Raw genomic sequence first — 288,358 nt, forward strand, 5'->3', positions numbered from 1 at the left:
GCAGAGAAAGATGGGGAAGGGATGATGTGACATGATGTGATTGGTAATGACATCCACACCTTCTTCAACCTTGCCTACTGCATTCAGCGCGCCATGTTCAGTGCTGTAGGTGTGGCAATGGCTGGAACCGAGACAGTGGGCTGAAGAGCCATTTCCTGTGCTATGCTCTTCTATTTTCTCTGTCCTCTGTGACCTTGTGTAATGGAATCAGAATCAGGTTTATTGTCACTGACTTAGAGTGGCACAGTAGGTAGAGGTTTGCATAATGCATTGCAGTATCAGTGACCCAGGTTCATTTTCTGCTGCTGTTTTTAAGGAATATGTTCTCCCGGTGACCATGTGGGTTTCCTTCCACAGTCCAGAGATATACTGGTTGGTAGGTTAATTGGTCATTGTAAATTGTCCTGTGATGAGGCTAGGGTTAAATCAGGGGTTTGTGAGTGGCATGGGGCAAAGGGCTGGAGGGGCTTATTCCACGCTGTATCTCAGTAAAGTACAAAAAAAATGTGAAATTTGTCGCTTTCCAGTAGAAAACTGTGCAAAGATGTAATATTATTATAAATTACAAAAAAAGTGCAAAAGAATAATCAAAGGTTTCAAAGGTACATTTAATTTTAGAGAAATGTATACAATATACGTCCTGAAATGCTTTTTCTTCTCGAACACCCACGAAAACAGAGGAGTGCCTCAAAGAATGAACTACAGTTAAATGTTAGCACCCCGAAGTCCCCCCAGCTCCCCTCCCTCCTGCACGTATGCCGCAGCAAGCAACATCCTCCCACACCTCACCGGCAAAAAAAATGCATCGGCACCCTAATGAAGAAGCACATATAAAAATGCTGGAGGATTTCAGCAGGTCACCAGCATCAATGGAGGGAAATGGACAGTTAATGTTTCAATGTCCTGATGAAGGGACTTAGCCCAAAATGTTGACTGTATATTTCTCTTTGTAGATACTAGCTGACCTTCTGAGTTCCTCCAGTGTTTTGTGATAGCTCAAGATTTCCAGCATCTGCAAAATGCCTTGTGTTTATGAATAATGAGATAGTTCATAGACTGTTCAGAAATCTGATGGTGCAGGGGTAAAAGCCATTCTTAAATTTTAGAGTGTGGCTCTTCAGGCTCCTGTTCCTCTTCCCCAGTAGTTGTAATAAGAAAGCATATCTTGGATGGTGAGAATCATTAATGATGAATGCCACCTTCTTGAGAAACCAGCTCCTGAAAATGTCAACATTGGGAAAAGATGTGCCCAGAACGGAGTTGTCTGCGTCTTGTGCATTGGATCCTCCAGAGCAGGTTGTTCTCCATTGTGCACCTGTAAAAAATTTGAAGAGGTCTTGGTGACATACCAAACATTCTCAAACTTCCAATGAAATAGAGCTGCTGGAGTGCCTTCTTTGTGATAGCATCAATTTGTCAAACCCTTGATAAATCCTCCAAAATGTTGACATCCAGGAGCTTGATGCTGCCTACTCTTTCCAACGCTGACCCCTCAATGAGGACTGGTGTGTGTTCTTGTTCTGACTTCACTTTCCTGAGGTCCTCAATCAATTTCTTGGTCTTATTAACATTCAGTATGAGGTTGCTGTTGCAACACTCAACCAATCGATCTATCTCACTCTTGTACACCTCCCTGTTGCCATCTGAGTTTCGACCAACAACAGTAGTGTCATCAGCAATTTTATAAATGGCATTTTAGCTGTGCTTAGCCACACAGCTCAGTGCAGTGAAAACAGGACAGTGGGCCAGGTAGGCATCCTTGAGGTACGCCTGGCTGATTTCAGAATCAGAATCAGGTTTATTATCACTGGCATGTGTCATGAAAGTTTTGAATTTAGCAGCAGCAGTTCAATACAATAAGTAATATAGTAGAAAATAAGTAAAAGAAATAAATAAGTAAATCAATTACAGTATAGGTATATTGAATAGATTAAAAATTATGCAAAAACAGAAATAATATATACTTAAAAAGTGAGGTAGTGTTCATAGGTTCAATGTCCATTTAGGAATTGGATGGTAGAGGAGAAGAAGCTGTTCCTGAATTGCTGAGTGTGTGCCTTCAGGCTTCTGATCCTCCTACCTGATGGTGACAATGAGAAAAGGGCATGCCCTAGGTGCTGGGGGTCCTTAATAATGGACGCTGCCTCTCTGAGACACCGTTCAGTCAGTGAAGAAACGTTATTATCGATTTACACTAAATATGGTCTTCCGACAAAGATGTCAAGGATCCAGGTCCAGAAAGAGTTACAGAGGCCTAGGTTTTAAATGTACAATGTCCTGTGTATGTTACTCAAAATGGCTTCTTTGGTTTGTTAAGAGTAGGAATGCTTCTTTGTCTGATAAGTGTTTCTCTCGCATTTATTTAGCTTTAGACTTGCTGATATGGGGATTGTATTCATTTGTTAACCAATGGGGAATGTTATTTGTCTTGTGAGGCTGGGAGCTTGGGGGTTTCGCGGTCTTTTCAGAGGAGGCGGGAAGGAGATGCCGAGGAAGGTGGACATGCGCTGCCCTGCTCGGTCGACCACCGGGGTGGTCCCAGGTGCGAGGAAGTGGAGGTCGGAGGGAAGTGACGAGGGGTCGAATGGTTCGATGGTTGAGCTCCAACGATGTGCACTAAACTGACTGAACTTTGATAAGTTGGCGCCTTTTACTTTTTCTTTTCTTTCATATATATTGTATTGCCTAGTACTCTTTTAGTTTAGTAAAATCTTTAAAGTGTATTTTATAACGGTATCTGGTGTGTGTTTGATACTGCGTGTGTGGGCGCGGCATAAACTTGGTTCTCACAGCACCTGCGTGTACGGGAGGTGGAGTTGGTGAGTGGTTGGATCTCCTTTTCCCCTAGACATATACCAGCCTGTTGGGAAAGTGTTACTTAAAGCTTGTTGATTAGCACTGAGGTGATTCTGGATTTGAATGCTGAGCTCAACAATCTGACATATGCTTTGCTTTTGTCTAGGTGCTCAAAAAAGAATGGAGAGCCAGTGAGATTGTCCACTGGAGAACTATGATAGCTGTAGTAAAATCACAGTGGATCCTGGTATTTGTACAGGTAGGAGTTACTGTATTTCTAGTCCTAACCAACCTCCCAAAGCGCTTCATCACAGTAGATGTGAGAGATAGTGAGGCTGAAGATGTTCTTGAACACTGCAGTCAATTGGCCAGCACAGATATCCAATATTGTGCTAGTTATACAATCGGGGTCGGATGCCTTGAGGTGATTCACCCTCTTGAAGGATCTTCTGACCTTGGTCTCCAAGACTGAGATCACAGGGTCTTTGTAAGCTGTGCGGATTGGTCCAAGTGTAGTGTTGTTCTCCTTTTCAAGGCAAACATAAAAGGTATTGAGCTTATTGGGGAGTAGAGCATCACCATTTATAGTGCTTGGTTTCATTTTACTGGAAGCAATAGCATGCAAATCCTGCCACAGCTGGTGTGCATCTGATTGTGTCTTTATCTCTCCTGACAGTTATTAAAAACCCAGAAAAGAACTCAAAAGGGAATCAGTAATGCCAGGAGGTGCCATGAAAAATCCTTGGCATAGAGGATTAAAGAGAATTCCAATGTATTCCACAAATTCATCAAAAAGAACGTGATAACTAGAGAAAGGATAGGACCACTCAAGGTTAAAGAGGGGAAATAGTTGCTTGGATGCAGATGATGTAGGTGGGATCCTAAATGAGTACTTTATATCAGTGTTTACAAAGGAGAAGGATGCGGAGGATAAGGAGATCAGTGCCAAGTGTATTAATCACTAGGATTTTCAAGGAAAAGGAGGTGGTAGTGTTGGATCTTTTTAAGAGCATTAAGATGATTATTCCCCCAGGGCCTGATGGGATGTACCCAAGGCAATTGGGAGAGGCAAGAGACAACAGTAGACTTTAATACTAGCAAAGAGGCCTCTGAGTGTGTATGAATGTGTGTTGATTCTGGTATGACTTTTAATACACTGTCATATTGTTACTTGAGTGCTGACTGCTTTCAATAAAGGAAGATGTGTCCTGGTGAGCAGCTTTATGAAACATAACCCATGACAATGTAACAGCTCAAAATTCTTTGTGACTCTGACTCCCTCTACTGAAAGTTTCTTTAAAAACACCACCTTGTTTTCTGGTCATAACATGACAGTATTTTTCCAGCTCTTTATTGCCTCACTGAATTGACCTTCAATCAAGTGTAAACTCAGCTACCTCGAGATCTGTTCATAGCAATTTTACACACATGGTGCTAGTAAAGAAGCTTCCAGCTACTTGTCAGAAATCCAGCCAGTGACTTAGCTGAGAATGGCAAACTAAATGCAGATTAAAGTTTGGAAATGGGATCTTCATGGTTTGAGTTATTAAGCAGATTATGTACTTATGCAATCAATGTTAAGACTGGCTTTTATAGTTCCTGCTATAGTGCCTTATGTGAAACACTATTATAAATAACTGAAAATGAACAATAACTGCTGCTACTAAGAAGCAATAGACACATCTTGAAAACTAGTACAGAGTTGAGGAATGATTCACCATTAACTTCTTAATTTTGCATGTACGGCCAAGTGCTTGGTAACCCATTTCTTTCCCTCCCCTACCCTGCAGTCCTCAGCCCTTTCCGTGATGAAATTTAGGGGGCAAAATAATCTTGACTTCTTCTTGTGGACCTCCTCACAGCTGACTGCTTGGCAGCACTGTTTAAGTACCCACTCTTCCGTGTGGAAAGCTCATGCAAGGGAAACTAATGAAAAGGAGGGGTGGTGGGGTGGAAGAGGCTGCAAATGAAATCGAACGTTAAGTCACATAGTACAAATGTGGAAGGCTGTAATCTGTCTGACAGTGATACCTCCGGGGCTTACATCGAGAAAATACTGCAGGATATGATTAAGGCCACATCAGCATTCTGTATAGAAAGTAGGGAGAAGAGCCAGGAATTTTGTGCATTAATTTCCGTGCATTGGTGTTGGATGGAAATGATTCAATGACACACTGAAAAAGTACTTACACCGTGTCCAACAGCTGAGAAATATTGCCTTGTTGGAAGCCCCATTGTGGCAGGAATTTTGTTTGCATCTTCCTTTATTTGTGAGTCAGGGTAATTAATTACAGCCAACATGCTCCCAGAAAGTTCTCTGCCTCTGCTGTGGTGCCTGCTCAGGATTGAATTAAAACTACCTGTGGTATTGGCTGCCTCAATCCAGGACGTCTGGAGACTTATTTGGCTGGTGAACTGCTTTATTATTTGAAGTAAGTTTGCTGTTGTCTACAGCTCAAATGATTCATAACTTAACATGATCCTTTAAATCTTGCCTGTATATTAATCCATGATTCCAAACACATAGGGAAAGGAGTGGGCTACTTGCATGTGTCCCACCATTCAAGGAGACTTGGCAACTCACTTCTGTTTTCACTACAAATCATATAAATAACTTTATTTGACAGAAGTCTACCTATGTTAGAATTCTGAGGACTTTGTCCATCAGAGTTGACCATGGATAGTGCACCCCAGCTGTCTAGATACACAAGCCAGGGCAATACGATATAGAGAGCAAGCTGTTGCCCATGTAGCAAGCTCCCCTTCTCCCTGCATCTGATGAACCCAAAGGAATGGCAGGGACTGATACAGTTAGGTTCCAATACCATTGCAGGAGTTGCCAGTCAATATTGAACTCAACGTAGGACTTCTCCTGGCAGAAGAAATGGTTCTGCCGGGCTTAGTAGCTGACACACATGTGAGGGCCAGGAGCTAGACTTGGTTGTCAGAAGTTATAGGAGGCACACAGCATTGGGAGCAATTAAAAGGTAGTGGGAGCTAGCCCTCATTGCCGCTCCCCATTATAACAACCTCAAGGAATGATAAGTCTACATTTAGATTTATTGTCATGGAAACTAATATAAAGTCAGCATTTATTGCTAGGGACATCATATACAAATATAATGAGGCTAAGTTTCAGTTATAAAAAGGTATTGATGAGAAAACATCTCAAGCACTGTGCACTATCCTGTTAAGCTTACTCTATTGAGCAATGATATAAATTTGCTGAAAGCAATTAAGCAAAGATTTACCATTTTAAGAACAGAAATGGGCAGGCAGTTTTATAAGAATCTAGACTTGAGTTCACTGGAGTTGCTTGAATACATTGGTTTTAAGGTGGATGTGGTCAGAATGCGTTTTGTGGTAGAATCTTGAATGAGGGGTCATGGTTTAATGCCCATTTAACACCTCTTGGAGGGTATGTTATTTCTGTAATTCTTTCTCGAAGGGCAGTGCTTCAAGGGGTGAAAGTTTTTCATTTTCAGGGGGAAGATCAAAGTTGATCTTTTGAATCCTGGAGTAAGTTTGAGAGGGCCAAGAGGCCTACCCCTGCTTCCAAGGATTAATGATTATATCCTTGTATTGATAATGAAGGTTCCAGAATTCAACCTTTTTCACACACAGAAATGCTTCTGAACTTTACTTTCAATGCCTGTGTCAGGACGCTGGAGCAGGGATCCATTCGCAGACCCGGTACTGTGCACACAGTGAGATTAATTGAGTAACAAATCCCAAGGTGCAAACAAAGTCAGAGAAGTTCAGGCAGAGATTAAAACATCCAGAGAAATCCAAAGACCAGAATCAGGAAACAGGCAGAGTACAGATACAGATGCGGGAAAGGCTCAGGAAAAATCACTGGCACAATCTGGAAACAAACAGGTGAAAAACAGGTTCTTGCCTTGAGCACAGAACGAGTAGACTGAGACAAAGTTACGGATGTCATCTCCCACGGAGGGCCACCAGAACCACCGACTGATGAAGGCCTGAGTACGCTTGGTTCTGGGGTGATAGGATAACCGGGAAGAATAACCCCACAGCAATACCTGTGAGCAGACAGAGCTGGGAACGTAAACATGGTTAGTGGGGCATTGACTGGGGGCTGCCTTGTTCTGCTGAGTGGCTTGCACCATGGCTTCAATATCCCGTTGTGCTGCACCCATGAGAAGGTGAGCGGGGAGGATGACATCGGGCACCTCAGGGGTCTCAGAGGAGGGGAATCTTCGGAAGAGGGCATCAGGTTTTCCATTCTTTGAACCGGGGCGGAAGGACAGAGTAAAACTGAATCTTGAGAAAAACGGGGACCAACGAGCTTGATGGGAGTTGAGATGCTTGGCCGTACGGATATATTCCGGATTCTTGTGATCAGTCCAGCTAATGCCTCCACTCCTCCAGAGCTAGCTTCACAGCCAGCAGCTCCCGGTTTCTGACATCGTAATTCCGCTCCATGGGAGTGAGGCAGTGAGAGAAGACGCAGGGGTGAATCTTCTCATCCTTGGCCGAGTGCTGAGACAGAACAGCTCTACACCAATGTCAGATGCATCCACCTCCACAATGAACTGCCGGTTGATGTTGGGTTGAATCAGGATGGGGGCAGAGGTGAAATGTTCCTTCAGGTCAGAGAATGCTTTTTCAGCAGCAGAGGACAGGGAGAATCTGACAGCCAATGAGGTAAGAGCAGAGAGTGGTGCAGCCAATGTACTCTAATTTCTGATGAAGTGGTGATAGAAATTAACGAAGCCCAAGAAATGTTGCAGCTCCCGATGAGTCGAGGGTTGGGGCATTTCGACCACGGCCTCGACCTTCTGTTTGTGCACCTGAATGGATCCATCTGAAATTACACACCCCACGAAGGAGACTGTATTGTGATGAATCTCACATTTTTCAACTTTAACAAAGAGCTGGTTCTCCAGAAGGCGCTGGAGAACTCTGTAGACGCGATTCGTGTGTTCAGCAAGGGACTTAGGAAAAAAAATCAAGATGTTGTCGAAATACACAAAAGCAAATTGGTACAGCATGTCCCTGAAAGCATCATTTACCAGGGCTTGGAAGGCAGTGGGGGCATCTTGTAATGGTCTGAAGTGGTGTTGAAGGCCGTCTTCCACATGTTCCCTTCATGGATATAGACAAGATGGTAGGCGTTACGGAGATCAGGCTTGGTGAACACGGAAGCTCCTTCTATTAGTTCAAATGCCGAAGTCATGACCGGAAGAGGGTAACGGTTCTTAACAGTGACTTCATTCAGTCCCTGGGAATCAAGTCAAGTCACTTTTTATTGTCATATTGTCATTTTGACCATAAACTGCTGGTACACTACACAGTAAAAATGAAACAACTTTCCTCCAGGACCATGCATGAACACAAGGAGCTGTCCTTCTTTACAACAAAGAGAAAACCAGCACTAGCAGGGGAGGGAGACAGCCAGATGATGCCTGCAGCCAGAGACTTTTGAATGTACTTACTCATGACTTCTGTTTCGGGTATGGGCAAGGATTACAGGCAGCCTCTTGGGGGAGATGTGCCAGGCAAGAGGTCTATGGCACAATCTTATGGACGATGAGGCAGCAGGGAAGTGGCCCAGGACTTGCTGAACTCAGCCTTGAGGTCCATGTATTCAGGTGGGTTGGCACTAAGGTCTGGAAATTCCTCAGGGGGTGGGGGATTGGGGCTTGGAGACAAGGGGATCTGAGCATGGCGGAGGCAGTGGGAGTGACAGAATGGGCTCCAGCCTACAATCTTGCGACTGAGCCAGTCAATGTGAGGGTTCTATCTGACTAACCAGGGATGGCCCAGGACAATGGGAACTTGAGGAGAGTCAATAACATAAAGGGTTGACTGTTCAAGTCAAGTCAACTTTTATTGTCATTTCGACCATAACTGCTGGTACAGTGCACAGTAAAAATGAAAATGTTTTCAGGACCATGGTTTACATGACATAATACAAAAACTACATAATAAAAAAAAACAGAGAAAGCTATACTAGACTACAGACCTACACTGGACTGCATAAAGTGTACAAAAACAGTGCAGACATTACAATAAATAATAAACAGGACAGTAGGGCAAGGTGTCAGTCCAGGCATCGGGTATTGAGGAGTCTGATAGCTCGGGGGAAGAAACTGTTATATAGTCTGGTCGTAAGAACCCAGATGCTTCGGAGCCTTTTCCCAGACGGCAGGAGGGAGAAGAGATTGTATGAGGGGTGCATGGGGTCCTTCATAATGCTGTTTCCTTTGTGGATGCAGCATGTGGTGTTAATGTCTGTGATGGCAGGAAGAGATACCAATGATCTTCTCAGCTGACCTCACTATCCGCTATAGTGTCTTGTGATCCGAGATGGTACAATTTCCGAGCCAGGCAGTGATGCTGTTGCTCAGGATGCTCTCAATACAACCCCTGTAGAATGTGATGAGGATGGGGGGGGGATGGGAGATGGACTTTCCTCAGCCTTCACAAAAAGTAGAGACGCTGCTGGGCTTTCTTTGCTATGGAGCTGGTGTTGAGGGGCCAGGTGAGATTCTCTGTCAGGTGAACACCAAGAAATTTGGTGCTCTTTACGATCTCTACCGAGGAGCCGTCGATGTTCACTCCGTGCCCTCCTGAAGTCAACAACCATCTCTTCTGTTTTGTTCACATTAAGAGACAGGTTGTTGGCTCTGCACCAGTCCATTAGCTGCTGCACCTCCTCTCTGTAAGCTGACTCGTCGTTCTTGCTGATGAGACCCACCACGGTCGTGTCATCGGCGAACTGGATGATATGGTTCGAGCTGTGTGTTGCAGCACAGTCCTGGGTCAGCAGAGTGAACAGCAGTGGACTGAGCACACAGCCCTGGGGGGCCCCCGTGCTCAGTGTGATGGTGTTGGAGATGCTGCTCCCGACCCGGACTGACTGAGGTCTCCCAGTCAGGAAGTCTAGGATCCAGTTACAGCAGAGGGAGGAGTTCAGGCCCAGTAGGCTCAGCTTTCCAATCAGTTTCTTAGGGATGATTGTGTTGAATGCTGAACTGAAGTCTATGAACAGCATCCGAATGTATGTGTCTTTTTTGTCCAGGTGGGTTAGGGTCAGGTGGAGGGTGGTGGCAATGGCGTCATCTGTTGAGCGGTTGGGACAGTACGCGAACTGCAGGGGGTCCAGTGAGGGGGGCAGCAGAGTCTTGATATGCCTCATGATGAACCTCTCAAAACACTTCATGATGATGGATGTAAGTGCAACGTGACAGTAGTCACTTAGGCAGGACACTGAAGACTTCTTCAGCACGGGGATGATGGTGGCGGCCTTGAAGCACGTTGGAATGGTGGTGCTGCTCAGGGAGATGTTGAAGATGTCAGTGAGAACATCTGCTAGCTGGTCTGCACATCCTCTGAGCACTCTGCCAGGGATGTTGTCTGGTCCAGCAGCCTTCCATGGGTTGACCCTGCACAGGGTTCTTCTCATGTCGGCCACGGAGAGACACAGCACCTGGTCATTTGTAGGACGGGTGGACTTCCTCGCTGACACGTCATTTTCTGCCTCAAACCGAGCGTAGAAGTTATGATGGTTGCCAGATAAACTGAGACTCACCGAGGCTGTGACATGAGTGATGTTAGCAAGTCTCTGACTGTTCAAGGCGTTGGCCGCTCAAGGCGCAGTCGTGGGTAGTCCCCACTGGGCAGCCAAGCCTTAATCGATAAAACACCCCTCTGCACCAGAATCGACCAAAGTGGAGACTGCTCGCCGTTGGATGCCCCACTCCAGAGAAGCAGGTATGAAAGTGAGTGGTGTCGAGGAGGACAGGAGAGGGGTCACACTCACCAGTACTCCTCGTCCTATTGCGGAGCACTAGCTTTTACTGGGTAGGTGGAGATGAAATTGTCTGGTTGGCCACTGAAAAAACAGGAGCAGATGCTGGTTCTCCTTTGTCTTCCAGTCAGCGTCAGGCGGGTACTGTCAACATGCATGGCTTTGGGCTTTGGAACAGGAAATGTAGATGGAGGCAAATGGCAGGGCAACGTATACTGACAAGGAGCTTGGAACTGACCCTGTGCCCACAGGGACTCTCTGGAACCCCTCCCTCTGCAGCACTGCTGAAAGCAAACATCAGTACAGATGGCCAAATCCACCAGGGCTTCAAAGGTGGCAGCAAGGTCCTGGGTGACCAGCTCATCTTTGATGTCTTCGGAGAGGCTGTTCAGGAAGGTGTCGTACTGTGCCTCCGAGTTCCAACTGCTGGAGGTGGTTAGGGTCCGGAACTCTATAGCGTAATCTGACACTCATCTGTGCCGCTGGTGCATGTGCAGTATTTCATGGGCAGCCTCTCCCCCAAATTTGGAGCGATCAAACACTTTTCTCATATCCTCAGAAAATAACTGAGAGCTACTGCAGAAAGGAAAGCCTGCCTCCCAGACAGCTGTTCCCCATTCCCTCGCTCAACTGGATAATTGAGTGACGACATAGGCTACCTTGACTCGATCAGTCAGAAATGTTATTGGTTGTAATTCAAAAAAAAGAGGGTGCACTGGGAAAAAAAAAAGAGCAGCAGGTACCGGGCTCACCTGAGTACTTTTCTGGAGGAGGTAGACAGGGCTCTTAGACAGGGGGAGTGGGCAAGAACATGGAGGGCAGGGCAGAAGGTGCAGTTGCAGAGTGTTGATGGGCACTCTGGGACAGCTGGAGTGACTGAGTCTGGGCCACAAGATTAGCTACATCTACTATCCCGATTAGACAGTCCAGCTAGTTCTGATGTTTCCATCGCATCACTCCCTCTTGTTCCAGGGCAGCTCTCAGACAACCAGTGTCTGCTGGATCCATTCAGGCCAGATTTTACTGTCAAGACGCTGGAGCAGGGATCCAATTGCAGACCCAGTACTGTGCACACAGTGATATTAATTGAGTAACAAATACCAAAGTGCAAACAAAGTCAGTGTCAAAGTTTAGGCAAAGATCAAAACATCCAGAGAAATCCAAAAACCAGAATCAGGAAACAGGCAGAGTCAATATTCAAACAGACAGAGTACAGGTACAAATGCTGTATAGGCTCAGGAAAATTCACTGGCACAATCTGGCAACAAATAGCTGAAAACTCAGGACTGAAATTCACTGAGAAATAAACAGAGGTGCGGATGATAGGTGGAGCACAATGAGACACAGGTGGTGGCAATACAGGAAATAATAAGACACAGATGAGAGACAGAGTAATACAGGGGCCAGAGTAGAGCAGGAGTGGGGACAGGAGCATGTGGCAATACAAAACTATGGACTGACAGCAAGGGGGAACACACAACAAGACAGAACTCAGTTGGAGGTACTGACAGCCTGGCTGTACTTTTTTATCCTGCATGGATGGACTTCTTAGGCAGTTCATATCTGGAATCTCTAAACTTACTTCTATTGACTCCATGAGTTCCTGAAAATGATCAGAATCAGAATCAGGTCTAGTATCATTGGTTTATGTTGTGAAATCTGTTTTGTTGCAGCAGCAGCAAATTATAATATTTTTTAAAAAACTATAAATTACAATAAGAAGTATGAGATTCTAATTAATTGGGATCAGTACAATTTGGCCCAATTGCCTGGCTGTCCCAATTAGCTGAAGTTTCATGGAAACAGTTAAAAAGATATTTAAAAAAAGACAAACTACTATTTAACTGAGTAAAAAATTATGTAATTAAATGAAATACAGAACAATTTCAAACAGTACCAATACTACTACAGTGCTATAAAATTGTTTATTAGTTCCTTAAAGTTATTGACAGAGGAATTCATCTGGTGTATGCTCTCATGATATTGTGCTTGACTGTAAATGAACAAAATCTTCGCAGACACCTAATGCAGATAATGGTCTGCCTTAATCAATGCTTTTGATGATTGTATCCTCCAAATCTTCATTTTCATTGTAACATTCAAGATGATTGTTGATACCTTTAAATTCTTTGTAGTACAGTACCTAACTTGTTGAAGTTGTGAAATAATTTTCTTTTCGCTTCTGTCTGTTTCTGGCATCTCCAAGCCTGAATACTTAAATTTGCTGGAAGCAAAATGGTTCTGAATTGTCTTATTGCTTATTTCTCACCAACTAAGTGATTAAACAGAAACAGATGCAAGTAATGCTATTTAAAAACCGTTCACTCTAAGCACAGTATAGCAACTAATGGCCACTTAAGTGTGTGTGACTGACATTAGTTAGAAACTGTACAGCAATTGAATGGCATAGTGTCCCAAACACAATCCCAGATATTTTCTTGATTAATTTTTGTTTTTTAATTGTTGTCCAAAATAAGTGTTTGCTCTAATTAACTGATGGCCCAATTAACTGGAATCTACTCTGTATATAAAAATTTTAAATTGAATAAGAATTGCAAAAAGAAAACAAAAAATAAAAGTGAGTTAGTGTTCATGAGTTCAAAGTCCATTCAGAAATCTGATTGCTGTTCCTGAAATGTTGAGTGTGTGTTTTAAGGCTCCTGTATCTTTTCCCTGATGGAGGAGATCGCATGTCCTGGGTTTCTTAATGATGGATGCTGCATTTCTGCAAGATGTCCTGGATGCTCGGGAGGCTAGTGTCCATGATGGAGGTGGATGAGTTTAAATCTTTCTGCAGCTCATTCCAATCCTGAGCAGTGGCCCCTCCATGCAACCAGTTCGATTGCTCTCCATGGTACATCTGTAGAAATTTGAATGAGTCTTTGGTGACATATCAAGTTTCCTCAAACTCCTAATGAAATATTGCTGCTGTTGTGCCTAATTTGTAATTGGATCAATACATTTTGCCCAGGATAGATCATCAGAGATTTTGACACCTAGAAACTTGAAACTGCTTACCCTTTTCATTGCTGCTCCTTCTATATGTGTTCCTTCGATTTCCCCTTCCTGAAGTCCACAATCAATTCCTTGGTCTTACTGACATTGAGTGCAAGGTTATAGTTCCAACACCACTCAACTAGCTGACCTGTCTTGCGCCTGTACACCTCATCATCACTATCTGAAAATCTGCCAACAATCATTATGTCATCAGCAAATTTATAGATGGTGGTTGAGCTGTGCATAGGCACACAGTCATGGGTGATCATCAGCAAGATGTTATTTCTGATCCACACTGACAGTGGCCAGTTGAGATTGCATCGTAGATCTATTGTGGCAATAGGCAATTTGCAGCAGGTCCAGGTCCTCAATCTCTCGAAGCACCTCATCACAGTAGATGTGAGTTCAGCCGGGTGATAGACATTTGTGCAGCTCACCCTGCTCTTCTTGAGCACTGGTATGATTGTCATCCTTTTGAAGCATATGGAAACCTCTAACTGCAGTGAGAGATTGGAGATATCCTTGTACACTTCTGCCATTTGGTTTCTCATAGGTTTTAGGTGTTCTGTTGTTGGCTTCTGAGACAAATTTCTCTGAAGTTCCCATCCCTTCAGGAACAGGCTCTCTTGCCATTTTCATTTTAAACATCTCTCACTTCACTTTTCAGATGTTGTTTTTCTTCCCTGCAGCTGATTCTAATTGATGCACCATCAATAACTTGGAGATGTGGGTCAAGATAGGCTTTTATTAGCTGGGAGAAAACACCATCAGCAGCAAGAGACCACCACACAACATCCTGGAGACTGAGGGAGGAGCAGTGCCTCCAATCGCCTTTATACAGGGGTCTGTGGGAGGAGCCACAGGAGCAGTCAGCGGGGGTGGGGGGGTGTCCAGACAGGTATATGTAGTTCACCACACTAATTCTAAATGAAACCCACCTTCCTCCCTAACTCAAAGGCTAGCTGTACCATTTTGCGTTATTACCTTGAACCTTAGCAAATTATGGTCACCATTACCAAAAGATTGCTCCACGCACACTTTATTCACTTCTCTGACATCATCCCCTAAGGTTAAATCCCTGTACAACCTGTCTCTTTTGGGACTCCCTCAACACTGCTTCAAAAAACCCTCCTGAATGCATTTCATGAATTCCAGCCCTTCTAAACCCCTTGCACGTTTTTACAATCTGCCTATATATCTGTTCTTCTGATTCTTGCTAAGTATTGGGAATCCTATATTATAACGTTGGAGTAACTGCACTTCAGCTCTAACTCTTCATTCTATCTCTATGACCACAATGGCCAATCCTTCCAGGATATCCTCCCTGCTTAATGCTATAATCTCCCAGGAGGACAAAAAAAAACAGAGGAACATAACCTTGTTGTGGTTTGGAGGCTTGCATGACTTAATGACTTGGAGAGCTTTGTTGGCTGGAGTCAATGCTTTATGCTTTGGCTCTTGATCGGGTCACCCATGTCAAACAGCTCAAGGGGTAGAGGCCAGATTACTAGCGGTCCACCAATCCTCCAGGTTTGGGGGTTCAGCTCAGGGCCAATAACCCTGACTAGTCAAACAAAACTGTTATGGAAACATATAAACATAGGAACCTAGAAAACCTACAGCACAATACAGGCCCTTTGGCCCACAAAGCTGTGCCGAACATATCCTTACCTTAGAAATTACCTAGGGTTACCCATAGCCCACTATTTTTCTAAGCTCCATGTACCTATCAGGAAGTCTCTTAAAAGACCCTATCATATTCACCTGCACCACTATCTCTGCCAGCCATTTCCATGTACTCACCACTCTCTGCGTTTTTAAAAAAAAACAAAAACAAAAAAAAAACTACTTACCCCCGACATCTCCTTTGTACCTGCATCCAAGCACCTTAAAACTATGCCCTCTAGTGCTACCCATTTCAGCCCTGGGAAAAAGCCTCTGACTATCCACACAATCAATGCCTCTCATCATCTTATACACCTCTATCAGGTCACCTCTCATCCTCCGTCGCTCCAAGGAGAAAAGGCTGACTTCACTCATGCTATTCTCATAAGGCATGCTCCCCAATCGAGGCAACATCCTTGTAAATCTCCTCTGCACCCTTTCTATGATTTCCATATCCTTCCAGTAGTGAGGAGACCAGAACTGAGCACTGTGCTCCAAGTGGGGTCTGACCAGCGTCCTATATAGCTGCAACATTACCTCATGGCTCTTAAACTCAATTCCATGATTGATGAAGGCCAATGCACCGTATGCTTTCTTAAATACAGAGTCATCCTGCCTAGCAGCTTTGAGTGTCCTATGGACTCGGACCCCAAGATCCCTCCAATCCTCCACACTGCCAAGAGTCTTACCATTAATACTATATACTGCCATCATATTTGATCTACCTAAATGAACCAGCGCACACTTATCTGGGTTGAACTCCATCAGTCACTTCTCAGTTCAGTTTTGTATCCTATCAATATCCTGCTGTAACCTCTGACATCCCTCCATGCTGTCAACTACACAACCAACCTTTGTGTCATCAGAAAATTTACTAACCCATCCCTTCACTTCCTCATCCAAGTCATTTATAAAAATCACGAAGTGTAGGGGTCCCAGAACAGATCCCTGAGGCAAACCACTTGTCACCGACCTTCCTGCAGAATATGAACTATCTACAACCACTCTTTGCCTTCTGTGGGCAAGCCAGTTCTGGATCCACAAAGCAATGTCCCCTTGGATCCCATACCTTCTTACTTTCTTAGTAAGCCTTGCATGGGGTACCTTGTCAAATGCCTTGCTGAAATCCATATACACTGCATCTACTACTCTACCTTTATTGATGTGTTTAGTCACATCCTCAAAAAATTCAAACAGGCTCATAAGACATACCTGCCTTTGACAAAGCCATGCTTTCTAACTATTCCTAATCATATTATGCCTCTCCAAATGTTCATAAATCCTGCCTCACAGGATCTTCTCCATCAACTTATCAACCACTGAAGTAAAACTCACTGGTCTATAATTTCCTGGGCTATACTTACTCCCTTTCTTGAATAAGGGAACAACTTCCGCAACCTTCCAATCCTCCGGAACCTCTCCTGTCCACATTGTTGATGCAAAGATCATTGCTAGATGCTCAGCAATCTCCTCCCACGCTTCCCACAGTAGCCTGAGGTACATCTCATCCAGTCCTCGTGATTTATCCAACTTGATGCTTTCCAAAAGCTCTATCATATCCTCTTCCTTTATATCTACATGCTTGAGCTTTTCCGTCCACTGTAAGTCATCCCTACAATCGCCAAGATCCTTTTCTGTAGTGAATACAGAAGCAAGGTATTCTTTAAGTACCTCTACTCTGTCCTCTGGTTCCATACACACTTTTCCACTGTCACACTTGACTGGTCCTATTCTCTCATGTCTTATCCTCTTGCTCTTTACATACTTGTTGAATGTCTTGGGGTTTTCCTTAATCCTGTCCTGCCAAGGCCTTCTTATGGCCCCTTCTGGCTCTTCTAAGGTCCTTCCTGCTAGCCTTATAGTCTTCTGGATGTCTATCATTACCTAGTTCTTTGAACCTTTAGGAAGCTCTTCTTTTCTTGACTAGATTTACAACAGCCTTTGTACCTTACCATTCTTTTCCTATCTCATTGAAATATACCTATGCAGAACCCCACACAAATATCCCCTGAACATTTGCCACATTTCTTCTGTACGGTTCCCTAAAAGCATGTGTTTCCAATTTATGCTTCCAAGTTCCTGCCTGATAGTCTCATATTTCCCCTTACTCCAATTAAATGCTTTCCTAACTTGTCTGTTCCTATCCCTCTCCAATACTATGGTAAAAGAGATAGAATTATGTCTCCAAAATGCTCTCCCACTGAGAGATCTGACACCTGATCAGGTTCATTTCCTAATACCAGATCAAGTGCAACCTCTATTCTTGTAGGCTTATCTGCATATTGTGTCAAGAAACTTTCCTGAACACACCTAACAAACTCCACCCCATCTAAACCCCTCGCTCTAGAGAAATGCCTATTGATATTCGGAAAATTAAAATCTCCCACCACAACAACCCTGTTATTATTACACCTTTCCAGAATCTGTCTCCCTATCTGTTCCTCGATATCCCTGTTACTACTGGGTGATCTATAAAATACACCCAGTAGAGTTATTGATCCCTTCTGTTCCGAACTTCCACCCACAGACTCTGCAGACCTCCATTACTTCCTCTTTTTCTGCAGCCGTGACACTATCTCTGATCAATAGTGCTGTGACCCCACCTCTTTTGCCTCCCTCCCTGTACTTTCTGAAACATCTAAAGCCTGGCACTTGTAGTAACCATTCCTCTCCCTGAGCCATCCGTCTCTGTTATGGACATATATTATAGCTCCAGGTACTGACCCATGCTCTAAGCTCATCTGCTTTGTTCATAATACTCCTCGCAATAAATTAGGCACATCTCAAACCATCGGTCTGAGTGCATCCCTTCTCTATCACCTACCCATCCTCTCTCACTCATTGTCTCAAAGCTTTCTCTATTTGTAAGCCTATTGCCTCTTCCTCCATCTCTTCAGTTTGTTTCCCACCCCCCAGTAATTCTAGTTTAAACTCTCCCCACCAGGATATTGGTCCCTTTGGGATTCAAGTGCAACCCATTTTTTCTGTACAGATCACACCTGCCCCAAAAGAGGTCCCAATGATCCAGAAATCTGAATCCCTGCCCCCTGCACCAATCCCTCAGCCACGCATTTATCCTCCACCTCATTCTGTTCCTATACTCACTGTCACACGGCACAGGCAGTAATCCTGAGATTACTACCTTTGTGGTCTTGCTTCTCAACTAGTTTCCAAACTCGCTGTAGTCTGTTTTTAGCACCTTCTCCCTTTTCCTACCTATGTCGTCGGTACCAATATGTACCACAACCTCTGGCTATTCTCCATTCTACTTCTGGATATCATGGACGTGATCAGAAAAATCCCAGACCCTGGCACCTAGGAGGCAAACTACCATCCCTGTTTCTCTCCTGCGTCCACAGAACCGCTGTCTGACCCCCCATCACTGCTGCCATCCTCTTCCTTTCCCTACCCTTCTCAGCCACAGGGCCAGACTCTGCCAGAGGAAATGAAGAATCCTTCCACATCTCAGTGTGACATATTTTTGCCATAATTCTTTCTTTTCTGCAGAGCAATACCGCTCTTTTAGACAAGTACAGCCCTTCCACACCCCCAAAATGTATCCTAGAAGACTGAGCTGCCAGATCTATCTTCTCTTTACCATGTTTTAATCCTATGAGCTGATCTTTACGTCAGCTCAAGCAACTGATCAGTGAGGATCTTTGATATTAAAGAGCAGTTGAACCTCATTTCTACATACAAGCAGGCTTCTTTGCATGCTTAACTCTATTCTGGGTCCCACTCTCATACATCACTAATTGAAGCCCTTCTGGGTGGCACTAGCAAACCTCACAGCAAAGATATTTATCATGCTTCAGTTCGGGTGCCGTCATCCTCTTGTACAAGCCATCCCTCCCCAGAAGAGATCCCAATGATCCAAAAGTACCTGAATTGCTCCCACCTGCACTAACTCTTTTGTCAAACATTTATCTGTCCCATCTTCCTATTCCTATACTCACGAGCAAGTGGAACAGGGACAAAATCCTATAGAGATCCTGCTTTTCACTTTTCTACATTAACTCCCAAAGTCTCTTTGTAAGACCTCAATCCTTTGCCCCAAATGTTGTTACTGCCAATATGAACCATGGACTCCTGCTGCTCACCAGCTCTTCTCTGAAGTCTGTACCTGCTTTGAGTACCTTTTCGCGGCTGCTGGTATAGACTTTCTCACTCTCTGCTGCTTTCTTTGGTAAGAAATCAGAATCAGGTTTACTATCACGAGCGTATGTCATGAAATTTGTTGCCTTTGCTGCATCAGTACAGTGCAATACATAATAATACATCAAAATAGAAATAAACGTGAATTACAGTTCTTCTTGAACTGTTGTCTGTGTGCCTTCAAGCTTTTGTACCTCCTTCCTGATAGCAACAATAAGAAGAAGGAACGACCTGGGTGATGGAGTCTTTAATGATGGATGCCGCTCTTTTGAGACATTGCTTCTTTAAGATATCTTGGATTCTGGGGAGGCTGAAGCTGATTACGTTTGTAAGCAGCTTATTTCGTCATTGTGCAGTAGCAGCCCCACAACCCCCATAAAACAGTGATACAGCCAGTTAGAATGCTCTCCAGAGTACATCTGCAGAAATTTGCGAGTGTCTTTGGTGACATATTAAATCTTCTCAAAGTCCTAATGAAATATATCTGCTGTCATGCCTTCTTGTAGCTGCATCAATATGTTGGGTCCACGATAGATCCCCAGAAATATTGACAGCCAGGAACCTGAAATTGCTCACTCTTTCCGCTTCTGATGCCTCTATGTGGACAGATGTGTGTCTCTTCCGGTATGATGCTCAGACACAATGGCTTCTACAGGGCCAACCAAAGGTTGCTATTGTCTTTTCTAAAACCTATGTTTTATGATCATAAGATCTTGTTGGACATTGAAAACTTAAAATACAGTAGGTCTACCCCATTAGCGAGTTGCTCATTGCTGGAGAAACTGAAGGAACTGGACTTGGTGTGGATTGTGCTGTTACTTTTGTCAGAGTGGTGTTGGAGTGGGTGCACGAAAGAGGCATGCAGACTAACAGTGAGTGATTGACAGACACCTCTTCCTCAAGGATGCCCTCACTAAAGGGAGATTATGCTGTAACTAACCAATCTTAGAAGACTAGTTCACTTCCTAGTATAGAAACATTTTGAATGTCATAGAAACATTTCAAATGTTGAAAGGCATGGACAGAGTGGATGTGGCAAAGTTGTTTCCCATGGTGGGGGAGTGTAGTACGAGAGGACATGACTTGAGGATTGCAGGGTGCCCATTCAGAACAGAGATGCAAAAAAATCTTTTTTTGCCAGTGGGTGGTGAATCTATGGAATTTGTTGCCACGGGCAGCAGTGGAGGCCAAGCCATTGGGTGTACTTAAGGCAGAGATTGATAGGTATCTGAGTAGTCAGGGCATCAAAGGTTATGAAGAGAAGGCAGGTGAATGAGACTAAAGGGGAGATTGGATCAGCTCATGATGAAATGGCGGAGCAGACTTGGTGGGCCGAATGGCTGACTTCTGTTCCTTTGTCTTATGGTCTATATTTTCCATGCTGAGTTTAGCTGCCAGTATCCACTACTTGTGCTGTAGGTCCCCCCTCCCTACCAAGGAGAAGATGCTTCCAGCTAACAAAGTAGTATAAAGAGACCTTTCTGCCTTATCAAACATTTTCAAATTACAAACCATTACTAAAACACAGGTACAAGGACATCAGCTAAAAAGACATACCAAAGATGCAGGTGAATGAATTGTCCATTGCAGATATTGAAGCCAGAAGAATGGATTCTAATACACCTCGTGTTTCTTTCATGCTTCTTGATGTTCCTTATCCCATTCCTAATAAGCCTGAACTCTCTCCACACATGCGATTTCTTTGCCACTTTGGTGACTTCACAAGTACATATTTCCACAGACACCCTTTTTATGGTCTAAAAGCTTTTTGGAGACAGTTCCTAGCTATCTGCAATTAATGTCGTGAAGCTAAGTTTTCTGAGTGCTTCCAACATTAATAGATCAGTTACTGATATGCTAAGTCTTTTGTCTCCAACTGGTCTACCAGCTTCCTTGAACTAAGCAACTTAGCCAGCATTGTCCATTTTCAAACAAAGCAAATTAAATAATTCATTCTCTTGTACTGCATTTCTTTAGCAATAAGACAGAATCTATGAGGCAGGCAGACAGACAAACATACTTTATTGATCCCGAGGGAAATTGGGTTTCATTACAGCTGCACCAACCAAGAATAGTGTAGAAATACAGCAATATAAAACCATAAATAATTAAGTAATAATAAGTCAATCATGCCAGCTGGAAATAAGTCCAGGACCAGCCTATTGGCTCAGGGTGTCTGACACTTAGAGGGAGGAGTTGTAAAGTTTGATGGCCACAGGCAGGAATGACTTCCTGTGACACTCAGTCCAGCCAGCAAGTCTGTGTCTCTGTACAGAGCTTGTTTGCAGAGCTTCTAGATTATTACTGCTTTCCGTCTGTATATATTTTATTCACTGAAGACTGGCTCCTCTTTACAACCAGAAGCTAAACAACTGTAACTGTTTGATCTTTGTAAGTGGCAGTGGCTACATTTGGAAAGCTAAGTTTGGCAAAAAGAAGAGGCCGGCTGAACCAGGAAGTGAATATCTATCACATCCCGTCTTGCTAAGTGAAGAATTCTAACCCAGCCTCTTCCTCGGGATATGGAAAATATGGAGTGGAAAATTGTAAGTGTCACTCCACTCTTTAAGAAAGGAGGAAGGCAGCAAAAGGGAAATTATAGACCAGTTAGCCTGACCTCAGTGGTTGGGAAGATGTTGGAGTCAATTATTAAGGTAGAGTGAAGTCATGATGGCGCTAAATGGCAACTCCTTTGCTTGCATCTTCAGAAACAGTTCTATATCCATCTTTAATATCTTCATTTTTCCCTTCTAGGGATCTTTTGAAGACCCTGACCTGGAGTTACATGCTGACTTTGGTTCTTTGCGGGAATGGGACCCGTTCTCGGGGTTTCAGGACTGGCCATTGTTGTTCGGCCTGAGAGTCTTGCTCATATTTGGAAGCCTAAGATCTCAGGGTTCTGGAGACAGACAGATTAAGGGTCGGTGTCGCAACAGGAGGCCCATGTGTCATCAGGGGAGTTTGGATATCTGCTGTGTGCCTGGAGACCCAGGACCTTTGTGATCTTCAGACACAGAGCTCGGAAAAAAATGATGTAATGGACTTTTAACATCAAAACCTAGCAAGCTGTTTGAGTGTCTCCCCACTCGCTGGGAAAATGGAGTCACCCCTTTCTCGCTTATTAGGAAGAGAGAGAGCCTGCAGTATGTTGATTTATTGGGTGAATTGCAAAGTCTTTGGGGCAACTGCAAGTCTGTGTCTTTGCTATTGCTTTGCTTGTGCTTGTGCTCGTTAGTGGGTGCGCTTTTTTTGCCGGTGGGGGGAAGAGGGATTGTTGCTTGCTGCAGCTTACACGTAGGAGGAGGGGTGCTGGGAGGAACTTTGGGGTTCATATATTTAATTGTCGTTCATTCTTTGGGGGCCTCCTCTGTTTTTGTGGATGTTTGCGAAGAAAAGGCATTTCAGGATGTATATTGTATACATTTCTCTGACATTACATATACCTTTGAATAAGGTTATAGAGGACTTAATGACACAGGACAAGTTAGAACAAGGTCAGCATGGTTTCCTTAAGGGAAAATATTGCCTACCAAACCTGTTGAAATTCTTTGAGGTGATTACAAGTAGTATAGATAAAGAAGATAGAGCGGATGTTGTACACGTAATCTTTCAGAAGGCCTTTGACAAGGTGCCACACAGAGCCCATGGTATTACAGAAAAATTACTAGCATGGTTAGAGCATTGGCTAATCAGTAGGAGTCAGTGAGTGGGAATAAAAGGATCCTTTTTTGGTTGGCTCCCAGTGACTAGTGGTGTCTGTAGGGGTCAGTGTTGGGAAGCTTCTTTTTATGCTATATATCAATGATTTAGATGATGGAATAGATGGCTTTATTCTCAAGTTTGCAGATGATACGAATATTGGTGGAGGGGCAGATGGTGTTGAGGAAACAGGTAGGCTTCAGAAGGGTGTGGACAGATTAAGAGAATGGGCAAGAAAGTGGCAGATGAAATACGATGTTGGAAAATGCATGTTCATGCACTTTGGTAGTAGATATAAATGAGCAGACTATTTTCTAAATGGAGGAGAAAATCCAAAAATCAGAGATACAAAGGGACTTGAGATTCCTTGTGCAGAACACCCTAAAAGTCAACTTGCAGATAAAGTCGGTGGTAAGGTAGGCAAATGCAATGTTAGCACTCATTTCATGAGGTCTAGAATACAAGAGCACGGATGCTTATAAGACTCCGGTGAGGTGTCACTTTGAGTATTGTAAACAGCTCTGGGCTCCTCATCTAAGAAAGGATGTGCTGGAATTTCTGGAAGCTATTTGAAATTAACAGGATATGTACGTCCCAAAGAGGAAGAAATATTTTGATGGCAAGATGACACAACCATGGCTAATAAGGAAGTCAAGCCAACATAAAAGCAAACAGAGATCAAAAATTAGCAGGGGGTTTAGGGATTGGCAAGCTTTTAAATACCCACAGAAGGCACTAAAAAGTCATTATGAAGGTAAAGATGGAATGCAAAAGTAAGCTAGGCAATAATAATGAAGAGGGATCTGTGAGGAGGGATTTGGGGGGATTGATTTTTCTGTTCTGTTTTGTTCACTTTTTTGTGCAGTAGGAAGGATTTGGGGGGTGGGGTGTCAATGTGTCTGTTCCATTTGGTTCATTTTTTTTGTAAGGGAGGAGGAATTTGGGGGAAGCAGTTTTGTTTGTTTTTTGTGTGGGAAGGGGGGGGGGGATTTTGGGGGTTGATACATGTGGAATATCATGCTGCCTTCCTTTTCTTTCTTGGTTTCATGGCTACCCAGAGAAGAAGAATTTCAAGTTGTGTACTTTCATAATAAATGAACCTTTGAACCTTTTGAGGATACCAAAAGGCATATTGGACAATTGAAAAACAATGCTGGAGAGTTAATAATGGGGACATTGAAACAGCGGACAAAATGAATAAGTATTTTGCATCAGTCTTCACTGTGGAAGACACTAGCAGTATGGTGGAGGTCCCAGGTGCCAGGGAGCATGAAGTGTGTGAAGATATCATTGCTAGAGAGGAGGTTTTTTGAAAACTGAAAGGTCTATGAAAGTTGATGAGTCACCCAGACCAGATGGTGACCAGGGTTTTTAAAGAGGTGGCTGAAGAGATTGTGAAGGCATTAATAATGATCTTTCAAGAATCACTAGATTCTGGAAATGTTCCAGAAGACTGTAAGATTGCAAATGTCATTCCACTCTTCAAGAAAGGAGAGAGTCAGAAGGAAGGAAACTTTTGGCCAGTTAGTCTGACCTCGGTGGTTGGTAAGATGTTGGAGTCGATAATTAAAGATGAGGTCTTAGAGTATTTAGAGGCACATAATCAAGCAGGCTGTAGTCATCATGCTTTCTTCAAGGGAAAATCTTGCCTGACAAATCTGTTGGAATTCTTCGAAGAAATAACAAGCAGGATATATGAAAGAAAATCAGTTGATGTTGTTTACATGGATTTTCAGAGAGTTTTTGACAAGGTGCCACATATTAGGCTGCTTAACAAGCTTTGAGCCCATGGCATTATAGGAAAGATTTTAGCATAGATAAAGCAGAATCCGATTGGCAGGAGGCAAAGACTGTGAATAAAGGGAGTCTTTTCTGGTTGGATGCTTGTGACTAGTGGTGTTCCACATAGGTCTATGTTAGGACTGATTCTTTTTACATTATATGTCAGTGATATGGATGATGGAATTGATGGCTTTGTTGCAAAGTTTGGAGACAATATGCAGATTGGCGGAGAGGCAGGTAGTTTTGAGGAAATAGAGAGGCTGCAGAAGGACAGACAGATTAGGAGAATGGTCAAAGAAGTGGCAGATGGAATACAGTGTCGGGAAATGTATGGCCATGCACTTTGGTAGAATTGAAAGGGTTGACTATATTTTAAATGGAGAGAAAATACAAAAAAGCTGAGGCCCAAATGGATTTGGGAGTCCTTATGCAAGATTTCCTAGGTTAATTTGAAGGTTGAATCTGTGGTGAAGAAGGCAAATGCAATATTAGCTTTATTTCAAGAGGACTAGAATATAAAAGCAAGGATAAAATATTGAGACTTTACAAAGCACTGGTAGGGCCTCACTTGGAGTATTATGTGCAGTTTTGGGCCCCTTATCTTGGAAAGAATGTGCTTGAACTGGAGAAGATTCAAAGGAGGTTCACAAAAATGATTCCAGGATTAAACTGATTGTCATATGAGGACCATTTGATGGCTCTGGGCCATCACTGTAATTTAGAAGAATAAGGGGTGACCTCATTAAATCCTATTGAATGGTGAAAGGACTTGACAGAGTGGACATGGAAACAATGTTTCCTATAGAGGGAGTGTCTAAGAAAGGGTATTCTTTTAGAACGGAGATGAGAAGGAATTTCTTTAACCAGAGAGTGGTGAATTTGTGGAATTCATTGCTGCAGGCAGCTGCGGAGGTCAAGCCTTTATGTATACTTCAAGCAGAGATTGATAGATTCTTGATTGGTCATAAGGGATATGGGTGGGTGGGGGGAAGGCAGGAGATTGGGGCGGATAGGAAAAGTGGATCAACCATGATGAAATGGTGGAGCAGACTTGATAGGCCAAATGGCCTAATTCTGCTCCTATGTCTTATGGTTCTGTCCCTCCCAAGAGAGTGAAGATTATTGGTGTGCTGTAACTTAACGTACTGATACCAACCATACCATCTGCACAAATTTCTTCCGATTTTGTTGATCTTGGACTTGGTATAGTTGGCCAGGTCTTTCGCCTTTACTTCTAATTGAGAAGAATTGACTTATTTTCCCAACTTCTGCATTTTCCCAGACAATGTTAACTGAACAAGGGATACACATTCTGTTCTGTCAGATCTTGTGATTTAATCGAACAACTATACAAACTGGTTTTTAGCATTAAGAATAACACAAATAGCAATATTATTAGGCTTATTCATCCTACTTTTTGCATTGTAGGAATAACACATTCACAAAATATACTCACACCCAAACAATAAGTAAAACACATTCAAATAGTTCTACCTTGTGACAATATAACACTTTGTAGACCTCAGAGGCTCTAGGATTACATAGCCATTTCAGAAGAAATTGCAACAGAGTAGGTAAAAGGGGTTGCTGTCTTTCTCCCCCTGTTAAGTTTTTTATTATGGTATAAAATAACACAAAAATACAGTAAGATAGATGGCTTGAATATCAATGGTGTAAACCATAATAGTAGGTTGCCATCATTAGCAATAAACAGAACATTTACAAAAGTACTTTATATAAAATCTTAAGAACCATATTTATATAAACTGTTATTCATGTTAAAAATTAAATATGTACTATCAAGGTGCATAAGTTTATATGGTTATATAAAAAAATGTTTGTCGATTCATCTTTCAGTGGGATTGTGCTATTAGACCAATTATTCATGACAGATGCATCCCAATCTTCCCCCTCCCCATCTCCCCCAAGATGAGGCGAGTGTCATGAATACCCATATGCTATGTTAGTGATCAGGACTAAGAAAAGGAGAAGAACAAGGATAACATGATCAGGGAAGTCCTTCTCTTCACTCTTCCAGGGTTGAAGGCAAACCAAAGGAACAGGTAATGAGGCGATTATGAGGCAATGTATAGCAAAGCAATCATACAAGAAATAATCAATGGTAGTGCACATCAGACAGTGGAGTTAACAGAGTCTGAGGGGTGGAGCCATTATATAAAAAGCAGAAGTCACTAAATTTCAGTCTTTGTAGGCTTCAATATCCGAACACCAGAAGCACGGTAAAAATAATAATTCCTAAGACTAAGGGAATTGTCTGTTGGAAAACTGCAAAAAAAAATCATTAATCCAATTTAAAGTAGTGCCAATCCATGTGGAAACTGTATTTGCTGCTGCAGAAGCTAAATGTGTAACAGCTGTAAAGGTCTTAGCTATGGTTTCAGCTAGAGCATTAAGCCATTCGGGGCTGAGTTCGAGTCTGCAAAGGAAGCTTGTGAAAAGAAGATGCTTTGTTCAACTGATTTCATCCATTTATTTACTCCCGCAATATATAGAGAAATACTTCTTTAATTTAATTGAGTTTCTTCTAGCTTTTGTTGATGAATATCAAGTCCTTCTAGAACAGTCTTTGTAGGATCTATCATAAATTGTTCCTTAAAACTGGACTTGTGTTTCTGTTTGAGTTGTGCAACATAGATTAAATCATCACATTTCTCTAAGAATTATGGCCAATATAAACCTTAGTAAGTAGACGATTCTTGAATAACATCAGAAATAAGCATTGAAATGTCCACATCCATATCAAAATGGCAGGGTTGACCGTTGCCAAAAGTATGAGCTTTGGCATATGGAAAGGTGAGACTGGGTATGCCTGTATCCTATTTGACAGATGATTCGTTTTGAGTAGAATTGTTGCTGAAATTCTCCCGTTCAGTTTTTATTACACTAATGTTGGCTTTTACCTAGTATTTAGCCATCTGGGCTCATCATATAAATATTATTGTGAAGAAAGCACAACAGTGGTTCTACTTTCTCAGGAGTCTGCGGAGGTTCAACATGTCATCGAAAACATTGGCAAACTTCTATCGGCATGTGGTGGAATGTGTGCTGACTGGCTGTATTATGGCCTGGTATGGGAACACCAATGCCTTTCAATGAAAAATCCTACTGTAGTGGATTCGGCCCACTACATCATGGGTAAGAACCTCCCACCATTGTGCACACCTACATGAAACGTTGCAGTAGAAAAGCAGCATCCATCATCAAATATCCCCACCACCCAGGCCATGCTCTTTTCTCACTGCTGCCATCAGGTAGAAGGTACAGTTGTCTCAGGACTCACACCACCAGGTTCAAGAACAGTTACTACCCCTCAACTATCAGACCCTTGAACAAAAGGGGATAGCTACAGTCATTAAAGGACTCTGTTATGTAGTTGTTTCATGCTTGTTCTTTATTGCTATTTATTTATATCTACACTTGCACAATTTGTTTATGGTTTATAGTTCCTGATGTTTACAGTTTACCATTAATGTTCTACAGATTTGCTACATAAAAGAATCTTAGGGTTGCATGTAGTGACAAGTATGTACTATAATAATAAATTTTACTTTGAACTTTTTGATCTTCTAGGTTGAGGGTAAATATCTCTTCCTATGGCAGGCGGTTTCCAAGGAACTTGTTTGTTTAATTGATTACATCTTCCATGCTGAGGGGCTAGTATGGAAGAATGCTGCAGATGTGATTGACCTGAGGAATGAGGCTGGTTTGATAAGTTAGTTACCGGCCCTTCGTTACCTTTAGAGTGGAAAGGGGAAGACCTTGTGCCAACACCTCACCACCCTTGTGTGGAAATGAGTGCTAATCCTGCTACCACTACGTGGGTGCACAGAACCTTTTCAACAACCTGAAATTGTTCACTTATTGTGTGTTGATTAAGGATTATTCTGCACATGGTGAGAAGATTTTCATTTGGCTAAATGGGTAACATTACAGAACGAATAAGGTCCCAACCTGCTCATGCTATTTGTTCCCTGATGCAATTTGAGAAGGATAAGGGCAGATCGGAGGTGTCAGTGTTGCAGTTGAACAAAAGAGACTATGGAGCCATGAGGGAGGAGCTGGCCAAAGTTTAATGGACGGATATCCTAGCAGAAAAGACAGTGGAACAGCAATGGCAGGTATTCTTGGGAATAATGCACAAGGTCAAAATCAGTTCATCCCCCGGAGATGCAAGGATTCAAAGGGGGGAAAGGGGCCACCGTGGTTGACAAAGGAAGTCAGAGATTGCATAGAATTAAAAAAAAAGAAGTATGACAGAGCTAAGGTGAGTGGGAAGACAGATGATTGGGAAATTTTTAAGGAACAACAGAACTTAACTAAAAAGGCAATACTGGGAGAAAAAATGAGGTATGAACGCAAGCCAGCCAGGAATATAAAGGAAGATAGCAAAAGCTTTCTTAGGTATGTGAAGAGAAAGAAGATAGTTAAGAACAATGTTGGGCCCTTGAAGAATGAATTGGGTGAAATTGTTATGGGAAACAGAGAAGTAGCAGAAGAATTTAATAAGTACTTTAGATCTATCTTCACTAGGGAAGACACAAGCAACCTCCCAGATGTTTGGATGGGCCAAGAACATAGGGTAACAGAGGAAATGAAACAGATTGACATTAGGAAGGAAACAGTGATGAGTAGGCTGATGGGACTGAAGGCTAATAAATCCCCAGGTCCAGATGGTCTGCATCCTAGGGCACTAAAGGAGGTGGCTCTGGAAATTGCAGATGCATTGGTAATTATTTTCCAATGTTCCTTAGATTCAGGATCAGTTCCTGAGGATTGGAGAATGGCTAATGTTATCCCACTTTTTAAGAAAGGATGGAGGGAGAAAACAGAGAACTATCATCCTGTCAGCCTAACATCAGTAGTGGGGAAGATGCTAGAGTCCATTATTAAAGAAGAAATAGTGGCATATCTAGAAAGCAGTGATAGGATTGGGCCAAGTGAGCATGGATTTACCAAGGGCAAATCATGCTTGACTAATCTATTGGAGTTTTTCGAGGTTGTAACCAAGAAGTTAGACAAGGGGGATTCAGTGGATGTAGTGTACCTCGATTTTCAGAAGGCATTTGATAAGGTCCCACATAGGAGATTGGTGGGTAAAATCAGAGCTCCTGGCATTGGGGAGAAGTTATGGACATGGATAGAAAACTGGTTGGCAGATAGAAAGAAAAGGGTAGCAGTGAATGGGTGTTTCTCAGAATGGCAGGTGGTGACTAGTGAGGTGCCACAGGGCTCGGTATTGGGACCACAGCTGTTTACGATTTACATCAACGATTTAGATGAAGGCATTGAGAATAACATCAGCAAGTTTGCTGATGATACTAAGCTGGGTGGCAGTGTGATATGTGATGAGGATGTTAGGAGAATTCAGGGTGACTTGGATAGGCTGGGTGAGTGGGCAGATACTTGGCAGATAACGTTTAATATGAATAAGTGTGAGGTTATGTACTTTGGGAGTAAGAACAGGAAGGCAGATTATTATCTGAACGGTGTAGAGTTAGGTAAGGGAGAAATACAAAGAGATCTAGGAGTCCTTGTTCATCAGTCACTGAAGGTGAATGAGCAAGTGCAGCAGGCAGTGAAGAAGGCTAATGGAATGTTGGCCTTTATTACAAAGGGAATTAAGTACAAGAGCAAGGAAATCCTTTTACATTTGTATAGGGCCCTGGTGAGACCACGCCTGGAGTATTGTGTACAGTTTTCGTCTCCAGGGTTAAGGAAGGACATCCTGGCTGTAGAGGAAGTGCAGCGTAGATTCACGGGGTTAATTCCTGGGATGTCTGGACTGTCTTACGCAGAGAGGTTAGAGAGACTGGGCTTGTACATGCTGGAATTAAGGAGATTGAGAGGGGATCTGATTGCAGTGTATAAGATTATTAAGGGATTGGACAAGATAGAGGCTGGAAATATGTTCCAGATGCTGGGAGAGTCCAGTACCAGAGGGCATGGTTTGAGAATAAGGGGTAGGTCATTTAGGACAGAGTTAAGGAAAAACTACTTCTCCCAGAGAGTTGTGGGGATGTGGAATGCACTGCCTCGGAAGGCAGTGGAGGCCAATTCTCTGGATGCTTTCAAGAAGGAGCTAGATAGGTATCTTACAGATAGGGGAATCAAGGGATATGGGGACAAGGCAGGAACCGGATATTGATAGTAGATGATCAGCCATGATCTCAGAATGGTGGTACAAGCTTGAAGGGCCGAATGGTCTACTTCTGCATCTATTGTCTATTGTATTAGTTGCTATTAACCTCGGCTTTCAACTATTTTACTCAATATAGTACCAAGCCCTTTGCGTACATCTCCAACACTTACTCGTTTATAAATCCGCACATAGAGCTGATACGGAATTTCACATTCATGTGGGAAATAACTAATAATAATGATTACTGAATATGTTGGGGAGTTTGACTGGCCCTGAAGGCCTGTAGCCTCCTGGCACTTTAGAATTCCTTCAGAATTAGCTGGAGTGTGGCACATGCTGCCTGCAAACTCTGAATAGAGAAAGATCTGAAAACTTGATGGGAAGTTTGTCCTGGGAAAGCTGCTTTGGCTCCCTGAACAGAAACCTATCCCTGCAATCTTCTTTTCCTGGCTATAGTCAATAGTTTTAGTAATTCTAGTGCATGGTGCCAAGCATCTGTTCTCCAGGCTCCATTAGTTCCTGTGGGGTTTATTGTTGTGGGCCCTATCTCATGTGTGCCCAGAAGGAATATATGATATCCCCATGCATCAGAATTGAGAAATGGGTCACCAGGTTCTAACATGTAGCAGCACACAGAAACTGCTGGAGGAACTCAGCAGGCAAGGCAGCATCTATGGAAAGAGTAAACCGTCAATGTTTCAGGATGAGACCCTTCATCTAGATTGGAGCAACAAGGTGAGAAGTCACCTTGCTCTGACGTCTCCTCCTTTTTTTCCGGTTTTGATGAAGGGTCTTGGCCCAAAATGCAACTGTACTCTTTTCCATAGAGGCTTCCTGGCCTGTTGAGTCCCTCCAGCATTTTGTGTGGGTTGCTTGGATTTCCAGCGTCTGCAGATTTGCTCATGTTTCTATCACATAAGCATATGGTCTCCACCTGGGTGCTTGGTTTCTATCTAAAAGAGGCCAGTTTGTTGTCTTCAGGCACAAATTATTGCTACGCTGTTGAGATCTGTTACAAATTATGAAGGTCTGCATCCAGCAAGTCCTGTAGCAGGGTTTGATCTGTCTATTCTGAATCCTACTCTATGTTTAATCCCTTTATTGTTCTAGTTTCTGATTTGAAGAATAAAATATTCAGCATGTTCAGCCTGAGAAGAAGGCTGGGTATTATCCCATGTTACTGCTATATTATTAACACATCTGTAATATTGACCAGCATTTGTCCGCGCAACAGCTGGAAAACAGGATGCCAGCCATTTTATTGTACAAAGTGGAGTGCCGTAGCTCTTGGCGAGAGCTGTCTGGGTTGGAATACTACAAAATAGTAATTATTTCTAAAATAGAATTTATGGTACAATGTGACCACATCAGGCGACGACTGTGATGGTATTAGGTTTGTAGACCGAAGTGTTCTAAACTCAAACAAAGACCTTAGGCCCTATCAGATATAAATAGCCTTGAGTACAACTGAAGGGAGGTTATACCGTAACTACTTAATAATCAAACCTAGTTCACTTCCCCGTTTATTCTCCACAGCACATTTAGCATCAATACCCATTATTTGAGCAGTGGGTTCTCCTTCCCTAGTAAGGAGAAGATACTTCCAGCTAACAAATTAGTTTAAAACATAGTTCATTTATTTTCAGCAATGCAGGTACAAATCCAATCAACATTCTCAAAACACATTTACAACTCAGAGGATTTCTATTGTATAAAACATTTCTAAATTACAAACCATTTCTAAAACACAAAGGATTTCCAAAATGTAGGTACAATTCCTATAAGCTAAAAAGACTTGCTAACAATGCAGACAAGTGATTTGCCCATTGCAGAAATTGAAGCCTGAGGAATGGACTCAACTTCACCCCATGTTTCTTTTATGCTTCTTGATGTTCCTTACCCTGTTCCTAACCCTGTTCCTAATCAGCACGAACTGCTCTCTACATTTGTACAGTTTCTTTGCCACTTGGGTGACCACACATATGATATTTCCTCAGATACCCTTTTAAGAAAACACAATCTAAAACCATCTTAGAGATCCAATGCTGTGAAGTCAACTTCTATGAGTACATAAAACTTGCAACATTAATAGATCCATTATTGATATGTGATTTGTCTTCATCTGGCCTGCCACCTTCCTTGAACTAAGCAGCTTAGTTGTTTGTTTTGAAACAAGCCAAATTAAATAATCCATTGTCTTATACTACACGCCTTCAACAGTAAGACAAAAGTTATGAGTTAGGAACCAATGATTCTTCACAAAGCTTGTTTACAAAACTGTGTTTTCAAACTTCAAATTGATTACTATTTTCCATTTCCATTGTAAGAACTGAAGATTGTCTCCCATTAATGATCAGCAGCTAAACAATTACAACTGTTTGATCTTTCCAAGTGACAGCTGCTATGTTTAGAAAGCAAAGCTTGGCAAAAAGAAGATGCCTATTGGCCCAGGAGGTGAATATCCATCATAGTTCCTTGAGCCTTAGCTTTATGGAGCAGCCTACCGTGAGGGACTTTGTCAGAATCTTTGCAAAGATAATTCAACATTTGCACTCTGACAGAAATGAAGCCTTGCATTTCCAGAATTTTGTGTTTATATTCTCTGCACTTCGATTGCACCTGAAGATGGAATTCCCATTTGAAAACCCTCGTCCCAGTTTTCTCCTGGAGTCCATTCTAACATTTTACATACTGACTTGTAGGAATAGGATTTCCTCCCTTTGGATTTGACCAGATCATCACAATGAAATTGATCCTTATCCTCTTCACTATATCAAGCCAGCCACTGAAATGCAATATAGCCACATTGCAAATAATTTTGGCAATAAGTCTTTTGCAGATTATGTGGAAATATGATGTAAACATTTGCTTGCTTCATTAAATAAAACAGTTTACAGCTGGACAAACAAGAGAAATTTTATGTATTTTAGAAGAATATAAATAATTGACTGTGGATTCTTGCTGAGACAGTTTACTTCTTTCCAGCTGCTTATTAATGCCAGTATATTTTATAGCACAATAATAATTCATTGCCCAACCTTTCCTCAAGGGGAGTTGAATACGTGTGTAGGGGACATTTTCAAAATTGGAGAGACCCTTTCTGGGGGTGGCTTAACTTGGTGAATGTCCTCTGTCAGAAACAGAATGAGATGGATAAGGAATGCAAGTCTTTCAAACCTGCCCTGTAAAGCAGCTGGTTCAAGTCAGTTACAGATAAAACTTAATTATCAAATGTCCTACCCCATATAGCACTGCTCTGCACCAGTTTGACCCTTTCCATTTCTTACATCAGTTTTGACATGGTCCCTGACAGAGTATGCAATTATATCCAATAATCCTGTACTATAGACAGTTGTATGCTGTCAGCCTAGTTTGAACTGGGGCAAGATTAACTCCGTAGTTAGTTTGCACATAAACTTTAATGGCAACTGTGATAAATAGCTTTAGTTTATTAGTTATGGTTCTGAACAACTTTTTGGTCATAAAAGGGGATAACTCTGGGATAGTGCACCACCCAGCCTCCCACTAGGACCAAGTGCACAAGATATTTATAACAGGTGCATGGGTCAGTTAAGCACTGATACTGACATCTGGAAAATTTAACTTGGAAACTTCCATACTGCATTTTTATCCATAATCTTAGACTAAAGTACTTAAATAAACACCACTTCATTAGTCTCAGATGCTTGACCTAGCTGTAATGCATTTTCCCTCAAAAACAACTTTATAATTGTTTACGGTTCAGCTAATTTTAAAACTACAAACTTGTGCTTTGTGAAATGAATGTAATGGATAGCCACAGCAACAGGTGCTCATTATAGACTGCCAATAGTTTATAGTCATTTTGTTTTTTAACTGCTAGAATCACTTTATAACTTCCCAGCAAAATGCTACTTTATATATATGCTCATGGTTTTGATTTAACTGACTAGAATGTTACTGCAATGTTTTTTATACCAGAGATAGGAAACTGGGGGAGCAATTTTTTTCATCTTTTCCAGTGCTGATCCAGGATGGCTGACTAATTCCTTCCATCAAAAGATAAACTCATGTTTTGATTCCATTTACTGTTTATATTCTTTCTTCCTGTCTGAAACGGAATGTTGTGTCCATTTCGAACACTGCACTTTAGAGAAGCCAAAGCTTTAGAAGTAATCCCAAGGAAATTTATTACAATGCTCTTTGCGATCAAAAATGTAGAGAAAAGGGTGTCTAGAGTTGATCTAAATTATGAAGAGTCAATAGAATCCCTTTTCCTGTGGTTAGATGGACGTAGAAATGAAGGTGATTGGCAAAATAAATTAAGGAAGTAATCACGAAGAAATGTATTTAAGCAGCAAATTGTGATCTAGCAAACTATTCCTTTCAATGATATTATAGCGACTTCTGTGACAACTAAAATACATAATATGCATTACCAGAAGTTATTGCACAGTGTAATGCCCAAGACACAATGTTATAGAACCTCACTGGAAAACCAGTACAAGGCCCTGGAGTCCAGGTCTGTGAGCCATGTTCTGCTAAGCTCCCTTTAAATTTTTTCCTTACCTTTCCTTCAGGCTTTCTATCAATGTGATCATGATCCTATCCATCCGCACCCCCCTCCCAACTAACTGGTGCAAGAGGGCACTAGTAAATCGGGTGATGACATCATGATCACATTCATAGAGTTCAGATTCATTTATCACGGCTCATTGAAACATACAGTGAAATGCATCATATACTTTAACAACCAATACAACCAAAGATGTGCTGGGGCAGCCCACAAAGCTCACCACGCATTCCAGTGCAAACATAACATGCAGCAAAACAACAAAGTGAAACAAGCCCCATTGTGTCTTCTCCACACACACACACACACACACACACACACACACACACACACACACACACACACACACACACACACACACACACACACACACACACACACACACACACACACACACACACACTCCTCTAACCCCAGGAAAGGCCATCTTTGACCTTCAGCAGACCAGTGGGTTTGTGGACACTGGGCTACATCTTTCTAAGAAGATTTGTGGATTCGTAGACTTGTGGCTCCAGATATTTGACTTCAATCCAGATATCAGATTGGCCATTGGGCTTTGGCTTCAACCTGAGACTCATGGATAATAACAAATGAGCACCCTGGATGAAGGCCTGAACACTAGGCCTCAAACCATAACTGCATAAGATATAGGACCAGAACTAGGACATTTGGCCCATTGAGTCTGCTCCACCATTTCATCATGCCTGATCAATTTCCCTCTCAGCCCCAGTCTACTGCCTTTTCCCTGTGTCCCTTCATGCTCTGATTTATCAAGAATCTGTCAACCTCTGCTTTAAATATACAAAATGACATGGCCTCCACCATTGCCTGTGGCAATGAATTCCACAGATTTGCCATGCTCTGGCAAAAAGAATTTTTCCTCATCTCCATTCTAAATGGATATCCTTCTATTGTGAGGCTGTGTCCTCTGACCTTAGACTCCCCTACCACAGGGAGCATCTTCTCCACATACACTCTATTGAAGTTTCGATGAAGTCACCCCTCATTCTTCCGAATTCCATTAAGTAGAAGCTCAGAATCATCAGGTGCTCATCATATGATAAGCCTTTCATTCCTGGAATCATTTTCATGAATCTCCTTTAAACCCTCTTCAAAGTCAATTCTGTCATCCAAATCATTGACATATAATGTAAAAAGAAGCGGTCCCAACATAGAGCCCTGTTGAACACCACTGGTCACCTACAGCCAACCAGAAAAAAGGCTTTTTTTTATAAACACAAAGTACACTGCGGATGCTGTAGTCAAAGCAACGCATACAACACGTTGGAGGAACTCAGCAGGTTGGGCAGCATCCGTGGAAATGAGCAGTCAACGTTTCAGGTTGAGACTCTTCGTCAGGACTGAAGAGGGAGGGGGCAGGAGCCCTATAAAGAAGGTGGGGGAGGGCGGGAGGGAGATGGCTGGTAGGTACCTGGTGAAAAACCAGTAAGAGGAAAGATCAAGGGGGTGGGGGAGGGGAAGCAGGGAAGGGATAGGCAGGAAAGGTGAAGAAGGAATGTAAAGGGAATGCACTATGTGTAGTAGAAGAAGGCAGAATCATGAGAGAGGTGATAGGCAGCTGGAAGAGGAGGCAGAGTGAAACTGGGATGGGGGAAGGGAGAGGGAGAGAATACCAGAAGTTGGAGAATTTGTTGTTCATGATTTTTTTATTTCACCACTCTTTGCCTCCTGTCAATCTGCTAATGCTCTATCCATGCCAGAATCTTTCCTGTAATACCATAGGTTCTTAACTTGTTAAACAGCCTCATATGTGGCACCTTGTCAAGGTCCTTTTGAAAATCCAAGTACACAACATCCACTGATTTTCCATTGTCTATCCTGCTTGTTATTTCTTTAAAGAATTCCAACAGATTTTTCAGGCAAGTTTCTCCCTTGAGGAAACCATGCTGACTATGGCCTATTTTTATCATGTGCCTCCAAGTACCCTGAGGCTACATACCTAACATTTGACTCAACATCTTCCCAACCACTGGGGTCAGATTAACTGGCCTATAATTTTTTTTTTTTGCCTCTCTTCCTTCTTGAAGAGTGGAGTGACATTTGCAATTTTCCATTCCACCGAAACTATGCCAGAATCTGTTGATTCATGAAAGATCATTACTAATACAACCATGCTCTCTTCAGCAACCTCCTTCAGAATCCTGGGTTGTAGACCAGCTGGTCCAAGTGACTTATCTACCTTCAGATCTTTCAGTTTCTCAAGCACCATCTCCCTAGTAATGGCACCTTCACACACTTCTGCCCCCTGATACTCTCAAACTTCTGGCCTACTACTAATGTCTTCCATAGTGAAGAATGATGCAAAATACTTGTTCAGTTTGTCAGCCATTTCCTCCCCCCTCCCCCCCCCGTTACTACTACTGCAGCATCAATTGTCAGTAGTCCGACATCTACTCTCCCCTCTGTTTTACTCTTTATATATCTGAAAAAACGTTTGGTATCCTCTTTAATATTATTGGTTAGCTTATCTTTGTTGTCCATCTTTTCCTTCTTTATGATGTTTCCAGCTGCTTTCTGTTGGTTTATAAATCTTCCCAATCCCCTAACTTCCCACTATTTTTTTTTTTGCTTTATTATATGCCCTCTCTTAGATTTCTATGTTGGCTTTGACCTCTCTTATCATTCATGGTTGATCACCCTGCCTTTAGAATACTTATTCTTCTTTGAGATGTATCTATCCTGTGCCATCTGAATTGTTCCCAGAAATTCCAGTCATTGCTGCTCTGTTGTCATCCCTGCTAGTGTTGCCAGATTTTGGCCAGATCTCACCAATGTCCCATAATACCCTTTAATCCATGTAATACTGGTACATCTGACATTAGCTTCGCCTTCTCAAATTGCAGGATAAATTGTATCATAGTATGATCATTTACTCCTGGATTCGTTTACCTTAAGCTCTCTAATGATTTCTGGCTCATTGCATAATACATAATCCAGAATAGCTGATCCTATGGTGGGCTCAACCACAAGCTGCTGTAAAAAGCCATCTTGTAGGCTTCCTCCAAGTCTCTCTCTCTTGGGATCTAGCACTGATCTGATTTTCACAATTTATCTGCATATTGAAATTCTCCATGAATTTATTAACTTTGCCCTTTTGTGATAGAAAACACATCTCCCATTGTAATGTGTAGATCACATCTTCGTTACTGTTTGGAGGTCTGTACATAACTCCCATCAGGGGCTTTTTACCTTCGCAGTTTCTTAGCTCTACCCACAAAGATTCTACATCTTCCAATTCTGTGTCACCTCTTTCTAATATTTTGATTTTATTGTTTAACCAACACAGCAACCCCATCCCTTTTATCTGCTTGACCTTTAGATATAACGTGTATCCTTGGAGATTAAAATCCCAGCTATATGCTGTACTTGCTGATGACAGAACTCCGAAAATCAGGCCTCGAACTCTGGTCTCTTAGAGGATGAACTCTGAACTTTCCTCATCAATTTGCTGGCTCGATATCCAATCGTGCCCATGCCACTGGCCTTCAAATGTGGAGCAGAGCTTAAACTTAGACTCTGGCCTTTCCTCTGATTCCCCCACATCCCTGTCCCTAAACTGCCAAAGAAGAATAAACTCTAACTCCCCTCTCTGTTCCCAAAACCATTCCGACAAGCCTGCAAACCTTTATATAAAAAAAAAATGAACTAAATTTCAAATACCAGAGGGCATGCATTGCAGATGAGAGTGGTAACTTCAATGGAGATGTGAGGAGCAAGTTTTTTTAAATGCAGAGTGGTGGGTTTACCGGAATGCACTACCTGAGGTGGTGCTAGAGGCATACTGAAACATTAAGGACTTCTATAAGATGTTTAGATAGACGCATGAATGTGAGGAAAATGGAAGGACATGGACAGTGTGTAGGTATAAGGGATAATTTAGCTGGCCGTTTGAATCCATGGATGGAAATAATATTGACTGTTTATTTCTGCTCATGGCTGCTGTTTGACCTACTGAGCTCCTGCAGCATTTTGTGTGTGCTCCCAAGATTTCCAACATCTGCAAAATCTCTTGTGTCTGTTATATTTTTATGACCGTGTGTATTATTTACAGTATTTATTATACATACTACATTTAACATGCATACTGCTTATTCTGTAAGCTTTGTGTAAGCAAGGAACATAATTGCACCCTGGTGTATATGACAATAAAACAACCTGATTCTTTTTTTATTATAACGAACAGGCCACAGGCATCTAATGCTTTGCTACACATCACAGATTTTGTGTTCTGTTCCTGGCACAGAAAATATCTAAATTGTAATGGAGCTTTCAAGCAACGCACACAAGATGCTGGTGGAACGCAGCAGGCCAGGCAGCATCTACAGGGAGAAGCACAGTCAACGTTTTGGGCCGAGACCCTTCGTCAGGACTAACTGAAAGGAAAGATAGTAAGAGATTTGAAAGTAGGAGGGGGAAGGAGAAATCCAAAATGATAGGAGAAGACAGGAGGGGGAGGAGTGAAGCTAAGAGCTGGAAAGGTGTTTGGCAAAAGGGATACAGAGCTGGAGAAGGGAAAGGATCATGGGAAGGGAGGCCTAGGGAGAACGAGGGGGGGAGGGGAGCAGCAGAGGGAGATGGAGGACAGGCAAAGAGTGAAGGGCAGAGAGAGAAAACAAAAGGGGGAATAAATAAATCAAGGATGGGGTAAGAGGGGGAGGAGGGGCATTAACGGAATTTAGAGAAATCAATGTTCATGCCATCAGGTTGGAGGCTACCCAGACAGTGTATAACCATATAACCATATAACAATTACAGCACGGAAGCAGGCCATCTCGGCCCTTCTAGTCCGTGCTGACATTTACACTCACCTAGTCCCACTGGCCTGCACTCAGCCCATAACCCTCCATTCCTTTTCTGTCCATATACCTATCCAATTTTACTTTAAAAGACAATACCAAATCTGCCTCTACCACTTCTACTGGAGGATATTTACACACAGCTACCACTCTCTGAGTAAAGAAATTCCCCCTTGTGTTACCCTTAAACTTTTGCCCCCAACTCTCAAATCATGTCCTCTTGTTTGAATCTTCCCTCTCAATGGAAAAAGCCTATCCACATCAACTCGATCTATCACCCTCATTATTTTAAATACCATTATCAAGTCCCCCCTCAACCTTCTACACTCCAAACAATAAAGACCTAACTTGTTCAGCATTTCCTTGTAATTTAGGTGCTGAAACCCAGGTAACATTCTAGTAAATCCTCTCTGTACTCTCTCTGTTTTGTTGGTATTTTTCCTATAATTCGGTGACCAGAACTGTACACAATACTCCAAATTCGGCCTTACCAATGCCTTGTACAATATTAACATTACATCCCAACTCCTATACTCAGTGCTCTGATTTATAAAGGCCAACATACCAAAAGCTTTCTTCACCACTCTATCCATATGAGATTCCACCTTCAGGGAACTATGCACCATTATTCCTAGATCACTCTGTTCTACGGCATTCTTCAATGCACTATCATTTACCATGTATGTCCTATTTGGATTATTCCTACCAAAATGTAGCACTTCACACTTATCAGCATTAAACTCCATCTGCCATCGTTCAGTCTACTCTTCTAACTGGCTTAAATCTCTCTGCAAGCTTTGAAAACCTACTTCATTATCCACAATGCCACCTACCTTAGTATCATCTGCATACTTACTAATCCAATATACCACCCCATCATCCAGATCATTAATATATATGACAAACAACATTGGACCCAGTACAGATCCCTGAGGCACACCACTAGTCACCGGCCTCCAACCTGACAAGCAGTTATCCACCACTACTCTCTGGCATCTCTCATCCAGCCACTGTTGAATCCATTTTACTACTTCAGTATTAATGCCGAACAATTGAACCTCCCTAACTAACCTACCATGCGGAACCTTGTCAAAGGCCTTACTGAAGTCCATATAGACAACATCCACTGCTTTACCTTTGCCAACTTTCTTTGTAACCTCTTCAAAAAATTCAATAAGATTTGTCAAACATGACCTTCCACGCACAAATCCATGCTGATTATTCCTAATCAGACCCTGTCTATCCAGATAATTATATATACCATCTCTAAGAATACTTTCCATTAATCTACCCACCACTGACATCAAACTGACAGGCCTATAATTGCTAGGTTTACTCTTAGAGCCCTTTTTAAACAATGGAACCACATGAGCAATACGCCAATCCTCCGGTACTATCCCCGTTTCTAATGACATTTCAAATATTTCTGTCAGAGCCCCTGCTATTTCTACACCAACTTCCCTCAAGGTCCTAGGGAATATCCTGTCAGGATCCAGAGATTTATCCACTTTTATATTCCTTAAAAACACCAGTACTTCCTCCTCTTTAATCGTCATAATTTCCATAACTTCCCTACTTGTTTCCCTTACCTTACACAGTTCAATATCCTTCTCCTTAGTGAATACTGAAGAAAAGAAATTGTTCATAATCTCCCCCATCTCTTTCAGTTCCACACATAGCTGTCCACGCTGATTCTCTAAGGGCCCTATTTTAGCCCTCACTATCCTTTTGCTATTAATATAACTGTAGAAACCCTTCGGATTTATTTTCACCTTACTTGCCAAAGCAACCTCGCTTCTTCTTTTAACTTTTCTAATTTCTTTCTTGAGATTATTTTTACTTTCTTTATATTTCTCAAGAACCTCATTTACTCCATGCTGCCTTTATTTATTGTAGATCTCCCTCTTTTTCTGAACCAAGTTTCCAATATTCCTTGAAAACCATGGTGCTCTTAAACTTTTAACCTTTCCTTCCAACCTAACAGGGACATAAAGATTCTGTACCCTCAAAATTTCACCTTAAAATGACCTCCATTCCTCTATTACATCCTTCCCATAAAACAAATTGTCCCAATCCACTCCTTCTAAATATAAGTATAAGGTGTTGTTCTTCCAACCTGAGTGTGGCTTCATCTTGACAGTAGAGGAGGCCATGGATAGATATATCAGAATGGGAATGGGACATGGAATTAAAATATGTGGCCACTGGGAGATCCTGCCTTCTCTGGCAGACAGAGCGTAGGTGTTCAGTGAAATGGTCTCCCAGTCTGCGTCGGGTCTCACCAATATATAAAAGGCCACACCGGGAGCACCGGACGCAGTATACCACACCAGCTGACTCACAGGTGAAGTGTCGCTTCACCTGGAAGGACTGTCTGGGGGCCTGAATGGTGGTGAGGGAGGAAGTGTAAAGGCAGGTGTAGCACTTGTTCCGCTTACAAGGATAAGTTCCAGGATGAAGATTGGTGGGAAGAGATAGGGGGGACGAATGGACAAGGGAGTTGTGTAGGGAGTGATTCCTTCAGGAAGCAGAAATGGGGGGGGAGAGAAAGATGGGCTTGGTAGTGGGATCCCGTTGGAGGGTGTGGTAGTTACGGAGAATTATACGTTGGACCTGGAGGCTGGTGGGGTGGTAGGTGAGGACGAGGGGAACCCTATCCCGAGCGGAGTGGCGTGCGGATGGAGTGAGGGCAGATGTGCGGGAAATGGGACAGATGCATTTGAGAGCAGAGTTGATGGTGGAGGAAGGGAAGCCCCTTTGTTTAAAAAAGGAAGACATCTCCTTCATCCTGGAATGAAAAGCCTCATCCTGAGAGCAGATGCAGCAGAGACGGAGGAATTGCGAGAAGGGGATGGCATTTTTGCAAGAGACAGGGTGGGAAGAGGAATAATCCAGGTAGCTGTGAGAGTCAGTAGGCTTATAGTAGATATCAGTAGTTATCTACTATATCAGAGATAGAGACAGAAAGATCAAGAAAGGAGAGGGAGGTGTCAGAAATGGACCAGGTAAATGTGAGGGCAGGGTGAAAGTTGGAGGCAAAGTTAATGAAGTCAATGAGCTCAGCATGCATGCAGGAGACAGCGCCAATGCAGTCGTTGATGTAGTGAAGGAAAAGTGGGGAATGGATACCTGTATAGGCTTGGATCATGGACCTTTCCACAAAGCCAACAAAAAGGGAGGCATAGCTGGGACCCATACGGGTGCCCATGGCTACACCTTTGGTTTGGAGGAAGTGGGAGGAGCCAAAGGAGAAATTATTGAGAGTAAGGACTAATTCCGCTAGACAGAGGAGAGTGGTGGTAGAGGGGAACAGGTTGGGTCTGGAATCCAAAAAGAAGTGGAGAGCTTTGAGACCCTCCTGGTGAGGGGTGGAGGTACTTGTTTTGCCAATTGATTTTTTTCTAATTTATTTCTAGAGATTATTAACTATAAGAAGATTAATCATATATTAACTATAACCTGGCATAATGAAAAGATAAATAATTAACAGAATTATGAAAACTGACAGGATAGAGGGAATTTTTTTTTCACCTGTTGGGTCCATGATAACTCCTTGGAATAGCAGATATGATACAGTTGACATTTGGTACTGTGCAATCTTAGTAAATTAGTTATCCTCATTAACATTTCTAATCTAACCACAATGACCACTTCTTCACCTGGTTAGATCTCCTGCTCATGAAGAACAAGTATTTTGCTTAAAGAGTATCTCTCCGAGGTGGATTTCTGTTACCAGACTTCATAAATTTGAGCCTGCTCAAGCACATCTCCCTTAACTATCAAGGAAGCAGATATCAGGTGCAGAGTTTTGACAATCAACCATGGACCAGAGTCACAGATGAGTTAAGTGTGTCTTAGCTCATATATATATTTATGTTCCTCCATGTATAACTTATCAAACTTTTTTTAATTGAATCCCCTTTTTACTGGGCATCTTTAGAAACAGCTTGTTGGGCCCTCACTAAGAGCCATCAGACTCAGTGCCGAGAAAGCCCACCTTTCTCTGGCTTCGTACGTCTAGGGTGTATTTTCCCACTGGATGGAATCCTGTGACTGGTTCTCTCCAGTGTCTTCTCTCTTCATTTCGCGTTGAACAAAGACAAAGATCCACACCAGTGTCAGTCACCAAAATGCACCCCCAGCCTTCTCTAGAACCTTCTCCCCATTCCACTCTCCTGATTGGATGGCCCACATTCCTAAGCATTCCTTATCCCTAACAGTATCTCAAACACTGTTTCTACAGAAATACCATTACGTGAAATACCTTACAACATTAGCATGAAAACCTTGCACTCACCCCCACCAAACTAGTCATGTCCTCGTGACTTTGAAATAAGTTATCATCCCCTCATTAATACCACAGTTTTCAAAGCAATTTTGTGATGTCAGAACCTCCAATCCATTTGTAAGTAGTAGTGACATGTCTCACTAGGAGAACAGGTGCAGCACACTGTTCTCCCAGTGTGACATAGGCCAGCCTACCTGGAGGTTTCCTGACTCTCTGAGAACTTCTTACATCATCATTCACTCTTCAGTTTCAGACACTCCCTGGGATCTTTCATGTCTATGTGGAGAGGCTTCACCCATCCATTACTCATGCCTTCTGGCAACTCAAGTCCCCCATCACATGACTGAGCTCAGCTTCATTCCCAGTCACTTTAGTGCCCAGTCTCCCTTTTTTGTCCAGCTACAAGCCTGCCTGTCCACTACTAGTCCCCTCCATTTCATCTACATCAGTGTGGGGAGGTTCATGAATCTCTGTCAATTATTGGGGAGTTTGCATTGGATAGCGTATACCATACCCCCATTTCCTCATCCTTTGAGTCCATACCACATTCAATGGTTAAGTCTCTTCTAGGCCTTTTACTGCTTGTCCTTCTGTTCTCCCATGTTGCTGCAGAGTCCTCTTACTAGTTGTAAGGTCCCTGTCAGGCACTAGGTCAACACGCAGCTCTTGCGCCAGAGCTAGAAGGTGGTTCCCATGGAGAATCTTGACAGGTCCATTCCCATCCTTCGATTTCACCCAGGAAACTGGTACATTTGGCATCTTACTCTGCACGGCATAAGGCGTAGCCACCCAGTGGTCGGCCAGCTTTATGCTTCCCTGGTAGTCCCAAATTCTTTATGAGGACTCTATCTCCAGGCACCAGTTGTAAGAACCCAATCTTTTGATCATTTCTCCTCTTATTTCCTTGATTCTGCTTGATAGCAAAGACCTCTGCTAGTTCATAAGCAATTCCCTCCTCTTGTCAGACACATACTTCAGATAGGTGTTCTGTGGCAAATCTTCCCCACCAGTCCCAAAATAGTGGTCAACAGGCAACTCTGCTTCACGCCCAAGCATCAAATAATATGGCCGAGTGTCCAGTAGCTTCATTCTGTGTACAGTTGTAGCAGTGGACCAGATGCCCAATATCCTGACTCCATTTGTTCTTCTTGATGATCTCCAAGGTTCTGAGCAGGTCTAACAATATCCAGTTGAACTACTCAGGCTGGGAATCACCCTGAGGCATAATCCTCGACTTCTGAACTCCAAGCATGTATGAGCCTACTGTCAAAATCCTTTCTCTGATCGCAATGTGTCAGAAACAGGTTGATCATCATCGGCATGTGTCGTAAAATTTGTTAGTTTAGCAGTAGCAATTCAATACATAATATAGAACAAGAAAAACTAATAAAAATAAATAAATAAGTATATCAATTACAGTATTCATATATTGAATAGACTATATTTCATGCAAAAACATGATTTGGGTAGTCCATAATGAGCAAAATACTTCTCCCATGATACTTTGGCCATGGTGGATGCCCTCTGATCCTTTGTAGGGAAGGCTTGAGCATATCTGGTGTAGCAATCAGTAATTCAGGTCCAGTAGAACCAATCTCTGACCAATCCATAGATGTTGTCCAACCCCAAATGACCAGAATCATCATGAAGTGATTTCAACATGTTCCTCCAATACTTCTTAGATAGAACCATTTGGAAATGCCGAGGCCTGTTTCAAGGAGATGTGACCCGATATAGAATCTGGTTCCTCAACTCCAGTTTGTTCAATTCTCTCAGCAGTAGAGATATGGCAGGATGTTTCATCTTTTCAGCTTAGGTCATATCCTCTTCCGTAATAGCGGACCTAACAGTACCTATACAAGGGTCATCTCACTCAGTGGTGACCATTTCCCCTGGACTCAACTCAGGCAACTGCTTAGTGTTCAGAGCGGTCAGGTTGCAGTAAGCTTTTGGAATGGCACAACCAGAAGCTCCCAAATGATGCACCATTCGATCTTGTCCTTGCCTTGCCTCTGACTTCCCTTTGATAGAGAACTGGCACATTGCTCTAACTCCAGAGCAGGAACGTTCTCCCACTCTCCATCCATTTCCAGCCTTTCATGCACACATCAGAACAATGCATCCACATTCATGTTCTGGTTCCTCAGCTGGTACTTCAGGCTGAAATCCCAACCAACGATGGCCTGCGGCATCCACTTCTGCTGAGGTCAGGATATAAATCAATAGGTTGTTGTCCTTCCTCACTTTGAATTTGGCACCCTATAGATATTCTCTTAACTTATGCACCAAAGCCCATTTTAATGGCAGAAACTCCAATGCATGCTTGGGGTAGTTTCACTTGGAGGGTGACAGACTGGCTGAAAAAAAGGATCGGTCACAACCCTGTGCCCAGATCCTGATACAGAGAGCCCCCAAACCTTCTCTGCTGGTGTCTATATGCAATATATACAGAAATTGAGGGTTTGCAAAAGCCAACACAGGTGCTAACATCAGCAGCTCCTTCAGCAACTGAAAGGCCTCGTCACATATTGCATCCCATTTTTCTCCAAAAGACCCTGAAGAGCTAAGATACTCTTACCATCTTCTCTTTCGTCCTTCTCCCATTCTTCCCCAAGGGAGGATAACCGCACAGAAGCTGATTCAAAGGGTGACTCACTTTAGAGAAGTCCTTCACAATAGTACTCACAGAATTCAGGGAATAGGTGTTGGGCGCTCACATTCGAGGGCATTGGCCATGTGGTCACCACTTCCATTTTTGATGGATCTGTAGCTCCTCCATTGTATGAGACTATGTGTCCAATGTAGCTGACAGACTTCTTACAGAACTGGCATTTGTCCAGAGATGGTTTTAACCCTTCAGCTTTCAGGCAGCCTAACACCTTCAGTAGCCTCACCTCATGTTATCCCAAGTTAGACCAAAACACTATGAGATCATCCAGGTACATCAGCACTTCAGGCAAGTTCATATCCCGAACATTTTTCTCCATGGCATGCTGAAAAATAGCCAGATCTTATATGCCCTGGGGCATCCTTTCAAACTGAAAGAATCCAAGTGGGCATATGAATGCCAGCTTCTCTTTGTCAGCCCCAATCATGGGTATCTGATATTACCCACCCCATAGGTCCAGCAGACTGAATCACTTCACTTCACTCAGGCAGGCCAACGCATCCTCAATTTTCAGGACTGTATACTGGTCAAGGACTGTACTCCTGTTCAGAGTCTGATAATCCACACTCATCTGTACCTTCCCAATCCTCTTCCTCACCACTACTATGGGGGACACATTGAGATTCGTGGATTCAGTGATAATCCCATCTTCCTTCAGCTTCCACAGATGCTACCAAATGTTCTCCACCTCGGCTGGTGCCAGCGGCTGAGGCATTTCTCTGAAAGGGATATTCTCCATCACTCAGATGGTGTGGCAAGTACTCATGGAACAATCCACATCAAACTCGTCAGTAGATAAGATATCTTTGAACTTCGACATCTTCTCTGTCATTCAGCTCTTCCAACCTCCAGGTACCAGGGAATCACCAAAGTTGAATGGCTTGGCTGTCAACTTTCCCTTTCCATGAGATGGTTTCTCTCCTGCTTGTCGCACAGAAAAACTAGATATTACAATCGTCAGAAAAAGGTGTGCCATTGGCATTCCCTGCCTGAGGGTGACTTCCCTTTCCAAGGTTTTCCTGACAATCACTGTCATCCTGCTTACCTGTACAACTGAAGGCTTCTGCAGTTCAGGCCTCACCAGTACCAGCAGGTATGCTACCTACTCTACCTACTTCCCCAGGCCATAACACAATGGGTTTAGAACAGGTGTACCCCAAAGTTCCTTGTTAAAGTGAATTGGGTTTTTCACTTTATTGTTTTCCTTGATATATTGATTGGAATGTTTCCCCAGGCCATTCCCTCACTGGGTCTCCCCGGTTTCCCGACTTTCCTTTCTGCTTAAGTAACTATGGGCTCACTTTCCCAAGGTTTTCCCATCCTTCACATTTCCTCCTGAGCTGTTGCTCCTCACCGCAGTTGTAACAGACTATACTGGCTGCTCCCTTTCACGAGGGATCCTGTTCAGTAGCTCAGTACGTCCCATCAGTGGGTCCGGCTCCCTATCGGCTTTGTCATGCCTGGTGGCAGCACCCGCCGATAACAACCGAGATACATCGGCTCTGAAATCTGCCACGAACTCCTTTAACACCCCAGTTTGTGGGACATCAGGGGTGACTTCAGCAACAGAAGCTACTACTGAGGACTGTACCCTGCTGACAGAGGCCTACCGCTCCTCCATTGCATTTTCCTCCTCTCTTACTTCTCTGATCAACTCAACAAGTGAGTGAGGGTGCATCTTAGGAGACATTGGGAGGCCGAAAGCGATCATGTCCTGTGACCGTGCATCTTTTGCCATTTGGTCCATCCTTCACTGATTCACCTCGGCCATTTCGAAGGCCCCTCTGTGCCGCAAGCAACGCAGCTGTCTCTCTAGCCAAAAAATGTGGGCAGAAAGTTTCTCCGTCTTCTGCTGAAACACGCTCCTAAACCCTGTCATAAGCTCAAGTGGGCTTCCTGTCATGCCAAAAATGTTTTCTACTGCTTGCATGTAGCCCACGGAAGTAGCTAAGGGGCTAACTGCCTTTAGTAACCTCACTACTTCAGCAGCCAGACCTCTTTTCACATTATCAGAGCACTGCCACTTATCCTGCATCTGAGAGGACTGCTCCACCCAAGTCTCATGTTCTTCCTTCTCCTCGGGGATGGGATTCACTGCTGAGAACTTCCTTGGCCTATGATAACTTTGACTCTCCGCCAGTGCACTTTGCTATTTATCTGCCTGGGATGTACGGGCCAATACCAACACACAATTTTCACCCCTCGCTGGAGGACTTAATTGACCTTCCACATCAGCCCACTCCTTCTCTTCGCTAGACAGAAATGAGAGCAATTTGTCTATAAAGTTCTCATCCTCAGGTACGGGAAACTCGTCTTCCAATTTGGTACCCTTGCCCACTCTCCCCTCTTCTCGGAAAGTATGGACAGCCCAAGGACCCACGTGTCCCAGGACCCCAAGGGTAACAAGCAGATCTGCTGCTGTTACGTCAGCACTAGTCTGAACGAACACTATATTTTCCTCTACGGCTTGGTCAAACTGTCACTCAATGATTGTAATTTTTCCTAATGCTTTAACAGTGCTTAAAACCCTAATCAACAATTCATCTGGGTTGCAGATATCCACCTCGCTCAGAACACAAGCATTAGCTATGGATTTTTCTCTTTGAATCGCACTAACGCTTAATCCCTGCAGTGTCCATAAACACATATTTGATCACTTTCCAGGGCAATAATTTAACACAGGTTTAAAAACAAACATACTTAATCAATGCTTAGGGCATCCAGCGAACACAATCCTAGGACTAAGCCCCCAAACTGAAACCCTTTTTTATTTGGGCATCTCTAGAAACGGCTCATTAGACCCTTGCCAACAGCTACTGGTCTCAGTGCTGAGAAAACCCACCTTTCTCTAGCTTTGTACGTCTAGGGTGAATACAACTTTGGTCCCACCAAATCCGTGAGATTGAGATTTCTCACCCACCCAAACCCTGTTTGTGTGAATCCTCTGTGATTTACTGCCCTGCCATAGCCCAGCGGCAAGAAATAACAGATCACACACTGCATAAGATTATAAAGAAGTATATTTGTGAAATGTTAATTTAACCAAAGAGTTAGTAAAGAAAAGAAAGAAAAATAAACAAAAAAGGTTCATTATAATTAAACAGTCAAATATACACAGGTTGGAGCTCAAATCTTCCAAAAGCCAAATTCATCGATGATTGGTAGACCTCCGTGCCTTGGGTCCATTGAATCGCGTTTTCCCACTGGATCGAATCCTATGACTGGTTCTCTCCAGTGTCTTCTCTCTTCATCTCCTGCTGAACAAAGACAAGGAGCCACACCAGTGTCAATCACAAAACTGCACCCCCAGCCATCTCTAGAACCTTCTCCCTGTTTCACCCTCCTGACTGGATGGCCTAGATTCCTAAGCATTCCTTGTCTCTAACAGTAACACAAACACTGTTTTTACAGAAAGAGTGTTACAGGAAATACCCTACAACATTAGCAGTAAAACTTTTACTAGTGTGTTACATTATTATTTAGAGATACAGCGAGGAACATGCCCTTCTGGGCCAATGAGCTGTGCTGCACTGCACCGTCCAGCAACCCACGTACTTAACTCTAACTAATTACAGGACAATTTATCATGACCAATTAACCCACTGATGTCTTTGGGCACATTTACAGGAAGGATGCACAAACTTCTTACAGAGGATGCTGGAATTGAAACCTAAACTCCAATTCTCTGAGCTGCGATAGTGTTACTGTGGTGCCCCTGTTACTCAATAGGAGTTCTGATGGTTGCATCAGAATTGATTTTTCAGGTTGAAATCAAATGTTGTAGTGAAGAAATTATGAGGCTATGCAATCCAGTTTCTAGTTGCTGACCCAAAGGCAATAGTTTCTTTACCCGTATTAAAAGAGACATTGTCAATTTCAAATTCATTGAAAAAGAGCTATAATTAACAGCTGATTTCCAATCGTTTTAATTTATAGCAGGAGCTTGATTCAATGAAGACCTGCAGAACATAAACTGAATAACAAGTGACTGGGAGATCAGTGAGGAGTGGAAGGCCAAGAGGTGCGTGCGAATTCAGATTCAATGGAAATCCAGCCATGGATTAGACCACATCATATATTTTCTTTACTGGAATTAAAACTTGAGAGAAAAGAGCCTGGTGATGGTAAGAGCTATTTTGGTATAAAGTACATAATGCATTTGTTTTTTAAGCAGGGTGATTAGAAGAGATGAAGTAATTAAGAATGGGAATTAAAAAAAATGTAGCCCATCCACTTCAAGGTTCAATGTGCTGTGTTCAGAGATGCTCTGCTGCACACCATTGTGACACGTGGTTGTGAGTTACTGTTGCCTTCATGTCAACTTGAACTAGTCTGGCTATTTTTCTCTGACCTCTCTCTTATTAACAAAGCACTTTCACTCACAGAACTGCAGAGCAGTGGATATTTCTTGTATCAGTCTCTGTAAACTCTAGAAACTATCATGTGTGAAAATGCCAAGTGATCAGCAATTTCTGAGATACTCAAACCATCCCATCTGGCACCAACAATCATTCTACCTATTACTGGGATCATATTACTTCTCTATTCTGATGTTTGGTATGAACTCCTTGACCATGTGTGCATGCTTTTATGCATTAACTTGTTTCCACAAAATTGGCTGATTAGATATTTGCTTTTTTGAGCAGGTTTACAGATGTATTTAATAAAGTGGTCACTGAGTGTATATCTGCTTTCTGTTGTTCTTTTTAATTAGCTTGTTGTAAATATGTTGGAGTGATCTGTCCAGATGGCATGCAGATAAAATCTTTGCAATGTGCATTGATGTGGGACAATAATAAACTAATTCCAGTCTCAACTCTTGTTAATACATTATTCCCAATTCCACGTGCCCTCATCTCTTTGATCAACCTTATCTACATTACTTAATATTCCAAGAAAACCCAAATGCACCACATTTACTGGTTTCACACCTCCTGCCTTATCACATTCACATCATATTCTCAAAGGACACCAGGAGATACTCAAACCTATTGTGATGATACTGTGTTTGTTGCCCATGAGGTTCTAGACGCAGAAAGAGATTTTAACCCCTGTCCAATATAGGTAACTACAAGTCCCCTCACTGTAGGGAGATTAGAATGTATCAACCTATACTTCAAAGAGTAGCTTACCTCCCTGTTTAGTCTCTCTGGGAGGTCCAGCTGCCAATGCCCACTATTTAAGTGATGCATTCCCCCCCCCCCCACCACTTACTAAGGAGAGAATACTTCCAGCTAACATAGTTCAAACATCGTTGATTTAGTTTTTATGATAGACATTTAAATTTAGGCAAAGAGATTTCCTAAATCTCAGGTTTAGTTCTTGCAGATCAAAAGGACGTACCAATGAGTTGCAGGCAAACAAGTCATCTGTCTCGAAACCCAAGACTGTGGAATGAGTTCAAGATTTTTTTTATATCACCCTGTGCTTCTGCCATTCTCCTTGTTGTTCCTAACCACTTTATAATATTTATACTGTTTTGCCTCTAATTGACATCACCTGCATGTGATGTTTTCAGTTTCATTCGTCAGGCCAGATGAATGTAATGTTTAATTAGGCCATTGGTTAAATCATGGGCCAACAAGAAACTCATTGTTCCTTTGCTTATGACTAGAGGCTGAGTAAGGAATATTGGCTCCAGTTTCAACTTTGTCAAAAACAACTCTGACCCCTGAAAATGTCATGCTGATAGAAGCTGAGTTTAGCAATAAGCCCCTTGGGGCCTTTGTAAGTGAACACCCATTACACTATTATCCATTTCAATCAGTCCTATTATTACATCCTTCATTTTAGATCCTGGCATTTCCTCTATCACCAACATTAGGCTTACAGGTTGGTAAATTTGCATTTTGTCCATCCTTCCTTTCCTAAATTGTGGAGTCACATTTGCACCTTCTAATTCAAAGGAATAATTCCAGACTCTGTGGAATGATAGGACTTGATAACTAAATTACTCACTATCTCTAAAGCCATCTCTTTCAGAACTCTGGGATACTTCAGTTATCAGGAAAGATGGAACAGACTGGGTTTGCTTTCCTTGGAGCAAAAAAGGCTGAGAGGGCACTTGCTGGGCCTATAATAATTAGAAGAGGCAAACATAGGGTGGACAATAACAGATAATTACCCTTAGCAGAAGCTTCATAACCAGAGAAATAGGTTGAAGCTAAGGCAGAGAGGAGAAGGAGGAAGATTTCCTTTTATCCGGCGAATGGTTGGAGTTTAGTGTATACTGTCTGGGAGGATGGTAGAGGCAGTGAATCTCACAACATTTACAAAGTATCAAGATGAGTGCTTGAATCACAGAGGCATAGAAGGATACCAACTAAGGACGGGCAAATTGGATTAGTTTAGGTCGGGGGTCGGCAACCTGCGGCTCCCGAGCCATTTGTGGCTCTTTCACCTCTGTGCTGCGGCTCCCTGTGGCTTTGGGAAATAATTGGTCAGTATTTAATTAAAATGTATTTTATGTTAGTTTGTTAGCTTTTGAAATGTAATTCTAAATTTGAAGATTATGGTGATCTTGTACAATCTAAGTGTGGCGACACATTTCCTGGCACATCCGAAACGGCTCACAATTAGCCAGCATTCCGGCTAAGGGAGATAGCCTACGGGGGTTTGTGAGTACGCGTCTTTTGCAGCATCTGCGTCCATGGGGGCTGGGTTGAGGGAGGCTTAAAAGCAAGGCTGTTTAGTTCGAATAAAGTTATTCGACTGCAGTTTACTGACTGCGTGAGCACACCGCTACAACGTGTTTTTATCGCTATTAATATACGTCACCACTGCCAATACCTGACACCCGCCAGTGCGCGATTTCTTTAATTTTTCGATCCAAGGTAAGCCAACTATGGAGAATTCTAAAAAAAGAAAAGTGACTGAAGAAAACAGAACGTTTAATGATACGTGGACAGATTCATTTGCTTTCACTGTTAATGAGAAACTAGCAAACAACAAAAAGTCAAATGTCGCAAGGCATTTCCAGAATAAACACGCAGCCTTTGCTCAAAAATATCCGGATGGAGATGAGAGAAAAAAAGCCGTTTCGGAACTGATGCGGAAGGTTGATCTGAGCAAAAATCATTTCCAGAAATGGATGAAGTCTGGAAAATCAACGACATACGCCAGTTATATTGCCGCTCAGGAAATAGTCAGGCACGGGAAGCAGTTTACAGATGGTGAATATATAAAAGAATCTTTCATTAAGATTTCAGAACATCTATTCACGGACTTTAAAAACAAGAGTGAAATTGTGCAGAAAATCAGGGATATGCCCCTCTCTGCAAAGACTGTCAAAGACAGAACCATAAAAATGGCAGAAGACATCACAAGACAGCAAATTAAAGACATCAATTCAGCTGTGGCCTACTCGATTGCCTGTGACGAGTCTAAAGACAAAGGTGATATTGAACAAATAGCGTTGTTCTGCCGGTATGTAAACTCTGCCGGGCCACAGGAAGAACTGATTGAGTTGATACCTCTAAAAGACCAAACACGGGGGGAGGACATCTGTGAGGCTGTCTTGAATTGTTTAAGAGCCAAAGGAATAAAGACCACCCATCTGGTGTCAGTAGCTACTGATGGGGCACCGAATATGACGGGAACGCACAAGGGATTTGTGGCTTTACTGCAGAAGTCGCTGGACAGAAAGCTGCTGACTTTTCACTGCATCTTGCACCAAGAGGCACTGTGCGCTCAAACATTTCCTCCGGAATGCACAGAAGTAATGGATGTTGTCATTCAGATTGTCAATAAAATAATGGCAAAAAGTTTAAATCACCGTCAATTCCGTTTGTTACTGGACGAGCTGGAAAGCGCATATTCTGATCTCCTGCTGCACAACAAAGTCCGGTGGCTGTCCAAAGGGGAGGTGCTGAAACGCTTTGTCGCGTGTCTGGAAGAAGTGAAAACTTTCCTGGGCAGCAAAGGGCTCACCTTTCCTGAGCTGGAACAGCCAGAGTGGCTGGAAAAGCTACACTTCATGGTAGACATGACAGCGCACCTGAACACGCTGAACACAGCTCTTCAGGGGAAAGGACGCACAGCCCTGCACACGTTGGAGGATGTTTTGGCATTCGAGCGCAAGTTGACAGTGTTTGCCAGAGATTTACAGAAAGGCACATTGTCTCACTTCCCCAATTTGAGAGAGTTCAAACAAGGTCACGACATGATAATTTCGGAGTATTTACATTCTGCAATCATCGCAATGCAAACATCGTTTGGGAAACGCTTCTGTGAGTTCAGAGAGGAAAAAAACACATTATCCTTCCCGGTCACTCCCTTAAGCATCGATCCTTCCCTACTGAATACGACTGCATTGGCAGGTGTGAGTCAACCTGATCTTGAGATGGAACTGGCCGACATAGCCGACAAAGACATATGGGTGTCCAAGTTTAGACGCTTGACAGCAGACCTTGAAGATGTTGCCCGTCAGAAGGCCGTTCTTGCTCAGAATCACAAATGGAGTGATATTGAAAACCTTCCAAAACCGGACAAACTTGTGTTCGAAACATGGAATGCTATGCCCGACATTTATGTAAACATGAAAAAATATGCGCTTGGAGTCCTGTCGATCTTTGGATCCACATATGTATGTGAGCAGGTGTTCTCCAACATGAACTTTATTAAAAACAAACATCGCGCACGCCTCACAGATGACAGCTTGCGATCCTGTGTAAAGATGAAGGTGACGTCATACAGCCCTGATGTGCAGACGCTGTGCGCTGAGGTCCAGGAGCAGAAATCCCATTAACCAAGTATGATAAATATTTTAATTGCCTATTATTTTATGTATATTCATATTTTTTCATTGTTCAGTGAAATAGTCCTTTTATTTTTCAGGCTGACAGCTGGCTGATGTTATTTTTGGTTTGCTGCTGGCGGAAAATTTAAGTTCGGCGTTTTTCATAAATACAAGAAGGACTCAAATAGACATTGAGTATTTTACTTAAAAGTAACTTTCAACCCAACGTCTTTTTTCGGAGTTCAAAATGTTTTTGTTGCATGCAGAAATGTAATTTCGTTTTCTCTGCAGGAGTTCATCAATTTCATAAATGCAACACATTATAGTTTGTTTATACATAGCATAAAGGCAAAAAAAACGTTGTATGCAGTGTTATTTCATTTTAAATGTCAAACGGGTTTTGCGGCTCCCAGTGTTTTCTTTTCTGTGGGAAACGGGTCCAAGTGGCTCTTTCAGTGGTAAAGGTTGCTGACCCCTGGTTTAGGTGGATACTACATTGATGGCATGGACAGGGTTGGATGAAGGGTCAGTTTTGAAATTGTCTCCAAATCAGGAGGTCCTTGAGATTTCTTCGATTCATGAGTAATGCAGCTAACTAAGATGCCTATCTGGACTAATCCCAGCTGCCCAGGTTCGGCCCATATCCTTCAAAAACTGAGTTTCTCAGCTGGGCTTCCCCAGAACACTAGGGAGAGGTCACTAGGGATTCTGTGAGATATATAATGATTAAAATGAAACATCATTTTTTGAACTTTGAGCATTTTGGGATGCCAATGATGCTAACCAGTGGTGGGCAGTGACCGAGCAACCCTTTTAGCAATCTCGTTGGACGTCTCTCAGCTCAGTATGGCAGTGTGCAGTTGACTGTGTTTATTTGAGTCCATTCTCTGTTTTTGATGTGAGGGGGAGGCAGTTGATAATTGGTGAGCGCTGCATTGCAAGGAGGGGAGGACAGTAGGCTGAGAATTGCTGAGTACTGTATTGCACGGAGGGGAGGATGGTAGGCTCACGAGGAGCGTGAAGTACTTTTTCTGAGCATTGAATGGACTTGCCCAACTTGGGCTGTGATGTTAGCCTCACCCTCCAGAATTTCGTCCCCCAACTTCCTCTTACGCACTGCTAATTGACTTATGGGAGTGAACAAAAAATCCCAGTGTAGTAGAAAATTGGAAGGAAATTTTCATTCTAAAGAAGGAATTTTTACGCGCTGTGACACAGCTGCTGGCCTGCTGCTTTGCTGTTGTTGTAATCGTTGCAAAAGGTGGATTGTGTAGGTTAGAAGTGAATTGCATTGTGAAGCTTTTGTATGTTTTGCGGTTTTCTCATTTAGTTGTTTAATATCCTATTCTTATTCTGCAAGAATTGACACAAAACAATCAATATTTACAATGAAAGCTGCTTATCACCAGGTTTTGCATGGACTGGTGATCCAAGTTGTCCTGTTCCGTTGTGTCAAACTATTTACAAATGCAGCAATGGCTCCAGCAAAATGGAAAAGACACTGAACTACAAATCACAGCCATACGACACATGAAAGTGCTGATTATTGTAAACGGCTATTGGAATCTCAAAACAAACAGAGTAAAGCTTTTGTTAATAAAGTCACAGTAAAAAAAAAACATCAGGAAGTAAGATATTGAGTCATAGAATTTATTACCTTAAAAAGGAAAAGTCACACAGTTGGTGAGAACCTAATAATGCCAGCATGTAAAATTATAGGACAAGATGCTGTATGGGAAATTGAAAATGTTTCACTCTCAAAGAGTATGAGAAGTCGACGTACTGATGACATGTCACATGATGCTGGAGAAGTTTTGTGTGATAAGCTGAAAAACAACAGCTTCTCTATCCAGGCTGATGAGTCAACAGATTTCACCAATAAATGTCATGTTATAGCATTTGTAAGATTTGTAAATTATGGTGAAATTCAATAAAACTTTTTCTGCTGCAAAGAGCTTCACAAAACAAGCCAAGATATATTTAATGTTTTGCTTTCAGATCTGGAAACAAAATTTCTGTCTTGGAAAAATTGTGTTGGCATCTGTACTGGTTGGCTCCATGAGGGGTTTCATCTCTCTTGTAAGAAAAAAAGAAAATACGGACATTGTCACAATGCACTGCTTCAACATTGCAAATATATTTTCATATTGTAAATAGCTTTAATTAAAATAAATATATAAGCTTTATTTAAATTCCATTTTGGCCAGTTATTTAATAGAAATTTATTAAGAGTTTTTGGAATTTATGAAAGGGAAAGAAATAGATTAATTTCAAGAAAAGTAAGTTAAGCTTAACTACCCACTTTTTCAAGAAAGGTTAGCTAAAAATTCATTCTCTGACAATTATTTCTGTATTATTGTATCTACAACTTACTGCTCATGCTAATGTACTGTGAACTGTAGATACAATAATTTTTATGCAACGGTTCCCTGAGACCTGAAAATTATCTCAAGCATTCCACCAGGGCAGAAAGCTTGAGAAAGGCTGCTCTAAACCCTTTCTATCTATATCACTGTCCAATTATTTTTTAAAACATTTTAATTGTTACCTGCCTCTATCTCCTCCTCTGGTAGCTCATTTCAAATACCCATCATACTTTGTGTGAAAAATCTGCCACTCAGGTCTCCTTTAAATCTTCCCCCTCTCACCTAGCTCTCTAGATTTAGACACCCCTACTCTGCGAAACTGATCTTGGCCATCTACCCTATCTATGCCCCAGATTTTATGAACTGTCACCCTTCAGCTTCTTTTGCTCTAGGGAAAACAGCCTGGCTGGCCTATTCTGCTCGTTACTCAGACCATATTGGTGCTGGTCCATGCAACATGGTTACAGGCCCTTTTGGCCCAGTGAGATCACCCTGCTCAATTACTCCCATGTGACCAATCAACTGCCTCGGACAAGTTTGGAATGTGGCAGGAAACTGGAGAACCCAGAGGAAATCCATGCGTTCACCAAAAAAGAACACACCAACTCCTTACAGTCAGCAGCAGGAATCACACTCAGACTACCCTGCCACTCACAACATTCCTGTGAATCCTTTTCGTACCTTCTTTAGCTTAATGATAGTTATCAATGTGCAATCTCCTCAACTTCTCCTGTACTACTTTTTTGATCCATACTTAGTTCTTCCAGCTATTCACTATATGCTACATCCACTAACGTGTCTGGCAGGTTTTGAGCGGCTTGTTCTGTGAAGCATTACTTTATGGTCTGATCCTATCCCAGGATAAGCAAGGTAATCACTCAGCAGCTGCAAGATTTTAAGCAGTTCCTGAGTCCAGTTTTAATGTGTGATTCTATGTGCAAACTGCCACAGATCTGCTTTTAAATGACTTCTGGCCAGTTTCACATATTTTTGCATGAAATTTGACTGGGCATTAGTGAAAATACAAAGCTCAAGCTAAGTGTGCCAAAAGAACGTGATATCCAACTTCTCGGCCCAGGAGACTTATCTGAAATCAACAGTGGGACAATATATGTAAGGAGGAATGCGAGAGAAACAGATGTGAAAGAACAATAAAAATACTGTGAAAATGGCTATGGAATATTAAATGCTTGTACAAATTAACTGGGGACAAAAATTAATGTTCTTTATTAAAAAAGAGTTTAAGTTGAATGATAGATATGTGAATTCACAAACTATTCAGAGATATAAAGAAGATTTAGTATCATTAATAACTTGGGTTGGATTATACTGATGATAATGCAGATGTTGCGCAAGTTCCAAGCTGAAATTCATAAATTTTAGGTGAATTGAACTATCGCATATGTGGTGGGTGCCTGTGTTAATAAAATATTAAGGGAACAGCTTTATTTGTCACGTGTACATCGAAACATTAAAACATCGAAACGCAGCAAAACCTGTCATTTGTCTCAGGGATGTGTCAGCTGCAGCCCACAAGTGTTGTCATGTTACTGGTGCCAACGTAGCATGCCCACAACTCACTAACCCTAACCTGTAAATCTTTGGAATATGGAAGGAAACCAGAGCACCAGGAGGAAACCCACGTGGTCATGGGGAGAACATACAAACTCATTACAGACAGTAGTGTGAATTGAATCCTGATCTTACAGCTGGCAATGTAAAGTGTTGTGCTAACCAATACACTACTATACCACTCTAAAATTGAGGATTGTTAAGAAAAAACATATGGATTAAGTTGAGAAATAGGAAGTGAAGCTAGCAGCTCTTGATATGTGCCACAAAACACTGAGCAAACTTTATGGAAATATATAAAGAAACAGCAATTATATTTGGAAACTTTGATCAGCTCAGGATTAACTGAAATTAAGTTAGTGTCTGCAGTCATTTAAGGAACATATTTCTTTTTTTAAAGCTCTAATGTCTTCACAGAAAACCGACAGCACAATACAGGCTCTTCGGCCCACAAAGTTGTGCTGAACATGTGCATACCATAGAAATTACAAGGCTTACCCATAGTCCTCTATGAAAATGTTAATATGTAGTAAGCATTTATTTAAACACAATTGGAAGTTTATTACTAAGACCAGTCCCAGCCAGTGCACTGTTTCAAGGTTAGGGCCCTTCAAGTGTTCCTCCAGCTACAGTTTTAAATATATTTAGGATTTCTGTCTTCACCTGCTTTTTAGGTAGGAAGTTCCAGAAAGTCCTGAAGTGAAAATTAATTCCTGTAATCCTTCTATCAACTACCTACAATCAAAGCCCTATAGTTATTGACCTCTTGTTGAAGGAAAGATCTTAACTATTTGCTGCATTTCAGTCTACTTGGTGTGAAAGAAAACATACACTATAACTCATGAAAACAAAAACACCTCTGTGCTGAAAAATATTTTGTAAGTTGCCTCTAGGCCTTCCTTTATATTACACAGCTTTAGCATTATGTATTTTAACAAATTGCAGCCAATTGTGAACTTCGCAGAGGGTGTAAAATAGTAAGTGTGACTACTGTATACCAAAGATGAATTACTTTTACTTATGAGGAGATTCTTCAATGATTAAAGATATTTGAAGAATTAAAAGTCTAACAATTAGATTTTAGATTCAATGCACATTATTAAAAGGGAAATAGACTAATTCCTGCATGAAATGGATATTTACACTTGCAGAGTGGAATTTGCTAAGGTCATGATCTTAAAGAGTTAATTTCCCAGATTTCATGAGTTGTGCATACCGGGAGATTATTTGCAGTGGGTTGGGTGGTGGGGAGAGGTTTCAAGTATGGTTAATGGGAAAAGGATCAATTCTGTGTATGATGGCACTATTTTTGAATGGCATGTAATCAGTGAATCAACTAATTTTGTCCCTATTTGTGATTTTGCATTTATATAAATTAAGCAAATACCAGTGGAAGAAACTTGTGTTTCTTCCACTGGTGAAGGAACAGCATGGCCCTGGTTTATTATTAGCTGTTAGTATAGACCCCAGCAATTTCCTTCTCAGGAATTTCTGCAGTTCACAATGCCCACATGGTCTCTGAGAAACAAGAATGCTATATTTTCTTAGGAATGGGACAAATTATTTTCATCATTAAAAAGTATTCACAACGTAAATATTAAACTATCTGTCACAGAGAATTAGATAGCATAATTTAATTAAAACTTGTTTAACCTTTTGACAAATGGCTAAAATCTTCACCAGCTAAACAAAGTAACTAGTCCTTTCTTAAAAACTAGAACAGCTTTTAATACTTATCCCAGAACACCCTAGCCACATAGTTTGCTGCAGTATGTAATGATATAATTGTTCCGACACACTGCAGCCTCACTACAGATAGTTTCCCAAAGCAGATTATGAGCTAGAAGAATTTGTTGCAATATCAGAGATACAAGAAATGGTAAATTGATTTAAAATGGGCTATGACTGATCAATCAGTACAGAGTAAGATGACAGTAGCATTAATCCCAGCCATTTGAACATATCAGGATTGGACGTCAGTATTAAAAGCTACTATTTCACAGCTCCAGCATTCAATCCTGACCTCTGATGCTGGCTGTATGGAGATCACACATTTTCCCTGCAACTGTGTAGGTATCCCATGGGAGCTCCAATTACTTTCCACATACCAGAGACGTGGTGGGTAGGTTAACTCATGATTCCAAATCACTCTTAATATAAGTGATGTCAAAAATTTAGAGTGGAATTGATGGAAATTGACAGCAAAGGTGGCTGGGAAATAAATAGGAGAGTGAGCTCAATGGGATTATTCTGAGAGCCAGCGTAAACTCAATGGATCAGAAGGTCTCTGTATATTGTAAGATAATGTGTATGAGATCTAATAGTTTCAGCACAGTTTTTCCCCCATAGAGCTTGTTGCTTATATGAGTGGAAAAACTAAAAACTGTACTGTTGCCACAAAAGAACAAATTTCATGACATATGTTAGTGATAATAAAACTGAATCTTCCCCTCTACCATGTGATGGACAAAGAACCCATGTATACTATCTCATCATTTGTTTTTCTTTTTTTTACTCTATTTTTGCAGCACTTTTTAAATTAACTATAAATAAATAAACAAAAAAAAGTAAAACTACTTATTTGTTTATTTATTAATTTATTGCAATTTATAGTGTTTTAAATTGTGTTGCAATGTACTGTTGCTGCAAAACAACATATATCACAAAACATGCCAGTGATGTTAAACCTGATTCTGACTGTGATTCTGAAATAAAAAGCTGCTCATATGTATATCTCAGTTTTGAAGCATTTGTTAATTTAATCAGTGGACTCTTGAAAGATAATTGATGAAGTATCGTAGCACAGACATTAGTAATCCATGATCCCCAAAGGATTATAAGGACAGTGGAAAACAATGGTTAAGGGATATATTACAAAGAGTAGTAGTGAATAGTTGTGTTCTTTGGCTGAAGGGAAATTATGCAGAGCTGCTCCCCAAAGAGTAGTTCTGTACTTTCCAATACATGTTAGTGATCTGGGAGCTTACAGTTTTTTCAATTGACACACTACATGAAAATCTCATGAATAGCAATGAGGACAGGATCATAAAGGTACACTAACTTCCAAACTAATAGATCAGAAGAAAAATCAATTTTAGTAATGGAGTGAGAAGTGATGCATCCTGCAAGGAACTGATGAAAATAAACTACATCTTACAGTTTTAAAAATGGAACAGATAAAGGGAATTCTGAAAAAAAAAAGAATGAAGAAAGCCTTGTACGTGGCAGGGCAAGTAGATAAAGCAGTTAAGAGAAAATATATCCTTATATGTATAAATGTAGATGTGAAATACAAAAATAAGGAAATTACCAAAAAGTAAATAAATCAATTGTCACATCTTAAATGGAATAGAAAATAAAAATAGACGATGATGTGTTCTGATGAAAGATTGTGAAAATGAAACATTTGCTCTGTTTATCTTTGTGTAAATACTCCTGACTGCAGACTTTATCCAGTATTTTCTGTTTTTATTTATTTTTGGAATATATCGCATTTGTCCTCTGAACAACATTGTGCCTTTTTGTAAGTACCACGTTGGTGGAAGCATATGAATTCCATGGAGATAGTGTGAGAAAAATTTATTAGAATGATTTCAGGAATACGCACTGGTTCTGTGGAAACCAGGAAACCAGGCACGGTTCTTTTTGAAGGTCAAAGGGGAATTAAAACAGTTTGCTTTAAATTTTGAGGAATTTAAATGGAAAATATTGTTTTCCAAGTGCACATCCAATAACAAGAGGGTTTGGCTGAAGAAAGAATCTTATGGAGAGAGAAAAAAAATTGTTTTATTGGACCAAATTATTCAAGCTCAAATCTTTTAACTCACACTTTTGACAATGTCCTGAAACTTGCAATGGAAAGTTCTTTGGAATATAATGCAGATTCAATGACTTAATTCACTTTACCTAATTGTGGATGATAAATTTTCTACTAGATTATAAAACAAAATGGGTAAAACAGCTAATTGTTCCATTAATCAAAAATGGTGTAGATATATTGAAACATGTCCCTGTGATGCTGTTATCAGTTCAGCAGAAATAAACATCCCTTTAAAACAGAAATGAGGAGGAATTTCTTTAACCAAAGTGCAGTGAATCTGTGGAATTCATTGCCACAGATGGCAGTGGAGGGCAGTTCATCTGGTATGTCTAAAGCAGAGGTTGATATGTTCTTGATTATTAAGGGCATCACAAGTTACAAGGAGAAGGCAAGAGAATGGAGTTGAGTGAGATAATAAATTAGCCCTGATGGAATGTCAGAACAGGCCCAATGGGCTGACTGACCTAACTTTGCTCCCACGACCTTATAAGAAACAGCTTATTGAAACCACTTCTCGGTACTTGGGGAGAAAGCAATTTATGCAATTTATCCAAAGGAAGACAATATACATTTTGCTTTACTGTTTGGGGCTGGTTGCTGTTAAAGAAGGTGAACGTCTCCTAAAATATTTAAAGCTGATCTTGCCGAAGCGAGTGAGGCCAACTCTCTGGAGTTGGAAGCAGCCAGAGAGGAACTGCAAAAGTCCTGGCTACACTTCAGCTAAGATTTCTGAATGAGTCATTAGATTCCTGTTTTCTGTAATCTTCTCAGTTAAAAAGCCCATTAATTATACTAATGTCCAAGTAAAACTTTCTTGTCCTTGGAGACGGTGCCACAGTTTTTCGTCAAATGCCCTTACCTTCAATATCAACTCCAGATTGATTAATGTTGTCTTCCTCTAACTCTGCCGAAGGGTGATAATGTAATCAACGTGGAATAAAATTTGTTTCAGACATCTGATGAGTCTACACTCCCTCAAATAGTCAAAGCATCTGAAATTCATTAGCAAGGAGCCAAAGGTCCTCTCAATCACACGTAGCAGAGTAGAATAGTACGGCTGTGCTCTGTTGGAAGATGGAGATCTAGAAATGAGGTCATTCACTGAGGTTTTAAACCATCCCCAAAAGCTGTAAGAAGGAAAGGAAAACAACATAGACGTTTCATTCTGCACAAGTACCAATTACGTTTAGCCAAAGGGCATTTACATATTCAGGATGTATTATTTTCTGTTTTCTGACCATTTCACTAAAATTAATGAGGGGATAATCCGCAAGTTAGACACTGAATTTTCCAAAATCATTTAATTTACAGCATTAGGATTAAAAGGAGAGATTTCACAATGAAGGAGGAAAAAAGCAAAATATCTCTGTTTCACATTATCCCTGGGTAAATGCTCCCTAACCCTTTATTGTCAGGAACTATAGAGGAGGCTTGACCTAAACAAGAGCAGTGGAGACAATTTAGCAGGCAGTGATCACTTTGATAATAAAAAGTAAATAACAAGCTGTGATTGGCCACAAAACAAGAGAGAATGGATTCTTAACAACAAGGTAGCTGAAGGCTTGGAGCCACCAGCTGAGGCCAGCTGGTTTGATGGGAAAACAAGGAGTGGTGGATGAGAGCAGGGTTTAAATAGGCTGCAGGTAATGAGTTGGAAATGAGTGCAGATGACTCCTGTTAGCTGTGTAGAGATTGAGAGATGCCTTTATGTACAACTCTAACAGGTCACCACCCCCCCCCCCCACAAGATGGATGCAAGATGAGACCTCTCTTCCAGACTGACCCCTTCACAGTTGATGAGGAACTGCACATACCATCCAAGACTAGGTGAATCCATCAATCTGTGAACCTTGTACACTGGACTACCTTCCACCATTCTAGATTCCAGAGTGTTGAGTGGTCCATGGACATGGGCTTGGAGTGGTCCAAGGACACATGGAAGGTAGGTGCAATCTTGAGGAACAGTGGCAGCTGGAGATAGTAAGTGACTGGATTGATGCAAAGGGGGATCTTGAAGGGACTGATGAACCAGGGCAAGAGTTTGCAGGAGTTGATCTACAGGTGAAGATCTCTGTGGACAGCCAGATATAGTCCCCATGCCAGAGTAGTCTGGTTAGGTGGTGATGGCAATTGGCCTGGCAGCAGCGAGCACCACATTCCAGCAGCAGTGAACCAGGCCCCAGGCAGGTGGCACTGCCATCATTGGCTTCTCTGCAGGGAACAACACAGGTTGATAGCCATGATGCACTACAAAGGGTGATATACCCATGGCACAGGAAGTGTGGGACAGCTCGACCCAGAGCAGATACTCTTCCTTATGGAAAGCTTAGAGGCTGTGAAGCAGTGCAGAAACTTCTCCACTTGATGATTGGCTGTTCCTGAATGAGCATTGCTCTGTAGTTGATAGCCAGAGGACAAACTCATTGAGGTGCAGAGGAGGGAGCAGAAGGCATCCCAGAAGCTGGGAGATGATTTGTGAGCCCTGGTCCAATACAATACCCTAAAAAAACCATGGAGGTGAACCACATCTAGGAGAACCAGCTTTGTTATCTCAGTGGCTGATGGAAGTTTGGAGAGAGTAATGAAGTGCGCCACATTGACAAACCAGTCCACCACTGTCATGATCACCATGCCCCTTCGGAAGGTTCAAGTTCATGTTTATTGTCATCTAACTACAATGTAAACGAAACAATATTTCTCTGGACCACAGTGAACCCACACAACATATATCGCACTTAGCACATAAACTAAATATATTATTCTACAAATAATTTAGTAAAATATAATTCAAAACACATGTAGTAAAGCAAAGCCCAGGTAAACTGTAAACAGCTCACTGTCCTAGTGACGTCACATTGGTGGTGGCAGGGTATTCATTAGTCTCACAGCCTGAGGGAAGAAGGAGTTACCCTGGCTGGAGACCTAGTCTTGATGTTTCTGTACCTTCTTCCTGATGGCAGTGGGTCAAAGAGATTGTGATAGGGATCCTCAACAATGTTTTGGGCCCTTTGTCTGCAATGTTCCTGGTAAATGTCACAAATATGGGTGAGCGTCTTTTTACTGTCCTCTGCAAGAGGTTTGTGGTCTGTTGCCTTGAAGCTTCTGTACAACACAATGATACAGCCAGAAAGGATACTCTTGATGGTGTTCCTGTATAAAGAATGGGGGCTGGAGCTTTACCTGCCTCAACTCAGCAAAAGGCATAGTCGCTGCTGTGCCATCTTGACTGGTGAGGAAGTGTTGTGGGTCCAGATCATCCATTACGTGCACACCCAAGGAACTTCAGTCTTTCCACGGCAGAGAATTAATGTGCAATATAGAGTGGTCAACCTGTGCCTTCCTGGTCTTTTCTCTTGTCCACGTTGAGAATCAGGTTGATGTTCTCGCACCCTTTGACAAGCCTCTCTATCTCCCCTCGGTATGCCGACTCATCATTGTTGCAGGCGAGGCCAACCACTGTGGTAACATCAGCAAATCTGGCAGTGCAGTCATGAGTCAGCAGCGGACTGAGCACTCTCTCCTAGGTGTGGGGAGCACCAGTGTTTAGCGTCAAGGAGCCAGAGATGTTGCTGCCAACTCAGACTGACTGGGGTCTTTCCGTCAAGAAGTCTGAGATCCAGTTACAGAGAAGAGTGTTGAGTCTCAGCAGGAACAGTTTGCTCACCAACCTCTGAAGAATGATTGTGTTAAATGCTGAGCCGAAGCTGATGAACAACATTCTGGAGCATGCGGCATCGTTTACTGCATGGGACAGGACGGAAAGGAGGGCTGAAGCTACGGCATCATGAGTGGTCTGGTCTGATCGGTAGGTGAACTGGAAAGGGTCCAATGTAGCTGGAAGGTGGGATTTTAAACGATCCATTACAAGCTACTCAAAGCCTGTCATGATTGTTGAAGTCAGTGCCACTGGGCGGTAATCAGAAATGCCAGTTGCTGTTGCTCTCTTGGGCACCAGAATGATGGTGATTGCCTTGATGCCTGCAGGGACTGTGGATATTTCAGAGAGATAAGCCATGTCAGCATAGCAGTTTGTGCAAAGCTATTACAGGTCATGGCATTCCAGAGTTTGGAATTCAGTACTGGCACCATTCGGTAAGGAGTCTCTCTATGTTCTCCCCGTGGAAACCATGCGTTTATTCCAGGTGCTCCGGTTTCCTCCCACAGTCCAAAGACATACCAGGTAGGTCATTGGTCATAAGTGGTCCTATGATTAGGTCAAAGTTAATTAGGGTTATGGGGTTGCTGGAGCGGTGTGGCTTGAAGGGTCAAAATGGCTGACTCTGCACTGTATCACTAAGTTAAAATAAATTAATAAATACAAGATGTCCTTTAAGACCTCTGTTCGTGGGGCTACCCAATCCATAGGTTGTAGGAACAATTCAGTGATGTGGCAAGTGAAGTTGAGTGAAGATAACCTCATTGATTCAAGAGCCTGATGGTGGGGGGGGGGTGGTGGGGGGAGGCAATAATTGTTCCTGAACCTGGTGATGAAAGTTCTGAGGCTCCTGTACATTTTTCCTGACAGCCACAGCAAGAAGAGAGCATGACCTGGAATATTATTAGGTTGGGGTCCCTAATGATATATGTTTCTTTCCTGTAGCTGCACTCCATATAGACGTGGTCAATGGTGGGGAGAATTTTACCTGTGATCAACGGGACCCATATCCACTACTTTTTGTATGATCTTCTGTTCAAGGGCATTGGTGTTTCCATACCAGGCTATGATGCAACCAGTCAAAGTACAGTGGCATGCCAAAGTTTGGGCACCTCTGGTCAAGATTTCTGTTACTGTGAACAGTTAAGTGAGTAGAAGTTGAACTGATCTCCAAAAGTCATAAAGTTAAAGATGAAACATTCTTTTCAACATTTTAAGCAAGATTAGTGTCTTATTTTTGTTCTATACAATTTTAGAGTGAGAAAAAGGAAAGGAGAACCGTGCAAACGTTTGGGCACCCCAAGAGATTTGAGCTCTCAGATAACTTTTATCAATGTCTCAGACCTTAATTAGCTTGTTAGGGCTATGGCTTGTATTCACATTCATCGTTAGGAAAGGCCAGGTGATGCAAATTTCAAAGCTTTATAAATACCCTGACTCCTCAAACCTTGTCCCACCAATCAGCAGCCATGGTCTCTTCTAAGCAGCTGCCTAGCACTCTGAAAATTAAAATAAATGATAGCCACAAAGCAGGAGAAAGCTATAAGACGGTAGCAAAGTGTTTTCAAGTCGCTGTATCCTCATTTTGTAATGTAATTAAGAAATGGCAGTTAACAGGAATGGTGGAGGTCAAGTTGAGGTCTGGAAGGCCAAGAAAGCTTTCTGAGAGAACCGCTCATAGGATTGCTAGAAAGGTAATTCAAAGCCCCCTTTTGACTGCAAAAGACCTTCAGGAAGATTTAGCAGAATCTGGAGTGGTGGTGCACTGTTCTACTGTGCAGCGACACCTACACAAATATGAGCCTCGTGGAAGAGTCATCAGAAGAAAACCTTTTCTGCATCCTCATCACAAAATTCAGTGTCAGAAGTTTTCAAAGGAACATCTGAAAAAGCCTGATGCATTTTGGAAAGAAGTCCTGTGGACTGATGAAGTTAAAATAGAACTTTTTGGCCGCAATGAGCAAAGGTATATTTGGAGAAAAAAGGGTGCAGAATTTCAAGAAAAGAACACCTCTCTAACTATTATGCATGGGGGTGGATCAATCATGCTTGGGGCTTGTGTTGCAGAAACAGGAAAGAATGAATTCAATTAAATACCGGCAAATTCTGGAAGCAAACATCACAGGGTCTATAAAAAAGCTGAAGATGAAAGGAGGACAGCTTCTACAATAGGATGATGATCCTAAACACACCTTGAAATCCACAATGGACTATCTCAAGAGGCACAAGCTGAACATTTTGCCAAGGTCTGTTGACCTAAACATCATCAAAACCCTGTGGATAGAACTCAAAAGAGCACTGCATGCAAGATGGCCCAAGAATCTCACAGAACTGGAAGCCTTTTGCAAGGAAGAATGGGTGAAAATCCCCTAAACCAGAATTGGAAGACTCTTAGCTGGCTACCGAAAGCATTTACAAGCTGTGATTCTTGCCAAAGAGGGTGTTACTAATTACTGACCACGCAGGGTGCCCAAACTTTTGCTTCAGGCCCTTTTCCTTTCCTTGAAACTGTAAAGGATGGAAATAAAATAAAAAAAGTAATCTTGCTTAAAATGTTAAAGAAATGCGTCATCTTTAACTTTATGCCTTTTGGAAATCAGGTCATCTTTTACTTGCTTAGCTATTCATAGTAACATTAATTTTGACCGGGGTGTCCAAACCTTTGCATACCACTGTACTCTCCACTACACATCTATAGATGGCTGTCAAAATTTTAGATGTCATGCCAAATCTTTGCAAATTTCTAGGGAAGTAGAGGTGCTGCAGGGTTATCTTCATGATTCATGCTGGGCCCAGGGCAGGTCTTCTGAAATGATACCACAGTGGAATTCAAAATTACTGAGCCTCTGATTCTCCTAGTGAGGATTGGCTGATGGGCCTCCGGTTTCTTCCTCCAAACATCAATAATCAGCTCCTTGGTCTCACTGACATTGAGTGAGAGGTTGCTTTGGCACATCTCAGCCAGAGATTTTCAATCTCCCTGCTATATTCTGATTCTTCAGCACCTTTGATTCAGCCACTGACAGTGGTGTCATCATCAAACATAAATATGGCATTGTAGCTGTGCTTAGTTTCATAGTCACAAGTGTAAAGGAAGTAGAGCAGGGGGCTAAGCACACAGCCTTGTAGGGTGCTTGTGCTGGTTGATATTGTGAAGGAGATGTTGTTGCCAATCCAAACTGACTGGGGTCTGCAAGTGAGGATATTGAGGATGCAATTACACAAGGAGGTATAGAGGCCAAGGTCTTGGAGCTCCTTGATTAATTTTGAGGGAATGGTAGCATTGAATACCGAGCTGTAGTTAATATAGAACATCTTGATGAATGCATCTTTTCTGTCCAGATGTTCCAGGTTTGAGTGAAGAACCAATGAAATGGCACCTGCTATGGACCTGTTGTGCTGTTACACAAATTGCAATGTATCCAAGTCACTTCATGAGACGGAAGTTAATATGCTTCATCACCGACCTCTCAAAACACTTTGTCACCGTGGATGTAAATGCTACTGGGTGCTAGGCATTTTCGCAGGTTACCATGTTCTTCTTGGGTAATGGTATAATCAAAGCCTGCTTGAAGCACATAGATACTCAGATTGCTGAAGTAAGAGGTTAGGCATATCGGTGAACACCTCAACACAGGTCTTCAGTACTCAGCTGGATCCAGTATAGTGAAGATCTGGGCCCCGTGGAGCATTTTGAATGTGTTATCTATCAAGAGGAAATGGCAGCAGTTCTTAATAGTGATTTTGTTGTATCCTCAGTTGTGATGCAAGGATGGAGCCCCTTCCCAACGCCATTGTTCTTTATGACAAGGAAGAACCATGCACTCTCTGGGAATTGGGATGGCCAAATGAAACAATGGAGTAGTGCTTCAGTGATGTATTCATTCATGGCTTGGGTGTCATGAGGGGAGGGGGGATCAAATGACTTCAGGGAGGGATAGTGCTAAGGAAGAGATCAATTGAACAGTTTTGTGGTCTGTGAGACAGCAAGGTACTGGTTTGCACTTACTGAAGGCTTTGACAAGGCTATAGCGTTCATGTGGGAGTTTGATGAGTTTGGGGTTTCCTCTATCTCCACAGATTTATGGGGTGAAGTCAACTGAGATTGCAGTCAGGTGGGTCCCAACTCAACAGTGAACTGGATGACCAGCTGAGGTAAAGGTTGTGAGAAGAGAGCCAGGGGTAACCCAAGATGAGATGAGTGTTGGGCGCATTGATAAGGAGGAATAGATTCACAATGCTCTCTGATGCTTATGTGCCCAGGTCATGTGCAAGCTCTAACTATTTCAGAGCCCAAGGTTCGTCTTCCCATGACTACAATGTAGAACAGGCGAGAGAAAGGCTCAATGTGGAGTTCAAGCTGCACTCACAGATCTGGTCCAGAACTCTGTACTGGAATCCACCAGAGACTCAGTGTAGATACGTTGCGTTGTGCAGGAGTACAGAGAGAATGAGTCAGGCTATGGTACTGGAACAAGGGGCCAGAGGGAGCTTACTAGATAAAAGGCCCTGTTGTCTTGGTGGTGCTGTTTTTTCAGGCACAGTGGGTATTTGATGTGTGGTTGATCAGCTGCTCTGCAGTAGGCACCCCAAATTAACATTCATGCTCTTGGAGGGTTAATGGAGCTCTCCTTAACTGCATGGCTTCTGAAGGCATTACTGTTGAGGGTCCTGCAGCCTGAGATGGCTCTGGGGTTTTAGCTGGTGATCTGGAGGGTCATTCTATAAGACCCTTGTCATCTTGGAGGGAAAAATGATGAGGCTTTCAAGGTCAGTGAGTGTCTCCCAAGTAGAGAGGTCATCCTTCAAGCACTCTGAGAGGCTATTATGGTAATAGACCAGCAACATTTCTGCATTCCAGTTGCACTCCGCTGTGAGGGTCCTGGAGTCCATGGTGTAATCCAGCACCGACTGTGAACCCTGACACAATCAAATATCCAATCCACTGATACCCTTCCACTTCCCAGATGGTTGAAAACCTGGTGCACATTAGCAGTGAATTACTGATATTTATTGCAAACAGTGGTTTCATTGTCCCAGTTAGAAATTGCTCAGTCAAGAGAGAGATGAAGAAGGCAACCTTAGCTTGGTCCCCAGAATGCAGAGATAGCTGCAGCTGGAAATGCAAAATGCACTGGGACAGTAAGTTTCAGCATCAGATTGGGATCCGTTGAGGCATTTGGGCACCAAGTTCCAGGGCTTTGAGTGAGGAGGTTGACTGGAGCAGGGTTGCTGTAACTGGATGGAGAGGGGCGAGCAGAAGGTCAATGGTTTCCTGCTGCTTCTGAATTCTGTACTCATGTCAGCAGCCGACTTCCTTTAGGTGAGCAGATTCTGCTGGGTAAGGTGCTGGTTCACACATTTGTCAGGAAATGTAGAGGAGTTTTGGCCCAAATACAGAGCAACGGAGACGAGTTGGCAGTGAGCAACCACTTTAATAATAATCTTCAAAAGAACAAACCACGAGGGGGTCATGAAACAAGAGAGAATGGATACTTAGCATAACAAGGCATCAAAGTAACTTGATGGCTGGGAACAACTTGTTAAGTTTGGCTGGTTCGATGGGTGAATGAAGACTGTGGATGAGAGTTGGGTTTAAGTAGGCTGCAGGTAATGAATTGGGAATTGGCAGGTGACTCATGTTAGTTGAGTGGAGACTGGGGAGGTGCCTGATGTACAGGCCTGACATTTATAAAATTAATCTAATTGAATCAATAATTCCGCTGGATTTTAAATCCATGTTCTGTTGTTATTACTTTAACAGCTTCTTCAAACCTAGATTTGTACTTAATGCCTTGTATTAAATTATATCATATTGTGTGAGAGGCATGTTCACAGTAAGACATTCCTTATACTTGTGAAGTTCTGTATTCATAATGAACCTCATTACCTTAATGTTCTGCTTCCCCGTATCAATAGAAAGATGTTAGTCAGCCTTCGACCTTTTGCTATCTCTACTGACCGTAGCTTTTAGATATACTGTACCTCAGAAAGCATTGAATAAAATGGTCATAAGATTTTCTAATGACTTGAATAGTTTTCAGATCATAAACTCTAGGAGCAGAATTAGCATCCTTCAAACCATAGAGTCTGCTTTGGCATTTGATCATCGCTGATATATTTTCCCTCAATCCCATTTTCCTTCTTTCTATCTGTAATGTCTGGTGCTCTTACTAATCAAAAAGTTATCAATCTTCTTTAGTCTTCTTTGAGCAGCTGGCACTTTCTACCACTCGGACAGCCTCCTATATATTATTCCTCAATTTAGTGCTGGAATAAATGATTGAAATGAAGTAAGTGAGAATTGTGAAAGATGTGAAATACAAGTTAATTCCACAGGAGTGTGATAATTACAGCCTGTGTACAATTTCCCTAAGAAGTTTGAAGAGCAGAAAAGCAACAGGTGATGGAAACCTGGGATCAAAACAGAAAATGCTGAAGACGTTCAATGGTTTCAGCAGCATCAATGGCTCTGGGCCTATCCTCACTGGAGTTTAAAAGAATGAAGGGGTGTCATTGAAATTTACTGAATATTGAAAGGCCTTGATAGAGTGGACGTGGAGAGGATGTTTCCAGTAGTGTGAAATTCTAGGATCTAGGACACAGCCACTGAATAGAGTGACATCCCTTTAAAATAGAGGTAAGGAGGAAGTTCTTTAGCCGGGCGGTGGTGAATCCATCGAATTCACTGGCAGAGATAGTTGTTGAGGCCGACTCATTGGGTATACTTAAAACAAAGGTTGATAGGTTCTTAATTAGTAAGGGCATCAAAGATCACAGTGAGAAGGCATGAGAATGGGGTTGAGAATGAAATGGTAGAACAGTATCGAGGGACTGAATCGCCTAATTCTGCTCCTATGTCTTATGGTCATGGACTTTTCATCAGAACTGGGAAAGTTTAGAAGTCAAACGTATTTTAATTTATATAGAGAGGGAAAGATGGAGCGAACAAAGCAAATGTTGACAATAATGTAGAGAGCAAGAGAGTCTGAATGACATATGTAGTAGTGGTGGTTCTGGAGGAGATGTAAACCAGAGGAGATGAATGAAAGCAGAGGGAAAAGGTGAAAGGCATTGTTGGAGCTGTGAAATATGAACACTATAATTGTTGGAAATAGCAGATAAGAGAGGTTCTGCAGAGAGAGGAGAAAACAGAATACATGTTTGGTAAATTTTCATCAGAACTGGACACTTCTGTTATTGAATGGAAAAGCTAGGTTACCTGAAATTATTGAACTCAATGTTGATTCCAAGGGCTGATAAATTGTTGGTCAGAAGATGAGATGTTATTCCTTGTCTGGGACTTCAATCAGGTTAACTTGAAGAAATCTGCCCAAGTACAATCAGCACATCACCTACAGAAATAGAGGACCCGACACATTTGACCACTGCTGCACTACGTCAAGGATACATTGTGTTCCACCCTAGACCACATTTTGGAAATCTGACCATCTGCCTGTCCTCCTTCTATCTGCATCTAGGAAGATACTGAAGAGCAAGGCACCAGAGATAAGGACAATAAGGAGGTAGTCATGCGAGGCAGAGGAGCAGCTCAGGGATTGTTTCAAGTCAGTGGAGTAGGCCATATTCAAGGATTCATTAGAGGACCCAAATGAAAATATTATACAGACTGTATAAAGAAACTTGTGGCCGAGTGTGTCCCCACAATATCATTCAGTGTCTTTCCCAAGCATAAGCCCTCAATAATTCTGGACTAAACATGAAACACCAAAGGATGCTTGACAGCTGTGGTATGGCTTAAATGTCATCACCCCCTACAAAACAAAACTAAACAACATAAATGTCAATAAGATTTCACTCCCAGTTGAGCTCAATGCCTTTTATGTTCCTTCTGACTGACAGAATATGGAGGCACCTTCATGAATTCCCACAGCCTTTGATGACCCTGTGATTTCAATCTCTAAGGCAGACATAAGAATGTTTACGGGCATCTTCGACCTTTTGCTTCAGCAGTATAAGGTACCCACCTGCTTTAAGGAGACTTCAATTATACTATTACCCAAGAAGGTAACCTGCTTCAATGACCGTCATCCAGTCGTTCCTACATCTACTGTGATGAGGCGTTTTGAGAGTTGGTCATGGGGCACATCAACTCCAGTCTGTGGCCTGGATCTACTACAATTTGGCTGCTATGACAAGTCAACAGTGGGTGCAAATTCATTGGCTCTGGATCATATGGACAATGAAGATTCATACATCTTCATTCAGGATGTTCTTCATTCAATACAGCTCAGCATTCAACAATATAATTCCCTCAAAATTAATCAGTAAACTCCAAGACCTAGGCCATGATACCTCCCTGTGCAACTGACTCCTCAATTCCTTTACTTGCAGACCTCAATCAGTACAGACTGGCAACAACATCTCCTCCACAATCGCTAACAGCACAGGTGCATCACGATGTTGTGCAGTTAGCCCCCTACTCTGCTTGATTTGTACTGATGATTATGTGGCTGAATCCAACTCCAATACCTTATTTAAGTTTGCTGTTAGCACAACTGTTGTTGTTGGCTGAATAAAAGGTAATAATGAATCAGTGTAGAGGAGGAAGATTGAAAGTCTGGCTGAATGGTGCCACAACAACAACCTCTCACTCAACGTCAACAAAACCGAAAATCTGATTATTGACTACAAGAGGAAAAATTCTGAGGTCCATGAGGCAGTCCTCATTAGCAGACCAGAGGTGGAGAGGATCAATAACTTTAAATTCCTTGGCATTATCATATCAGAGGATCTATCTTGGGATCAGCATATAAGTGCCGTCATAAAGAAGGTATGACAGCACCTCTACTTTCTTAGAGGTTTGTGTAGATTTAGCATGTCATCTACAATTTTGACAAACTTCTATAGATGCACAATGGAGAGCATCCTGACTGGTTGCATCATGGCCCGGTATGGAAACACTGGTGCCCAGGAACAAAAAAGTCCAGAGAAAGTAATGAAAGCAGACCTGTCCATCACAGGCAAAGCTATCCCCATCACTGAGCACTCTTATAAGGAGCACTGCCACAAGAAAGAAGCATCCATCATCAAGGATCTCACCATTCAGGCCATGCTCTCTTTTCGCTTCTACCATCAAGAAGGAGGTACAGGAATGTTAGGTCACATACCACAATGTTCAGGAACAGTTCTTATGTTAAGGGATTGAGTGGTTGAGGGATTATACACCCAGGGTGAAAGCAAGACTGTTGGATAGAGATGGTGTTGGAAGTATCACACAGAGTAGACTGGAGAAGCTAATGAGAAATGGGGAAAAGATAGGACTAAGTCATTTAATAGGGATAAGAACAGCATGAGGTGGATGGTCACCATGATAGTCCTGCTTGTGAATCTTCAGGATTGCTAACATTTCCAGGTTTTGATGAAAAGCCATCAAACTGAGATGCTTATTCTAATCTTCTCTCCAACAACACTCCCCATGAGGTTTCACTTGCTCACAATGTACCAAGAACATTTAGAGCAGAAGAATAAGGAATTCTTGCTTCCAAGATGCAGGGCTCTGATGAGATCAGAACTAGAGGACTTTGAACCTTGACTTTCGCCTTTCTAAGAAAATCTATCTGTTTAATAAAGTTTATTTCGGTGATTCCTGTGATTGATAGATTGGGTTGAGTAGGTGTATTTTCTCTGGATATTTGTCAAGGCTTGAAATGTTTTCACTATGTTAAATATGCTATAAAACTACAAGCTGATGTTGTTTATTTCAATTGAAGCTGGCTGAAGAATGACATATATGTAATTGATTGTTGTCATGAAACTAACAAAATGAGACACATAATAGAATTTTATTTTAATCTATCTCTGACTTACTGGCAAAGAGTTGGATTATCTTTTCTTTTGATCTTGTTGCAACTTGTTCACTGTTTTCAGTTAATATTTAACTGAGATTTAGCAGATGTTTCTGGATCGGTCTTTTGAAATCAAACATAAGACACTATTCATAGCTTTATTTTTAAGCTTTCCAGATGTCTTGCAGAAGTAATTAAGTGGAAAAATCTATAGGATCTTTTCCATTTGTCATGGCTACATGATCCTCAACTGACACAGAATAAAATCCTCAATATGTTATTAGAGTTGTAGATTTTACCAAGTTATTGGTCACAGGATAATGAGGAAGATGACCTTTTGGGTTAAACAGATGTATTGATCCAGGACCGCTTTCCTTTCTTGGTGGTGCTGCATCGGATTGGTGCTTACATTATTCCTAGATTTACTTTCGCTGCTCCTTTCAGAGATTTGTTTCTTAGTATCAGTTCCAGAATTATCTTCCACAGAATTAAACTAATCCTTCATTTTACTCCATTAAGCTTTCTGATGCTTTCCTTCAGCATCATAAATCCTGAACCTCTTTTCTCTTGTGACTCAGACTCTAACACAAGAGATGAGAAAAATGCATCAGTGTCTTTACTTTTCAGGAGATTCATGAGGTTTGGCTTGTACTGAACCCTCTAACAAATTTCTACAGATGTACTGCTGAAAATATCCTGACAGGTTGCATCATGGACTGCAATGGCGATTTGAATGTGCAGGAATATAAAAAGCTGCAGAGACAAGTGCACTCTGCTCAGTGCATCCTTCCCCATTATTGATAGTACTTACAGGGGGCACTGACTCAAGAAGGCAGCATCCATCATCTGGACCATGCCACCTTCAGGAAGGAGGTGCTGAAGCCTAAAGTCCTACATCACCAGGTCCAAGGTTTGTCATTTCCCTTCAGCCATCCAATTCTTGAACCAACTGGTAAAATTCTAACCACTACAGAGAAACAACACTATGACCACTTAATCAATTTGCATTAAAAAGGACTTTTTTGTTCTAATTTTATTTCTTGTAAAAATTGTTTAATGTATACTCAATTTCATTTGGAGATTTGGGTTGCTACCAACAGCACTCAATAACTTCTACAGCTGTACTGTGGAGAGCATTCTGACAGGCTGCATTACTGTCTGGTATGGTTGGGGGGGAGGCACTGCACAGCATTGAAAGAAGCTACAGAAAGTTATAAAATTAGTCAGCTCCATCACTGGTACTAGCCTCCGTGGTATCCAAGATATCTTCAAGGAGCACTGCCTCAGAAAGGTGGAGTTCATTGTTAAGGACCCCTGTCAACCAGGACATGACCTTTTCTCATTACTACTGTCAGGAAGGAGGTCCAGAAACCTGAAGGCACACACTCAATGATTCAGAAATAGCTTCTTCCCCTCTGCCATTCAATTTCTAGGAGGACATTGAGCCCATGAACACTACCTCACTTTTTTTTTTATTATTTCTGTTTTTGTACTACTGTTTTTAATTTAACTATTTAATATACACATATACTTACTGTAATTCATTTTTTTCTATATTTATCATGTATTACATTGTACTACTGCTGCTAAGTTAATAAATTTCATGACATACTCTATGCCAGTGATATTAAACCGGATTCAGATTAATTTACATTTTTCTTGCAAACGCGGTTAATATGAATTTTTATATTGCCTGTGATGCTAGTGCAAGTAACATCTCACAGCATTTGCATTTACATGTGCATATGACAATAGAGTCAACTTTGACTTTGACTTGAACTTTGATTAAAATTTGTCTATTAACCTTTCAGATGCTTTGTTTCTGTGCTATGAAACCTTAGTCTTTTTCTCCCTAATGACCTAGACACTCAACAAGAGAATAAGGTGCATAGCTATACTTTGTGTTACTTCAAGCGATGAAATGCATCCTGCGCTTCATGTTAATCAGAACTGGACATTGTAAGGTGGAGTCTACACTTCCATGGGTAAATACTTTGATATTTTACCTGATTATATTTCAGATTGTGTTATAATGTGCGCTTAATAAAGAACTTCAGTTTTTAGTGGGCAATGTGTGGTTTTCACTCAGAACCAGAAGCTGCAACAGTTGCGTGGGCATGGCTCAGACAATCTCTTCTCCCTCCTGCCATCTGGGAAAAGGCTCCCAAGCATTCGGGCTCTCATGACCAGAATATATTACAGTTTCGTCCCCCAAGCTATCAGACTCCTCAATACCCAAAGCTTGGACTGACATCTTGCCCTATTGTCCTGTTTATTATTTATTGTAATGTCTGCGCTGTTTTTGTGCACTTTATGTAGTCCTGTGTAGGTCTGTAGTCTAGTGTAGCTTTCTCTGTGTTGTTTTTCTTATGTAGTTCAGTCTAGTTTTTGTAATGTGTTGTGTAACACCATGGTCCTGAAAAATGTTGTCTAATTTTTACTATGTATTGTACCAGCAATTATGGTCGAAATGACAATAAAAGTGAATTGACTTGATTGACTTGACTTGAGCTGAACAACAGTTCAGTAATAAAACGTTCTAACATAAACCCATGCCAAGTTTGTGCTCTTAAGAACAAACATAACATGGTGTCAGAAGAAGGCGTGAGGTCCAAACAGGGAGAATAAATTCATACCGTGTGAAACTGAGAAAGAGAACGTATGAGTACGAAAGGTGCAATCAGCAATTGACAGAGAGAAGTTGGCCAGCGAGGCAAGTGAGCACGTTGTTCCTGAAGTTCAGTAGTCACTGGATTCAGGTAAGAGGCCAAGAGTTTCTGTCATGGATAGGCTAAGTCCTCCCACACCTATGTGGTTCACCGAAAATCTAACTGATAACTGGAAATGCTTCAAAAAGCGATTCAATATATATTTAGCTGCTAGCAGAGTGGGAAGAATCGATGAAATATTGAAAGTGTATATTTTTCTGCATGTAATTGCCAAAGATGCTTTGGGCATCTATAACAGCTTTCAAAGTGATGAGACAGCTTTTACGTTGGACACTCTGATGACAAAGTTTGAGGGGTATTTTGTTCTAAGTAAAATAATCATGTTTGATAGAAATAAGTTTGTTTCCCTGTGACCGGAAACAAGGTGTTAACTTCGACCAAAACTTAGTTGAGCTTCAAACACTGAGTAAGTCCTATGAATTTAGAGATTTGAGGATCTCACTTGTTAGAGACAGAGTAGTTTGTGGAATTCTAGATAATGGACTCAGAGAAAGACTACAGTGTGAAGAAGGCTTGACACTGGAAAAGGCTGTGAGTATGTGTCGGGCAGCAGAGACCACATGAGCACAAGTTAAGGAGCTGCACAGGTGGACATATAGTGGATGCAGTGGAAACAGAGGAGCAGCACACACAGTGCTTCCCAAAGCAACAGCAAAGCAAAGAGGAAGGCTCAAACAGCAAATGCAACAAATGAGAAGGTAGTCACATTCCAAAGATGATATCGAAAGTCCTGTGGTAATCTGGGACTGTCAGAGCCTGCAATTTACAGCTTGAAGACTGTTTGAATGATCCTGTGCTTTGCTGTCTTCTAGAAGATTCTGGGAAGTGAGCGCATACTCAAACGGCTTTGATGTGAAGAAACTTTGAGATGGGGCATGAGCTAATGTTCAACTCCATTTTGCCATTTAAAGCATCCATTAATCACTGATTAATGTGCTAAGGAAGACTGAGACATTGAGGTGCATGCAGAAGGTGAGTGAGAGCTTCAGTATCAACTGCCTTCCTTTTGATTGCTGCCAGAGAAGGAATCTGTGAGTAGCCTATCATTGTGCGGCTGACTGTGGCAGACAGGTAGGCCTCTCAGACTTGTGTGGTGTCCCTCTCTTTCAATGAACATCAGTGATATCAGAAGATAGTATTGTGTTTCTGCATTTCTGGATTGGTCTATTGCATTTATAGACTTACGGTGTTTTTTTATCACCTGTTCCTTTTCCACTTTGTAAGGGGAGGGTGTTTGGTGGTTCTGTTGGTATTTTTGTGTGGGAGAGGAGTGGCTTTCTGGGGGGTCAAAGTTCCTGTTCCATTTTGAGTAGGGGGAGGTGGTTTTTGGAGGTTGCTGATTGGGATGCAGTTTTTTTTGCCGGGGGGGGAGTGGGTTTGATGTTTCCCTCTGAATGACTTTCATGTTCTTTGTTTCATAGCAGTCTGGAGAAGACAAATTTTAGAGTTGTATATGGATTCATAACAAATGAACCTTTGAACCTTTGAATTGGGGGAATAAGAATCATTTCGCAAAGTGCTGCAAAACTGGGACTACCAAAAGCAAGATGCACATAGGTGATGAGGAAACGGAAGAATTATTTGTGGATTCTCTACAAACAGCAGGCTCTGGTAAAACCGAATGGGTTATTCCAATGACTGTAATTGCAGTAATTCCATTCAAGTTTGACACCGGAGCCCAGGTGAATCTGTTATCCATGGATGATTCCAAGACTCTCACAGAAAAGAGCAAGATTTACTCAGCGAACTTAAAAGTGACAGGCTACACTGGAGCAAGCATTCCATAGAAGGGGGCTGTATAGTGACCTTCAAGCACAAGGGACAGCACCTAAGGTAACTGCTGCTGATTGTATAAAAGAAAATACAGCCAATATTAGGTCTAAGTGAATGTAAACATCTCAACTTGGTGAAAAGAGCTTTTGTAGTGTCTTCCCAGATGAAAGATGACCACACAACATTCATAGAAGAGTATGCAGATGTCTTTGAGGGGCTTGGATGCTTAACTGATGTACACAAAATTCATGTAGATGAGACAGTGGCTCTTGTCCATGAATACAGGGAGGTTCCTTTTGCACTTAGAGACAAAAGGTCAGCTGATAATTCTGGGTAATCTAGTGTTACGTTTTGTGTGTTGTATAGTGGGACGTCCATGGGGGTTATATTAACCTACAGGTCAAATGTCATGGTATTGCATCTTTTGAGGTGTGGAATTTTGCAGTGTCAACGTTACATTTTCATTGCAAGTGTGCTTCAGTGGGAGTGGGTACGAGGGCACACTTTGGATTAATTTTTGTATCGGAGTATAACCTGATGGGTTTATTGACTACTTAACTTGACAGGTTTACTGTAAGTAAATAGTTAACTTATGTATTTGTAGTGAGTGTCTTCAGGCCCCATTCACTGAACCCGTGAACCAGATTTCACACAACAATGGCTTCTGCCTCTAGCTGGCCTATTTCATTAATCTCTCTCACAAATTTGCCACCATATCATGGGTGTAATTGGGCAGTAAAGGCTTGCTAGGCTGGAAGGGCCTGTTACCATGTTGTACCTCTCCATATCTCAAGATCCCAGCCCCAAATGTTGACTGGTGATTACCCTCCATAGATGCTGCCTAACTTGTTGAGTTCCTCCAGCATTTAATGACTAATGCATCGAACATGTAAGTTTTGGCACAGGGACTAGTTGAGGAAAACAATAGAGAGCATGACTGGGAAGCTAGATAGATGGAAAGGAATGAAAGGAATCAATGGATATGTTTTTTGGGTGGGTAGAGGCTTGAGTGCAGAATAAATGCGAGGCTTTTGGGTCTGAGTTGTAATTGTTCTGCAATTCTATGTAAATCCTTCCACCTTATTTGTTCAATATTGCATATACCTTCTATCTCTTCTGTTCTCTCTGACCTTTCCAAAATCATATTCTCTGGCACAACTATAATCCTTCAGATCTTCTCACTAAAACAGATCTCCCTGTCACTATGATTGCTCTTAATCATGTTTCTAATCCTCCTATTTTTTGGCTTTTAATGTGGCTTTGTCTTTTTTTCAGCTCTCTTTGTTTCAATACAGCAGAGCTTTGGGAGGTTGTGGAGGCTTCCTAATGTTGAACGTCAACTGTAGCATGGTGAGTACTTCTCTAGAAAGTGGGACGGGGGGCTAGGACACTTCATGCATTCAAATGGGACAGTTTTCTCAGGTGTACTAAATCTTGATGCAATCACCTACTGTTCATAATCTTGTACTCAAAGAAATTTAGGAAAATCAAGTGTATTGATTCACTCATGATAGTTGGAAAATCATTTTGATAAAAATAACACATGTTATAGATTCATAGACTATAAAGGATGGAGACAACTTGTGCATGCCAAACAATGTTATTGTCTGAGAAATTCCCATCTGCCTGCATTTGGACTATATCCCTCAAAAGTCAAAATCAGACTTTTCAGAACTTGACTTTAACTTCAGGTTTGATTACACTAGGAATAAGACAGTGGCCACCTACCTCATCTATGCCTCTCATGATTTTATAAATCTTTTATAAGGTCACCTCCACCTTCTTTGCTCTGAGGAGAACAGCCTATCGGTCTTTTTCTTATAACTCTACCAATCCAGTTCCAGCAACGTTGTGAATGTTTTTTTTTGCATTCTCTCTAGCTTAATCACATACTCCCTATGGGATGATGACCAGAACTTCACACAATACTGCAATGCAATGCCACAAATGTCTTGTACAACTACAGCACTTTGTCCCAACACTGGTATTCTGTTCCAATTAATGAAGACAAGCATACCATATGCTTTATTCACCACTTTGCCTATCTGTGTGGTCACTTTTAAGAAACTATGTCCTTGTATCCTATAAGTCTCTCTTCCTTACAATTCTTTTCAGGATGCTGTGTATGTCCTGCTCTAGTTTAATTTCCCCAAATCCATCTCATTAGATGCCTTAGAGTCATAGAACACTACAGCACTGAAAAAGGCCTTTTGGCCCATCCAGTCCTTACTGAACTAGTATTCTGCCTAGTCACATCGACCTGCAGCTGGACCACAGCCCTCCATACTATACACATCCATGTTTCAATCCCAATTTTCCTTAAATGTTGAAGTCAAACGCACACTCACCATTCCTACTGGCAGCTCATTCCACACTCCCACCACCCTTTGAGTAAGGAAGTTCCCCTTAAATACTTCTCCTTTCATCATTAATCCATGACCTCTATTTCTAGTCTCACCGAACCTAAGTGGAACAGAATGCTTGCATTTCCCTTATTTACACCTCTCATAATCTTGTATACCTTTATCAAGTCTGCCTTCACTCTCTTGTGCTCTAATCAGCCTTTCTCTATAACTCAGGTCCTCTAGTCATGGCAACATCCTTGTAAAGTTTCTGTATGTTTTCAATCTTATTGATATTTTTCTTGTAGATAGGTGATCAGTACTGCATACAATAGTCCAAATTTGGTCTCACCAAAGTCTTATACAACTTCAATGTAACATCCAAATTCCTGTACTCAATGCATTCATTTATGAAGACCAACATGCCAAAATCTTTCTTTATGACACTGCTTACCTGTGACACCACTTTCAAGGAATTATGGATAGGAATTCCTAGATCCCTCATTTCTATCACACTCTTCAGTGCCCTATGATTCACTGTGTAAGTCCCTGGTTGGTTTGTCCTCCTAACGTGCAACACCTCACTCTTGACTGCCTTAAATACCATCTGCTTTCTTTCAGCTTATTTTTCTAGCTGGTCCAGATCCTGCTGCAGCCTTTGCTAGCCTTCCTCTCTGTTCACTGTGCCTCCAATCTTGTTAATTATCTGCTATTCTTTTGCCTGTTGTAATCTTAGAAAACTTCTTAACTGCCTACCATCAGTACTGGTGTCATCTGCAGACTTACTAATTATACCACTAAAATTCTCATCAAAATTGCTCATATACATGACAGACATTAGAGAACCCAGCACAGATCCTAAGGACCCACCATTGGCATAGGCCTGCCCTACCAATGACTGACTCATTTCATAAGGCCAATTTTTTAATCTAATTTTCTATCTCATCCTGGATCCCATTTGATCTACCCTTCAGGACCAGTTACCATGCTGTTAAACGAAACAGAGTGGAGAGGGTTTTATTATCCTAAAATGCGATTATTTGTTCAATCTGTGATGTCACTCATCCTGGCATCAGTATACTAGGCAGGGGAATGACGATGAGAAGGGTTGAATCCCTGGGTAAGTGCTTTGAACGAATGGCTTCTGGGTTAGTAGGAGCAGGAGTGATAACTTCACTCCAAGCCATGCTTAGAACCCTGGGACTTTCTGCTGCTCACACCTCTTAAAAATTCCCGGATGTCATAATTTTGTGGTCTCTCTTGACTTACAATGCTTTAATTTAAAAAACCTCCCACATAACATATGACCTTGGCATGATCTCTGACTATATCTGACTTCTAATGATATCTAAATCCATGTGACCTCTGACTGTTTTGTGATCCAACTATCTTCTATGCTACTATAGAGCTTTGGGTTCAATCTGTGTGGATTTCACACATTCTCCCTGTGGCTGCAACGTTTCCTTCCTCATTGCAAGATGTATGGGTTGCTAGGTTGATTAGCCATTCTAAATCACTCCTAGTATGTACTTGAGTGGCAGAAACAGGGGGAGTTAATGGGAGCATGGGGGGAATAAACCTGGGATTAATGTAGGATTTCTGTGAATGAGTGATTGATGCTCAACACAGATTCAGTGGGTCGAATGTCCTATTTCCATGTCGTGTCTCTCTAAAACTCACTCCATCCAGAGGGAACTTTTGGCCATCTGCCAATTCATGTTCAGGAAATTCAGGATTTCACATGTGTATACTGATATGCAAAAGCAGACATGTCATGAAGAGAAGAAAGGAGCCAAATTGACCTCATCTAAAACTTCAGCTTGACATCAGGAGTTGGTATGGGAATGGTGATTCACCTGAATAGGGCTACTGACCCTGCGGAGCAACATTACTGCAGGGAAGTGTTTCAGTTATCTTACTTTCTTTACATCCTTTCATATTTTATTTTAAATATTTGTTAATACCTTACAAATCTGAATTACTTTAAGCATTTCATAAATAGTCACTTTAATTATACAAATCTTCATGATTGTTTCAATGTCTTTGACAAATGTATTTGCTGCCAGTTTTCAGGGTGTTGCTCTGGCTGGGGCCTCAGCAATGCACCGCCTGAGGCCTACTCAGCACTTGAGTCCTGCTTCTTGAGAGCAGAGTGTCTGCTTGGTTGGTCTTTAACCTTCAGTGAATGTACATTTAATAGGTAGAGAATGTAAGTGGTGAGTGAGGGCAATAGCCAACAATATTAAGTCCAAAATGTCCAATCACCTGCAGTATATTCTGATCTCTTCCCCCCCCCCCAGTACCCATGGCATACAAAATTCAGATTCAGATTTATGTTTTTGATAACTTGCTCTTGAGTTTCCTATTGCTGTTTTGGTGACTTAGTGTGCTTTTACCAGTTAAATAGAATAACTTGCCACTTTTGTCATGTACCTTAATCAAATACACTTTTTTTCTGGTGGACATTAGTAGGATTTGTCAGTGGTTGCTTTTATGGTTATGTGTTCTGGTGTTAGCCTTTGCAAATTTTACTTTGAACTCACAGACTCTGGGTTGATAGCCTTAACCATGATCACACTAAGCCTATTTTTGCTGTCTTCTCCCTTCCAATTGTCGACTTCTCAGTCTGGCCTTCATTGGCATGATGTGCTGGAAGGAGCGAACTAAGTTGATGAAGTCAGCATTAACAAGATTGTGCCAAATCAGCAAATGTGGTGCTCTGCACAATGTATCTAGCTTCATTTAAAGGAACATTGCATGAAATGTGACTACCTATGGTGATGTTTGCAAAGGACAACAGAGGATGACCGTAAAGGGTTGAAGGGAAATGTGGTTGGGAAGTGAGGAGCTACTTGTTCTACTGTCACATTCTGAAAATTAATACAATTCTATGAAATGATTAAAATAATTAAATAGTAACAGCTTCTACAAATTGATCATAGTTCAGTTTAGTTTGACGATATGCTGTTCTGTGCGGTCAGTTGACACCTACTTGCTTTGGATGTAAAAGTCCTAATGATAGTGATTCAATTGATTACTTCAGGCCTGGACCAAGTACTGGCAACAGTAAATCCAACATTCATGCAGTCCTTGGAAAGAGTGATGCAAGGGGAGGGACATGGGCGAGCTCAATGAAATGGAATTTCATCTGTCATTTAACAGAAGAATTACATTTGCTTGGAGCAAAATCCTCCAATGAGTAGGCTGATACTTCAGCTCATTACTTGTCTCCTCTGTAAGCATGAACGCAAATGAATAGTACACTGTACAGAAGAAACATCGAGTGGCAACACATACTGTACATGACACGGACAATTCCATTCTGCACGTACTTACTCAGCTGTAAGTGAACATTTCATATCTTTGACTAGTCAGTAAGAAGTTAGTTCTCTGAAAACATTTCACTGCTATGCAAAATTTATTTTTAGCTTTAAATTATGCAATGAATTTGAGTGTTTCTCTGAAATCTTTTGTTATATTCTTTTCACAAGTTGTGAGTACTTTATTGCACCCAGCTGTATTTATTAACTCCATGAAGAAATGCTAAGGAAAGCCATGGCTTGTCTGTGTTTTTCGTTTAGATCAGCCTTCATTTAAGAATAAACATGCTATCTTTAACTTTAATATGGAGATTCCATTATTGACAAGATTTTATAATTATGATTACTCCTGAATGCCGGGATCTTTACATTTTAAGTGAAGCCAAAAAAAAAGATGTTTGAAGAGCATGTAGAAAGCTAAAAACAAAGCTGTCCTGACTGAAACCTGGGGAAGCTTACTGCCAGGCGATCAAGGATGCCTCTGTGCGCTATTTGCAGCAAATGTGTAAAAATGTTTCATTACAGCCAGCAAATTGAAAATTGTGTTCCCTCTACATTCACTGTCCTTGTGTGCCATATGGAGGGGGTGTGCGCTGAGTTGCCGAGTTTCAGCTGTAACCACATTACAGCTGGCAACAACATCATAGGGCTGGACAAGGAGAGAGAAAAGATGCCAGGCATGTTTCTGATACCTGACTTCTGTCAACCCTGGAAAACACAAATGTTGTTGCTGGCCTGAAACTGATTGTGCTGAGCCGCAATGCATTCCAAAGCTGGCTATCTTAAAAATTCTCAAAAGGGACAGTTCAACTTTGATCTCTTGTGCTAAATATGTGCGAGAATTTCAGCTGCTTGAAGGACTACCCTCCCTTCACTGGCTCCATTGCTGCCAAACAGAAGTGAGCACAATTGGCAGCTAATATTTTCACCTGTTCTGCACTACCGACTGAAGAGGAAAATACATCCTTTCCTAGCCCCACTGTATCTACGCCCTCGTGTCAATTAGCACCATTTGGATTAGGTGCACGTGAATTACAGCTTCCTGTGGAAACACTCACTGTCAGATTCATGATACCACAGAGGATCGGAAGGAAGTTATGAAGAATGCAATCTAATCCATATTGCTTTAAATACTGTAAAATATACTGAATTGCTATTTTAAACAGAAAGAAATGAAAATAATTTATTTTTGAGGTGGAATCGTGTAGTTTTATAGACAATTGTACCAGTCAAGCTCCTGTAAATGGCCAAGAAAACCAGATGAGTGAGCTGAATTGCGCATGGTGATCTTGATAGAGGAAAGATGTTGGGTTGGTTGAAAACCTACCCAATCGCTGTGAAATACAGCCACAAGATCTTATATATTAAGCTGAAGTAGGCATTTGGATTTTGAGAAGGAAAGTATCATACTTAATTTGGTCTGCCAACAGAACACACATCCTTTTGTCCTCCGGCCAACTCATTCTCTCCCACGTCGAATTTTTTTAGTTTCATTGGTGACTTCCCTTTGATTTGGTTCTCCACTGACTTCCCTGCCTAGACTGGGGTTGGCTGAGTCAGGGTAAACACTCAGTTAGACTGTCCAATTATTCAGGACTTCCTGATCCTGGAACCATCTTACAAGACCGTGAGCCCACAAGTGCAAAGTGGGCCTCAGATGGTGTACTACTGGGACCCTAATTACCCCCTCCAGAATCCTCTGACAGCTTTTGGTGGGGCGGGGGGGGGGTCATTGCTGGGGATAGAGTTTTGCCTTCTGTCTAAGTTTTCTCGTGAGGGTAAAAATCACAAACTACTTACATTTATTTAAATACTTAAAATAAGTTATTAAAATTGAAGAAACTCATTAAAATGTGAATACATTTTTGTCACATTAAAATGCAGTAAATGAGTCGAAAATATCAAAATTTACCTTTACCTTTCTAACCTCCAGGTGAGGATTCTCATTCAAGTTAAATTATTTCCATTTTACACTGGGTGTGTCTATCACTCAGCTCATCATACATTTGCAATGGAGACCTGTAATAATGCATCCAATAGGCAGCTCTTCCTACAAATCAGAAATATTGCATTTACATGTTTAAGTCCTGGATTATTAATTATTTCTCTTCTGAAAATGGTGGGAAGGTCTGTTTGCGAAAATTTTACCAATGTTTCTTAAGCACGTGCGCCATCTACACATATTGTCTTCCAGTATAGACATTGAATCAAGCATGCAGCTTGGCTTTTCAAGGGCATAAATAAAATAAAATATATGAATGATGAAAGCTTGTAACAAGTAAAAGAAAAGAAGAAATAATATTTAAAGCAGTTGGTTACTCGTATATATTTTTCTAATTTTGCAAAGGAGTACTACTAATGTTGCTTTGAAATGCTAACGTATTTGTTTCCTTCCAAGCACCGACTGAGTAGTCAATCCTTTTCCATTCTCGATTCAAATTTGCAAGATTCACGTTTATTCACTTCCAGCTCTTGCAATTACTTAGAGTTTCACTCAATTGTACCAATGCAACATGACATGATGCTGCTGCACCCCTGTGGATTTCAAATTCTGTGAGGAGAGGTAGAGCTTTATTAAAATTTGGACAAAAAATTGATGATTTGTTGCACTCATTCTTGTTGGTGTGAAAAACCACTCAAAGTTTCTTCCCCTATTTTTGACCTGTTTGGGTCTGATTAAGTAAGCTCTCAGAAAAAGTCTCATTTGTTGAAATTGATACAAGAGGCCTCTTGCTGTTAACCATTTCATCTAAAAAAATAATATTTTCATTAGGTCAATGGATTTGAACAGTTTCTAAACTTGTATTTAGTCCTCATGTGCTTACTCTCATTGAAACATAGGAAAATCTTGCTGGGATTTTGATTTGATGACTATATCATTGAAGCAATATGTTTCTGTTATAAGTTTTCTCATTGCTAATATAGTTGTCATAGAAACTTGTGTCTGTGTTGGGCTGCACCTAGTAATCTGTCTGTGAGTGACTGCCCGTGCTAGACTCTAATTGCCTTTGGCTCTTACCATTGCACTTGGCTTACTAAGGCTGTGGTAGCTGATGTGCAAAAGAAATCTGTGCAGTAACCTCAAAATATTGAGGTAGATATCTAACTGGATATCTAATTGCAAGAGATTGTTCAGAACAAACTCACCAGAGAGCTAATAATCCTGTTGTTTTCATTAAATAACATAGGTAAAGAGCAACATGGTACAACTAATAGTAGATTAGTTATAGAATCGGATCTTCAAAGTCATTGAAGACAAACACTTTCAGTGGCTGTTGGCAATTTGCATAGATATTTATATTTTCTTGTGTGTGGAAGTTCATATGTCTACATCTTTAAAATTATATTTAACAGCAGCTTTTACTAAAATGACAGCATGTTTGATCGCAGCAGCTTTTAAGAGGTCAAAAATGTGCTGTTGTCCATTTTAAGTGTAATTTCTATGATCGCAAGATCCTGCTGGACTTAATTAAACTTAAAGTACTGCAGGTCTACCCCATCGGTGAGTTACTTGTTGCAGGAGAAAGTGAAGGAGCTGAGCATCGTGTTGCTGCCTGCGTCGAAGGAGACATATAGTCTAATGGCGGGTGACTGTCTTGGTCACTTTTCTTGTGATCGCAAGACCCTTGCTGATGTGGAATGCTGCAAGTGTGATTCACTGATTGATTGGTGGTGAGCTGAGGTAGATGTCCAGAGAGCTGAGTGGCTTAGGTTGTAGTGAGGACAAGGTCTCAAACCATGGTGACACCTATTTACAGCCATCGCCAGAGAGGTGTCAGAGCCAGACAAAATGAACACAGAGTATTAGAAAAATAAACCGAGTTATATTTTTCTTTCCTGACATAAGGCACGATAAAATAATGTAGTATTATGCTATTAAGAAGGAATCTGATGGCAGAAGAGAATGGAATATGGGAAAAAGAGAAGGAGGAGGGGCTCTGGAGGCAGATTATGGACAGGTGAAGAGAAAAGAAGGGGTAAGAGGGGAATCGGAATGGGGAATGGAGAAAGAGAGAAAGGGAGGGTGGAGAAATGAGCAGAAATGAGAAAAGCCATTGTTTATGCAGTCAGATTGGAGGCTACCCAGATGGAATATGAGGTGTTGCTCCTCCAACCTGAAAGTACTTCCCCTTACATTTGTAAAATTTCTCAGAAGAGGCAACAGAACAGATTTTATAAAACACATTATCATCTATTTCAAGAAAAGAAATCTAATGTTTAAAGCAGTTTAATAAAAATTCTGGAGTATCACACAGAAGCAACATTCCCGAAGGCTTCCCCCAACCATACCTTCAAAACATTGTAATAGTAGTCCAAAAAATAACTTATCCAGTCCTATTTTAGAGGCATTGCAATGAATTTGGCAATCTGCACCTAGAGTCAATGGCTTGTGGGCTCACATACCAATCCGAAACTAGAGCAAACATTCCAAAGTCACATTCCAATGTTGCATTTATGCTGATGGAGTGTTCCAGTGTTGCAGGACTCCCTTTTGAAAGGCATCAAGGTTCATCTACGTTAATGTGAAGGCACTCTACGGCAATATTTTGAAAAAGTGTGGCTAAATAGTCTCCATTATCCAAGCCAAAATTAATCACTCTGCCAACATCATCAAAATGAAAACAGATGACTTGGTCATTGTCAAAAATATTTGTGTGCCCAAGATTGCAATAAATGTTCATGCTGTGAATAATCACATGTTTGAAACCTTGATTTCATGCACCAGAGCCAAAATTTTGCTTTTCCCTTCAGGGGCTTACCCAGCATTGGAAATGTAAGAGGGCAATATGTAATAAGTAGCACTGGGCCTATTTAATCCTGATTTTTGCTTCTCCAACACAGAACAACAAGGATAGTGGTATTTCTGAAGGTTGTAGCACCAACTATTTTCATTTTATTTCATACTTCTTAACATGGAAGTAAATCAAAACAGACTTTACAAAACACCTTAAGGTGTTCCTAGATAAAACTGCACCTAAGCTTTGGCCAGTAGAGCTACTAGGACTTGATGTTTCAATCCCAATGACACTGTCGGCACTCTCGATGTTGGCAGTAGGCTTGAAGTGGTGACGAGGAGGGTAGCTACTTCATCGGGGTCATCAGGTGGGCACCCTCCTTCTTTGATGTTTCGTTGATAGACCCATGATGTCGCTAGAGGGCTCAACAGTGCTACCTGGCGTCCCAGATACACCCCTCTCAGTTCCGTACCCTCCTGTCTTCATCTTGCAGCCCAGTTGTTGTCTTTCCTTTTAATCCAAATCCAATTGCTACTTTCCTCTGCTGCATTTGACAAGGACTTGATTGTTTGTTGGAGGGAGACAGCCCTCACTCCCACCTTCTTCAATAGACTGGTCATAGATGTAGCAACGAATCCCCTGCATCCCACTTCTACAGGGAAAATCTTGGTCTTCCAGCCATTCTAAGCAGCTTCAGTTGCCAGTTCAGAGTACTTGGTCTTTATCCTCTCATAAGCTTCTTCAACGTCATCTTCTCATGGTACTATCAATTCCACAACATATGCCAGCTTGGGTGTTGTGGACCACAGGACTATGTCTGGCCGGAGTGTTGCAGCCACAATGTCTGGGGGAAACACAAGCTTTTTCTCCAAGTCCACGTCCATTTTCCAATCCCGAGCAACATGCAGAATGCTTATATCCTTTGATGCTACTTGGTGAGCTGGAAGCACCGCAGCTTGAGTTTTCCTGGCAGCAAGGTCTTGTTGACGTGAGCTATGTACACGATGGTATCTTTTTTGAGTTGCTTAAACTGCTCTATAAGCAATGGAGACACCATCATGGATGTGGTCAGGCAAGAGACACAAATCGTTGTTAGACTCTGCAAGGTTAAATGATTGTGTAAACGACTGATGTTCAAATATAAATTTCATTTGGAAGCTACCCTAATCTTCTGACTCATTATCCAAAGGAAAACTTATTATGGTTCATTGGCAGTGGGTTTCTGTGTTTAATTAACATTTGTCTGAAGGAAAAACGTGAATGGATGAAATGCAGTAGCATGCAACTTTAAACGCTACATGCAGTTGGTAGGTCAAGTGGAATAGAATTTCTATGAATGTAACTATATCTTACTAACATACTATTTGGAAAATTTTTATGTAGTGTTAACATTTATTTTAAGGAAGTACATTATCAAAATAATTTATCACCATATTTCATATGGATGCTAGAAATCTGGAAACATTTTGATGCACTTTTGAAATGTCCATTGCGAGAGCATGGTGGAAAATTATGAAATCAGTTATGGGATCAATTATGCTTGGCTCCAGCAAACATTTTTTATGGTTGTTCTCCAATAATACCATTAACACAGCCAAACAGTATCTCCCATGCCAGAGATATCTCTGTCTCCCTCTGCCAGAGGAGCAGCAGACCACTGTGTTGAGCTCAAATAGCTCAGTAGGTGATTGCTCACTAGGCTTGACAGGATGAAGGGGCTTTTGGCTTTTGTGGCAAGAAGTGTGGAGAAACGTTTCAGAATCAGCATCAGGTTTATTATTATCGGCATGTGTTGAGAAATTTGTTAACTTAGTGCTTAGACCTCAACACCATTATGATGATGATGACGGTGTTGAGACTTGCGCTTGATCTGGATTGAAGTGAGGGAGAGTTGTGCAGCATCAGCCTCACTCTCTCTTCCCAATTCCCATCTGGATCCAGTGGCAAAACAAGAGTCGAGACGGCTGAAGATGGGACTAGGCACAGTGGATGACCAGGACGTCTTCTGTGTCTAGTCGTGCTCTACGCATTCCACAACGCTTGCAGAGACCGTCTTCTTGACCGTTGGGCCTTCCATTGGTCTTGTCCGCTCAATCTGCCAGAATCTGTCTTCACATGCTGGGATAGACAACTCCCTATCTCACTGAGCCCCATCAACTACCCTCTCCTGGTTTAGCTGGCTTGTTGAAACCATTGCCCGGGGTGTGGCTGCTGTCACATGCAAACAGCTACGGGGAGCCACAGTGAGAGCTGAGAGCCAGGTGGGGACCAAAGGTGGATAAACCGCCTTGAAAAGGACGTGACATGTTCCCCACCAGAGGTCCAACTGTCTCTGACACCGCAAACACCCCAACTTAGTGGGACAGTTCAATGCAATACATAATAACATAGAAAGAATAAGTAAATAAATAAACAAACAAATATATTACATAAGTGTGTGTATGTGTGTGTGTATATATATATATATATATATTCTTTTTGAACGGATTAAAAGAGTGCAAAATCAGAAATAACATATATTATAAAGAAAAGAGAGGTAGTGTTCATGGGTCAATGTCCATTTAGGATTAGAATGCAGAGGGGAAGAAGCTATACCTGAATCACTGAGTGTGTGCCTTCAGGCTTCTGTTCCTCCTTCCTGATGGTAACAATGAGAAGAGGGCACACCCTGGGTGATGGGGGTACTTAATTATGGACGGCACCTTTCTGAGGCACTGTTCCTTGAAGATGTCTGTGGAGGCTAACCAATTTAAAACTTTCTGTAGCTTCTTTCCATCCTGTGCAGCAGCCTACACCCTCCCCCCAACACCAGACAGTGATGCAGCCTGTCAGAATGCTGTCCACGGTTCATCTACAGAGGTTTTCGAGTGTTTACATAGAACATAGACTAGTACAGCACATTACAGGCCCTTCAGCCCACAATGTTGTTCCAACACTCAAACCCTGCCTCCCATATAACCCCCCACCTTAAATTCCTCCATATACCTGTCTAGAAGTCTCTTAAACTTCACTATAGTGTATCTGCCTCCACCACTGACTCAGGCAGTGTATTCCACACACCAACCACTCTCTAAGTGAAAAACCTTCCTCTAATATCCCCCTGAACTTCTCTCCCCTCACCTTAAAGCTATGTCCTCTTGTACTGAGCAATGGTGCCCTGGGGAAGAGGCGCTGGCTGTCCACTCTTGTCTATTTGTCTTAATACCTTGTACACTTCTATCATGTCTCCTCTCCTCCTCCTTCTCTCCAAAGAGTAAAGCCCTAGCTCCCTTAATCTCTGATTATACATATATTTCAATATTCTTGCAAAATAGGATATTGGAGGAAATTCTTCCCTTTTTCCAAAGATCAATGACAACTTCAACAATATTTTTCGGTTACATGGTCAATCTTTGATCAGGCTATTGGAATAAACCATTATTTACATGGGGAGCTTTTCCGATGACTCAGTTGCGTAATGTCCCGTGATCCCACACTCTGGTTAAGCAAGTGCTGGTAATCAACATTATTTAGACAGTGTATATAAACACAAGGGATTCCGCAGATGCTGGAAATCCGGAGCAACACACAAAAAATGCTGGAGGAACTCAGCAGGCCAGGCAGCATCTATGGAAATGAATAAACAGTTGACACTTTGGGCTGAGACCCTTCGTCAGGACTTCAGCTGTGAGTATACCTGGAGTTAGGACACTTAATTTTTAGGATATTCAATATTTTTCGAGGTTGTTAACATCACAAATGTTTCAAAAATACAAAATTTGGAACTCTTCACAGTTGCTTCTGGTTTCAAATCTGTTCTGAATCACATTGTATCAAAATCCTTTGTAATTTCAATAATTACACTGAATTAAAAGTAGTTTTTTTCTGTATATGCATTCTTTTTAAAAATGAATAACATATACTCTAAGTGTGATTCCCTTATATAGTTACTGAAGTTAGAATGTATTTTAATCCCCATACAATTGCAGTACAACTAAGCCATTCATTGTGCTGTCGAAATTAGGGTCATTAATTGTAATGTAAGTCTGAAAGTAATTGTGTTTACAAACACTGAACAGATTTCAGAAGTGTACAGTACAAGTACTACAGTATTTAAACATAACCTGAAGGGTAATGTATCCAGACATAATGACAGATGCATGGGAATTCAAACATATTACAGGCCTAAGCACAGTATCTTGAAGCTTTTCCGATTAGGGCTGGGGCCGGGGCTATAAATGGGTGAGCACCAGGGGGAGTAAGGGGATTTAGCAGACAGTGTAGGATTCTTTCAGTAACAGATCTACCCCTTTGGGTATTGGTGGGGGCTGACCTTTCAGAGACCAACACCTGTAGCTGCATTAGTTGCTCCGAGGCAAAGAGGGAAAGGATGAAGTTGGGTAGAATGACTGTGACAAGGGACCTGATAGTAAAAGGGGCAGACAAGTGTTTCTGCAGCTGCCACTGAGACTCCAGGATGGAGTGTTGCCTCCATAGCCCAAGGATCAAGGATGCAGCAGGAACAAGCCATTCTGAGAAAATCGTGTGATCAGCGAGAGGTCGTGGTTCAATAGGCAGTAGCAGGGATGAGCTCTGTGAAGGGATATTTGGGAGGCAGCTTAAAAAGCAGGAATTCCAGGGTTGTAATCTCAAGATTACTGCCAATGCTGTTTGCTACTGAGGTGAGAAATAGACGAGTTTAGTATATGGCTCGGCTGCTGGTACAGGAGGGAGGACTATAGATTTATGGATGATTAAGCTCCCTTATCCGGTATTAAGAACTATATAAACAAGTTAGCAGGTATCTGAGCTATAGGGGAACCAATATCTTTGCTGGGAGACTTGCTTGTGCTATTTCGAAGGTTTGAACAAGCACAGCACCAGGGCAACAGATGGTAGGGTTGAGGGCAAGAAAAATGGTATGACAAATCAGACTGACAGGAAAGGCAGAAAGGGACAGGCTAATAAATAAGGTGGAATTAATGGATTGAAATGCTTACTTCAATATTAGATGTATTATGGATAAGGGGGGAGGGGGTAGAGGGGTATGAACTTGGAGCCTGGATCAGACCATAATTCATAGGAGCAGAATTAGGCCATCTGGCCCATCAAGTCTGCTGTACCTTTCAATTATGACTGATCCTTTTTTCCCAGCCTGCTCCCTGTAATCTTTGATGCCATGTTCAATCAAGAACCTATCAATCTCGGCTTTAAATACATCCAGCGACCTGACCTCCACGGCTGCATGTGGCAACAAATTCCTCAAATTCACCACCAGAGCATGGAATTACAATATTGTTACCATTATAAATACTTGACTGTGAGGAGGACATGACAGGCAGCTCAACTCTCCTGTTTTGTTTGATATATATGATAGAGAAGGGAGGCAAAAGAGTTGAAGGGGTTGCACTGCTGATACGGGAGAATGTCACAGTAATGCTCAGGACTACTAGAGGGCAATTTGGGTGAGGCTCGGAAATAGGATTGTTGTAAATACCCCCTTCATAGCCACTGAGAGATAGAGGAACCAACTTGCACACAGATTACATAAAGATGAAAGGGTATCAGAGTTGTCATAGTGAGGGACTTTAACTTTACCAGTTTTGATTGGAACTTCCTTAATATAAGAAGCTTAGATGGGGCAGGATTTCTTTAGTTCATCTAAGAGGGGTTTCACTATGAATGTCTGGATGAAAATGAACATCACGGTAGATTTACATACATTGATAATAAACTTACTTTGAATGTTGTACCTTTGTACCTGATAATCTGGTGAAGAGGCGATAGCAAGGCCATAACCGGTAGATGGTCTCAGCTGGTGCCACATCCCCTTAAAAGGAAGTGGCTTGTCACCCACTCAGAGTTCTGAGATGATTTTATGGTTTTCAAATGCTTCAGATATTTAAAAGTGTTGAAGTTAAATTTGCTAGAAACATTCCTTAAAAGTAGCTAAATGCACTGAGAAAATAAAACAGGTTAAAATAAAACTGAATATAAAGAGGTGAGTGGGTGGGTTGGGGTAAAAGCAAGCAAGGATTCATATGAAGATTGGTTGGTTGGTAGATGGAGTCATATTGGGGTGGGAGGAAGAGCACTAATGACAGAGGATGAGAAGTGAGAGGTGGAGATGATGAGATGACTAAAAGCAATGGAATCTGATAGGAAAGGAAGATTGACACCAACTGTCCATTTTTTCCAAAGAGGAAACACAAGGTACTGAAGATGAAGGGTCTTAACCTAAAATGTTGACTGTTCCTTTTCCTTCTCACATGCAGCCTGACTGGCTGAATTCCTTCTGCAGCTGTTGTTCAGCTCCAGATTTTAGCATTTGCAGTTACTTGTGTTTCTAAATAAAAACTTATCTTTCCGTCCCTTCTCCTCTAGGCCAAGAATCAAAAGTGAAATGATAGAGTCTCTGATCTGATCCCAGGATTGATTGGCATGGGTTTTGAGAGACAGTTTCCTCTGTAAGGCAAGGAAATCCCAGAGGGAGTGCCCGGTTGTCAGATTACATTTGAAGTCCAGAGAGAGCAGAGTGGCAGGTGTGATGGCATTAGCTGTTCAGCGGGTCCTGGAGATGTAGAGGGTCCATATAAATCCGGAGATTAGTTCCATGTGTATGATTGAATGCTGGCAATTTCCTTCAGAACTTCTGGCCACAGCTTGCATTATTTGGCTCAGTATGTAGAGTGCTGCAGCTGGATTAATTTAACAAACCTCCGGACACAATGATTAACCTTTGTCATCTCTTATGATACTTACCTCATTTTTGGAGGGGGTATGGAGCAGAAAATAATTGGGCAAAATTAGAAATGCAATATAACTCGTGAACCTGACACAAATGTTTGGCTTGTTTCTCTTGTTTTCTGTTCAAAATTGTATTGCTATTTTTCAAATTTAATTTCTTAAAGTAGACACAATGTTGATTTACTTTTACATTTCAAAATTTTTGTTTACAGTACTATCTAAATATTGCTTTATTTTATTGTACAGTCTTTAAAATAGAACAACATACAATGTGATTTGATGTGTTTTCTGCAAGAACTGGGTGGGATTGAGAATCAGTTGTGATTTGCACTACACTGACATGGAAATCTTTCCCAGAAGTAGCATCACATCCTTTCCAATGAATCCAAACGTTGTTGCATATACTGCTGGAATTAAGACCATAAAACATAGGAGCAGAATTAGACCACTTAGCCCATCAAGTGCACTGCGCCATTCCATAGTGGCTGATTTATTACCCCTCTCCTGTCTTCTCCCTGTAACATATGATGCCCCTAATAATCAAGAATCCTTCAATTTCTGCTTTAAACATACCAAACGACTTTGCCCCCACATCCATCTGTGGCAATGAATTTCACATATTCACTGCACTCTGGCTAAAGAAATTCCTCCTCATCTCTGTACTAAAGGGATATCCTTCTATTCTAAAGAAGGTGCCCTCGGGTCCTAGACTCCACCAGTATAGGAAACATCCTCTCCATGTCCACTCTATCTATGCCTTTCAATATTTGACAGATTTCAATAGGATCCCCTCCCCCCCCACCATTCTTCTAAATTCCAGTAAGTACAGATTCAGAGATATCAAATGCTCCTCATACATTAACCCTTTTATTCCTGGGATTATTCTCATGAACCTCTTCTGGACTCTTTCCAATGCCTGAAAAGTCGACTATGCTCTTTTGCCTGACCTGCTGAGTTCCTCTAGCATTTTCTGGGTGTTACTCGGATTTCCAGCATCTGCAAATTTTCTCTTGTTTGTGTTTGGACATCCTTTCTCAGTAAGATGCAGATTAGCTAGCCATCCTTGAATTATTCCATCAATCATCTGAGAGATTTGAAGTTGACAAGCTGCCAGCTCCTTTTCATTGTTTTCTAACTTATGGTTACTCTCAGCATGCACACTCTGTAGCTGCGTGCAGTGTTCTGTCATGGTGTTCAGTTCAGACTTTATTTACTAATGTACAGTCGTGCCACTGTAAATTCATCATCCTGAAGGCCAATTCCTTCCGGCTTAACACCATTGTTATTTCAGGTTTCCTTCCTAAACAGTGAAACTGGTTTTAAAAAAGTGTGTGCAAGACTGTTAACATAATCCACGTCCCAAAAGGTGCATTATATTGCCACTGGGGTGAGTCCAGGTGAGAGAGGTACCAGCTTTCAGTTCTATGTTGAACACTGCTGTTTAAAAATAGAGAATTCTTAAAGCATGATTCCAATGCCTCCCAGACACCAACAGCACACAGTCTGGAAAGTTGCAGCTGAGAGGGTCTCTAAAGTTATGCAATTCAGTGCATGTTGCTCCAGAGTTAGCTACCCTCTTGCGATTGGTTCTCCCACCTACTCCACACTTACGTTGTGTGTGGGATATTCAGAGTCAAATGTAGCATTTTAAGACTGTACAAAGATGTAAATTAGGAACAGTGGTAGGTCACTCAGACTTTCAAGCCTGTTCGTTATATTCTCCAGAAACCACTTGTTTTTTGTTTCAGATTTGACAGAAGCATTTTAGTAAGGCATGAACCATTTCAAGTGAGTTTTGGAGCTGCCTTGTGAAATCCCTAATGGAAGCAGGATGTCTTTTGAAAGGGGGTGAATGACCTACATGTTATGTAGTACTCCTTGATACTTGCGTTCAACAGTCTGGGAGCTGGATGTGGGCAGGGGCTAAAATGCTGTGCTTTGATTAATATCTTTCCGTCTGGGGAAACATATCAGCTTCATCAACATGAACCGTGACTTGAAAAGCTTTGTCCACATTTGAACTGGCTGTAATTTCACATCCCTCACATGATTTACTTCAGTAAAATTGACATCGGACCATGTAGCACAGCATTATGCAATTTACTTTTTTAGGCATTCAATTACAAAACAACGTACGGCTGGCTGCTAAGAAAGTGAAGGAGACAAATATTTATCCAATTTGGGAAAAATGGATTTTATGGGAAAACATTCTTAACCCTTTTTATGGAATGCATGAATGATCTGCACGCTGGCACTGGTAGTTCAATTTGATTCTAGTTTATTGGAAACATGATAGAAGTAGTAGTTGCCATTATTTCTGCTAATGCATTCATGGTGGTGTTCAAAAAGAAAATGTTCTTTCCTTTGCAAAAGAGGGAAATGTGGGCCACATGTGGCCTCTGTGTAATACAGAACAGATCTTTCTATAGGGTTAGCATTGCATTTTTGGTGGAATACTTGGCACAATTTTCCTATTGAAAACGCTGAGTACAAAGAACTTGAAAATGTTGCTGAGCAAGAGAAGTGGTTTTCAAGCTCATTCTGGTCAAGACTTCATTGTGTGGAGCCAGCAATCTTTTCACATATGTGTTTAATACAGTTATAGTTATGATAATTAGCATCTAGGTATTTATGGAAGGTGAAATCTAGGTATTTATGGAAGGTGAAATCTAGGTATTTATGGAAGGTATTTATGGAAGGTATTTATGGAAGGTATTTATGGAAGGTGAAATCTAGGTATTTATGGAGCCAGCAATCTTTTCACATATGTGTTTAATACAGTTATAGTTATGATAATTAGCATCTAGGTATTTATGGAAGGTGAAATTCATTCCGTGTGCCATTCTAGCTTTGTAAGAAGATAGAACTCACAGAATGTGAAGGCCATGCTTTGAGCATACTTTCACAAGCTGCACATCTGCCAAGCTGGCATTTATGTGTGAAATTAGGTTATACATATAAGTGCACTCTTGGTCAAACCAAAAGGAACATGCGTAAAATAGTAACCATGATACCTCCTCCCTCTCAGTTGAATTCTGTGTGAGAATTCACATTGTGTTTTGAATCCAAGTCATTGATGTGTATTGGAAAAAAAAAGTAATGGATTTCAACACTGAGCTTTAGAGTACATCACCACTTCCCTTGGTACATTCAGTTTTATTCACAAAACATGAATAAGTAATTCATAAAAACAAGTGACACCTACCAATAACATTCATATCTTAGTATTTGCACCACTTCAACAACAACAAAATTCACTCAGTCAGATTCTGGATTTGACTTCTAAAGCTTAATCTCCCTGCAGGAGAGTTTCCCATGCACCAGTCTTCCAGTGGCGACAGCGTGTGTCTCTGTCTGACATATCACTCAGTGAAATAATCTCAAGCATCCAATTTGCACAAATGTAATGTTCTTGGACCAAAAAAAGTTATAGGGATCAGTGCTGGAAAGTGGATTTAAGGCTGAAGATTAGATCAGATTGACTTTGATGTTATTGAACAGCACAGCAGGTGTGAGGAGTTGTATTGCTTACCCCTGCTCCTATTTTCTTATGAAAATCAGATGTGAAGATGTAATGGGTATGGATTTCTTTCAAAGTTCAGTAGAATCGTGAACCCTAGCTTTTTATATGCACTTATCTCTTTTCTAGGAGAGAGAGAGGGTCTTACCCTCTCCTTTCAATTCAATGCTGCAAAGACCAGACTGCTTACTATTATTTACACCTCAGCCAGATAAGAAGAATGTTTATTGAATACTAAAATTTGCATGGCATTAAAGAAATCAGAGAACATGACATGTAGCAATATTTGTAATCTCTCTATACATGGCTATCCTAATGTGCATTGGTTTTACACAGAATGGAGTTCTCACTTCTGAATGCTATGGAGAAGTAGAGACAGGATTCAAGTTGTGGGTTGAGGTCTCCATTTTACCTTTTATTGGTCCTTCCGACAATATCTTAACAACACAGAAAACCAGAATATTCAAGTCTACACCTGAAGGTCTGTATGCCAAATAAAAATGGTTGCAATATCCAGTCATTTCAAAATACACAGTCTAAAGAGAGATGGGTGCTCTTCCTTTTTCTAAACCCAAATATTTGTAGATATTAATGGAAGAATAGGAAAGGTAATGTGGGGGAGGGTTGGTGAGGTAAAAGATCAGCCATGATCTATTGAATACCAGAATATATATGAATGTCAAATAAATGACAAATGCCTTCTGCTTGTCCATATGCATCACTTCTATATATTCCCTCCTAAATAGTCTGTTTGTTACACTCTCAACAGTTCTCAAATATGATTTTCTTTCATAGATTCATATAATTGAGATTTAGTTAGATTGAGATTGAGAGCTTCCTAGGTGTGAACATTACCAGTTGCCTGTCCTGGTCCAACCGTGTTGAAGTCATGGCCAAGAAAGTTCACCAATTCTTCTGCTTTCTCATGAGGCCAAATAAATTCAGCATATCCCTGTCGATCCTTACCAATTTTTATCAACAATCCATAGAAAACCTGACTGGATCCATAATCTCTTGGAATGACAACTGTCCTACATGTGATTAGAAGAAACTGCTGCGGGTTGTGGACACAGCTCAGCACGTCACAGGGACCAGCCTCTCCTCTATGGCCTCTGTAAACTTTTCACTACCTCAGAAAGGTGGCCAGCATAATCTAAGGCACTAGTTAGCCTGGATAGTCTCTCTTCTCCCCTCTCTCATTAGGCAGAAGATACAAAAGCCTTAAAGCATGTGCCACCAGGCTTAAGGACAGCTTCTATCCCACAGTTACCAGACTCAAGATCAGATTTCTTGTACAATGAGATGGACTCTTGGCCTCATAATCTATAATCTACTGGTTACAATCCAGCACTTTATTGTTTACCTGCAATGTACTTTTTGGTAGCTTTTACACTTTATTATGTATTGTTATTGATTTACCTTATTCTAGCTCAATGCACTGTGTAATGATTTTATCTGTATAATAAGTATACTTTTTGTTGTATCTCAGTGCATGTGGCGATAATAAACTTCCCTTTCCCAGTTCTAGCAAAGGATCTTTGACATGAATTATTAAGTCCCTCTCCACTTTTACAGATGATGCTTAACTAACTGAGTTGTTTCCAGCATTTTCTGGTTCATTTTGGCTTTCCAAAATCCTTTATTGTCTAATACCTATTTCTCTGACTTTCAAATACAGTTAATATTCTTATCTATTCCAGGTGGCACAGCCAATGGTTTGACCCAACAATGAAAATGCAGCCCTCAGCCACTTTCCTAGCTACCTATGGTCTGCTTCTCTCATCCTTCGTTACTGATTCCCTTCAGCAAGGTAAGACAGGCTGACTCTATGCAGCCTTTGAGCTCACTTAATCTGAACAATGTTGTTAATGATGGAAAACAATAACTTTAATTATTTGAAATATGAATAAAATATCATTATAGGTAACCATGCATTAAGTCATACATAATTTAAGATTAAAATTATGAAAATAACCAATTTCATATGGTGACTGAGTATTCTGAAATAGTTTCCAAAAATACTGTGTGAAATATTCCATGAATTGTATGCCATCCCATGTAAAGTGATACAACAGGTTCCAGTAATAAGCAGAAGTGTTTGCTCGATGGAAGAGAAGATGGATTGTGGTGTGAATTCATCTGTGGACTGCTGAGTGTTTGTTCTGGCTGACAGTCATCAGTGCATCACCAATCTAAAGGACATGACACTCAGAGACTTGGGCTACATTACATACTTTTGTGTGTGGCTGTATGTTTACTGCTATCTCATATGTGACTTATGTGCCTCGTATCGTGTGTGACTATTGGCACTGAGTTTTCACCCTGACCCTGGAGGAACATTGTGTTATTTAGCTGTATTTATGGGTATTCATGTATGTTAATTAAATTAACTGGAACTTGAACTTGAAGTGTGAATTTTTATTTTGTTCTAATGCTGTGGTGATCATATTCACAGGCATTTTGGCCAAATTCCATGCAATCCATTTCAACTTATTATCAGAGATTTTGTATCAATGAATATACCCTGGCCAAATGATGCTGTGTCTACACGTGATGCATCATTTCAATTGGAGTAAAACTAAACAGTTTGAGAATGTGCCAAGTTCAATCACCAGTGATTGCTGTTAGTTGATCTCACATGGACCATAGTTAACAAGTTTGAACTAGACTGACAAACAAATGAATTTCACTGTAAATTTAGAGGCCTATATTAGACAGTCTGTGTCTGTGTGCCAGATAAAAAGCTGGCTAAGGTTCTGGAGGTTCATATTAATTGGCAAGTGATGCAAATTAGCATTTGTTTTAAACACCAGAGATCTTCTGCTGTGAATGAAACCAAGTCTTGCCCTGGGAAAAAGAGAGACTCAGAGAGCCTGTTGCTGAAATGAAAAATTGACTTATTTATATAGAATTTTCATGACTTATTCCTGAATTGTTTAACAACAAATGAAACAACTTTACTTTGGTGCAGATACTGCTGCTAGGAACTTTGTCAGTTTGTGCCCAGCAAGTTCCCACAAATACCATGCAATAACCATCAGCCAATCCTGTTGGATATGATAGGGATTGAAATATACAGTACTTATAAAAAGTATTCACCCCCCCCCCCCCGCTGCTTGGAAGTCTTCATGTTTTATTGTTTTACAACATTGAATTTTGCTTTTTTTGACACTGATCAACAGAAAAAGACTCTTGTGTCAAAGTGAAAATAGATTTCTACAAAGTGATCTAAAATAATTACAAATATGAAACACAAAATAATTCATTGCATAGGTATTCACCCTTTTAATATGACAGACCAAATCACCAGTGCAGCCAATTGGTTTTAGAAGACACATAATTAGTTAAATAGAGATCACCGTGTGCAGTCAAGGTGTTTCAATTGATTGTGGTAAAAATACACCTGTATCTGGAAGGTCCAACTGCTGGTGAGTCAGTATCCTGGCAAAAACTACAGCATGAAAACAAAAGAACTCTCCAACCAACTTTGCAAAAAGACTAATGAAAAACACAAGTTAGGAGATTGATACAAGAAAATTTCCAAGTCACTGACTATCCTTTGGAGTATAGTTAACTAATCATCAAGAAATAGAAGAATATGGCACAACTGTAAATCTGCCTAGAGCAGGCTGTCCTCAAAAACTTAGTGACTGTGCAAGAAGGGAGCTAGTGAGAGAGGCCACCAAGAGACCTATGACAGCTCTGGAAGAGTTACCAGCATCAATTTCTGAGATGGGAGAGACTACGCATACAACAACTGTTGCCCGGGTGCTTCACCAGCCGCAGCTTTATCAGAGAGTGGCAAAGAGAAAGCCACTGTTGAAAAAATCTCACTTGAAATCTCAGCTAGAGTTTTCCAGAAGGCACACGGGAGACTCTGAAGTCAGCTGGAAAAAGATTCTGTGGTCTGATGAAAACAAAATTGAGCTTTTTGGCCATCAGACTAAATGCTGTTTGGTGTAAGCCAAGCACCGCACATCATCAAAAATACACCATCCCTTCAGTGAAGAATGATGGAGGCTGCATCATGCTGTAGGGATGTTTCAATGTAGCAGGCCCTGGAAGGCCTGGTGAAGGTAGAGGGTAAAAAGAATGCAGCAAAATACAGGGAAATCCTGGAGGAAAACCTCATGCAGTCTGCAAGAGAGATGTGACATGGGAGAGGATTTGTTTAGCAACAAGATAATGATGCCAAGCATAAAGTCAAAGCTACACAAAGTTAAATTCCTGGAGTGACAAAGTCAGAGTCCAGACCTCAATCCACTGAGAATTTGTGGCTGGACTTGAAAAAGGGTGTTCACTCATGATTCCCATACAACCTGACAGAGCTTGAGCATTGTAAAGAACAATGGGGCAAAATTGCAGTGTCCAGATGTGCAAAACTGATAAGGACCTATACCTTTCTTGATCTAAAACTGTTCCTGTCTCCGGAGACAGCTTATCCACTGATGGCACCATGCCCTAGTTGAGCATCCATGAGTTTAGCCTTTGTTGGCTTTAGCTACGATTCAGCTCAGGATGTATTACCAATTCTTCTCTAAATTATTTAGGATTCCATTAATCCTGCCCAATTAATCAAACCTGACTTTAACCAGTTGTTTAATGGTAACTGTAGTTTCAGCTTCCTGAGCCTGAATCTCTGATCCCCTTCACCAATTAAACACTTCTGTTTTTTAAGGTGCTGCCCACTCAGTTCCCCTGCAATTCCTTTCAACTCTTCTACATTTAGTCTACAGATTTATATCACTGGTATGTTAATTTCTGTGGGAATGACATTCGTAATATTGAAATACAACAACAACACCACATTGTGCTTGTATGAGGTAAAAACAGGAAGGCCAGCAATGTGGGACTGTGATTGGCTGAAAAACAACTACTACTTGATTAGAGATCCAGTTACTATTTGCATGCCATATCTCCTGCAAAAAAAAAGCCAACTGAAAGCAAATTAAGAAAGACCCAGGATGATGATAGTGGTGAATCTGTGTAATTCTCTGCTACAGGAAACAGTTGAGGCTAGTTCATTGACTATATTTAAGAGGAAGTTAGATATGGCCCTTGTGGCTAAAAGGATTGGGGGTATGGAGAGAAAGCAGGTACAGGGTTCTGAGTTGGATGATCAGCCATGATCATACTGCATGGCAGTGCAGGCTCAAAGGGCCAAATGGCCTACTCCTGCACCTATTTTCTATGTTTCTATGCCACAGCCTTGTTTAAAGATAACATCAGAAAAATCAAAGATATCAAGGGTAAAATAATGTTAAATGAAAATGCCACACCCAAGTTTCATAAAGCCTGTCTAGTTCCTTATAGCATCCATGATAAAGTAGTCAGTGAGCTAGATCATATGGAGTATGAAGGAATGCTTTCCAAGGTTGAGTGGAGCCCATGGGCAATGACAGTGGTCCCAGTAGCCAAGAAGGATGGGTCTGTCTGGATCTGTGGTGATCTTAAGATCACTATCAACCCAGTGATGAAAGGAGATCAATACCCTCTGCCCAGTACAGAAGATATCTTTGCAAACCCTTCTGGGGGACAACACTTCAGCAAAGTGGACCTAGCTGAGGACTACCTACAGAAGGAAAAGGAAGATGAGTCCAAGATGTTCTTCACCATAAACACTCACAAAGGGCTTTATCACTATAATAGGTTTATTTTTAGAATAGCATGTGCACCAGCAATCTGATAGATGCAGGTGCTGCAATGCTACCTGGGCACTCAGTGATTCATGCATGACATCATTGTTTCCAGCAAGCATGACAAGGAGCAGTTCCAAAGTCTCAAGACAGTGTTAAAAAGATTAGAAGATCCCAGTGCATGACATGACAAGTACGAATTCTTTAAACTAAGCATCATTACTGTGGTTACACCATTGACACACGAGGATTACATAAGTGTGCTGAGAAAATTCAAGCAGTGCTGGATGCCCCAATGTTAAAGGGCACATCACAGTTGCAGTCCTTTTTAGGATTTGTCAATTACTATGAAGATTCCTGGCAAAGCTGGTTACTGTGCTCCACCCATTGAATTTAATTACTACAGATCGGGAAAAAAATAGCAATGAACAATACGGTGTGAGGTGACTTCCCAATAGGCGAAAGGAATAGTAACATCAGACACTGTGCTCAAATGTTATGATCCACATCGTCCAGTGAAGCTTGTCTGTGATGCCTTATGGTATAGGTGTAGTCATGTCACTTGTTATGAGCGATGGAAGTGAACACCTCATTGCTTTTTCATCACATTCCCTTATGACTGCAGAGAAAAATTACACACCAATTGACAGAGATGCCTTGAATCTGATTTGAGGTGTAAAATGTTTCAACCAGTACTTTTATGGGAGAGAATTCACCCTCATTACTGATCATCAACCACTAGTGTCCATTTTCAATGCACAGAAGGACGCTACACTAACAGCAGCAGCACGAATGCAGAGGTGGGCTCTGTTCCTTTGAGGACACAATTACAAGATTGAATTCAAGAGGATGACTAATTATGGAAGTCCCTTTTACCCTTGGAAAAGGAAGTACTGGAAAAATTTACAAAAGACGACATTCCTCTTGATGTGTTCTGCCTAATGTAAATTGAAAGTTGCCCTATAATGACAGAGGTGAAGACCAGAAAACACCCCACACTGTCTCATGTCTCTACATGGCAACTCAAAATGGCCAGAAAGAGCAGCAGAAATTCTACTTATCATTGTCCCCTCTCCTGAGCTCACTAGCTTTCATGTCCGTCTCTGTAATAAATACAGATGATAAATATTCATTTAAAACCTTGCCCATTTTCTGCGGTTCCACTATCACTTATCTCCTTCTGATCTCCAATACAATATAATACAAATATTTGTCTTTTAGTACTATCAAAAGTTAACACTGTTAATATTAAAGGTACTGCACGATTTGGAATTATTGCTAGAGATGGGAGTCAACAATAAATATCAACTGCCAATCCTAATTCACTAACAGCAGATGGCTGCAGAGGCTTCTTTTCTCGAGATTATGAATGGAAATCATGAGCAATTATTGCTTGCTAATACCAACCACAGGATATTCATGGGAGAATGCACTGTTGATTTACCAGAGAGATGAAATAATTAGAATATCAGTTGCCAGTGTTCAGCAGTCTGTGAACAACCTCTGGTACAATTTAATAAAATGCAAACAAAAAATTGAGGGAAAACATCCCAGCCAATTAGATGAATTCAATTGGCTCTGAAATCAAATCACAATTGAATTTGGCATTTTTAAAATTCTTTGAGTTGGTGGGTATCAAAGTGGCTTCAGTGTTTATTTTTATTCAGGTGACTCTTTAGGCAAGATGTTGAAAACTATATTTTCAATAGATTTATAAAGCCTTTTTAAATTTTATCTAGCAAAAGACAATAGGCTGCCTTGGGGCAGCTATCCAAAGTCTGTGTCTGTTGGTTGAGTCTCAGGTCAAACAATAAGTGATTATAATCTTAAATAAAAGTTGAAATTTTCAGCCTTAAATCTTTGGTGATGTGTTTGGCTTGTGGCCAAGATAAGCAATTGAATAAACTTTAGGGAAAACACTGGAGACAGTTGCTATACACAAACATACTCAGAGTTATTGCACCGTGAACTAAGAATGGCTAATTGTGAAAGTTATTTCAGGATACAGACTTTAACAGGATAATGCTAAATGTGGATACTAATGAAGAATTCCTTCAGATCAATCAAGATCATCTCAGCTGGAGAGTGGGTGAAATATTGGAAGTAGCCCAGATGTATTTAATTAGATTTCAGACAGTTTTCCTCACCCTCTTTTTTGTATTCATGTCAGATTGGAATTTTCCAAGGGGAATACATGTTCATTTGAAGCCAGAACTTGAAATGAAATTAAACAGTGAATGAGGGCAGCTTACTTTAGAGTTACTAATATCTTGCTGTATTTTTCCATAAGTGGGACTAGCTACCCATTGTATACACAATATAACTTCAAAACACAAAAGAAAATAATTTTAAAATCATTAAGTTTTTGTTAGAGCATGTTCCAGAGACAGAAGAATAAATAACCAGAAAATACAGAACTGAGGTGAAAATGCTTGAAAGATACTAGACATCTGTAACAGAAGACAAACTTTGCAAATAAAAATAACATGACATGAGTTGTAAAGTCTTTAAAAGTGAGTTTGCAGGTCATAGAATCAGTTCAGAGTAGTGGTTCAGGATGGTTGAATAGGTGGTTGAGGGGCTGAAGATTGATAACTGCTCCTGACCTTGGTGGTGTGGGACCTAAGGCTTCCGTACCTACTAACCAATAGCATAATGCAACCAGTTAGGATACACACCACTCTGTGCCTATAGAAGTTTGTCAACGTTTTTGGTAGCATGCCCAATCTATACAAACTTCTCAGAATGTAGAAGGGATGTTGTGTCTTCTATGTATTGGCAGTTAAGTGCTAGTTCCAGGACAGATCATCTGATATGTTAATGCCAAGGAACTTAAAACTATTGGATGCTTCAGATCGCATCCAAGATATCCTGCAAGAGGAGAACAACCAGAGGTCATGGTACATATTGGTACCAATGACATAGGTAGGAAAAGGGAAGAGGTCTTGAAAAAAGACTACAGGGAGTTAGGAAGGAAGTTGAGAAGCAGGACCACAAAGGTAGTGATCTCGGGATTACTGCCTGTGCCACGTGACAGTGAGAATGGGAATAGAATGAGGTGGAGGATAAATGTGTGGCTGAAGGACTGGAGCAGGGGGGCAGGGATTCAGATTTCTGGATCATTGATACCTCTTTTGGGGCAGGTGTGACCTGTACAAAAAGGATGGGTTGCACTTGAATCCCAGGGGTCCAATATCCTGGCGGGGAAGTTTGCTAAGGCTGCTGGGGAGAGTTTGAACTAGAATTGTTGGGGTTGGGAACCGAACTGAAGAGACTGGGGAAGAGGAGGTTGGCTCACAGATAGAGAAAGTTTGTAGACAGTGCGAGAGGGAGGATAGGCAGGTAATAGAGAAGGAATGCGCTCAGTCTGACAGTTTGAGATGTGTCTATTTTAACGCAAGGAGTGTTATGAACAAAGCGGATGAAATTAGAGTGTAGATTAGTACCTGGAGCTATGATGTGGTGGCCATTACAGAGACTTGGATGGCTTAAGGACAGGAATGGTTACTTCAAGTGCCGGGTTTTAGATGTTTCAGAAAGGACAAGGAAGGATGAAAAAGAGGTGGGGGCATGGTACTGTTGATCAGAGATAGTGTATTGGCTGCAGAAAAGGTGGATGCCATGGAGGGATTGTCTACAGAGTATCTGTGGGTGGAGATTAGGAACAGGAAGAAGTCAATAATGTACTGTATGGGGCGGAGTTTGTTAGGTGTGTTCAGGAAGGTTTCTTGACACAATATGTAGATAAGCCTACAAGAGGAGAGGCTGTACTTGATTTGGTCTTGGGAAATGAACCTGATCAGGTGTCAGATCCCTCAGTGGGAGAGCATTTTGAAGATAGTGATCATAATTCTGTTTCCTTTACAATAGCATTGGAGAGAGATAATTGGAGTAAGGCGAATTATGAGGCTATCAGGCAGGAAATTGGAAGCTTAGATTGAGAACAGATGTTCTCAGGGAAAAGTATGGAAGAAATGTGACAGATGTTCAGGGGATACTTGTGTAGAGTTCTGCATAGGTATGTTCCAATAAGACAGGGAAGTTATGCTAGGGTACGGGAACCGTGGTGTACAAAGGCTGTAATAAATCTAGTCAAGAAGAAAAGAAAAGCTTCCAAAAGGTTTATAGAGCTAGGTGATGTTAGAGATCCAGGAGATTATAAGGCTAACAGGAAGAAGCTTAGAAGGAAGAACCACTGAAGAAGGAAATTAGGAGAGCCAGAAGGGGCCATGAAAAGGCCTTTGTGGGCAGGATTAAGGAAAACCCCAAGGTATTCTACAAATATGTGAAGAGCAAGAGGATAAGACGTGAATGAATAGGACCTATCAATTGTGACAGTGGGAAAGTGTGTATGGAACTGGAGGAAATAGCAGAGGTACTTAATGAATACTTTAATTTAGTATTCACTATGGAAAAGGATCTTGGTGATTGTAGTGCCGACTTTCAGCAGACTGAAAAGCTTGAGCATGTAGATATTAAGAAAGAGGATGTGCTGGAGTTTTTGGAAAGCATCAAGTTGGATCTGAGGTTGAAAATGACCTTGAATCTGGTGGTGTGAGTCCTGAGGCTCCTATACATTATCCTGATGGCAACAGTGAGAAGAGACCATTTCTTGGGTGGTGGGTGTCTGTGATGATGGATGCTTATTTCCTACAATAACGTTTCATATAGATGTGTTCAATGGTGGAGAGGGCTTTACCTATGACAGACTGGACCATATCCACTACTTTTTATAGGATTTTCATTTTAAGAGCATTGGTGTTTCGATACCAGGTTGCTATGCAACCAGTCAATATACTCTCTTTTATACATCTATAGAAGCTTGTCGAAGTTTTATATGTCAGGCCAAATCTTCACAAACACCTAAGGAAGTACAGGCACTGCGATGCTTTCTTTGTAAGTGTACTTACGTGCTGGGCCCAGGACAAGCCCTCCAAAATAATAACACTGAGGAATTTAAAGTTCTTGACCTTCTCCATCTCTGATTCTCTGATGAGGACTGGATCAGAGACCTCTGTCTTCCTCCTCCTGATGCTGATAATCAGCCAGATTGTCCACCTCCCTCCAATATGCTGATCTAACACCACCTTTGATTAGCCTATTACAGGGGTGTCATCAATAAACTTGAATCTTATTGTTAAGTCAGCAAAGTCTGTCTTCACTAACACAGGTGGTGTTTGGAAAGACAGGTGTGTGATTAGTTTGGGCTGTCTTTACACTTCAACGCATCTTTCATTTACCATACATATTTTCTAAACATTTGCAGGTGTGTGATTAGTTTGGGCTGTCTTTACACTTCAACGCATCTTTCATTTACCATACATATTTTCTAAACATTTGCAATCAGATTATGGGTTTCTACACTATCTGGGCATTCCAATGTGCTCTTTATTAAAACAAACTTCTGGTATTTGTTTCTGTGCAGATATTCATTCTGATTCCATTTTATCTTTATGCAGCCAGGAAAAGGGATATTGTTTTCCTTATCGATGGCACACGTGGAATGGGAAGATCATTTTTTTTCATCCGTAACTTCATTTCAAAAATAATTTACAATCTCAACATTGAATCAGGTGAAGATCAGGTTGCTGTAGTTCAATACGGTTTCAATTCAAAACTTGAATTTGGCCTCCATGTTCATTCAACAAGAAATATGCTTTTGGATGCAATAAAAACCCTGCGATATAAAATGGGAGGACCCCTTAACACGGGTGCAGCACTGGACTTTGTCACAAGGAACGTCTTCATCCCGGCTGCGGGCAGCAGAAGAGATGCCGGAGCTGCACAAATCCTGGTGCTCATCACTGCTGGGAGATCCAATGATGATGTTGGTCCGGCAGCGGAGGCAGTGAGGCAGGCTGGTATTGAGCTCATTGCTATTGGAGCCAAGAGTGCAATCATGTCGGAGCTGCAACAGATCACTTCTGACCCAGATTCTGCTTTCAAATTGAATGAATTTCGAGAACTGCCATCTATTCAACAACAACTCCTTTCTAAGTTTCAAGCAATAGCTGTGATAGAGGAACCAATTCCTCCTACTGAAGGTAAAAACCTTTAATAGATTTACCCAAAATTACCCATGATGTACACAAAGCAAAGAGGCATGTAACAAGTTCAAGTCCTAAAATGGGCTTAAATATTTGGAGATCTTTTTAAAAAATGTAGTTTCTTTATGTGTTTAAGTTTACTAGCTATCATGGTCTGATTTGAATCATACTAAATTCCTTAGCCTTGGTCTCTACTTAAATGAGAACAGAGCTGCTCTGCTTCTAGCCCATATATATCCCACCATTAATTTGCTTCCTTTCTTCCAAGAGGATGTGTTTTCTAAGGACAATGACCTGGATACTTGCATGAATGGTTGAAATAAGTGTCTAGAGTATTTTTTCAGTTTCACTTTCCTTTACTTACTCCATATTCCTTGAAGCCATTGCAACATTGAACTGTACTATGTGATGTAAGGAATGTGAGAATAAGAGGAATTAGTTGAGATTATTGCAAAGTTACTTGAATCCAATGGCCAGGGGAGACTAATTTCACAGTAACTTTATTCTCAAGCCTTGATGAAGCTTCTTCTGTTGTGAGTATACAAATAGGTTATGATCAAGACTGCAGCAGTTCTCTTGCCTCAGAAACCTTTGTGGCCACTTTAAGCCAATCAGATTGGATATCAGTACCTTAACCCTCAATTTCCCATGTCCAAAACTCCATCTCAATTTTCAAATCTATGATTTTGTCAGACTTTCTGAAAACAGAACTATCACCAAATTTGTTAACATTCCAGAAAGCTTCAGGGAATGCAGAAAGTTCTTGCAAATATGATAACCCATGTGGGTTTAGGTGGTTTGATCGTTTTAGGGCCATATTTCATTCAATTGTTGTGAACGTTTAGGGCAATATTTGATACTATCTAATATTTAATTAATCATCTATATCCGTGGTAATTCCTAGAAATACCAGTATTCATTTTCTTTGGTTTACTGAACACAATGCACAAGATTTTTTTTAACATCAGGAAAGCTTTACTAATCTCAACACATAAGAGAGGCAAAAGGTGCATCCAGCTGCAGCTCCTGACAAACCGTGTTAGGAAACGGGAGCTGGATGAACTTCGGATCATTTGGGAGGCAGAGGCAGAAATAAACAGGAGTTTCAGGGAGATAGTCACCCCTAGGAGTCAGGAGACAGGTAGTTGGGTGACTGTCAGGAGAGGGAAGGAGAATAGACAGGAAGAGCAGAGCACCCCTGTGGCCTTTCCCATCAACAATAAGTATACCGTTTTGGATACTGTTTGTGGGGACGACCTACCAGGGACAAGTTGCAGTGGTTGCATCTCTGGCACTGAGACTGGACCCTCAGCTCGGAAGGGAAGGAGGGAAAAGAGGAGAGCAGTAGTGATAGGGGATTCAATAGTTAGAGGGGCAGCCAGGAGGTTCTGTGGAAGAGATCAAGAATCCTGGATGGAATGTTGCCTCCCTGGAGCCAGGGTCCGCGATATCTTGGATTGAGTTCTCAGTATTCTCAAGAGGGAGGGTGAGCAGCTGGATTTCATGGTCCATGTAGGGACCAATGATGTGTTTAGGAAGAGTGAGGAGGTCCTGAAAGGTGAGCTTAGGGAGTTGGGTGCCAAGTTAAAGGACAGGACCTCCAGGATAGCAATCACAGGATTGCTACCAGTGCCATGTGCAGGTGGGTTTAGAAATAGTAAGATAGTGCAGATCAACACGTGGCTGAAGACATGGTGCAGGAGGGAGGGCTTCAGATTTATAGATAACTGGGCAGTTTTCCAGGGAAGGTGGGACCTTTTCCGGCGAGACAGTTTACATCTGAACTGGAGGGGGACGAATATTCTTGCAGATAGGTTTGCTAAAGAGGCTCCAGTGGATTTAAACTAGATACAAGGGGGGGGGGGGGAACCAGAGTGTAGAAACAGATGTATGGGAGAAGGAAGAAAAGGAAAACAGTAAATTAGAGATAAGTTAGAGATAAACAGCGAGGAAGATGTGGAGAATTTCTTAAATGCATTTATTTTAATGCTAGGAGCATTGTAAGAAAGGTGGATGAGAGAGTATGAATTGATACCTGAAAATATGATGTTGTAGCTATTAGTGAAACATGGTTGCAGGAGGGGTGTGATTGGCAACTAAATATTCCTGGATTTTGTTGCTTCAGGTGTGATAGAATCAGAGGGACAAGAGGGGGAGGTGTTGCGTTGCTTGTTAGAGATAACATTACAGCGGTGCTCTGGCAGGATAGATTAGAGGGCTTGTCTAGGGAGACTATTTGGTTGGAATTGAGGACTGGGAAAGGTGTAGTAACACATGTAGGGGTGTATTATAAACCATCTAATGAGGAGCGAGAATTGGAAGAGCAAATTTTCAAGGAGATAGCAGATATTTGTAATAAGGACAGGGTGGTGATTGTGTGAGATTTTAATTTTCAACACATAGACTGGGAAGCCCATACTGTAAAAGAGATGGATTGTTTAGAGTTTGTAAAATGTGTGCAGCATAGTTTTTTGCAGCAATACATAGAGGTACTGACTAGAGAAGGGGCAGTGTTGGATCCTCTGTTAGGAAATGAAATAGGTCAGGTGACGGAGGTATGTGATAATTTTGGGTTCAGTGATCACAATGCCATTAGTTTCAATATAATTATGGAGAAGGATAGGACTGGACCCAGGGTTGAGATTTTTGATTGGAGAAAGGCTAACTTTGAGGAGATGTGAAAGGAATTAGAAGGAGTGGATTGAGACAGTTTGTTTTATGGGAAGGATGTAATAGAGAAATGGAGGTAATTTAAAGGTGAAACTTTGAGGGTACAGAATCTTTATGTTCCTGTTTGGTTGAAAGGAAAGGTTAAAAGTTTGAGAGAGCCATGGTTTTCAAAGGATATTGGAAACTTGGTTAGGAAAAAGAGTGATATCTACAATAAATATAGGCAGCATGGAGTAAATGAGGTGCTCGAGGAATATAAAGAATGTAAGAAGAATCTGAAGAAAGAAATTAGAAAAGCTGAAAGAAGATATGAGGTTGCTTTGGCAAGTAAGGTGAAAATAAATCCAAAGGGTTTCTACAGTTATATTAATAGTAAAAGGATAATGAGGGATAAAATTGGTCCCTTAGAGAATCAGAGTGGACAGCAATGTGTGGAGCCCAAAGAGATGGGGGAGATTGTAAACAATTTCTTTTCTTCAGTATTCACTAAGGAGAAGGATATTGATTTGTGTAAGGTAAGGGAAACAAGTAGCGAAATTATGGAAACTATGACGATTAAAGAGGAGGAAGTACTGGCACTTTTAAGGAATATAAAAGCGGATAAATCTCCAGGTCCTGACAGGATATTCCCTAGGACCCTGAGGGAAATTAGTGTAGAAATAACAGGGGCTCTGCCAGAAATATTTCAAATGTCATTAGAAACGGCAATGGTGCCAGAGGATTGGCATATTGCTCATGTGGTTCCATTGTTTAAAAAGGGTTCTAAGAGTAAACCTAACAATTATAGGCCTGTCAGATTGACATCAGTGGTGGCTGGATAGACAGGGTTTGATTAGGAACAGTCAGCCTGGATTTGTGTGTGGAAGGTCATGTTTGACAAATCTTATTGAATTTTTTGAAGAGGTTATGAGGAAAGTTGACGAGGGTAAAGCAGTGAATATTGTCTATATGGACTTCAGTAAGGCCTTTGACAAGGTTCTGCACGGAAGGTTAGTCAGGAAGGTTCAATCGTTAGGTATTAATATTGAAGTAGTAAAATGGATTCAACAGTGGCTGGATGGGAGATGCCAGAGAGTAGCGGTGGATAAATGTTTGTCAGGTTGGAGGCTGGTGACTAGTGGTGTGCCTCAGGGATCTGTACTGGGTCCAACATTGTTTGTCATATACATTAACAATCTGGATGATAGGGCGGTAAATTGGATTAGTAAGTATGCAGATGATACTAAGATAGGAGGCATTGTGGATAATGAAGTAGGTTTTCAAAGCTTGCAGAGAGATTTAGGCCAGTTAGAAGAGTGGCTGAAAGATAGGAGATGGAGTTTAATGCTGATAAGTATGAGGTGCTACAGTTTGGTAGGAATAATCCAAATAGGACATACATGGTAAATAGTAGGGCATTGATGAATGCAGTAGAACAGAGTGATCTAGGAATAATGGTGCATAGTTCCGTGAAGGTGGAATCTCATGTGGATAGTGTGGTGAAGAAAGCTTTTGGTATGCCAGCCTTTATAAATCAGAGCATTGAGTATAGGAGTTGGGATGTAATGTTAAAATTGTATAAGGCATTGGTAAGGCTGAATTTGGAGTATTGTGTACAGTTCTGGTCACTGAATTATAAGAAAGATGTCAACAAAATAGAGAGAGTACAGTGGAGATTTACTAGAATGTTACCTGGGTTTCAGCACCTAAGTTACAGGGAAAGGTTGAACAAGTTAGGTCTTTATTCTTTGGAGCATAGAAGGTTGAGGGGGGACTTGATAGAGGTATTTAAAATTATGAGGGGGATAGATAGAGTTGACGTGGATAGGCTTTTTCCATTGAGAGTAGGGGAGATTCAAACAAGAGGACATGAGTTGAGAGTTAGGGGGCAAAAGTTTAAGGGTAACACAAGGGGGAATTTCTTTACTCAGAGAGTGGTAGCTGTGTGGAAAGAGCTTCCAGTAGGTGATAGAGGCAAGTTCGGTATTGTCATTTAAAGTAAAATTGGATAGGTATATGGACAGGAAAGGAATAGAGGGTTATGGGCTGCGTGCAGGCCAGTGGGACTAGGTGAGAGCAAATGTTCGACATGGACTAGAAGGGCCGAGATGGCTTGTTTCCATGCTGTAATTGTTATAAGGTTATATGATTATTTTGCATCAGAAAATGTTGGGCTCTTTAGATAATCAGCTAGAAATCTTGCTTGCAAAGTTCTTTCCCATGCTATCATGTTTGACAGCCCTGTGTAGAGCATTTGGTCTATGGTCTTCAGCATTAAATGTACGTTGCTAACAATTGAAGAGACATCAGATGGATGTGCAAAGTTAGCCTTGATACCTTGAATCCTATCATAAGATAATAAATTATGGATAACTTCTTTTTATGCATTTAATTATCTGTGTCACTAGGGATGATTAAGAAATGCTTGGTCTCACACTTTTTCAAACTTTTATGATCTCTGCTCACTTTATATAACCTGGTGTGTTTTTATATTTTTTCTAGTTACAACTGCAGCTGAAATCCAGAGAGACATTGTGTTTCTGATTGACGAATCCGATTATGTTGGAAATTCAAATCTGCAATTCGTCCGTAATTTTGTTTCCGCAATAATCAATAGCTTTGAAATTGGGGGAGATAGAGTGCGAGTTAGTCTGGTGCTATACAGCGATGTTGCAGAAACTGAATTTTATCTGAACACCTACTCAAAAAGAGATGAACTTCTGTCTCTACTGAGATCTCTCAGCTTTAAAGGTGGTAAGATTCTTAACACTGGGAAGGCATTGGACTTTGTCCTCAAAACTCACTTCGTCAGATCTACAGGCAGCAGAAAAGAAGAAGGTGTTCCCCAGTTCTTGGTGCTCATCACCGGTGGAAGGTCTGGAGATGATATCAGAAGAGCTGCAGATACACTGAAGCAGAGTGCTGTAATAACCTTTGCTGTTGGAGCTGGGTCTGCAGATACTACTCAACTGCAGCAGATAGCGTTTAAACCCAACCTGGCCTTCAAAGTGAGGGATTTCTATTCTCTGCCAAGCATACAGACACAGGTGATAACATTATTACAAAGGCTGCATGTTCAAATGATGCCTATTGGAGAGACAATAGTGCCTGATGAAGTACCACTGGTCGCTGCTACCAAAGGTAATTGAGCTGTAATCATTTCCATCATTATGGCTTTGAAATAATGTTAAAATTACCTTTACTTTATTTGGGTTGATCAGGAAAACCTTTTGATACACTGTAGCTCCATCACTCTGACTCTATCTCATTATCAATCACGTTGGTGCAAATTCTTGTGATGATCTACAGCTAGGAAGCCCTTAACAGTGTTGTTCTGTGGAGGGATCTTGAGGTCCAAATCCATAGCTCATTGAAAGCGATTCAGAGGTTGATTGTGTGGTTAGACATGTGGTGTGCTTGCCTTTATTAGTTGGGGCATTGAGTTAAGGAATCAGGAAACAATCTGGCATTTTTATAAACTTTGGTTAGGCTGCATCTAGAGTATTGCATTCAATACTGGTATTCCGATCATGGGAAGGGTGTGGAGGCTTTGGAGAATTTGAGAGGTGCAGAAGTAGTTTCCCAGGATGCTGCATGGATTAGAAGGCTGGTACTATAAGAGGACATTGGACAAACTTGTGTTGTTTTCTCTGGAGTGGTAAAGGTTGAGAGGACCCTTACAAGAAATTTATAAGATTGTGTGAGAAATAGATAGTTGATACCTCTTTCTCAGGACTGAAGTCTCTACAGCTAGAGGGTGTGTATTTAAATTGAAGGGGTAAGTTCAAAGGAGATGTGTGGGGCAAAATTTTTATTCAGAGTGGTGTGTGCCTGGAATGTGCTGCCTGGAATAGTATTGGAGGCGGACACGATAGAGGCATTTCAGAAACTCTTAGGTAGGCACAAGAAAGTGCAGAGAATGGAAAGATATAGATAGTGTGTAGGCAGAAAGGATTAGCTTAGTTAGGCATTTATGCTTTGTGTAATTAATTCAGCACAACATTGTGGGCTGAAGGGCCTAATGCTGAGCTCGTCTATGTTTTACATTCTATGTTCTTTGGATTGAATAAGTGTCCAGCAATGATAATGCTTCCAGAAGCACAAGAGACTGCAGATGCTAAATATCTGAAGCAACCACAATACTGGAAGAACCTAGTCAACCAGGTAGCATCTGTGGGATATAAATCTTTTTATTTCCCTCCATAGGTAGTGCCTGACTCGGTGAGTTTCTCCAGGAGCCTTATAAGAATATAAGATATAGGAGCAGAATGAGACCATTTGGCCCATCAAGCTTGCTCCCAATTTCATCATGGCTGATCCAGTATTCCTCTCAGACCCAGTCTCCTGCCTTTCCCTGTATCCCTTTACGCCCTGACCAATCAAAAATCTATCAACCTCTGCCTTAAATATACATAAAGACTTGGCCTCCACAGATGCGAGTGGCAAAGAATTCCACAGATTCACCACTTTTTGGCTAAAGAAATTCCTTCTCATCTCTGTTCTATAAGGACCTCCAAATGTTCTAAGGTTGTGTTCTCTGGTCTTTGACTCTCCCATCATAGGAAGCATCCTCTCCACATCTGCTCTATCAACACCTTTCACCATTCAATGAGGAACCCTCATTCTTTTGATTTCTAGTGAATATTGGCTCAGAGCCATCAAACGCTTTCCATATGACAAACTATTCAATCCTGGAATCATTTTCATAAACCTTCTTTTAACTCTCTTCAGCTTCTAAGATAAGGGACTCAATACTGCTCACAATACTCCAAGTGAAGCCTCACCAGTGCTTTATAAAGTCTCAACATTACATCCTTGCTTTTATATTCTAGTCCTCTTGAAATGGATGCTAACATCACATTTGATTTCCTCACCATTGTCTCAAAGTGCAAATTAACCTTTAGGAAATCCCTGCACATGGACTCCCAAGTCCCTTTGCACCTTAGATTTTTTTTTGTATTTTCTCTCCATGTAGAAAATAGTCAACCCTTTAATTTCTTCTACCAAATTGCATGACCATACACTTCCCGACTCTGTATTCCATCTGCCATTTATTTTCCCATTCTCCAATTCTCTCTAAGTCCTCTACATCCTCAAAACAACCAGCCCATCCACCTATCATTATATCATCTGCAAACTTTGCAACAAAGCCATCATTTCCATCATCCAAATCATTGGCATACAATTTATGTGTTGCTTATGATAGTGATTTTGCCAGAGATGGAATTGCAGGAATTGTGTGGTAAGGTTAATCCAAAAGTTTGCATTTCTATTTGTGACTACCTGGGACACCCCCTTTAGCTGTGGTTGTTCTCTAATATCTCATAGTTGGTGTAAGTTAATGACCGAACTGAAGTAAAACCAATGGGCAAATGACAGAATTAAATGGAAGGGAATATAGGGCATGTGTTGAATGGGATTGTTCTGCTGGGGTTTGGTCAGGATGGCAATGATGGTGTCCTTCTGTGCTGTAATAATTAAGATGCTGTACAATTAAGGGTGCAAAGAAGCAGTTGTGATGAAGGCAAGGCTAGAATTTAGACCAAAATGTTAATTTTATGGTTATCATAGCTTGTAGAAATAAGGGGAATGAAACTGAAAAGAGATTCATAAATGGTGTTTAAGATTGTGAATTTAAGAAGAATATCATTCAGAACCTTTCAAGTCTTCAAAATGGCACAGATGAAGGCATGGACAATGAAGGGGCCTGCAGTACTTAACTACTGGATAGTGAGGAACAACATCACAACAAGGTCTCACAAACAGCAGTAAGATAAACAACAAGGTTCTTGCTTTATTATGAAAATTGAGAGATAAACAAATACTGGAAAATTATCCTTCTTCAATAGTACCCTCTCTTTCACCAAGCATGAAGTTACTTAAGATCTCAGTTAAAAATATGCTTCTACTCTGGCTCAGAGGAGAAAGTGATACCAGTGTGCACCATTAATATCTGAGAGAAAGGCTTTGGGAATGGATGTGATCAGGACATGAGGAAGGTTGTGGGAGACCCAGTGAGAAAATAACAGGGAACTATATCATCAAATAATGACCACCTGACAATATTGCTTATAGCATCAAAGAATTGTTGCAGTTCAGAAGACCATTCAGCCTATCCAGTTGATGTGGCTCCCAGCAAAGCAATCCTGCCATTCCCATTCCTCAGCACTATTTCTTCAAGCTTTTCATTCCCAGGTGCTTGTCCAAATTTGTTTTAAGCACTTCCACTAGAAGTGAATTGTAGATCATATCTGATCTCTGAGCAAAAAAGGTTTCCTTGACATCCCCTTATTTGTTCTGCTTTACAACATCTACCAGCTTCATAATCTATCCAAGCTAGTTATTAATTAGTACTAGGAAGGGTGAGGCTGCAAAGTGAGCAATCCCATCTCTCCTTGCAGATAGTGTTATGAGTTCTCATACCATAGAACGTACAAAATATAACAGAGAACACCACAGCACAGAATAGATGCTTTGGCCTATAATGTTTTGCTGACCTTTCAACTTACTCTAAGATCAAACTAATCCTTCCCTCCCACATAGTCCTCCATTTTACTATCAACTATGTACCTATCTAAGAAGTTATTACAAAGTCCCTAATGTATCTGCGTTCACCACCTAGCAGATCTATCCCTCAATCCATTCTAGTAAATCCTTTTCACACCTGTTGAGGCTGTTCACATCCTGCACTTAATCAACAAGAACTGAATGGAATGTTCCAGTTGCAGTGTAGCTACAGTTGTGTAAAGGGTCAAAATAGTTTCCCTTCTTCTGTACCTCTGCTTATGAATTCCAGGTTTCTGTAATTTGGCCAACATTTTGGCTCTCAGTTAAGTGCTATGTGCAGTCTAGGAAGCCTCAAAGACAAAAGGATAGAAAAATAATTCTTGCACCAGCTAAAAGAAGTTAAACTAAATATATGGTTTATGGTTGGAGGTTAGGCCTTTTTCTCCTGATGCCTTTTCCTCATTAATTGTTTCCAGTAAATCAAATAGAGAAGTGTATTGCATCTAGATAAGATAATTTGCTGGTTCAGGAGAAAGTCAGTGAAATGCCAGAATATCTGTGGGAAGGAACGTTGACCTGGTCGTGGACCTGTCCATAAAGTGAGTGCAGCCACATCAATTAGATATTAATCATATGTCACTGACGGTGGCTGAAGATACGTAAATATTGATTATGACACTGGTTTAGTGTGATCCAGATATCTCTGTCAAAGCAGATTACCCATTAATCCTCTCACATGACGGGCAAAGAATAAATCCATTCTGTGTTAGACACAGAACTGATCGTCATTAAATCAACAATGCAAACAGGAGGAAATCTGCAGATGCTGGAAATTCAAGCAACACACACAAAATGCTGGTGGATCCTCTGGGTCGGCTGGTGTGATGTACTCCGTCCAGTGCTCCCGTTGTGGGGTTCTATATATTGGTGAGACCCGACACAGAATGGGAGACCATTTTGCTGAACACCTATGCTCTGTCCGCCAGAGAAAGCAGGATCTACCAGTGGCCACACATTTTAATTCCACGTCCCATTCCCATTCTGATATGTCTATCCTCTACTGGCAAGATGAAGCCACACTCAGGTTGGAGGAACAACACCTTATATTCCGTATGGGTAGCATCCACCCTGATGGCATGAACATTGATTTCTCTAACTTCCGGTAATGCTCCTCCTCCCCTTCTTACCCCATCCCTGATTAATTTATCTCCCCCTCCTTTTTTTTCTCTCTCTGCCCATCACTCTGCCTGTTCTCCATCTCTTTCTGGTTCTCCCTTCCTCCTTTCTTTCTCCCTAGGCCTCCCGTCCCATGATCCTTTCCCTTCTCCAGCTCTGTTTCCCTTTTGCCAATCATCTTTCTGGCTCTTAGCTCCATCCCTCCCCCTCCTGTTTTCTCCTATCATTTTGGATTTCCCCTCCCCCTCCCAATTTCAAATCTCTTACCATCTTTTCTTTCAGTTGCTCCTGACGAAGGCTCTCGGCCTGAAACGGCAACTGAACTTTTTCCTATAAATGCTGCTTGGCCTGCTGTGTTCCACCAGCATTTTGTGTGTGTTGCTGTTATTAAATCATGTGTGTTAGAATGCTATATAATCCCAGACCATGACCAACCTTGTTCTAATTTGCCCATCTTGCTAATCTGAATTTTAACTATTTGCCCTCAGCCAGAGCTGCTTCTTTCTTTCTGATCACAGAGACGCTCTGTGTGCAGTATCCTCCTCTCCTCTGTACGTTCTACCCTCTTTCAGCATCCCTGATTGTTGATTAGTATGAACCACATCTTCTTACCTCAGCCAATTAAAAAACAAGAACCTTGTTTCTGTCTGGATGGCATGAACTGCTTTATTTGATCATTTGGAAGATATTGCAGAAGTACTTACTGAGAAAAGCATTGAGGAAAATTCATGAGATAGGTCTGGAAAGCAGAAAGAAAGAGATGTGGCTGTGATGTGCAGAAAATCATTGTGGTTGGGATAATGTGGTCTCTGAGATGAGGAGAGGAGGAGGTGAGAGGAAGTTATGTCGGAACATGGTAGCCAGCTGTCAAACTACAAGGTAAATGAAAATCAATTAGAATGATACTAGATATATCCAGTGGATGGTAATCCTGCAGCCAAAGAAAATACCTCAGATGAATAGTTTTCTATTTATATATATGTATTTTAATTTATGTATCTATCTGTCTATCTATCTATCAATCTATCTATCTATCTGTGTGTCAGGATCTGGACATCAGCTGCATGCCCAGTATTTATGGTTTAATTCTATCTGGTGATGAGTGAGCCACCTTCATGAACTGCTGCATTCCTTCTGAAATCTGGATGATGAAGGAATAGGGATATTTTTGCCAGCCAGCGTGGTGTGTGACTTGGATGAGAATCTACAGATGGTGATGTTCCGATAAGCCTGAAGCCGTTGGAATTCCCTGGTGGTAGGAGCTGATAGGTTGGGAAATGATGTCAATCATATCGGGGGAGTATTCGCAATATGTTTTACAGGTAGTGCACACTTCAGGCATAATGGAGGGTGATGAAGGGAGTTAATATGCAGTGCAATGCATGGAGTATTAACACATACATGGTGCTGATTTTCTTGTGAGTAGGCTGAACTGATCTCATCAAGGCAAATAAAAAGTATCCTATTGAGGGCCTGACGTGCTTTGTCACTGGTATAAAGACTTAGCAGTGTGAACAGGTGAGTCTCTCGCTCTTGGATTATCACCCTCTGGCCCGCTCTTATGGTCATCGTGTTTCTGTGGTTGGTTCAGGATGTTCATATGGAGTCTTGGCAATTGAAATGCCACTAAATGGCAATTTGGATAATTAATCTAAGTTGAAGATAAAAGAGTTTGCTTCATAGAATTTCATTAGAAAATAGATGTAAAGAAAACATTTCCAGAGAACACTGTCAATGGTGGCTGAGTTCGCCTCAGAGTTAGGAAGCTGTGAGTTCAAGTCCCACTGCAGTGATTGGAGGACAGAAATCTTGGTTGCTGCTTCAGTGTATGTTTGAAAATCTGTAAAAACAAGATCACAAGAAACACAAGAATGACAGAAAACAGGCGCTCAAATCTACCTTGCTTCTCATTATGTTCATGGCCGATCTATACTGACCTAAGCTCCTTTTCTGTACCAGTTTCCCATAATCCCCACTCCTTGATCTTTCAAGTACTCATCTACCTCCACCTTAAATATATCTGATGATCAGGCCTCCATCACACACAGGAGCAGAGAATTCCAGAGAGTCACTACCTCTGAAAAGAAGAAACTTCTCTGTCCAGAGTATTAAATGACGACCCTCTTGCTTTGTAAGAAAATCTCCTTATTTGTGAGAAGCCCATCTACTTTGTCAAGCCTCTTTAGAGATCAATGAAGATTTTGACCTTCTGATAAGTTATTAATGAATCCAAAGAAAAGTGTCATATTTAAACCTGATGACCTGCTCAATAGTTACCCTCATTCAACATTTCTAAGACAGATTTTCGATATATTACTAGATAATTATCTGCAGGTTTATTATGTGCAAATTATCTGCCTTCTTTCATAAAATGTAATCCTGGCTTCACTTTGAAAACTTGTGACTTGCTGCAAAAAGCTATAGTGTATACTGAATAGAGACGTAAATGGTTCTAGGTAAATGTCAATCTTTCATTCTTTGTTATACATTGCCATTAGTTACAGCTAAGGAAAGAAAGATCAAATCATGCCTTTTGGTCAGCTGGATCCTCTGTGAAAGTAGGTTGAAAACTCACCCCTAATAATGACATATCATTTGTAAGTTTCTCTGACAAATTGCAGAGAAGATAGTATTTTAATGTAGTGTTAAGAGGTATGTAGAATAGAGCATCAAATTCAGTGAAAATGCTAGGTATGTTTTAGCAAACAAAACACTGTTACATAAAATTCTTTAACCTTATAAATATATATATCTATGATCTATGTTCATAGCCATGAAGAAAGATATCGTTTTCTTAATTGATGGCTCTCCTTTTATGGGAAGATCTTTCTCTCAAGTCCGTGAATTCCTTCTGAAGATAATTCCAGAGCTTAACATTGGACCAAACAAAGATCATCTGGCTTTGGTGCAGTATGGTTCTGTCGCAAGGGCTGAATTTTATCTCAATTCTTTTTCAACTAAAGAGGAAGTTTCAAATGCAATAAGAAAGGTGATGCCAAAAATGGGAAGACCCCTCAAAACAAGTGCAGCACTGGACTTTGTGACAAGGAATGTCTTCAATCCATCTGCAGGCAGCAGAAGAGATGCCGGAGCTGCACAAATCCTGGTGCTCATCACTGCTGGGAGATCCTGGAGTAATGTTGGGCCGGCAGCAGAGGCAATGAGACAAGCTGGTATTGTGCCAATCGTTGTTGGAGCCAAGAATGCTGTAATATCAGAGCTGCAACAGATCACTTCTGACCCAGATTCTGTGTTCAAGCTAAACACCTTCCAGGAATTGTCAACTATTCAGCAACAACTGCTGTCTAAAGTTCAACCAGCGCTTGAGATCAACGAGCCAACAATAATTATCAGTGAAGGTATAAACCTTTGATAAAGTTAAGTAGGATAACAGAGAACAAAAAATTCATTAAATTGAATAATTTCTAAATCCATCATCAGAACTTAAATGTTTCTTGATTTTGGCAATAAAAGGAAATAACATGCAAAAAGCATTTTCTATTGTTGCAGTTGTTCCAGCTTCTTTATTTTTAACTTATATTATAGCATAGTTCCATAATTTGTGAAAACTGTGCAAATTGTTTTCATGGTATAAAACTGTTGCAATTGGATATGAGCACAAAGCTCAGTGACATCATCAATTTGAGTAAGTTGTTCTCTTTTACGAACATCATGCATCTTCAGGTTTAAATTTTCTTTTAAAGTTTAATGTTGTGGATCTAAACACTTACTTCTGAGTACTGTACATCTTAGACCCCCACTGAATTTGTTTCCTTTTGTCATGATCTTCTAGAAAATTGATCGATTTGTATTTATTTTCTGCACACATCATGTCCATAGAAACACTGCTGCCTACTTTGAGGTGTTTAACCATATAACCATATAACAATCACAGCACGGAAACAGGCCATCTTGGCCCTCCTAGTCCGTGCCGAACCCTTAATCTCACCTAGTCCCACCTACCCGCACTCAGCCCATAACCCTCCACTCCTTTCCTGTCCATATACCTATCCAATTTTACCTTAAATGACACAACTGAACTGGCCTCTACTACTTCTACAGGAAGCTCATTCCACACAGCTATCACTCTTTGAGTAAAGAAATACCCCCTCGTGTTTCCCTTAAACTTCTGCCCCCTAACTCTCAAATCATGTCCTCTAGTTTGAATCTCCCTCTACAGTTTATGCTCATTACTGTAGAAGCCCCACTCATTGAAAAATCAGTCTGGCTCCTGCAAGTGTCTTTCATATTTTTTTTAGTATTGTAGTTTTTGCAGGAAATCATGGCTTTCATGTGTGGCTTTCAGTAATTTCTTAACCACAGAAATTTGATCAAAAATTCATGATCTACAACCTTTATAAGTAACTCACAACAAACTGAAAATTGCATCACACAATTGCAAGTAAACCATACACAGTTTGCTGTGACATCCCCATAGGGCAGGGGTCGGCAACCTTTACCACTGAAAGAGCCATATGGACCCATTTCCCACAGAAAAGAAAGGGAGCCACAAAACCTGTTTGACATTTAAAATGAAATAACACTGCATACAACGGTTTTTTTTTTGCCTTTATGCTATGTATAAACAAACTATAATGTGTTGCATTTATGAAATTGATGAACTCCTGCAGAGAAAATGAAATTACATTTCTGCATGCAACAAAAACATTTTGAACTCCGAAAAAAAGACGTTGGGTTGAAGGTTACTCCATAGTTAGCCTACCTTGGATCGAAAAATTAAAAGAAATTGCGCACTGGCAGGTGTCAGGCATTGGCAGTGGTGACGAATATTAATAGCGATAAAAAACACGTTGTAACGGTGAGCTACACGCAGCGCTAAAATAGCGACACTGCAGTCAAAGATAACTTTATTCGAACTAAACAGCCTTGCTTTAAAGCCTCCCTCAACCCGCTCCCCGTGGGCGCGGATGCTCCAAAAGACACATACTCACAAACCCCCGTAGGCTATCTCCCTTAGCCAGAACGGTGGCTAATTGTGAGCCGGTTCGGATGTGCCAGGAAATGTGGTCGCCACGATGTTTTATTTAGATTGTACAAGATCACCATAATCTTCAAATTTCGAATTACATTTCAAAAACTAACAAACCACGGGGAGCCGCAGCACAGAGATGAAAGAGTCGCATGCGGCTCCGGAGCCGTGGGTTGCCGACCCCTGCCATAGGGTATTTATTTCAGCTGAAATCCATCCATTCCTCATAGTTATTATTCTAAAAGGTCAGTTCTAGCATTTTGCTGTGGAGCTTGAGGAGTGCATGAACTGGTCCCTTGATCTGTGAGTCCAAATTACTGCTGAGCGTGTGGGGGGGGGGGGGACTGGGCTGGGGGTGAGGTCTGAGGTTCGCTCTGGTCATGTGAAGCAAATCTGTGGCCAGTTCCATACTCCACAGTTCTCTGCATTTCTGCATTTACACCTCCTCCCATTATCTGAACCCTTCCTGGCCTCTTCCAATCCCTCTTCACCTCGGTTACAGCCTTGGGCTCTTATTATGTGAATTCTTTCCTTGAGGTGAGTACACAATTCATGCCTGGCTAGAAAGAAGTTGTCATCTGTGAAGTGCACAGGCCTGGTTGAAAATTTTCAAAGGAGACAAAACAATTATAATGATTGCTTAAAGGAAAGATATCTCAATTTTTTCATTTTCTTTTGGGTTTGATATTACCGCTATGTGCAGGTCCTGTTCAGCACATTTACAAAACCAATGGCCCTATTTCTAGGCAGTTGCTTTTAAATTTGTCTAAACTTGAGTTACTTTGTCTTTAGCAATAATGGTCTTGATTCAGAGAAAGATGCCTCTGAGAAGCCATATGGCAAATTGTCAATGCTAGTCTCCATTTAGTATAAAATGAGAAATTATTCTACAATCTGCAGAGTAAATAGAGGTGATTTAATTTCTGGAATTTTGTACCTATTGATGTTCATTTTATTTTTCCAGTTGTGCCAAAGCTAATGAGTGAGAGAGATGTTGTGTTCCTAATTGATGGATCAGACAATGTTGGTGACGTTAATTTACCCGATGTCCGAGATTTTGTCATAAGAATAATTCAGCAGCTGCCTGTCGGACACGACAAAGTGCGAGTGGGTCTGACACAGTACAGTGATGACACAGAGGCTGAGTTCTACCTGAACACTTACTCATCAAAAGCTGAACTTCTGTCTCATGTCAAAAGCCTCAGACTGAGAGGTGGGAAAATAGCTAAAACTGGCTCTGCACTTGAATTTGCCTTTAAACACTATTTTACTAGTTCTGCCGGGAGTCGAATCCAGGAGAATGTTCCCCAGTTCTTGCTGCTCATCACTGGTGGAAGGTCCAACGATGACGTGGAGGAGGCTGCGGATGCACTGAAACGAGCTGCCGTCATGACCTTTGCGATTGGTGTTAACAATGCAGACACAGCCCAACTGGAAAAGATGGCAATTGACCCAAGTTTGGTCTTCAGTGTAAATGACTTCCGCTCTTTGCCAGATGTCCTGAGTCAATTGATGATGCCACTGACAACACTAAGTGTTCCGACTGTAATTATTGAAGAACCAACAGCAAAACCTGAGGAGGAACCTCTCACCACCACAGAAGGTACCTGAATTATGTTCTCTGGTTCTTGCAGTTATTAATGGTAATTGCTGGGATCAAGAATCAAGGATCATGTGTTACAAAATTGTTGTGGTGTTTTGGTGCTACATGCAACAAAACCAAAATCATTCAAGAACTATGCAGAATCAAGAAGCATATAAAAAGAAATTAAGAAGTACAGTTATGGAATAAAATGTGCATATATACATAAATACCTATGTAGATTAACATTGTAAACAGCATTATAAAAAGTAGTTTGATGTGTTTACAGTGCAGTGCAGTGACTGAGGTAATGTTTGTAATAATTTATAAACATTCTTAGATTTATCAAATATTCTATTGACTGTTAAGGTACCATACAACATGTATAATCCACGGTCATGATTTCTTCCCTTAGTCAGGTTCATTGTCTTTTTTCTCCCTACATCGCTTCTGTCAACCTGGACTTCAGAATCCGCATTCCAACGCTGTTAACTCAAGGACCTCCCCCTATGTTTTATAGCTTTTCACTGTCAATGTCAATGAGCATTGGGATAAATATATTTGAGTATTGTGCTTTGTAGTGAGCTTCAACGTCAGGACAAGAAACTTGGCCCTCAGACCAAAACATTTTTCATTTTCTACTCTCTAATACTTTTACTAATTACTTTAACTTTATGATCCTTATTTCCCTCTGGCAAGAAAATTAAAAGTCTTTTTTTATTTCACTTAGGTACCTCGTAATTTACATACTTTAATAAAATCTTGTCTCATTTACTCTGTTCCAAAGAAAATGACTCTAGTGCGAACTACTTAATTACTTAAAAAAAATTCAGTTCTGGCAAAAGGCTTGTATAACCTCCACTGCAAACATATCTTCTTCTGTAATCTGACAACCAGAACTGCATACTGAAGTCAACATATAGCCTTAACGTGTTTGTGTTTATGCTTAGTGGTCAGGAAGGAGAGAAATTCCAACATGAGGGATATGGTGTTCCTTGTTGATGGCAGCCCCGGAATGGGGAAATCATTTTCTCATGTCCGTGAATTCCTGATGAAAGTAACCCAAGAGCTTGACATTGGACCTGACGCAGATCAAGTTGCTGTTGTTCAATACAGTTCTGACGCAAAACTTGAATTTGACCTCAATGCTCATTCAACAAAAGATGATCTTTTGAATGCAATAAAAAGACTGCGATTTAAAAGGGGAAAGCCCCTCAACACGGGTGCAGCACTGGACTTTGTCACAAGGAACGTCTTCATCCCGGCTGCGGGCAGCAGAAGAGATGCTGGAGCTGCACAATTTCTGGTGCTCATCACTGCTGGGAAATCCAGTGACAACGTCGGGCCGGCATCAGAGGCAGTGAGACAGGCTGGCATTGTGGTCATTGCTATTGGAGCCAAGCTTGCAGACACATCAGAACTGCAGCAGATCACCTCCGACCCAGATTCTGCTTTCGTCCTGGAAAACTTCCAACAAATGTCAATTATCTCTCAACAGCTGCTGTCTAAAGTTCAACCAGTGCTTGTGACTGAGGAACCAACACTTCCTACCCAGGAAGGTAATAGACTTTGACAGTTTAATTAATGTGATTTATTCAAATTTATGTTAGAGCACATGAAAGAAAGGAATGTTATGTACATTGGAGGTGGGAACATATCAAACATAGATTGCTCACTTCCAGCTTAAAGTAATTTCTTCACTCCATAGCTAGAGATGTCAGCATGTTAGAATGCAAAGCAATTGCAACGATTCCTAGTGCTACTTCTGACCTGGAACACTGTTACTACTGTGCTGATGCTAATATTAATGAATGCATTAAATTACTGATACTGCAGTTTAGGGGTAGAAATGGACTGTAGAACTTAGCATATTTGACTCCGTTCCTGTTTCATCATTGGGTTTGACCCAGTTTCAATATATACTACTATCACCTTTCCTCCAAGTTCCCATTTTTACATAGAATATAGAACAGTACAGCACAGTACAGGCCCTTCAGCCTATAACATGCTAATATTTTAACATATTTCCAGTTCAATCGAATTTTTCTCTCCCACGTAACCCTCTGTTTTTCTTTCTTCCATGTACCTATCTAACAGTCTTGTATATGTCCCTAATGTATCTGCTCTACCACATACCCACCACTGTGAAAAAAGCACTACCTCTGACATCCTCCCTGTACGTTCTTCAAAGCTATGCCCTCTCATATTAACCATTTCCACCCTGATAAACAGGTGCTGGCTGTCTGCTCTATCTATATCTCATCATTTTTCTGAAAAAAAAGAAAAGCACGATTAATTAGCATGTGACATGGGAAATCCCATATAGTAGTATTCTAACTTGGACTTTTTTATACAGTATATAATGGTGCCAGAGTTGGTGTGCAATAAATTGTTGGCTTAATGTCTTGTGTTCTCGGATCAGAAAACTCGGTTTGTTGCATCTTGCGTACTTGGAGAAGAGTTTCTCATAGTAAGCACACAGTTAAATTGCAAACATATGGATTGATGTAAGTGACCATACGAGTAGGCTTCTTGTAAGTCTCAACTAGAAATTCAAAAAGTAAACAGAGAATAGTTGGAAATTGTTATTATTTGTTTCAGAATTTAGAAGATTTTGTATTTAAATCTTAGAGTTTGTTTAAGATCCAATGTGCATTTCTCTTTCAGTTGTACTGAAGGAAATGAGCAAGAGAGATGTTGTGTTCCTTATCGATGGATCAGACAATATCGGAAACGTTAATTTACCTCATGTCCGTGATTTTGTCTTAAGAATAATTCAGCAGCTGGCCATTGGACATGACAAAGTGCGAGTGGGTCTGGCACAGTACAGTGATGACACAGAGGCTGAGTTCTACCTGAACACTTACTCATCAGAAACTGAACTTCTGTCTCATGTCAAAAGCCTCAGTCTGAGAGGTGGGGCAACAGCCAACACTGGCTCTGCACTGGACTTTGCTATTAAATACTATTTTACTAGTTCTGCTGGGAGTCGAATCCAGGAGAATGTTCCCCAGTTTTTGCTGCTCATCACTGGTGGAAGGTCCAACGATAACGTGGAGGAGGCTGCGGATGCACTGAAACGAGCTGCCATCATGACCTTTGCGATCGGTGTTAACAATGCAGACGCAGCCCAACTGGAAGAGATGGCAATTGACCCAAGTTTGGTCTTCAGTGTAAATGACTTCCGCTCTTTGCCAGATATCCTGAATCAATTGATGATGCCGCTGACAACACTAAGTGTTCCAACAGTAATTATTGAAGAACCAACCATTACTGAAGAACCAATAATACAACCCGAGGAGGAACCTCCTATCACTGTAGAAGGTAACTACACTGTATTTATTTTCTTTCCTGTCCATTAGGAGAAGTGGTAGCATACTTATGAACATTAAATACACTCTTATCAATTGTTTCATTGCCTAATCAAATACAGCTTGTAATATGGGGGATTTAAGGGATGTATTTGACTAACTATCCTGCTTATATTCACTCAATATGATATAGCTTATAGGAGTTGCATTTAGTGCATCTGGGCTGCAGTACGTCCCAAAGTTCAAAGTAAATTTATTATCAAAGTGCATATCTGTCACAATATACATACAATCCTGAGCTTTGTTTTCTTGCAGGCATACTCAGTAACTCCAAGAATTAATAAATAAGCAATAAATGTCAAGAACATAAGATGAAGAGTCCTTGAACATGAGACCATAGGTTGTGGGAACATTTCAGTGATGGGGCAAGTGAAATTGAATGAAGTTATCCCCTTTGAATCAAGAGCCTGATGGTTGAGGGGTAACAACTGTTTCTGAACCTGGTGGTAGGAGTCCTGTGGCTCCTGTACTTTCTTCCTGATAGAAGCAGCAAGAAGAGAGCATGAACTGGGTGTGCAACAGTGCTCTGTGTAGATGATGCACTATCAATAATTCTAGGAGACTGGACGTGAACGATAGGCTTTTATTAAGCAGCGAAAATGGAGCACGACCATGTTGAAGACTGAGGGAGGAGCTGTGCCCCAATCACCTTTATACAGGGGTCTGTGGGAGGAGCCACAGGTGCAGTCAGCAGAGGGGCGTGTCCAGACAGGTATACATGGTTTACCACAGTAGATATGCTCAGTGAAAGGGAGGGCTTTACCTGTGATGGACTGGGCTGTATTCTTAAAGGGCCTTTATAGATCCTTTCCAAAAATTAAACACTTTTAAGGCATCAGAAGAGATTACTGATACATTCCTACCCTCAACAAAGAATTTCAGAGATTGAGCAATTTTCACATAGGTTAATGCACCTTGTCATGAATTGGACATAGCTGCCTTAAATTTAACACTAATTCATGGCCTAAATTCACAATGCAATAGTTATACATGTATTTTATACTACTATTTCCAACATAAATCTTTTTGCTCATTCAACGTAAATGTGGTTAAAACTATTGCTCAAACAGAAGTCATTCTTTAACTTTCAAAAGAGTTACATTGCTGAAAAACAGGTTGTTAAATTAGTTTTCATAGGTTGTAAGGACTGGGCTAAATACAATGTGGGATTTTTGTTGAAATGTGTCCTTATATGTAGAACTGGCATAATATTTATGATTGTGAAAAACAGCTTTGTAAAATTTACGTTAAATGCCCAAAGGACTCAATGGCATTTTTGTGAAGCATTATAAATCAAACATATGGATTTAATTTTTATATTAAGCTCAGAATTACCCATATTATAACAGATCCTCTCTTGACAACAACATTACTCAAAAAAGCAGTTTCTTATTGTTCTTTCTAACTGTCAAAGTCTTTTCAAGCAGAAAAGTCCATATGAGATGAAGTTGAAACCTTGGCAACTGTTGTACGTTTTATAAATGCTGCACACTGCAGCCATTAAGTCCTGACTGTGGAAAGATGATAGACAGTGTTCTAAATGAAGCAGGCTGCTTTGGCCTAATAGTAATGAGTTTTCCTGATTGTTGTAGGAGGCACTCTCCTGGGCTAGTCAAATATCCCAGACTCGACCAATATCCTGACCAGAGCTTCACTGTCTGTGAAAAGCCTTACAGTGTTCAGGACAAGCTTATTGACTTGCTGATCTCAAGTTTTGATCTGTTTTTTTTGCACCAGTGTTTGTACACCTAGTCCATTTAGCTTTCTGGTCAGGAGTAAACAACAGGGTTTTCATCATGGAGTTCACAGCAAAAATACAAGAGTGGAAAATGAAACAAATAAAGTTATCTCCCTTTTTTGCAGATACTTATTGCCTGGCATTTTTTTTACCATATAAGTTACCATTTTTCACCTCAAGCTTAAAATATTAACCAAATATTGAGGGCAGAGATTGCTTTATTAGCTGTGAAGTTGTGAAATAAACTAATCTTGAATGAATATCCTAGATATGACAATATATTAGAAATCATTTTATTGATGAAACATGTTACAGGTTTATTACAGGATAAGGTCTCAAAGGAACTGTACTAATGCCCTGGGGCTGTACAAAGTGCAAAGTTCAAAGTAATTTTTTATTAAAGTACATATATTTCATCATATACTACCCTGAGATTCACTGACTCGCAGGCATTCACAGTAGAATAAATAAATGCAATATTATCAATGAAAAACTGCACGCAAAGACTGACAACCAATTTGCAAAAGAAGGCAGACTGTGCAACTATAGAAAAAGTAATAGCTATAAATAAATAGTAAATAATAATACTAATAACATGTCTTGTAGAGACCTTGAAAATGAGCCAATAAGTTGTAGAATCTGATTAGAGTTGAGCAGAGTGAACTTATCCACAATTGTTCAGGAGCTTGATGGTTAAAGGGATAATACCCATGCTTAAACCTGGTGGTGTGAGATCTAAGGCTCCTATACCTCTTTCTTGATGGCAGCATTGAGAAGAGAGCATGGCCTGGATGATGGGAGTCCCTGATGATGGATGCTGCTTTCTTGTGGCAGCACTGCTTGCAAACATGCTCAATGGCTGGGAGGGTTTTCCTGTGAGGGAGTGGACAGCATCCATTGTATTTTCTCCACGTGTTTCTTTACATTCACTCTGACTAAACTCACAGCTAGTGGAGAGGTCATTCTTTTGATTCCTATTGACTTTAATATTTAGTCAGTTTTGTTACTGTGCTGGACATCATAGCAAGATGTGAAGCTGGTTGTGGAGTAAATTGTGGAGCTTCACAATTGCAATGCTGTCTCAATTCATAGCATTCTTATGTCCAGTGCTCTCAGATATTTGCCGATTCTTTTTTTTTGTTTAGAGAGTGAATAAAATTGGCTGAAGACTAGCTTCAGTGGGGCTGACAGAACTGAATATTCAGCTTGGCACTCCTGGTGAGATACGCTACAGCCTTGTATTTTACATAGAGCATAGAACAGTACAGCACAGGAACAGGCCCTTCATCCCATGATGTCTGTGCTATGATGCCAAAAGAAATTAATCCCATCTTCCTGCAGATGATTCATGTCTCTCCATTCCCTCCATATGCACGTGTCTGTATAAATGATTCTTAAACAATATTGTATAATGTCTGTTTCCACTAACAACCCTGGCAATTGTTAGTGTTCAGGCTCCGCCACTCTCTATGGAACCCTCTGCACTTGCTTGCTGTGTATTAAGGATGGAGATGTTCTTGGAATTTTCTCTTCCTTTTAGCATCTTAATTGTTTGCCACCATTCAACAACAGATGCAGCAGAATTGCAAACTGATCTGATCCATTGATGCTGGATTGAGCAGCTTGATCTAAAACATTTTGCTTCCTATATTTAGGATGTGTGATGTGCCATGATGCAATATGACTGGATATTGAAGACACTGGGCTACTGCTGGCTTTGAGACCAAGGTTATCTTTTGGCACAATAGCACTGTGAATGCAGAGCAGTACAGCAACTATACCCCGTGCACTTCCTACATTCAGCACATCTCCTAGCTGATGCTCTACATGAAATGTGATAGGAAGCTTCATTTCTGTGAGATTTCTTGGGGTTTAGAAGGCTTATTCTTCATTACCAGTGCCACTTCCTACTGTATACATGACCTGTGCCACTGTGTCTGGTGAGACTCATTGTGACTCACTGAGAGTCATGAATCTGTGACCATGACTATATCAGCCTATCATTTGTCAATGGACTATCAATGGAGGGAGAAGCAGAATTAATGTTTTAAGTCATTGGCTTGAAACACTACCTCTGCTCCTCAATGTATACCACTTGCATGGATGAGCATTTCATATTCCAGACTTCCAATTTTGTATTTTTCCTGAAGTATTTACACTTTGTGGACACTGATAAACTGTAGGACTTTGAACATTGGATACTTGGCAAAGGCACCAGAATTGAAATCATAGCAGATGTGGAAGCTTCATTCTTGTTGGTTTACACTTTTATCCAAATATTTATATTATATTTAACTCTATTAATTTTATTCTGAATTTCTTCAGCCAGGAAAAGGGATATTGTGTTCCTAATTGATGGCTCTCGTGGAATGGGAAGGTCATTTCCACAAGTCCGTGAATTTCTGTTGAAGCTAATACAGGAGCTTGATGTTGGACCTGACACAGATCAAGTTGCTGTGGTACAATATAGCTCTACTCCAAGACTAGAATTTGCCCTCAATGTTCATTCAACAAATCAAGATGCTTTGAATGCTGTACGGAAATTAAAACTGAAAGCAGGGAGACCCCTCAATACAGGTGCAGCACTGGACTTCATCATTAATGATGTCTTCATCCCGGCTGCGGGCAGCAGAAGAGATGTTGGAGCTGCACAGGTCCTGGTGCTCATCACTGCTGGGAAATCCAGTGACAACGTCGGGCCGGCAGTGGAGGCAGTGAGGCAGGCTGGAATTGTACCCGTTGCTATTGGAGCTAACTATGCAAATGCATTGGAACTGCAACAGGTCACTTCCGACCCAGACTCTGTTTTGATCCTGCACGATTTTAAGGAGTTGCCATCTGTTCAAGAGCAGCTTTTGTCTAAAATTGGAGCAGTGTTTGTGATTGAAGAATCAATTCCTCCCACTGAAGGTAACACTCTTTGACAGATTTACTTTTAGTCTGAGCGCAAGGCCTAGAGCCATAGTCTAAAGTGTTTTGAATTAATACATTCCCATCAGTACCACCATCATAATATTAAGTTTTGATCATTTTAGTAAATCAAAAGATAAATTTTGGTCCATGTAAAAAACAGGATTCTGGTGTAGATATGTGAGATAATTTCCTACACTCCTGTTAGAGAATCTTGCACATGAGAGTTAGAATGGAACATAGTTTTGTGATTCATAGAAATTTCCAACTTTCAATATTAGTAACTAAAATCATAGACTTGTAGAGTTACACAGCATGGAATTGATACTTGGGTCAACTTGTCCATGTACTGAGCTGAGATAGCCCCATTTGCCTGTATTTGGTTCATAGACCTCTATACCTTTCCTATTCATTAACCTGTGCAAATGCCCGTTGTGTCAAAAACCTGCCACTCAGGTTCTTTTTATATTTTTCCCTTCACATTCTTAAACCTTTGCCTCTTGTTTTGGACTTCTGTACTGGGAAAAAAAGCCATCCACCTTATCTATATCCCCCATGGTTTATAGGTATTGATAAATTTTCCCCTCAGCCCCCTTCACTCCGGGGAAAGCAGAAACCAGCTTGTCTTTATAACTTAGGCCTTCAAGCCCTAACAACATAGCTTTGATTTTTTTCCCCTGTACCCTCTATAACTTAATTAGTTTGTTCCTATAGCTGGTGACCAGGACTGCATACAATACTTCAAGTGGAGTCTCAGCAATATCTTGTGCAGCTGTAACATAACATTCAAACTCTTGTGTTCAGTGCCCTGACTGATGAAGAGAAACATGCCTTATAGAACATAGAACAGTACAACCCAACAAAGACAGGTTTTCTGGCCAGTGCTGTCAATGCTGATGATGATGCAAATCCAAATTAATCCCATCTACCTAAACACAGTCTTGAGTGTCTATTCCCCACCTGTTCCTCTGTTTTTCTTCATAAGTAGTGTCTCACAAATTTAGAGTTTCTTGAGGAGATGATTAAGATGGTTGAAGAGGGCATTGCAGTAGACATTAGCCACCGAACGCCAATATGAAAAACAGCTTTATACTACTTTTCATCTAAGTCTTGTAAGCAAGTCAATTTGGTATCCACTTAGCTAGTACATCCTAGATCTCATGTGATTGAACCTTACCAACCAGCCTAGATGGTGAGACCTTGTCAAAATCCAGCCACTCACCAGTCTTCCAGTACCTCACCTGTTCATACAAAGATACACCAATCTCTGCCAAACCCCAATAATTTCTCTGCTTATTTCCCAAAAGCTCTTAGGATACACATGGTCAGGCCCCATCCATAATCAAATGCATGCAATTATACAATAATTTCTTGCTCAGTTTAACTTATTAAATAATATCAATTATTTAAATGATCCGGATCCATTTGTAGTAGAGTGGAATCTGACTGCCATTAACTCAGTTTGATTCTGCAAGCAACTTTGGGAGTTTGGGTAAAGGGTTCCTATTTTTGAGCTTCACATCCTACAGCATACAGTATGATCTGTTGTGAATTACATTCCTTTCAATTTTCCAGTTGTACTACAGGATGTGGACAGGGGAGACATTGTGTTCCTTATTGATGGCTCTGCTACCACCGGAAATGTTAGGTTCACTTACATCCGTAAATTCATCACTTGGTTAATTGATCAATTGGATATTGGAAGAGACAGAGTGCAAGTAGGTGTGGCACAATACAGCGATGGTGTAAAAACAGAATGCTACCTAAACAGTTTCTCAACAAAAACTGAACTTATGAATCACTTGAGAGGACTCAAGGTAAAAGGTGGCAGGATGGTCAACACTGGGGCAGCGCTGGACTACGTCCTTGCAAATCACTTTACCAAATCTGCAGGAAGTAGAAAAGAAGAAGGTGTTCCTCAAATATTGTTGCTAATTACTGGTGCAAGGTCTATGGATGATATCAAATCACCAGCAGATGACTTGAAGCAAGCTGCTGTAAAGATCCTTGGTGTAGGAAGCAAGGATGCTGATATTGAACAACTGACAGAGATTGCAAATGATCCAAGTTGGGTTTTCAGAGCAAACGAATTCTATTCTCTGACAACTATACAGAATAAAGTATTGACTCAATTAACGACAATACTGATGGTGCCTTTGACAATGACGATTACTCCAACGGTTGCAAGTACTGAAGGTATTTGAATTGTTTCTGGTCTTACATAATCATTATCATATGCATTGTTTTGCAATAGAGGTATCAGAGTCATGAGAAAATGCCATTGGAGATGCATTTACCCAAGGCTTGATAAGAATTTGGGAGAACATGCTACCTCAAATAAGTTGTCTGCATGAACTTAAGGTGAGCTGATAACCAGACCAAAAATGAGTGGAATGTTAAACAATGCTGGCAGGATTAGATGAACAGTGCCAAGAAAAAGCTTAGCCACAAAAGGCTCCAGTTACACTGACTGGCCTTCTTTTGTGCTAAAGAATCATTGTAAACAGAAGCTCAATTTAATAATATGTATTACCTAGGAACAAATTGGTATCATGTCAGGGAGGAATCAGCTTCACAACTTCAACCCTTTTGTGGGTGCATTCAGTCCATCAGAATTATTTCTCAATTTTTAGCTTCAATCCTCACATTTTGCTGTGCGATTCAATTTGTATTCATTAGCCAATTTGAGTTAAAAGCACTCTCGGTGTTTACCTATTATTTAATAGGTAGGGTGCAAAGTAAAGTCTGCAGGCAGATTTTAGGAAGACACTGCTGTCCAGGGCATAACAATCTGATGACATACTCAATAATCTAAATTTTCCTCCTTATCAAATCCCTGCTCATTAGAAAAAGTAATGCCTAAATCAAGGTAACGTATCATTTTCCAATCCATAAAATATTGGTGAATCAGACACCTTTGAAAAATAAACCTTTTGTAAATTTGGTTATTACTTGATATGGTTGGGGGCAAGAGTAGAGAGTGGGGTTTAATACTAGATATTCACAACATTTTATTATCACAGAGCATAATCTTTCCAACATTCCCTTGGCCAGATTTTCACCCTCCAACTCCAAGAAATTTCTGATCATCCAAGACTTAATTTTGTTAAAAATGACCCACATTATCATCTTTCATATATCACATTTTGTGTGCCCTGATACTTTGGCATCTGATCCAACATTGGTCTAATTTAAAATTCTCATTCCAGATGCTTGTGCCTTCATGAACTTGGCTTTCTCTATTACTGTAACCATCCTACTATGCACCAGATCCAGTTTAGACCTCTCACACAGCCCTATTTTCCTTACATAAGAACATACATAAGAAATAGGAGCAGGAGTAGGCCATCTGGCCTGTCAAGCCTGCTCTGCCATTCAATAAGATTATGGCTGATCTGGCCATGAACTCATCTTCACCAGCTGCCTTTTTCCCATAACCTTTAATTCGTCTACTATGCAAAAAATACATCCAACTTCGTCTTTTATATATTTACTGAGGTTTTCTCCACTGCTTCGTTGAACAGAGAATTCCACAGCTTCAACACTGTCTGGGAAAAGCAGTTCCTCCTCATCTCCATCCTAAATCTACTCTGCTGAATCTTGAGGCTTTGTTCCCTAGTTCTAGGCTCAGTGACCAGTGGAGACAACTTTCCTGCCTCTATCTTATCTATCTCTTTCATAATTTTATGTGTTTCTGTAAGATCTCCTCTCATTCTTCTTATTACACCCCATTGGCATCTGTGTCTTCATTTGTTCATAATCTCTGTGGTTCTGTTTATAGCCTTTTCTATTCATTTCACTCAAATTTACTGTAACCTTAAAACCAACCTCCTTGAGTAGCTGTTTTTATTTTTATTATGTATCCTGTGTCACCAATGTTCCATGTGTCAAACTTTGTTGGTTAATTTTCCTCAGGTATGTTAAAGGAGCCAAAAACATACTTTTTGCTGTTGTAACAAATTCTTCAAGGAGTAACATTCAGTAACAGAATTAAGGAGGTATTAGCATGAACAATTCAAAAGCACCATTTTGGTGGGAGGGAATGGAGTGGAGGAATGTAATGGAGGTAAAACCACACAAGGAAGCTTTCTATGTCTTCATATTTTATAAAGGAAACAGGCAAGAAGAGGAGAATGAATAGCATGTTACCATTCTCGTGGTGCTATCCAGCAATGAGATATATTACCTCCCCTGTAAAATATCTGTCAATATAACATAATCTTGCGTGAATGACAATATTTGCATTTTTTCCAGTTACACCACAGGACGTGGACAGGCGAGACATCATGTTCCTTATTGATGGCTCTGCCAAAAATGGGAATGTTAACTTTTTTTATATCCGTGCGTTAATCAGAAAATTAATTGATAATTTGGACATTGGAAGAGACAGAGTACAAGTAGGTGTGGCACAGTACAGTGACAATGTAAAAACAGAATGCTACCTGAACAGTTTCTCAACAAAAACTGAACTAATGAATCACGTGAAAGGACTCAAGTTAAAAGGTGGCAGGGTGGTCAACACTGGGGCAGCGCTGGACCATGCCCGCGTAAATCATTTTACCAAATCTGCAGGAAGTAGGAAAGAAGAAGGTGTTCCTCAAATATTGGTGCTATTCACTGGTGTGAGGTCAATGGATGATGTCAAATCAGCAGCGGATGCCCTGAGGAATGCTGCCATAATTACCTTTGGAGTTGGGATCAGGAAAGCAGATGCACTACAGCTAAAGGAGATTGCAAATGACCCCAGTATGGTTCTCGAGGTAAAAGAACTTCGCTCCTTGCCAGATATACAGATGAAGGTGTTGAAACTGTTGTCAACACTGCCTACTTCGCAACCAGCTACCGAGAAGCCAATTACTACCATTAAGCAAGGTATTTATCAAAGTTTTATATTTTAGCTTTTAATTGCATTGGCTGTAATTATTAACACATATAAAGTTTATTCACATGAAATTATGGATAATAACATTATAGATTGGCCACATGCAGAAAAATGTGCATGACAGACTTGTAGAACTAGTTTGCATAACCTAATTGGATTCCCCGCCATTTATGGATCTTCTGCAATGCCATTTTCATCCACTGATTTTGTTGCTCCTTCTATTGTTTTTGGGCTTGATTTAAATTAACAACTTAGCACTTCAACTGTTTATGACTTCTCTATGACTATTTATGACTGCCTCTACATCAACTGGTATGCAGATTGCCATTTAAGTGGGTGGGCGTGCATGAGAGGAGTTCCAGACCATAAGGAGCCACTCAGCTTTTGAGCAGTTATGAGGCATTAAGCCTTTGTTATCCTAAGGAGTTGATTTATATAATCATAGTTGAGCAATTCACTGTCATGTAAACAACCTAATGTTCCACATTATTGTATCTGAGCAGTTATGACCATGCTAAAGTATACTGAAAGAGTTGTAATTGCCTGAAAGGGACTATCCTTTGCAGTTTAAATTTTAAAAGATGTGGAGAGTTGTGAAAAGTAGTCTTTTCACAACTACTTGCATACAGGGACAATAAGACAACAGATATACAAACATGAAATGGTGTAACACCACAGTCAGTCAGTCATCAGTTAAGCAGAGAGATGGAGAGTTAATGTTTCACATTGATGATGTTGCAGCAGAACTGTAACTCTTCATTAATTTTGCTCACATTTTCACGTGCGGATGTTGTTGGATGGGCCAGCATTAATTACCTATTTCTAATATCCTGAAAAGGCGGTGTTGAGTCATCCTCTTAAACTGCAGTGTTTCGGTGAAGGCCCATCCACGACACTATTGGGGGTAGAGGTGCGGGTCCAGGAATTGAAACCAACAACAGAGAAATAATGGCAAAGTATTCTGAAATCAGTTGAGATTGACATTGAAGACATTGCAGCAGCTTCAGCTGGCTTTAATCTTCCGGGTGTTGGAGTTATCAGTTTAGGTATTGATGGAGTGGCCTGGGTTGTCACCCAGGCCATGAATTTTATTTGTAGTACATACTGTAGCTATGGTTCATCTCTGGTAAAGCTCCAATGAAACAGACAACTTTGGGTGCCAAACATCTTTTCAAAGTCAAAGTAAAATTTGTTATCAGAGTGTCTATAGGTCATTATATACTACTTTGAAATTCATTTTCTTGCAGGCATTTATAGGAAAATAAAGAAATACAATAGAATTTACAAAAAAAAAATCATACACATACAAAGACTGCAAAAGATGACAAATTGTGCAGATACAAAATAATACTGAGAATATGAGTTGTAAAGAATCCGTGAAGGTGAGCCTGTTGGTTGTAGAATCAGTTCAGAGGTCTGATGAGTGAAGTACCCACGCCAATTCAGGAGCCTAATGGTTGTAAGGTAATAACGGTTGTGTGGGACCTGATGGTGGTAGTGAGAAGAGGGCATGAAATGGATGGTGGGAGTATTTGATGATGGATGCTGCATTCAGTGGTGGGGAGGGTTTTCCCTGTGATGGACTGGGCTGTATCCAGCACTTTCTGTAGACTTTTCCATTCCTGGGCATTGACATTTCCAAATCAGGCTGTGATGCAACCATTAGGATGCCATCTACCATGCATCTATAGAAGTTGGTCAAAGTTTATGGTGACATGCTAAATATACGCCATAAATATAAATAGTTATCCAAGAAAAATAGAGACTATCCCATCATGCTTCCAACCTGTGGCTTGCAGAAGATGGAAAAGATACCAGGTGTCAAAAGGTGAGTGATATCCCTCAGGATACCTGGACTCTGACCTGCTTTTGTAGTCATGGTAAGTTGAGTTTCTTGTTCATTGATCCTGTGGATGTTGATAGTGCAAGATTCACAATATTGTTGCTGCCAAATATTGATAAGTAGTTACAGATGTGATTTCCTTTCACTTTTGTGGCATGACGGTTCCTTATCAATTATCACCTCATCCCTAAATGTTGTTTTGGTGTTGCTTCCTTGGCTGTGTAGTTACGATTTAAATTGTGCAATAATCAGCAATCTACGATGGGATGAAAATCATTAATGAAGTCATTGAAGATAGTTGGTGATTTAACACCCCCGAGGAGCTCCTGCTGTGACATATTGAGAATATTGACTTCCAGCAATCACAACCATCTTCCTTTGTATTGGTCATGATTATTGGACCATTGGACCATTTTCCCTGTGATGCTTAAGGACTTCAAATTAACTGAAACTGTTGAGTACCCACTTGATCTGGAATTCAGTTCCATTGTCCATGTTTGGTTTAAGACTGTGAAGAAACATGCAGCCAAGTGCCCACTGGTAGTATACTGGCCCACTGGCATCTGCACCGGACTTTGAGGCTAGTAATCCGGGGTCCGAAACCGGCTGGCTCCTTTCATGCTTTCCATCTATGCTGGGCTGAACATCAAGCTAGCAACTTGGCCTCGTAAAAAACAGACAAAAATGCTAAAGAATCCGCAAGGTTGCTGCCTGCTGCACCACAAGGTGTGGAAAGGAACAACAACAAAGCAGTTGTGGTTTGCACAGTGGTACAGGACGTAGAGGTGCTGCCTCTCAGCTCCAGTGATCCAGGTTTGATCCTGACCTCTGGTGTCTGCGTGGAACTTGTATGTTCTTCCAGTGGCTGTTAGTGTTGGCTTTGGGTTACAGTATTCGATTTTCTCCCACATCCAAAGACATGCAGGTTAATTTAGAAACATAGAAACATAGAAAACCTACAGCACAATATAGGCCTTTTGGCACACAAAGCTGTACCAAATATGTCCTTATCTTAGAACTACCTAGGCTTACCCATAGCCCTCTATTTTTCTAAGCTCCATTATCCATCTAGAAGTTTCTTAAAAGACCCTATTGTTTTCGCCTTTACCACCGCCGCTGGCAATTTTCATCAGACAGTAGTTTATTTCCCATTTGTCTTTCTAAAATGCCTTCTCTCTTAAATTTTTTGTGCATCGTGTGTACCACATGAAATGGTGAGCAAAGCAATATCATTTACAGTTTAGCTTTTTTTAACTTGGTGCCAAAAGCTGAATGTTCTTTTAATATGATAATGCGATATAAAATGAAAGGATTAAAAATAACTAAAAATCTTGGATAATTGAATCCAACAGATTTAGAGCAGAAAAATTCTGGTTATGTAATTGGTAGTCCTATAGAACAGCATGAGCTTTTGAGGTCTTAGGCCGCCCCAGTAAAATGAATAGGATACATCCATTCTGGAAGAAAGGTAATTGGTTCTGCTCATTTTATTTCTTTCTTTTTTAATTGAACTTTTGGTCTAGATGTGCAATTTTTCATTTTAATTTTCTTGAATGATTTTTTTTGTTAACGTTGTCCCAAATATCACTGGATGTTGGTGAATGTCAAATTGACCTTGATAGATTTGACAGCCCGTGAGTCCGGGTGCTGGGCCTCACAGGCTGTCAGAGCCTTTCTATAAGACAGCCCTCATGCTATTCTGGCCAATGCCAGCTTCATACCAGAAGATGGTGGCTGGAGTCAAGAGCATGATCTGGGGTGGGAAGCCTAATAATTTGTAACAACAGAAGTCGTACATCAATATTTAAGTTTTAGAAGTAATCTCATTGGATATGAGAAACAGGATAGAGACAGAACATACTTGCATGGGCTGTTTACCATTTTATTTAGACTGTACCTCTAAGTTTACTTTCTATTTCCTCTTTCTATTTCCAACTGCTGATAGGGTAACAGCAACTGAATACTTAGTTTTGAACTTGTAAATCCTCATTGCTGTATGGAGGGATCAATACAGCCCAACTGTGTGGGGGTTCTGAATCAACAAACTCTGAGCTGACTAATCTCTGGGATCTATGACCGAGAAATGGCGACATTGAATTGATAACTCATCTCATCATTGACTCAAAGAGGTTCACGGTATTGAAGGAGGCCACCAGTCCATCAGGTCCAGGCCACAGCCAAAAAGATCTGTTTAGTCTAATCTGATGTTTTAGCTCCTGATCTGCAGTTTGTAGGCCATGGCGTGTGAAGTATTCTTTGAGTTTCATTTAAGTCTATTGATGGTTTCTGGCTCCAGAGTCCTTATGAGCTCTAGATTCTCACAATCATGTGGGCAAAAATAGTTTAATTAATTCCTTCTCATCCTTATATTTGAATACTTCAAATCTATCAAGGGTCCTGATGAAGAGACTCAGCCTAAAATGTTGATTGTTTATTCCTCTCCACAGATGTTGCTTGACTCGCTAAGTTTCTCCAACATTTTGTGTTGCTTTAAATGTATAAATACTCATTTTTGTCAGCATTTTCCTTTCACTCTGTATATGACTTTTATATTATAAAAATATCAACATTATATCTGCTTTCATTCTCCTCTCTTACAAAGAAGAAAGCACGAACCCAACTAATTTCTCCTCGGAAGAAATTTTTTTGTTTACTAGTAATATTTCTGTGAATCTCCCCTGTACTATTTTGAAAATGAAACTCCTTCTCTCATCTGAAACAAGTCATTTTGGGAACAAATAATTTAAATCCAGAGTGGTAAAAATGGAAAAATTAATTTAACAATGAGATAGTATTTGAATTGGTTCATGATTAAGAAGGTAGTTTAAAGCTTAGGTATACCTATAAATGATACAACAAATTACAGGTATACTTCTCTTCGCTGGTAGAGATGGCCTTGTGTTATTTTTATAGCTATTGTATCTATTGTGAATAACAATGTGTTTTACTTTCCAGTTCTGCCAAATGTGGTGGGCAAGAAAGACATTGTGTTCCTTATGGATGCATCAGATAATGTCAGGAACACAGATTTTCTTCACCTGCGTGATTTTCTCACATGGATGATAGAGCACCTTGACATTGGGAGTGATGGAGTTCAAATTGGTCTGGTGCAATACAGCAATTATGCAGAGACTGAGTTCTATCTGAACACCTACTCTTCAGAAGATGAAATTATGTCTCACATGGAAGGACTCAGACAGAGAGGTGGGATGCCACTTAATACCGGGGCAGCTCTGGACTACGTGCTTAGAAATCACTTCACCAGATCCTCAGGAAGCAGGAAAGACAAGGGAGTTCCTCAGATACTGGTGCTCCTCATGGCTGGAAGATCCAGAGATTATGTTACACAATCTGCAGATGCACTGAAGCGAGCAGCTGTTGCGGTATTTGCTGTGGGAACCAGGGACGTCGACCCAGCACAGGTGAAAGAAATCGCAAGTGAGGCCAGGTTGGGCTTCAGTATAGAGGATTTCCGGTCTCTGCCCAACTTACAGGAGCAGGTGATGATATCATTGTCAACACTGCCTGCTACACTAGGACCCACTCACCAGCCAACCGTTCCTGTCAAACCAGGTACCTCCGCTCATTTGCTGTGTTTAGCTGCTGACTTAATGCTGAAGTAATGAAGTATGAGTGTTTACGCAAGAGATCAAAAGTTCTATGGTTTCTATCATGAAAAGAGAATTTTTCTTTAGAGTATTTCCAGATTTTTCTGTTCTTGTTTTAAGCTTTCCAGTATCTGCATTTTTTCGCAAGCTTATCAGCAACATGTGCCCAATGATTCCTTGCATTATTATTATAAATTCCAAAGATATGTTCCAGTTACTGTTTTTAGATCTGAACTGAACCCTCACTGCTGTAGTCACAGTCAATCCATTAGACCTAGACTGGCTGGTATTGCACCCACCTCCTCCTCTTCCTGGTTATCTCTATGTCTCCATGTTGTCCCCTTCCTCTTCTTAGATTACTTATCTAGAGAAAATAACTTAACCTATTACAATCAAAGGTCACATGAGCAATGAACCACCTCCCAGCTGACTTGGTGTGGGAGGCTCACAGCAAAGTCTACAATACCAATTCAAGTAAGTTCCTTGTAGGACTTACTGGATGCAAATCATCCTCAAAATTGGGACATAAGAAGAAAACATATAATTCTTCATTACCTCAAAGTAAATGCAAAATCGGAAATTGAATAGTCTGTAGTTCATTACACAACTCAGCACACATCAATTCTAGTTGCTGCTCATGCTGCTATTTTAACACTCAACCCTACTGTTATACCCACTCTGGGTGATCCCCTTCCCCCACCACAAGCATACACCCAGTCGATCAACAACCATATAAATTTAACAGGATCATCAGCCACTCACAGGTTAATTCCTGTTTGATTCTACTACTTTGGGCTTCATTTTTACAAGTGCAAGCGGCTCTAATCCCAGGGTATGGTACAACAATTGCTTTTTTAACCCTGACTCCAAGGATGGATTAATTGCTCCTAAACATGGGATGGTTTTGGCCTCAATTCTCCTTAGCATATCAGACGACTGGAAAAATAAGTGGAGGATAAGCAGGACAAGAGGATCTGTGAGGGAAAGTAATGATGTGGAGAAGGAGTTCACATTCACCCAGGGGTATAGGGAGTAATTCTGCTTCTTAAAACTCAGTGAAGAGCAGTCCATGGAACATGTATATTTCAATAATGATATCTCCACTGAAATCAACAAGGAAACGCAAACCCACACTGTCAGTGGTTGTTAAGCTGAATAAAGTGATTAACCTTTACACAATTGGCTCTCCCAATGTGGATGCTTGAAGCATGTCAAGGTGTCCTTGTTATTACTGCCTGATGGCACATAAGGGATGCCACTACTGTTATTTAGGTAATTACTGTCTAACACAGTTTGTAATACTCTTTACCATTGCTAATTTTCCCTGTCGCAAGGGAACCACGAACTGCATGTTACAGTGAAGGTCATGAGGTTGTATGAAATGTAGTGCAGTGTGTTAGAATAGCACTTCTATTATCTAAACTTTACTGGAAAGCTCCTCGACTACTATGCTGGTAAGATTTCAAGACTGTTGTAGTCTGCTACCCAATGCAAAATCTGAGAGGACAGACATTATCAACGTGTGCAATGTGCACGCAAGACGCAGAAGCAAAGACTGAAGAGAAAATGTAAGAAAGAGGTAACCAGCTCTGTTCTCTTCTGGCTAAACCACTTAAGAACTCATATAATTGGATAGAGAAATCCAATTCCCCATTCACCAGAAGTTCCTTCCCTTTACATTGATGAAATATCTGCATGGCTACTGTGCAAGAGTGAAATCAAAGTAAATGTACCAACTAATTTTATAAATTAAATCATGCCAATTTGCACACAGAAGCAAATTAATAACCTTACACATTCCCTCAGTGCCAGTCTGCCCTGTACCTTCACCCCTCCTGTCCCATGATAACTTGCGGTTGCAGCACATCCGATACAGAAGTGTTGGCTTTCAATGAGGAGCGTGAAGATGACCTGGATTGACCCTGGACTTTGAAATGTTGCACCATCTAGGCAGGTGCAGCCACTTATCTAGGCTGGCTGGCTGAAGGTGACGAAGCGTGGGCAGAAAAATATTAACTTCTTGAGAGATGATGGCAGGTTTATGCTCCATGTTGCCATTGCTACCTCATAGGGGTGACACATCAGCAATTGTAATCATCTCTTGGAGGTCAGATATGTGGACAACAGTGTTTATCCACTGAAATCTGTTTGCTAATTTCTGCACTTGCATTACAGCAGTCTGATGCTTCACTACAGTACCCAGGCAGTCACAGTCTTCAAAAGAAGTTGCAATAGCAGCCATCTGACACAGCCTCATGATTGGCTCCGTAATTGTGCTCATTCCCCAGTCTGAAAAAGACTGCAAAATTAAACCAAATTCACAGTGTGCCTGTGCAGTGGGCCACCATTCCCATGCTGGAAAGGAGTGCCTCAAAGGCCTATGCCATCAGCCTCAGACTCCTCGACGATGAATTTGTTGACAATTGGCTGACAGCTCTCCTAATATATTAGGCATTTCCTATCAGTCTTCTACTTTAGGCTACTGTATCAGTTGAATCAGGTGGAGACTAACAGAGTTTTGATTTTTCCCATGGCCAATCTGGCATGTGTACTTCAATTTCTCTGGTTGTAGATGTCTTGGGTCATTTGTGGAAAGGCAACCCTTTGCTAGGAACAGGAGGCTTGTTCTGGTGATGCTTAAAGTAGGTGTGCCTGAGCAGATCCTACTTCTCAGAGAGCAGAATTTACACCCGATTCCCTGGAGGAGCTCTGTATCCATTATCTTTATTTCACAGCATCTTTTCTTTTAAACCTCCAGTTTTGGTCCCTTGCAATTCATGCATCAAACCCTAATCCCAATATGTGTGATAATTTGCTTTAACTGTCAGTTAAGCAAACTGACCCCGATCCGAATATGGCCCAAGTGCTGAGTGAGAGACACTGAAGCAGGTCGATAGTTCAGACTTTAATGCGAACGGTGTTAAAGGGAAAAGAAAACAATAAACAGTACCATTAACTAAAACTTTCAAATTGAAAATGAAACCTACACTGCAACTGAAAAGGACAGCTAAGAATAAAACGAATGCTGCTAGTGTTCAGAGTCAGTTGACTCGACAGTCCAATTTCTCAGGCAAGGCTGATTGCAAGCAGGCAGCGAAGTGTTGCTGTGTCCAGCTCTCGACAAACATTACGATGGAATGAATGGAGTTAAATACTACCACTAGGAAATAATTAGCTGACACGTGCACATTCACAAGCACAATTACCGTATCTGCTGCGCTGCAGAAACTGTGGTTGTGACAGGGCCCCCTCTTTCTAGGCATAGCCGCTGAGGCGCCACAGACCTGCGACCGCAGGAGGTCCCGGATGAGGGACTGGTCCACCATATCCTTCAATAATGCTGGTAGGTAAATACCATTGTGTGCACTGCCAATATCGGAGCCAAAGACTTCGATACAGAGACAGAATCAAGAGCTTTTACAGAGGTAGCTCGATCAAGTGACACTGTGAGATGAATCACTCTCAAAATGAGGACTCTCTGATTGGAGCTAATCGGGCATCTGCTTCAACAATAAAACTAACACAGAATCCCTGAGCCTATCAAAATAAACTTAAACTTAAACGGAAAGTTCCAGGAAAATGCATTACAAGAGCGAGTCACTCGAGAAAAACACAAGGAACTCTTAAACCATTAATAACTGTTGTCAAGCAAATTTAACCAATTCAGGTGCTCTTAAAAACCTTAAAGCCCAATGCTGTCTGATGCCCTGCACAGGCCTGAAGAAATCACTACAGGACACCCCTCCCTATAGCCGGAACCTGATGGCCCAGGAAGCCCTGAAAACGTGAGATCCATGGATGACTCGAGAGACCTAGGGAGCTTGAGAGGGAGGCATGGAGAACTCGAGAGGCAGGGGGACTTGGGGATCCAGAGAGACTGAGAGTCCTGGGAATTCCAACTGACTCAGAGACCAGGGCATCCTGAAAGACCTGGGTACTCCAACAGACTGAGATCAAGAAACCTCAGGCGAGGCTGAGAAGGAGGCTTGGGAGTGTTCGAGATGGGGACAACATTGATAAACCCTAAACACATTGAGTAAGCCTTGGAAACAATCAGAAAAGTAAAAACCTTGGGAATATAGAGAAAAGTCCTTGGGAAACCTTGAAAGCATGAAACTTGAAACCTAGAGAAAGAATCTTTTCAAATCTTTCTCAGTGTTATATCTTTCACAATTTTTTCAGATGCAATTAGGATATACTCTCAATTTTACCAATCAAGACAGCATAGACAGGTTTCTTTCATCGCTAAGAAAGCTGGTTCTCTGTAGATATGTTTAATTTGCTATATGGAAGTTCAATTTTTCCAGTCTGTACCATGACTTTCATCAAAAGGTTAAAAATACTCTTGATAAGGTTACTTTACTTGTCTATTTGCACACTCCAGCCAAGGATCAGCTTTTGTAGTAGCGCTCTTCCAGAATTTCCACTGATGACTTGAATGATGATTTATTGGATCAATTGATAAGCTTGAAGCGCTCATTTGTTATGCAGACCTGAGTCATGGGACGGCAAAGCTGGGAACCTGGGTACCTGTGACTTGTAAAGCTTGGAATGGATACCGGAGAAACTCAACTTAGACTAGGGAAGCTCGGTATACAGACTCAGGAATCCTGGAATGTAGAGCCAGGACATGCACTGAGAATAGAAGGCACCCTGTCGTCAAGCCACCAATGTCAAAACGTCACTGTTCAAACTTCGCTGGGTCCATTACTTGGCAAGAACCTTCTGTCACACTGGAGACAGAGACAAGAGTTTATACATAGGAATTCCAACGGAACATTGTTGCCTCATCAAATCGCTCTGACCAATGAATCTCATGTCCAAGGTCAGCTTCTCTGTCTCTGCTGGGTCCATCTTTGTGTGGTCTAGACTTGCTGCTACTCGGTTCGGATATGGCCCAAGTACCGAGTGAGAGACACTGAATCAGGTCGATAGTTCACAGACTTTAATGCAAACAGTGTTAAAGGGAAAAGAAAACCATAAATGCTAGACCAAACAGGGCCATTAACTAAAACTCTCAAAGGAAAAAAGAAGTGAATACTGTGGCTGAAAGGAACAAATAAATATCAAACTAATACCACTAGTCTTCAAAGTCAGTTAACTCGGCAGTCCAGTTTCTCAGGCAAGGCCAAATATAAACAGGCAGCGAAGCATTGCTGTGCTGTCTTCAAATCTTGAAAAACACGTGACAGAATGAATGGAGTTAAATACTGTCACAATGAAATAATAATTAGCTGACATATGCATATTCACAAGTGCAATTGCTGTATCTGCTGTGCTGCCGAATCTGTGGTTGTGACACAAACTGAAGGAGAGTTGTCAGGAAACCTGAATTCATTGTCAAGGAATCTGAGGGTTAAAATGCAGAATTTTCTGCACAATTTTTCAGGTGGTTTTCCAGCATGGGAATGGTGGTTTTCTCCTTGAGAACACTATGAATTTGGTTGATATCGCTGAGGGTTAACAATTAGATCATTAACAGGAGAGGGCTGAAAATGCACCTTTAGAGCACCCAAATGTAACAACACAAATGTAATGACCTTTAGGGCAAAGGGAATCCATTATGACTGATCCCTGGCTGTGACTGAACAGGAAAAAATGAGGCTGGAGGAGGTGCCTGGATTGCCTGTGGCAAGAAAACACTATAGAAGCTAACCACACGCTAGCAAACCATTCTCATCAGGCCAGGTGGAATTCAGAAACTGGCAAGGAATCAAGCGTTCACTGGGAATTAGGTAAATGAAACATTTAGTGTGTCAGGATGCCGACACATTCGGAGAGTTTGAGAAATGACAAAGGAAAGATGTAAATTCATTGCTATGGCTGGGAATTATTGAAGGCTTAGGTCATAGAGTTAGATGACATTGAGTGGAAAAACCTACAAAAGGTAATGAATTTGGCCCAGTACATCATGGGTAAAATCGTCCCAACCATTGAGTACATCGACATGAAGCATTGGTGTAGGAAATGATCATCCATTAGCAACTTAACCTCTCCACCTAGATCATGCTCTTTTCTCCCAGCCGCCATCAGGTAGAAGGTACAAGAGCATCAGGACTCGCACCATCAGGTTCAAGAACATTTACTACCCCTCAACCATCAGAAGCTTGAACAAATGGAGATAACTACATTCATTTAAGGATTCTTTTATCTTGTTATTTCATGCTCGTTATTTATGCCAATTATTTATACCTGCATTTGCACAGTTTGTTGTCCATTGATCCTGTTTACATCTACTGTTCTACAGATTTGCTAGGCATGCCCACAGAAACAAATCTCAAGATTTTATGTGGTGACATGTATGTAGTATGATAATAGATTTACTTCAATTTCAATTTTGTCTTTTGACTTTGAAATACAGTTTTCAATTGATCAGAATAGCCTGATTTTGTGCTATATATTTTAAGAATACATGGAACTAATTATTAACTATTTTCTACACTGTGAAGATTAATTATTGTGACCAGTTAAATAATTATAATACTATATATATTTTCACTTCCAGGAGAAAGAATAATCAAGAAGGACATTGTATTTCTTGTTGATGCATCAGATAATGTCAGGGGCACAGATTTTGGTTTTATCCATGAATTCCTTCGACAGATAATAGAGAACGTTGATATTGGAAATGGTGATGTTCAGATTGGTCTGGTGCAATACAGCAATTATGCAGAGACTGAGTTCTATCTGAATACCTACTCTTCAGAAGATGAAATTATGTCTCACATGGAAGGACTCAGACAGAGAGGTGGGATGCCACTTAATACCGGGGCAGCTCTGGACTACGTGCTTAGAAATCACTTCACCAGATCCTCAGGAAGCAGGAAAGACAAGGGAGTTCTTCAGATACTGGTGCTTATCATGGCTGAAAGATCCAGAGATGATGTTACACAATCTGCAGATGCACTGAAGCGAGCAGCTGTAACAGTATTTGCTGTGGGAACCAGGGACGTCGACCCAGCACAAGTGAAAGAAATCGCAAGTGAGGCCAGGTTGGGCTTCAGTATAGAGGATTTCCGGTCTCTGCCCAACTTACAGGAGCAGGTGATGATATCATTGTCAACACTGCCTGCTACACTAGGACCCACTCACCAGCCAACCGTTCCTGTCAAACCAGGTACCTCCGCTCATTTGCTGTGTTTAGCTGCTGACTTAATGCTGAAATAATGAAACTTTATATGAGTGTTTACACAAGAGATCAAAAGTTCTAGGATTTCTAGTGTGGAAAAGAGAATTTTTCTTTGGAGCATTTCCAGAATTTTCCATTTCTGTTTTAACTATCCAGTATCTACAATTTTTTGTTTGATTTTCATGAGCTAATCAGCAACATATGGCCATTAATGGTCTCAGTGCAGAATTATTCCTTTGCATTATTATTACAAATTCCAAAGATATGTTCTAGTTGCTGTTTTTAGATCAGCAATAACTGAATCACAGCTGCTATATTCCTGATATTATTACAATATTATTATATTATAATCAATCTGTTAGTTCTAAACTGGCTGGTATTACATCCCACCTCCCCAGCTGGAAATATTTCAGTGCTCTTCTTAGTTCTGTCTCTACCTTTACATTGTCATCATCTTCCTCTTTTATAGAGTTGAAGCATTGCAGCACTGATACAGACTCCTAACCCAACTAATCCACGCATCTTGTTCCATTTGTGTTCAGAATCAGGTTTAATATAACTGGCGTTTGTTGTAATATTTGTTATTTTGCAGCAACAGTACTATATATATATATATACACACACAATTAAATTAAGTAAGTAGTGAAAATAGAAAACAAACAAAAAATCAAAATAGTGAGATAGTGTTCATGGGCTCGTTGTCCATTCAGAAATCTGATAGTGGAGAAGAAGGTGCTGTTCCTGAAACACTGACTCTGTGCTTCAGGCTCTTGTACGTCTTCCTTGATGGTAGTAATGAGAAGAGAGCAAGTCTTTGGTGATGGGTCTTCATTACTATGGATGGCACCTTTTTGAGGTATAGCCTTCTGAAGGTGTCCGTGATGCTGCAGAGGCTGGTGCCTTTGATGGGGTTGCTAAGTTTACAACTTTCTACAGCTTTTTCCAATCCTGTGCAGTGATCCCTTCATACCAGATGGTGACGCAACCTGTTAGAATGTTGTCTCTACAGTACCTCTGAGATTCTTTGGTAACGTGCCAAGTCTCCTAATGAAACATCCGGAGTCATGCCTTCTTTGTATGGCATCAATTGGGCTGAGTTGTTCCCTGATCTTGGCAATCCATTTGCAAATGTTTTGTCACCATACGAGGAGACATCATCAGTGCACTGGCTGTTCACTTGTAGTGTGTCCTCGGAATGCTTGGCCTTCATATACTTATCAATTAGTTGACTGGTCATCATTACAGAAACTCAATTTTGATAGAGGGAGTGGTTGGTCACATGGCGAACTCTGTGTGTTGCTTTGCCCACATTAGCTTATAAATGTGATTGAGCTCTACTTGTCTACTTATCTTAAACAATAACGAGGTGACCTACAGGGAAGAAGTCATTTCTCTGACACAGTGGTGTCAAGAAACCAACCTCTTCCTCCAAGTGGCAAAAAACAAAGGAGCTGGTTGTGGATTACAGGAGGAATGGAGATGGGCTAACCCCTATTGACATCAATGGATCTGGGGTTGAGGGGGTAAACAGCTTTAAGTTCCTTGGCATCCACATCACTGAGGACTTCATGTGATCTGTACACACCAGCTGTGTGCTGAAAAAGGCACAATAGTGCTTCTTTCACCTCAGACAGTTGAGGAAGTTTGATGTGGGCTCCAAAACCCTAAAAACTTTCTACAGGGGCACAATTGAGAGCACCTTGACTGGCTGTATCACTGCCTGGTATGGGAACTGTACTTCCCTTAATCACAAAACTCTACAAAGAGTGGTGCAGACGGCCCAGCACATTTGTAGTTGTGAACTTCCCATGAATCAGGACATTTACAAGGACAGGTTTGTAAAAAGGGCCCATAGGATCAGTGGGGACCCAAGTCATCCCAACCATAATCTACTCCAGTTGCTACCAGCCAGGAAACAGTACCGGAGCAGAAAAGCTAGGATCAACAGTCTGCGGGACAGCTTCTTCCACCAGGCCATCAGACTGATGAACACGCTGATTTGAGTGTACTCTATATTACATTGATTGTTCTATTTATTATAAATTATTATAAATTACTATGACAGCACATGGCACATTTAGATGGAGATGTAACATAAAGATTTTTACTCCTCATGTATTTGAAGGATGTAAGATATAAAGTCAGTTCAATTCAATTCAATTTATAGAAATGTTTGAGGAAAGCTACGCTTCTAGGTCATGCTGATTAACAGCCAGTTGATAAAATCTAGTGTAGGGACTGCAGCAAACATTATGTTGGACAAACTGGGAGAAAACTATCCACAATGATCCATGGACATCAGTTGGCTGTTAAGTGGCATGACACCAATTCTCCCTAGTCTTTACCCATGAAGTCCGAGAGGGACACAAATTCAGCTCAGCAGCAGTGAAAGTCATGCCTTTCATACCCTGTTTCTTTCTTCCTTTGTTTCAGTATTACACCTCTTGTTCTCCCTTGCACCCGACTCCAACTACCCCACCATCTGGTTCCACCTAACGCTCCTGCCCCACCCTTACCTGCACTTCTATATACTTATCATCCTTCCTCCTCACCCCCAGTCCTTATGCAGGATCTTGACCCAAAATGTCAGCACAAATTTTTTATCTCCATGCATGCTGCTTAACCTCCTGAGTTCTTCCAATAGTTTGTTTTTTTTTGCTCCAGCTTCCAGCTTCTGCAGTCTGTTCTTCCCCTCTGCAGCAGAAGTTGGCTTTGCCTGCTCCACTCACATCTCAGCATCAATTGGACATTTTAGAGGATGTTACGTATAGATTAGTAAGGCTCGGGGAAAGACAATAATGTCAAAAGAAAGTAATCCCATTATTAATATTCCTCCCTTCATGTTCAAGTGTATGTCAAAATCCCCTTTTATGCACCTTTATCATTTTCTACTTCTACCACCACCTGGCAGTGTGTTGCAGGCATCTACCAGTCTAAAATAAAACTGCCCCTCACATCTCTCTTGAATTCTCTCCACCCTTCCTGCCACAATATTTTCATACCTGTTAAAATTAATTTAGCAGGAACCAAGCAAGAAACTAACATTCTATCATGCTCATGTACAGCACCAGACGCCTGAGCCAGACAGTATTCCTATTCCTTACTCTCTCTTGGAAGGAGATTAAAATATCTTGAACATATGTAAGAAAGTGTGCCAAATACACTGTTTTATGATGTCACATTTTCTAAGGTATAGAGGCATTAATAGACATGGTTTAATGTCTTTGGTTATAAACAAAATTTAGTGGATCTCACAGAACTTTGCCAGCAAGTCTGATTGGAACAGCCATCACTCAAGTGTATGGACAACCTTGGATCCTAGGACATTTCCCACATGCTTTTAGGCATGGAATCCTACATTTAACCTGGTGATAGGAGGTGCTATCATTAATTACTTAAGTATTTTAAATGATTATTTTGTTTTTCAGCGATTTAAGGCTTAGTTTTTATTCATTTGTAATTGTTTATTTAAAATACCTATTTTTTTGTCAAAGGCATATAAACATTGATGATATTAATTTCAACATTTATAGTTGGAAAATCCCTAGGTACAAAGCCTGTCTGAGGCACTTTGAAATTGAGACCTCAGAATGATACTGCCATTAAACCATTTCTGTTTGTACCATACAGTTTGACTAAGGGTGCAATGAGTATGTTTTAATGGAAAGGACAAAAATGAGTTTAAGTTCTATTACGTTGTGCAATTGTGCTAGTTCATGGAAGATTTTCTTTTTGCAGTTATCTAAATAATTTCAAGAGGAAGCTTTGGAAAATGAGTGTAGTTTGTATTGTTGATTGTGACTAAAGTGACAAGTATTGCATTTTTGTGGAAGCATTTACCTAGACTTGTTTTTATTTTCTCTGCTGGTTGTATGTGGACTGAAATTTTTAAAAAATCATGCATTTATTCCAGCTGTATTAGGTAGTGGAAGCAAAAGAGACATAGTGTTTCTTGTCGATGGGTCAGATGAAGTTGGAAACACAAATTCTCCTATTCTCCGTGCGTTTCTGACCAGCCTAATTGAGAATCTTGATATTGGAAATAATGATGTTCAAATAGGCCTGGTGCAATACAGCAATTATGCAGAGACTGAATTCTATCTGAACACCTACTCTTCAGAAGATGAAATTATGCTTCATGTGGAAAATCTTTGGTTAAGAGGAGGGAAAATACTGAACACTGGGGCAGCATTGGATTATGTCCTTCAAAATCACTTTACCAGATCTTCAGGAAGCAGGAAGGCTGATGGTGTGCCTCAGTTGTTGGTGCTGCTCACTGCTGGAAGGTCCAGAGATAACATCAAACCATCTGCAGATGCAATGAAGCAAGCTGCCATAGGTATCTTTGCTGTAGGGATTAAGAATGCAGACCCAGCACAGCTGAAGGAGATAGCAACTAACCCCAGTTTGGTCTTCAGAGCGCAAGAATTCCACTCTTTGACACACGTACAGGAACAAATGATGATACCACTGACTACGCTGACTGTCCCTCGAGTATCTACTGAAAACCCAACTCTTCCAAGTAAACAAGGTACTTCAAATTTTCTGTTGTACTCAGTGCTATTGTATTTGTTATCACACTTGTAAAATTCAATACTACATCCTGCATCAAAAGTATTAACTTTTAATTGATATCTAATCAGTAAGATAATCATATGACTTGCTGTTTACATGCTTGATTGTATAACACTGAATGCATATAAAATTAAAATGTATTGACAAACAGGGGAAGTGTATTTGATGTGCAAAACATCCAATGCATTAAGTTTATCCTGAATGTGACTATTATTCTTGCAAACAAAGCCGAATATTTCATAAACAAGTGATTCGGGAGTAAGGTGGTCAGAAAGAAAGTCAAGTGAGAATTATGATCAAGGGGCAGCTTTCCAGCTGTTTAAATGGCCAGTGCTTTTAGAAATTATTTTCAGCAGTTCCCAGAGAAGCAGATAACTTTTAATGCATGGTTCCACAGGCCAGGAGCACAGTCAATAGGTGAAGGAGGACATGTTGGTTATCAAGTGTAGTAGATGGTACATTTTTAAACATTCTATATTTCTTCTGGAACATTGTTTACCTTGAGAAGAGTGCCTACATATAAAGGTACAAATTAGCAGCAGGAATACTCAATACTTCAACATGTTCCACCATTCCATGTCATACCAGATTTGGTTAGAAATTCAACTTTGCAATCTTGTCTACCCCTGCTGACTTTTCACACACTTCACCATGAAGAACCTACCTTAAAAAATTTCAAGCTGTCTGACTCCGCCACCTTTTGAGGAACAGAATCCCTAAAATTCATAACCATCTGAGAGAAACGAAAATCATAATTGCTGTCTAAAATGGGTGACTCCTAGTTCCAGATTGTCCAATAAAGGAAGCAATTGCTCTATATCTGCCAGTCAATACTGATCAAGAATGTATATGTCTCAATCAAATCTCCTCTCGAGAAGATGCAAACCTGGTCTGGCTACCTTTCTTTACAAGATAGCTTGCCTTTCCAGGTATCATTTGACTAATGATTTATTAACACTTACCTCCTTCAGTACTGTTACCCTTAACTAAGAATATCAATACTGACCATAGTACTTTAGATGTAGTCCATACAATGCAAAAATGATAAAGCATAACCTCTCTAGCTTTGTATTCCAGCCTTCACAATAACAATAACTTTCCTAATTACTTGCCATATCTATAAACTGTTCATCTACATGAAATGTCTGCAAATTTTAAATAATATGCTATTTTATCATTGTTCCTGCAAAAATTAACATTAAAACAAAATTCCCACATTGTACTTCATTGACCAATTCTCTGTCCACATATCTAATCTTTCAATATTCCTCCTTACAAATTAGTTGTCCACCTATCTTTGTGACATCATTAATTTAACCATACAAATTTAGCAATAAAAGACATTGGGTGAAGTGCATGAAAATGAAAGGTTCAGAGGAACATGGGGAAAACATGACAAGTGGGTCTAGCTTAACGGTTATTTTGGTCAGCATAGGCAAGTTGGGCCGAAATACCTATTTCCATACAATATGACTTCATGACTGGTGGTGCTTTCATCCAAGTTACATGTATCAGCTGTAAAGGGCCCATCCATGATCTCAGAAGTGCACACTAGTTACATCTTATCAACTAGAAAAAGACCACTTTATGCCTACTGTGTGTTTCCTGTTTGCAAGTCAATCATAATTCCATTTGGATAGGTTACCTTCTGCAATTTAAGTAGTTTTCTGCAGTAACCTTTGTTGTGACCAGTTTCTGGAACAACCAACAGTTCCTCTTCATCCTCAGCACTTCTTCAAAAAAGTCTAATCAATTCGTCAACCATAATTTGCCTTTTGCAAAACCATTTTGACTTTGCCTGATTATCTAGAATCACCTTGACTATCCTCCTATAAAAATACCTTTCTACACTTTCTCAAAGACGGATGTTAAGCAAACTGATCTGTAGTTTCTTGCCTTCTATCTCCTTCTCTCATCCTGAATATGTCCTTTAAAAAGGGGGAATAACTTATCCTAAAATAACACCATGTCTATGTTACACAAACTCCTAGGGTGTGAGCACATAATTATTGCATGCAGTTCTGGGAAAAGACTGCATAGTTATGGTACAGTTTCTTAGTACTGGTACAGTATGTGAAACCGAGTTCAAGTGGGGATCAAAAATCACATGATACTTTCTCAAATGAGATGAGAACGTTCTCTAGTGCCCTGTCCAATATTCCTCTTTCAATCAAATCCACTTAAAAAAAATCCAACTTGTCACTTACAAAATTTCCCATTTTGTTGGGCTCTAAACCTGTTCAGCTTGGCTGCCATGATTATTGAAATTGTCAGCAACTGATTGTTATTCAGTAACTTGCATGTGTTGAAACATGTAGGAATGCCTGGACTGTGTTAAAAGGTGTTACTGTAGCGATGTGTTACACACAGCGCTGAAATAACTTCATTTGGAGACTAGTTTATTCAAACTTTGAGGTGCTGGCATTTAAATCCCTAGCGCCTGCCCTCTCCGGGCGGAAATGATGTTGGAGGTGCATTACCAAAGTCTCCCCCCGCACGCTGGCTATTTGTGAGCCGGTTCGCCTGCGCAGAAAGTGGGTCGCCACATAACCCACCCCCCCAGAACCGGCGATACACGCCACAATGTCCACAGTCTGGATCAGCCTCTGTTTGGGAGGTCTGCCTCTGTGCCATGGTGCCTGAACCTCAACCAACTGTGCCAAGTCCACGTGGGCTGGTTTGAGTCGGTCCACCATGAAAACCTCCTCTTTCCCCCCAATGTCCAGAACGTAGGTGGACCCATTTTAGTTGATCACCTTGAACGGCCCCTCGTACGGCCGCTGTAGCCGTGCCTGGTGTCCGCCCCTTCGTACAAACACAAACCCAGGTCTTTGGGTACATGGGTAGGGGTCCGTCCGTGCTGTGAAGCTGGTACGGGGGCCAGGTTGCCGAGCCTTTCACGTAGCCTGTCCAGGACTGCTGTGGGTTCTTCCTCTTGCCCCCTTGGGGCTGGTATGAAATCTCCCGGGACCAACTCAGCCGACGAGGCGTGCAGATCCTCTTTGGGCGCTGTGCGAATTCCAAGCAGGACACAGGGAAGCTCGTCCACCCAGTTAGGTCCTCTCAGGCGGGCCATGAGAAGCATTCCACCAGTCCATTCGACTGTGGTGGTAGGCAGTTGTGTGGTGTAGCAGCGTTCCCAACAGGCTGGCCACAGCTGACCACAGGCTGGAGGTGAACTGGGCGCCTCTTTCGGAGGTAATGTGGGCCGGTACCCTGAAGCGTGCTACCCAGATTGTGATCAGTGCTCTGGTGCAGGAATCGGCAGATATGTCGGTGAGTGGGACCGCCTCTGGCCACCTCATGAACCGGTCTACCATAGTTAGGAGGTACCGGGCTCCTCGGGACACTGGTAGGGGGCCGACGATATCCACATGAATGTGGTTGAACCTCCAGTGGGTGGGTTCGAACTGCTGCAGCGGGGCTTTAGTGTGCCACTGTACCTTGGCTGTTTGGCACTGCACGCACGCCACGACGTTGTCCTTCCCCGAGACATGCTGGATGTCCGTCGTGTACTCGGAGATGTAGGACAGATGTCGCCGCTGGCGAGCCGACCAGGGATCGGACACCTTCTTGAACGTGGAGGTCAACTGTTTGTGGTCCGTGAATGCGGCGAACAGCCTGCCTTCTAAGAAGTACCTGAAATGCTGGATTGCCAGATACAGTGCCAACAGCTCCCGGTTGAAAGCACTGTACTTGAGTTCGGGTGGTCGTAGGTGCTTGCTGAAGAACGCCTGCTCCAGCACCCCACCGACTGCTGTGTCGTATGCGTCCACCGTGAGGGCAGTTGGAACGTCCGTTCTGGGGTGCACCAGCATCATGGCATCTGCCAAGGCTTCCTTGGCTTTAACGAAAGTGGCCGCGGCCTTCTCGTCCCAAGTAATGTCTTTGCCTTTACCCGACATCAGGGTGTACAAAGGGTGCATGATACGGGCTGCTGAGGGGAGGAAATGGTGGTAGAAGTTCACCATACCAATGAACTCCTGCAGGCCTTTGACCATGTTGGGCTGGGATCGTGTCTACCTTGGCGGGCAGAGGTGTTGCCCCGTCTTTGGTAATCCTGTGGCCCAGGAAATCGATGGTATCGAGACCGAACTGGCATTTGGACGGGTTGATCATGAGGCCGAAATCACTCAGGTGGGAGTAGAGCTGGCGGAGGTGGGACAGATGCTCCTGACAACAACTGCTGGCTAAAAGGATGTCGTCCAAGTAGATGAACGCAAAGTCCAGGTCGCATCCCACTGCGTCCATTAGCCGCTGGAATGTCTGTGCGGCATTCTTCAGGTCGAACAGCATTCAGAGGAACTCGAACAGGCCGAACGGGGTGATGAGTCCTGTTTTGGGTATGTCTTTAGGGTGCACCGGGATTTGATGGTATCCCCGGACGAGGTCTACTTTGGAAAAGATTCTTGCCCCGTGCAGGTTTGCTGCAAAGTCCTGTATGTGCAGCACGGGGTAGCGGTCTGGAGTGGTAGCCTTGTTCAGTCTGCGGTAGTCACCGCATGGTCTCCAACCCCCAGCTGCTTTGGGCACCATGTGCAGGGGGGAGGCCCATGGGCTGTCGGACCTCGGTACGATCCCCAATTCCTCCATCCTCTTGAACTCCTCCTTTGCCTCCTTTTCCGGGGGGAGCCTTCGTGCGCGGGCGTGGAGGGGTGGTCCCTGGGTCGGAATGTGGTGCTGTACCCCGTGTCTGGGCATGGCCGCCGTGAACTGCGGTGCCAGAATCGATGGGAAGTCCACCAGGATTCTGGTGAATTCGTTGTCCGACAGCGTGATGGAGTCCAGGTGTGGGGCCGGCAACTTGGCTTCACCCGGGGAGAATGTCTGTAAAGTCTCGGCATGTACCAGTCTTTTCCCTTGCAAGTCAACCAGCAGGCTGTGAGCTTGCAAGAAGTCTGCCCCCAGGAGTGGTTGGGCCACGTTGGCCAGTGTGAAGTCCCACGTGAACCGGCTGGTGCCGAACTGCAGCTGCACTGTGCGGGTGCTGTAGGTCTGTATCGTGCTGCCGTTTGCAGCTCTCAGGGTGGGTCCTGGCTTCCTGTCGTGGGTGTCGTACCGCGTCGGGGGCAAGACGCTGATCTCCGCTCCAGTGTCGACCAAGAAGCAGCGTCCCGAATGTTTGTCCCAGACGTACAAGAGGCTGGCCTGGCGGCCAGCCGCCATAGTCATTAGCGGCAGCTGGCCCTGGCCCTAGCCCTTGCCCTTGGGGCAACAACAGTGGGCTTTTGTGCCCCACTGCTGGTGGTAGAAACACCACTGTTCACTGGCCTCCTCACTCCTGACTCTGTGTTGTGTGTGCCTCCTGCTGGGCCTGGTCTGGTCTGCTGTTGGGCGCGTGGCCTGGTAATCTGACCGACGGACGGTCTCCCTCTTGGCTTTCCACAGCATGTCTGCCCGGGCCGCCACCTTCCGGGGGTCGCTGAAATCTGTGTCGGCCAGCAGCAGATGTATGTCCTCGGGCAGTTGCTCCAGGAACGCTTGCTCAAACATGAGGCAGGGCTTGTGTCCGTCAGCCAGGGACAGCATCTCGTTCATCAATGCTGACAGCAGTCTGTCTCCCAAACCGTCCAGGTGAATCAGGTGGGCACCCCGCTCACACCGTGAGAGGCCAAAGGTTCCAGTGAGCAGCGCCTTGAATGCTTCATATTTGCCTTCTTCCGGGGGTGACTGTATGAAATCCGCAACCTGGGTGGCCATCTCCTGGTCAAGGGCGCTCACCACGTGGTAGTAACGCGTGGAATCAGAGGATATCTGCCGAATCTGGAACTGGGCTTCTGCTTGGCTAAACCACACAAGTGGTTGCAGCGTCCAGAAAGTCGGCAGTTTTAGCGAAACTGCGTGAACCGATGAAGAGTCGGTTATCTTTGGTCCAAATCTTGTGTCGGGGTCACCAATGTAGCGATGTGCTACACACAGCACTGAAATAACAACACACAGACGGTAAGTCGTTTGGAGACTAGTTTATTCAAACTTCGCGGTGCTGGCATTTAAATCCCTAGCGCCCACCCTCTCCGGACAGAAATGACATCGGAGGTCCATTACCAAAGTCTCCCCCCGCGCGCTGGCTATTTGTGAGCTGGTTCGCCTGCGCAGAAAGTGGGTCGCCACATTACATTGATATTTGTACAGCTATTACATTTAATGGACACAGTTTGTATTCTGGCTAATAAAGTATCTAGTATTTTAATGATGCTCAGACATTCTTTCCTTCATTCAGTTGGTTTGATAGATTAATATACATTTTAATATTTTTATTTAAAAGTAAAATAACCTGGCATTCACCTTATTATGGGCTTGGTTTTTTTATTGTCAAACAGAAAATAAAATGTCATTATCAAAGCCAGCGTTCTCATCTCAATCTCCCAATATGCATAAGTTTTGGCTCTTCATGTTTTCTCATTCCTTCCCTTTATCCTCGCCGACTCATCGATATCCTCATACCTGTCATCAAAACGTGACAGCATCTGTTGTGAGCATCAAACAATCTGCTGGAGGAGCCCAGTGGGACGGTCAGTGTCTGTGTGACGAAGGGAAATAACAATGTGTCGGGTCAAAGCCCTGCATCAGGATTGAGCACAAAGAGGCGTGATGTTGAGTGGAATGAGTGTGGTGGTGAGGGAGGAGTCCGATGTGATTGGTGCATTGAGGAGTGGTGTAAAATGATGGGCAAGTTGTGCCAGGTGGGGGGCTGTGTGAGACAGTGACAAAGGAATGATAAGTGGAGGCAGACAAAGAACATAGAACATAGACACATTACACATAGACACATAGTACAGCACATTACAGGCCCTTTGGCCCACAATGTTGTGCCGACCTTCAAACCCTGCCTCCCATATAACCCCCCACCTTAAATTCCTCCATATACCTGTCTAGTAGTCTCTTAAACTTCGCAAGTGTATCTGCCTCCACCACTGACTCAGGTCCTTGTTAGGTGAAGGGCCCGAGTTGCTAAAGGGAGAGGGTGAGATCTATATGGAGGGGCAGATAGTTCAGGGTTGGGAGGGGGTTGAGGAGAGTGTGAAGATCAGGTTTATCTGCTGGAGAGAGATAAACAGGATTACATCAGGCTACCTGCGTTGGACACTGATAAGTAAAGGAGGTGAGAATGGGAACCATTAGGGGAGAGAAAACTGGAGACAGCTGCTGGAGGGAAGTATTTCTCCTAATTCATCAAAGGAAAGGAGCACCTGTCCTATCTGTAAAGAATAAACTGACCTATGAATAAACTAGGGATGGAATCAGGAGGGGAATCCTTTTTTTGCATGCCATCTAACTTATAGTGGCAAACTGGTTAAATATTTCAGCTAACAATCTAGAGCTCTAGGCTATTGATCTGAAGAGTTCAAATCCTAATCCTAACAGTACTGCTGGGGAATTAGAATTCAGGAACATAAATAAATAAAAGGAAAGCTAGCTATTTTTAGTAGTGGCCATGGATGTTAACAGATTATAAAAATGACGCACCATCAATAACTCTCGGAGGCGTGAGTCAAGGTAGGCTTTTATTGGCTGGAAGAAAGCACAAGCAGCAAGCGACCACCACACAACATCTCAGAGACTGAGGGAGGAGCAGTGCCTCCAATCGCCTTTATACCGGGGTCTGTGGGAGGAGCCACAGGAGCAGTCAGCAGGGGGGTCATGTCCAGACAGGTATATGTAGTTCACCACAAAAAAAATAGCACTTACAAATCAGGCAGCATCTATGGAAAGAGAAGTGGGATTAACTTTTCAGATCAAAGTCCTGTTGGGTGTCCAAGCCTAATTTAGCCTAATCACAGTTTCTGCAGTTTTTTTTAAGACATATAAAACCATCTGGCTCATTAATGTTCTTCAGAGAAGTAACTTTGTCTTCCTTACCTGGTCTCACACATAAATATTTCTGAATCTTGACTGGTTTCTGAGCTTCCTGCTCAGAAGCAATTTGGGATAGACAATAAATGCTGGCCTAGTTTGCAACGCACACAATCTTCAATGAAATAAATCAATACAATACCTCTTCCCCATGTTGTGATATTTCCATCACTTCTCCTTTTGATGCACCATTCAAACAGCCTCTTTTCCATCTCTTGCAAATTCTATGCCTTTCTGTCACATACTTCTGAGGTTTTATTTTCCCCTCTGAATTCTTTATACCTGTTTCAAATCCTTCACCAAAATTGTCCTCTTAGATTGGAATCCAATAAATTGGCTAAATAATTCTCCTAATTCCTAGTCCATGTTCTTCTTCAAAGTTGCGTTTGGATATTTAGTTATGTAATAACTTTGGCTAGTTGACTGAAAATTGTAATTGTGCAATTGTATATAATGCACTGTGAAATATAATGCATATTGTTCCAGTTTTTCCTGATGACGAAGTCAAGAGAGACATTGTGTTCCTTATCGATGGATCTGACAAAATTGGAAAGACAGATTTTTCACTAATCCGTGATTTTCTTACACATATAATTCAAAATCTCAATATTGGAAGTGACAGAATCCAAGTAGGGTTGGTGCAGTACAGCACTCACGCAGAAACTGAATTCTATCTGAACACCTACTTATCAAAGGCTGAAATTTTGTCCCAAGTAAGAGGACTGAGACTAAAAGGTGGGACTAAACTTAATACAGGTGCTGCATTGGACTACGTTTTTCGATACCATTTTATCAGCTCTGCCGGAAGTAGGAGGCGAAATGGCATTCCTCAGTTTTTGGTTGTGCTTACTGGTGGAAGGTCTAGTGATGATGTCAAACCATCTGCAGATGCACTGAAGCGAGCTGCTATAATAACTTTTGCAATTGGAGTCAAGAATGCTGACTTAATGCAATTAAGTGACATTGCAATTGATCCCAGCTTAGTCTTCAGTTCAAATACGATGTATTCTTTGCCAAATATAGAAGAAGAGGTGACAACACTATTAACGACACTGCCTGCTCCTCACCCAGTGCCTGAAGAGCCAACTGCTCCCATTGAACCAGGTATTTGATTTATTTTATTCATTGCACTCAGCCTTGTGCCGTATGCATTTTGCTGTTAACAAAACTCTTTAGTTTCAGCAAACCATCCAGCATGGCCACAGAAAGCCAGGAGAAACACACTCTCACAGCAAAAAGAGCATGGGAAAGTAAAGTAGGGGTGAAAACTATGGCAGAGACAATGTCTGCAAAAGAAAATTAAATGATTTTAGGATAGGAGCACATATCAAATGGAAAATTATAAAATACGCATGTATATGTATTGTATCAATGTTTATCAGACTCAAGCATCAATGCCATTCTAACATTTTCAAATTTCAAAATACTTAACAGAAAGAATAGAAATAGACTCACTTCATTTCTTTTATCAATGTAGTTATAACTGATTACCAATCAGAATATTTGCATCTTCTAACTAGCAAAATGCACATGATAATTAAAGTGTTTCTGCCAACGTCAAATTTCATTGGGGGTTCGGCTTTAGGGTATAGGGTTTATTGACTTTGCTCAATATGGTAAATTGTTCTTAACTAGCTGCTAAACACATCTGTTTTCACTGGTTTTATATAAGCCATTTTGAAAAACAAATGGTTAGAAATGGTAGGGAGAGTAAAAAATTTGACTTATTGTGATACTTAAGTCATCAGGAAAATAACATAAGCTTCAACATCATTTTCTCAGACCCAGGAAATGGCTGATCCAGATTTCAATTAGATCATAACAATTCTGTTTTGTTACCTATTTTTCTTGGTTCTCAAAACCTTCAAAAAATTATCCTCAGTTCTGATATTTTTAATTGCCCTAACATCTCAACTCACCCCAGCCTCAAAAGGTTATTTTACAAAGTGAGTCCCAGATTTCTAATGCCCTTTTGTATGAAGGAGTGCTTCCTGAACAGTTAGTTTCAACTTTTTTTTGGATTAGGGCTCCTTGCTGTGCAGTCTCCCACCAATGGATTTCCTAACCATTGATCCTATCAATTTATGTTAAACATTTCTTAAACACATCAAAAAGATCGAAAAGATGTATGGTCATGAATTGTTTATTTGACACGAGTGAATCTGTAGATGCTGGAAATAAATAAAAACACAAAATGCTGGCAGAACTCAACAGGCCAGACAACATTTATGGGAGGAGGTAGTGACGACGTTTCGGGCTGAAACCATTCATCAGGAGTACATGAGGAGTACAGTGCCCGAAACGTCGTCACTACCTCCTCTCATAGATGCTGTCTGGCCTGCTGAGTTCTGCCAGCATTTTGTGTTTTTTTTGTATATTGACATGTTTGTTTAGCACTGTATAAATCTCCATTTTGTTAGCATTTTTTTCTGTTGTAGTGTAGAAACTTATAAAAAAATTAATTAAAAAAAATCAATCCTTAACCTTCTTTGCTCAAGTCATATAATACAACCCTTTCAAGGCTGGTATCATTTCATGTTCAATCTATATTTCTTATTGTGTGTTCAGATCTGATCAAATACAGTCTAACCAAAGCCTTTTGGAATTGTAACAGAACTTTCATCTGCATTGCTATGATGTAAAATCTAGCATTAAGAACATTTTTATATATGTCTGCTAGGTCACAGTAATTGCTGCATCTTGAACCAAACACTTTTCAAAAAACAGAAGACAGCAAATGCTGGAATCTGGACCACCAAATAATCTGCTGGAGGAACTCAAGCGTTCAAGAAGCACTTGTGGGAGAACAGAAATCATTGACATTTCATACTGAAACAGGATTGGTTCTGATGCAGGATTTTGACCCAAAAAACAAGCAATTCCTTTCCTCCTACAGACGCTGTTCTGTATGCTGAGTTCTTCCAGCAAATTGTTATCCCCAAATCTCTCTGCTGCCCTCATCTTCCAAAACGAATAACTTTGCATTTTCCGCGCTATACTATATTAACATAACCTGGCAGTGACCTTTTGCAAAACCTTCCTCCTGTCTAATGATTTATTGTGACATTAAATTTGACCCATTCCGCAATGTGCTTGTATTCATCCTTTCATCCATTTATCTATTTCTCAAGAGGTGAAAAGCTGACATCCCAGTACAGATATCATGAATTTGTGGATATTTACCCATTTTTATCTCCTCAGTTAAGCCATTTGTTCATCATTTAATCTGGTAAGATTTTCCCCTGATTTATTTCTATCTTCCTTACATACTGAATAATCTATCAGGGAAAAAAAACCCTTCTGCCTCCTAAATACTTATGAAAATCCTTAGTGTTAATGTTGATATTATTCTCAAACTACTGAGTCAGATTTGGCCAAATGTATAAAAAATCAAGACTTTGGAACAGGTTGATACTACCAATAAAAAGAACCCTCTCCAAATTCGGGAAAGTACTGAATAGTTTTTCCTAATAATCCATGTTTCCATAAACAAACCTTCATGCAATATCAGGATTTGCCACTTAAGCAAAAGCTGTTATTAGAAAATAAAATGAGTTGATGAATAAAATGCCATGTTAAATTTGGACGACTTGATTTGAAGGCATACTTTGCCTTGTCAGAGCACCTTAAGCAACCTAATAAACATCTAATTTTGCAGTCAGTAAGGACTCTTAAAATAGTCAATAATATCTAATAAATGTTAAATTATAAAGCATCCAACTTGTTCACTGGACAGTTCTCCAAATGGCATGTGATAATCACTATATAATTGATTTCAGTGGTAGTTGAGGTATAAACATTGGAATGGTATGTCCCTTTGAGAGAGCAGATAGGGATGTAGACCCAAGAATTCTGCAGATGCTGGAAATCCAGAACAACGCATACAAAATGTAGAAGGAACTCAGCAGGTCAACACTATGTATGGAAATTAATAAACATTGCTTTGGCCTAAAACCTTTCATTAGGACTGGAAAGGAAGAGGAAAAAGCTAGAATGGGGTTGTAGTTTAATGCTTCCGGCTTCCATTGCTGTAGAACCATCATCCTAGGAGTAAGCCAATAGCCCATTAGTGGAGAAGTCATCTGCCACTGAGCCTCATGACTGGAGAGGTATCAGAAGAGATTCATCAGTTATTGTCTGGGTTGAAGTACTTTAGGCTGAGACTGGAGAGGCTAGGGCCTGTTTTACCTGGAGTAGAAGAGGTTAATAAGGGTCATGATTGAGGAACATAAAATCATTATTGGCATAGATAGGGGTAGAATACAGGAATCTCTTCCCAGCACAAGAGATTCTGAGATGCAAAATCCAGAGCAACACACACAAAATGCCAGGGAACTCAGCAGGTCAGGCAGCATCTATGGAGGAAAATAAGCATTTGATATTTTGGGCTGAGACCTTTCAGCAGGACGAGAAAGGAAGGGGGAAGAAGCCTGAACATGAAGATGGAGGGAGGAGAAGGTGTACAAGATGGCAGGTGATAGGAGAAACCAGGTGAGGAGGAAGATGAACTTTTCTCCCCTTGACAGAGATGCTTAAACTAGATGGCTTGGATTTAGGGTAAAAGGGATCTGAGGAGACATCTTTTACCCAGAAGGTCGTGAGCCTCTGGAATACACTGCAGGAGAGGTTGATAGAATTAGAGTTGCTAACGACATTGAAGAGGTGTCTAGGTAAACATTTGAACCTCCTTTTCATTGAAAGTTATGTGGGTCAGGTGCTGGAAGATGAAATTACTACAGGTGGGGTGCCCACTGGTTGCTGTGGTCAATTTGAACAAATAGCATGCTCTGATATTCTATCAGTCTATCCCTTACCAAATGGATGAATGTGAAGTTCATTTCTACAGCAGTCTACCATTTAGAATATGTATTACAAAGCTGTTATATGTTATAAAATGTATAACAGTATATCTGAGTACAGACAGGCCCTTTGACTCTGTGTGAATGTGACAACCATGATACCAATCTAATTAACCCCATACATGTCTACTTGGTCCATATTCCTCCATTCTCTGCCTGTTTGTATGTCTGCTTTAATGCTTCTTCAGCATTGCTATTAAACAACACAATATTTCTTCCAGTTGCTCCCCCAGATGCAAGCAAGAGAGATATTGTATTCCTTATCGATGGATCAAATAATATTGGGAACACAAATACTATGTATGTTCGTGATTTTCTCACTAGTATCATAGAAAATCTTGACATTGGAAGAAACAGAATTCAAATAGGTTTGGTGCAGTACAGTAACTTTGCAGAGACTGAGTTCTACTTGAATACATATTCTTCAGAAGATGAACTTCTGTCTCATGTGAAAGGACTGAATCTAAATGGTGGAACTTCTCTCAATACTGGTGCCGCGGTAGACTATGTGCTCCAATACCACTTCACCCAATCTGCAGGGAGTAGGAAAGAGGAAGGAGTTCCTCAGATCTTAGTGCTGATCACTGGTGGGAGGTCTACAGGTTATGCCAGGCAGCTGGAAGGTGCATTGAAGAGAGCTGCTGTGTTGACCTTTGCTATAGCAGCCAAAGACACTGATCCATTACAGCTCCAGGAAATGGCAATCGACCCAGGTCTGATCTTCAGGGTGCAGGAACTCAGCTCACTGCCAGATGTACAGGAACAACTAATGCTATCATTATCAACGCTGACTGCTCCGAGAGTAGTTCACAAACAGCCAGCAGTAATTACCGAAGGACCCATAGGCACAGTTACTGAAGGTACATAAATTTTGTGTGTTTGGTCTTCATCAATCCTGATTCCTGCTCATCAAGCTAGTCATTGGAATAGTTATGTCAGTCATGTAAAAGAAGGTTTAAAAATCAGTCATCTATATCCTTCCTGCTAAACTACAGCTTAATTCGACATTTGGCAATCTATTTTTCAAATCTGTCCATTAGCTACCCCTTCCAATCTCCCACTAACCTAAGAGATAATAGTGCTTTTCCAAATCTGGCCTTATTAAGTGTCTTTGAATTTAATCACAAAGCAATTGGAAATCTGAAGTATGCAAATTACTTCCAAATCCTTTTAGCTTTTCTTTCCTCAATTAAGATGCACATCAGCTCTTTGACACAAGTAGGCTTTGTGCATAGGCCACACCAGGTGTAAAGTTGAATTAGTTTCCCTAACCTTTAAAATAAATTTGTGGAAGCAAACAAACAGTATTGAATGTTATTGTTTTCTCAGCCCCTGAGACAACTATACTTCTAACCCTGCAGCTAAATATTAATTGAAAGGGATGTCATCAATTAACCTGGCATACTCAGGATATTTATGAAGCTAGACCATAAAACACGAGTAGAAATTGACTCATCGAGACTGCTCCACCATTTGATTGAGCTGAATGATCACCCCTCTCAATCCCATTCTCCTGCCTTTTATCTTCAATCTTTGAGATCCAATGATTTAACCTCCACAGCTGTTCATGCCAGTGAATTCCACAGATTCACTACCCTCTGCCTAAAGGAATTCCTCTTCATCTATGTTCTAAAGAAATGTCCTTGTATTCTAAGGCTCTACGCTCTGGTGCTAGACTATCCCACTTTTGAAAACATCCTCTCAATGTCTATTCTATCTGTGTTTTTCAATATTTGATTGGTTTCAATGAGATTCCCCCTCATTCTTCTAAACCTTACTGAGTACAGGCCCAGAGCAACCAAAGGCTCCTCGTACATTAACCCTTTCATATCCAGGATCATTCATGTGAACCTCCTCTGGACCTTCTCCAATGGCAGCTCACCCTTTGTTAGCTAAGAGGCAAAAAACTGCTCACAGTACTCCAACTGCGGTCTGATCAATGCCTTTTAAAGCCTTTACATTAGATGCTTTTTTCTGTAATTCAAATTTTTGTTATTATTTATTCTTATTTTACAGAGCATCACAGCATATGATAGAGCAGATACAGTACAGCATACTTACACGGCCATCCCATGACAGGAAAACGTATAAAACTAAGAAACAGAAAAAAACTTCTAATTTAAGTTTAAATTAACATACAACCAAAATTGATCCCACACGTCTTGCACTTTTCCCTCACTGTTAATTCTTCCCAACATGTGTTTATATGATGAAATCTTAACTGTTTCCTCAGTCCATTCCCTCACAGTGGGACATCTGGGTCTTTTCCAGTTTTGCAGTATAATTCTTGCAGCTGTGATGAGACCCGCCTTTAAAATAGTAAATATGTCATTGTTTACATTAGGTATCATTGTCCTATCACCCACGAGACAAAGCCGTGGGCAGTATAGGACCCAACCAATTCCCCAACAAATCAGGAACTTTACACCCAAATGGATGAACCATGGAACACTCCCAAATCATGTGAAAATATGTGCCCACCTCATTTTTACATTTCCAGCATAAATTATTATCAACAATCCCCATTTTGTAGAGTCTAGCTGGTGTCCAATAATATCTGTGTACTATCTTATACTGAATGAATTTCCCTCTTGCTTCCCTAACATGTCTACCCACATTTGATAAAATATTTGACCACTCATTATCTTCAATATTGCTTCCAAGATCCTTCTGCCATACTGTTTTGAGATTGTTACACGGTTCATCCACAGAGTGCTTGAACATGTTATAAAACACTGATGCTTCATGAATATCCTGTGGTAATGTAAAGTATTCAGTTAAAGGGTTACGTTAGATACTTGATTTTATATTCTAGTCCTCTCAAAATGAATGCTAACATTGCATTACCTTCCTCACCACTGACTCAACCTGTAGGTTAACGTAAGGGAATCCTCCACAATGATTCTAAATCTCTTTTTATGTACATCTGAATTCTAAATTTGTTCCCCATTTTGAAAATAGTCTCAGCTTTTATTCCTTCTACCAAAGTGCATGAACATGCACTTCCCTATATTGTATTCTATCAGCTACTTCTTTGTCTATTCTCCTAATCTGTTCAAGTCCTTCAACATACTCCGTCTTCCTTAACAGTGTCTGCTCCTCCACTTATGTTTGTATCATCCAAAAATTTGGCCACAAAGCCATCAATTCCATCATCCAAATCATTGGCATATAACATGAAAAGAAATGGTATCAAAACTGACCCCTGCAGAACTCCACTAGTCAACCAGCAGCCTACCAGAAAAAGCCACATTTATTCCCACTCTGCCTCCTGCCAGTCAGCCAATCTTCTATCCATGTTAGTATCTTTTCTGTAACACCATGGACTCTTACCTTGATTAGTAGCCTATTGTGTAGCACATTGTCAAAGACCTTCTGAAAATCCAGTTGATATTCTGGAATATTGGCCATTACTCCTATATTTTTCAAATAGACCTAGCTCATTTTGCAGTTTTAGATAACTTTTGTTAGTGTCTGCCATACCATCAATTTTGGTGACCTTTGCAAGTTTCTTTGTTACTTCTATGCTTGCTCTGTCTGATTTCTTCCACCAAGCCCGCACTTGGCTAGCTTACCATGGATCCTGTGTAATCTAATCTTCCAGAACATTTTACACAAGATACCTTGGCAAAGATGTTGCTAACATTTTCTAACTTGTCCTCATTAATCCTCTTAGCTACATCTTCAAAATACTCAGTCAATACTTGGTCAATTTTGTGAGATGCAATTTCCTACATACGAAGCAATGCTGACTATCCTTTACCAACTTTTGCATTTCCAAACGCTGCTCAATCCTGTCTCTCAGAATACCCTCAAGTAACTTCCACTGCTGACCTTTAGGCTACTCGCCAGTACTTCCCTGCATTATCCTCACAATTATTCTTAAATATTGGCCTAAATTAGCCACCACCCGGCGTTCCAAAAGCTAATCTAAAGTTCACAATATCTCTTCCAGAGCCCCTAAATTTCTTCTCTGTCTTATCACAATGCCTTGGGATTTCCTAGTCAGAATCTAGAGATTCAGGCATCTTTATACATTTTAGTATCACCAGCAGCAAATCTTCTATGAAGCAGATCTGTTTCTCTTCCCTAGCTTTGATAACCATCTTCACAATGATAACAGACAATAAATACTCAATTAAGACCTCATCCATCTCACATAGATGACAACACTGACCCTTAAAGGAATCTATTCTTATGCAGTTACTGCTTTGCTCTTTATAGACTTCTCTTAAGATTCTCCTTTACCTGATCTGTCAAAGATAGCTCATCTAATCTTTTTGCCCTTTAGATTTCCATCTTAAGTATACTCAGACATCACTTATACTCTTTAAGTGATTTGCTTGATCCCAGCTGCCTGTGCTTGACAGATGCTTTCTTTCTTCAGAGCTTCAATATTCTTTGTTAACCAGATCAATCCTGGCTGCCTTGCCCTTCATTCCAGCGGGAACATGCATGCACTGTTCTACCCTTGTTTCATTTTTAAGAGCCATCCTTTACCTGCACTCGGTCTCTCCCAAATAACCTTTTCAAATTCCTGCCTAACATCATCCAAATTAGATATGTACAAAGTTGGACTTTAAGTTGTAGACCAATCCCCCCATAATTATTTAAAAGCTAATAGAATTATGGTCACTGATTCCAAAGTGTTCCTCCAATGACAGCTCAACCACTTTCTCAGCCTCATTTCCTCATAAGACATTGAATTTTGCTGGCGTTGAATAATGCTATCTACATATTGCTTGAGAAAACATTCCTGGGCACACTTAACAAATGTTGCCCCATCCAATCTCTTAGCCCCATGGCAGTCCCAGTCAATATTAGGGAACCTACAACTACAATTACTATCCTATTATTCCTACAGCTATCTTCAGTCTCTCTACATATTTTCTCCTCCCTTAGTTGCTGACTATTGTAGGGGCAGGGTGGCTTTGTGCAGTCCAATCCTTTCAAAGTGATTATCTCCTTTTTATTTCTAAGTTCTACCCATAAAGTCTCATTGGATATTCTTTCAGGAATATCCTCTTTATGACATTCTCCCTAATCAAAAACATATCTCCTGGTCCTCTCTTCCCTTCACCTCTATTATGCCTGTTGCCTTCATATCTCAGAACATTGAGCAACCTGTCCTGCACACTCATCAACTATATTTCTATAACAGCTAACTATCCAAGTCCCACATGCCTTTTATCTGTCTTGCTGTAAGGCTTTGTATAAAATATATGCAGTTTTGTCTTCCTTGCTCTGTCCTATCTCTGCCTGTCCTGTCTATTGTCAGGCTTCCTTCAACTTCTTTCCTTGCTTCAACTTTCTCACCTGCCACACAGCTCATTTGGGTCTCGCCAATATCCACCCCAACCACTGCCCTGTTGTCTGACAAGTTTAAACCTTCCCAATTAAGAAGTGCATCCAGCTGCAGCTTCTAAACACGTGTTAAGGAGTTGGAGCTGGAATTGGATGAACTCCAGATCATTTGAGAGACTGAGAGGGTGATAGACAGGACATATAGAAGTACAGTAACCACACCCAAGGTGCAGGACATAGGAAACTGGGTGACATTCAGGAGGGTGAAAGAGATTAAACAGTCATTGCAGAGTACCTGTGTGACCAACTCCCTCAACAACTTTGGATATTTTGAGGTGGGGGAATGACCTATCAGAGGAAAGTCTTAGCAGTCAGGTCTGTTGCAATGAGTTTGGCTCTGTGGCTCAGAAGGGAAGGGGAAAGAGGAGGTGAGTGATGGTGATAGGCGAATCATTAGTTGGGGGAATAGAAGTGTGGTTCTGTGGATGAAAATGAGATTCTCATATGGTATGTTGCCTCCCAGGTGCCAGGGTTTGGGACATTTTGGATTCTTAAGTGGACATGCGAACAGCCGGAAGCCATGGTCATACAGGTACCAATGATATAGGAAGGAAGGAAGACGAGGTTCTGAAAAATGAAATCAGGGAGTTAGGTGCTAAGTTAAAGGACAGGACCTCCAGAGTTTCGACCTTGGGACTGCTACCTACACCACATGCTGGTGAGGCCAGAAAAAGGAAGATCAAATAGTTTAACACATGGTTAAGGAGTAGGTGTGGGAGGGAGGGATTCAGATTTTTGGATCATTGTGTTCTCTTCCAGGGAAGGTGGGTCCTGTACAGAAGAGATGGTTTGCACCTAAACTGGAGGGAGACTGATATCCAAGTAGGAAGCTTTGCTAGTACTAAAGGAACTAGATAGGATAAGCGTTTGTCAAATGTGCTCAGGACAGTTTCCATAAGCAGTACATAGAAGTCCCAATGAGAGAGAGAGAGAGAGTAGCTTTATAGGTAAGATGAAAAAGGGCTGCATAGCAGGTACAGGCAGGAACAAATGAGGCAATTGAGGAGCATAGAAAATGCAAGAGAACACTTAAGAAAGTAATCAGGAAGGCTAAAAGAAGGCATGAGGTTACTCTAGTAGACAAGGTGAAGAAGAATCTTAAGGGCTTCTTCAGATCTGTTAAGAAAAAAAGGATTGCAAGGGACAAAATTTGTCCTCTGGAAGATCAGAATGGTAATCACCACATGGAGCAAAAAGAGATGGGGAGATTTTACATGGATTTTTTGCATGTATTTACAGATACAGAGTCTAAATGATGCAGCAGCGAGGGCATGGACCCTATACAGATTACAGGGGAGAAGGGGTTTGCTGTCTTTTGGCAAATTAGGGAAGACAAATCCCCACGTCCTGACAAAATGTTCTCTCAGACCCTGCGGGAGCCAAGTGCAGAAACCGCCAGGCCACTAGCAGAGATATTTAAATCATCCTTAGCAACAGAAGACGTGCCAGAGAAATGAAGAATAATTAATGTTGTTTTGCTGTTTAAGAAGCCTCTAGGAATAAATCAGGAAATTATAGGCTGGTGAGGCTGACATCAGTAGTGGGAAAATTATTGGAAGGCATTCTCAGGGACCAGATATATGAGTAGTTTGATTGAAATGGACTGATTAGGGATAGTCAACATGGTTTTGCGCATGGTAGGTCAAGTCTAACCAATCTTATAGTTATAGGAAGTTACCAGGAAAGGTGATGAAGGCAAGGCAGTGGATGCTGTCTACGGAGTCTTCAGCAAGACACTTTCCAAGTTCTCACATGGTAGGTTAATCAAGAAGGTTTAGTCACTTGGCATTCAAGATGAGGTAGTAAATTGGCTTTGCAGAAAAAGACAGAGTGGTAATAGATGTTTGCTTCTCTGATTGGAGGCCTGTAACCAGTGGAGAGCTGCAGGGATCAGTGCTGGGCCATTTATTGTTTATCATCTATATCAACGATCAGGATAATAATGTGGTCAACTGGATCAGCAAATTTGGGGATGATAGTAAGATTGAGGGTGTCGTGTGACAGTTTCGTTAACTATCAAAGCTTGCAGTGGAGTCTAGACCAGCTGGAAAGATGGGCTGAAGAATGCCCATTGAAAGTAGCTTTATAGAGTTATAAAGAAAGTTTTGGCATGTTGGCCTTCATAGATCAAAGTACTGAGTACAGGAATTAGAATGTTATGTTGAAGTTGGTGATGTTGGTGAGTCCTAATTTGGAATATTGTGTGCAGTTTTGGCCACCTACCTAAAGGACAGATATAAATATGATTGAAAGAGTACAGAGAAAATTTACAAGGATGCTGTCAAGACTGGAGGACCTGAGTTATAAGGAAAGTTTGAATATGTTTGGACTTTATTCCTGAAAATGTAGACGATTGAAAGCCAATTTGATAGAGGTATAGAAAATTAGTAGGGTTATACAAATTACAACAGGAGATAGAAAATGCATGCCGAAAGGGCAATGTTACAATAGTCATGGAGAACATGGGAAAATCAGGTTGGTGCTGGATTATAGGAGGAATAATTTCTTGAGTGTCTACAAGATGACTTTTTAAGAACTGATCATGGTTGAGCCCAGTACAGGATCAGCTATTCTGGACTGGGTGTTGTGCAATGAGCCATAACTGATCAAAGAGCTTTTGGTTAAAGAATCTTTAGGGGCAAGTGATTAAATTCACACAGAAGTCTAAGAAAGAGTCGCTAAAGTCAGATGTCTTGGTATTACAGTGGACTAATGGGAATTACAGAAGCGTGAGAAAGGAGTTGGCCAGAATTAATTCGAGAAGTACACTGGTGGGGTTGACAGCAGAGCAGCAATGGCCGGAATTGCTGGAAGTAATTCGGAAGGCACAGAGACATCTCAAAGAGGAAGAAATTTTCTAAAGGCAAGATGAATGATACCACTGTGGCTAACTAAAAAGTCAAAGCCAACATAAAAGGCAAAGAGAGGGCATATAATAGAGCAGACATTAGTGGGAAGTTAGAGGATGGGGAAATTTTAAAAACCAACAGAAGTTGACTAAATAGTCATTAAGAAGGTAAAGATGGAATATGAAGTAAGCTAGCCAATAATATTAAAAGAAGCTACCAGAAGTTTCTTCAAATATAAAAAGTGTAAAAGAGAGACAAAAATGGATATTGGACTGCTGGAAAATGATGTTAAAGAGGTAGTAATGAGGGACAATGAAATGATGGACAAACTGAATAAGTATTTTACATTACTCTTTAATGTGGAAGATACTAGAAGTATGGTGGAAATTCCAAGTGTCAGGGGGCATGAAGTGTGTGAAGTTACCATAACTAGAGAGAAGTTTCTTGGGAAACTGAAAGGTCTGAAAGTACATAAATCACCTAGACCAGAAGGTGTACACCCCAGAGGTCTGGAAGGTGGCTGAAGAGATTGTGGAGGCATTAGTAATGATCCTTCAAGAATCACTAGTTCCTGGAAGGGTTCCAGAAGCCTGGAAAATTGCAAATGTCACTCCATTCTTCAATAAGGGAGAGAGGCAGAAGAAAGGAAACTTTTGGCCAGTTAATCTGACATCACTGGTTGTGAAAATGTTGCAGTCAATAATTAAGGATGAGCTCTCAGGGTACTTGGAGGCACATGATAGAATAAGCCACAGTCAGAATGGTTTCCTCAAGAGAAAATCTTGCCTGACAAATATGTTGGAATTCTTTGATGAAGTAATAAGTAGGATAGACAAATGAGATTTGGTTGATATTGTGTACTTAGATTTTCAGAAGCCCTTTGATAAGGTGCCATACATGAGGCTGCTTAACAAGCCACAATCCCATGGTATTACGGGGATTAAAGTGAATAAACTAAGCCTTTTTTGGCTGGCTGCCGGTGACTAGTGGTATTCCACAAAGGTCTGTGTTGAGTCCAATTCTTTTTATTTTATATGTCAATGATTAAGATGATGGAATTGATGCAGAGTTTGCAGACAATATGAAGACAGGTGGAGGGGTAGGTAGTTCTGAGGAAATAAAGAGGCTACAGAAGGACTCAGACAGATTAGTGGAATGGGAAAAGAAATGGCAGATGGAATACTATGTTGGGGAGTGTATGGTCATGCACTTTGGTAGAAGAAATGAATGTTGACTTTTTCTAAATGGAGAGAAAATGTGAAAAACTGAGGTGCAAAGGGACTTGGGAGTCCTTGTGCTGGATTTCCTAAAGGTTGATTTGTAGGTGAGTCTGTGGTGAGGATGGCAAATGCAATGTTAGCATTCATTTCAAGGGAAATAGAATATAAAAGCAAGGATGTGATGTTAAGACTTTATAAAGCACTGGAGAGAACACACTTGAAGTATTGTGTGCAAGTGTGGACCCCTTATCTGAGAAAGGATGTGCTGAAACTGGAGACAGTTGAAAGCTGTTTTGGGAAAACGATTCCAGGATTGATTGACTTGTTATATGAAGAACATTTGATGGCTCTGGGCCTGAATTCAATAGACTTCAGAAGAACGGGGGATTGACCTCATTGAAACCTATGGAATGGTGAAAGGCCTTGATAGAATGGATGTGGAGAGGATGATTCCTATGGTTGGAGAGTCTAAGCCCAGAGGGCACAGCCTCAGAATAGAGGAGTGTCCTTTTTGAATGGAGATGAGGAGGAGGTTCTTTAGCCAGACTGTGGTGAATCTGTGGAATTATTTGCCACAGGCAGTTGTGGAGGCCAAGTCTTAATGTATATTTAAGACAGAGGTTGATAAGTTCTTGACTGGTCAGAGCAGGAAGGGATATGGGGAGAAGGCAAGAGATTGAGTCTGAGAAGAAAATTGCATCAGCCATAATGGAATGCTGGAGCAGACTCAATGGGCCAACTGGCCTAATTCTGCTCCAATGTCTTATGGTCTTATGGTATAGATAGGTTAAATACAAGCAGGCTTTTTCTGCTGAGGTTGGGTGAGACTACAACTAGAGGTTATGGGTTAAGGGTGAAAGCAAAGATGTTTGAGGGGAACATGAGGGGAACCTTCTTCACTCAGTGTATGAAATGAGCTGCCAGTGCAAGTGATGGAAGCAAGTTCGTTTTTAATATTTATGAGAAGTTCAGGTAGGTGTATTGATGTATTGGTGCATGTGGAGGGCTAGGGTCTGGGTGCAGGCTGATTTGAACTAGGCAACTTAAATGCTTTGGCACAGACTAGATGGGCCAAAGGGCCTGTTTCTGCGCTGTTGATTGCTGTGACTTTATGACTGTAAAAGATTCTAATGTATCTCCCTGTCAGGTCCAGTGCAGGTGCAAATCATCACTCCTTTCGGGTCACCTTTCCTTCGGAAGAGATACCAATGATACAAGAACTTGAGTCCCTCATTCCTGCACTAGTTCTTCAGCCATAGATTTGTCCTTTCCTCCTATTCATAGCCTCACCAACACAGCACCAGGACCAATGCCGATATTACAATCTTCAGGTCTTATTTTTGAACCTTCTACCTTACTCACTATATTCATTCTACATGCCTACACTGCTTTTTTTTTTAACCAATGCTCATACAACCTCTGGTTGCTCACCTTTCCCCTTGAAAATGTCCCATAACATCTAGAACTGCATTACAAGTTACTGTAATATGAATATCCATCCTAAAATTGTGCTGATGTATTTGCTTTTATTTTCCATATGAATTCTACAAGGACAAATCTTAGTCCATATCTCAGATTTTTTGGATAGTGGTTTGTAAATCATCTCAGGGGAAAATTTTCGTAAGCTGAATGTCCATTACACCAGGGTTGCCTGTATTTTTACTGTCTCTACTGTTAACTGTTATGTTTCAAGATTACAAAGGGGTATTTAGGTGATGCCCTTTATAGTTTACATGTACTGTAATAAACAATTCATTAGCCATTTCCAGTAATCAATAAGCACCAAATAATCATATGTTGTCATCGTGTAACTGCCAAATCTCAACCAACATCTTGTGACATCCTTCAACATGGAAGCTAGAACTTTCCCTTTAATTTCACTTCTCTTGCCTGCTCTAATCTTTGCAAAGGCTTTTAAAATGTTTGATTCCCCAACATTTCAATTATCATTCTATATCCTAGAGTATTTTTCATATGTATTCTTTTTCTAGGTCCATCTGCACCAGACAGCAAGAGAGACATTATATTTCTCATTGATGAATCTGATTATGTTGGGAATTCAAATCTACAGCCTATCCGTGACTTCATCTCCACAATAATTGAGAACCTTGATATTGGAAGTGACAGAGTGCGAGTTGGTTTGGTGTTATATAGCGACACTGAGGAGACAGAGTTTTATCTAAACACCTATTTGAGAAAGAATGAAATTCTGGATTTCTTAAGAATGCTCAGATTTAAAGGTGGTAGGAGACTTGCAACCGGGAAGGCGTTGGACTTTGTCCTCAGCACTCACTTTGTCAGATCAGTAGGGAGCAGAAGAGAAGAAGGTGTTCCCCAGTTCTTGGTGCTCATCACTGGAGGAAGGTCTGGAGATGATATCAGAAAAGCTGCAGATACACTGAAGCAGAGCGCTGTAGTAACCCTTGCTGTTGGATCTGGGTTTGCAGATCCTGTTCAACTGAAGCAGATAGCCTTTAATCCCAACCTGGCCTTCCATGTGAGGGACTTTTATTCTCTGCCAGACATACAGCAACAGGTAATGATGTCATTACAAAGACCACATACTCTAGAAATAATTACTGAAGAACCAACAGTACATGTCGAAGAACCTGACAGTACAGAAGGTAACTGAATTATATTTACATTTTTCTCCAAGACTATCAATCATGTTATTGAAATAATTTCAGAAGAAATATTGTTAATGTTTATCATTTAAACCCAAAAATTAATTCTCTGCTTTCCATGAAATGAATTATTGATATACTTTTATTTGCCTTAATAGATTCTTTATTGGTTAGGTGAATAGTAATAGGTGATCTTTGTGAGTTAAAGGCTTATAAAGACCTAGATTTTAGTGAGTAGCTTGGGTTACAGGAGGCTGTGAAGTAGAATAAGAATTGCTGTTTTAAATTTAGTTTATCTCACTTTGTTATGTTTGTTAGGTCAGCTGTGGAAATCTATGGAAATCTTCTGAAACACAGGGCTTATTATTTTCTAATTAGCAGGGTGGGTCAGAAACCTCAAGACATATCCTTGAGGACAGTCAGACTCCTTTAATTCATTTATTTCATGTGTGTCACTGGAAAGTCACTGTTTGTTGCCCATCGCTAATCTGCCATGAGAAGATAATAGTGAGATACCTTCTCAAACGTCAGCAATCACCTGGTGAAGATACTGTGCTTTCATGGTGCTTTTAGAAAGGGTGCTTTGGGATTTCAACCAGCAATGATGAAGGAACAGTAATATATTTCAAGTCAGGAGTGTGCTCATCTTGGAGGGTCCTTGGGTCTTCTGCATTGTCAGTTTAGATGATGGATTAGCTTTTTTAACTAGTTTTGTTAATTAGATTTGGCAAAATACTGGAAAGCCACAAGGATAGAGGAAGTGAAAGCTAAGGGGAGAACTTGGTGTCATTCAAGTAAGCTGCTTTGTTCTGCGTCACATTGAACATTTTAAGATTTGTTCAAGTTGCATTCATCCATATGAAAGAGAATATTTCAACCTCCTAACAAAATCAAATCCTTTTTCACTTATCTTACAGGAAACCACCATAGAACAGTAGATTTTCTAATTTTCTATCCTAGTCTCTGATTTTCTATCCTGTTTATGTCTCTCATAATTTTATCAAATTCAATAAGGTCAACTCTCAGCCTCTGATGGTCTAGAGAAAACAATCAAGCTTGTCCAATCACTTCTTATTGATCATTTTCTCTGTTCCAGCCAATATCCTGGTGAAACTCTTATACTCCCTCTCCAAAGCCTTCACACCCTTCCTGTGGTTTAGCCAGAGCTGCATATAGCTCCAAATGTGACCTAGTCTACATTCTGTACAGCTGCACCATGACTTCCCAACTCTATTAAACTGAATGATGAGGGCAAGTATGCTGTATACCTTCTTAGCCACCCAATCCACTTCTGTTGCCATTTTCCTGGAACTATAGAAATGTACCGCAACCTCCCTCGGTACATCAATGGTCCTAAGAACCCTGATGCTTATTGTATATTTTCCTCTTACATTTGAACTTTCAAAGTGCGACACCCTTACCGTTCAAATTAAATGCCACTGTCATTTCCCATCTTGTCTCTACCCTGTTCTATCCTTTGACAACTTTCCTCATCATCAACGACTCTGCTAATTTTGTCTGACCCCAAAACTTCTTCATCATTGTGCCTACATTTTCATTAAATATATGCCACAAGCAACAAATGTCCCAGTGCTGATGCTTGCTGAAAAACACTGGTCACAGCCCCCCCCCCCAGTAACAATAACACTCTCTACCACTACCTACTTCATTTCATGGCTAAACTAACTTCCTCTATGGATCACATGTACCTTAATCTTCTGGATTAATTTATTATGAGAGATCTTGTTAAATGCTTTACTCAAGCCCATTTATACAATATCCACTGTCAATCATCTTTTTCATTTCCTCAATAACTTAATCTAGTTTGTAAGACATGACCATCCTTGCACAGAGCCGTGCTGACCATCCCAATATATCCATGCCTTTTTCAAATGTATGTAAGTAGATCTTATCCCTAAAAATCTTTTTCAACAATTCCACCACCACTGATATAAGGGTCACTGGCCTATTACTCCTTGGTTTGTAAACAGAGGAACAACATTAGCCATGATACAATCCTTTGGGATCTTGCCTATTTTAAGACCCCAGTAATCTTATCTGTTGTGTCTCTCAGTAACTCAGGATAGATCCTATCAAGCTCTGAGAACATCCAGCTTAAAATCCTTCAGAAGAGCCTACAGCACCACCTTCTTGGTAACAATCAGCATACCTCTCCGTGACCTCACTATCCTCCATGTTTTTCTCCTTCATGAATACTGGTGCAAAGTACTTATTGAGTACCTTGTGCACTTACTCTGGCTCCAGGCATACATCCTCTCCCCCTTTATCCTTGAGTGACCTACCCTCTTGTTTCAGAAACATGGAAACATAGAAAACCTACAGCAGAATACAGGCCCTTTAGCCCACAAAGCTGTACTGAACATGTCCTTACCCAAGAAATTACCTAGGGTTACCCATAGCCTTCTATTTCTCTGAGCTCCATACCTGTCCAGGAGTCTCTTAAAAGATCCTATCGTATCCGCCTCCACCAACACCTCCGGCAGCCCATTCCACCCACTCACCACTCTCTGCATAAAAAACTTACCCCTGATATCTCCTCTGTACCTACTTCCAAGCACCTTAAAACTGTGCCCTCTCATGCTAGCCATTTCAGCCCTGAGAAAAAGCCTCTGACTATCCGCACAATCAATGCCTCTCATCATCTTAAACACCTCTATCAGGTCACCTCTCATCCTCTGTCGCTCCAAGGAAAGAAGGCTGAGTTCACTCCACCATTTCTAATGCATGCTCCCCAATCCAGGAAATGTCCTTGTAAATCTCCTCTGCACCCTTTCTGTGGTTTCCACATCCTTCCTGTAGTGAAGTGACCAGAATTGAGCACAGTACTCCAAGTGGGGTCTGACCAGGGTCCTATATAGCTGCAACATTACCCCTCATTTTAATTAATGTACATATAAAATGCCTCAGGATTCTCTTTATTACCACTTGCCATGGCCATTTCATGCCCCCTTCTCATTCCCTCTTTTTTTCCTGCTTTCTTTATATTCCTTGAGGGCCTTGTCAGATTTCTTAAACCTTACATACGTTTATTTTCTGGTTTGACTGAAATTGCAACATTTCTTTTGAGCAAAGGTTTGCAAACCTTGTCATCCTTCTACACAGGACAATATTTTTAATCTGAATTCTGACTGGCCAGCTTTTACTGCCACATATCAGATCTGGATTTAACCAGAAACAGCTGCCCTCACACAACTTTACCCACCTCCTGCCTAATACTGTTGTACAAGTTCAAGCTCAAAGTTCAAAGTAAATTCATTACCAAAATATATACTGCATATGTCACCCTGAGATTAATTTTCTTGTGGGCATTCACAGTAAATTCAAGAAGCAATATAGAATCAAAGAATGACTGCCCCAACCAATATGGTAAAGACACCAAATTGTGCAATTACGAAAAGGGAAAAAAAAACACTAATGATGTTGCTTTCCTACAGTAGTGCTCTGGGTAGGTTTGCTCAGTGGTAGAGAGAACGTTACCTGTGATGGACTGCTACTAGTCCACTGCTTCTTGTATCCATTACTTTTTGTAGGCTTTTCAATTCAAAGGCATTGGTGTTTCAGTACCAGGCCATGATGCAACTGCTCGATATACTCTCCACCGCACATCTATAGAAGTTTGTCAAAGATATAGACAAGATGCTGTATCTTTACAAACCTCTGCCAGAATACAGGCACTGCTGTGCTTTCTGGATAACGGCATTTACGCAGACTGGGGGATTGCTTTGCTGAGCACCAATGTGAATAAGTGAGATCTCCCAGTGACCACCCATTTTAATTCCACTTCCCATTCTCTTTCCAACATGCCAGTCTATGGCCTCCTCTACACTGCCATGATGAGGCCCACTCAGGTTGGAGGAAGAACACTTTATATTCCATCAGGGTAGCTACCAACCTGATGGTATGAACATCGATTCCTCGAGCTTCTGGCAAAGCGCCACCCACCCCCTTTCAGCATTACCCATTCCCATTTCCTGCTCTCACCTTATCTCCTTACTTGCCTATCACCTCCCTCTGGTGCTCCTCCTCTTTTTCTTTCTTCCAAGGCCTTCTGTCCTCTCCTTTCAGATTCCCATTTCTCTAGCCCTGTATCTCTTTCACTAATCAACTTCCCAGCTCTTTACTTCATCTCTCCCCCCTCCTGGTTTCACCCATCACCTTGCAGTTCTTCCTCCCCTTGCCTCACTTTCTTAATCTGACTCCTCATCTTTTTTTTCCGGTCTCAGCCGGTCCCTGACAAAGGGTCTCAGCCCGAAACCTCAACTGTTCTCTTTTCCATAGATGCTGCCTGGCCTGCTGACTTCCTCCAGCCTTTTGTGTATGTTGCTTGGATTTCCAACTTCTGTAGATTTTCTCTTGTTTGTGACTACCAAGTCATTCTGTTTTATGGATACAGACAGTCTTTCCTTCCTTGTTCTTCTTGTCTTCCATGCAGTTTTGCCCTGACTGACCTTATCATCTGCCTCCAATGTCATCCAGAAGCTCAGCTGATTTCCTCCTCTTTAAGTGTACCTTTGCCTCATCTCATCTGCTATCGAATCCGGCTTGATCCCGTTATACCTTCAGACTTGTTACACATTCCTTCCTTACTTGCTTTGTTACACCCTTGTTAAATGTGTGATTATCCAAAGAATTTCTTCCTTTCACCCTCCCTCTTAGTTTTTCCTGCTTTCTGATTGACCTGACATGTTATTTCACATGGATAAACCTGAGTCTTTCCTAGTTGAATTGTTTCCAAGTGCAGGCAATGAATGAAGTGGCATATTTGACAGCTACCAACTTAGGTTCCAATTACAGGAATAAAAAGGTTATGGGAATGGGAGCATTAGATGGCCGAGGTCACACTGCAATGGTCATGGTGGATATTCTTCCACGTGGGAACATTTAGTGGTTATATATTTCATGGTTGTGATAGAGACAAACGTGTATTCCTTGAGCAACCCTATGGAGCTATGAAAACCTCTGCAACATTCATGTACATTCTCAGTGGTTTAGCTACTTATCACCGCCCAGTCTGATGTCTGCTTCACCCTCTGAAAAGGCTGGTAATAAAGATGCAAGAATGGAGATATGATTAATAAATCTGCAGATGACACACAGGTACGCTGTGCTCTTGATGATGAGTTAAGTAGTCTTAGACAACAGAAGATAAATTTGCATTATCAATGGCAAATTAAATCCTAATAAGTGTGAGATAATGCATTTTGGGATTCTAATAAAGAAGGTCATATACCATAAAAGGTAGGGTTGTGTGGAGTATTTAGGAACAAAGGGACCCCGAGTTTGCAAGTCCAAAGATCCTTGAGGGAGACAGCACACAAAGACAGGATGAAAAAGAAAGCAAATAGGATGCTTTGCCTAAAGTAGAATGTAAGTTTGGCGAGGTGATGGTACAAATGAGTAAAACATTGATTAGGCATTGTGTACAGTTCTCATTGCAATGCCACAAGGAGGACAAGAATACATTGGAGAGGATGCAGAGGAAATTCACCATGCTGCTTGGGATGGAAATTTTTACATATGGGGAGAGCTGGTTTCATTTTTCTTGGAGCAGAGGAGCTTGAGTGAGATGTGATAAAGGTGTAGACAATTGTGAGAGGCATAGATAGGATTTGTAGTAAGACATTTTCTTCATAGCAGATATGTCAAAGACCAGAGAGAGATGTTTAGGTTTCAATTAAGGGGTTTTTAGGGGATCTGAAGAATTTTTCCACCCAGAGAATCATTGCAATATGCAATGCATTACCTTTGAAGGTGATGGAGGTGAGTATCTCAGAACACTTTAGTAGCATCTGGACAAGCATTTGAATTGCAAAGGCAATAATGGGCTATGGACCAAATGCTGGTAAATGGGACTGATATAGAGAGGGGTTTAATGATTGTTTCTGACAATGGCCAAAGGGCCTGTTTCTTTGTCCTATGACTGATTTTTAAGAAGTTGCTCTTTATTTCTTACTGCAATGGTTTTGTTTAAATATCTGAGGTGTTTTAATTGCTACAAGCATTTATGATACAACTTCTCCATCGTAAGCATAAACTCCACTTCTACCTTCTCTTAGATTCAACACTCCGCCTCTTTAATCTTTAAACTTTAATAAGTGCTTCAAGTGATTTCTTTATTTATTAGCGAAGAACAATTAACCATGCCCTAAATCTCACAACTTCATGAACACTAAATCCTCTTAGAAAACAATAAAATTAATAGAATTCTTTTCACACAAAAAGATGCTCTGTTGTGCTTTACAAAGACATTGTTAAATTTACGTTCTATTGTCTGGATTAGAAGACATTAATCGAGGTTGAGCTCAGCCAGGAAGAGTGTGCACATTTAAAATGATAAATATAGCAGCTTTAAAATTTCTCATTCGGTAGCTACAATGGCTGTAATGATATTTGATTACTTTGTACAAAATGTTTCAATTTTTAATTATGAATGTTAATTTTCAGCTTTTGCAGCTACAAAGAGAGATATTGTATTCCTAATTGATACCTCTCTTGGAATGGGGGGATCATTTATTCAGGTCCGTGAGTTTCTGATGAAACTAATGCAGGAACTTGATGTTGGACTAGAAAAGGATCAAGTAGCTGTGGTACAATACAATTCCAAGCCAATACTTGAATTTGGCCTTGACAGTCATTCCACAGCCGCACAACTCATGAATGCAATAAAAAGACTGCGACTGAAAAAGGGAAGGCTCCTCAACACAGGTGCAGCACTGGACTTTGTCACAAGGAACGTCTTCATCCTGGCTGCGGGCGGCAGAAGAGATGCTGGAGCTGCACAATTTCTGGTGCTCATCACTGCTGGGAAATCCAGTGACAACGTTGGGCCGGCATCAGAGGCAGTGAGACAGGCTGGCATTGTGGTCATTGCTATTGGAGCCAAGCTTGCAGACACATCGGAACTGCAGCAGATCACCTCCGACCCAGAATCTGTTTTCATATTGAATCACTTCCAGGAATTGCCAACTATTCAACAACAACTGCTGTCTAAAGCTCAGCCAATGCCTGTGATAGAGGAAACAATAATTACCAGTGAAGGTAAAAACTTTGTTAAGCGTTCTTTTTTATTTTAATTTAGTTGGTTTTATTAAAAGGAACTCAAACTGTAGGAGAGTGTTTATTGGATATGTAACCCTGATTCCAGATGCACTGTATTCTATCCAAAGTATTAACTTTACAACATTTTTAAATTATGGCCATTATAATCGAGACTACAGTAATTTTCTGCCAATGTGTGAGGACTGTTTGAGTAGAGAAGAATGACGGGTGTGGGAATCTCTTTGAAGCATATCAAACATTGAAAGGCTGAGATAGAGTGAATGTCAAGAGGACATTTTCAGCACTGAGGGAGTCTAGGACCAGAACACACAGCCTCATCTTTAGAGATAAGAAGGAATTTCTTTAGATAGAAGATGGTGAATATGTGGAGATTATCGCCACAGATGGCTGTGGAGGCCGAGTTATTGGGTATATTTAAATCAGATGTTGATAGGTTCTTGATTAATAATGCTGTCATAGTTACTGTGAGGAGGCAGGAGAATGGAGTTGAGAGGGATATTAAATTAGACATGACCAAATGGCAGAGAAGGCTCAATGGGGAGAATAGCCTAATTCAGCTCCCATCTCTTATAGTCTTATGATAAAGTCTATAGCTTATGACTGAGAGTCACAACTGAAATCAAATTGCTAATGCAAAGGCATATGACGTAATTTGTCAGCAGTTATCCACATTTTATCAGAAGCCTGAGTATTTGGGATTTTTTTTATTTATTAGATTAAGGTTTCAAGGTCAGCAGTTATAGCTCACCATTATGGTACTTAAAACATTTATTGTGAGAGACCACCCTTAAATGCTGCAACCCTTCTTATGAAGACAGTCACAAGGAGTTATTGGAGAAAGACCTCTGTTATTTAGACCTAACAATTGTGAATGAACAGTGATACATTTCCAGGTCAAAATGGTATGTGACTAATTGAGAAGAAGTTGGTTTCCTGTCAGCCTGTTGCTCTAATATGTAACGGTTACAGCTTTGGGAAGGGCTGTCAATGAAGCTTGTACAAGTTGCTGCAGGCTTCTCATTGGTGTCACAAACAGCAGTGGACTATAGGTATGGTTAGGTTGGAAGATGGAATACCAATCAAGCTGTTAACTTTGCCCTGGATTTTGTGTAATCCTGCATGATGTAGGAATTGCGTTCATCCACTTAAGTGGAGAATATTCCACAGCATGCCTGTTGTATGCTCAGTACAGAGAAGGGCATTGTAATCTCAGGAGGTGAGCTTCTTTCCTCAGAATATCCAGCTGGTTCTTTTAAATGTGGTATTTATGTGGCTGATCCAGTTCATTTCAGCTCAGTAGTGGTGACCCTCAGAACATTAGTGGTGGGGGGCACACTGATGTTAATGATATTAAAAGTCAAAGAGTATGGTTAGACCCTTGGAGACCATCATTGGATGTACTTTAATGGTGCAAAAGTTAAATGCCGCAATTAGACCAAATATTGTCGATATATTCCATTACTCAGGTATGGAAACTGAACATGATCATTCACCAGAGAAAAAAATTGCATCTTAAATGAAGGAGGGGTATCAATAAAGAAGAAGCTATGACACCAACCCTGGGGAACTATTCCACTGGTGTCTTGGGAGTACTAGTTCACAATTATCATAATCATCTTCCATTGTGTTGGACATGCTTTTTAATCAATGGAGTGAATTTCCCTCGATCCCCATTGACAAATGTTTTATAGATTCCTTGGTGCCATACTTAGTCAAACATTGCTATAATATCAAGAGCAATCATATTTATCACTAGATTCTGATCTTTTGATTTGGGTTGGACCAATGTTTTAATAATACTTCCTATGATCAAGCCTAATATGTCTCAGCATTATGTATCATTCAATGATTTTGCCTTCCCTCTTTCAATGTATTTTATATAAGCTTTACCTGTAAAACAAGCAAATGAATTCAAGCAACCTGCTGGAGGAACTTAGCAGGTTGAGCAGCATCTGTAGAGGGAAAGGAATTATCAATGTTCCAGGTCAAAACCCTGCATTAGTACTAAAAGTGGAGAGGGGAGATAGCCAGAATAAGGAAGGGGAGAGGGGCCACTGATGAATGGTCAGCTCTTTGTTGCTCCAAATCCCAGCATCTTGTGTCTCCAAGCAAATGAGTATACCACACTTACGTATACTCGTACTTTTGAACTAATACCATTAACTACCCTGTCCAACTTTCATTAAATTTCATGATTTTCCTGAACACTTTCTAATTTTTATTGATCAGCACTTGCACCACAAATATTTGTATATTTGAATGCAAATTATTATTCTAAAGAACTACCAGAATCAAAGATTCCCTGAGACAAGAAATTTCATGGTTACAGTTTCCAATTGTATTCCTAATTCCACCTTGGTTGAGCCTCCCTCTTAATATTCTAGTGTTATATCAAAATAATTCTTTCCTTAAAGATACAGAAGTCACTCAGACCAGAGGAACTTCACCCTAGGATTCTGAAAGAGGTAGTGTTAGAGAATGTGGAGCACGAGAAATGATCTTTCAAAAATCATTGGACTTTGGCATGGTGCCAGAGGACTGGAAAATTGCAAATGTCACTCCACTCTTTAAGGAGGAAGGTAGCAGAAAGGAATTCATAGACTAGTTAGCCTGACCTTGGTGGTTTGGAAGATGTTAAAGTTAATTGTTAAGGATGAGGTGATGGAGTACTTGGTGACACAGGACAAATTAGTACAAAGTCAACATGGTTTCCTTCAGGGAAAATCATGTCTGATGGACCTGTTGAAATTTTTTGAGGAGATTACAAGTAGGATAGATAAAGGCGATGTAGTAGATGTTGTATATTTGGACTTTCAGAAGGCCTTTGACAAGGTGCCACACATGAGGCTGCTTACCAAGTTATTACAGGAAAGTTACTGCCAAGTTTAAAGCATTGGCTGATTGGTAGGAGGCAGCTAGTGAGAATAAAATGATCCTTGTCTGGCTGGCTGCCAATGACTAGCAGAGGTTGGCGTTGGGATCGATTCTTTTTATGTTGTACATAAATGATTTAGATGATGGAATAGATGGCTTTGTTGCCAGGTTTGCAGATGATACAAAGACTGGTGGAGGAGCAGGTAATGTTGAGGAAACAGGAAGGATGCAGGATGTAGATTAGGAGAATAGGCAAGAAAGTGACAACAAAAATACAATGTTGGAAAATACATGGTCATGCACTTTGGTAGTAGAAATAAATGTGCGGACTATTTTCTAAGTGGGGAGAAAATCCAGGAATCTGAGATGCAGAGGGACTTGGAAGTCCTTGTGCAGAACATCCTAAAGGTTAACTTGCAGGTGGTGAGGAAGGCAAATGCCATGTTAGCATTCATTTCAAGAGGTCCAGAATACAAGAGCAAGGATGTATTGCTGAGGCTTTGTAAGGCACTGGTGAGGCCTCACCTTGAGTATTGTAAACAGTTTTGGGCCCCTCATCTTAGAAAAGGTATGCTGGCATTTGAAAGGCTCCAGAGGAGTTTCACAAGGACAATTCCAGGAATGAAAGTGTTATCATACGAGGAACGTTTGATGGCTCTGGGTCTGTACTCACTGGAATTCAGAAGGATGAGGAAGGGGATCTCACTGAAACCCTTCAAATGTTGAAAGGCCTAGACAGAGTAGATGTGGAATGGATGTTTCCCATGGTGGGAGGGTTTAGGACAAGGATGCATAGCCTCAGGAAAGAGGGGCTCCCTTTCAAAATAGAGGTGTGGAGAAATTTCTTTAGCCAGAGGGTGGTGAATTTGTGGAATTTGTTGCCACATGCGGCTGTGGAGGCCGGGTCATTGGGTGTATTTAAGGCAGAGATTGATAGGTTCTTGATTGGACATGGCATCAAAGGTTATGGGGAGAAGTCCGGGAACTGAGGTTGAGGAGGAGATAGAAGAAAAGGATCAGCCATGTTTGAATGGCGGAGCAGACTCGATGGGTCAGATAGCCAAATTCTGCCCCTATGTTTTATGATCATATATTCTTATTGGGCTAGAAACTTTGCAACTGAATAACCAGTGTAGGATTCTTCATAGAGTCATAGAATAATAGTGTGGCATTTAACGTTTGCACCATTAAAGTATAGCCAATGATAGTCTCCAAGAGTCAAACAATAGGTTCTTGATTAGCCAGGGCATCAAAGTGTATGGGGAGAAGGCAGGGGAGTGGGATGACTGGAAGATTTGGATCAGCCCATGATTGAATAGCAGAACAGGCTCGATAGCCTGAATGGCCTACATCTCCTCCTATATCTTATGGTCTAATATTCTGACATTCAATATCATTAACATCAGCGTGCCCTCCACCACTAATATTCTGAGGGTCACCACCGAGCAGAAATGAACTGGATCAACCATGTTAACTATTATATTTAATAGAGCCATATCATTATAACCCTCCATGTATCTCTCCAAATGCCCTTCATTGTTGCAATTGTACCCACCTCGACCACTTCTTCTCGCAGTTCATTTCAAGTACCCACTGCACTCTGCGAAAAAGTTACTTGCAAATATTTTAAATGTCTCCCCTCTCATCTTGAATCTGTGTCCTCTAGTCCTGGGAAACAGACGATGCCTGTCCACTTTACCAATACCCCACATGGTTATATAAAATTCTATGAGTTAACTTCTCATTCTCCTATACTCCAAGGAATAAAGATCCAGTGTGCCCAGCCTCTCCCTATGACTCAGGCCCTCTGGTCTAATCAGCATTCTTCTACTCACCTGCTTTCACTCCAGCTTGAGAATGATGATAGTAACAGGATGGCCAATACTGTACACAAATACTCCAAATACGGTCTCACCAATGATTTGTATAACTGCAATATAAGACCACTCTCAGGTTGGAGGAGCAACACCTTATATTATGTCAAGATAGCCTCCAACCTCATAGCATGAACATTAATTTCTTCAACTTCCAGTTATTTTTCTTCTCTCTCTTCCCTCTTGTTTATTTCCCTGCTTTCGCCTCTTCTGCTCCCCCTGGATGCCATCCTCCTTCCATTTCTCCATTATCCACTGTCCTCTCCTGTTGGATTCCTTATTCTGTAGCCCTTTGCCTTTTCCACATCACCTCCCAACTTCTTCCCCTTCCCCACCCACCTGGCTTTACCTGTCACCTTCTAGCTTGTCCATCTTCCCCTGCCCCACCTTCTTATTCTGGCATCTTCCCCCCTCCTTTCCAGTCTTGATGAGGGGTCTCATCAGCTGTTTATTCATTTCCATAGACACTGCCTGTACTGCTTTGCTCCAGCATTTTTTTTGTGTTTAACTGGGGTACAATATTCGTGCTCCGAAGTTCAATGCCCTGACCACTGAAGGCCAGCGTGCTCTCCACCTTCTTTGTTACTGTTCACTTGTGTGGCTCTTTGCTGTTCACTTGTACTCTCAATATCCTCTGCCTCACAACACTTATTGATGCCCTGCCATTCACTGCGTAAGTCCTACTCTTGTTTGAGCATCCAAAATGCATCACCTCACACTTATTGTAACCTGCTTCACTGAAGTACTCCTGGCTTTGGCAAATGCTTAATATCCCTTGTGCAGCATCAGGTCAGACATTGCCTAATATTGAGATGTCTAAGATTTTAACAGGGCAAATGCCTAAAAGATTGGTCAAAGGTCCGAGTTATCAGATCTTCTTTAAGGAAGGGAGAGGGACACCACAGAGCTGAGGATTGCAGATGGAAGTACAGACCTTGAGGTCAAAATAGCTGAAGTCACATCTGTCAGTGATAGGACAAAGGAAATCAAGGACGCAGGAAAGACCAGAGCTAGAAGAACCCCAAAACTCCATTGGCCTGTAAAGTTGGTGGAGAAAAGGACCTTTTCAAAAGCTTTACAAAAGTCCATTTAAAACACATCATATCATCACTCTCCAGTTAGTCAGCATGAATGTTGGTTCAAAATTGATGGTAAACCATAGAGGGAGGCGCAAATATCTACATCACACAATTTTCAAATGATTTCAAAATAGGTAATTCCAGTGCTCTTAGCCTCGTGAATCATTCATGTGAGTAATAGTCTTCAGTAACAGCCTTAAAGAATATTGCTTTAGCTATTTTAGGGTCAACAAGGCTGTCTGCTGAACACCTGTGAACTGCTGTGCATGACAGTTTCTATAAAAGAAGAGAAATAAACATTGCACTCTGCACTTGATAAGCAATCGATCTAAACAGAGCTTCAGAAGGGTACTGCGAATCACCTCAGGATACCATCATTATTTAGACAAATGCTTGCTTGGCTCAACGCTGATTCAGGTATTAATCATTCCAGTGGAGAGGAATGTAGTATCACCTTTTCATGATAAGGCCTTTCACCTGGAGAGACCTTGACTTCAATCAGCCCACTTCTCAACTCCTCCTTTTAAATAAAGTGAGCCCAGATGAAGGGTTTTGACCTGAAACATACACTGTTCATCTTCATAGATGCTGCCTGGTCTACTCAGTTCCTTCGGCCTTTTCTGTGTTGTTCCAAAATTCTAGTGTCTGCAGTGTTGTGTGTGTGTGTGTGTGTGTGTGTGTGTGTGTGTGTGTGTGTGTGTGTGTGTGTGTGTGTGTGTGTGTGTGTGTGTGTGTGTGTGTGTGTGTGTGTGTGTGTGTGCGTGCGCGCCTCTCTCTTAAATTTTTCAATGTTAGATCTTCATCTAATAATTGTAATTGCAGCTGCAAAATCTGCATTATCAATAATATTTTTCTCTTAATATGTCAGGACTCATAGTAAACCATTTAAAAATCTTTTGACTATATTTTATATCTAGCCTAACTTGAGGTATTTAACTTTGCTTTCCATTGTGTAATTCATGTGCACAAACTTTGTATGACCAAATGTGAATTTTATTACAGTTGAACCATTAGAAATGAGCAAAAGAGATGTTGTGTTCCTTATCGATGGATCAGACAATATCGGAAACGTTAATTTACCTCATGTCCGTGATTTTGTCATAAGAATAATTCAGCAGCTGGCCATTGGACATGACAAAGTGCGAGTGGGTCTGGCACAGTACAGTGATGACACAGAGGCTGAATTCTACCTGAACACTTACTCATCAAAAACTGAACTTCTGTCTCAAGTCAAAGGACTCAGACTGAGAGGCGGGGCAACAGCCAACACTGGCTCTGCACTGGACTTTGCTATTAAATACTATTTTACTAGTTCTGCTGGGAGTCGAATCCAGGAGAATGTTCCCCAGTTCTTGCTGCTCATCACTGGTGGAAGGTCCAACGATGACGTGGAGGAGGCTGCGAATGCACTGAAACGAGCTGCTGTCATGACCTTTGCGATCGGTGTTAACAATGCAGACGCAGCCCAACTGGAAGAGATGGCAATTGACCCAAGTTTGGTCTTCAGTGTAAATGACTTCCGCTCTTTGCCAGATGTCCTGAATCAATTGATGATGCCATTGACAATGCTGAGTGTCCCGACAGTAATTGAAGAATCAACAATTGTTGAAGAGGAAATGGTCACAACTTCAGAAGGTACCTGAATTGTTCCTATGACCTTTTTTCAGATTGTACTAGATTAGCAGTAACACTAGAATATTTACAATAAACTATCTTTCCCCATCCAATATGTCAATGCAGAGAAATTGCATTTTTGGAGGAACTTCTGTAGCATTGCTCATTGTGGTGAGACAGGAGCATCTGAACAACTTCTGATCTAAAGTCAGGTATCAAATGGTCTGCTTGGAGGACGATCAGCAGAATTGGTCATTTTCTAGGCTGGCACATCACCAGACTCAAACTGCATCACAAATAAGTGCACTCATCAGAACTATTATGAATCAAAGCAATACTGTCATTTCATGCAATTGTTCCATATAATGTCTCTGCAAATCTGCACATTTTGATGTTTATATGTCCATATTTCATCTCTCAATTTAAAAGTTAATCACATAATTTATCTTCAAATTCATGTTCAATGTTTGCAGCCAGGAAGAGAGATATTGTGTTCCTCATTGACGGCTCCCGTGGGATGGGGAAATCATTTCAAAAAGTCCGTGAATTTCTGAAGAAGGTAATCCAGGAGCTTAATATTGGGCCTGACACAGATCAAGTTGCTGTGGTGCAATATAGCTCTGATGCAAGAATTGACTTTGGCCTCAATGTTCATTCAACAAAAGATGAAGCTTTGAATGCTGTACGAAAACTAAAACTGAAAACAGGAAGACCCCTCAACACAGGTGCTGCGTTGGACTTTGTCACGAATAACGTCTTTATCCCGGCTGCGGGCAGCAGAAGAGATGCCGGAGCCGCACAAATCCTGGTGCTCATCACTGCTGGGAAATCCAAGGACAACGTTGTGCCAGCAGTGGAGGCAATGAGACAGGCTGGTGTTGTGCCCATTGCTATTGGAGCCAACAACGCAGACAAGTCAGAGCTGCAACAGATTGTGCATGAACCCAACCTTGTTTTGAAACTGAGTGACTTCCAAGAGTTGCCAACTATCGAAAATGAGTTGATATCCAAGGTTAAAACCATAATTATTGAGGATGCAACTGCTGTAAATACGGAAGGTAAAATAACTTTGATCAAGCATGACTTTTCTCAGTAATAATTATCTAAGTTGTTACTAAATTTTTGAATTGTGTGATCATAGAATTATAGAATCATCTAAGTTCACATACAGATACAAACAATTTCTGGCTGTCTCTTTGATGGAATTGCTATTCTTGGATTCGCATTGTATTTTTTTTGTCTGCAATCCCTAATGTTCTTCAGACTCAGGTAGCCATCCATCCTTTTTAAATTTACTTATAAAATTTGCTTACACCATCTTTCAGGGGAAGTATTCCAGATCCTGTCGCTATGAAGAAAACAATTCTCTCTCTTCTGTCAATGATCTGTTGGCAGTCCTAAAATGGCAAATACTGTAGTTTTTCCCCATTCAGTTTATCAAAATCTCTCAGCATGTTAAAAGCTTTATTAGGACATTGCTTGATTTTCTTTGCTTCATGGAAAGCATACCTATTTTGTTTCCCCAAACTCTTCTAATAAAGGAGATCTTTCATCTTTCATTACATCTTGCAACACTTGTTTTGTCCTCTAAGAACTTTGCATCTTTGTTGAATGTGATGCTCAGAAATGGTTCCTATATTCCAAAAGAGGTTTAGACAGCACCTAGAAAAACTATAGAAATGATGTTTTTGTTTTCCTTTTATATTCTAATGTTCTGTTTATAAACTCAAATAGGAAGTGGAAGAGACGGAGAATTGGTTGATGTTGTGTACTTGGATTTTCAGAAGGTGCCACACATGAGGCTGCTTAACAAGCTACAAGCACATGGTTTTACAGGAAAGACTCTAGCATGGATAAAGTGGTGGCTGATTGGAAGGAGGCAAGGTGTAGGAATAAAGGGAGCCTTTCCTAGTTGGTTGCCAGTGACCAGTTGTGTTCCATAGGGGTCAGTGTTGGGACCAATTCTTTATGTCAATGATTTGGATGATGGAACTTATGCTTTGTTGCAAAGTTTGCAGACAATATGAAGGTTGGTAGTGGAGAAGGTATTTTGAGGAAATAGGCTGCAGAAGGACTTAGTTTAGCAGGATGGGCAAAGAAATGGTAAATAGAATATACAAATGTTTGTAATGTCGGGAAATGTATAGTCATGAACTTTGGTTGACTATTTTGTAAATGGACAGAACATTTTAAAAACTGAGGTGCAATTGGACTTAGGAGTCATTGTGCATGATTCCATAAAGGTTAATGTGCCTGTTGAGTCAGTGGTGAGGAAGGCAAATGCAATGTTAGCATTGATTCAAGAGGACAAGAATATAAAAGCAAGGAGATAATGATGAGACTTTATAGAAAACTTGTGAGGCCTCGCTTGGAATATTGTGAGCAATTTTGGGCCCCTTAGAAAGAATATGCTAAAACTGGAGAGGGTTCAAAGGAGGTTCATGAAAATGATTTCAGGATTGAATAGTTCGTCATATGAAGAGCATTTGATGGCTCTGTGCCTATATTCACTAGAATTCAGAAGAATGAGAGGTAACCTGATTGAAACCTATTGAATGGTAAAAGGCCTTGATAGAGTGGGTGTGCAGAATATGTGTCTTATGGTGTGAGAGTCTATGACTTGATGATACAGCCTCAAAACAGAGGGGTGTCCTTTAGAACAGAGATGAGGAAGTATTTATTTAGACAAAGAGTGGTGTATCTATGGAATTCCTTGCAATAGGCAATGGTGGAGTCCAAGTCTTTATGTATATCTAAGGCAGAGTGTTGATAGGTCAGAATTGATTCTTAATTCTGCTCCTATATCTTATGGTCTTATGGTCTAAGTGGGAGGAAAACATTGTTGAATTTAATTCTGGGGAGTGACCTCAGACTTCAACTCATGTAATTCAATTAGATCAAGTTTGGAAAGAGAACAGAGAATACTAAAAATACAGACGCTTACAAAGGGAAAAGCTCATTTCAGTGATACATGGAGATCAAGCATAGATTGACTGGAAAAGGCGAATGCAGGGTTTAATCAGTAATACGGTGCTACAAATTGTGTAGAGAAAAGACAACTAATAATTAATTGAAAACACAAGCAAGACACATTGCTTTGAAGGGAAAGGTAGACCATTAAAAGGCAAAATGTTCTGGATGGCAAGAAACATTTTATCTAAATTAGAAAAAGATAGCTTATGACAAAAGAATGAAACATAATTCAGTCACTAAACAGAAATATTATATGAAATATAGGGAGGGCTCAAAATGTTTATGTAGGAAGCAAAGATTAGTAGACAACATTAAACAGAAACCTAAAGAAGTTCCACTTCTCATAAAGCCAACAGGAATCAGAATGACCAGGCAGTCTATATGAGTGTTTATTGCTTTTATGAGATGAGGGGAATAATTGAAATTATTGACAACTAACAGAGAAAATACGTTACAGTAATTGCTAATAATGAATGTTGAAGATGCAACCGCGAGAAGACCGAGAGAAGGTAAAAGTAATGAACCATTTGTTACATTTTAAAAACCTATTTGCATACAAAAGCAGTGCTGGGGAACAGGTACACATGGTCCTATACTGCTGGGGGAAACACTTGAAAATATGATCAACTATTCTAGTTAGCCCCTCTCACCACCTCGCTCTCTATCTGTTACCCCAGTCATGGCACTCCACCCGTACTTCTCCTCTCCTTCTCACTATTCATGTACTGCAATAAAAAAATCACACCAACAGTCCCTCACCCCTCTCTTCCTCAGTTTAATTAAAATCAATCAATGCCTGGAACTGTCTAGTATGCCCTTTCCATTTAAACTGTAAAACCATCCTTGATTCACATTTTTCCCCTTCAATACTTAGTACCTAGGAATATTAATATTCATTTCCTGGAAGTGTTGAAGGCATTTCTCTGTGCAGTCATGTCATAATCGCATTTAGCCAATTGTATCTGAACCCGTCGGCTTTATTAGTTGCATTAGGGACATACTTTGATCAGAATAAGTTGCTAATTTTAGGACTACTTGTGATTTTATTCCTTACCTCACTCTCATCTGTTCTCATTTATCTCCCTTTCTGCTTTCTTCTAATATCCCTGCTTCTACCAAAGTAGTTAAGTTCTCCATGCATTACTCTCACAACAAACACTAAGTTTGATCTGATTGAACTAATTTCCCTGAAAATCAGTCCTAATGCCCCGAGAATCTGATTTCCCCCCTCTTGCATTACTTCCCAATGGTCATAATTGTCTATATCTGAGCTCTTTGGCATTGTTTCTGAAATGTTGCTGACTAATGTTTTATTCCAGAAGCAGTTGTGAGCAATCAAATTTATTTCACATTATGATGGAATTAAAAGGAATTAGCTGAAATTGGTGGATACTTTGTTTTTTTAATCAAGAAAGCAAAATGGAGACTTTGTATAATAAACTATTTCTAATGAAAAAGCAGCTGTACTACTCTATTTGGGCCGAGGTAAAAATGCCAGTAAAGCATATTGGTATGTAAGTGTCTGTCACAATCAGTGCAATTGGGATAATCTGGCAGATGTATCCAAAAACTGTACTAGCAATAAACATAAGCAACTTTCACAGCTGGACCTGGGAAACTCAAACTAAGTGTTCGGAAGTGGATGGTGCCAGTGAACACCATGACCAAAGGTGACATCCTTCAAACAGTCCACGAAAGTACTGCTTTTACTTCCTCTTTCAAATATAATGATGCTACTAAGCTTTTATGTGTGATTGGAACCTGTGATTTACATTTTGATGGTGTATCTCGGGGCTGATTGGGTGATCTGGCACTTTGCTGTCTCCGAGGGAGTTTGGTGAGGTTTCGAGCAGAGTGTGCTGGCTGGAGGCCAAGAAGCCTAGAGATGGGCAGGGCCATGGTTGACTGCATTTCTCTCCGATCTCGCTGATTGAAGTGTCAAGCAGGATTGAAATCACTGAAGATGATCTCTCTCTCTCTCTCTCTCCCTCTCTCCCTCTCTCCCTCTCTCCCTCTCTCTCTCTCTCTCTCTCTCTCTCTCTCTCTCTCTCTCTCTCTCTCTCTCTCTCTCTCTCTCTCTTTCCCTCTCTCTTTCTCTCTTTTTCTCTCTTTTTTCTTTCTCTTTCTCTCTATGATGCAGCCAGAGAATGGTGCTTAAGTCTTGGGTCTTGGACAAGGTTTCATTGATGCAGTTTGTGCAATGTGCTCTGCAGTTCAAGTTATATGTGTTTCTGCTTCTGATTACTTTTTTATTGCTATTTTGTGTGATTTTGATCAGGGTGAACTGCCTCTGTGGCTTGTAGCCAACAAACAACACAACGCTAATTTGAAATGATCTGAGCTAAACTGAACATTCCTAGACTGTTTCAGTGACTCTGTGCTTTGATGTTTTATATTTTGTGTTTTCCACTTGTTTTTTGCCATTTTTGCAATTTGTTCTCTTTTTTTGTGCGCTGGGTGTTTGATGTTTTCTTTGAACAGGTTCCATGGTTTTTTTTTTGTGGCTGTCTGTGGGAAGATGAATTTCAGGGTTGTATACTGCATACATACTTTGATAATAAATATACTTTCAATTTTTGAATCTTTGAATCTGCAGGATGAAATATGCACTCTGCTATTAACATGTCCTTACAGAGTGATTTACCAGTTCTCTTTAGTGGACAGAAATTTATGTACAGCATATATTCACCAAACTACATCATTTTACTTCATTAAACTTTGAAAACTTGCAAACAAGCTTGGCACACCTATGAAATCCTTCTCAATAATTTTCCATTTTTAGGTCAGCTGGTATTTTAATTTCATGCTTCCATTTCCATGGTCCACATTTAAGAAATGGAGGAGGCTAAAATAGATAATGTAGCAAAAATGTTGCCAGGATCATGATGCATAATTAATCTAATGCTTCTTGTCCTGGTCTGGAAATGCCGGACATGTATATCCCTATCCATCGCCCAGTGTTGTTTATTGTCCTAGCCTGATATTGTTCACCAATACAAACTGGCTAACACTGAGTGAAACCATGGTGCAGCTTTTAAAGGAGAAATAGCTTATGGTTGAATAAGTAAATGGGAGTTATTCTAGAGATCACAGTACAGTAGTCATGACAGAACTTGGCATAAGCAGATCCTCACTTTTTCATTGCTGGAGATCTTGGTAAATGATGGAAAGGTAAGGATAACTTCTTTACTCATAAGTAATTAGAAAGCCATCCCATCACACACCAAAGCATGTTTAAACACAAGGTAAATCACAGAAGAGCAGCCTGGGTATTCTGGACGCAGTCCTTCATGTGCCTTTCAGATCCTTGGCATAGTCTAGCAAATACATCTGCAAACACCATCTCCCACCTCTAGTCTCGCACATTGCTGTGTGCTATACACCTTCAGCATGTATCAGACAATATGTTATTGGATTTAGTATTTGCATATCCCACCAAATGTTCACACGGTTATCTGTCACTTCAAGTCTCACACCTGCATTCTACAGGTTGCAGTCAACCAGGTATTCAACGATGATTGGCATATTGCCCAAATAAATTATATGGCAGTCATATTCAATTCTGTCCTTAACAAAAGAAGGTGGCATTTGACCAGCACCAGCACCAATGGATTATGAATGGGGGGGGGGGGGGGGGGGTGGGGTAGAGTGAACAACTGTTACATCTTGTTTCATAGCAGTTACTAGAATAGCCACAATGAAGCCTGTGGCCAACAGAGGTGCTGAAACCACTGAAGATGAATGTAAATTCTAATCCTTTCATTGTTATTTGCCCCTTAGCCTGTGACTTCTTCAAATTTACTGTCTCCAGCTGGTGTAAGCTTTCACCCCTCATGTCTCACTTTCTCTTCCTAACCTGACACACATGCCTTTCTACTTCAAGGTAGCTGAGACCTCAGCGTTACAAAGCTTGTGGGAGGAACCCTTCAACGGACTTACAGCATTGGGACTCCACTCCTTCCAGTGTCAAAATGGTGGTGACTCACTCCTTTTCAACGCTTGGGAACCCAAACATAATGTAGAATCCGAATGATGGAGTCTCAGATTATATTTTAGCACAAACAAATTCCAGCTAACGTCTGCACTAATATGTTCAAAGGAGACATTAGTCTATCAATAATCAATTCCTCTGCCTCTAGTGGAGTAAATAGTCTGATGAGACACTACCCTTTGTGAGTGAAAATGGATCCACAGTATATGAACTTGCTGTTCTCTCTCAGAATGATAGTGTTATTGATTTTGCTGCTGTTACTCCATAGGTTCTCTTTCTTTCAAGTTCCAAAGGTACATTTAATGTCAGAGAAATGCATACAATATACATACATGAAAAACAGAGGAGTGCCCCCAGAGAAGGAATGATAGTTTCAATGTTAGAACGCCAAAGCCCTCCCAGCTCCCCCATCTCACCCGTAAGCAGCAGCAAAGCAACGATCCCCGCTCCCCACCAGCAAAAGAAACCATCGGCACCCACCACCGAGAACTCAAGTGTGCGGCAATGTGTCAGCAAAGACACAGACTTGCAGTACTCCAAAGACTACTTGTTCACCCGGTATTTGACATACCGCAGGCTCTCTCGCTCTCTCTAATAAGGGAGAAAGAGGTGTCTCCGTTTCACAGTGAGGGGGGGACATAACAAACATCACACTGATTCACGATGTTAAAAGTCCGTTGTGTCACTTTTTTCTGAGCTCTGTGCCCAAAGAACTCGGGTCTCAGGGCACGCAGCCTGCAGCCAGCTCGCTGCTTTCAATCTTACTTCACCCACAACACATCTGATTCCTGCAGAGGCACCTTTGGTCCACCCATCCCCAGAGCCTTGAGATCCCGGAACTCCAAAGACGAGCTAATATTCTAGGCTGCATCCCTGGCATATTGAATAATGGCCAGTCGTGAAACCCCGGGAGTGGGTCCCATTCCCACAAAGAACCAAAGTCAATGTGTAATTCCAGGTCAGCATCTTGAAAAGAATGCTGAAAGGGAAAAATAGAGATATTGAAAATAGAAATAGAGCTGTTTCTGAAGATGCAAGCAAAGGAGTCTCTCTCCAGTTAGTCCATAAGAAAGTTGGAATCCAAATTCAATACTTCTAGGAGAAGACCTGCTCAAGGTCACCTCTCATGGTGCCTACATCATCTCCACTGAGACTCCTGCTTGGTGTTGAGATTCTACCTTCGTGTCAGAGTTGCACTCACCCAGGCTAGCAGAAGGTATTCCACCAGTGTCCTGACCTGTGCTTTGCAGATGGTGGAAAGGGCATCAGAACTTGGGTCAGACACTGCAGAGTTCCTAGTCTCTGACCTGCTCTTGTAATCATCACATTCGGTGCCTTGACTCAGTTGAATTTCTGGTTAACGATGATCTGCAGAATATTGATACTGGGAGACTTAAGTTCAAGTTCAGATTACTGTCATTCAATTGTACGTGTATATACCCCCAAATGAAACTGTGTTCCTTTGGACCAAGGTGCAAAACGCAGTACATATAATTCACACACATAACACAAAAAATAATATTAACATAAGTAAATTGACAAACAAAGTTGTGCATTTACAATACAAGTTTAAAAGTAAATAGTTTAACACTACTAGTGCTTTTTATGTGATGAGACCTGGGCCGTGACAGGGAGCTCAGTAGTCTTAGAGCCTGAAGGGAGATGTCGTTCTTGCACTAATGCTAAGAATCTCCTGCCTGATGGTGGGGTCGGGGAGGGGAGGAGATCAAAGAGATTGTCGGATGGATGGGAAGGATCATTGACAATGCTAAAGGCCCTATGTACGCAGTACTCCTGATACGTATCTTTAATAAGTGGAAGAGACCCTGATAGTACCTTCAGCAGTACTCGCAGTCAAATGTCTTGCAATCCCTGTACCAAATGGTCAGGGTGCTCTGTAAAAACTAGTTAAAATAGGCCTCACTCACCTCAATCTTCTCAGGAGGTGGAGACACTGCTGTGTTTTCTTGACCGAAGAGGTGGTGCAGAGTGATCAGGTGTGATCATCCTTTATCTGCACTCCCAGAGAGTTAGTGCTCCTAACTCGCTCCACAGAGGAACTGTGTATATGCATTGGGGAGTGGTCAGACTGCACCTTCCAAAAGTCTGCTATCATCTCTTCATTCTTGTCCACGTTGTGTCTCAAGGTGTTGGCCCATCGTCATTGCTGATGGGGCCAACCACTGTTGTGTCATCAGAAAACTTGATGATTTGGTTCGAACTAGATCTAGCAGTGAATAGCATGAACAGCAGTGGCCAGAGCATACAGCCCTGGGAAGCATTGATGCTTGGCATGATGAAACTAGAGATGTTTCTGACAAGGCGGACTGACTGTGCCCTTCTGAAGAAGTCCAAGATCCAGTTACAGAGAGAGGTGGTGAGACTCAGTAAGAACTGTTTACTCACCAGTCTCTGAGGGACAATTGTATTAAATGCTAAGCTGGTCAATAAAATGTATCCTGGCATTTGAGGCACCATTTTCCAGGTGGAACTGGCCAGAGTGGAGTGCAGAGGCTATGGCATCATCCGAGGACTGATGTGACTGATAAGTGAGCTAGAGAAGGTCCAATGTGGCTTGAAGATGAGATTTAATATGATCTATAACCAGCTGCTCAAAGCTCTTCATTTTATTGGGGTCAGTGCCACTGAACGGTAGTAGATGAGGCAGGTTACTGTTACACTCTTGGGCAACAGGATGATGGTGGCCATCTTGACAGCTGAGGGGTTAGTGAACTGTTCCAGAGAGCTGTTAAAGATGTCTGTTAGAACCTCAGTTAACAGGGCTCCGGTCCCTCAGCACCCAACCAGGTATGTTACCAAGCCCCACGGCTTTACATGGGTTGACCCTTGCTTGGGTCTTCCTAGAGTTAATGAAAGGATTAAAGATAGGTGGCCAGATACAATTGTTAGGGGTGGTCATCCTTTGCCAATTCTGTGCCATAAAGGCGACCTGCTGTTTATCACACCATATCTGTTTCTGGTCTTTTGGTATGCATGTATACACTGCCTCATTTGCTGAAGAGCTGAAAATGAAAATAAGCTTTTTACTGAGCATCCCTGTGTTATGGGGAAGCAGGTTCATGGATTTGATAAGTGGGACAAAAGACACATTATGAGTAAGACCATTAACCATTTATTTACAGACGAAGAGTAAAACACTTGATCAAACATCGAAGTCAAACAAGTATTCATCTAAGGCACCCTAAGTTGCAGAATTTATGACAATAAACATTCAGTAACACTTCAAACTCAACAGGTATTTCGTTAAATCTCCCCAAGTTACACAACTACAAAACTAAACATTCAACAGAAAGGTGCTTAGCTAAGTGTGCGCATGGGCCCTCCTATATGTGCAACACACTTCCAAATGGTTCTTCAGTGCTGGTTGCAGCCTCAGCCTGAAGTGAGCCCGTAGATGCTGCATCCTTTGAATGGGCCAATCAACGACTGGAACGACAGAAGCAGCCTTCGACCGGCAAGTAAGTTAACCCTTCACATTACATCCTGCTTTTGACATGATGATACAATTAAGTGTATTAGTTCAACTTACAAGTAGATTTGGGGCTAGAATAATGCCCTGAGAAAGTCATTTGATTAATCTCGAATGATCACAGCAATCTGCTTTTGTGGGGTGGTGGGGGGGGGGGGTATGAACCAGACCACTGGATTTTTAATTTTCTTTATGTCAGGACACATTTATTCACACCGGTCAAATGGCTTTTATCTCACATTTTGAATTTAAACTTGGGTGCCATGGTAGTGTAGTGGATAGCACAATGTTATTACCACTCAGGCCATTTGAGATCAGAGTTCATTTCTGATGCTTGTATGTTCTCCCCGTGACCATGTGAGTTTCCTCCCGGAGCTCTGGTTTCCTCCCACACTGTAAAGACGTAACGGTTAGAAGGTTAGTTTATCAATGTAGATTTTCCTGTGATTAGGCTAGTGTTAAATAGGTGGATTGATGGGCTGAATCTTCTTGGGTCTGAAGGGTCTGTTCCACACTCTAAGTAAAGGAACTTGGTTGGTCAAAGTTCTGACCAAAGCTGTGATAAAGTCTGAAGCTGGGTGAAAGCTGACTTGCACATTCATCATAGATTATTGATAAGTGTCATAGAACCATAAGAATAATTCAGCACAGAAGCAGGCTTTATTGTCCAATTCATCTATGATGACCATGGAAACTTCCTGAGCTAGTCTCATTTGCCTGCATTTGTCTCATATCCACCTAAATCTTTCTATTAAAAATATATTTGAAACATAGCAATCATAGTTGCCTCTACAGTTTCCTCTGGCAGCCTTTAAAATATATATCCACCTCTGTGTGAAAATCTTAACTCCCAGGGCCTTTTTAATTTGTTCCTCTCTCACCTTTAATTGATGTTGTCCAGTTTTAGATTCTACTATCCCTGGGGAAAAATGTGAACATCCAGCTTATCTATGCTCCTCATGATTTTATAAACCTCTTCAGGAACCCCTCAATCTGCTATACTAAAGGAAACAGGTTCACTATATCCAGCCCCTTGATAACATTGTCAATAGCATCTCCGATCTCTTCGTTGCTGATTGAAAGTAGACTGAAAAAGCAGTAATCATTTAGATTATATTTGTCCTTTTTTCTGTGGAGGACACATCTGAATAACTTTCAATCTGCCAGATGGATAATAACATTTCATAGCTATGGAGCAGCAGAAAGTTTGCAGATGCTTTGTACATCAGAAAAGCACATTTCCTTCTGCTAGAGTAGAACATCAAGTAGATTCACTAAGATTGCTGGCTTCCTGATTGTGCTATGAACCACTTAGTTGTTCAAACATACTTCAAGGCTGTTGACTTAACCTTGTCTATTTATTCCAGTTTTCTTTTATCGTGGGATAGACACTTGGAAGATAACAGATAAGGGTTCTATGGCTTCTAGAGTTTATTTCTGATCATGTCGAATGTGTTATGCTGTAGCCATTAATGGATCCTTTGTGCAGAGTTCCTTAATGGTGAAAGTAGATTTCCCTGAATATTGTGCTCCATTTTATATGACCTGCTGTGACTTACACTTCGTATTCTTTTTCAGTTTTGCCTGATGAAGTGAACAAGAGAGATATTGTATTCCTTATCGATGGCTCAGACAATGTCGGGAGCACAAATTTATTTCTTGTGCATGAATTTATTAGCAGTATAATCGAGAATCTTGATATTGGAAGTGCCAAAGTAAGGGTAGGTCTGGCACAATTCAGTCACAATACCACAACTGAGTTCTACCTTAATACATACTCAACGAAAGCAGAAATTCTGAGTCATGTCAAAGGACTCAGACTGAATGGCGGCCCCATACTTAACACTGGTGCAGCGTTGGACTTTGTTTTAAGGAACCTCTTCACTGAGCGTACAGGAAGCAGAAAAGAGCAAGGAGTTCCCCAATTTCTTGTGGTGTTCACTGGTGGTAGATCGTCAGATGCTATTAAACCATATGCAGACGCACTCAAGCGAGCTACCATATCAACCTTTGCAGTTGGAGTCAAGAATGCCAGTCCTGCTCAGCTGAATGAAATTGCAACCTATCCCAGTTTGGTCTTCAGTATAAAGGAGTTCCAAAATTTGCCAGATGTCCATGAATGGGTGATGACACCATTGTCAACAATGAGTTCTCCAACTATGACTGTCAGTGAGTCAACAATCATTAACAAAGAAGCTTTAATTCAGGAAGAAGAAGAAGTTACTGGTGCTGAAGGTACACAAATTCAGTTTTGTATCTAAATTATTACTGTATTGCAAGAGCAAAGTGCCATTGTGGATAAAGTTATAGATTTGCATCCAAGGATTTGAATCCTAATTTCAGAGATATGAGTTCAAATCCCATTACAGAAGGTGGTAAATTTTCAGATAATTAGGAATACATCAAGACAATGACAAAAATGGGAACAATGAAATTGCAATGGGATTGGACAGACTAGATGCAGGAAGATTGTTTCCGATATTGGGGAAGTCCAGAACGAGGGATCACGGTTTAAGGATAAAGGGGAAGCCTTTTAGGACCGAGATGAGGAAAAACTTTTTCACACAGAGAGTGGTGAATCTGTGGAATTCTCTGCCACAGGAAACAGTTGAGGCCAGTTCATTGGCTATATTTAAGAGGGAGTTAGATCTGGCCCTTGTGGCTAAAGGGATCAGGGGATATGGAGAGAAAGCAGGTACAGGGTTCTGAGTTGGATGATCAGCCATGATCATACTGATTGGCGGTGCAGGCTCCAATGGCCGAATGGCCTACTCCTGCACCTATTTTCTATGTTTCTATGTTTCTATGCTGGCTTGCAGCAAAATTCCTTCCAGTTCACTGATGTCATTCAGAGAAAGAAATCTGTCATATTTATCTGATCTGGCTTATTTCTTGACTGCATTGAGTCAACCAATGTGGTCTATAACACAGTTTGTAAATTAGTTCAGATGATAATTTCATATATTAATTAAACAAATTGTTGCATTATATTGTTAATTTCTTCCGATGTTAGTTGGTAAATTCGTTCAGAAAATAACTCCATATATTAACTAACTAAATTAGCGCATTGCATGTAAGTATCGTACATTATGCATGGACCAGATTGAATATAGTTGCCAATCACTAAGCCAGAAAAAAAATTCTCTTCCATTTTGTATCATTGAGTCTTAGAAGTTCTTGTGATGGTTTTAGAGGAAGTGCCTTAGTTGCCAGTGTGAAATGTGTTCAATGTATCAGATGCTGGCGGTGGTCACTGGATAATTTCTGTTCCATTGACATCAGTATGTGAAAATAGTATGAATGGCAGTTGATATCTTCACTTGTAGTGAGTCATAAGGGCCAAGTATGAATTGCTCCTGATTCATTACCCTCTGAGCTCATTTCTTTCAGCCTCTTTCTAGCTAAATGGTTTTGAGTCTGTCAGGGGATGTCTTATATTTTAAAATCCTAGATGATATCACTAATATTGGCCAACTCCAAAGAAATAATTTATGAACTAAGAAAGCAATATTAAAAATGTACTTTTGAATTTTTCTCACTCACTTCCATAATATGCAGCTTGCAATGAAATGCTGTAGAGGTACATCCAGGGATGAACATGCTCACTAGACATTCAGGAACTGCTATAACAGCTAGATTTTGGAGGAGAATTCATAAGTAAAGCAGGCTGGATAATAATGGGTAATGCTGAAATTTTCTTTGTTACATTGTGACTTGGTTTGGACTTTTAGTTATATTTATGTATGAACATCTTGTATATTTGTGTTTACATCCTGCAGCTATGAGGCAAGATATTGTCTTCCTAATTGATGGCACCATTGAAATGGGCAAAGCATTTCCTCTCATCCGTCAATTTCTTGTTAAAGTAATTAAGGAACTTGACATTGGACCTGACAAAGACCAAGTTGCCGTGGTACAGTACAGTTCGGATGCAAAAACTGAATTTGCATTCAATACGTATTCGAGCAAGGATGAAGTTTTGGGTGCAACAACGCAGCTTCGACGTAAGACAGGGCGAGTCCTCAACACTGGTGCTGCACTAGAATATGTCTCAAGAAATATCTTTACCACATCTGCTGGCAGCAGGCAAGATGCTCAGCAGATTCTGGTACTTATTACTGCCGGGAGGTCCATGGATGATATTAACCCAGCAGTAGACAGAATAAAGCAAGCTCATATTGTCCCCATTGCAATTGGAGCTAAGAATGTAGATCCAACAGAGCTATGGCGGATTGCAAATTCCCCTGATTTTCTCATCGTATTAAAAACCTTTCACACCATATCAACTTTCAAGCAGCGGTTGATATCAATGATGAAATCAGTTTCAGTTTAACCATTTCAAGGTAAGGATTTTTAACAAGGCGCAACCATTACTTAGGAGAACAAAGACTTCCTAAGTCAAGTCAACGTTAGGTGCAGGCTTACTAAAAAGACACAATGATACATGCTGAACTTCAGAGGGAAGGCTACTATACGTATAGCACAGAAGAAGATTCAATAATATGAAAGTTGCCAATAGGATATTTTTAGTTGAAACTATAACCTTCAGTTGTAATCTAGGTCAGGGTTTATAGAGAAAGGCACCGGTAAAATTAGAATAAGAAGCAAAGCTAATGCAAAAATAAAACTTTGCTAAATAATTGGATAAAGATGGAAATGCTTCTACAGGAACAGGAATCTAAAGCTAAACAAAGGTTTGGATAGAAATGGGACTTAGTTACGCTGTATTGAAATGTCAGGGAAGAGATTAGATTTGAGAAAAATAGCATTAAAATAAGACCCCAATGCTACATTTCACAAACAAGAGAAAATCTGCAGATGCTGGAATTCCAAGCAAAACACACAAAATATCTACATTTTTCACTTTTATTTTAGCAATTCAAAGGATTCCACCATAGTTTTTTTTTTAGTCATTATCATTCAACATGTGATGAAAGTGACACAATTTATAATCCGCCACTGTCATTGGTTGCCACTTTATAAAGATTAGATTATATCAAACCTTATAATGGTTGTCCAGTTGACTGTTTCATTTTAATAAATATACATAACTGGGTGAATGCGTGTCCACTTGACCACTTATATTCAAAACAAAATTTGCACGTAGCGGAGTAAGATGAAAATCATTTATGGATGGCGCTTAAGATGTCAAGAATCAGCAAAATGCTGAGAGTCTCCACAGCAGAGTAAATGAACTGCTTAGGAGGTTAGTCCAATGTCATCCAACGTGTTTTTAAAAATTACTTATGAGGTGTTGGTATCGCTGCAGGTAGATCATGTCTTCTCAAGTGGCCTAAAAGGCGATTGCAAACTACATTAAAAAGCTCCAGTTTATGTATTAAAGGTCCATTCACAGGCTTTTTTGATCAGTAACTTGAGTAGCTTGACCCTGCACAGCTGAGTGAAGAGGGATTACATTCCAAGTCAAGAAGGTCTATGACTTGGAAGGATGATTGTTGCATTTTTGCCCTTCAGTGTGGAAATGGTGGCTTTCCATTATATCCAATGATGACAGGAAGCTTGTGCGGGAGATTTTTTTCCGGTAGAAAAGCTGTTTCATTCTCTCGACCTCAGAAGTCTAGGTCCAGTGATACGAGTGGTTGTCACAACTGAGGTTTCCCTTGGTTGCAGTGGATGACCATGACTTCCCTGTTTCATCAGGCACTTCGCTCTCCATGCAGCATTGCAGATCCACCTTCTTGTCTGTCGGATCTTACTGCAGATTATTCTTTCTTCCCTGAAGAACATTGCCTACTCTCCAGTCTTTAGGGATCTCAGCTATAGCTAGAGGGAATACAGAGACCTCAGTCAAAGCTCCAGCATTCATCTTCCTTGTATCTCCATCAGACCCTGGGGATTTATGTACTTCAATAATCTTCAAGAGACTCAATAACATCTCCACCTTGATCTCTATTATTCTAGCATATTAGAATACCCCACACTGATCTTACTACTCATCCTCTGAGTCTTTTTCCTTGTCTAATACTTTGCTGGCTTTAAAGGATCCATAATGGGAACTAACTTTTTCATGTTTGGTTGTAATTATTTTTAATTTCCAACTGAAGAATGACATTGGAGCTGTACTTCATCTCACAGTCCTGAATATAAAGTGAGTAGGGCAGGGGGATAAGCACTCAGCCTTATGGGGCACCTGTGCTGATGGTGAATGTCATTTACGTAGACTTTAGTTAAGCATTTGACAAAGTCCATCATGACAACCTGATCAGGAATTTTAACATGCATGGTATTCAGAGTGAATTGGTAGCCTTGATTCAGAATTGGCTTGCCAATAAAAAATAGAGGGAAGTGATGGTAATACTATATTATTCTGGATGAGGTCAGTGACCAGTGATGTTTTACGGGTATCAGTGCTGGGACCTTTGCTTGTAATAAATTTAAGTGATTTCAACAAAAGTATAGGTAGACTGGTTAGTAAGGTTGTTGGTTAATGACATAAAAACAGTGAAGAAGTTCATACATCTGTGGATGGAAAAAGGGCAGAGAGTTTAATTTGGGGAAGTGTGAGGTGTTGCATTTTGGGAAGGCAAATTTAAGGGGAAAGTATACAGATAATGACAGGACCCTTAATAGCTATGATGTACCGAGGGATCTTGTGGCCCAAGTCCATACCTTCCTGCCAATGGCAATGCAAATAGATAGTGTGCTAAAGAAGGCATAGGGTATGGTTCCCTTTATTGCCATGGGCATAGAATACAGGAGTCAGTTCCACAAAACTTTGGAGTTAGGCCACATGTGGAATTCTGGTCACCTTATTGCAGGAAGAATGTGAATTTTTGGCAAGGGTGCAGAAGAGGATGCTGTCTGGATTAGAGTGTATTAGCTATAAAGGGAGGTTGGACGCACTTGGATTATTTTTTTTCTGGCCAGAAAAGGGCCAGGGCTGAGAGTAGACATGACAGAAGGCTACAAACTTATGAGAGGAACAGATATAATTGACAGCCAGAATCCAGGGTAGAAATGTTGAATACTGGGAGGCATAGGTTTTAGATGAGTGGGGGTAAGTTTAAAGGGGATGCATGAGGCAAGGTTTTTTTACACAGAGGGTGGTGGGTGCCTGTAACAAGCTGTCAGGAGTGATAGTGAAAACAGATAGGAGAGTGACGTTTGTGAAGCTTTTAGACAGGCGCACAAATATCCAGGGAAAGGAAAAGTATTTATCCTGTGCTGGAGGAATGGATTAGTTTAAGTTGTCAAATGCTTGACACAGACATTGCAGACCAAAGGACTTGTTCCTGTGGGATACTGTTATACATTCTACATTCTCTGAATAAAGTCTTTCACAGGACGATTCAGAGGAAGCAGCAGCTGATTTCCTTGATGATCCTTCAGTCTTCATGATGGCTGTGCAATTGCCTTCCAAAAGGCCTTATAAACGAGCAAACCCACAAAGTGTTGTTTTATCTGATCTATCATGCTGATTAGCACATTAAGATTGCCACCTCATCTCTCTGGAGGCAAGAACCAGCATGCTAAGGTTAAATGCAGAACTGATGAGACCTGCAAGACGACCACATGCAGTACTTTTTAAAGTCTGCCTGTTTCCAATTCAACACACTGACGCAAATTAAAATTCTTCCTTTATGACATAAAGCTGGTATTTGTACCTTGAGTGATTTCTGATTCACTTGTTATCATGGCCGGAGTCACCGACACATTATCTTTAAGGAAAAAAATACCAAAGCTTCAATGGATATGGTAATCACCTGAGAACGTGCAGCCCATTTATTATGGCTCCTTGTAGACCTGTCAAGGGGAAAACTGAGTCATAAGAAATTTCTTTTTTACAAATCTGGAAATTAAGAAAGGAGTGCAGTTCACCAGCAATAAATCCTTTGTCTTATGTAATGGCTGGACGTGTATTGAACATGAGAGCTTTTGTGAAATTCAGTATTGTAAAGAATTATTATATTGCTAGTATTCCAGTTCTAAATTTCTTTAAACCAAGTTTTAAATACCTTTATTTACTAGTTTAATAAGAGAGCAGTTCTTTCCTAACTTACAATCAAAGTTGCCTAAATTTTTCCACATGAATATGACTCACCAGAAATAATTGTATTTTTTGTTTTTTTTTTAAACAACTTGAGTCTTTAATAATTTTGATCAGCTTATTAAAATGCGTAACAATCTCACGACTGTGATAAGGTAGAGCAGTGTAGGGGTTTGTTAGTTCTATCTTGTGGACCCCTCTTGTGCTACCCAAAAACAATTCTTCAATGGGCTTTATTATGTAATGTGAAAAATTCCATCCATTAGGGTGTATGTGCAGATTAGGTAGTATGTTGCCAGACTGCAGTGATATCCTAGATAAATATGCATGCTGTCTCTTACTAAGATTAACGAAAATATACTCTACTTTAGGTTGGAACAGTCAAATATGGAACATAGAACAGTACAGCACAGAAACAAGCTCTTTGACACATCTTTGCTGCTAATGATACCAAATTAAACTAGTCCCATCTTCCTGCACTGTCTTAATGCCTCCTAATCATTGCTTTCATATCTGTTTCCATCATTTCCCCTGTCCGACAATCTAGGCACCTACTATTCTCTGCATCAAAAGCAAATTGCCTCCCTCTCAGAATAACCCTATGCCCTCTAGCATTTGACATCTAACCTATCTGTGCCTCTCACAATTTTATACATTTCTTTGGGTCACTCCTCAGCCTCCAAGGGCCTAGGGAAAACAATCTAAGTTTCTGCAACCTCTCGTTATGGAAAATACTCTCTAATTCAGGTAACATCCTGCTCTCTTGTGCACCCTCTCCAAAGCCACCACATCCTTCCTATAAAATGCAGACAGACTGCACACAATACTCCAGATTAAACAGCTGCATCACAACTTGACAAACCTTATACTTAATATGAGATGAATGAAGAAAAGTATATTCTTTGCCTTCTATACCACCCTATACAATTATGTTGCCATTTTCAGGGAGCTATGGACTTGCATCCTAAGATACCTCCTCACATTAATGTTCACATCAATGCCATTTACTGAACACATTACACATGACCTTCCAAAGTGCAACACCTCATACTTGCCCAGATTGAACTCCATCTGCCACTTCTCCTCACATATTTTCAGCTGATCTCTACTCTGCTTTATCTTTTGACAGCTTATCTCACCATCTACAACTCAGCAAGTTATTTCTGTCAAATGTCTATGCATACAACATCTATTGTCCTGGCCTCTAGTAATCTTTATCACCTCCTTAAAAAATTTCAGTCAAATTTGCAAGACAAGGGCATGATTATTTTCTTTGGCAACTATGAGTGTTTTCATCTTTCTGAATAGAATGCTCAATCTTAAGAGCTGATCCTTGACAGAAATGGAGAAGGGAAGCATGGTAGTATGTGCACTGAATACTCATTTCCATTTTCAATTGTCTGGCGGGCTGCTCAATCACTTGCGGGTGAACGGGGAGTCAATATCATTCGTTTTATAGCATTTGTCCTTTTTTGATGACAATATGATATTGTTTTGTCCTTGCACGTGGAACCCCTTTATAGAAGGCTCTTGTAACCCTTCTTAATGTAATAAAAGATAGTAGGTGTGGATGTGGAGATACGCAGGGAAAGGGTGAGTTCAGACAAGGGCTCAGAAGATTTGTGTGGAAGTAGGACATATCAAACAGATCAGTCCCATCAACAGCTGAAGAACTACTTTGCTCTTTCTATGGGTTTTGTCCTATTTAAGTGACTATCTTTCTTTTAAATGCTTATCCATGGCTGTTCAGAATTGGAATGAGTTCAAAAGGCGTCTCCCTTTTCTTAAAAGGGCCTCAAGCAGACGGAAGAGATTTATTTCTTTAAGAATTTGATTATGTTTAAATCGTGATGCATTGCCAAGTCTAAAGAAAAGAAGCTATAAAGTGAACCAGAACCTGAGCCAAAATAACTGATGAGTTTAAAACGCATATAGAGAAAGTATACAAATTCAGCTAATATCTATGACAAGATCTGAAACAAAGGAAGTCCACATAAATATTTAGGAAGATGAAAAGCTTGTTTGGTCAGTTAACATTCCCTAAATGACCCTGTAAACATATCTCACAGTCCCTTCTCTCTCTGGAATTATACTTAACTGTCTCCATCCCATAACTTCTCCTATTTTATCTCTTTTGTTCAAATTCAGCACTTCCACTGAGGTGGAATAATTTCTGGTTGACAAGGTGGTGAAAGCAGAGTAATAGTAATAGATGATTGGCTACAAAATGCCAATATGAGCTATATCATCTAGAATTAAAAGAACCATTAATCACTCTGATGGTAGCCATGAACCTACTAGAATGTTATCAAATATCTTTTTGCCTCACTAACACTTCTCATTGAAGAAAATTAGCCGTCCTTACCCAGTTCTGGGACAAATAGGGCAATGCAATAAAATGTCAGTATTGACTATGATATTTTCATCCTGTGAACAGATGTAACATAATGTCAGGTAAATGCTGGCCAAATATTCGATATTGATCAGGGAAAAGGAGGAATGCATCAAATAGTCAACTGGGAATCCCTGAGGTAGCATAGGAGATGCAGGAGTGCACTTAATAAGAAAATCAAAAGCATCAAAGCGAGATAGCTTTCAGACACAAGGTAAAGGAGAATGCAAAGAGATTTTATATTGAGAAAAGGGAAGAGAAAAGGACCCTTCAAGTATGACAGTGACTTCTATGTGTTGAATCACAGGAGATGGCGGAGATCCTCAATGAACAATACTTTCCTATTTTTATCATGGAGAAAGACATGAAGTCGTTTGAACTTGAGATAGTTGATGGGGATAATCTGCAGTGCAGCAGAGGCTGTGCAGGCCATTTAGAACACATGAAGGTAGATAAATCTCTGAGTCCTAATGAAATATATCCAAGCACACTGGGGAAATCAAGGGAAAGGAATTGCAGGAGCCCGAGCTCAGATATCTGCACCATCATTAGCCACGGGTAACATTCCAGTCATGGCTAATATTTTGCCTTTATTTAAGGAGGACTGCAGAGAAAAATACTGGGAACCATATCCCATATGAGCAGGATTCTGTCCATCAAGTCTAGTCTGCCATTCCATCATGGCTGATTTATTCTCTGTCTCACCACCATCCTCCTGCCTTCTCCTTGTAATCTTTGATGTCCTTATTAATTAAGATCCTATCAACCTCCTACTTAAATATACCTAATGACTTAGCCTCCACAGACACCTGCGGCAATGAATTCCATAGACTCATCACCATCTGGCTAAAGAAATGTTCCCTCATCTCTGTTCTGAATGGATGTGCCTCTATTCTGAGGCTGTGCCCCCACATTGTGACAGTGTTACACTTCAGGAAGATAATTGAGGGTAGGGCTTTCACAGAGAACAGCACGGTCTGAGGTGTGTTGTAGAAGAGAGGGACCTGTAGTACAAGTACATGGTTCAGACAGACAGACATACTTTATTGATCCTGAAGGAAATTGGATTTCATTACAGTTGCGCCAACCAAGAATAGTGTAGAAATATAGCAATATAAATCCATGAATAATTAAATAATAGTAAGTAAATTATGCCAAGTGGAAATAAGTCTAGGACCAGCCTATTGGCTCATGGTGTCTGACACTCCGGGGGAGGAGTTGTAAAGTTTGATGGCCACAGGCAGGAATGACTTCCTATGACGCTCAGTGTTGCATCTCGGTGGAATGAGTCTCTGGCTGAATGTACTCCTGTGCCTAACCAGTACATTATGGAGTGGATGGGAGACATTGTCCAAGATGGCATGCAATTTGGACAGCATCCTCTTTTCAGACATCACCGTCAGAGAGTCCAGTTCCACCCCCACAACATCACTGGCCTTACGAATGAGTTTATTGATTCTGTTGGTGTCTGCTACCCTCAGCCTGTTGCCCCAGCACACAACAACAAACATGATAGCACTGGCCACCACAGACTCGTAGAACTTCCTCAGCTTAAAGGTGTGTTGGCATGTTGGCATTCATCATTCAGGGTGTCAAGTATATATGTTGCAGTTGTACAAAATATTATAGAGGCCACATTTGGAGTGGTGTGTTCAGTGTTATTCACCCTGCTATAGGTAAGATGCAATTATGTTGGAAATAGAGCAGAAAAGATTTGTGAGGATGCTGCACTGACTTAAGGCACTGAGTTATTGAGAGAGGTTTGGCAGTTAGGACTGTTTATTGGAGCATATGAGAACGAGAAATTATTTAATAGAAGTGTATAAATTCATGTGTACATAGATGAGGTGGATGCCCTCTGTTTCTTAATTACCCTAAGCAGGGGAAGGTATAGGTTAAAGGTGAGGGGGGAGAGATTTAAATGGACATAAGGAGCAACTTTTTCGTTTAGTGGTAGTTGATACCTATAGAATGAACTGCCAGAAGAAGTGGTTGATGCAAGTACTTTCAGAAGTCCTAAAATACACTTGGATAGGAAAGGTTTAGAGGGATACAGGCCAATTGCAGGCAAGTGGGATGAGCTGTGATGGGTATATTGACTGGCATGAACTTGATGGGCCAAATGGCCTGTTTCCCTTCTGTATTGCTCTCTGATAGTTAAAGCTTTTGCTTAATAATTTTATGATTATTTTTGATTGCATTTACATCACAAAGTTAGATGGTATCTGCTGGTGTGAAACTTAAATGTAAGGTTTAGTGTTTCTTTCTTCTCCAAATTGATGGGCTGGTCTCACTCTACTCCCACTTCTTTCTGGCGTGGTCAACAACCTGACCAATTTGCAGTTAAGCTACAATTTCTGAGCTGCAAGTTCAAAGAGATACCAATGAAAGAAATCATTGTTCTCTGAATAACATAATTATTTGTTCTATTAAGTACAATAAAAGGCTATTCTGACAATATTCAGCAAGTCAGGCAGTGTCTGTGAAGACTGAAACAGTGTAAGTACTGATTAATGGTCTTTTCTCAGAATTTCTTGTGCTGACTGGCCTTAAAAATGAATAAATCGTGCTTTGCATACAAGATTGCCATACATAGCAGCCTCTAGTTTTGATAGGAGGATAACAACTGACATGATAACTCTTTTTCTCCACCCAGATGCTGCCTGGCCTGTTGAGTATTTCCAGCATTTTCTGATTTTATTTTAATTTAAAAATTGTAACGCAGAAGTACTTTGCTTCTGGTAAATGGTATGCTATTTATTTTGCTCTTAATAATGTGTGGTGTGTAGGGCAATGAGATTTAGAAAAAAAAGGCATACTGCATGCAGGGAAGGCAAACTTTTGTTTCTTTCTGAAAAATATGCAACTTTTCATGTGAGCCTGTTATAACTTAATCACCATTGCTCAAAGCAGATGCTGGAAGTCATGAGCAAAATGCACAGACACAGAAACACACACACACACACAAAAAATGTTGGAGGAACACAGCAGGTCAGGCAGCATCTATGGAGAGGAATAAACAGTCAGTATTACAGGCCAAGACTTGAGTTCTGATAAAGGGTCTCAGCCAAAATGGTGGCTGTTTATTCCCTTCCATAGAAGCTGCCTGACCTGCTGAGCTCCTCCACATTTTGTGTGTGTTGAATTTAGTGCACGTCAATTTGATTTACAGTGATCTTGATTTGTTATGAAGTTTACACACACAATGTTTATTCTTTTGTTGCCCACAGATCATCTCACTGAGTTGCAGAGAGTCCTGCTTCTGAATTATACTACACCATTCAGGCTGCGTTCCCTACATTAAGCTGCAGAAACAATTAAAAAAGAATTGCTTGAATGAACCACTTCATGATGAGAAGAAAATGAAAGCCAGCTATCTTTGGAAGCCACAATTTTAACAACAGTCTCTTCTTTATTATTGTGATCTCAGACTTAAATTGCATCTAAACATCTGGCTTATTTTATAAAATTACTTGCAATGTTTAGTCAACAAACTTACTGGGTAAACAGAACATTGGTACAGTGTAAGGAACTAGGTGATGCTGAATTACAAGTTCATTCTGAAATAAAAACAAAATGCTGCAAAGATTCAGCAGGTCAGGCAGCATCAACAGAGGAAGAAACAAAATTAACACTCAGCAGGTCAGAGAGTGACCCTGGGCTGAAATGTTAACTCTTTACACAATTGCAGCCTGAACTGCTGAGCATTTACTGCTTGTATTCCAGTTTACTGACATCAGGAGATGTTTCTATTTTCAGTGATATTATTTGCCCACATTAGAACATTACTGGTTGAAATTAAAAGCATTAGAAATAAATTGGGACATGACTGCACACTAAACTATGGAGGATTTTCAGTTCTGTTCCCTGTTTTAATTGGATCATGATATGCACTATATACCAAAGCTGCTTCTCATCATGTTCGGTAATTTCAAATCCAATTTCTCTTTGCTGCTACCTGCTTGATTAATGATCAGAATTGCTTTTTCTTCTGGTGACCTCTTTCTGGCCATTGTGCTGGTTTCAATTCCATTGAATTGAACAGCGGCACCCTCTCAAACTTAACTGGGTTTATATCCTCAATATATTGTCATAGACTTGTAAAGTAACAAATAAATTTTAATTTTAAAACACAACAGTTCATTGTCTTACTAGCTGCGGTCTCCTTACATTCTAAATAAAGAGATCTCATACTTTGGGGAATGAGAAGCTGAGTATAAGAGTGTGAAACGCCAGTATTTAAATAATAGATAAATAAGTCCCAGAAATCAGGTGGTGTTATAAGGGGTTTCTTTGGTCTGACATAACAATGTTAAATAACCCCACAGATTGATGGGCTAATGGACTAATGCAAAACTTAACTCACACAAGTGCAACGTGATGCGTTTTGGGAAGTAAAATCAGAGAAGGACATGCACGGTGAATGGGAGGGCCCTGGAGAATGTTAAACAGAGAGAGCTCGAGGTACAAGCACTTGATTCACTGAGTATGGCAACACAGGCAGACATAGAGGTGAAGAAGGTGGTTGGCACGCTGGGCAGAGTTCAGATGGTACAGCTGATGAAGGTATTGGTTAGACCTGTAATATTGTGCGAGGTTCTGATGGTCATGTTGCAGGAGGAATATGATGAAGCTGGGGAGGTACAGAAAAGATTTGCAAGGACATTGCTGGACTGGATAGGAGTTAAAGAGAGAGAATGGATAAACTGGAATGAAGTAAGTTGATAACTGACCTCATAGAGACCTCAAGGGCCTATCTTAAGGTTGACCCCCACATTTTTTGCTGGTACCCATTTTTCAGCTGGGTAGACTGGAGCACTGTGTAGTTAAGTGTCTTAAGTGTGATTAAGACTGGGCTCGAACTCATGACCTTCAGGTCACTAGTCAAACATCCTAACCACTTTTACTAGGGTACAGGGCATTAAAACTAGGAGACATAGGTTTAAAGTGAGGGGGAAGGATTTAAAGGGGATTTGTAGGTCCAGTTTTTCCACACAGAGGGTGGTGAGAATATGGAACAAGTTGCCAGTGGAAGTAGTAGGGGTGGGTACAAATACAATGTTTAAAAGTCATTTGGACAGGTACATCAGAGAAAAGGTTTAGACAGATATGGATCAAGCACAGACAAATGGGACTAGCTCAGGAATATATCTTGGTTGGTATAGACAAGGTGGGCCAAGGGCCAGTGTCCAAGATGTATACAAATGTCTCAATACAAATGTACTGTATATATAACAACCTGTGTTTTTATAGCAGCCTTAACATAGAACATCCCAAGACCATTGAAAGGAGGGAGGAGAAAACAAAACATAATCTTGTCATATGAGGTATTAGGTTATATGAAAGAATTTTTAAACAGAGGAAAGCTTCAAATGAGCAGATGCATCCAGAGTGGTTTAGGGAGTTATTTATAGCTGCCAATGGTGGAATTATTAAAATCGGCAAGAGGCCAGAATTGAAAATGGGCAATTATCTTAGAGAGTTATAGTCATAAAGTAGTACAGCATAGAAACAGGCTATTCTGCCCAACTTTTCAATGCGAACCATGGACACCCTTCTGTATTATATCCATCTATTTTATTTATTTTTTATTTAAAGGTACCATACAGTAACAGGCCTTTCCGGCCCAATGAGCCTGCCTCGCCTAATTACATGCACGTGATCAAATAACCTACTAACCCATACATATCTGGAATGTGGGAGGAAACTGGAGCATTGTTAGGAAGCCCACACTGCCATAGGAAGAACATACAATCCTACAGACAGTGGTGGAATTGAACCCAGGTCACTTAGTTTTGACCTAGAGGTGGTGAATCTTTGGAATTTTCTATGCCAGAAAACCATGAATATTCTGTCAGTGGTTCCATTCAAAAACAGACTGGTCTATTAGTAGCTACTGGAGGGATCCAGTGACATGGAGGTGTGTCCACACAGCTTAGTGTGGGTAGCACTGGCCATGGCCACTTAGTCTAGGCAGCAGGCAGAATCAACGTGAGCAACAGGCTAAAATATTTGGGCTAGATGGGAGAAATGAAAATGGATGTGAGAAGAAACTAGAGGACTCAGGGAATGCCACATGGGAACAAGAGGTAATTATCTAGGAAGAACACTTGCTGAAATATAATCTGCCACACTGACTGAGAGACAAAGTATGTTAACTGGCCCACCAAGTCTGCACTGAACATCAACTACCCATTTGCAGTCATCTTAGAGTAACTAGAGTAATCATATATTTTTTAAGTTCTCCCTATGTTCTTTTAAACCTACCCCAGATTTTAATACTTATCTGCGCTCTGGGCCAATTTACAGTTTGTTTGTTTGTTGTGTGCCACGTCATATGATGGGTCATCATTGTCTTTCCATGACCATGACCGTACTTGGCAAATTTTTCTGCAGAAGAGGTTTGCCATTGCCTTCTTGGCAGTGTCATTGCAAGATGGGTGACCCCAGTCATTATCAATATTCTCCAGAGACTGTCTGCCTGACATCAGTGGTCATATATCCAGGACCTGTAATATGCACCACTGCTCATATGACTATCTGTCACCTGCCCCCATGGCTTTTCACTACCCTGAGTGGGAGGCTAAGCAGGTGCTACACCTTGCCCAATGGTGATCTGCTTGCATAATGGAGGGAAGAAGTGCCTTAAACTTCCTTTGATAGAGACTGATCTCCACCCTGGCACACCGACTAACTAACATGCACTTGGAAAGTGGGAGGAAAATGAAGCACCCAGACAACTTGGCACGGTCACAGGGAGTACACACAAACTTCCTGAGACAGCACCTGAAGGTAGGGTTGAATCCAGTTATCAGTGGTGTGAGGCAGTGGCCACACAAGTTACGCCACTCTGCTGCCCTCAAATGGTGACAGGAGAGAACAGCTGTAAGCTTATAAATACTCCACAAGAAGGTGCAATCATTCATTCCTGCTACTTTGTAGGAGACATAAAGAGGCCAGTGCATCACTACTCCACTAAAATCTGCTAATTTAGAAACACATGAAAAACATTTAACAACGCTGATGTACTTTCAGAATGGTGTTGCCACTATCATCTCTGATTGCTTTTGAATTAATCACTTTTAATAATACTCTTTATTTCCTCTTATATTTAGTTTTAATTCTCTTTCACCTGTCTTTTCCCTCTATTTATTTCCTTAAAATACTTTACCATTTCCCAACCATTAACCATAGTGTGGTTAGCCTTAACTCAATCATGTGGCTTTCATTAAGATTCAATTTAGTTTTAGTGTTTCCATTTGTCTCCAGAACTTTGATGTGCTCTGACCTAGAATGCAAATTGTATTCACTCTACATCGCTGACTTGCAGATTTATTTTATTTAGGTCAATCCATCTGGGATATCATGCTTATGTATATTTCTATCATATTTGTAATAGTTGATTCGCTGTAATTTATACCAAGGTTTGCAGCATTTCTCTCCATGTTATGTACTGTAAGTCTAATCATTCGAGTATTGGAACTCATAGCCACAGCAGAAAAATATACTGTGATAGTGGGGTTATGACTTCCATCAGTGTTGACCTGCTCACATGCTGGTTAAGGACTTACCTTTTACAATTCAGCCACTGTGAATATGCTTAGAGTATATGCATTTGTCTAAAATGATGAAGATTGTAACAGAAACATGGAAAACCTGCAGCACCATACAGGCCCTTCAGCCTACAATGCTGTGCTGAACATGTATTTACTTTAGAAATTACCTAGGGTTACCCATATCCTTCTATTTTTCTAAGATCCACGTACCTATCCAGGAGTTGCTTAGAAGACCCTTTTGTATCCACCTCCACCACCGTCGCCGGCAGCCCATTCCACGCACTCACCACTCTCTGCGTAAAAAACTTACCCCTGACATCTCCTCTGTCCTGCTTCCAAGCACCTTAAAACTATGCCCTCTCATGTTTTCCATTTGAGCCCTGGGAAAAAGTCTCTGACTATCCACATGATCAATGCCTCTCATCATCTTATACACCTCTATCAGGTCACCTCTCATCCTTCGCCACTCTAAGGAGAAAAGGCCGAGTTCGCTCAACCTATTCTCATCAGGCATGCTCTCCAATCCAGGGAACATCCTTGTAAATCTCCTCTGCATCCCTTCTATAGTTTCCACATCCTTCCTGTAGTGAAGTGACGAGAACTGAGCACAGTACTCCAAGTGGAGTCTGACCAGGGTTCTATATAGCTGTAACATTACCTCTCAGCTCTTGGACTTAATCCCATGGTTGACGAAGGCCAATGCACCATATGCCTTCTTAACCACAGCTTTGAGTGTCCTGTGGACTCGGATCTCAAGATCCCTCTGATCCTCCATATTGCCAAGAGTCTTACCATTAACACTTCGTATATTCTGCTATCATATTTGACCTATCAAAATGAACCACCTCACACTTATCTGGGTTGAACTCTATCTGCCACTTCTCAGCCCAGTTTTCCCTCCTATCGATGTCCTGCTGTAACCTCTGACAGCCATCCACACTATCTACAACACCCTCAACCTTTGTGTCATCAGCAAACTTACTAACCCATCTTTCCACTTCCTCATCAAGGTCTTTTATAAAAATCACGAAGAGAAGGGGTCCCAGAACAGAACCCTGAGGCACTCCACTGGTCACTGGCCTCCAGGCAGAATATGACCTGTCTATAACCACTCTGCCTTCTGTGGGCAAGCCAGTTCTGGATCCACAAAGCAAGGTCCCCTTGGATCCCAAGCCTCTTTACTTTCTCAATAAGCCTTGCTTGGGGTACCTTATCAAATGCCTTGCTGAAATCTGCCTTCATCAATATGTTTAGTCACATCCTCAAAAAATTCAATCAGGCTCGTAAGGCACGACCTGTCTTTGACAAAGCCATGCTGACTATTCCTAATCATATTATGCCTCTTCAAATGTTCATAACTCCTGCCTCACAGGATCTTTTCCATCAACTTATCAACCACTGAAGTAAGACTTACTGGTTTATAATTTCCTGGGCTATCTCTACTCCCTTTCTTGAATAAGAGAACAACATCTGCAACCTCCCAATCCTCGGGAACCTCTCCCGTCCCCATTGATGATGCCAAAATCATTGCCAGAAGCTCAGCAAGCTCCTCCCTCACCTCCCACAGTAGCCTGGGGTACATCTCATCTGATCCCAGAGACTTATCCAACTTGATGCTTTACAAAAGCTCCATCACATCCTCTTTCTTAAACTCCATTTGTTCAAGCTTTTCAATCTTCTATAAGTCATCTCTACAATTGCCAAGGTCCTTTTTGGTAGTGAATACCGAAGCAAAGTATTCATTAGGTATCTCTGCTATCTCCTCCAGTTCCATACACACTTTTCCACGGTCACACTTGATTGGTCCTATTCTCTCATGACTTATCCACTTGCCCTTCACATACTTGTAAAATGCTTTGGGGTTTTCTTTAATCCTGCTCGCCAAGGCCTTCTCATGGCTCCTTCAGGCTCTCCTAATTTCATTCTTAAGCTCCTTCCTGCTGACCTTATAATCTTCTAGATCTTTAGCATTAACTCCTTGTGTGTGTGTGTGTGTTTTTTTTGAACCTTTTGTAAGTTTTTCTTTTCTTCTTGAATAGATTTTCAACAGCCTTTGTACACTACGGTTCCTGCACCCTGTCATCCATTCCCTGTCTCATTGGAATGTACCCATGTGGAATGACGCACAAATATCTCCTGAACATTTGCCACATTTTTGCTGTACATTTCCTTGAGAACATCTGTTTCCAATTTATGCTTCCAAGTTCCTGCCTGATAGCCTCATATTTCCCCTTACTCCAATTAAACACTTTCCTAACTTGTCTGTTCCTATCCTTCTTCAATGCTATGGTAAAGGAGATAGAATTAAGATCACTATCTCCAAAATGCTCTCCCACTGAGAGATCTGACACCTGACCAGGTTCATTTCTCAATACCAGATCAAGTACAGCTTCTCCTCTTGTAGGCTTATCAACATATTGTGTCAGGAAACCTTCCTGAACACACCTAACAAACTCCACTTCATCTAAACCCCTTGCTCTAGAGAGATGCCAATCAATATTTGGGAAATGAAAATCTCCCACTATGACAACCCTGTTAATATTCCACCTGTAACTCTCGGTTCGGCTAGTGGCTTAATCTAGGGGAGGACAGCCCCCAGCCCAGACAAACTTAAGAAATCTTGTTTTGGGCGGATGCTGCGCGATGTGTCCCGATGTACCATGAAATAACAACCAGTACACAATATTCAATTAAACAATTGAGCTTTATAATTCTTCATTTGACTATATGGTAAGTAAAGAAAACAAAAAAAAAAAGAAAAAGGGCCCATTTTCATGAAACAGTCTAATGCACAATGTTGGAGCTCATTGATAAGGCCATTCATCTACCATCGACCTCCTTCGATCGTCGCTGACCTTTGGACCCTTGCTCCAAGTCCACTCCATCCGGCAGTCTACCAACTCTCTCCATTCGAGTCTTCTCTCCTCATCTCTCTCCGGAAAAAGACCGTGAATTCCCGACTCCCAGATACACAAGAAAGAAAAACATCCTGCTCATTGGCTAACAGGCCCCATTATCTCTAGTCATAACCCAAATATTGCTGCTACAGAGAAACTATTACCTTAGCAGTGGAACATTACAAGAAGCCATTACATTAGCAGTGAAACCTTACAGCGTGTTACAATCTCCCCCCCCCCACCAAATTTAGTCATGTCCTCATGATGTAGCGACAACTTGCCAAACCTTCCTGCAAAGCACAAAGCCCAATCCAGGTGTAAAAGGCAGAGACATAGCTCCCCAAAACGATAGGCGTCACAGTCTGTTCCCCTGGTGCTACATAGACCAGCCTATCCAGTGGTCTCCTAACTCTCTGAGACCTCTGTACTTCCTCACCTAACTCCTCAGGTTCAGACACCAGTGGGGATACCTCCGGTCTACCTGGTGAGTCCCCCCCCCCCAACCTATCGCTCATGCCCACCTGCAACTCGGAGCCCTCTGTCCGGTGACCAAACCCCGCTTCCTCCCCTGCAGAGCCCTGCTCCAACCCAGGCTGCCCACAGATAGCCCCCTCCCCACTTCACCTGACTCAATGGGAGGAGGGCTGGGAGTGTCTTCCTCAATCAATGGGGAGTTAGCAAAAGGCACTATGTAGCACACATCCAGGTCCTCATCCTCCGAATCAGTATCCCTCTCAGGGGTGCAGGCCGGCCTAACCTTGCCTGCTGTGGGCCCTGCAGTCCTCTTACTAGGTGTAGGCTCCAAGTAAGGCTTTCGGTCTACCTGCACCTCTTGTCCCAGGGAAGCAGCTGGTTCTGATGGAGAATCTTGACAGGCCCATTCCCATCCTTCAGTTTCACCTGGAAAACTGGTAGATTTGGCATATAACTCTCCGCCACATAGGGTGTATCCTGCCAGTGGTCAGCCAACTTATACTTTCCAGGTAGCCCCAAATTCCTCATGAGGATTCGGTCTCCAGGCAGGAGTGGGGAGAACCTCACCTTTTGATTGTATCTCGTCTTATATCCTTGATTCTGCTTGGCAGCCATGACCCCAGCTGATTCATAAGCCCTGTTCAGCTTTCTTCTCATATCAGGCACATACTTCAGTTAAGTCTTTGGGAATAAGTCACCCTTGTCAATCCCAAAACAAAGGTCAAAGGGGCAACCTCGCCTCATGCTCAAACATCAAATAATATGGCAAATACCATTCATTTATTCATATTCATTTTGAGTACAGTTGTAACTGTGGGCCAGATGTCCAATATGTTGACTCCACCTGCTCTTCTTGCTGATCTCTAGGGTCCTGAGCATGTCTAGCAAGATCCGATTAAACCTCTCGGGCTGGGGATCACCCTGTGGGTGATAAGACGTGGTCCTCGACTTCTCGACTCCAAGCATGCCCAGTAACTCATAGATGAGTCTGCTCTCAGAGTCCTGTCCCTGGTTACTATATATCCATCTGGGAAGGCCAAAATAAACAAAATACTTCTCCCCTAACACTTTTGCCATTGTAGACGCCCTCTGGTCCTTGGTAGAAAAAGCCTGAGCATATCTGGTGTAGTGGTCTGTGATGACTAAGACATTCGCCGTGTTGCTGGCGTCGGGCTCTACTGACAGGAAATCCATACACACTAGATCCAGAGGCCCCACACTCTGCAAGTAGGATGAGAGAGTTGCCCACGTAGGCAGTGTCTTTCACCGTATGCAGTGAATGCATGACTTGCAGTATTCTTTGACCTCCAGCTTCATTCGGGGCCAGTAAAACTGGTCTCCGAGCAATCCATAGGTCTTTTCCACCCCCAAATGTCCAGAACCATCATGATGTGACTTCAACGCAATCCTCCGATACTTCTCAGACAGAACCAGCTCACAACATTGAAGTCAGTCTTGGGGTGACGTAACCGGGTATAAGTTCTGGTTCTTCAACTCCAACTGTGGCCATTCTCACAGTAATGGAGGAACCAATGCATGTTTAATCTTCTTTGCTTGAGCCATGTTTCCCTTTTCAGCCGCTGCCCAAATGGTACCATTTCTCGGATCATCTCGCTGAGCAGCTGCCACTTCCCCAGAACTTAATGCCGGCAGCTGATTTATCTTCATGGCAGTCAGGTTACAGTAGATGTGAGGAATGGTGCCATCAAAAACTCCCAATTGATCCACTGCTCAATCCTGCCCCTGCTTTTTCTCTGTCTTCATGGTGATTGCAAATTGACCCATGTCCTTCACCCCAGGGGCAGGAATGCTCTCCCACTCCTCATCCCTGACCAGTCCCTCATGTACCCATCAGGACAAAGCATCAGCATTAATGTTCCAGCTCCCCAGCTGGTACTTCAGGCTGAAATCATAGGCAGAAAACACCGCCAACCACCGATGGCCTGTGGCATCCAGTTTCACCGAGGTCAGGATATAAGTTAGGGGGTTGTTGTCCATCCTCACCTCAAACTTGGGGACTACGGCCCCGTAGTGGCAGCCACTCAGCTTATCCACCGCCGCCCATTTTAATGCCAGGAACTCCAAATTCTGCGTGCAATAGTTTTTCTCAGAGGGCGACAGACTCTGGCTGACAAACACAACAGGTCTCAATCCAGTGCCCTGTTCCCTATTCAGGACACTCCCTAAGCCCTCTCAGCTGGCATCTGTGTACAGTACACATGGTAATCAGGGGTCCGCAAAAGCCAGTACCAGCACCTGGCTCAGCAACTCCTTCAGCGACTGAAAGGCCTCCTCACATTTTGCATCCCACCTCGGTCCAAGGCGCTCTGACAGGCTAAGGTACTCTCCGCCCTTGTCCTTTTCTCCCCCTCACTTTCTTTCCCAAGCAAGGGTAAGCACACAGAAGCTGATTCAACAGGGGACTCACCTTCACAGACAGTAACCACAGAACCTGAGGAACAAGCGCTGACCGCTCATAGTCTGAGGTCTTGGCCAAGTGGTCACCGCCTCTATCTTAGCCAGATCTGTGCTACTCCATCCCATGAGACCATGTGCCCAACATAGTTAACGGGCATTTAGCAGAACTGGCACTTGTCCAGGGAATGTTTTAACCCTTCGACTTTCAGGCGGCACAGCAACTTTGGCAGCCCTGCTTCATGTTCTTCCAAGGTGGATCCAAATACTATGAGGTCATCCAGATCTACCAATACCTCAAGCAAGTTCATACCCCCCCCCCCCCCCAGCGTCTTCTCCATGACCCACTGGAAGGAGCTCCCAAGGTGCCCTATCCTAGGGCATCCTTTTGAATTGCAAAATTCCAGGGGGCATATATATGCTGTTTTCTCTTTGTTGGCCTCACTCATGGGGATCTGGTAATAACCACCCCTCAAGTCCAGCACACTGAACCACTTTGCACCACTCAGGGAGGCCAGTGTGTCTTCAACCCTCGGGACAGTGTACTGGTCAGGGATGGTGCACCTGTTCAGAGTCCTATAGTCCACACACATCTGCATCTTCCCATTCTTCTTTCGGTCCACCACTACTGGGGATGCATAGGGGCTTCGGGACTCGGTGATGATCCCAGCTTCCTTCAACTTACACAAATGCTGTCGAACATCCTCCACCTCTGCAGGGGCCAGTTGCCGCAACCTTTCTCTGAACAGGGTATCCTCAGTCACCCGGATAGTGTGACGCATGTCCTTGGAACAACCCACATCGACCTCTTCAGTGGAAAAGACATCTTCCAGCTTCAACATTTTCTCTACCAACCTCCTCTTCCAAATCTTAGGAACCGGGGAGTCCCTGAAGTTGACTGACTCAGCGGTCAACTTTTCCCATTTTACCAATAGTTTCTCCCCAGCCTTTCTCACCGGGACACTAGACATTACCGTCACCAGGAACAAATGCGCCGGGGCATCCCCCGCTTGAAGGTGACCTCCCTCTTCACAGTGTTCCTGACAATCATTGCCATCCTGCTTGCCTGAACAATCGAGGGCTTCTGCAATTCAGGCCTCACCGGTACCCCAGCAGGAAATCCCGACTCCCCCTCATGGTCTTCCAGAGCGTCCACTAAGAGGGCTTCGTTCTCAGGCACTCTGGGAAATTTGGGTGTCCCCATCACTCTCGCTATTTCCACTCTCGCCATACTACCACTGGCTTCGACTGGGTGAACCACACAGTCCCTCGTTTAAATTCGGTATCCGGCCTAATGCAGCCATGCACTTCTTCAAAAGCAGCTTGAAACATCGGGTGCACAGACAATGTTCCCAGAAAGCTATTGCCAGCCTTCTTCTTGCAGGCCCCCATGAGCCTCCTCACGAGAGAGGTGTTGGTCCCCAGTATAATTGAAACACCCCCCTTCTCAACAGGGTCTGGACAAACCATTACTAATGTATCAAGGACCTCAGACACTCACACATCAGACTCCAAGTACTCCAACTTCACTGACAAATAACCATCGTACGGATAATCACCAGCACTAAGCCCCCAGATCTCCAGTGCCCTGAATGGGGTCAATGGTAGTCTATCTGTGGTCACTTTACCGCAGGGGTCTACTACTGAGAACTGCACCCTGCTGATGGTGCCCTCCCACGTCTTCAACACGTTCTTCTCTTCCCGTACCTCTCTGATCAGCTCAACAAAAGATGGAGGGGAGAACCTCTTACGAGACTGTTGGAGACGCCAAGCTATCAGATCATGGAATTGGGCACCCCTGGCTATCTTGTCCATTTTAACTGATCCACCTCAGCCCCCTGAATGACCCCTCTGCGCTGCAAGCAATTTAGCTGCCTCTCTAGTCAAAAAATAAAAGCAGAAAGCCTCTCCCCCTTCTCCTGACTCATGTTCTGAAACCCCACCATGAGCTCCATTGGGCTTCCTGTTGGGCCTAAAGCATTGTCCAGTGCTTGCACGTAATTGACAGCTGTTGCTATGGGTTACTTTAACCTGAGAGTTCTCACAATGTCAGTGGCCCGCCCGTTCAAACTTTCAACCAATCTCTGTCGCTTTATGTCATCTGAACACTGCCACTCATCTAACAGCTGAGAGGTCCGCATACTCCTCCTTCCCTTTCGGGGTGGGCATTATTCTAGAGAATAGGCAGAGCCTACCATAGCAGGGACTTTGAACCTGATTTTTCCATTTATTCACCAGAGAGGTAAGGGCGGATACTAACTCAGAATTCTCACTCTTCACCGGGGGACATGGACTAATTAGACATTCTAAATCTGACCACTCCTTCTCCTCACTCCTCAGAAACGATCAAACACTGTCTTTGAAATCTCTGCCCCCAGCTACTACTACCTCAGCGTTAAAATGAGAACTGCGCCAGCCATTTTATCAAACCTCCGTCCACAACTGCAACTTCAACAGTACTTAACAGGCGAATTAATAATTCATCCAGGGTACGAATATCTACCCCACTAGTTCAATGCTTAGGGTAACCACACAGCATCCAACAGAATCAATCCCGAATGCAGCCCCCACAATTGTATCTCTGGTTCGGCTAGTGGCTTAATATAGGGGTAGACGGTCCTCAGCTCGGCTAAACTTAAGAAATATAATTTGGGTGGATGTTACGTGATGTGTCCCCTGTTATAAATCAGTACCACGAAATAACAAATAGTATGCGATTAAACAATTAGCTTTATAATTCTTCATTTGACTATATGGTTAGTGAAGAAAAGGGCCCATTCTCATGAAACAGTCTAATGCGCAACGTTGGAGCTCACTGATAAGGCCATTTGCCGCCTCTGACCTCCTCCGATCGTCACTGACCTTCGGATCCTCGCTCCAAGTCCACTCCATCCGGCAGTTTACCAACTCTCTCCATTCATGTCTTGGCTTCTCATCTCTCCCTGGAAAAAGACAAAATTCCCAGCTCCTAGACACACAAGAAAGAATAACGTGCCCAGTTTTCTCTAGTCATAACCAAAACATTGCTGCTGCAGAGAAACCATTATCTTAGCAGTGAAACATTACAGAGAAGCCAAAACATTAGCAGCAAAACCTTACAGCGCGTTACACACCTTCCCAGAATCTGTCTCCCTATCTGCTCTTTGCTGTCCCTTTTACTATTGAGTGGTCTATAAAAAGCACCCAGTAGAGTTATTCACCCCTTCCTAACTTCAACCCATAGAGACTCAGTAGACATTCCCTCCATGACTTCCTGCTTGTCTGCAGCCGTGTCACTATCTCTGATCCGCGGTGCCATGCCCCACCTCTTTTGAGAGACAGAGCTGCAGTATTCAGATTTAAGGTATGAACTTGCCATGTTGGAGGGTCACATTGAGAGATTTATGAAATAGGGCTCCAGTGATCTCATCACTAGTGCACATAAGCAAAACACAACACAAATAGCCTCCTTCCCACACAGCAACACATAAACAGAGAACTGTATACTTAACTAGAGAAAATAACAGGGGTAAACACATCTGGAATTATAAACTATGATGATTAACATTAGTTGGGTTGACTAGCACAGGAATGGATCCTCACTAATCTTTTGAAAAGAATGCATCTTAGGGTTAGAACATAAAACTGCATTGCATCGGAACAGTCACGAAGCATGAAGCCAATCTAAGCTATTCTCATTTCTCTGCACGAGGTCCATATTCCATTATTCTCTTTCTGTTCACATGTCTAGAAGCTTCTTACAGGTTGCTTCATTCAAAGTGTGAGTTACATTGGTTTCAACCAATCCTTGGCATTATAAATATAGTTGTTCAAGTTTATTGCCATCTGACTATACATATATACAGTACAGTAAGCAGCTCACTGTCCTAGTGATGAGACCTTGGTGGTGGAAGGGTGTTCAATAGTCTCACAGCCTGAAGGAAGGAGCTGTCACCCAGCCTGGCAGACCTAGTCATGCTCACATACCTCCTTCCTGATGGCAGTGGGTCAGATTCTGTGGGATGGGTGGTAGGGTTATGTTTAAAAACATCACAGTAGGGTGGAAGGATACCCCAATGATCCTCTTGGTGGTTTTTACAATCTTCTATTCGGTCCTGTGGTCCAGTGCACAATAATGCAGACAGGACCGACTTGACGGTTTTCAGAATGGAAGCAGAGAGATTTGCAAGCTTCACTCTCCTCAGAAAGTGTAGATGCTGCTTGACTAGTGAGAGGGTGTTGAGAGTCAAGGTTAGGTCATCCATTATGTGCACACCAAAGAATTTTGTGCTCATCAATCTCTCCACGACAGAGGCATTGGTGAGTGGCCGACTTCCACCTTCCTGAAATCCATAATCATCTCTTCTGTCTTGACCATTTTGAGACTCAGGTTTCTGCACCATTTGACAAGTCTCCCTACCTCCTCTCTGTATGCTGACTCATCATTGTTGCTGATGAGGCCAACCACTGTTGAATATCAGTTTACTCGAAGATGTGGTTTGTGCTGGATTGGACAGTAGAGTTATGAGTTAGGAGCATGAACAGCACTGAGCTCAGTACGCAGCCCTGGGACGCACCAGTGCTCAGCATGATGAAGCTTGAGATATTGCTGCCAACTTGGACTGACAGGGGCCTTTCGAAGGTTCAAAGGTTCATTTTATTATTAATACATATGCAGAATACAACTCTGAGATTTGTCTTCCCCAGAGAGCCATGAAATACAGAAGACCACGAAAGTCATTGAAAGAAAGGACATCAACACCCCTCCCTGCACAAAAAAAGAAGCAAAACTCACAAACCCCAAAACTCCTAAACCCCAAACCCAACAACCTTTCCCTTGCATAAAAACTAACAGATCGCCTAGCCAGACACGGCAGCTAAAACATCAAACTCCAAATCCCCTAGCCCCTCCCATGCTAAAAAAGCAGCGGCAATAACATCAAACCCCTAACCTCTCTTGCACACAAAAATTTAACAGATCAGTCACACGGAAAAATACCAACAAGAACATCAGACCTCAAATCCACAACTCCTCCCTTGCCCAAAAAGGTAACATCTTGCCCATCCATCAATCGGCAATAAGAAAGAAAAAGCAGAATAACTGAAGGAGAAACTACAGTCCACATATGTCTCAGCCTCCATCAGCATCGAGGAGAGCAACAGCTTGAACTCAATCCTTCCGTGGGGATTGACCACTGACCCATGGCCTCTTGACCTCTGGCCTGACAAGTGAAAAGTGACCGCCGACCTGATGTGGTCTCCTGCTTTCTGGCCAATGAGGCTTCCTGATCTCCAACATGAAGCTCCACCTAACATCAAGCCTAATGTAGCCTTTTGACCTCCAGCCTGATCCCTGAAGAGCGACTACTGACCTGGCCTCCTTCACATTTGCCTCGAAGTTTCAATCTTCCTCAACACTTCAATCAGTGAGAAATGGAGTTGATTACAGCCCTGCACCTCATCTGTAGTCTCCTGCTCGGGATAACTCATCCTTGTGGTCTGCTTTTGGAATTCTTTGTAGACAGCAGAGTGCTAGGTCGCTCAGTTGAACTCCAAACTGTACATAACTGGCTCCCATAGATTCCGAAACACAATTAAAATAAAAGAAATAAGCAAAAGGTGTAGAAAAGTTGGAATAATTGACTAACTGGAAGATGTCACGTGACAAACTGGTGTTCACTGGTGCCATCTTGAACGGAAGTCAAAGAAGTCAAGAAGACCAAGATCCATTTACAGAGAGGGGTTCTGTGTCCCAAAGTGGATGGTTTCCCAACCAGCCCCTGGGGGACGATTGTGTTAAACATCAAACTGAAGTCAATGAACAACATCCTGCTGTATGAAGCTTCACCTTCTCGGTAGGACAGGATGTAGTGGCAGGTAGAGGCTATTACATCACCAGTACACCAGTTTGAGCAGTAGGTGAACTGGAAAGGGTCCAATGTTGCTGGAAGGTGGGATTTTATACGATCCATTGCCAGCCAGTCAAAGCAGTTCATAACTTTTAAGATCAGTGCCATCAGGTGGTAATTAATTAGGGTAGTTACAATTGCTTTGTTGGGCACCAGAATTACGGTGGCTGTCTTGAAACCTGTAGGGATGGTTTCAAAGAGATGTTAAAGATGTCCATTAAGAGCTCAGTTAGCTGGGCCACTTAACACCTCAGCACCCGATCTGGACCCACATCTTTGATGGGTCTACCTGGCTAGGTTCCTCCTCATCTAATGAAGGCTCATAAATGCTGTTGGTTTCTCACACTGAATTAAGACAATAAGACCATAAGAAGAGCTAAATTAGGTCATTTGGCCCATTGACTCTGCTCCACCATTTCATCATGACTGATCTATTTTTCTTCACAGCCCAGTTTCTTTCCTTCTCCCATAGCCCTTCATGTCCTGAATCTATCAACCTCTGCCTTAAATATACCCAAATAACTTGGCCTCCACATCCACACGTGACAATGGATTCCATGGATGCACCACCCTCTGGCTAAAGAAATTCATCTTCATCTTCATTCTAATAGGCTGCCCCTTTATACAGAGGCTGTGTCCTCTAGTCTTAGACTCCCCCACCATAGGAATTATCCTCTCCATATCCACCCTGTTGAGATCTTTCAACATTTGATAAATTTCAATGCTCTGACTGCCTGGGTCTTCATAAGGTCCACCTTGAGATTGCCGTTGAAGGTGATGAAATCCAAAAATGAAATGGACTTCTCCAATGTGACATAAGGTCCATGGTCTAGCAGATTCTTTAAAGTATCCCTGATGTGAGCAACGTGCCCCTCCATGGACTTCGAGATTAGTATTACATCCAAATAAACAAAGGTGTACTTAAGGCGAGTAATCCGGAGCACATAATCAAGAAAAGGCCTGAAAAACCACTGGGTGTTCAAAAGTCTGAAGGGCATAACCAGGTATTCATAGTGCATGGTTGATGTATTAAGTACAGTTTGCCACTCATCGCCCTCCTTTATACGGACCAGAGTGCATGCACTCTGTAGGTCTAGCTTTGTTAATACTCTTGCCCCTTGGAGCATCTTGAAGGCTGCATTCTTGGCCATTATGCATTTTAACCCCTTATTATCAATGCATGGCCACGGGCTTCCGTCCTTCACCAGCTTTTATTTTTAGAACTAATTTTAATAGATTTGGAACTCAAAAGCAACAACCGAAAAATGGCATTGGTTTTGTATCCTGCTTGGTGATATCCGGCTAGTGAGGTGGAGGGCCGAATGAAGCTTGTGGCAAGAGCTTCCTTTGTATACTTTTCCATTGCGCTTCTCTCTGGGTTGAGAGCATGTCTAATTGACCCTATGGGGGACGAAGTACCAGGCAACAGGTCTATAGCACAGTCCTAGGGTTGATGCATTGGAAGTGTTGAGGCCTTTCCCTTGCTGAAGACCTTCAAATCCTTGGTGATGGAAGGGATTTTGACTGGTTTGAGTGTTGAAAGCTCTTCTGGACCTTCCTTCAAGGACAGCTCCTGAGGCTTCTTAGGCTGCAGGGGTGATTCGACAGTCCTTAGAGTCCCCGCTCTAGGTTCGCAAAGCTCATTCATGGAAAAGGTGGACAAATCAGAGTCCAGATCCTCGTCCGTATCCTCGGACAATGACAGCTAGGCATTACAAATAATCCTTGCTACACCTGGGAATAGTCTTAAAGGATCTGTGTATAGGAGTCTTTCCTTTTCTCGAGTCTGGTGACTGGATTCCTTAGGCTTAGCTGCAAGAGTTCCAGACTGTTTGAGCATCTCCTTGGTCTTCTCCTGAACTAAAGATTCTCCTTCTCCAGTTCCGGTGCAGTCCCGACCAGATAGGGTTGGAACACACCCAGTCCTGTTGGCTGGGACCGGCTTGTCTGTCCTTGAGAGCAGGACTAGGTTTCCAGAAGATTTCAGGTTACCTTACACTGAAGGCTGTCCCCTAATTGGTTGTAGGTCTCGGGAGATTCTGGGTGTTGGAACCCCACACCGCAAATAAACCCTACAGTGACTGGACCAAGTAATGGTTCTCCCCTCCCTCCAGGCTCGGACTGTCTCTCTTTGACTTCCTGCAATAGTCCCACATTCTCTCTGACAGACAAACAAATGGACTGGTTGATTGGAACCTCTCTGCTGGCTCTCCCAAGGGGAGGGCATCCCTCAGTTCATCTCAGAATCTATGGGGGTATAGAGTGGCCAAAGCCTTCCCATTCCAGCCACTCTCTTGGGCCAAGGTCCAATATTTGATCACATAGTCAGCCACTGACCTCCACCCTGTCAAAACTTCATCAGGCACTCTGAGGCTTGGCTGGCTCCAGCGGAGTGCTGGAACACTTTCGTCATCGTGGCCATGAATTCCTCCGAATCTGAGTAACTTCTGACCTACGATCCCAACGTGTGGTGGACCAAGCCAGGCTCTTCCAGTCAGCTGAGAGATAATGAAGACCATTTTTCATGCTCTGAAGGGAACTGGGACAGCTGAGTTCAAACACTAATGAGCTTTAGGTGAGGAAGCCACAGCAAGAATGCGAGTCACCATGAATCACTCTGGGATTGGACATTCTGGGATCCACAGAACAACCGACTGGCTCTCCCAAGGGACCTTGACTTCCTCCTTGCGGAAGTTGATGAATGGCTGCCTGGAGGTTGTGAATCTCCAGGTTTTGTCTGGAAATCCTCAGTGGACGAAAGGTTTTGATATCCTGTTGGGTCCATATTGACTCAATCATACTGTGACAGATTAGTTGGGCCCTTATTGAGTTCTTTAAGCACAGAGCTCGGAAATAGCGATGCAACAGACTTTTAACACCATAAACCAGTGAGTTATTTGTTCTGTCTCCAATCTTACTGTGAAATGGGGACACCTCATCTTCCCTCATGAGGGAGAATTACTGGGTGAATGAGTAGTCTTTGGGGTACTGCACTGAATCTTTATTGATGCTTTGCTGCATGTTTGAGTGCTCTTTGGGGGGTGGTGATGCTCTGTCGCTGGTGGGGAGGGGGTATTTTTTGCTTTGCTGCTGCTTACACATGGGAGGGGGGAGTTGGGGGGTGCCTATGGGATTCTAACGTTTAAATGCCATTCATTCTTTGGGGCACTCCTCTGTTTTCATGGATGTTTGTGAAGATAAAGAATTTCAGAATGTACATTGTATACATTTCACTGACATTAAATATACCTTTTGAAACCTATTGAATGGATAAAAAGGGACCTGAGGAGCATCTGCTCCATGCATAGGGTGGTGTGCATATGGAACAAAATGCCACCACAGTAAGTGGTGGAGGCAAGATTATCAACAAAATTGAAAAGATACTTGGGTCAGTATACGCATGGGAAAGGTTTTGAGGAATCTTGGGCGTCATGGATGAGTTGGGCCAAAGGGCCTGTTTCTATGCTGTATAACTCGATGACACTAATAAAAGGGAAGGAACAATGTATCAGCTTTTTTGGACTTGTGATCTGCAATTACTTCCAATGATAAACAATTGATTGCACTTACCCAGTCCAGATGTGGAGAGCTCATCTTGCTGGGCTGAAGACATTTAAGTCTTCAGTGGGCATGGGCTAAATAAATGTGTAGCAGCAGGGCTGTGACTGATGAGAAGCCAAAATCCAAATATTTGTCAGGAAGCAAAGCCTCACCCCCAGCTTTGCTAGTTATCAAGCTGTCAAGTACTTTTAAAATGTCAATGGAGTAGAAGTTCCAGGTGCTGGGTTGGGATCAGTAACTTTGAGCCCAAAGTCGATGAAAGTGTGATCAAAAGTGCTGCACATAGGAGGCTATATATCTTGGTGAACTTTTGGAGAGACTATGCATTAGGACATCTTCCTGACAGTAAAACCCAACATTGATTCCCTCTTAAATCTCTGTGTCAGATAATTTGTTCTGAATTTGAAAGGTAGCCTGGTCAGCATTGTTGAGTTAGCTAAGGGTGGTCCAGAGAAAAAGAAAGCAATGTGAAGAAATGACTTAACTGTACTCAACGGATTAAAACTTGACAAGGCCACAAATTGACTAAACGGTTTGGTGGTCAGTTCAGTTGTAAGTAATAGCTGCCGAGCTTGCTCGCTATTTCTTTTCAAGTCACAATGTAACAGTGGTGGGTGCAATAATTTATAGGGCTGGAGATGATAGACAAAAGGTCATTTTTCACTTTGAGAAAAGGGTCAGTGGCTGTGATGGATTATTCTGGAAGCCACTTTCATCCTACATTGAAAAGCTAAGAAAGGCTATTCACTAACAAATGTGCGCCCTCTAGTGGCTATTCCAAGTACTGCAAGCTGATCTTTGAACCAACTAATCCTACGCACTTTGCTCAAAGAGAACAAAGGTAATAGAAGAGACCAGCATGTATGTCGCCGTTCTAAAGCTAAACATAACAGATAAAAACTGTTTTAGCAGGATAATAAGATATACAGGCGCAAAATCAATTACTATGCGTTGCATCAATTATATACAAGTTTTGTGGAAGCAGTAAAGAACTAAATCTAGGTCTAACACTGCCTTTGGGGGCAATTTGTAGGTAGTAATCTGTTGGCAATTATTTCAGTTGGAAATTACTGACAAAGACAGATAATGAGGGATGTAACAGGAACAGAATACACAGTGAGGAGTCATGACAAATTATACTACAGTGCAGAGGTCTCTGAGGTGACCTTTCTCCTGAAATTAAAGAAGAATGTCATTCAATGTGAATAAATGTGAAGTTATCCACTTTGGAAGCAGGAACAAGAGGGCAGAGTAGTGTCTGAACGGTGTAGAGTTAGGTAAGGGAGGAATGCAAAGAGACCTAGGAGTCCTAGTTCACCAGTCAATGAAGGTGAATGAGCAAGTGCAACAGGCAGTGAAGAAGGCAAATGGAATGTTGGTCTTTGTTACAAGGGGAATTGAGTACAAGAGCAAGGATGTCCTTTTGCATTTGTACAGGGCCCTGGTGAGACCACACCTGGAATATTGTGTACAGTTTGGGTCTCCAGGTTTAAGGAAGGACATTCTGGCAATTGAGGATGTGCAGCGTAGATTCACTAGGTTGATTCCTGGGATGGCAGGGCTGTCTTACACAGAGAGATTGGAGAGATTGGGCTTGTACACGCTGGAATTGAGATTGAGAGGGGATCTGATTGAAACGTTTAAGATAATTAAAGGATTTGATAGGATTGAGGCAGGAAATATGTTCCAGATGTTGGGAGAGTCCAGTACCAGAGGGCATGGATTGAGAATAAGAGGTCAGTTATTTAAAACAGAGTTGAGGAAGAGCTTCTTCTCCCAGAGAGTTGTGCAGGTGTGGAATGCACTGCCTCGGAAGACGGTGGAGGCCAATTCTCTGGATGCTTTCAAGAAGGAGCTAGATAGATATCTGATGGATAGGGGAATCAAGGGATATGGGGACAAGGCAGGGACTGGGTATTGATAGTGAATGATCAGCCATGATCTCAGAATGGCGGTGCAGACTTGAAGGGCCGAATGGTCTACTTCTGCACCTATTGCCTATTGTCTATTGTCTATTGTCTAAGAGTGCGGTATAGGGGTTTATTCTGTCCATCATGTTCAGATTCACTTTCATACTTACCTATCATATGTACATTGAAACATAGAGATTTGCATTAACAACCAACACACCCAATGTGCTAGGGGCAGTCTGGAAGTGTCACAGACATAGCATGCTCACAGAACAAACCAGAAAACAGCAGAATAGAACACAACAAGTGACAAAACAACAACAGCAAATCAAACCTCATTCTTCCCTCCCACCTGCCCACGCACATACACATTCTTCAGCCTCCAACTTTCAATGAACTCATGCACCGACAGTTATTGGGCCTTGGACTTCCCAGCAGACCAGCAGAGACTTACAGACTCAGGACTCAGGCCAATGGACCTCAACATCTGGACTTGCTATTGACCTTTGGCTCTGATCTTCGATATTGACTCCTGGACTCGCTGATGACAATGATTAAGGACTCTGAACTTGGCAGTGATGGGACCCTGAATACCAGGCCTTAGATTCCGTTCTTCACCAACCTGAAAATCTAGGGAGTCAGTGGCACAGTTCCTCCTTCCCGCATGAAACTTTGATCAAGGAGCACATTAACAACACGTTGTTTGGGAAAGGGGGCACCAGCCTCATCTTCATTGGTCTACTTTCCTGGCATCTAAACACAGATGTCCCACATCCACGTTGCTGGCCTTCAAACACAGAGCTGAGGGCTAGGCTCCAGCCTGATCTTTAACTCCCCATGTCCTTGTCCCTGAACCCTATCTTGACCCCTGACTCCCCTACCTGTCCCCAAACCTAAAAAGCAAGTAAGTCTGAGCCACAATCTCGACAGAGACAGCAGCTTGGTGCTGTTCTGTTATGTTTATGTTACTCTTCAAAACAGCAACCCTTCAGGCTTTTTCTTCAATTCTTTTTCCACATCCCTGCAATACCTTCACATCTTTTGAACTATATAACCATATAACAATTACCGCACGGAAACAGGCCACCTTGGCCCTTCTAGTCCATTCTAAACACTTACTCTCACCTAGTCCCACCAACCTGCACTCAGCCCATAAACCTCCATTCCTTTCCTGTCCATATACCTATCCAATTTTACTTTAAATGACAATATCAAACCTTTTGAAGGCACCAGATGAACTTGTTTTCATTATTGTAATGCATGAATTCCAAATCCCAAACCCTACATGCATAATTGTTTTCCTCTTGTTTCACCTCTGATATCAAACTAATGCTACTGGTCCCTTCTGTAGCAAGAATTTGGTATGACCCATTTGAAAGTACAGTCCTTATCCCTTATCCGCGAGGGATTGGTTCCGGGACCCTGCGCGGATACCAAAAAACGCAAATGCTCAAGTCCCTTATTCAACCAGCCTCAATCCGGTGGATCTTAGGACCTAGCGCCAGAGCTCTGAATCCGCAGTATTTCTGTTCACGAAAATAATCACGATCACGATTGAAAATAAAGTGGAAATAATAAAGCAATCAGAAAGAGATGAAATGCCATCGGTCATTGTAAAAGCATTAGGCTACAGTCGGTCAACGATCGGAACAATTTTAAAGGATAAAGTAAGAAAGGCCCTGCCCCAATGAAAGCAACAATTATTACTAAGCAACGCAGTGGTTTAATTATTGGTTCTTGGGGTTTTGAGTTTTTGATCCTCCACGTCAACCCGGCACAGATGGAGAGTGTGCTCGATAGCGGTCTGTCACTGGATCGTACTCGGGAACTTCCTGAGCACGGCGCTGAAACATATGTTCTTAAATGTTTTATATGGATAGAAAGGTAAACAATATGCTATATACTAAGACAAACATTTGACTAACTGATGCTAAATAATACCGGATGTACCTGTTCCGACTTACTTAGTAAGAGAACTTCCAATTTTTTTTTTGATCCCATGCACATCCTCCCTTATACTTTAAATCATCTTTAGATTACTTATAATACCTAATACAATGTAAATGCTATGTAAAATAGTTGTTATACTGCATTGTTTAGGGAATAATGATAAGAAAAACAAGTCTGTACATGCTCGAACAACAAGTACTGGAAGAGCACTTCTGGGTATTTTCAATTCGCGGTTGGTTGAATTTGCGGATGTGGAACTCGCGGATACGGAGGGCCAACTGTAGTATCTTAAGATCATTCCAGCAACTCTGCTTATTCTCAAATTTGGAGCCTCTGTGTGTGCGTGTTTTTTTTCTCTCACAGCAGCTTCCAAACCTGGGACTTCCAGAATTAAGAAGGAACAGGTAGGTGCAGGTTCCCCTCCAAGTTTACTACATATCTTATACTGGAAATAAATAAATCCTGTTGTGGTCCGGGTTTAAAATGTGGAACACTGTACCAAGTAAGAGCACAACAGAAGCACTTCTAACAGAGGAGCTTCAGCAGAGCACATGGACAGCTCACTACCACCCTCTGGAGTTCAATTGCAGTTGTGCAATAAATGGTGGCCTTGACAACAATGCCCACATTCTGAAAATAAACAAATATATAACTTAATGTTACTCCTTCAAAGTTCCCAAGCCTGTGAACATCACACCTTTTCCCCCAGGAGCTCTGTATATTTCCTACAAAATCAAAAGCATACTTCAAGAGTTTAATCATAATGCCTTCTTCTGACTATCAGTAATTTTACAGTTTATGTACAATCAGGGAGAAGGTGGAATCTTAAACCACATATTCCATTAGGAATTACAAATATCATTTCATACATTTTGCTGAAAAGATTCATAAAAGATTTGCCTTTCTATATTAGTTTTACAAATCCCAAGGGCATTCTCTTTAGCTTTATTACCAATAAAGTCTTCTGAACTCCAGCCACTATTGCAATGACAGAATTGTGGTCTCCATATGTACCCTGCAAGTTCCCACCAACAGTAATTTGATCATGTCCACGTAATTCGACTGTCCATTAAGTAATATTGCTGAAGGAACAAATACTGGCCAGGACACAGTGGAGAATTCTCCAACCCACACAAAATGTCTAGTCGTGACGAAGGGTCTCGGCCCGAAACGTTGACTATACTTCTTCCTATAGATGCTGCCTGGCCTGCTGCGTTCTACCAGCATTTTTTTCATTGCGTGTATTTCCAGCATCTGCAGATTTCCTCGTGTTGGATAATTCTCCTGCCCTTTTCTGATATAGAACCAGGGTACAATTACTGTAATACGCAACAATGCAATTATCACGAGTGAGTTCAACCAATGACCCAGGATTTGCACAGTATTCCTCACGATTACTCAGGTGGAGCTAGCAGTTTCAGATTAAAGCTTTCACTACTGACATTATCAGTCACAGTTGGATCTTTTACTTAACAGAAGGGCACAACCTGGAAACAATCCATCTGTTCTCAACACTCCTCTGTGAATCTATAGCATGTTTATAAAACTAGACTTTATCACTACTCACAGTTCCCACACCGCTGGCCACCTGCCAATATGGAAGTGCATTTGCTCCTGGACTCTTCTGTTATGCTAATGATATGGTGGAACTATGTGGGAGTTAATACAAGTCCATTGACTCCACTGTGCAAACAATAAAAGGCTGAAGATAGCATGATCTGAAGAATGCATGAGAGAATGTGGTAATACAAAGGAGGGATCCTCCCAACATGAGGTAGTCCTCTCTATAAAAAGCAAAAGCAAATTGTTCTTTGAGTGGAGTTGGTGCCTCCTAGAGAGAGAGGGGGATAGTGAGAGAAAGAGTTCTTTGTTTTAACTAAGTAGTGCAGATGTGGTGAATAGTGTAGAAGCATTTATGGAAAAGCTGGAGAAAGAATAGAGGGTTGTGGTGAGATGTTTGGATGGCGGTAAGAGATCATTGTAGTGTTAACGCGGCAGCTTTCTTTACAAGGAACATGCACAAAATGCTGGTGGAACACAGAAGGCCAGGCAGCATCTATAAGGAGAAGCACTGTCGACGTCGACGTCAGTCCTGACGGAGGGTCTCGGCCGGAAACGTCGACAGCGCTTCTCCCTATAGATGCTGCCTGGCCTGCTGTGTTCCACCAGCATTTTGTGTGAGTTGTTTGAATTTCCGGTATCTACAGATTTCCTCGTGTTTGTTCTTTACAAGGAAGTCAGTTTACAAAATGATTTGAACTGATATCTGTATGTCAGAATTTTATATCTGCAATTATTATATTATGTAATAGAATCATGCATATCACATGGACATTGAGGTTATGTAAAATGAATAAACGTTCTTCGATAAGCAAATGAACTCTTCTCGGGCTTCCAGTCGGGTACAGCTATTGATTTTAACCGGCGTTTCGATGGCAGAGTTTGTCATGGAAGCATCAATTAAAATCAATACCTGTACCCAGCTGGAAGCCTGAGAAGAGCTTACTCGCCTATTGAGGAATGCTTATTTGTCATATATGCCAGAAAAGCACTAGATCTTTCTTCGTTCCTCAATAGATTTTCAATGTTTGTGCATAAAGATAACACCGCAGATTCATCACAGATATGGGAATGGCCATATAGTTGAATAAATAGCGTTTAAATTAAAAACAGAAAGGCAACAGCAACACACAAAATCTGCCGGAGTAAATCTGCGAGTCAGGGAGCATCTATGGAGAAGTATAAACATTCGACATTTTGGGCTGAGATTCTTCATCAGGTCTGGCAAGGAATGGGGAAGAGGCCAGAATAAGATGGTGGGGAGAGGGGAAGGAGGACAAGCTGGCAGTGATAGGTGAAACCATCCGAGGTTGAAGATGGGTAAGTAGAGGAGGGGGTTTGCAGTAAGAAGCTGGAAGGTGATAGGTGATAGAGGCAAAGAGCTGAAGAGAAGAAAGAATCTGAAAGGATGGTAGATTACGGAAGAAAGGGACAGAGTAGGGGCACCAGATGGAGGTGATGGGAATGTGAGGAGAAGGGGTAAGAAAGCCAGAATGGGGTAAATCAACAAAAGTCTGCTCCACCTCTACCTGTATAGACTATTTCAATACAAATCAACAATGACAAAAAAAATTCTGTTGAAAGGTGCAAAGATAGCTGACCAATATTGCTGTGTGTTCAGTTATAGTCATGATGTTCCTTTAATACTATTACTTTCACTTATCAAAGACCAATTTCGTTCAAATGTTGTAACATTAAATTGATCAGACAGCCCTTGTACATGGAGAAAGTTAACTATTGCAATATGGATTTTTTTTTCAAATTGCAGTTACAAAGATACATTGCTCTCACAGTGTTTGTTCACCCACAGTAACTGGGAGTGAGTGTATTTAACAAGGGGAATGCACAATTGGGTGGCTACCTACAAGATGAAGTATAAAATTCAGAACGGACAGCGGTGAAAGTCCATGACAGACCTACCAGTAGTTACATGTGGTGGGTGCAGGGGCTTAGAGAATGTTGTTACATTTATCTGCTTCAAGCACCAGCCATTAGATATAATACAACTAGCAGCAGATATCTGTTTGCTTCCATTCTGTCCGCGAGGCTCTAGGAGCTAGAACTGGGAAGAACATACCCTTACTCCAGTGCTATTCCCACAACCCTCTGACTTTGCACACCAGTTATTCAGAGACATAAGAGTCATGGTGTCAATTGGTGATTTGTAGTTTATCAGCCATGAGACACAGGTTATTTCCTTTCAGATGCTTTCATCAGGGACAGATACATGGAATTCTGGATCTAAAGTCAGTGTAACTGTATAACACGATGCACCAACAAATTCTGTTTACATTTTCCTTTCAATACTCATCAATTCTGTTCACCAATGTTATTGGCAGTTCTGTTTCATTTTTCGCTTTGGTGAATGAACTCTAAATCAGGACCCAAAATTCAGGATGCTGGGACTAGTGTTGTGCAAGATCATCTAGGAGCATAGAGATGTAGGAAACAGAGGCAAGAGTTACCCATTAGGATCCAGCAGCTTGCTCTGTCATTCATTAGAACAATGACTGGCCTTTCACTCAGATCAAACTCCTTCCTCCCTCCCTTGGAGCTATTAATCTCAGCCTTGAGTATAAACTACATCCACAGCACTCTGCCATAGAGAATGCTAAAACTTAAAATTCTCAAAGGAAGAAATCACTCCTCAGTTCCGAACTTGTGGGTGATCTCTTATTCCGAGACAATATCTCAGGCCTGGATTGTCTATGTAGAAGTTACAATGTTGCAACACCTATCCTCACCTCATGTCTCCAAATCTTATATCTTTCCATGGCATACTTCTTCATTTAAACTCCAGTGAATGTGGATGAATCTTATACAACCTCTCCTCGCAGAATAGACCCTCATTCCAGGATTTCAGTCTAATGTTAAACATGGTCCACAAGGCTCCATGGAATTGTTCTGTGGTGATCCAGGAAGACACTTTGGTGCTAGTATTCTGCATTTTCCTGCAATAGAATTCAATTTCCCTTTACTGAGACTTCTATTTACTTTGGGCACTATTTGAACAAGCTAACATGACCTCATCTGAGAGATCATTAACTCCTGCTTCTGCAGCTAAAGGAAATGCCATCGAGAAGATATGATCAGCGCTGGGTTGAGAAACTTGTTTGTAGCACCGCCTGCTGGTTATCTAGAGGATATCCGCACCGTTTATGTTGTGCACACAGACGACAAGGTAGAAATAAGTCAAGGGGGACAGTACAGAAAGGAAACAAAGAACCAAATAGAAAATGGCTGTTATGTTTTGTAACTCCAAAACATTAAACTAATTAGAAGAAAAACAGCAGAGTTGGGAGATAAATTGTGAACTTCTTGTTTACTTTAAGCAAGGCATGCACACATCACGTAGTAGCATTATGACATATGCAATTCACTTATTTTTACATATAACCCATAATGAATTATTTAAATGAACAAGCATGCTGAATCAAACAATATATTTACAATATTACTCGATTACTACTGATGTATAAATTACCCAATATTGTCCTTTTAAACATAAGAAAGGAAAGCAGGTTGAGGTCAGTCATTTCCCTGTGCTTCAACTGATTCTGTGCTATTTCCCTTAATATCAAGAGATCTTTACACCTCAGGCATAAAAGACAGAATATTCAATCGTAGCCTTGATTGAATGAGACCAGTGATTGTTGTGGTCATCACTGAGAACTCTACAGAAGGATATTTTAAAGTAAGATTTACCAGAATGAGGCTTAGATCCTAACAGTAAGTTTATGAAGTGAGATTATATAAACTAGAACTGTTGCTGCTTTGGGCTTCCGAAGATTCTGTAATAATGTAATTGAAGCCTCCAGAATGTTAAATGTAGCTGACAGCTGGATGCTATCCTCCTCCTGCTGGTTGGGTTAGAAATCTGGAATTTGGGTTCATGGTCTGAAAAGCAATACCAGGCATTTTGGGAGTACAGTTTGGAATAATTGAACTGGCAAAAGATTTGAATGTTTTCCTGCCAACATTTTGTAGACTTAATAGTGTGGTTATCCAACACGGGATGGTGGGGGGAGGTGGGTGGGGGAGGCTAGGTTATGGATCTGTAGTGGTCAGGCTGAGCAGTAAACAGATAGGAAAGACAAAATGATCTTCACCAGCTTCTCTTCCCCATCACCCCTCCTGCACTGCCCTGGGCCAATATTTACAGTATCCATTACAGTATCCTTTAGCAGGCACCAAGCCAACACCACTAAAATAGAGATTATCTTGTCCTTTATCAGCTCTTGTCTTCATGGCTCTGGTCTGTACACAAATTATCAGTCAGATTTCCCTGCCTTCAAAAGTACTTCTTGATTGTAGTGAACACTGGGGGAGATCATGAAAAGCTGTGCAAGTCCTTTCCTTTACGGCTGGGACAGAGAGTACATAATCAAGACGTGCTGGTCACTGCTGCTCATGGAGGGAAATGTCAGAATTGTAAAAGCTTGGCAATCTGTTTCAAGGCACTCGACAGACTCACCCATGAGAGGGTGAGGGATAAGCTTGTGACTCACGCTGTTCAGAGGTAGGACAGGAAGCAAGTCCATTGGCACAAATGAGCTTCAAGTTAAAATGGAGTGACCTGACATCTGTGCTTGCCGGCCAGTCCCAGGCTGGTGTACGCCCATGCAAGCAGGAAGCTCAAGTGTCGGTCAGTTGGCGCGATAGGCGTCTGAGCTGCAGGACCCCATCATCGGCTAGTCTGCCGGTCAATACCATAGATCGAAGCCCAAATTTTGATTGGAAGTCTAGAAGACAGAGCCTGATGTCTGAACCTGGAGGCTCAGAGGCCTGTCCTGGAGTTGGAGGACTGTCAGTGTGTGGATAGGAAGGAGAGTGAGCGAGGGAGTGGGCTTGTTGTATTCCATTCTGTTTTGTTCTGTTGGGAAGTGTGGGCTACATTGGCGCTGGAATGTGTGGGACACCTGCGGGCTGCCCCCAGCACACCTTTAGGTGTGTTGATTGTTAACGCAAACATTGCATTTCACAATATGCCTCCATGTAAGTGTGGTAAATACATCGAAATCTGAAGGTGATAGCATTCTTTGTCCAGTGCAGCATCCATCATGTTGGAAGCTGCCATTTGCTTACACAGTGGCAGAGGTGTCAGTGCACAAGTCAAAAGTCTTATATGTGTCTTCCTGATGAAGCAGAGGGTTGGTTTTGAAAAGGATGCATTCCAAGAATCTTATCAGAATGCAGACCTCACTCAAGTTGCCCTTCTTTGCAAAGATGCGAATGTGACGATCTCACCATCACACCCTAAGAGGTTAGCGTCACTGAACATCAGAAGATAATTGGCCTTTTCCTAGGCTGGCTACATAATAAATGTATTAAAAAGGTAGTAATAAAAACACAAAGGTTTCATGTACCATAATGTGTCAGCACAGTCTAGAACCTGCAACAGGTTATCAGGCGTGCTGTACTGGAGCAATGCCAGTGGCTCTACGTGGCAGTAACCTACTGTCCTCTCCTGCTCATCTTCTTGCTACTGCCATGCCACTGGTGAGCCTGCTATTACCTGTGAGCTGTCCATGTTGCTGCCGATGGCGCAGAGCAAAGCCATGCTCATGCCTCTAAAGCCACCTGCAGTCTCTTCCAATGAAGTGCAGCTGTCTGTCACCGTCCATGCCACAGCCATTGCATAACAGGACCAGGAAAGGGAGTACATACCTAGGGGAAGCATAGCGATGATATATCAAGTCTATTATACAGTGTCTTTTGATCCCCAGTTTACTTTGTAACAGGGTTTATTTTTGCATTATGACCAAATCTGCGCCATGGCAATTACTCTGTGGCCTTTGATGAATTTAGCACTGGAAGCATGATGACACTTTTAGGCTGCCCAGCACAATCTTCGCTGATTTGAATCGACACAAGCAACACATTTTACTGAATGGTTTGATGTACATTTGAGAAACAAAGTTAATCTTTATCTTTCTTTGAAAACTGGCACAGCAGAGGCAAGTGTCCCAGACTGCACCAGAATACCGCGCATTGGCCTGTGTGCATCACAGCCGGTGACCATGCGCCAGCTGCAGGTGGATACGGTGGAAGGTTGCTCTGCCATCAAATGGATCCTATGCTCAGCCAGAAAGGTTGAACTTGTTCTAGGAAGCTACCTTCTGCCAAAGCCTGGGGCAATTTGCAGTTTCAACTTGCACAGGGAGTCAGGCAAAATGATAGTCGACCACAATTTGAACGAAAATGCAAGCTGGCAGCTTGTTAAGGCATTGCTGTTGAGGTTTCAAAAGAGGGTTCCCTAATATTTCAGCATGGTGAAGGAAGGGTTTACATTTATGGGGCATTCTACTGGACATCTGAGATGCTTCATTTAAAATATTGTGCAAGGAAACAACCAAGTTTCTCACAACTGAAGAGATGAATTATGCTCGCAGACAGAATAGTATTCAAGATCAACCAAACAAATTCTAGTGTCATGAGTCTTTATCTCCATTTGGGCAATTGCTCAGTTTTGCCATTCCTGCAAAAGGTGCCATGAGAACATCAGAAAGAGAAGAAAGAGAAAGATAGTCTGCATTTGTGGCTGCCTTGCCTTTAAGTAATATCATGGCCAGAACCAATTTCCTCCAATAATTACATGGATTTGGTTAAGTACTCTACATGCCTAGGAGGAGTTTAGAGGGAAAATGTAGGCAAACAGAATGAGTCTGTTGGGCACCACGGTCAATGTGGATTGCTCAAGAAAATCTACAGATGCTGGAAATACAAGCAACACACAAAATGCTGAGAACTCAGCAGGCCAGGCAGCATCTATGAAAAAGTGTAAACAGTTGACGTTTTGGGCTGCGGCCCTTCATCAGGACTGGGGAAAAAAGATGAGAAGTTAGAGCAAGAAGCTTGAGGGAGGGGAGGAAGTACAAGGTGGTAGGTGATAGCTGAAACTGGGAGAGGAGGAGGGGATGAAATAAAGAGCTGAGAAGCTGATAGGTGAAAGAGATGAAGGGCTGGAGAAGTTGGAATCTGATAGGAGAGGGTAGAAGACCATGGAGGAAGGAGAAAGGGAAGGAGCACACGATGGAAATAATGGGCAGGTAAGGAGATAAGGTGAGAGAGCGAAACCGGAATGGAGGAATGGCGATGGGAGGAGCAATTACTGGCAGTTCGTGAAATTGATTTTTATGGCATTAGGTTGGAGGCATTGATGGTGGGGGAAGGAAAGCACCTTTTTTGAAGAAGGGGGACATCACCTTAGCTCTGGAATGAAAAGCCTCATCACGAGAGCAGCTGCAGTGGAGATTCAGGAACTGAGAGAAGGGAATGGTGTTTTTTCAGCTGACGGGGTAGGAAGAGGTATAGTCAAGGTAGCTGTGAGAATCATTGGGTTTATACAAGATATCAGTGGATAAACTGTCTCCAAAGATAGAGAAAGAGAGATCGAGAAAGGGGAGGGAGGTGTGGAATATGAACCAGATAAGTTTGAGGGCAGGGTGGAGGTTGGAGGCAAAGTTGAAGAAGTTGATGAATTCAGCATGGAAGAAGGAAGCAACATGGATGAGATGGACCACAACTCCTATTTCCATTCTCTTTTACTCTATGATTCCATGTGTCTTGATTCTATTACTGCAAAAAATCTATCACTCTCCATCTTGACTGTTCTTGGTAACCAGGCCTCCACAGCATTCAAGGGTAGAGAATTCCCAATAATCACTACTTCCTGAGTGAAGAAATTACTCCTTCTGTTGTGAATGACCAAACATATCAAAAAAGATCTAGTTCTTGCCCAGCATATATGACAACTAACTTCTTCTCAGGCTTCCAGCCGGGTACAGTTATTGATTATAACTGATTTTTCAATGACAAACTCTGTCATCCTCCGGTATAATTGATACCCGTACCTAGCTGGAAGTCCAAGAAAGGTTTACTTGACTGAACATCTACTTTAAGGCTGTAACCATCAGTTCTAGACAGAAGGATGTTTGTCCTAAAGGATCCTCCTTCCATTCTAAGGCTATGGCGACTCTCTTAGACTCTCTCACTATTTGAAACATCCTCTTTATCTCTACTCTAATAGGCCTTTCAATATTCGGAAGTTTTCAATGAGATCTCTCTCATTCTCCTAAACTGCAGTGAGTACAGGTATCTCATATGTTAAACCTTTCATTCCTGGATCATTTTTGTAAACTTCCCTGATACCACTTCAATGCAAACACATCCTTCCTTAGATATGGGGCCAAAAACTGCTCACAAAATGATGTACATCACCTTTTGTTCTTCTAGACAGTGTAGGTTTCATACGTTTCCCTCTGTTAAACCTGATTAACCTTTGTTACATTTCCTTTATCATAAGTAATGTGTTCCTTAAAGAGGAAGCACGATGTTGCATACTAAATTTCAGATGCAGTCTCACCTGGACTCTATATAATTAAAACAAGATGTCTCTACATTTGTAAACAAATGTTCTTGTAATAAAAGGCCGAAACATGGACTGGAACATGTTCTGGGAGACAGCCACTTACTGTATGACCATCACATCAACATTAATGGAAATGTGAAATAGAACATAGAACATAGAAAACCTACAGCACAATATAAGCCCTTCAGCCACAAAGTTGTGCTGAACATGTCCCTACTTTAGAAATTACTAGGGTTACCCACAGCCCTCTATTTTTCTAAGCTCCATGTACCTATCCAAAAGCCTCTTAAAAGACCCTATCGTATCCACCACCATCACTGTCACCGGCAGCCCATTCCACACACTCACCACTTTCTGTGTAACAAACTTACCCCTGACATCCCTTCAGTACCTACTCCCCAGCACCTGAAGCCTGTGCCCTCTTGTCGCAACCATTTCAGCCCTGGGAAAAAACCTCTGACATGATCAATGCCTCTCATCATTTTATACACCTCTATCAGGTCACCTCTCATCCTCCTTCGCTCCAAGGAGAAAAGGCCGAGTTCACTTAACCTATTCTCATAAGGCATGCTCCCCAATATAGGCAGCATCTTTTTAAATCTCCTCTGCATCTTTTCTATGGCTTCCACATCCTTCCTGTAGTGAGGCGACCAGAACTGAGCACAGTACTCCAAGTGGGGTCTGACTAGGGTCCTATATAGCTGCAACATTACCTCTCGGCTCCTAAGTTCAATTCCATGATTGATGAAGGCCAATACACTGTACACCTTCTTAACCTCAGAGTCAACCTGCGCAGCTGCTTTTAGCATCCTATGGACTTGGACCCCAAGATCCCTCTGATCCTCCACACTACCAAGAGTCTTACCATTAATCCTATATTCTGCCATCATATTTGACCTACCAAAATGAACCACTTCACACTTATCTGGGTTGAACTTCATCTGCCACTTCTCAGCCCAGTTTTGCATCCTATCAATGTCCTGCTGTAACCTCTGACAGCCCTCCACACTCTCCACAACACCTCCAACCTTTGAGTCATCAGCAAACTTAGTAACCTATCCCTCCACTTTCTCACCCAGGTAATTTATAAAAATCATGAAGAGTAAGGGTCCCAGAACAGATCCCTGAGGCACTCCACTGGTGATTGATCTCCATGCAGAATATGACCCATCAACAACCACTCCTTGCCTTCTGTGGGCAAGCCAGTTCTCGATCCACAAAGCAATGTCCCCTTGGATCCCATGCCTCCTTACTTTCTCTATAAGCCTTCCACGGGGTACCTTATCAAATGCCTTGCTGAAATCCATATGCACTACACGTACTGCTCTACCTCCATCAATGTGTTTAGTCACATCCTTAAAAAATTCAATCAGGCACGTGAGGCATGACCTGCCCTTGACAAAGCCATACTGACTACTCCTGATCATATTATACCTCTTCAAATGTTCATAAATCCTGCCTCTCAGGATCTTCTCCATCCACTTACCAACCACTGAGGTAAGACTCATTGGCCTATAATTTCCTGGGCTACCTCTACTCCCCTTCTTGAATAAAGGAACGACATCCGCAACCCTCCAATCCTCCGAAACCTCTCCCTTCCCTATTGATGATGCAAAGATCATCACCAGATGCTCAGCAATCTCCTCCCTCACCTCTCACAGTAGCCTGGGGTACATTTCATCTGGTCTCGGTGACTTATCCAACTTGATGCTTTCCAAAAACTCCAGCACATCCTCTTTCTTAATATCTACATGCTCAAGCTTTTCAGTCTGCTGCAAGTCATCACTACAATCACTAAGATCCTTTTCCATAATGAATATTGAAGTAAAGTATTCATTAAGTTCCTCTGCTATTTCCTCCGGTTCCATACACACTTTCCCACTGTTGTACTTGATAGGTCCTATTCTTTCACGTCTTATCCTCTTGCTCTTCACATACTTGTAGAATACCTTGGGGTTTTCCTTAATTCTGCATGCCAAGGCCTTCTCATGGCCCCTCTGGCTCTCCTAATTTCCTTCTTAAGCTCCTTCCTAGTAGCCTTGTAATCTTCTAGATCACTAATATTACCTAGCTCTCTGAACCTTTTGTAAGCTTTTTTCTTCTTGACTAGATTTATTACAGCCTTTGTACACCATGGTTCCTGTACCCTACCATAACTTCCCTGTCTCTTTGAAACGTACTTATACAGAACTCTACACAAATATCCCCTGAATATTTGCCACATTTTGCTGTACTTTTCCCTGAGAACATCTGTTTCCAATTTAAGCATCCAATTTCTTGCCTGATAGCCTCATAATTCCCCTTACTCCAATCTGTGACTGAATACGAAGAGAAGATCTCGCTGTTATTAAACACATCTATCTGAAGAAAAAGCAGAAGCCATGGCTGACAGCAGAGGTCAGGGTACAGCTGAGACATTGGGATTCTGCCTTTAGATTGGAGGATAAGACAGCTCTTAGGTCAGCAAGAGCTGTGCTTTCCCATGCCCTCAGGAAGGCAAAATGAGATTATTCACAGAGGATATACAGCCGTTTCTGTGACAGTGGAGACAAGAGGCATTCAGAGCATCACCTTCATGTCAATCACAGTGTAGCTTCTCCAAGAGTGCCTTATGCTCAGTTTGATTCACTGTCTGATGTGCTGGTGAGGAGCAGCCACACTCTGACTGCAGATGATGAGAGCAGCGTCAACCCATGTAAAGCTACGCGACCTGATAGCAAACCTGGTTGGGTGCTGAGATACTGTGCAGCCCAGTTATCTGAGGTTCTAACAGATATCTTCAACGTCTCTCTGGAACAGTCCACTGTCACCTCTGGTGTCCAAGAGGGTGACAGTAACCTGCTTCAATGACTACTGTGGCATTGACTTCAACAACAACAACAGCTTTGAGCAGCTGTTCATGGATCACATCATATCCCATCTTCCTGCTACATTGGACCCTGTCCAGTTCACTTATCACTCAAATGGGTCCACTGATGATGTCACAGCCTCTCCGCTTCATTTTGTCCTGCCCACCTGGAAAATGCCTGGATGCTGTCAGCTTGGTGTTTAATATGATCATCCCTCAGCAGCTAGTGGGTAAACTGTCCTAGTTGGAGCTCAGCATTTCTCCCTGTAATTGGATCCCGGACTTCTTGACAGAAACACCACAGCTAGTCCGTGTTGACAGTAACATCTCTAGCTCCATCATGCTGAGCTCCAGCGTTTGTCAGGGCTGTGTTCAACCCATCGCTGTTAATGCTGCTGACACATGACTGCCCATTGCTCTTCAACCCATTGGGGATATCTATCAGGTGTGCAGTGTACGCAGGGCCCTTAGCAATGTCAATGATCCCTCCCATCTGTCCAACAAACTCACTGACCCTCTACCATCAGGCAAGATGTACCATAGCATTAGAACAAGAACTATTAGAATGGAAAACAGCTTCTTCATGCAGGCTGTAAGACTACTGAACTCCCTACCACCACATACGAATCTCATCATACACCTCATCGCATATGAAGTGCCAGTAGCTTTATACTGTTTACTATTTAATCTGTATCATGTTGTTACTTGTTAGTTTATTTGTGGTAATAATACTTTATGTGTTTTATGTGTGAGTTATATGTCCTGTGTTGTGCACCTTGGTCAGGAGGAATGTTGTTTCATTTAGTGGTATACACGTGTCCAGTTGAATGACAATGAACTGAACTTGAACTTGAAATACTGTTTGCCTTCCTGAATGCTTACTGAATTTTCCTTAACTTTTAGTAATTTGTATACAAGGATGCCCAAGCCCCTGTAACACCTTTCAACCTCTCACTATTTAAAAACACTTTGCACCTTTCTACTATTTTTACCAAAATTTCAAAGTTTTCCACATTGTAAATCACTTGTGATGTCCTTGTTTATTCCACCTCTCTACATCTTTCTGAGACAGTTCTGCATCCTTCCCACATTCCACATTAGCACCTAGTTATACGATAGTTGATCCTCTGACCTAATCTTAGTCATACTATTGTAACACCCTGGTTCCCATTTTAACTGCTATGCTGTAGGTATTTCATTTAGCAGTTCTGTAAGAGCAGTCTATTCTGCTTTCAGCCTGTTTGTGTAATTGTTGAAGATAAGGGATGCTGAGCAATGTGTGTCATCCAATTAGGATGGTGGAACTGGGAGAAGGTTTGAGAGAACATGGGGGGCAGAGGAGGAGGTTTTATGAGGTATGCTAAGGTTGGTCTTTGTTTTTTTTGGTTTGGTGGTAGATGAAGAGAGAAGATGCTAGAGAGAACCAGTCATAGGATTTGACCTGGTGAGGAGACCATGATTCAATGGAGCTAGGTGCTGAGATTGACTAAGGATCGGTGAATGTGAATCTTGGGAAGAGTCGAGCTCCAACTTGTTCCCATTTGACTGTTTGATTATAATGGATCCTTTTTGTTTTGTTTTTTTCTTTTCCTTACTAATCCTTTAGTTACTTTAAGATTCATAAATGTAATTCCTTTAATTGTATGCAGTGTGCTGTCTGTTGTTTCTTGACACTGAGTTGTAACAGGGAAGCAAATTATACAGCAAATTATAAACCGGGGTTTGGGGTCTCAATCTCAGGGGTTTGGTGGGACCGGAGTGTGTCTTCCCTAGACTTGCACAACCAAGGAAACCAATAGGATTTAACTATAAATTATGAATAGCTTGATCCCCAACCACACTGGACACAGCCTCCCAAACAGGATGTCCCTTTTATCTCTAACCTGTTTTCTATCCATCAACCAATCCTCACCAAATGCAAATAAATTACATTACTTAGGGAGAAACAACTATAGTTAGAAGTTACAGGTAGTTACCATTATTAGAAATGAGAGCCAGCCTTAACCTGTTTGAAATATAACCTATAAATTTTAATTGTTCTTCAGAATAAGAATCAGATTTATTATCATTGACATATGATGTGAAATTTGCTGCCATGCAGCAACAGTAGAGTACAAAGATATAAATACCTATAGATAACAAAAATAGATAAATATTGCAAAGGAATAATGAAATAGTGTTCATAGCTTCATGGACCATTCAGAAATCTGATGATGGAGGGGAAGAAGATGTTCCTGAATCATTGAGTGTGGGTCTTCTGGCTCCTGTACCACCTCCCTGATGGTTTTAATGAGAAGAGGGCATGTTTCAATTGGTGAGGGCCCTTAATGATGGATGCTTTTTCTTGCGACATTGCCTGTTGGGGTGTCTGACTCTACAACCCTCTGCAGCCTCTTGTGATCCTGTGAATTGGAGGTTCCGTACCAAGTTGTGATTCAACCAGTCAGAATCCCCTCCATTGCACATCTATAGAAATTAGCAATAGTCTTTGGGGACATACAAAATGACTTCAAACTCATATTGAAGTAGAGCCACTGGCAAGCTTTCTTTGCAAATGCAATGATATGATGGGCCCTGGACAGATCTTTAGAGATGTTGATGTACAGGAACCTGAAGCTGCTCATTCCTTTCTGCCAGAAACTCCTCAATGACGATTGCTGTGTGTTCTTTTGACTTCTTCCTGACGTTCACAATCAGTTTGTTAATCTTGCTGATGTTGAGTGTGAGGCTGTTGTTGCAACAAGCTGATCTATCTCAAATTTACATTGTCTCGTCAACATGAGTTTCAACCAGTAGTTTTGGTGTTGGTCAATTTACCGATGGTGTTTGCATTTTGCTTAGTCACACAGTCAAGAGTGTAGTGAGAGGGGGTAAACGTGCTTCCTTAAGTTGTGCCTTTGTGGATAGTCAGCAAAGAGGATATTTATTACACATCTGCAATGATTGTAGTCTCCAGAAAAGGAAGCTGAGGATCCAGTTGCAGTGGGATGTGTAGATGTCCAAGTTTTGAAGCTTGGTTATTAATACTAAGGAAATGATAGTATTGAATGCCAAGCTGCAGTTGATAAAGCATAGCCTGACGTGTGCACTGTGGATGTTTATGTTCTCCAAAGCAGAGTGGAGAACCAGTGAGATTGTGCCCACTGTAGATGTGTTGTGAAATGGGTCACAAAGCTAGCTGTGCAATCAAACATTACTCTCTATGAAGAGAGCAGGCTACAGGCTCAGAGCAGAATGCCCCTTCAGATATTTGGAAACAGGCGTGAGTAAGAGACATTCTTTTACAACCCTAGTGACTCTCAAATGTTTTGAATGTACTTCTTCACCCTCTGCTACTTAGTTCCTCCATCTCAGGATGATGCTTTTCATTCTAGAACAACTGAGGTGTCCTTTTCTTCAAAGAATGTGGTTTCCTTTCCACCACCATCGATACTTCTCACCGTATTTCCTCTATTTTCCACATATTTACCTTCACCTCGTCCTCCCACCACTGTAACAGTCATCATTCCATGAAGCACTGAAATAATCAAATCAAAGTTCGAAGTAAACTTATTATCAAAGTACATATTTGTCACCATATACTACCCTGAGATTCATTTTTTGCAGGCATCCACAGTCAAACAAAGGAATACTATAAAATCAATGAAAACCTGTGTACAAGCAAATGCTGGCAAGCAACCAAAATGCAAAAGGAGATAGGATGTGAAAATATATTAAATAAATAGATAGATAGATAATACTGAGAAAAGGAATTGTAGAGTCCTTGAAAGTGAGTCCATGGGTTGTGGAATCAATTCCGTGTTGAAGTGAGTGAAGTTTACAATAATGGTTCAGTGCCTGACGGCTGAAAGGTAATAACTGTTCCTGAACCTGGTGGTGTGGGACCTAAGGCTGTACCTCCTTCCCAATGGCAGCAGTGAGAAGGGAGGATGGCTTAGATAGTAGAGGTCCTTGATGTTGAGTGAGAGATTTTTTTAGTGGCACCACTGAGCCAGATTTTCAATTTCCCTCCTATATTCTGCCAGCAACAGTGTTGTCATCTGCAAACTGATATATGGCACTGGAGAATTGTTCTCTGTAATTTCCACCACCTCCAAAAAGAACTTACTACCAAGTGCATCTTTCCATAGGAATCACTTTCCACATGACTTCCTTGTCCACTTGCACCTTCCTCCTGGTACTTACACCTGCAAGTGTGACAAGTGCTACACCTGCCCTTACATCTCCTCCCTCACCACCAGGCAGGGCCCAAACCGTCTTTCCACTGAGTGACACCTGGGATAATTTACTGTATCTAGTGCTCCTGGTGCAGTCTGCTCTGCATCTGTGAGACCAGATGCAGTTTGAGGAATTGCTTCATCGAGACCTTCACTATGTCCACCACAGAAAGCAATACCTTCTGTTGGATAACCCTTCAATTCAGCTTCATTATCCCATTCTGACATATCTGTCCATAGCCTCCTCTACTGTCATGATACAACCTGGTTGAAGAAGCAACAACCCATTTTCCATCTAGGTAGCCTCCAACATGATGGCATGAACTTCAAATTCTTAAACTTCTGATAATCACTTCCTCCCTTCTCTTGTTTTCCATTCCCCTTCCTGGTTACCCATTTTCCTCTTCTCATCTCCTCACCTGCACATCAGCTCCCTCTGGTTCCCCTCCTACTCCCCTTTCATCCAGGGTCCACTGTCCTCCCTTATCAGATTCCTTCTTTAACCTGTAACCTCTTCCACCTATGCCCTCCCAGCTTCTTACTTTATCCGTCTTCCCCACCATCATTCTCACCTAGTATCACATTTCATCTGGCAGCTTGTACATCTTCTAACCCCCCACCCCCGTCATAACTTCTTATGCTGACTTCTGGCCCTTACCATTCCAGTCTTGATGAACTGTTTATTCCCCTCCATAGATGCTGCCAGACACGCTGAGTTCCTCCAGCAGTTTTTCTGCATGTGTGTGCGTGTGTGTGTGTGTGTGTGTGTGTGTGTGTGTGTGTGTGTTGCTCAAGATCTCCAGCATCTGTAAATTTTTTTTGTGCATGTAAATGTAAATCTTCGAATGGAGACCGAAGTCACTTTTTGAGTCAAAAGTTGTCTATAAATTGTGTGAACTGCTACACCGATGTTACATTGGCATAATGAATGGTAGAACATGACCTCACAATTAACAGTGAATCTGCTTAGTAGAAAAAGTTTTCACCTGCTTAAGCAGATGCCCATACTGCATTGTTAGGAGTAAAAAGGTAAGCACGGTTTTTCAAAATAAATCTCAGAAAAGCTACCATTAAGCCTAAGCTGACATGCTGAAATATCCCTGTACATGTATAAAGACATTGTCTGTGGTTCAGTGTGGCACTCTTCCAGAAGCATCTGATGTATGGATATTTTAACAGCATTCTGAGAAAGGGTGACAGGTCATCTTTCAGATGAAATATTATTTCAGGCAGCTATCCCAATTCAAGCATACAGTTATAAATGGCTTCATATATTGTTCCGAGTATTTAAAATTACTACCTGAAGAGGTATTTTCCTCATGAATAATTACATTCAATGTGGCACGGTGGGAATTGCCAACTGAGTCCCCAAGAGAGCAGAAGCTGGAGAGCTAGCTACTATTCCAATGTACCCACTCGGCAAGGCAGCTTCACTTGTCATCTGTGTTCAATTACAGGCCACGGCAACTTAAGCTTCATCTTTGCTCATCTGGCTGGAACATTTTGTAAAGCTCTTTCCTGTGAAAGCCTTTTTTGAGTGAAGACAAATGTTTTTTAAAAAGCATGCAGTGATCCCAATTGCTAGCAGAACAAATTAGAGACTTGTGAATAGTCTGGGGTTATAAACATGAACACCCACTCTGCTAAACAGCATCAAGGACAGTAGCAAGAACTTGCATGGCATTAAAGGCAGATCTTGAAATCCTGGTAAAAGCTGTTTTAATTTTAGCCTTTTTTGAGAAGATATCCAATATAAAAACCTCACAAAGGACAAAGTCATTAGCAGAAAAAGCCTCACAAGGAATAAAGACTGAGTCTACAGTAACCATCAAACGTGCCACTTGGCACTAATCCCATTTTATTCTCTTCCCATGTTGCTGTCAACTGTCTCCAGGTTCTACCAATCACCTACACACTCAGAACAATTAACCTACCTCCCTACACATCCTCGTGCTGCAGGAAGCAATCAGACCATCTCGAGAATGTACTAAGACTGCTGATCCCTCACAGCTTCAGCGATCCAGGTTTCAATCCTGATCTCCAGCGCTGTGTGTGGAGTTTATGCATTCTCATTGGGACCACATGAGAATGGTCCCAATTGGGGCTCTGTTTTTATCCCACACTCGAACGACATGCAAACAGATAGATTAATTGGCTACTACAAAGCGTCCTGACATAGGGTCTCGGCCCGAAACATTGACTGCTCCTTTCAACGGATTCTGCCCGACCTGCTGAGTTCATCCAGCTTGCTTGTACGTACAAATTGTCCATAGTGTGTGAATAAGATCTCGGGGGGGGGGGGGGGGGTGGGGAGATGAATGGGACTCTGTGGAGAATAAACTGGCACTAGTTTAAGTGAGTCCTTTCAACGACTATACAATTCATGTTCTCAATATTATTTATTTTTAATATTATTACTAGTTTTTCTGTTTGTATTTGCACAGTTTGCCACCTTTCACACATTGATTGCGTGTTTGGTTTTTCATTCATTCTATTGGTATATACTGTGAATGCCTGCAAGAAAGTGAATCTCAAGGTAGTATATGGTGAGATACAAACTTAGATATTAAATTTATTTTGAATTTTGAGTCCTTGTTGGTCATCATCGACTGGTGGGCTAACAGGCCAGTTTCCATGCTGTATGAGCCTACAATTCAAACGGAGAAGCTACAAATCACAAACTCAAACAATCCCAATTTTACTTTTAGATGCTCACGCAAGCAAATCCTTCTGGTGTGGGAGCCACCTGTACAATAACTGTATTGGCTGAAACTTGCCTGTGACAATTTTCTTTGTCCACAGAATCAGGTCATGAAACGTGGCTTATTGCTTGCAGGAGTATCCAATCTTCTGGGCTATATCTGCTGATACTGGAGCTTTGGACTGCTGCCAACAATTCTATAACCATATATTTATATGATCATTGCAAGCTGCTAGCACTAAATGTAAATTCCTCCACAGCATTTCATTAAATAGCTTGACAAAAATAACAGCCTGGAAAAGGGAAATCTTTCTCCATACACCATGATGGTTGAAAAGGGGTAATGGTGTTGACTAGGCCACTTCAGAGAGCAGCTGTGAATTGACAATATACAGTTAGGTTACTTCCTAATGAACTCGTTGATGGTTTTCATTTTGTCATTTTCATGGGCATTTGCTTTTCTAAAGGTAAACTGCTTTTCATTTCCAGATTTGAATAGATTTTGAATTCTCAAATTGCATTGGTGGGACCACAAAAATAATATGATTGCCTGTCAGAAATCTCAGCTGAATGCTCTCTGTGCAACTTTCCTCAATGACTGATCAGTCTGAATTAAAGCCATGTGACATTGCACCCTGCTCATTCTCTCCGTACTCTTTTACATAATGTTCAATTTTAATTTTTCTATTAGATTGTGTCCCTCCAAGTTACCACAATCGACCCAGGAAGTGTCCTTAAGCTTCTTTCTCTTCTATTTTCAATGAATTATGCCAAGCTTTGTTTAAGAGTTTGTCAGATGACTGGATCATCGGGTTCTCTAAACAACAAGATTTCTGCACCTTGAATTTGCATGCAGTCATCCCCATACAGGGAGCATGGTGAGAAAGTAGGTCCTATTACTCTCCTCCTCCATCTACAGTATGTGGGCACTTTTCTGGTATCACCTGTATATGTGGAATAAGCTTCCAAACATATGCTGATTCTACCTAAACAATTTACAACCCTACTCTCCTGTCTCCTTATCTGCTTCCACGCCTGTATAGAACCCTTCTATTGAAATCATTGCACACACCCATCATCTCCTGATATCAACATTCTGATGTTCCACACATGTTCCAGCGCAGATTTTAACTTCCCATGGAATCCACCATTCATTGTTCTGTGAGCACAGAATTTTTAAAAGACGATCACTTGGTGTGGGTGTGACCAGGACGTCTGCCACTTACAAAGCTGGAAAAAAAATGACAGCAATCTCTATATGTATTACATTCATGAACACTTTGTTTCAATCAGTTGGCAACATTCCAGGTGCAGATATTCGTTGTCAAGATTGCACAGTCTATGGAGTTAATTTTTAATTAGACTCTGCACTGAAATTGATTTCAACCATTTGGAGTTTTGCTCTCTTCAAGGAAATTTGGTTTTCTTTGCAGAAGACTCCCCCACCCAAGCGGTTGGCCTGCGTGCATTTGCTTTTCTTTACACTTTCAGTTAAAATTCTATTCTTCATCCAAAAACCACAATGCTGAAAGGCATGTGTCTTGACAGGATTGTTAGTAACTATGAGAATGGCACTAAAATTGAGGCTGTCAAGAATAGACTGTGATAAAAGTCAGCATTTGCAGTTTCTGAATCTTCCTCACATTCACATGTTAACTTTGATGCTGAAAATTTCCTGGGTTCTTGAAAATTGGCTGCAGTAAGATGAACAAGTCTCCAGTTAACTCTGGAGAGTCAAATGTAGAAGGGAGTGTGCTGATTGCTTTTAGAGGTCAGCATCAGGGTGAGTACTCTTCTCATTTTGGTTGAGACAGTACTCCTCTCAAGAGATTTTGTTCTAAAACACTGTTGAACCATAGTGGAACAGCATTTGTTCCACTGCTGCCAGCTCAGAAGGTCACATTCCATCCGTTCTCTCTGATACTGCGCAGAGCCAGTCTCCAGGCCCAACATTTTTAACTCTTCCTTCAGGCGGACATCTCCAGGCCATGCAACTAACTTTCTGCCTTTCCTGCTTGGTGCCCATCAGCATCACTGTAGACCAGCAAGGCTGCTTCTGGCAGGCAAGTGAGTAAACCCTGCCCACTGTCCATTAGAGTTAAAGTGTCAGGCAAGTGGAGCAAGCAGTGGGGGCTGGAGGTTATAGGATTGTGTGTTGGAACTGGAGGCCTGAGGGGGTGGGAGACAGGAGCTAGAGAAGGGAGATATCTGATGCAAGCATATTAATTTTCTCATTAATGAAAGTAAACTCAAAACCCACCACCTTTCTATCCATAAATATCACTATTTTTTGAGAAAACAGACACTGACACTGCTCACCTTCTTCTTGGTCCAAATGTTCCTTTTGCATTTCTCCATCTGCATTCTATTCTCCACAGCCATGGAGTCTAAGAGAACTGCAGCACAGAAGCAGGACCTTTGCCTCATGTAGTCCATACCAAACTGTTATCCTGCCTAGTCCCATCAACCCTCATCTGGACTATAGTTCTTTATACCCTTCCCATCACGTACTTATCCAAACTTCTCTTAAATGCTGCAATCAAGTCAATGTTATCTTGGTTTGGTTTACACGTTGCCATGCATTGAAGGAATTGATGTCAAACTCAAGACAACTTTCTAATCAATCCACAGTTTTGCAGTTCTTTCCACAAAAATTACATCCAAGTTTTATGCAACGTTCTCTATTGAGATCTGCTCTACATTTATTTTCTGGGAACGCTGCCATCATCTATCCCACTTTACCACAATTTCTATATAATTTTAGCACTTCCATAATAAATCATAAAAATCTGTTGTGATCCCAAACCACTGCTACTGATCAGTAGACACCTTCAGACATCTGGGCTTGCCAAAATTTGCAGAAAATGTCTCTCTATCTTATACCCTTCTGCTTTATTCCAAACTACATTCGAAATTTACGATATTCTAAGGTTCTCATAAAGTTGGATTTCTACTCAGCATTGCCTTCAAATATTTAAATACTGTGTTACTTTCTATCATAGGTTGCTTGAGATTATGTCAAAATTAATTTTAAAATGTATTTTAAAATTCCAAATATTAAAATGTATTTTAAGCGCTGTCTCTCCTATTTTTTTCAATAGAGTGGTAGAGCTCCTTAAGATTGAAAATAATAGAGAAACAAGTTTTGTATTCGCTTGCAAAAAAGTCCATCGAAAACTTAAGGCTGATTATTTCAGCAGTGACGCACCCTGAATGATTCAGAATATAATAATGTATGATTTACAATGTGTGGTCAATCAATTATATAATTAGAAATTTAATCATCACAATCTGGCCTTGTATCATTTGATACTCTTAATCTTCTGATTGCTTTTACAATAATTTTGCCAAGCCTGTCAGGTCATGATTTTGTTGTGACTAACAAGCCAATGTGTTGCTGCTTATGAACGAGTTTTTTTCCTCTTAGATAGGAGTCTGTACCATTGAAAACTGCCATGAATCAACTCTTTGAGGAAAGTAGGTGTAAAAACTGGAAGGAGGAAACATACATAAATACACTTTTCCATTGGTTTCAATACATTTATATAATATATTAAAACCTATTACTCATAATTCCCAGAATCACAGTCTATGTTCACATTCTGGTTTCCACAGCAACTTGTTTCAGTCATAATATAGGAATTGATTAGGTTCAGAAAATATCGTCACAAACTCCACACACGTACAGCAAATGTTCTAATTTAATAATTTTCCAATAATTGCCAGAGCTCTTCACATAAAAAATAATGTCTTACAATAATTAATCCCATTAATTTTTGAACCCCAAAAATCCTCAAGTGCAATAGCAGGAATTGTTGTGGGATCCAGAAATCTGAAGTATTACTTCTTGACCATCTATCAATAATTAGATCAAGACCAACAAAAATAAAACAATCTGGATAATAATCAGAAACAGCAAGGCAAGGACAAAGACTGATGAACAATAAGGAAGTTTGATATAATACAATCTGTCTAACAATTGTGAACAATTCGTTAAAATACTTGGACCAAATACTCACAATTTTTGCCACCTACGTCCAAGCATATAATAATATAATCAATCAAGAAGCGAACTACAAAACAATAAGAATCTGTATTCAAAATCACCCTTCATCATTCTTAGGTTCACCACATGTCCCTCTCATGTTCACTGTTAAATGGGTCCATACATTTAAAATAAACCTTGTTACCAGCAAAATGAAACATGACTATACAGTTGGCCCTCCTTATCCACGAGTCTCGCATGCACAAATTCAACCAACTGCGAATTGAGACAACCCGGAAGTGCTCTTCCAGCACTTTTTGTTCGAGCATGTACAGACTTTTTTTTCTTGTCATTATTCCCTAAACAATGCAGTATAACAACTACTTACATGGCATTTACATTGTATTTGGTATTATAAGTGATCTAGAGATGATTTAAAGTATACAGGAGGATGTGTGTAGGTTATTGTTGTTCAAGGTCAAAAAAACCGGAAGTTCTCTTACTAAGTAAGTCAGAACAGGTACATCTGGTATTATTTAACGTCAGCTAATCAAACGTTTGTCTTAGTATATAGTTATATATTTACCTTTCCATGCATATAAAACACTTAAGAAACGTATGTATTTCAATGATTAAACCACTGCGTTGTTTAGCAATAATTGTAGCTTTCATCGGGGCTGGGCCTTCACATGCTCCATTATTCTCACTTTATCCTTTAAAGTTGTTCCAATCATTGGCCGACTGTAGGCTAACACTTTTCCAATGACCGATGGCGTTTCACCTCTTTCTGATCGCTTTATTATTTCCACTTTATTTTCAATCGTGATTATGATTATTTTCATGAACAGAAACACTACGGATTCAGAGCTCTGCCAGGTCCTAATGACCACCGCACTGAGACAGGTTAAATAAGGGACTTGAGCATTTGCGTTTTTTGGTATCCGCGAGGGGTCCTGGAACCAATCCCTCACGGATAAGGAGGGCCGATTGTACGTATTGCATCTGAAAATGTGATGCTTCTCAGAGTAACACAGGAAACCCTTGGGGTAGGCTGAATTATATATTTGAAGTAACATGTCTTCCCTGCCTCTAGGACAGAAGAATGTGGGAGCTTACCAGGCCATATGCTTTAACTCTGGGAGATCTCCAGCCTCCGGGATAATCACATCTGTGCCACGTGCACTGAGCTGCAGCTCCACAGAAAACATATTAAGGAATTGGAGCTGCAGCTCAATGTCCTTCGGCTCACACGCCAGACTGAAGAAATGATAGATAGGAGCTACAGGGAGGAAGTCACCCCTAGGTTGCAGGAGACTGGCAATGGGGTGAATCTCAGGAGAAGGAATAGAAATGAGCAGCCAGTGCAGAGTACCCCTGTGGGCATTCCCCACAAAAATAAGCACACCACTTTGGATAATGTTGAGGGGGACAACTTACCAGGGGGAGTTGCAGCAACTGGGTCTCTGGCACTGAGTCTGGCGTTGTGGCTCAGAAGAGAAGAGAGCTGAGAAGAAAAGTGAAGAGAAGAGAAGAGAAAAGAAGAGGACTGCAGTAGTGATGGGAGATTCCATAGTAATGAAATTCTGAGGACGCGATAGATCCAGATAGTATGTTCCCTCCTGGGTGCCAGGATGAAGGGTAGCTTGGATGGGGTTTATAAGACCATAAGATACAGGAGCAAAGTTAGACCATTTGGCTCATTGAACTTGCTTCACCATTTCATCGTGGCTGATCCAATTTTCCTCTCAGTCCCAGTCTCCTGTCTTTTCCCTGAATCCCTTCATGCTGTGACCAATCAAGAATCTAATAACCTCTGCCTCAAATAAACAGAGAGAGAGTTGGCTTCCACAGTTGCCTGTGGCAAAGAATTCCACAGATTCACCACTCTCTGGCTAAAGAAATATCTCCTCATCTCTGTTCTAAAAGGATGCCCCTCTACTCTGAGAATGTGTCTTCTGGTCTTAGTCCGTCCCAAAATCTTCTCCATGTCCACTTTATCACAGCCTTTCACCATTTGATAGGTTTGAATGAGGTCATCCATCGTTCATCTGAATTCTTGTGAATACAGACCCAGAGCCATCAAATGCTCTTCATATGACAAGCCATTCAATCCTGGAATTATTTTTGTGAACTTTCTTTGAACACATGCAAGTTTCAGCACATCCTTTCTAAGATAAGTGCCCCAAAGCTGCTCACAATACACTGAGTGAGGCCTCACCAGTGCTTTATAAAGTCTCACCATTACATCCTTGTTTTTATGTTCTAGTCCTCTCGAAATGAATGCTGACATTGCATTGCCTTCCTCACCACAGACTCAGCCTGAAAAATTAACAATTATGGTATTCTAAAGGAGGAGAGTGAGTAACCCAAAGTCTTCATACATACTGGCACCAATGACATAGGTAGGAAAGGTGAGGGAGTCCTGAAGAGAGATTTTAGGGAGCTAGGTAGAAACCTGAAAATCAAGACCTCCGGGGTAGTAATCTTCAGATTACTGGTTATGCCACACATCAGCGAGGGTAAGAATAAAATGATTCAGCAGAGGAATGTGTGGCTGAGGAGCTGGTGTAGGAGACAGGAGTTCAGATTTCTGGATCATTGGGATCTCCTCTGGGGAAGGTACGACCTGTACAAAAGGGACGGGTTACACCTCTCAGAATAGAGGTGTGTTGGGTCTGTTGGCAAAACAAATGAAATAAAACCATTAGAAAGAGATGACACAGGAATGGAAGGTGTAGAACACTTGTGGGTTAGAGCTAAGAAACTGCAAGGGTAAAAAGACTCTGATGGGAGTTATATGCAGACCGCCGAACAGTAGCAAAAATATCGGCTACAAATTAAAATGGGACACGGAAAATGCATGTCAAAGGGGAAGTGTTACGATTGTCATGGGGGATTTCAATATGCAAGTAGATTGGGAAAAATAAGGTTGGTGCTGGGTCTCAAGAAGGGGAATTTGGAGAATGCCAGCGAGTTGACTTTTTAGAGCAGATCACGGTTGAGCCCACTAGGGATTCAGCTATATTGGATTGGATGATATGCAATGAACTGGAATTGACTAGAGAGCTTAAGATATAGGAACCCTCAGAGAATAATGATCAATACTCACCAGGAGAAGAAGAAGCTAAAGTCAGATGTATTAGCATTACAGTAGAGTATTGAGAATTCCAGAGGAGGAATTACAAAATGGCTGGAGTTTCTGGGAGCAATTCGGAATGCAGAGGATAGATACATCCCAAAGAGGAAGAAGTATTCTAAACAGCAGCATGACACAACAGTAGCTGACAAGAGAGGTTAAAGCCAACATAAAAGCTAAAGAGCGGTATATAACAAAGCAAAAATTAGTGCGAAATTAGAGAATTGGGAAGCTTTTATAAACCAACAGAAGGCAACTAAAACAGTCATAGATAAAGAAAAGATGGAATAAGAAGGTAAGCTAGCCAATAATATTAAAGATGACACCAGAAGTTCCTTCAGATGTATAAAGTGTAAAAGAGAGGTGAGAAAAAAGGTGGAAGACACTAGCAGTAGGGTGGAAGCTCCACAGTATCAGGGGGCAGAAGTGAATGAGGCTGAAAATACTTGGGAAAAGGTGCTTGGGAAACTGAAAGGTCTGAAGGTAGATATGTCACCTGGAGCAGATTATCTACAGCCCAGGGTTCTGAAAGAGTTCGTTGGTTGAAGAGATTGTGGAAGTATTGGTAATGATCTTACAGGAATCAACAGATCTGGCATGGTTCTGAAGGAATGGAAAATTGCAAATGTCACTCCACTCTTCAAGAAGGGTAGAAGCAGAAGAAAGGAAATTGTAGACTGCTTAGTCTGTCTTTAGTGGTTGGGAAGTTGTTGAGTCAATTGGTAAGAATGTGGTTTTGGGTTAATTGGAAGCATATAAAAAATAAGCCGTTGTTAGCATGGTTTCTACAAGGGAAAATCGTGCCTGACAGATCTGCTGGAATCCTTTGAAGAAATAACAAGCAGGAGAATCTGTTGATGTTATGCACTTGGATTTTCAGAAGGCCTTTGACAAGGTGCTACACAAGAGGCTGCTTAACAAATTATGGTATCACAGGAAAGATTCTAGCATGAATAAAGCAGTGGCTGATTGGCAGGAGGCATAGAGTGTGAATAAAGGGGAACTTTTCTGGTTGGCTGCCAGTGACTAGTGATGTTCTACAGGAGGCTTTGTTGGAAACACATCTTTTTACGTTACTGTACATGATTTGGATGACGGAATTGACAGCCTTGTGGCAAAGTTTGCATGCAATATGAAGATAGGTGGAGGGGCAGGTAGTGTTGAGGCAGCAGAGGCTACAGAAGAACTTAGACAGATGAGGAGAATAGGCAAAGAATTGGCAGATGAAATATAGTGTCAGGAAGTGTATGGTCATGCATTTTGGTAGAAGAAGTAAATGTGCGGACTATTTTCTAAGAAGTAAAGTTGCTCCTCATGCTGTTAGGTGCATTGGGTGGCAAACTTAATATTTCTTAATTTTGTAGCCTGGGGAAAAATACACACACAGGACAACAAATAGTTTTTGGGTCTTAAATTCCTTAATTTGTTTTGGATGCTTTATTACAGAAAGAGGGTATCAAAATAAAAATGACAAAATTAATTTTTTAAAAAACTGCTTCCATTATTACAGTCTCAGTTTAACTTCAGGCCACCCCCTTGTTATGTATGTATGAAGTATGAAAATAACGAAAACAGAATATTCATAACCAATATGGTAGCGGCAATTTTTGGCACACACTTGCTTAACTTCCAAACACGTATAGGCTAGACCTTGAAATGAGGTCTCCTTGCTCATGCTAGTAGGCCAATTAAGGAACTTAGCATTCATGCTATTCCACTGTCAATCAATTTTAATCATGAAAATCTTTCCTTACCAAACCTGAGAAAAGCATTCGAAATCATCCTTTCTAGAACATGGTAACTATTTGTTCTACTCCACCTGTGCAAAATGACATCACCGTTTTCTCTTAAATGCACAGGCAGCTATTTAGCATTACCAGGGTAATGCACCATCAATAACTCTCGGAGATGTGAGGCGAGAGGTAGGCTTTTATTAGCTGGAAGAGAGCACTATCAGCAGCAAGAGACCATCACACAACATCCTGGAGACTGAGAGAGGAGCTGTGCCTCCAATCGCCTTTATACAGGGGTCTGTGGGAGGAGCCACAGGAGCAGTCAGCGGGGGTGGGAGGGGCGTGTCCAGACAGGTATATGTAGTTCACCACACAAGGTGAATACATAAGTGCACTTAAACAATAAAAAACGGTCACCTGGTTACATTTAGTATTTGTATGTTTTACAAGGCCAAGTTGCTAGTTTGACACTCAACCCAGCATGGGTGAAACTTCTGCAAGGAGTTGGCTGGATTCAAACCCTGAACCTTCTGTTCTGAAGTAAGGGTGCGGATGCCACTACACCACTGGCACAGAAAATTCTAAAATTTGTGGTGCAAGATGACTTGGGAGCCCTCATGCTGAATTACCTAAAGGTAACTTGCAGGTTGAGCCGGTGACAAGGAAGGCAAAAGCAATGTTAGCATTCATTTCTAGAGGACTAGAGTATAAAAGCAAGGATGAAAAGTTAAGGCTTTATTAGGCACTGGTGAGGCCTCACTTGGAATATTGTGAGCAGTTTTGGGCCTTAATCAAAGAAAGGAGGTGCTGAAATTGGAAAGGATTCAAAGGAGGTTAAGGAAAATGATTCCGGGATTGAAAGGCTTATCATATGAGGAGCGTTTGATGAAGCTGGGCCTATACCTATTGGAGTTCAAAATAATGAGGGGGGGGGGATCTCATTGAAACTTCATTGAATGTTAAAAAGCCTTGATATAATGGATATGGAGAGGATGTTTCCTATGGTGGGGGAGTCAAGCACCAGAGGGCATACCCTCAGAATAGAGTGACATGGATTTAGAATGGAGATGAGGAGGAATTTCTGGAGCAAGAAAGTGGTGAATCTGTGGAATTCACTGGCACATGCTGCGAAGGCCAAGTCAGTGGGTTTCTTTAAGGCAGAGATCGATAGATTCTTGATTAGCCAATGCATGAATGGATACAGGAGAAGGTAGGAGATTAGGGCTGAAGGGGAAATGGATCAGCCATGATGAACTGGCAGAGCAAACTTGATCAGTCAAAAGAATAATTCCTGCTCCTGTATCTTATGGTCTTAGAACATAGAAGAGTATAGCACAGGACCAGGCCATTCAGCCCATAATGTTGTGCTGAACTAGCTAAAAAGCAAACCTGTGTGCACTTGATCTTTAAGCACCCTCCACAAATCTGATGTGGATTTGCCAGCGAAAAGGTATTCCCAATTACAGCTTCTTAATTCCTGCCAAATGCCCTTGTAATTTGCACTACTCCGATTAAAAACTCTTTCACAAGGACCATACATATTCTTATAAGATAAGAAGTTCCGGTCACTGTTCCCTAACTGTTCGTTTACTGGAAGCTCAGTCACCTGGCCAGGCTTATTACCATACCAGGTTAGTTTCCATACGGTCCTCCTCTCAGTGGACCATTCACATGTTGATTTAAGAAACCTTCCTGGATGCACTTAACAAATTCTGCTCCATCCAAATCCCTTTCACTAAGAAGGTTCCAGTTTATATTAGGGAAGTTGAACTCCCCTATGACAACAATCCTATTATTTTTACACATTTCCTTAATCTAATTACATAACTCTTCCTCAATGTCCCAGTGGCTATTAGCAGGTCTGTAGTACAATCCTATCAGTGTGATTGCACCCTTCCTATTCCTGAGTTCCACCCAAATAGACTCAGTGTCTGACCCCTGCATTATGTCTCCTCTGAGTGTAGCTGTGATATTGTCCCTGATTAGTAGCTCAACTCCACCCCCTCTCTTACTTCTCTATCTTTTCTAAACCTTTGAAAACTTGGTACATTAATTACCCATTCCTGCTCTTCTCTCAACTAAGTTTCAGTAACGGCTGCAACTTCGTAGTTCTATGTACAAATCAATGCTCTAAGTTCATCACTGTTACCCATAATACTGCTAGCATTAAAATATACATATTTCAAGCTATCTGAACCATCATATCTGTTATTTGGATTTTGCCTTTCAATACTTATCCTGACATCTACCTTCTAGCCTGAAACTTCCCTTACTGACCTTGGGCCTCTTGCAAAACTAGTTTAAGCTCTCCTGAGTAGCCTCAGCAAACCTCATGGCCAGGATATTGGTTTCCCTCCAGTTCAGGTGCAACCTGCCCCTGTTGTCAGGTCACTTCTTCTGCTGAAATGGTTCCAATGATCCAAGAATTTGAAATCCTGTCCCCTGCACCATCTCCACAGCCACTAACTCAACTGGGCTATCACCCCATTCCTCCCCATACTAACTTGTGGCACAGAGAATAATCCAGAGATTACAACCTTGGAGGTTCTTGTCTTCAGCCTCTTTCCTAACTCTAAACTCACTACATAAGACATCTTCCCCTTTTCTGCCTATATCATTGGTGCCAATATGCACCAAAGCCTTGGGCTGCTCCCCTTCCGCCTTAAGAATATCCTGCAGCTGGACCATAGCACCCAGGAAGCATCATACCATCCTGGTGTCTCTTTTGCTGCCACAGAATCTCCGTTCTGTCCCCCTAACTATTGAGTCCCCTATAACTACTGCACTACCTGACCTTACCTTTCACTGTTCAGCCTCGGAGCCGGCCGCAGTGTCACTAGCTTGGCGGCTGCTGCCAAAATTGGATGGGTCATCGCCACCCCCTCCCCAGCAGCATCCAAGTGTATGTATCTGTTGCTGAGGGGAATAGCCGTGGGGAAACCCTGCACTGACTTTTTAATCCCCGTACCTCTCCTGGTAGTCACCCATCTACTGTCTGAAGCCTGTACTCTGAGAATACCAACTCTTTAAAAGTCTCATCTACCATATCTTCAACCTCCCGAATGATCCTGAGTACCTCCATCTCCAGCTCCAACTCCGTGACCCTCTTCATTCAGGCACTAAAGTTGGGTGCACTTCCCACAGGGAGACTGTCAGGTATCCCAAATTCCCACATCTGACAGGAGAGGCTTTCCATCCCGACCACTCAGTGCTGTTAAAAGAAGAAAGCTTGCATCTTCTCAACCATGCCTTTGCCTGTTCATGCCGAAGCCTGTTAAGCCAAAGACTTCCTACCCTACCACTGGCACACTCAAGCGATGGCCGTTCTGATTGACTACCCTCCTTTCATTTGAAGCAGTGATAAGGCCTCTGACACCAACACTTTCCACACCTGCACAGTCCAAAGGGACTGTCCTTGTCCAAATCTGCTGCTTTTATCATCTCTCCGGACTTTCATAGTGCTCTGGCCCAATACACACTCCTCTTGTCTGAGCTGCCGAGAAAAGTCTTTTGGTCTTATGGTCTTAATTCCAATCAATATTAGACTACCTCACAAGATTAATTTCTGGCTGCAAATTAATAAATGGCCAACTTTATTTTACTCTCCTTATGATACTGAGTGTGGTCCATAAAATGTTTCATAACTGCTTCTGAATTAGGGAAATTCAACAAAACAAGTTTCTCTGTTTGAGCATGGAGCAGCTGATAAGCAATTTAAAACTATCATGGGTTGAAATATTCATGACAGCATGGTTACTTCTCATGATTGATTGGCAATGACTACCGTCCCATTGCACTCACATCTACCATCATGAAGTGTTTCGAGAGGCTCGTCATAAGGCACATCAAGACCCTGCTGCCCCCCTCACTGGACCCCTGCAGTTTGCGCATCATCCCAACCGTTCAACAGACGATGCCATTGCCATCACCCTCCACTTAGCCCTCACCCACCTGGACAAAAAAGACACATACGTTCGAATGCTGTTCATAGACTTCAGTTCAGTATTCAACACAACCTTTCCTTAGAAACTGGTTGGACAGCTGAGCCTACTGGGCCTGAACACCCCCCTCTGCAACTGGATCCTAGACTTCCTGACTGGGAGACCTCAATCGGTCCAGATCAGGAGCAGCATCTCCAACAGCATCACCCTGAGCACGGGAGCTCCCCAGGGCTGTGTGCTCAGTCCACTGCTGCTCACTCTGCTGAACCACGACTGTGCTGCAACACACAGCTTGAACCACATCATCAAGTTCTCCAGTGACATGACCGTGGTGGGTCTCATCAGCAAGAATGACGAGTCAGCTTACAGAGAGGAGGTGCAGTGGCTAATGGACTGGTGCAGAGCCAACAACCTGTCTCTGAATATGAACAAAAGAGATGGTTGGTGACTGCAGGAGGGCATGGAGTGACCACTCCCTGCTGAACATCAATGGCTCTACGGTAGAGATCGTTAAGAGCACCAAATTTCTTGGTGTTCACCCGGCAGGGAATCTCACCTGGTCCCTCAACACCAGCTCCATAGCAAAGAAAGCCCAGCAGCATCTCTATTTTCTGTGAAGGCTGAGGAAAGTCCATCTCCCAACCCCCTTCACATCCCATCTTCACCATATTCTTACAGAGGTTGTATTGAGAGCATCCTGAGCAGCTGCATCACTGCCTGGTTCGGAAATTGCACCATCTCGGATCGCAAGACCCTGCAGCGGATAGTGAGGTCAGCTAAGAAGATCATCGGGGTCTCTCTTCCTGCCATTACAGACAGTTACATCAAACTCTGCATCCGCAAAGCAAACAGCATTATGAAGGACCCCGCACACCCCTCATACAAGCTCTTCTCCCTCTTGCCATCTGGGAAAAGGCACCAAAGCACTCAGGCTCTCACGACCAGACTTTGTAACAGTTACTTCCTCCAAGCCATCAGACTCCTCAATACCCAGAGTCTGGACTGATACCTTGCCCTACTGTGCCTATTGTCTTGTTTATTATTTTTTGTAATGCCTGCACTGTTTTTTGCACTTTATACAGTCCTAGGTAGGTCTGTAGACTAGTGTAGTTTTTTGTGTTGTTTTACGTAGTTCAGTGTAGTTTTTTATTATTTTATGTAGCACCATGGTCCTGAAAAATGTTGTCTCATTTTTACTGCATACTGTGCCAGCAGTTATGATCGAAATGACAATAAAAAGTGACTTGAACTTGAACTTGACTTGAACACTTAATTCTTTCCATACAAGAAGGCTCTAAAATGAAAAGAGTTGCAAGCTTGAGCTATCTTCAAAATCTGTTGACAAACACATGCTCTAATTAATGGAACTTCTGCTTAAATGGAGAAAACAGAGGCACCCAGAACTACTCTTGAAGCCTAATTAGCTATACAGCCCTGGATTTAGCTCTCAGCTGGAAAGGAATGTAACTTACTTTTTACCTCAGTGATGGTTGTCCAGTCGTCAGTAGGGATTCCTTCATACCTGCCTCTTTTCCACCCTCCAAACAGGATCTGCAGCATCTGTAAATAGAAGATCCACCAGCATAAACCTTCAACTGATTAAAAACATAAAAGAACCCACTTCAAAAAAAGTGTGTCTGTTTTACTCATTAAACATCTGGCTAGCAATGAACTTCAATGCTAGATTTACTACTTCATTCACTTTTGGTTAAGACCACATGTGGATTTCAAAATGACTGAACCTCATCTCTTCAACAAACACACACAAAATGCTGGAGGCACTCAGCTGGCTTTGTGATGCCTAGTCCACAGACTAATTCATTTATGCATGGAACTCTCTAGTCATTGAGCATGACCTAATAATAATCTTCATTTTAAAGTTATATTTTTGAATATGCATGCCTAGATATAACTGACAATTTAACTTAGTTGCCCTTAATTGAGACAAGTTAATGCATTTTCAAAATCTTTTAAGTAAAAAAAAGTTTGATTTTGCCAAGCACTAATAAAGCTCGAGGTGGCAGAGTGGTGCAAACTAGCATATCCATTGTCTGAAAGCTCAAGTGATTTCACTTCAATCCTGATTAATGGAGCTGTCTGTATAGAGTTTGCACATTTTCCTCATGACTGCTTGCATTTCCACTGGGTGGTCCAGTTTTCTCCTACATCACAAAAGCGTGCAGGTTGGTACATTAATTGGCCACAAGTGTGTAGTGAAGGAGGGTGGTTGGGAAGAGTTGATTTAACATAAAAGGGAATTTGTGTAGTTTTAGTATAAAGGAGAAGTTGATAGTTAATGTTGCCTCATGCACAGAAGTCTGGTCTCCAGCTGTATCGGGCTTCTTGAAACTAGAACAGATCTTGCTCTGTTAAGTCTGTCTGACAGCTGATGTGCTACAGCCACACTCAATGTTGAAAGAAACCTTGCACGGGCAACATCCACTTCAAGTATGAAGTTTGGGACCTGGAATGTCCGAGCCTACATGGTTAATTCTGGTAAAGGTGACCTAAGTATCACTTCATTGTCGTAGTCTGGGAACTCTGTTTTCTTGACGTGACATTGCTGTATGAGCAGTTATAGAAAGATGACGGTTCTTGGGAGTGAGCTTTGCAACTAAGAAACAGCTACTTCCTGCATCTCAACATCTCACCCTGGAGATTTAGCAAACACTTTATCACCATTTGGCTGTGCTTAAACACAGAACCAACATGCCAGGTCAATGGATAGGCTTTGACTTCAGAAAAAACGTCTGGCCTACATCTTAGGTGGGAAGGAACGTGACCCTACTTCTCCACCTGGCTAGGCCTGATAGGTAGGAAAGGAGCAGGAATGTTGGAATCTGAGACAAACTAGGAGTCAACACACAGCCCAGTTCACGAAAGTATTTGCATTTTCCATTAGCCTCTTCGGACATCATAAAAGCACTTTGGAAGCAGAAGATCCTTGCTCTTGAGGAACTGCCTAATAATAAGTACGTGGATTAGCTGCTGCATTTTTGATACCTCAGGAGAACTAAATTGGCTGCAACTGGAGAATGGGGGAAGTACCATGCAAATATAGTTCTATTTATTATACATTCCATGCTCAGGAGAAGTCGTCGGTTTTGGGAGTAGTGTGCCTTTCCAGCTGCTCATAGCGTGTAGAAGTCATATCCTGTGCTTCTCTTGACCGAGAGTCTGAGAATCCACCTCAGAGGAGCGCTGGCCATGGATCACCTGCACTGTTCCAAGGGGAGAAATGAGGACCCAAATGGGCAATGCTTACTCTCAGCTCCAGGCCAGAACTCCCACCCCTCAGTCCCTCGAATGAGGGATTTCCGTGGTCATGGGAAAGTTCAGTAAAATGTTTTTTTAATTATTTGATTTAATTAAATCAGTTCAAAAGTTTTAAAGTTGTGTTTAGCCACTTACATGTATAACTTTTTAAAAAAATTACAGGTTGCAAATGATTTTGAAAGTATGTGAATGTCAAGAAGAACCATAATATTCCATTTGATGGCAGTTGTGGGGTCAGTGCATGGGCTGGGTAAGATTCTGTTCTACCCTGTGAGTGCATTCAGAATGGACGACACAGTTCATGGGACCATGGTGGAAGAAGCAACTTAATCCAGAGTGCAAGCGATCAGCAATCTCAGATCAGTCGAAGTACTCAGCCAATATTCATATCCAGACAACATGAGAAAACAAAAGTAGGAGATATGGGAGTTTCACCATTAAAATGGAGGTTCAGATTTTAAAATCTGTTGTGAATGCGAATGAGTTAGGGAAGGTAATGACATAAGTCATAAGATTTTGATTTAACAATGGTTCCTATCCAGTTTCTTATTTCTAAGTTCTACCCAGATAACATCTGGATGTTCCCCCAGAAATATCCCAAGTATTGCCTTGATGAAATAAGCAGATGTACCAGTGCTGGGTAAATTGCCAATGTGACTTGCTTGTTTAAAAAAGAATAAACACATAAGATAGTTAACTAGAGGGTGGTTAGGTTAACAACTATAGTGTATAGACTAAAATCAATAACCAACGAGGAAATAGTAGCTTAAATGTAATCAAACCTAGTCATCATGATTTTTGAAAGGTAAACGATGTTTGACAAATTTGCTTGAATCCTTAGAGGATATGACAAATGAAGTTAATGGTGGGGAGCTAGCAGATACAGTGTTTCTAGATTTCCAAAAGGTATATGATAAGAGTGAATGATACCTTTGGGATCTTCTGGTAAAGGCACTTGAAACCACAACTTATGTCTACTAAAATGACTCCTGATGTTATTTGATGGGTATGCCTTTCTTTTAACACACTGCTGTAATCAGATCTTGTTTCCATTTTACCCTGACTGTTAAAACTGGATTTTACATTTTGGACTAAGGCAATGCATCGGACATCCAGAATGGATGACTTGCCTTAGCAATCTGGTTAGTGAGCTTGGACACATATATGCAGTGATTTTTTTTCAAATGCACATTTTGAGATATCTGAAATTGGACTTGAGGACATCATCTTTCTTGTACCCATCAGTCAAGTCTCCCTTAGTCCCTAATTTCTTTCAACAAGATCACCCCAGGCAAGAATTTTAACAGGATGCTTAAATTATAGACTAAGAAGAAATGTGTTAAAACTTAAAATCTGAAGTATCAGATATCTGCATCTAATCCTTCTCCTCTAGTGAGTAGGTACTTTTGTATATTGAAGGGAACATTTGTTATTTCCTAGATTGGGGGTATTTAGACTAACACTTACATTGTAAGAAAAAATAAAGCAAAAGCAACCACAAACAATGGGTAAGCCATACACACAGAGTATGCTGGAGGACCTCAGCAAGTCAGGAAGCGTCTATAAAACAGAATAAATGTCAACGGTTGATTCGCCCTCATAAATGACTCCTGACTTGCTGAGTTCCTTCAACATTTTGTGTATATTTCTCTAGATTTCCTGCACATGCAGAATCTCATGAGTTTATGACTTGCTGATACACTGCAGAGTCTCTTTGAAGTGTAGAAGTATGCCTATTCTGAAAGAGTTTAAATCCTTTCTTTGATGGGAGTTCAGTGAAAGCCTCTCTCACTGCTCCCCTTCTGTGATCTCTGATGCCCTCTGACCATGTGCTCACCTAGATTCATTACCACAGCCATGTGTTCTTCCTGGGAATTTGCCTCCAACATCATCTTGTGCCACACGGCTTCCAGCTCCATTTCCAGGTCTCATAGTTTTGGCCCAGCAAGGATCCGAGTTGCTTGCGTTCTGTTGATTGCTCCTCCTGCTGGATTCTACGCACTACCACATGGCTATGCAGAGATATCTGTGGGTCTTGTCTCACTGTTACAGCTCCTGGCCTCACTCTTTATCACTTGGCATGGTTCTACCCAGAACTTCATTCTCGGCTGGGTCCATGCCTTTAACAGTGGGTTCTTCCCCTTACGTGAGTCCATTTATAGCCAGACCTGATTAAGGGTTTCGGCTTGAAATGTCAACTGTTTATTCCCCTCCATATATATACTGCCTGATTTGCTGAGTTTCTTTGGAAATTTGTGTCAGTTGCTCTAGATTTTCAGCATCTGCTGAATCTCTGGCGTTTACAAATAACAGGTATGTGTATATCTTAACCAGTATAAAAAAAAAGGTCTGTATATAGTGTCAGAATTTACCTCTAACAAATACATAGAGCTGAATATTTTTGGCAATATGCTACTCAGCTTTGAATATGTCTTTAGATTTCTCTCATGGTCTCACTTTGATTTCACATTCATGCAATTTGCAGTGATTTGAAGGTTCCTTTGACTCAGTCAACTGAGTTTGTCGCATTTGTTAATTTTCCTCTCCACATTTATTTTTATTCTTAGCTTTGCTTTTCCTTCGACCAGAAATTTCCATCCCTCATTTTGATCTCTACTTTTGTAGACCCCACCCTTCCCTTCTCTTTATTCTGTCTCATTCAGTTTTTGGCGCCACAGTGAACAGTGTGAAAGGTTTCTTTGTCAGCCATCATGATGGTTTGTTTGGCATTACCTAGGAATGACTAAGAGAAGTACGCAAAGGGAAAAAAGGGCCTAAAAGTTTGGCCCTGCTGTAGAGTTTGGAGCAACACACACAGAATGCTGGTGGAATACAGCAAGGTCAGGCAGCATCTATAGAAATTAATAAACAGTTGGTGTTTCAGGCTGAGACCCTTCTTTAGGACTGGAAAGGAAGACCATAAGACCAAGGGATGTCAGAGCAGAATTAAGTTATTGGCTCATCAAGATTGCCCCACCATTTTATCATGGTTGATCTTTTTCTCTCTCTGCTCCGATCTCCTGCCTTCTCCCTGTAATTCTTCATGCCCTGACTAATCAAGAATCTACTGACTTTTGCCTCAAATATACCCAATGATTTAGCCTCCATAGTTACCTGTGGCAATGAATTCCACAGATTCACCACTCTCTGGAGAAAGAAATTCCTCCTCATCTCTGTTCTAACTAGATGTCCTTCTATTCTGAGGTTTTGTCCTCTGGTCCGAGACGCCCCCATCATAGGAAACATTCTGTCTACATCCACGCTATTGAGGCCTTTCAATATTCGATAGATTTCAATAAGATCCCATCTCATTCTTTTGGATTCCAGTGAGTACATGCCCAGAGCCGTTAATAGATACTCATGGTAACCCTTTCATTATTGGAATCATTTTCGTATACCTCCTCTGATGTCAGCACTTACATTCTTAGATAAACAGCTAACGATGCTCCGAGTGAAGCCATACATGTGCCTTATAAAGGGCTCGACATTACATGCTTGATTTTTTATTCTAGTGCTCTTGAAATGAATGCTAACATTGCATTTGCCTTCTTCACTACAGTCTCAGTCTGCAAATAAACCTTAAGGGAATCCGGCGAGAGTACTCCCAAGTCCCTTTGCACCTCGGATTTTTTAATTTTCTCTCCAGTTAGAACATATTCTATGCTTTATTTTTCTATCAAATTGCATGAACATTACTTCCTGTCATAGTATTCCATCTGGCATTTCTTTGCTGCCTATTTCCCTAATCCTTTGAGTCATTCTGCAGCCTCCCTGCTTCTCAACACCAACTGCCCCTCCACCTATCCTTGTCAGCTGCAAACTTGGCCACAAATCCATTAATTCTGTCATCCAACTCATTTCCATATAACATAAAAGAAAGTGGTCCAAACGCAGACCCCTGTAGAACACCAGTAGTTACTGGTAGCCAACCAAAAAATGCTCCCTTTATTCCCACTCTCTGCATCCTGCAATCAGCCACAAATCCATGCATGTTAGAATCTTTATTGTAATACCATGGGTTGTTAACTTGTTAATCACATTCATTTGTTGCACCTTGTCAAAGGCCTTCTGAAAATCCAAGAACACAATATCACCCCATTCTCCTTAGTCCATCTTGATTGGTCAGAGAAGATTTTCCCTTAAAGAAACCTGCTGACTTCAGCTTACTCTATCATGTGCCTCCAAGTATGCTGAACCAAATCCCTAACAATCAACTCCAAACATATTCCCAACCACTGAAGTCTGGCTAACAAGCCTATAATTTCCCTTCTTCTGCCTCTCTCCCTTTTTGAAGAGTTGAGTGATATTTGCAATTTTGGAGTCCTCTGGAATCATGCCAGAATCTATTGGTTCTTGAAAGATCATTATTAATGGCTCCATAATCTCTTTAGGCTCCAAAGGTAGTCATAGCCAAAGGGTGGTAGTGGGGACGAGCTCCCACTGCTAAACAAATGCTCTTCATAGCAAGTGTCTCAAACAGTCTCTGACAACCAAGTCTAACTCTTGGCCTTCACATGTGGCATAGCTCTTATGGCCAGCAGAGCTGTTCTCACTGACAGCAGAAGGGGGAAAGGCAGGCCACCGGCGCCTTAAAACCAGTTGCTGCAGGCAGATGCAGCTTATTAATCATGGATGGTAGGCATTTAGAAACATAGAAAACCTACAGCACAATACAGGCCCTTCAGCCCAC

General features: G+C 41.4%; 1 protein-coding gene across 1 annotated transcript; it reads left to right on the top strand.

Moving 5' to 3' along the window:
- The first annotated feature begins 113,750 nt into the window (after window positions 1-113,750).
- col6a3 (collagen, type VI, alpha 3) lies at window positions 113,751-225,385 on the top strand. Its single transcript, XM_059965962.1, has 21 exons — window positions 113,751-114,141; window positions 119,296-119,934; window positions 127,248-127,835; window positions 130,431-131,069; window positions 131,999-132,607; window positions 133,716-134,372; window positions 138,483-139,067; window positions 140,643-141,263; window positions 143,322-143,939; window positions 148,748-149,365; window positions 155,906-156,517; window positions 160,443-161,060; window positions 169,445-170,062; window positions 174,039-174,677; window positions 185,242-185,874; window positions 192,340-192,933; window positions 199,784-200,416; window positions 200,869-201,453; window positions 212,428-213,084; window positions 214,629-215,192; window positions 224,480-225,385. The coding sequence occupies exons 1-20, from the start codon at window positions 113,751-113,753 to the stop codon at window positions 215,180-215,182; spliced, it is 12,108 nt and encodes a 4,035-aa protein (XP_059821945.1). The 3' UTR covers window positions 215,183-215,192; window positions 224,480-225,385.
- The last annotated feature ends 62,973 nt before the right edge of the window (window positions 225,386-288,358 follow it).

The sequence above is a fragment of the Hypanus sabinus genome, chromosome 4 (genome assembly GCF_030144855.1).
Source record: "Hypanus sabinus isolate sHypSab1 chromosome 4, sHypSab1.hap1, whole genome shotgun sequence".
NCBI lineage: Eukaryota > Metazoa > Chordata > Chondrichthyes > Myliobatiformes > Dasyatidae > Hypanus > Hypanus sabinus.

What these genes read in the sequence shown, in the direction of transcription:
- col6a3 (XM_059965962.1), top strand. Translation starts at nt 113,751, where the DNA reads ATGCTTTTGGATGCAATAAAAACCCTGCGATATAAAATGGGAGGACCC. An exon ending in ACTGGTCGCTGCTACCAAAG is followed by an intron (nt 119,935 to 127,247) that starts GTAATTGAGCTG and finishes CTATGTTCATAG; the next exon opens with CCATGAAGAAAGATATCGTT. An exon ending in CATAGGCACAGTTACTGAAG is followed by an intron (nt 174,678 to 185,241) that starts GTACATAAATTT and finishes TTCTTTTTCTAG; the next exon opens with GTCCATCTGCACCAGACAGC.